This window comes from Nesoenas mayeri (assembly GCF_963082525.1).
Source record: "Nesoenas mayeri genome assembly, chromosome: 28".
Lineage (NCBI taxonomy): Eukaryota > Metazoa > Chordata > Aves > Columbiformes > Columbidae > Nesoenas > Nesoenas mayeri.
In genome coordinates this window covers 482967-752295 of record NC_137558.1, presented here as the reverse complement: position 1 = coordinate 752295, position 269329 = coordinate 482967, and the positions used below count along the sequence as shown (strand labels likewise).

Below are 269329 nucleotides of genomic sequence, written 5' to 3'. Positions count from 1 at the left end.
TGCGGGGACGGGCGGCGGTGGGGAGGCCGCGGGAGGGCGCTGCGCCCCGTGTCCCCCGTGTCCCCCGTGTCCGTGTCCCCGGGCCGGGATCGGGCCCACCCGCGGCTCCGCTCCGGCCCCACCGGAAGCGGAAGCGTCCCGAGGCCGCGCGCGCCTTTTCCCGGGCCCCGGTGAACGGCTGCCGGCAACGAGGCGGACGGAAGCGGAAGTAGCGGGAACGGGCGGGCGGGGCGCGGCGCGGCGCCGCCGGAAGTAGCGCCTCGGACAGAAAGGCGCATGCGCGGCGGGAGCCCGGCGGGGCGGTGGGGGGATGGCGCCCCCTGGCGGCGCGGCGGCCGCGCGGGTGCGCTCGGACCGCGGGGCCGCGACACCCGCGGGGGACACGGGGTGGGGCGGGCTGCCCTGGGGGGTGTCCCTGGGGGGTGTCCCTGAGGGGTGTCCCTGGGGGGTGTCCCTGGGGGGTGTCCCCTACGGGGTGTCCCTGAGGGGTGTCCCTGGGGGGTGTCCCCTGGGGGGTGTCCCTGCGGGGTGTCCCTGGGAGGTGTCCCTGGGGGGTGTCCCCTGCGGGGTGGCCCTGGGGGGTGGCCCTGGGGGGTGTCCCCTGCGGGGTGTCCCTGCGGGGTGTCCCTGGGAGGTGTCCCTGGGGGGTGTCCCCTACGGGGTGGCCCTGGGGGGTGGCCCTGGGGCGGCTGAGCTGACACAGATCCTGGTGCCGCCATCGACCCCATCTCAGCCAATGGATCCCCTTAGAACTGATCCCATCAGAGCCAATTGATCCCATTACAGCTGATTGATCCCCTTAGAACTGATCCCGTTAGAACTGATCCCGTTACAGCTGATCGATCCCATTAGAGCCAATTGATCCCGTTAGAACTGATCCCGTCACAGCTGATCCCGTCACAGCTGATTGATTCCATTACAGCTGATCCCATTACACCCGATCAATCCCATTAGAGCCAATTGATCCCATTAGAACTGATCCCATCACAGCTGATTGATCCCATTACAGCTGATCCCGTTACATCTGATTGATTCCATTAGAACTGATCCCATTACAGCTGATCGATCCCATTAGTCAATTGATCCCACTAGAACTGATCCCATTACAGCTGATCCTGTTACAGCTTATTGATCCCATTAGAACTGATCCCATTAGAGCCAACTGATCCCATTAGAACTGATCCCATTACACCTGATCGCATTAGAGCCAATTGATCCCATTAGAACTGATCCCATCACAGCCGATTGATCCCATTAGAACTGATCCCATTACAGCTGATCCCATTAGAGCCAATTGATCCCATTAGAACTGATCCCATTACACCTGATCCCATTACAGCTTATTGATCCCATTAGAATTGATCCCATTACAGCTGATCCTTTTCCAGCTGATCAACCCCATCACAGCTGATCGATCCCGTTAGTGCTGGTTGATCCCATTACTGCTGATCCCGTTGCAGCCAGCAGATCCCGTTACACCCAATCCCATTACAGCTGATCCCATTACGGCCGGTAGATCCCATGACAACGGATCCCGCCCCAGCCCACAGATCCCGTTCCAGCCGATGCCGGCGCAGCCAATCGATCCCGACCGCGGGCCATGGTCCCCGAGGTGCCGCCGGAGCTGTCGCGGCTCCTCCTCCCGGCCGCGCTGTCCCTGTCCCTGGCGCTGCTGCTGCTGCTGCTCAGCTGCCTCCCCGGCCCCGCGCGCGGGCCCGCAGGTCAGTGACACCGCCGCAGGGACAGACGGACGGGGCACAGGGACAGACACCGGGGACAGGGACAGACAGACTGGGGACAGGGACAGACACTGGGGACAGGGACAGACACCAGGGACAGGGACAGACACCGGGGACAGGGACAGACAGACTGGGGACAGGGACAGATGGACTGGGGACAGGGACAGACGGACTGGGGACCAGGGACAGACACCAGGGGACAGGGACACGCACCGGGGACACGGACAGACACACCGAGGATAGGGACAGACAGACTGGGCACAGGGACAGACACACTGGGGACAGGGACAGACACTGGGGACCAGGGACAGACACACTGGGACCAGTAACATGAACTGGGACCAGTAACACACGCAGACTGGGACCAGTAGGAACAGACTGGCACCAGTATGAGGACAGACTGGCACCATTATGGCCCGACTGGCACCAGTGAGGAGCCCCCGTGTCCCCACGCCCCTGGTGCCGGGGAGGGGACACCCTGTCCCTGTCCCTCCCCCTGGGGGCCCCATTTAGCGCGGGCGGGGGGCGGCGGCGCAGTGTCCGGCGCCGGGGGGACTCGCCGACCTCGCCGCACTCACCTGCTCGGGATTTGCCCAATTTTGCTCTTTTTGCAGCCAAGAAGATGGCGCAGCGGCCGGTGGGACACGGCCACACCGAGAACATGGGCGCCGGCAAAGCCATCGCCGTCCTCACCTCGGGGGGGGACGCCCAGGGTAAGGGACGCCCCGTCACCCCAAACCCTGGGGGGGACCCGCGGGGCGAGCGGGTGCTGTTCTGGGGAGAAACCAGGCGAAAACGGGACTTTGGGGGGTTTCTCCAGGCTGCGGGTGTTTGGTGACCTTGGGGGGGTGACAATGACACGGGGCAGAGTTAAGGGGACATTTGGGGTGCAAGGGGGGGAATCCGGGTGACAAGATTGGGGGGGCGGTGAAGGGGATGGCAGCGCACGGAGAAAGTGTTGGGGTTGCCCAAAACCGCAGGGATTCAGCCCAAAGTTTACTGTGGCACCAGAGTGATGGGGGGGACCCTTTTTTTTTTTGGGGGGGGGGGTAATACAGCCCATGGGGGTCTCTGCTTAACCCCCCCCCGCCCCCCCACTTGTCACCCGGTGTCACGCGGTTGCCGGTAAATGTCACCGGGGCAAAAATAACCCGGCAGCTGCGGGACTAGGGGGGGGACCTGGGGGAGGGGGGAGGCGAGCGGGCGCTGGGGGGGAGTGTGATGGATTCTGGGGGGTCCCCAGGGTGGGGGGGTCCCCATCCCCAGGGTGGGGGGTCCCCGAGGTGACGGCCCCCCCTCCGCAGGCATGAACGCGGCGGTGCGCGCCGTGGTGCGCGTCGGCATCTACACCGGCGCCAAGGTCTATTTTGTGCATGAGGTGGGTGCCGCCCCCCCCGAACACCCCAAATTCCCCACCCCCCCATTTCCCCAACCCCCCCCTCAACCCTTTGTGTCCCCCCCCCCCATCCAGGGCTACCAGGGGCTGGTGGACGGCGGGGACAACATCAAGGAGGCCACATGGGAGAGCGTGTCCATGATGCTGCAGCTGGTGAGCGCGGCCGCCACCACGGGGGGGGGCACATCGGCTGTAACCCAACCCCCCAACCCCCCAACCCCCCCGGCGCCGGGGTCAAGCCTGAAAATAACCCGAAACCGGAGCCGGGATGAGGGGGCAGGGACGGACAGACGGACGCGGGGTGGGGGGGGGGGGAGAGATGGACACGGGGTGCGATGGGGACCCAATGGGGACCTGATGGGGAGCTGATGGGGACCTGATGGGGACCCAATGGGGAGTCAATGGGGACCTGATGGGGAGCTGATGGGGACCCAATGGGGATCCAATGGGGAGCCGATGGGGAGCCGATGGGGACCCGATGGGGAGCTGATGGGGACACAATGGGGATCCAATGGGGATCCAATGGGGAGCCGATGGGGACCTGATGGGGACCCAATGGGGAGCCGATGGGGACCCAATGAGGACCTGATAGGGACCTGATGGGGAGCCGATGGGGAGCCGATGGGGACCCCATGGGGAGCTGATGGGGACCTCATGGGGACCTGATGGGGAGCTGATGGGGACCCAATGGGGAGCCAATGGGGACCCAATGGGGACCTGATGGGGACCCAATGGGGAATGGGGAGCTGATGGGGACCCAATGGGGAGCTGAGGGGGACCCGATGGGGACCCCATGGGGACCCAATGGGGACCCGATGGGGACCTGATGGGGATCTGATGGGGATCCAATGAGGACCCAATGGGGAGCCGATGGGGACCCAATGGAGACCCAATGGGGAGCCAATGGGGACCCAATGGGGAGCTGATGGGGACCCAATGGGGACCCGGTGACACGGCGGGGGTCCCGCAGGGGGGGACGGTGATCGGCAGCGCGCGCTGCCAGGATTTCCGCACGCGGGAGGGGCGCCTGAAAGCCGCCCGCAACCTGGTGAAGCGCGGCATCACCAACCTGTGCGTGATCGGCGGCGACGGCAGCCTCACCGGCGCCGACACCTTCCGCGCCGAGTGGAGCAGCCTCCTGGGGGAGCTGCTCAAAGGGGGTACGTGCGCGGCCCCCCACCCCCAGGAGGAGGAAAGAGGGGGGTTTGGGGTGAAATCGGGGGGTTCGGGGCAAGATCTGGGGCGGCTGTACCGAAATTGGGGGGTTGTGATGGAAACAAGTTGGGGTTGTGTGAAATCAGGGGGGTGTGTGAAAGTTGGGGGGTCTGTGGGGAAATCAGGGGGTTTGGGGGAAAATCGGGGGATTTGGGCGAAAATTGGGGGGTTTGTGAAAATCAAGGGGGTTTGTGGTAAAATTGGGAGGTTGGCATCAAAATCATGGGGGGTTAGGGCAAAATCAGGGGTTTGTACCAAAATCAGGGGGTTGTACCAAAATCATGGGGGATTGTGCTAAAATCAGGGGGTTGTACCAAAATCATGGGGGGTTGTGGCAAAATCAGGGGGGTTGCATCAAAATCATGAGGGTTGTACCAAAATCGGGGGGGGGGGGGGGATGTACCAAAATCAGAGGGGGATGCAGCCGAATCCGGGGTTTGTGCCAAACCCGGGGTGTTTGAACCCAGATGGGGTGCAGAACACAACAAGGAGGCTTGGAGGCAAAAATGGGCATTTTTGCCGCACACCGGGGGTTTGTGCCGGTGTTTGGGTGGTTTTTGGGGGGGGGGGACACACGCAAAACCAAGGGGGGGCCACCCGCGGCAGGGGGGATCACGGCGGAGGAGGCGAAGCAGTCGAGTCACCTGAACATCGTGGGGATGGTGGGTTCCATTGACAACGACTTCTGCGGCACCGACATGACCATCGGCACCGACTCGGCGCTGCACCGCATCATGGAGATCGTGGACGCCATCACCACCACGGCGCAGAGGTGACGGTGACGGTGCCGGCGCCGCCCCCGCGCCGCTCGGCAGGGACTCGCGCGTCCCCCGCTCGGGCTCGTCGCGGTGACGCTCGTGTCTCCCGCAGCCACCAGCGGACGTTCGTGCTGGAAGTGATGGGGCGGCACTGCGGGTACGTCGGGCGGCACCGCGCACACGCGGCTCCTCATGAACAAATAGGGAGAAAACCCCAAAACAGCGCATTTTTCACCCGTTTCCAGCTACCTGGCGCTCATCACCGCCCTGGCCTGCGGCGCCGACTGGGTTTTCATCCCCGAGTCCCCCCCCGAGGACAACTGGGAGGACCATCTGTGCCGGCGGCTGACGGAGGTGGGACGGGCTCCGGCGGGCGCTTTGTCGCCGTCCCCGTCCCCGTTGTCACCTCCCGGTGTTCCCCCAGACCCGCCTGGGCGGCTCGAGGCTGAACATCATCATCGTGGCCGAGGGCGCCATCGACAAGCACGGCAAAGCCATCACCTCCGAGGACATCAAAACCGTGAGCGGGGAGGGGGGGCGCCCCGCTTCTGTCCCTGTCCCCTTGCCGTCCCCGCCGCAGGGGACCCAGGCGTGCCCCTGTCTTGCAGCTGGTGGTGAAGCGGTTGGGATACGACACGCGTGTCACCATCCTGGGCCACGTCCAGCGCGGCGGGACGCCCTCCGCCTTCGACCGCATCCTGGTAGGGAGCGCCGCCCCGTCCCCACCGCGCCGAGAGGGGCCCGGGGGTGACGCCGTCGTCACCGTCCCCGTTGCCGTCCCCAGGGCAGCCGGATGGGGGTTGAAGCCGTCATGGCGCTGCTGGAGGGGACCCCAGAGACGCCCGCGTGCGTCGTCAGCCTGTCGGGGAACCAGGCGGTGCGGCTGCCGCTCATGGAGTGCGTGCAGGTGGTGAGTGGGGACGGGACCCGCGAGCAGCCGCGGCGCGGGGCGAACCAGACCGGGACAGGGCAAACCAGATCAGCACGGGGCAAACCAGACCAGACCGGGACAGGGCAAACCAAACCCAACCGGCCCTGGGCAAACCAGACCAGGACAGTGCAAACCCAACCGGGACGGTGCAAACCCAACCGGGATGGTGCAAACCCAACCAGGACGGTGCAAACCCAAGTGGCGCAGTGTAGACCTGCCCAGCGCGGTGCAAACCCAATGGGTGCCGTGTAAACCCAACCAGCGCGGTGTAAACCCAATGGGTGCGGTGTAAACCCAGTGGGTGCGGTGTAAACCCAACCAGCGCAGTGCAAACCCAATGGGTGCCGTGTAAACCCAACCAGCGCGGTGTAAACCCAATGGGTGCCGTGTAAACCCAACCAGCGTGGTGCAAACCCAATGGGTGCAGTGCAAACCCAACGAGCGCGGTGCAAACCCAGCAATCTCGGTGCAAACCCAAGCGCCGCGGCGCGAACCCCCCAATCTGGGCACAACCCCCCTCTTTGCTCCCCGCAGACCAAAGACGTGACGACGGCGATGAACGAGGGACGCTTCGACGACGCCCTGAAGCTGCGGGGCCGGTGAGCGTCCCGCCCTGTCCCCGCTGGGCCCGTGGCTGCCCCGGCGCCCCCGGGACCCCCACACCCTCCTCCCCTTTGCAGGAGCTTCCAAAACAACTGGAACGTCTATAAGCTGCTGGCGCACATCCGCCCTCCCTCCACCAAGGTACGGCAGCGGGGAGGGGGCGACGGGGACCCCCGTGTGCCCCACAGCCCCCCGAACCTCCTTCCCGCCCCCGCAGAGCGGTTACACGCTGGCCGTGCTCAACGTGGGCGCCCCGGCCGCCGGCATGAACGCGGCCGTGCGCTCCACCGTGCGCATCGGGCTCATCCACGGCCACCGCATGCTGGCGGTGCACGACGGCTTCGAGGGGCTCGCCTACGGCATGGTGAGACCCCCCGGTGGGAAAAGGGGGTGTATGGGCCCCAAAAGGCAGCAGCTGCAGCCCTGTGAGGGTTGGGGGTGATCGACCCCCTTTACGGCCCTGCTGAGAGGTGACAGGCTCATCCTGCCACCCCCACAATGTGGGGGGCACTGGGTCACCCCCATATTGCTATGCTATAACCACAGCGAGGCCAGTGCACCCCAAAACCCCCTTGTGTGTCCCCCCCTCAACTCGCTGTTTCCCCTCCAGATAGAAGAGATCGGCTGGGATCGCGTCGGCCCCTGGACCGGGCTGGGAGGATCCAAACTGGGGACAAAGAGGTGACACTTCCCCCCGAGGGAACACCCCGGGGGGGTCCTCAGGACAAGCCCCCCACCCCGGGCGGGCTCAGCCACGGAGATTCCCCCCCCCCAGGACTTTGCCCAAGAAATACTTTGAGGAAATCAGCAGCAACATCAACAGCTTCGGCATCCACGGGCTCATCATCATCGGCGGCTTTGAGGTGACAAGGGGAGGCGGCGGCGCGGGGGGGGACAGGCAGCTGCCCACACCCCCCTGCCCGTGCCCACCCCCCCGCGCCCCCCCAGGCCTTCACAGGCAGCCTGGAGCTGGTGGAGGGCAGAGCCAAGTTCGAGGAGCTCTGCATCCCGCTCTGCATCATCCCCGCCACCGTCTCCAACAACGTCCCCGGCTCCGACTTCAGCATCGGCGCCGACACCGCGCTCAACACCATCACCACGGTGCGCCCCCTCCCCGCTCACGCCCCCTCTCCCGTTAACCTAAATCCCCCTTTTTCACCCCGATTCTCCCGCCGCCGCAGACCTGCGACCGCATCAAGCAGTCGGCGGCCGGGACCAAGCGCCGCGTCTTCATCATCGAGACCATGGGCGGCTTCTGCGGCTACTTGGCCACCATGGCGGGGCTGGCGGGCGGCGCCGACGCCGCCTACATCTACGAGGAGCATTTCAACATCCACGATCTGCAGGTTTGGGGTCCCCCCAACACCCTGTGCCCCCCACACCCCGTTTCCCCCCCTGGAGGGGGAACGGGAGCCACATTTATTCTCATTTTGTGCTCCTCGTAGGTCAACGTGGAGCATTTAACCGAGAAGATGAAGACGACGGTGAAGAGGGGGCTGGTGCTCAGGTACGTCCCCAAATCGTGATGGGGGGGTTGCTGAGACCCGTCATGCTCGTGTCACCCCCCCCGCAAGCCCAAATTCCGCCCCCCCGCGCAGGAACGAGCGCTGCAACGAGAACTACACCACCGACTTCATCTACAACCTCTACTCGGAGGAGGGCAAGGGCATCTTCGACTGCCGCAAGAACGTGCTGGGGCACATGCAGCAGGTGCGGGCCCCCCCAGGGAAGGGGGAGACCCCCCCCAACAAGGGGTTAACCCCCCCTTTGCTCACTGGGTGGTTTTCCGGGCGCAGGGCGGCACCCCGACCCCCTTCGACAGGAATTTCGGCACCAAGATGGGCGCCAAGGCGGTGGCCTGGATCACCGGGAAGATCAAGGAGTGCTCCCGGCACGGTGGGTGCCGCGCCGGCGGGGCCGGGGGGGCCCTGCCTTGTTCCCAAATTCACAGACCCCCCCACCCCCTCCCCACATCCACGTGGGGCATGAAATCCCTAAACCAAGCCCCCCAAGGCGCACGCTGCTCTGGTATCTCAACACAAAGGGCTTTCGGGGGTGCTGTGGGGTGCTCTCCCCTCCCACCAACGCAAAGGGCCCCCTGCAGATTTTGGAGGGGGGTTCTCTCTCCTCCCGGGGGGCCCCAAAAGCATTGAGTTTGCCCCCCACAGGTCGGATCTTCGCCAACACGGCCGACTCGGCCTGTCTGCTGGGCATGCGCAAGCGCAGCCTCGTCTTCCAGCCCCTCGCCGAGCTCAAGGAGCAGACGGATTTCGAGTAGGTATCCCCCCCAGCACCCCAAAATACACCAAGGGGGCCCGGAGTCGACCCCCCAAGCCACGCGGCGCTTTGTCCCCCCAGGCACCGGCTCCCCAAGGAGCAGTGGTGGCTGAAGCTTCGCCCCATCCTCAAAATCTTGGCCAAGTACAACATCGAGCTGGACACGTCGGAGAAGGCACATCTGGAGCACATCACGCGCAAGAGGATCTCGCTCGAGTCCAACATCTGAGGCGCCGGCGCCTCGGGGAACCCCAAAACCAAGCGCTCCCCGCTTCGGCTCGCGCCGCCGGGCAGCACCGCCGCGGGGAAAAGGCCGTTTTCCCAAAACAAAGCGTTTCCTCGGGGGAAGTTTGGGGGTGGTTTAAGGGTTTTATGTTATGGGCTTTTTAAAGAGCAAAGCGGTTCCCCGAGCGCTGCGGTGGGCTGGGGGTGAGGGGTTGGGGTAGAGCCCCTCGGGCAGCGCTTTAGCCTTAAAAATTCAGAGTGAAGATGCTTCAATAAATTCACCGCTCGCTCGCGGCGGCAAACGCGTCCCCATGGGTTCTGCAGGGCTCACAACGCCTTCATTTCCCGCCCCAAAGGGAGATTTGCCCTGTTCCTCCTGCACCCGAATGCAAAAAGGAGAAAAAAGGGAAAAAAACCCCCAAGTTAATCCAACAGCAGGGATATAATTTGCTATTAATTGAGATAGTTCATCTCACGAGGCCAAAAATCGAGGGGGGGGCGCGTGGAGGAGCCGCCGAGCGGGCGGTGTGGGCAGAGAGACGACGTGGAGCCGCTGGGACGGAAACCGCGACCGGGGAGGGGGATCGGCACCGCCGGCCACCAATCGACACATCGCGCTCACTGCCGGTGCCGCCGGAAGGCGAGGAGGCGGTGAGGAAAAGCAGCAGAACGCCGGCACCCAGAGCCCCGGCACCCAGAGCCCTGGCACCCAGAGCCCCGGCACCCAGTCGTGCGGCTCAGCTGAGGAGCAGGACGTATTCCTTGAGGCTGGCGGGCAAGGGCAGCTGCTCCACGGCCTCGGGCAGGAACTGCACGCCCAGGCTGCGGCGCACGGCGTACCGGGACAGCGTCTGCAGCGTGGCGGGCGCCGAGCAGAGCAGGGTGAGCTTCTGGCAGAGCTGCGGATCCCGCGTCACCTCCCAGGGCATGCTGCCGTTCTTCCGCAGCTCGAAATGCCCAGCGGCGCGGTGCAGGAGCTCGAAGCAGGAATCCTCACGCTCCGTCCCCAGGCCCCGCACCAGCAACGCCACCAGGCGCGAGATGGGCGTCTGGCCTTTCAGATTCGTCACCCGCACCTCCGCGCCGAAGTCGAGCAGGACGCTGACGCTCTCCAGGTTGCCCTTCATGGCGGCCCAGCTGAGCGGCGTGTCGGCGTTGTAGTCGCGGGCGTTCACGCGGGCGCCGTTCTCCAGCAGCGACCGCGCGCACTCGGCGTTGTTCTTGAAGGCGGCCCAGTGCAGCGGCGTGTCCTTGTTGCCGTCGGGCGCGTTGGGGTCGGCGCCGTACTCCAGCAGGATCTCCACGCACGTCTCGTCCTTCTCCGCCGCGTAGTGAAGGGCCGTGCGGTTGTAGCCGTCCAGGGCGTTGACCTGAGAACGGGAGGGAAAGGGTTAAACGCCGCGGGGTTGGGGAAGAGTGGCTGGAAAGGTGGAGAAGGAGCTCGGGGTGTTGGTGACGGCGGCCAAAAAGGTCCCAGGGTGGTGACCGTCCCTGCGCTGGGCACTGGGGAGGCCAAACCGCGAATCCTGGGGGCAGTTTTGGGACCCTCAGGCCAAGAAAGAGCTTGAGGTGCTGGAGCGAGTTGAGAGGAGGAAACGGAGCTGGGGAAGGAGGAGAAGGAGAGGGAGGGTGGAAATTTGGGGTGATTTCTTCCCCAAAGGGCCATTGAACAGGCTGCCCAGGGCAACGCTGGAGCCGCCATCCCTGGAGGGTGAACAGATGAGGTTATTGGGGACATTTTAATGACAGGGTTGGGTTATGGTTGGACTCTATGAACTTGAAAGGCTTTTCCACCCAAAACGATCCTGTGATTCGATGATTCGGGGCTCACTGAGGTGCTGCCGCTGCTGCTGGGCTCGGGGAAGCTCCACAAAACCATTATTTCCCCATCTCAACTTACCCGACCACACAACGGGGCAGCGTGGCTACGACCTGCAGCAGCGTCAAAAACAAGGCAACACGTGGGTTTTCGATCACCCACCGCAAAACTTCCCCCCCCGGCCAGAGGACACGCACCCCGAGATCCCCGCACAAGCACTTCGCTCCACCCAGCGACCACAAACCTTCCGCACGGCCCCTGCGAGGGGCACGAAACCGGCACCGCTCTAAAACACCCACTCAAACCTCACCCACCGCCAGCCCCGACTTCCCGGCCCCTTCTCCAAAGGGCCTTTTATTTTATCTTATATTCAACTAAAAGCCTTTACCTCGGCCCCCTTCTGCAGCAGCAGCTCCACGCAGTCGGTGTCAGCCACCATGCAGGCGCAGTGCAGCGGCTTCAGGGTCCCGTGCATCCCGTTCACATCCGCGCCCTGCGACAGCACCGGGAAACCAGGATTAGCAAAACCACCCCGATCGCCGCCCTTTCTCACCCCCACCCGGCGCCCCGGGTTCACATCATTAGGAAAGGTTTATTAATAGACACCCGGCATAACGCCCGGGGTTTGTTTTCAGGCTGAGAACAGTGGTTGCGTGGAGCTTGACGGTCTGTTTTGCTGCTCCCAGGCTTGATCTTAACTAATTAACTGTCACTAAATGACGCCGGAAGACCCCGGGGTGGCAGAATAACTCGGGGTGCCGGAATAACCCGTGCTGAGGTTCGGTGTCCCCATGGGATCCTGGGGAACGGCTGCTGTGAGGCCACCAGCGGGAACTGAGCAGGGGGCTGGGGGCGCTTTGCCTCTGTTAAATAAACTGGCAGCTGCTCAAACGCCGCCAGCGAGGCCCCGAGGGGCGCCCGGGGCTCCGAAGGGGCGTCCCCCAGGGGGTTTAAGATGTTTGCCACCCAAAATAGCTCAGCAGGGCCCAGGTCAGTCGGGCTCAGCCCCTCAGAACGACCCGGCCGAGGGGACGCTCGCAAGACCGGGCACAGCCGCAGGACCCTCACCCTGACGGGGCTAAACAGGGGGGAGCGACACCCGGCCCCGCGGGCACCAAACGGGGGGGGAACCGGCCCTGAGCACTGGGGCACCACGGGCTCCTGGCTGGGGTGGAACCGGCCCTGAGCACTGGGGCACTCGCCGGCTACCGGCTGGGGTGGAACCGGCCCTGAGCACTGGGACACCCGCAGGCACCAAACAGAGGTGGAACCGGCCCTGGGCACCGGGACACCCGCGGGCACCAAACAGGGGTGGAACCGGCCCTGAGCACCGGGACACCCGCGGGCTCCCGGCTGGAATGGAACCGGCCCTGAGCACCGGGACACCCGCGGGCTCCCGGCTGGAATGGAACCGGCCCTGAGCACCGGGACACCCGCGGGCTCCCGGCTGGAATGGAACCGGCCCTGAGCACCGGGACACCCGCGGGCTCCCGGCTGGAATGGAACCGGCCCTGAGCACCGGGACACTCGCGGGCTCCCGGCCCGACCCCCGCCCCTCAAACCCCCGCTCCCTGCCCGAGCGCTCGGCCGCCCCGCAGGGCGCGGCTCACCCACCCTGCCGATCAGATCCTCCACGTTGTCCCGCGGGAAGGAGCGAATGGCGGCGATGGTGCGGATGAGGCGCTCGGACAGCGAGTACTTGCTCTGGATGCTCTGCATGATGTACCACATAGCGCGGCCGCCGCCGCCTCCGCATGCCCCGGCGGGAACAGCCGCCCGGGCCGCACCGAGCGCCGGGGGGTCGGGAGGCCCCGAGGGGGGTTCCGGGGGTCGGGGAGGCCCCGGGGGGGGTTCCGGGGGTCGGGAGGCCCCCGGGGGTCCCAGCGCGGCCGCCCCAGCCCCGGCGGGAGGCAGAAACTGCCGCTACCCGGAAGTGACGAGCCCTGAGCAGCGGCGCACGCCCTTCCCGCCCACCTCTCCGCCAATCGAATTGCGGCTTCCCTCAAGGCTCCGCCTACCTCCCTGCTGGTTCATCCCCTCCTTCGGAGGTCCCGCCCCCTTGTGTCGCTCTCCTCCAATCGTCAGGTGCTCCCGGCGGTAAGCCCCGCCTCCATGGTGGCTCTCCACCAATCCGCCCTCTCCCTGCGCACCCGCTGAGTTCCGGTGGCTCGACCCCGGCGTTGCCATGGCAGCGGGGCCCGGGCCCCGGTGGCCCCATAGCACTCCATGTCAACGCTGGTGTGGCCCAGCAGCACCTGCGGGTTCATTGGGGCCCATCACCAGTTTAATACATGATTTGTTTTCTAATAAGGCTCAATCGCCCCAAATTTGCACCCCCAGCCCCGCTCCCTCCTCTGAACTCACCCCCATGTCCCCCCCATGTGCCTCAGTTTCCCCGCTCGCTGCACCCCCCAATTGGTGTTGTTCTCCCCCCAATGGCGCCCGGGCAGGCGGGGGGGGGACACCGGGGTCCCCGTGGGGAGGGGGCCGTGACGGCCCCGCCGTGCCCCCCCCAATGGCCACCCCCCAGCACCGGGGGGACCCCCAGAAGGTCCCTGTTCCCCCACAGATGGACACACTGGGGGGACACGCCCCAACCCCCTCCCCCGGATCAGCAGTGGGGGGGACACACCTTAGCCCCCCCGCCAAGGTCACCCCGGTGATGGGGGGTCCCCAACTCCTCCCGCTGCCCGTGGCCGTGTCCCCATGGGGGCGACTGCTCATCACGGATGGTTTGGGGGTGACGTGGGGGGAGTGGGGGTGACATGGGGGTTGCAGGTTGGGGGGTGACATGGGGGGTGACATGGGGGGTGACGTGGGGGTTGCAGGTTGGGGGGTGACATGGGGACTGTGGGGGTGACATTTGGGGGGCTGCAGGTTTTGGGGGTGATATGGGGGGTTTGCAGGTTGGGGGGTGACATGGGGGGGTGGCAGGTTAAGGGGTGACATGGGGGTGATGGGGGGGTGGCAAGTTGGGGGGTGACATGAGGGGTGCCATGGGGGGATGGGAGTTTGGGGGGGTGCCATGGGGGTGCCATGAGGGGTGCCATGGGGGATTTGCAGGGGGGGTTGCAGGTTGGGGGGTGACATGGGGGGTGCCATGGGGGGTGGTGGGTTGGGGGTGCCATTGGGGGTGCCATGGGGGTTGCCATGGGGGGTGCCATTGGGGGTGCCGGGGGGGTTTGCGGGGGGGGTTGCAGGTTGGGGGGTGCCATGGGGGGTGGTGGGTTGGGGGTGCCATTGGGGGTGCCGGGGGGGTGCCATGGGGGTGCCGGGGGGGGTGCCGGGGGGTGCCATGGGGGGTTTGCAGGTTGGGGGGTACCATGGGGGTGCCGGGGGGTGCCATGGGGGATGCTATTGGGGGTGCCATGGGGGAGTGCCGGTGGAGGGTGCCATGGAGGGTGCCATGGGGGGTGCCATGGGGGGTGCCGGGGGGTGCCATGGGGGATGCTATTGGGGGTGCCATGGGGGGGTGCCGGTGGAGGGTGCCATGGAGGGTGCCATGGGGGGTGCCATGGGGGGTGCCGGGGGTGCCATGGGGGATGCTATTGGGGGTGCCATGGGGGGGTGCCGGTGGAGGGTGCCATGGGGGGTGCCATGGGGGGGTGCCGGGGGGTGCCATGGGGGATGCTATTGGGGGTGCCATGGGAGGTGCCATGGGGGGTGCCGGGGGGTGCCATGGGGGATGCTATTGGGGGTGCCATGGGGGGTGCCGGGGGGGTGCCATGGGGGGCTGGCAGGTTGGGGGGTGCCATGGGGGGTGCCATGGGGGGTGCCATGGGGGGCTGGCAAGTTGGGGGGTGCCATGGGGGGTGCCATGGGAGGTGCCATGGGGGGCTGGCGGGTTGGGGGGTGCCATGGGGGGTGCCATGGGGGGTTTGCAGGTTGGGGGGTGCCAGGGGGGTGCCATTGGGGGTGCCATGGGGGCTGCCATGGGGGGTGCCATGGGGGGTGCCATGGGGGCTGCCATGGGGGGTGCCATTGGGGGTGCCATGGGGGGTGCCATGGGGGCTGCCATGGGGGGTGCCATGGGGGGTGCCATGGGGGGGTGCCATGGGGGATGCTATTGGGGGTGCCGGGGGGTGCCGGGGGGGCCGGAGCCCGGCGGTGCCGCCGCGCCGTTCGGCAGCCCGGGCGGCCATGAGCGGCCGTGAGCGGCCATGAGCGGCCATGAGCGGCCGTGAGCGGCCATGAGCCGCGGCCCGGCCATGGCGGCCTCCCCGGCGCCGCTCCGGCCCGCCCGCCCGCCGCCCCCCGCCCCCCGCGCCACCCCGCGCCCCCCGCGCCCCCCGCCCGCACCGGTGAGTCGTGCCCGGGACCCCCACAAACAACGAGGGCGGGAGGACAGCCCCCCCCCCCCCCCGCTGATTCCCCCCAAATGGCGGCGGTGGCGGCAGCGGGGGGAGCGCGACCCCCCCAGCTTGCGGGGGCCCCTCCACGATGGGGGCGGGGGGTGGATGCTGCTGGGATGGGGAGGGGCCCCAAACCCTGGCTGTGCCCCCCCAGCATCAGGGGAGGGAACTGAGGCACGGGGGGGCTGGGACCCCCCTCGGGGTGCAGGGGGGACCCCCCTTGGGGTGCAGGGAGGACCCCCCTTGGGGTGCCACCGTGTCACCCCATCTCTTTGCCGCCCCCCCCCCCCCGCAGGGCCCCCCCGTGTGAGCGTGCTGGGACGGGCGCCATGGACACAGAGGTGGGGGCGCCCCCTCAGGACCCCCAGCCCCCCCAGGACAGCGAGCGGCCGCAGGGGCCGTCGGCAGGTGAGCCCCCCCCGGGGTGTCCCCTGCCACTCTGGGGGTGCTCAGTCCCTTCTGGGGTCCCCATGCGCCTGCCCTGACCCAGCCATGGGGGGGTCACCCCAACCCGGGTGGGGGGATCCCCAGATCCTGGGGGGACCCTGATCCTGGGGGGTGTGGGTGCCCCGTGTCCGTGGTGGGGGGTGCCCCGACCCCAGGGTATTGGGGTGTCCTGATCCCAGGGTATGGGGGGTGCCCCAGCCCCATAGAGCACGGGGGTGCCCCAGTCCTGGGGTGCAGGGACGTCCCAATCTCGGGGTGCAGGGGGGTCCTGATGCTGCACTGGGGGGCTGGAGGTGGAAATGGTGGAACGGGTGGAAAAGGGGGTGGAGAAGGTGGAAAAGGGATGGGGAAGGTGGAAAAAGGAAGTAGAAGGTGGGAAAGGGGATGGAGAAGATGAAAATGAATGGAGAAGGTGGGAAAAGGGGATGGAGAAGGTGGAAAAAGGAAGTAGAAGGTGGGAAAGGGGATGGAGAAGGTGGAAGAGGGACAGGGAAGGTGGAAAAAGGAAACAAAGTGGAAAAGGGGATGGAGAAGATGAAAATGAATGGAGAAGGTGGGAAAAGGGGATGGAGAAGGTGGAAAAAGGAAGTAGAAGGTGGAAGAGGGGATGGACAAGGTGGAAAAGGGACAGGGAAGGTGGAAAAAGGAAACAGAAGGTGGAAAAGGGATGGGGAAGATGAAAATGAATGGAGAAGGTGGGAAAAGGGATGGAGAAGGTGGAAGAGGGACAGGGAAGGTGGGAAAAGGGATGGGGAAGGTGGAAAGGGGGATGGAGAAGGTGGGAAAAGGAAGTAGAAGGTGGAAAAGGGGATGGAGAAGGTGGAAAAGGGACAGGAAAGGTGGGAAAAGGAAACAGAAAGTGGAAAAGGGATGGGGAAGATGAAAATGAATGGAGAAGGTGGGAAAAGGGATGAAGGTGGAAAAAGGGATGGAGAAGGTGGAAGAGGGACAGGGAAGGTGGAAAAAGGGATGGGGAAGGTGGAAAAGGGGATGGGGAAGGTGGAAAACGAATGGAGAAGGAGGGAAAAGTGATGGAGAAGGTGGGGAATGGCTGGGGAAGGTGGCCAAGCGCTGGGGAAGTTGCAGCGGGACGGGGACGCACAGAGGGGCCGCGGCCCCCCCGGGACCCCCAGCGCTCGGTGCCGCCCGCCCTGCCCCGGCTCACGGCCCCTCTCCCGCAGCCCCCCCAGCCCCCCGCTCACGGGTCCCCTCTCCCGCAGCCCCTCCAGCCCCCTGCCTACGGCCCCTCTCCCCGCAGCCCCCCCAGCCCCGGCTCAAGGTCCCCTCTCCCGCAGCCCCCCCAGCCCTGGCTCAGGGTCCCCTCTCCCCGCAGCCCCCCCAGCCCCGGCTCAGGGTCCCCTCTCCCGCAGCCCCCCCAGCCCCGGCTCAGGGTCCCCTCTCCCGCAGCCCCCCCAGCCCCGGCTCACGGCCCCTCTCCCGCAGCCCCCCCAGCCCCGGCTCAGGGTCCCCTCTCCCTGCAGCCACCCCCAGGCCCCCGCGGCGGAAACCGGCGGCGCGCGGCGCCCCCAGAGCGGCGGGGCGCGCGGGGGCCCTGGCGCCGCTGGCGGAGCTGCTGGGGCTGCGGGGGGGCCGCCTGCGCCCCACCATCTGCAGCGAGTGCGGCAAAGGCTTCAGCCGCAGCTCGGACCTGGCGCGGCACCAGATCACCCACACCGGCGAGAAGCCGTACACCTGCGGCGCCTGCGGGAAGCGCTTCAGCCAGAACTCCAACCTGCTCACCCACCAGCGCATCCACACCGGCGAGAAGCCGTACGGCTGCGGCGCCTGCGGGAAGCGCTTCAGCGAGAGCTCGGCGCTGGTGCAGCACCAGCGGACGCACACGGGCGAGCGGCCGTACGGCTGCGGGGAGTGCGGCAAGCGCTTCAGCGTCAGCTCCAACCTGGTCCGGCACCGGCGCACGCACAGCGACGAGCGGCCCCACGTCTGCGGGGAGTGCGGCGACGGCTTCCGCCACAAGGCCCAGCTGCGGCGGCACCAGAAGCTGCACGTGGCGTGACGGGGACGAGGACAGCGGGATGGGGACGGGGACAACGGGATGGGGATGGGGACAGCGGGATGGGGATGGGGACACTGGGGTAGGGATGGAGACACTGGGATGGGGATGCAGGGATGGGGATGGAGACACTGCAATGGGGACAGGGACACTGGGGTGGGGACGACGACAGCGGGATGGGGACAGTGGGATGGGGATGGGGACAACGGCGTAGGGATGGAGACACTGAGTTGGGGACAGGGACACTGCAATGGGGACGGGGACACTGGGATGGGGACGAGGACAATGGGATAGGGATGGAGACACTGGGATGGGGATGCAGGGATGGGGACACTGCAATGGGGACAGGGACACTGCAATGGGGACAGGGACACTGGGATGGGGACGATGACAGCAGGATGGGGACAGCGGGATGGGGATGGGGACAACGGGGTAGGGATGGAGACACTGGGTTGGGGACAGGGACACTGCAATGGGGACGGGGACACTGGGATGGGGACGAGGACAATGGGATAGGGATGGAGACACTGGGATGGGGATGCAGGGATGGGGACACTGCAATGGGGACAGGGACACTGCAATGGGGATGGGGACACTGGGATGGGGACGAGGACAGCGGGATGGGGACAGCGGGATGGGGACGGGGACAAGGGGATGGGGATGGGGACACTGGGGTGGGGATGCAGGGATGGGGATGGAGACACTGCAATGGGGACAGGGACACTGGGGTGGGGATGGAGACACTGGGATGGGGATGCAGGGATGGGGATGGAGACACTGCAATGGGGACAGGGACACTGCAATGGGGACAGGGACACTGGGGTGGGGACGACGACAGCGGGATGGGGACAGTGGGATGGGGACGGGGACAACGGGGTAGGGATGGAGACACTGGGTTGGGGACAGGGACACTGCAATGGGGACGGGGACACTGGGATGGGGACGAGGACAGCGGGATAGAGATGGAGACACTGGGATGAGGATGCAGGGATGGGGACACTGCAATGGGGACAGGGACACTGCAATGGGGACGGGGACACTGCGATGGGGACAGGGACACTGGGATGGGGACGAGGACACTGGGATGGGGATGAGGACAGCGGGATGGGGACGGGGACAACAGGGTGGGGATGGGGACACTGGGATGGGGACAGTGGGATGGGGATGGGGACAATGGGTTGGGGACAACAGGATGGGGATGGGGACAACGGGATGGGGATGGGGACAACGGGTTGGGGACAACGGGATGGGGACAGGGACAATGAGATGGGGACAGGGATAATGGGATGAGGATGCAGACACTGGGATGGGGATGCAGGGATGGGGATAGGGACACTGCAATGGGGACAGGGACACTGGGGTGGGAACAAGGACACTGGGATGGGGACAGGGACACTGTGATGGACATACTGGTATTGGGATGGGGACACCGGGATGAAGATGCAGGGATGGGGACAGGGACACTGGGATGGAGACACTGGGATGGGGACAGGGACACTGCCATGGGGACACTGGGATTGTGATGGGGACACCAGGATGAAGATGCGGGGATGAGGACAGGGACACTGGAATGGGGACACCAGGGTGGGGACACGAGGATGGGGATGCAGGAATGACGACAGGGACACTGTGATGGACATACCGGGATTGGGATGGGGACAGGGACACTGGGGTGGGGACGGGGCTGCAGGGGGAGACGACTTTTGGGGTTGTCACGGAGGTGTCACCCGATCGACGGCAAACAAGCTCCGAACAGACTTGATTCTGGCCGAACAGCTCAGCCCAGACACCAACGGGAAATGGTTGGGTGTGGGGACAACACCGTGAACCGCGGGGGGTACAACACAACACCGTGAACTGCGGGGGGACAACACCGCGAGCCACACGGGGGACAACACAACACTGTGAACTGCTGGGGGACAACACCGTGAACCGTGGGGGAGACAACACCGTGAACTGTAGGGACAACACCGTGAACCACAGGGGGACAACACCGCGAACCGTGGCGGGGACAACACCGCGAACTATCTGGGGGACAACACCGTGAACCACAGGGGAACAACACCGCGAATCGCAGGGGGGACAACACCGCGAATTATCTGTGGGACAACACTGTGAACCACAGGGGGATGATACAACACCACGAACCGTGGGGGGACAACACCGTGAACCATGTGGGGGACAACACTGTGAACCGCGGGAGGACAACACCGTGAACCATGTGGGGGACAACACCGCGAACTGCGGGGGGACAACACCGCGAACTATCTGGGGGACAACACCGCGAACCGCAGGGGGGCAACACTGTGAACCACAGGGGGACAACACCATGAACCGCGGGGGGGACAACACCATGAACCATGTGGGGGACAACACCGTGAACCGCGGGGGGACACGCGGTGGGGGACATTGTGTGACCGCGCGGCAGCGACGGTGACACGAGCAGAACCACAGACCACAGGGTTGTTTGGGTGGAAAACCCCCCAGGATCACCGAGTCCAACCACAACCAGCCCTGTCACCAAAACGTCCCCGAGCCCCCCGCCTGTTCCCCCCCGGCCAGTGACGCCGGTGACCCCAATTCCCACCATTTGGATCCCGTGGGCGTCACCAGCTGCTCCGGAAGCTTCTCTGGGCGCCTCCTTCATTGGGGACCCTCATTGGGGACCCTGAGGAGTCACCGCGCCGGGGGGGACACATGGGACTGTCACCTTGTCACCAACCCAAGGACGGCGACAGGGGACGCAACAGCCGCTCAAAAGCCACCAGCTGCCCCATTGATCCCGCGGGGGGTCACAGGGGGAGTGCTCACCGAAGGGGGGGTGGTACCCGCACCCCAAACACCCCAAAGCTGCGGGTGGGGACACGGGGTGCGGTGACAAGACCAATAAAATGTCCCCAAGCAGCTGCGCTCGCTGTGCATTGTCCCTCCGCCTTATTTTGGGGATGTCACCCCCCCGGGGACAACACGGCGGCGGTGACAGCGCGGGCACGTTCTGGTGCCACCGTGGGAAGGTTTTGGTGCCACCGGTGCCGTAGGCAATGGCGCCCACACCAACCCCCCCAGTGTCCCCAGTGTCACCAGGCAGGGACACGGGGACACTTTGTGGTGCCACCGATGCCACCGTGAGAAGGTTTTGGTGCCACCGGTGCCACAGGCGATGGCGCCTGCACCAACCCCCCCAGTGTCCCCAATGTCACCAGGCAGGGACACAGGGACACGGGGACACTTTGTGGTGCCACCAATGCCATTGTGGGAAGGTTTTGGTGCCACCGGTGCCGCAGGCAACAGCGTCCATGCCAACCACCCCAATGTCCCAGTGTCCCCAGGACGGGACACAGGGACACCGGGGACACTTTCTGGTGCCACTGTGGGGAAAGTTTTGGTGCCACCGGTGCCACAGGCAATGGCACCTGTGCCAACTCCCCCAGTGTCCCCAATGTCACCAGGCAGGGACACGGGGACACTTTGTGGTGCCACCGATGCCACCGCGGGAAGGTTTTGGCGCCACCGGTGCCGCAGGGGATGGTGCCCACACCAACCCCCCCAGTGTCCCCAATGTCGCAGGACAGGGACACGGGGACATCGGGACACCCCCAATCTGGGGGGGCCAAGGGGGGTGCCGTGTCCCCAAACGGTGGCGCCGGAGCCACCGGCCTCGTTGCATAATTTCCACCCATTTCTCGTTGTCATTTTGCCGGCGGGGGGGGAAAAACCGCGCGGGTTGGAGCGGGAGCCGCTACACAAAGCGGAGCGGGGGGTGGGCGCGGGGGGGGGCTGCTTATTGTCGCCTTAACCCCCCCAAAACCCCCCCGTGAAGCCCCTCGATCCCGGGATCGTTTTCCAAGCGCAGCGGGATCGAAATAAACAACTAGAAATCGTACAAATAACCCGATCAACGCACCATTTCCCCGCTGGGGGGATGCGGGGGGGGGAAGGGGGGGGTCCGCTTGGCCCCCCCTCCCCGCGCTGTGCGTTTTGCGGCGCGTCGCGAGCGCGCATTCCCCAATTCCGCCGCTTTTTCCCCCATTTTCTCGCTTCGCCCAGCGGAAGCAAAGCTCGCGCCCGCGGGGGGGGGACGGGAGGACGCTGGGACCTTCCTGTTCCCGGCCCCCCCCCCCGCGACCGCAGCGCCAGCCCGGGGGCCTCGCCCGCCCTCCCGCCCCCCAGCGGAGCCCCCCCCCCAAAACCCACCGCCCCCCCCCCACCCCCAGCGCCCCCTTCGCGCCCGGAGCGTCGCGCTGCGGTGAGTCGGGGGGACCCGCGGATGCGGCGCCGACGCGGGGGGGGGGGGGGCGGAAGGAAAAGGGGACCCCCCCCCATCATTGGGAAACGCGGGGCGCCCGTGGCCGTGGGGTGCGGGGTTTGGGGGGGGGGTCGCGGTGCTGGATGCGGGGTGGGGGGTGGGGGGGTCGCGGCGCGTTGGTTCCTTTGTGCTTCGCGGCCGCGGCGCCGCAGCCCCCCCCCCAAAATAAATAACGGGGGGGGGAAACTGAGGCATGGGGGGGGTGGGGGGGCTGCGTTGGCCCCCCCGGCTCCATTTGTCCCCCCGGCTCCGTTTGTCCCCCCGGCCCCATTTGTTCCCCCAAATAGCGTAGGAGGCGGCTCCGGCCCCTCTTTTTTGTGCCCCCCCCCCAATTTGGGGGGGCCGGGGGGCCGCCGTGCCTCAGTTTCCCCCGCTGCAAGGCTGGGGGGGGGGATCGGGGTTTTCAGCCCATTTAGATCCAAAAGGGCCCCCCCGAAACCCCATTGCAGGGGCTGCAGGGAGCGCTGGGCAAACTGGGGGGCACTGGGGAAACGGGGGGGCACTGGGGAAACTGGGGGGCACTGGGCAAACTGGGGGACATGGGGGAAAGTGGGGGGGCATTTGGGAGACTGGGGGGCACTGGGGGAAACTAGGGGGGCACTGGGCAGCTTTGGGGAGCACTGAGGAAACTGGGGGGACACTGGGGAAATTGGGGGGCACAGGGGAGACTGGGGGGCACAGGGCACCCCCAGAGAGGGTTAAACCACATTTGGGGTGCAGCCGGAACCCTGGATGGGGGTTCAGGTGCTTTTGGGGGCACAAGGTCCCCCGAGAGGGGGGTGCAGCCACTTTCGGGGTTCATTGACAGCCTGGGGGGGGGTCAGGCAATTTCGGGGTGCACAGACACCCTGGGGGGGTGCAGGCACCTTTGGGGTGCACCGGGCACCTTGGGGGGGGTTCAGGCAATTTTGGGGTGCAGTGGGTGCCCCGGGGGGGCTGCAGACACTTTGGGGTCCCCACAGCTCAGCCCCCCCTGCTCCGGGGACACTGGGGGTTCAGTGACCCCCCAGGATGGGTTGTGGAGGGCGGGGGGGCCATAAGTGACCCCCCAAGCGTGGGGCTGTAACCGCCTGTGTCTGTGTGGCCCCCCCAGATCTCGGAGCAGCGGCCGGACCCCCCGACACCCCCAGAGGTAACGCGGGGGAGGGGGGGGCAGGACGGGATTCGGGGGGCACAGGGCGATTTGAGGGTACAGAGGGATTTTGGGGGGGGCAGAGGGATTTGGGGGCCCAGAGAGATTTGGGGGCCCAAAGGGATTTATGGGGGGGGGGCAGAGGGATTTGAGGGACACACAGGGATTTATATGGGACACAGAGGGATTTGGGGGCACAGATTTATGGGGGACACAGGGATTTGGGGGGACACAGAGGGATTTATGGGGTACAGAGGGATTTATGGGGTACAGAGGGATTTGGGGGGCACAAATGGCTGTGAGGTGGCACAGGGGGATTGGGGGGGGCAGAGGGATTTAGGGGTACAAGGGGATTTGAGGCATGACAAAGGGATTTGTGGGGGACACGGGGATTTGGAGCAGACTAAGAGGATTTGGGGGGGTGTGACAGGACCTGGGGGGGGGGACACAAAGGGACCTGCCCCCCCCCACCCCCCCCAGCAGTTCCCATCGACCCCCCCGGGCTCCAGCCCCGGGGACGGGGACACAAATGGTCACGGGGCAGGAGGAATGGGGGACGAGTTTGGGGGTCCCGTGGGGGCTGGGGGGGCTCAGGGACCCCCATGAGGGCTGGGGGAGCTCAGGGACCCCCCATGGGGGCTGGGGGAGCTCAGGACCCCTCCATGGGAGCTGGGGGGGGGCTCAGGATCCCCCCGTGGGGGCCAGGGGAGCTCGGGGACCCCCATGGGGGCTGGGGGAGCTCGGGGACCCCCTGTTGGGGCTGGGGGAGCTCAGGACCCCCCGATGTGGGCTGGGGGAGCTCAGGGACCCCCGTGAGAGCCGGGGGAGCTCAGGCCCCCACCATGGGAGCTTGGGGGGCTCAGACTCTCCTGTGGGGGCCAGGGGAGCTCGAGGACCCCCATGTGGGCTGGGGGAGCTCAGGGACCCCCCACAGGGGCTGGGGGAGCTCGGGGACCCCTGTTGGGGCTGGGGGAGCTTGGGGACCCCCATGGGGGCTGGGGGAGCTTGGGGACCCCCATGGGGGCTGGGGGAGCTCAGGGAGCCCCGACGGGGGCTGAGGGAGCTTGGGGACCCCTGTTGGGGCTGGGGAGCTCAGGACCCCCCCCCGCAGGCCATGGAGCAGGAGGAGCCGTGCGTGGTGGAGCTGCAGGACTCGGACGAGGGGGACGTGGTGCGGCGGGTCTATATCGGTGAGGAGGGGGGCGCCGGGGCGGGGGGAGCCGCCCCAGCACGGGGCGGTCGCGTGTCCCGGGGGGGTCGCGTGTCCCGGGGGGGGGTCCCAGCCTCTGTCCCCCCCCGGCACAGCTGACGACGGCATCGTGAGCGACTGCGAGGACGAGGTGCTGCCCCACGAGATCATCCAGACCGTCATCCCGCACAGCCCCCGGCCCCCCAAGGCCAAGAGGCGGGGGGGGGGCGCAGCCCGGCGCGGCGGCCGCCACGTCGGCGGGGGGCTACGGCGAGGAGGAGGAGGGCGGCGAAGGCGCGGGGGGGCGGCTGCGGGGGGGCCGGCAGCGGCCGTTCATCTGCAACGAGTGCGGCAAGAGCTTCAGCCACTGGTCCAAGCTGCTGCGGCACCAGCGGACGCACACGGGCGAGCGGCCCAGCACCTGCGGCGAGTGCGGCAAGAGCTTCAGCCAGAACTCGCACCTGGTGCAGCACCGGCGCACGCACACCGGCGAGAAGCCGTACCGCTGCGGGGACTGCGGCAAGAGCTTCAGCTGGAGCTCCAACCTCATCCAGCACCAGCGCATCCACACCGGGGAGAAGCCGTACAGCTGCGCGCAGTGCGGCAAGAGCTTCACGCAGAGCAAGAACCTCATCAAGCACCAGCGCACGCACTCGGGCGCGCGGCCCCACCGCTGCGGGCACTGCGGCCGCGGCTTCGCCCAGAGCACCAACCTGCTGAAGCACCAGCGGCTGCACGCGGCGGCGGCGCCGTGCCCCGAGCGCGGGCAGAGCCGCGGCGCCGGCGCCGAGCTGGAGCGGCACCGCGAGCCCTTCATCTGCGTGGAGTGCGGGGAGAGCTTCGCCCGCAGCGCCACGCTCAACCGCCACAAGCGCGTGCACAAGCCGCTCTTCGCGCGCTGACGGCGCGGGAGGGACACACGGACAGCGCCGTGGGCACGGGGCGCGGTGACACCACGGCGAGGACACACGGACAGCGCCGTGGGCACAGGGACACAGTGAGGATGCACGGACAGTGCTGTGGGCACAGGGGCATGGTGAGGACACAAGGACAGCACCGTGGGCACAGGGGCGCAGCGACACCACGGCGAGGACACACGGACAGTGCCATGGGCTCAGGGGCACGGTGAGGACACACGGACAGTGCCGTGGACATGGGGACACGGTGACAGCACAGTGAGGACATGCGGACGGTGCCGTGGGCACAGCGACACGGTGACGGCGCGGTGAGGACACACGGACAGCGCCGTGGGCACAGGGGCGCGGTGGCACCACGGCAAGGACACATGGATGGTGCCATGGGCAGGGGGACACGGTGACAGCACAGTGAGGACACACGGACGGTGCTGTGGGCACAGGGACACGGTAAGGACACACGGACAGTGTCGTGCACACGGGGACATGGTGACACCACGGCAAGGACACACGGACAGTGCCATGGGCACGGTGACAGCACAGTGAGGACACACGGATGGTGCCGTGGGCAGGGGGACACGGTGATACCACGCCAGGGGACACGTGGACAGTGCTGTGGGTGGAGGGACACGGTGACAGAATGCCGGGGGACGCAGGACAAGGTGACACCACCCCGCGGATGCAGGAACAAGGTGACACTACTCCAGGGGACATGGGAGCAGGGGGACAAGGTGACACCACCCAGGGGACATGGGACACACGGACAAGGTGACACCACCCCGTGGATACAGGAACAAGGTGACACTACTCCAGGGGACATGGGACAGACGGACAAAGTGACATCACCCCAGAGGACGTGGGACAGACAGACAAGTGACACCACCCCAGGGAACACACGGATGAGGTGACACCACCCAGGGGACATGGGACACACAGACAAGGTGACACCACCCCGTGGATGCAGGAACAAGGTGACACTACTCCAGGGGACATGGGACACACGGATGAGGTGACACCACCCAGGGGACACGGGACACACGGACAAGGTGACACCACCCCGTGGATGCAGGAACAAGGTGACACCACCCAGGGGACACGGGACACACAGACAAGGTGACACCACCCCGTGGATGCAGGAAGAAGGTGACACTACTCCAGGGGACATGGGACAGACAAACAAGGTGACACCACCCAGGGGACATGGGACACATGGACAAGGTGACACCACCCCGTGGATGCAGGAACAAGGTGACACTACTCCAGGGGACAGACGGACGAGGTGACACCACCCAGGGGACACACGGCCTGTGCCGCGGGCAGGGGACGAGGGGACACGGAGCCGCCTGCACCCCATTGTGCCTCACGTGCCCCCCATGGACACGGGCTGGACCTCAGCACCCCCCGCCGTGGGGTCACACCCTATAGATGTACATGTGGAACACGGGGGGGGGAACGGAATAAAACTCTTCTGTTTGGGGACCGTGGGTTATTTTGTTTTTTTGGGGGAGGGGGGGAAAGCCCCACGGGGTGTTGTGGGGGGGCTGCCCCAGATCCCAGAGCCGCGTGGCCCCCCCGGAGCCCCCAGATCACCCCACTTCCACAAACCTCCTTTATTCCGCGCTGCCCGCCAAAAGTGTGGGGGGGTGGGGAGTGATGGGGACAGTGGGGCTGGGGGGGGGGCCGCTGTGTCCCCAGGGCCCCCCCAGCCCAAGCGGGGAGGTGCAGGTTACGCCTTGGCAGCAGCAGCGCCCTGCGCGGCCCCCAGCGCCGCCAGCTGCTGGATCTTCTGGCTCATCATCTCCACCACGGCTGCGGGGAGACACGGGCGCTGGGGACGGGGGGGGCTTTTTTGGGGGGGGGGGAAGCCCCCCCCAGGAGGAAGGCGGGGGGGGCAGCGCTCACCCTGCTTCATGGCATGTTTCTCCTGCAGCGCCGGCTGGATCTTCTCCATCTGCTTCGTCAGAAAGTCGATTTTGCGCTTGAAAAAGTCTCGGGCGTCGTCTGCTGTCTGAGGGGGGGGTGGAGGGGTGAGGGGGGCGGCTGCTCCCCAGGGAAGGCGCGAGACCCCCCCCCGAACCCCAGAGCGCCCCCCCACGTGTCCATCACCTTCTCCACGTAGTAGCCGGTGCCGATGTCGATGAGGACGCGCTCGACGTCCGAGAGCTTCCGGGGACGTACATCTGGGGAGGGTCAGGGAAAACGGAGGGGGGGACAACACACGCGGCTCCGGCAGCAAAACCGGCATGGAGCCGGGGGGGGGTGATTTGGCACAAACAGCCCCCAGGGGGGCGAACCGGGGGGACCGTGGGGGGCAGGAAAGGATACGGAGCTGGTGAGCGGCACCAGCAGGTCCTTCCCTGTGGAAAAAAGCATGAGTAGGGGGGAGGCACCTTTAACATCTTGGGGGGGTGGGGGAACATCTGGGGGCCTCCAGCAGCCCCCCCGGGACCCCCCAAAACCCCCTGCGAGCAGGAAGGGGTGGGAACGCCCCACCCCTGGGGAGGAAGGAGCGATTTGGGGGAGGAAGGAGCGATTTTAGGGGGAGGGAAGAGCGATTTGGGGGAGTATGAAGTGATTTGGGGGAGTATGAAGCGATTTGGGGGAGCAGCCAGAACCAGTGAAGCCAAGGGGGGGGTACTTGTCTCTGCCCGCCCCCCCCCCAGGATGTCTGGGGGTCCCACTCACCCTCGTTGCTCTTGTTGAGGACGTTGAGACAATCTTTGGCTTCCACGTACTTGGTCTGCACCACCTTGAGCTGCGCGATGGAGGACGAGAGGAACTCCACCTCCTGGGGGGGGGGCGGCTGTGAGCGGGGGGGGGTGGGAGCGGCCCGGAGCGCAGCCCCCCCCTCCCCGGGGTGTCCCCAAGGCGGGGTCACACGCGGGGACACAGGGACGTGGGGCTTCTCCAGCTTTGTCACCTTCACCTTGGCCACTCGGTTCCTGTGCTGCTGTGTCCCCCCCAGCCCAATTCAATCCAGTACACCCCCCCATAGCCCAGTCTGCCCCAGTACACCCCCCCAGCCCAGTCTGCTCCAGTACACCCCCCATAGCCCAGTCTGCTCCAGTACACCCTCCCCATAGCCCAGTCTGCTCCAGTACACCCCCCATAGCCCAGTCTGCCCCAGTACACCCCCCAGCCCAGTCTGCTCCAGTACATTCCCCCCCAGCCCAATTCAATCCAGTACACCCCCCATAGCCCAGTCTGCCCCAGTACACCCCCCCATAGCCCAGTCTGCTCCAGTACATTCCCCCTCCAGCCCAGTCTGCTCCAGTACACCCCCCATAGCCCAGTCTGCTCCAGTACACCCCCCATAGCCCAGTCTGCTCCAGTACACCCTCCCCATAGCCCAGTCTGCCCCAGTACACCCCCCATAGCCCAGTCTGCTCCAGTACACCCCCCCCATAGCCCAGTCTGCCCCAGTACACCCCCCCATAGCCCAGTCTGCTCCAGTACACCCCCCACAGCCCAGTCTGCTCCAGTACACCCCCCCATAGCCCAGTCTGCTCCAGTACACCCCCCCATAGCCCAGTCTGCTCCAGTACACCCCCCCCATAGCCCAGTCTGCTCCAGTACACCCCCCCATAGCCCAGTCTGCCCCAGTACACCCCCCTAGATCCCAGTCTGCCCCAGTACACCCCACTCAAGTCTCCCTATCCCAGTTTGGCCCAGTCTGCTCCAGTTCAACTTCCCCCTCAGGCCCCCCAGCCCCACACCTCGTCCCGCAGCCCCCGGCCCCACATTCCCCACGCCCCCCCCGGCCCCACATCTCCCCCCCGGCCCCACATTCCCCCGGCCCGGCCGCACCTGGTCCAGCTGCCCCTTGAGCAGCTCCAGCTGCGGCAGCGGCAGCTCCGCCACATTCACCGCCTGCGCCGCCATCTTGGGCCGCCGCGCCGCGCCGCTCTGCTCTGCCCGCCCGCCTCTCGCTGCTCCCGCCGCGCCGCTCTGCTCTGCCGCCCGCCTCTCGCTGCTCCCGCCGCGCCGCTCTGCTCTGCCCGCCCGCCTCTCGCTGCTCCCGCCGCGCCGCTCTGCTCTGCCCGCCCGCCTCTCGCTGCTCCCGCCGCGCCGCTCTGCTCTGCCCGCCCGCCTCTCGCTGCTCCCGCCGCGCCGCGCCCCCTGGCGGCCGGAGGACCCAGCGCGCCGCGGCGGGAGGGGCGGCAGCAGCAACCCCGTAATTCGGGGTGCAGCCCCTCCAGTAACTCCCCCGGAGAAATGGACCCCCCCACAGGAAGGGGATCCAAGGTGCTGCCATGGGGATGGAGCCCTGAGCAGGCAGCACCCCCCCCATCACCTGCCCGGGACCCCCACCCAACCCAAAAAAATAAGATGGGGGGGGCTCTGGGAACCCCCAATAGCAAAATAGGGGAGCAGGAACCTCGGGGAGATTCCTGGGGGCGTCCAGCTTGGGGACAGAGGACAAAGGGGGAGCAGGGGGGGGGTCAGGAGGGACGGGACACGGGGGGGGCACAAGGGACACAGGAAAACAGGTCTAAAAGGAGCAGCTTTATTACCCAAAAAACACGCAAATAAAAGCACTTTGTTAAAATAAACTCAACCACTTGCAAACGGCCACCTCTGAGGTTGGGGACCCACACCAGAGGTTGGGGGACCCCCCCCCCCGAGGTTGAGGACCCCCCCCATGAGGTTGAGGACCCCCCCCATGAGGTTGAGGACCCACCCCAGAGGTTGGGGAGCCCCCCCCCCCCCCCGAGGTTGAGGACCCCCCCCATGAGGTTGGGGACCCCCCCCATGAGGTTGGGGACGCAACTCAGAGGTTGGGGACCCCCCCAGTGATGTTGGGGACCCCTCTCAGCGCAGGCAGACGGGCAGCCCGTAGGCGACGGGGGCGGCCCCGATGAGGTACTTGAGTCGGGGGGCCTGGCGCGCCTGGGCGACGTGGGAGAGGAGGGGGGCCCCCGCGCCCCCCCCCCAGCCACCCCTCCAGCAGCGCCCGCAGGTAGCGGTCGATGTCCCGATCCGTCACGTCCCACAGGTTCCCCAGCACCAGCGGGCTGCAAGCGACGAGGGGTCAGACCCGCCCGCAGCCCCCGAGCACTCAAACCTCAGAGAGATCCCCCCCCCCAAAACCACCGAGACCCCCCCAGACTCACCAGCCCGCCAGGATGTAGGAGAGGATGATGCCGGCGCCCTCCAGGTCGCTGCGCAGGGCGAGCGCGGCGCTGCTGCAGCCGAACAGGAGCGCCACGGCGCGGCAGCTCAGCCGCGAGATGCTCTGGCCGTCCAGCAAACGGGCGCCCGCGCCGTGGCCGGCGTAGCTGCAAGTGTCACCCCCCCGGGTCAGATAAGCCCCCATTTTCCCTCTGTCCCCCCCCCGGTGTCCCCACGCCGCCCCGGCCGTGCTCACATGTAGAGGTCGTGGTCGCGGAGCGCCGCCTGCATCTGCTTGGCGCTGGGGACGGCTCCGGTCACCCCGCTCCAGCCGGGGATGCTGCGGGACGGCTGGTGAGAAGGGCGCAAAGCACCCCCCCGCGCCCCCCCCCCCCGGGCCCCCCCTCACCTCTCAAACCAGCCCCGAAATTGCTCCTCGGTGGCCGGGAGGTTCTTGTGGGGGTTGAGGACGTAGAAGGTGCTGCTGGGGTCGACGCCGCGGCTCAGCACGGAGCCCCCGTGCTGCCAGAAGGGAGAGACGTGGGCGCCAGCCCGGCGCGAGGGGCTCTGGGGGTCCCCAAGGGTTCAGGGGGGTCCCTGAGGGTTGTGGGGATCCCCTCGATCCTCTCACCTCCCGTGCCAGCGCGTAGCTGAGGAGGAAGCGCAGGGACGGCAGGCGGGTGACGGGGACGGCGCGCAGGCACGCCATGCTCTCCCACGGCAGCTTCTGCAGGTGCTGCCAGGAGGAGGAGGAGGAGGAAGGTGAGGGGGGCACGGCTAGGGGGAGACAACGCAGGACCCGGGGGCAGATGATGCAGGAACAGGGGGGAGACGACACAGGACCCAGGGGGGGACAGAGGATGCAGGACCCAGGGGGGGACAGACAATGCAGGAGCCAGGGGGGGGCAGGCAATGCAGGAGCCAGAGGGGGCAGACGACGCAGGACCCAGTGGGGCAGATGATGCAGGAACAGGGTGGGACGGATGATGCAGGATCCGGGGGGGCAGACGATGCAGGAACAGGGGGGGCAGATGATGCAGGACCTGGGGGGGGACAGACGACACAGGACCCGCAGGGAGACAACACAGGACCCGGGGGGGGCAATGATGCGGGACCCAGGGGAACTCACCTTGTCCAGCACCAGGACGAGGGAGCCGCCGCTCGGCTTCGCCCTCCGCTTCTCCAGCGCCTCCTGCAACAGGCGCTGAGCCTCGCGGGGCCGCTCCGCGCTGAGGCCGAAGGCCACGGCTCGCACGTCCTCGGGGCCCAGGAGGGGAGCGGCGTTCAGCAGCGCCTGCGGGGACACCGGAGGTGCTGAGCGGTGGGAAAACGGGGGGAAAGCCCCCAGCCCGCGCCCAGCAGCGCACCCGCAGCAGCGCGGGGGTCCCGGTCTCTCCAGCCGCAGCCGCGCAGCTCGGGGTGCAGGCGGGCGGCGTCCTCGGGGAGGGCGGCGTCGGGGGCGCCGGGGAGCAGGACCCCCCGCCAGCAGCCCAGCACCCGCGTCTCCAGGGTCTCGATCAGGCTCTGCAACAGGGTGGAGAGTCAGCGAGACCCCAAACTCCCCGTGGGGGCGCGGGGGGGGCGGGGGGTGTCGTCCCCACCTTCATCCTGCGGTCCAGCTCGGAGCGGCGCAGCCACCAGTCCTGCTTGTCCGTGCAGGCGCTGCACTCCTTCTGCTCCTTCTGGATGGCGTCGAAGTCGCTCAGCACCGAGCTCAGCGGGGTCTGCGGGGGCAAAGAGCTGTGAGCCGAGCCCCACGATGCACCAGCGTGCGGCCAAAAAGCCGCCGGCATCCCGGCTTGTGCCAGCACAACCAGCGCGGTGACCGTCCCTGCACTGGGCGCTGGGGGGACAAAGCGCGAATCCTGGGGGTGGTTTTGGGCCCCTCGCGCCAAGAAAGAGCTTGAGGTGCTGGAGCGAGTTGAGAGGAAGGGACAGAGCTGGGGAAGGGGCCGAGGGGGGAAATTTGGGGTGATTTCTGCCCAAAAGGGCATTGAACAGGCTGCCCAGGGCAGCGCTGGGGTCGCCATCCCTGGGGGGTGAACAGATGAGGGTCCTGGGGACATTTTAGCGCCAGCGTTGGGTGAATGGTGGGATCAATGATCTTGAGGGGCTTTTCCACCCCAAACGATGCGACAACCCCCGCGGCGCTCACCTCGGTGCCCGCGGTGGGGATGCGGATGGTGACGGGACCCGCGTCCTTCTCCAGCCGCGTGAGCAGCAGCGTGTCCCCCGCCGAGCCCAGCCCGGTGCCGACCAGCGCCAGCACGCACACCGTCACCCCTGCGGGTCACAGCCGCGCCTCAGGGACGGCCCGGTGCCGACCAGCGCCAGCACGCACACCGTCACCCCTGCGGGTCACAGCCGCACCTCAGGGACGGCCCGGTGCCGACCAGCGCCAGCACGCACACCGTCACCCCTGTGGGTCACAGCCGCACCTCAGGGACAGCCCGGCGCCACCGGCGCGCTCGCGGCGCTCGGCGCGGCTCTTACCGTCGGGGATGCGCCGCAGCTGCTCCCGGAAGCCATCCTGCACCTCGGGGCCCAGCGCCGCGGGGCTGAACGCGAACAGGCGCTCGAGCTCGGCCAGGGGGGGCCCCTCCCGCAGGGTCAGGCCCCGCAGCTGCTCCGCCACGTCCCCCGTCGGCTGCTTCTCTTTGCTGCGCATGGAGGGGAAAACACCCCAAAAATGAGCTTTGCTGGGGATGGGGGGTTTGCTGAGCTCAGAGAAGGGGATGGAGGCTGGGGGGGGAATTTGGGGTGATTTCTGCCCCAAAGGGCGTTGAACAGGCTGCCCAGGGCAGTGCTGGGGTCACCGTCCCATTGGGGTTTAAAAGGTGTTTAGATGAGGTTTAAGGACTTGGGTTAGTGCTGGAGTTGGGTTGTGGTTGGATTGGTGATCCTGAGGGGCTGTTCCCACCGAAACGATTCTGTGATTCTATGAAATTGGGGTGATGGTGGGGAACACCTTGTAGAAGAGGAAACGGCCTCAAGTTGCACCTGGGGGGGCTGAGGGGGGAAATTTGGGGTGATTTCTGCGCCAAAGGGCATTGAACAGGCTGCCCAGGGCAGTGCTGGGGTCGTCGTCCCTGGGGGGTGAACACACGAGGGTCTCGGGGCCATTTTAGTGCCGGGGTGGGTGAACAGGTGGACTCGGTGACCCTGAGGGTCCTTCCCACCCAAACCAATTCCCCAATTCCACCTCCAGAGGCTCCTCCGACCCCCCCGGGCTCCGGGATCCGACCTCGAGGGCCTCACCGCATCCTCCTGTGGGCGACGCCGAGCAGCTGGTGGCGCGCGGTGACGGCCACCGACTCGGCCAGCAGGTGGGCGACGCGGAGCGGGTGGCGGCTGCCCGCGGCCAGCGCCAGCAGCCGGCACACGTGGCCGTAGAGCGCGCCGGGCGGGCAGTGGCTGATGCAGTCCAAAGCCTTCGTCAGCAGCTCCGTGACCGAGGTGACATCTGCAAGGGACAGATTGAAACCCCAGTGGGATCGGCCACCGCGGGGACAGACCCAGTGCAGCCACCAGCTCCCGGTAACGCGCCAGGCGCCGCGGCTGCCCCGTGTCACCGCCAGGTTCAGTTCAACCTGTCTGCCCGCCCCCCAGCACGCAAAAACGCCCCCGAGGCCGCAGCGGGTGCTCACTCACCGTCAGCTGTGGGCAGGGTGGGCGCCGGGGATCCATTGGGGTGCGAGGGGTCCCCGTCGCTTGTCCCCAGCACCTCGTGCTCCCCGTCCGCGCCCTCCAGCCACCTCCTGCCTGCGGGAAGGGACAGAGACGCCTTGTCCCCAGGGCGGGTGACAATCCGACACCTCCACGCGCCCCTAAACGCTGCAAGACCCCCACAACCTAAGCCCAGCTCACCCGGGGCTCCCTCCTCTTCCTCGGAGGCTCGCACCACCTCGAAGCTGATCTCGAGCTCTTCCTCCGCCTTCTCCTCTTCCTCGATGGCCCTGAGAAGCTCCCGCTCCTCCTCCGCCCCGGAGCGGGGGCCGCGGCGCCCGCCCGCCTGCGCCCCGCGGCTCTGGGATTTGGGGGGGCGGCCTCTGCGGGCGCAGCACGACTTGGGGGTCAGCGCGGCTCCGGGAAGCTCGGGGTCGCTGTCGTCGCTGAACGTCACCTGCAACAGGGGGACAAGGGGGTGAGGGGCCGGCGGCCGGTGTGGGGCGCCCCCCGCCTCCCCACACTCACCTTTAGGCGGGACTTGGCTCTCCCCGAAACTCGGGGGGCGCGCAGGAGCCGGGACTTGCCACCCGCCCGCGGGGATTCGCTGAAGATGGTGAAGGGGGTTTTGGGGGCCCCGCGGGTTTTGGGGGGGGGTGCGGCCCCCTGGCGTGGGGTGCAGGCCACCGGCACCGGCCGGATGACGATGGGGGGCACCTCGCTGTCCGAGTCCCCCAGGGCGAAGGCGTCGTCGCTGTTCAGCACGGCCAGAGCCTTCGCCCGCGGAGTCCTCCTCGCCCTGCCTTTGGCCGCGGTGGGAGCCACCGCTGCCTTATTTTGGCGCCGGCGCGGTTGCGCCTTGTCCGGTTTCTGCGTTCGGGGCGGGGGCGCCGCGGGGGGCTCCGCCGGAGTCGGCGCAGGCAGCTGAAAAGCCCAAACGCCGTCAAAAACAGCGTCCGTGGAGCCGCCGCGCTCGGCCGCCAGGCGCCAAACGGCAGCCGTGGCTTTGGCGAGCAGCAGCGCGGCCCCGGCGCCCCCCAGGCCCGGCAGGTGGGGGCTCCGGGACGCCACGAACCGCAGCCCCGTCTCCAGCTCCTCGCGCAGCTCCTGCGCCCAGCGCGGGCTCGCCAGGCTCTGGAGGGCGAGCGCGGCGTAAGCGGCGGCCGCCACGTCGTCCAGCAGCCGCGGCGCGGGCAAGCGGCCGTCACCGCCGGCTCCCCGCAGCTTTTGGCGCAGGACGGCGGCGCAGCGGCTGGCGGCGGCGGCGCAGCGGCACGGCACGGCGCGGAGCAGAGCCAGCCCCGCCGCCGCGGCACCGGCACCCGCCGCCAGCTCGGCGCGGGCGTGGCAGAGAAGCCAGCGCTGGCACAGCACCGAGAGCACCGGGTCGGAGCACAGGGAGCAGGAGCAGCGCAGGGGGTGGCTGAGGAAGGCCGGGCTCCTCTTCCTCGCGGGTCTGAGCTCGGGTGAGGCGGTGAGAGCGTCCGCCGCGGCCAAACCGCTCCGCACGGGCACAAACTCGAGCGCGGGGCCCTTCAGGAACGCGTCGTCGTCCCGGGGCAGCTCGGAGCCGGCGGCCGGTGTCTCCGCGCGCTGCGGTTGGCGCCTCCGCGGTGGGATCTTGGTCTGGCTTGGCTCCTTCTTGCTGGGTTTAAACTCTGCAGGTGCAGAGGGGGGTGATTTGTGGGTGCGCCCCCGCAGCCCCTCCCAGCCCGTCCAGAGAGGGGATCAGAGGCAGTTTGGTTGCAAAAGCCCCTCAAGATCAAGTCCAATCGTTCACCCAACGCCGGCACCAAAACGCCCCCAGACCCTCATCTGTCACTCCCCAGGGATGGCGACCCCAGCCCTGCCCTGGGCAGCCTGTTCAACGCCCTTTGGGGCAGAAATCACCCCAAATTTCCCCCCTCAGCCCCCCCTGGCGCAACTTGAGGCCGTTTCCTCCCGTTCTATCCATTTATCCCATCACTGAGGTCCCTCTGGGCTCCTCTTCTCCAGCGCCAGCTCTCTCAGCCTTTCCCGATGCTCCAGACCCCTCAGCATCTTTGTGTCCCTCCCCAGTAACTCCCCGTCCCGCTCAAACTGGGGAGCCCAGCGCCGGTCCCGGTGGCTCCGGATGGGGCCGAGCAGCCCGATGGGCGCGGGGGGGACTCACCGCTGCCGGGCTCCAGGAGGAGCAGAACCTGCTGGAGGTCGGAGCTGCTCGGCTCCAGCTCGTCCAGCCGCAGCGCCAGCTGCGCCTTCAGCACCAGGAACGACGCGCACCTGGGGATACACCAGCGCTGAGCCCCCCGTCCCCCCCAGGGCTACACGGGGGGGGCAGCGATGAACCGCCCCCCCTGCCCCGTAACGCCCCATCCTGAGAACCAGGGGGTCAGTTTGCGCCGAAAAGCCCCTTGAGATCATTGACCCAACCGCTCACCCAATGATGGCACCAAAACATCCCCAAGAACCTCATCCATTCCCCCCCCACAAGGGGACGGTGACCCCAGCCCTGCCCTGTGCAGCCTGTTCAACGCCCTTTGGGGAACAAAGCACCCCAAATTTCCACTCTCAGCCTCCCCGGTGCAACTTGAGGCCGTTTCCTCCCATCCCATCATGAGATCGCACACCCAGAGCAGCCGCTCGCTCCGAACCCGCACCCCGAGCCGATCCCCCCGCACGGGACACAGCCACAGCGTCCCCCACAGCGCGTCCCCGGTGTCCCCAAAGGCCATCGGCCACGCTGTCCCCGTCGCACCCAGCTCACCAGCGCACAGCCTGCAGCTTGGCGGCCAGCTTGGCGGCGTCCAGGCAGAAAGCTTTGGCTTGGCACAGCACGTCCAGCCGGCCCAGCAGGGCCACCAGCTGCTCCGAGCAGGCCAGCGCGTCCCCCAGCACCTGCCACTTCAGCAGCACGTTGTCCCCTGCAGGCAGAGGGGACAGGGACGTGTCACCGCAGAGGGACGGCGAGGAGCCCGGCGCTGCCGGGGGAGCGGGCGGGTTTCCGGCTCACCGCAGTCCGCGGGCTGGCCGTTGGGCGCCGGCGCGGGGTCGCCCAGCACCTCTCTGCCCATCAGGAGGGAGATGAGGCCGCGGAAAAGCTTCTGGGCTTCCACCAGAGCCGTGCTGGGCGTTTTCCACCCTGCCAAGAGCCACCGTGGTTGTCGGCGCAGAACAAAACCCTCCTGGCCGCAGCGTGGAGTGGCTCCCACCCCAAATTCCCTCTTGTCTCCCCAAAAGGGGCCGGTTTGGAGAAACCCAGAGGGCTGCACGGAGCTTTGGCCAGGAGGGTTTTCAACGTCCCCCGAAAACTCACCGTGCGCAAAGATGCGCTGGCGGAGCTGCGGCGAGAGGCGGGCGGGCGGCAGGCTCAGGTACACGGCCACCAGCTGCAGCACGTGGGCCCGCAGCAGGCACCAAAATTTGGTGACTTTCCGGGCAGCCAGGTCCTGCAGCACCTCCAGCAACAGCGAGACACCCTCCTCGACCTGCAGAGAAAACGCGTCACCCGCCGCGGCCCCTGTGCCCGAGACACATAGCGAGAGGTACCGAGGTCGCCACGAAGCGCTGCTGCATCTCCTGATCCTCACGCTGCTTTTTGGGCGAATGAGAAGGGTTTTGGGGCGAATGAGAAGGGGTTTTGGGGCCGTACCCGCTGGGTGACGCAGCACAGCTGGCTGCGGAGCAGGAGGCAGCGTTGCTGCAGCAGCGCGTAGGAATCGTCGCCGCCATCGGCTTTCTGCAGGTAGGACTTGCTCTCCTCCAGGAAAAGCTGCAGTAAATGTCACCGACGTGAAGGCTGCGGCTTTGGGGACCGGCCGGGCCCCCCCATGTCCCCTTCCCTCCCTGTGACGCTCACCTGGGCGTAGCTGGGACACTCCAGCTGGAAGAGCAGCTTGGTGAGGTGGCACAGGGCGCTGGCCGTCCCCAGGTTGTCCCCGAGCGCGCTGCACAGCACTCTGAGCAGCAGGTAGCTCTCCATGGCCTGCAGGGGCTGCGGGGACAGGAGAACACCCTCATGGTGACACCCAGACCCCCCAAGAGGGGACTGTCCTGGCTGTCACCCCCCAGCGAGCGTCACCTTGGCCGTGAGCGTGTAGAGCGCGGCCAGGAGGCGCAGGGAGGTGACGGTCTGCGCGGGGCTGCGCACGGCGGGGACACCCGGCGCCCCCAGGAGCTGCTTCCACAGAGCGAAGGCGTCGTCCAGGCTTTGGGACAGAGCTGAGGGGACACGGCGGGTCTGAGACACCCCCAAAGCGCAACCAGGCGGTCGCGGGGAGCCCGAAGGCGCCGCTGCGCTCACCCGCGTCTGTCGCCAGGTCGAAGGAGAGTCCGTCGTACAGGAAGCGCTCCTCCAGCGCCCGCCTGTCGTACTTGAGGTCGTTGGGCTCAAAGTCCTCCAGGTTCTTCAGCACCTGAGCTTTGGCGCGCTGGTCCCTCTCTACGCTCTGCCAAAACAGCCGTGATGCGTGTTACAGGCGCCACAGGGTTTCTGGTGGGGTCTGGGTGGCTTTTGGTGGCCACGTGAAGAGCAAGAGGCACCAGACCCACCACCCACCTTCTCCAGGTTGGACTCCAGGCTGCAGATGAAGAGCCAGAGCAGAGCCTGCGCCTGGTCATCCAGGAGCTGGTCGCGGTTCTGGGCGCTCCTGGGCACCAGCGCCAGCAGCCGCAAAGCCTCACGGACCGAATCCAGCGAGGAGCTGCCGGGGAGAGGGACCAGAAACAGCTTTTCGCCCCCAAAATACACCCCGGAGCGTTCGAAACAGAGGCACAAATACACCCCAAAGAGAGCAAGCAGAGCAATAACACCGTGAGGACACACGAACGCTCCCCGGGGACTTTGGGGCGCAGGAGGTGAGGGCGGCGAGCACCCACCATTCGGTGTGCGGGGCGTAGCTGCGGTGGCACAAGACCTGCGCCAGCTCGGTGAGGGCGACGGCGCGCTGGTGCAGGCGGCCGCTGCGCTCCGGGCAGAGCTGCAGCAGGTCGCAGAGCACGTTGTAGCGCTCCTGCCCCGTGTCGGCTCGCACGCTCTTGTAGGCGTTCAGCTCGCCAAACAGGACGGTGACCAAGGCGTCCGTGTCCAGGTTCGGTCCTTCCAAAGCTTCCTTCAGCGTCCTGGGGGAGAGGAGCTGCTGGGGGCTGCCGCGGTGGAGCCGGGGACGGCTCGTGTTTGATTTAGCGGCGTGGGAAGCGCAGCTCTCGAGAAACCCACCCTCGACACGCCATGGAACTGTTTGCGGTGGAATGAACACACAAGCTCACCAAGTCCAACCATAACCCAACGCTGGCACTAAAACGTCCCCAAGAACCTCACCTGTCCAACCCCCCAGGGTCAGTGACTCCACCTGGGCAGGCTGTTCAACGCCCAACAGCCCTTTGGGCAAGAAATCACCCCGGATTTCCAACCTCAGTCACCTCCTGCACCCCTTCCCCAGCTCCGTTCCCTTCTCTCCAGCACCTCAAGCTCTTTCTTGGCGTGAGGGGCCCAAAATCAACCCCAGGTTCGCAGTTTGGCCTCCCCAGCACCCAGCGGGACATTCTCGGTCACCCGCTGCCCCCGTCACCTCCGCCGAGCTCTTACCGCAGCCGCAGCTCCTCGTTCCCCTGCTTGGCCGCGTCCACCTTGAGCTGGACCCAGAGGGCGAGGGGCTCGGGCGGCAGGTCGGCACCGCGGCCCCGCAGCGCCCGCAGCCAGCGCGCCGCGCACGCCGCGGCCCCCTCCAGCCGGCCCAGCCTGCGCCGGCACTCGGCCTGCAGCCGGAAGCACTGCTGCAGCTGCGGGGACACAAACCGCGGTTGGTGCGTGGCCACGAGCAAAGCCGGTGCCCTGCGGCACCGCCACGCAGCCCCAGCCACGCTGAGCCCGAAGCCGCGGTCGTAACAGCGGGAGTGAACCGGCTCCTTTGGTCCCCGGCACCGGGAGCGGAGGCTGCTGCTCGTAGTTGTGTTATTGGGGTCACCACCGTGACGTGGTTGGACAGCAATGGCCTCGGCCGGCAGCCGAACCAGCGCTTCAGTTTGCTCAGTAATTTGGGTAAGTACTGTTGGAGCCTCGTAGGATTGCAGCTGTGGACTGGTAGAAACAGGCAGACACGCACAGAGAGACACAAAGAGACAGGCAGAGACGCACACACACAGACAGGCAGACGCGCGCACACACACAGACAGGCAGATGTGCGCACACACACAAACAGGCAGACGCGCACAGACAGAGACAGGCAGACGCGCGCACACACACAGAGACAGGCAGACGCGCGCACACACAGAGACAGGCAGACGCGCGCACACACACAGAGACAGGCAGACGCGCGCACACACACAGAGACAGGCAGACGCGCGCACACACACAGAGACAGGCGGGCGCGCACACACGCAGAGACAGGCGGGCGCGCACACACACAGAGACAGGCGGGCGCGCACACACACAGAGACAGGCGGGCGCGCACACACACACAGAGACAGGCGGACGTGCACACACACACAGAGACAGGCAGACGCGCGCACACACACAGAGACAGGCAGGCGCACACACACACAGAGACAGGCAGACGCGCGCACACACACAGAGACAGGCAGACGCGCACACACACACAGAGACAGGCGGACGCGCGCACACACACAGAGACAGGCGGACGCGCGCACACACACAGAGACAGGCGGACGCGCGCACACACACAGAGACAGGTAGGCGCGCACACACACAGAGACAGGCGGACGCGCACACACACAGAGACAGGCGGACGCGCACACACACAGAGACAGGCGGACGCGCACACACACAGAGACAGGCGGACGCGCGCACACACACAGAGACAGGCGGACGCGCGCACACACACAGAGACAGGCGGACGCGCACACACACAGAGACAGGCGGACGCGCACACACACAGAGACAGGCGGACGCGCACACACACAGAGACAGGCGGACGCACACAGACAGGCAGACGCACACACAGACAGGCAGACAGAGGACTTCACCAAGTTCCATTTCAGTGCTTTATCCAGCAGGGCCCCAACACTTAATAAGAGCAAACTTTCTCAATTAACTTCAACAATTTGGGCCTCAATCACTTCCCTAATTATCTTCAGCAACTTGAACATCTACCTGCGCCTTCAGCTTAACGGCTCCCGTGCTGCGGGATACGCAATGAGATTCCTGGATGCCTTTCCAACTCGTGCAACAATTTGGGTTGGAAAAGGGCAAACCCCAGTTTTATTGAGCTCTACGTCCGCTTGTCGGGATCTACGTTATCTCGGACGCAACAAGCGCCATCCGTGCGTGCGGACGCGGCTGTTCCGGCTGGAACGGAGCCTGTTGGGCGCCTGTTCCTGGGGTTTTGGGGCGGTTTGCGGCAGGAGCCGCGCTCACCCTGTCCGGGGGAACGCCGGGGCGGGCGAAGGCATCCGCGGCGCACGGGCTGGCGCAGAGCGGCTCGCAGACGGCGTCGGCCGCCGCGGGGAGCTGCTGCTGGTAGAAGATGTACGCCAGCTTGTAGGTGCAGGACGCTGCGGCAAAACAAACGCAACATTAGAGACACGGAGAGGAGGAGCGCGCGGCGCCTCGGCCGCGTCCGGAGCCACCGGGACCGGCTCCGGGATCCCCGGTTGGAGGGACGGGGAGTTACTGGGGAGGGACACAAAGATGCTGAGGGGTCTGGAGCATCGGAAAAGGCTGAGAGAGCCGGCGCTGGAGAAGAGGAGCCCAGAGGGACCTCAGTGATGGGATAAATGGATAGAACGGGAGGAAATGGCCTCAAGTTGCGCCAGGGGGGGCTGAGGGGGGAAATTTGGGGTGATTTCTGCCCCAAAGGGCATTGAACAGGCTGCCCAGGGCAGGGCTGGAGTCACCATCCCTGGGGGGTGACAGACGAGGGTCTTGGGGACATTGTAGTGCCGGGGTGGGTGACAGTCGGACTCTGTGACTGTAAGGGGTTTTTCCAATGAAAATGACTCTGAGACTCTTGTGGGTCCCCCCCCTGCTGGGGACACTGGGGACACTGGGGACACCGGGTGGCTCCGCGACCGCAGCGTCACTGACCGGTGATGTCCAGGTACGCGGCTCGCTCGCTGTCGGGGAGCCCCCCCAGCCCCTCCAGCATCCACCGCACGCTCCTCACGCAGCCGCTCGTCAGCTGCTCCACACCTGGCCAGTCCCCCATGGGCAACGCCTGCGGGGACACAGGGGTCATCTGGGACCCACAGCCCCCCTCAGGACACCCCTGGGACCCACAGCCCCCCCCGGGACACCCCTGGGACCCACAGCAACCCCCCAGGACACCCCTGGGACCCACAGCCCCCTCGGGACACCCCTGGGACCCACAGCAACCCCCCAGGACACCCCTGGGACCCACAGCAACCCCCTAGGACACCAAATCCCACCAGAAGCCACCCAGGACACCCCTGGGACCCACAGCCCCCCAGAACCTCCCTGGGACCCCAAATCCCCCCAGAACCTGCCCAGGACACTCCTGGGACCCTGAACCCCTCCAGAATTCCCCTGGGATCCTGAATCCCCCCGGAACCTCCCTGGGACCCACAGCCCCCCCCCGAACATCCCTGGGACCCCAAATCCCCCCAAAACCCCCCTGGGACCCTGACCCCCCCCAGAACCCCCCTGGGACCCACAGGCCCCCCAGACTTCCCCCGGGACCCCCAGAGCACCCCCCAGGGCAGCTGGAACAGCCCCTTCCAACGCCCCCAAAGTGCCACCTCCAAAAGGAGAAGCCACTCAAGGTCACCGGGGACCTACAGCCGCCCAAACCCCTTCAGCACCCCCCAGGGTGGCTTGAGCAGCCCCTTCCGACCCCCTCAATGTCCCACCTGTGAAGAACAAAGCCACCCGAGGTCACTGGGGATCCACAGCCCCCAGGAGCCCCCGGGGTGGCACAACTAGCCCTCCCCAACCCCGGCAACGGGGAAGCAGCTCCCCAAGGCTCCGTCACCCCAGTGCCGGTACCTGGGGGCACAGGAAGATGTCGTAGGCCAGGCTGGCGAAGAGCTGGAGGCTGCGGAACAGCAGCTGCTTCACCATCAGCTGCTGCTTGACGCTGTCGGCAGGAACCTGCGGACACGAGGAGAAAAACCGCGTCTGGGGGAGTCCGGGAGGACCGGGCGCTGCTGCTCAGGATGGGACACCCAGGGGTGGATTTTGGGGAGCACTGAGCTCGGAGAGGTGTTACAAACCCCCCAGCTGCTCACTGAGCCTCTGAGGTAGAGACCCAGCTCTGCAACCAGACATGAGAGGAAACGGCCTCAAGTTGCACCCGGGGAGGCTGAGGGTGCAAATTTGGGGTGATTTCTGCCCCAAAAGGCATTGAACAGGCTGCCCAGGGCAGTGCTGGGGTCACCGTCCCTGGGGGGTGAACAGATGAGGGTCTGGGGGACGTTTTAGTGTTGGGTGAGCAGTTGCACTTAACGATCCTGAGGGGATTTCCACCCAAAATGATTCCGCGGGGGCGCAGCTGCAGCCTCACCCTGCGGAGCAGCTGGCGGAGGACGCGGCCGTGCCCCGCGGTGAAGGCGCAGAGGTCCAGCACGTCGTCCCGGCGCAGCGGCGCCTGCTCCCCGCTCTTCTTGGCGCAGTTGCCGAGCTGCGATGCCACGAACTGGGCGCTCTCGGCCAGCACCCGCAGGAACGGCTCCGCCAGCCCCGCCGCATCCAGCGCCAGCGCTGCCCGGGCCAGCGGCGGCCCCGCGGCACAGCCGTCAACCAGCGCCCGGCGCAGCCGCACCCCGGCTTCCAGGACGGACAAGGGGCCGCTGAAACATTCGGTCCCCAAGAAGCCCTTCGCGTCTTCTACGGCATCCTCAGCCTCCCGGTGCCACCCGGCCTTGCAGAGGTGCCGGCAGCGCTCCAGGGTGAGCTCGAAGAAGCAGAGGGATTGCTGGAGGGCGGGGGGCTCCGGCGCCTCCTCCCGCAGAACCGCCAGCAGCTCCGCGAGCTGCTGCCCGAGGAACGCGGGGCACGGCACCCGCTGCGCTTCGTACAGAGCGGCGGCGGCCGCCGCTTGCTGAGCCGTCTGCGAGGCAAAGAACGGCGGCTGCAGCGGCGGGGGGGCCGCCCCGGCGCGCTCCAGCAGCAGGAGGAAGCGCAGGGCCCACAGGCGCAGGCGGAGAGCGGCTCTGCCCTCCTCCTGCGGCCCCTCGGGCTCGGCCAGCGCGGCCGCCGCTCTCCAGAGGACGGCGAAGCTGCCGGAGGCGATGGCGGCGAAGTCCTTGTCCGGCGCGGTGCCGGGGGGGTGCGTCCGCAGTCGCGCGCGCAGGAGCTCAGCCGCTCTGCGGCTGCCGTCGGCGCTGCCGCGCTGGGTCGCGTTGCGCAGCAGGTGGTACAGGATCTTCTCCAGGTAGAGCGGGGCGGGACGCGGCACCGCGCTCAGGTAGCCCCGGCAAGCGGCCTCGGCCACGGCCACCACGGCGGCGGCGCCCGGCGGGGGCGTCCCGGGCTGCGCCAGGCGCTCCACGCAGAGCCGCAGCACACGGTCGCAGTCGTGGCTGCGCCGCAGCCGCGCGCTGGGGGTGGCGCCGGGGGGGCAGCGCGAGAGGCTTTCCTGGGGAACACGGCGGGGTCAGCACCCAGCACGATCCCCCAGCGGTGCCCCCAATACCCAACTCACCCACACCCAGTTTGACACCCCACGGTGCCCCCCAATCCCCAACTCACCCACATTTGGTTTGACCCCCCCCAACCCCCAACTCACCTACACCTGGTTTGATGCCCCCAATCCCCAACTCATCCACACCCAGTTGGACCCCCCCATGGTGCCCCCCAATGCCCAACTCACCCACACTCAGTTTGACCCCCCCACAGTGCTCCCAATCCCCAACTCACCCACACCCAGTTTGACACCCCACGGTGCCCCCCAATCCCCAACTCACCCGCACTCGGTTTGACCCCCCCCACAGTGCCCCCAATGCCCAACTCACCCACACCTAGTTTGACACCCCACGGTGCCCCCCAATCCCCAACTCACCCACATTTGGTTTGACCCCCCCCAACCCCCAACTCACCCACAGCTCAGCAAGCAGGTCGGGTTTGTCCATCTCGGGGCGGGGGGGGATCAGCTCCGGCGGGGGCTTCACGCGCGACTCCGGGCTGCTGGCTCGGGGGCTGGGGGGGCGCAGGGAGACCTGAGACCCCCAACCCCACAGTTACCCCCCCATGGCTTCCAGGGACTCCCGAGGCCCCAGTGCTCACAGCGCCCCCCCCAACCCCACTCCCTACCCCCCCAAATCCCCCAGCCCCACTCCCACCAACACGGGGGGCCGAGTCACCCCCCCAGCCCCGATCCTGGCGCCTCCGCGGCCTGGAGACCCCCCCGGTCCGCCCTCGCTGGGCCTGCACGGGTCCCCCCCGGGGCCCATCGCCCGCCCCCCCAAGCCTGCAGCTCCCTCGGCCCCACAGAGCCCCACAGGGCCCCCATAGAGCCCCACAGGGCCCCTCAGAGCCCCCCGGCCGCCCCCGGCCCCGCTCTCACCGCTCCCCCCGCCGCTCCCGGGTCCCGGCCCCGCCGCGCGCCCCGTTCAAATCCCCTCCGCAGCCAATCAACGCGCGGCGCCGCCCGCGCGGGGCACGCCGGGAGTTGTAGTTCCCGCCGCGGGGGCCGTTGGGTGCGCGCATGCGCACTGCGCGGCCCGGCTGGCGAGCGGGTGTGCAAGGACCCTTGTGCAAAGGGGGGGGGCGGGGTTTGGAGACCCTGGTGCAACCAGGGCCGCTGCGCGAGGACACTTGTGCAATTGGGTTGGCGTGCGGGACCCCCACCCCGTGCAATGGGGTCGGTGTGCAGGGACCCCAATGCCATGGTGGTGATTGTGCAGGGAGCCCTGTGCAAGGGTGTGCAAGGACCCATGTTCAATGGGGGGCAGTGTGCAGGGAGTCCTGTGCAAGGGTGTGCAAGGACCCCCGTGCAATGGGGTCGGTGTGCAGGGAGCCCTGTGCAAGAGTGTGCAAGGACCCATGTGCAATGGGGGTCAGTGTGCAGGACCCACTGTGCAAGGGTGTGCAAGGACCCCCGTGCAATGGGGGTCAGTGTGCAGGGAGCCTTGTGTGAGGGTGTGCAAGGACCCCCGTGCAATGGGGGTCAGTGTGCAGGGAGCCTTGTGTGAGGGTGTGCAAGGACCCCCGTGCAATGGGGGTCAGTGTGCAGGGAGCCCTGTGCAAAGGTGTGCAAGGACCCCCATGCAATGGGGGTCGATGTATGGGGACCCCTGTGCAATGGTGGTGATTGTGCAGGGAGTCCTGTGCGAGGGTGTGCAAGGACCCCCGTGCAATGGGGGTCGATGTATGGGGACCCCTGTGCAATGGTGGTGATTGTGCAGGGAGCCCTGTGCGAGGGTGTGCAAGGACCCCCGTGCAATGGGGGTCAGTGTGCAGGGAGCCCTGTGCAAGGGTGTGCAAGGACCCCCGTGCAATGGGGGTCGATGTATGGGGATCCCCGTGCAATGGTGGTGATTGTGCAAGGACTCCTGTGCAATGGGGGTCAGTGTGCAGGGAGCCCTGTGCAAAGGTGTGCAAGGATCCCCGTGCAATGGGGATCGATGTATGGGGACCCCCGTGCAATGGTGGTGATTGTGCAAGGACCCCTGTGCAATGGGGGTCAGTGTGCAGGGAGTCCTGTGCAAAGGTGTGCAAGGACCCCCGTGCAATGGGGGTCGATGTATGGGGACCCCCATGCAATGGTTGTAATTGTGCAGGGAGCCCTGTGCAATGGGGGTCAGTGTGCAGGACCCCGTGCAATGGGGTCAGTGTGCAGGACCCCCGTGCAATGGGTGTAACTGTGCAGGACCCCCTGTGCAAGGGTGTGCAGGGACCCCTGTGCAATGGGGTCAGTGTGCAGGACCCCGTGCAGTGGGGTCAGTGTGCAGGCCCCCGTGCAATGGGGTCAGTGTGCAGGCCCCCGTGCCCCGGCCCGGTTGTGCAGGACCCTCGTGCGCCGCTCTGCTCACAGTTGTTTTCTGAGCCGCGGCCTTGGGTTCGGGAGCAAAACAACCGGAGCCCGACACCCCCGGGGGGGTTTGGCCGCGGCCCAGCGGCCTCAAGGCCACGGCGCTTCCCCCGTGTGACGGGAACCGGTGTGCGAGGAGCCCCGTGCAACGGGGACCAGTGTGCAATGGGAACCAGTGTGCAACAGGAACCGGTGTGCGAGGAGCCCCGTGCAACGGGGACCGGTGTGCAACGGGAACCGGTGTGCAACAGGAACCGGTGTGCGAGGAGCCCCGTGCAACGGGATCTGGTGTGCAACGGGGACCGGTGTGCGAGGAGCCTCGTGCAATGGGAACCGGTGTGCAAGGAGCCCTGTGCAATGGGAACCAGTGTGCAATGGGAACCAGTGTGCAAGGAGCCCCGTGCAACGAGGACCGGTGTGCAAGGAGCCCCATGCAACGAGGACCGGTGTGCAAGGAGCCCCATGCAACAGGAACTGGTGTGCGAGGAGCCCCGTGCAATGGAATCGGTGTGCAAAGAGCCCCGTGCAATGGGGACCAGTGTCCCCCACGTGTCCCCAACCCCCCATGTGTCCCCAACCCCCATCATGTCCCCAGCCCCCCCGTGTCCCCGAAGGATCAGCCACGGTCACAGCGCCAAATCCCACATTGTTACGTACTTACAGTGACAACCCGAGCGATGACAACGCTGTACACGGCCCGGACCCCCCGGACCCCCCCGACCCCCCCGGACCCCCCGACCCCCCCGACCCCCAGCTCAGCCCCCCCGGGCGCGTTGGGGCTTCACAGCGGGGGGGTCCCTACATTCACGGGGTCGGGCTGGGCCCCCCCGGCCCGCGGCCAGCGGGGGGTCGGGGTCCCGCTGGCGGGTCCCCCCCCGTCGTGACGCTGCGGGGGGGGTGGCTCTATCCTAACGTTAACGAAGCAATAAATTAACGAGGTTCCCAAGAAAAAGGGGAGGGGACAAAAGGGGGGGGAGGGGGGTCATGGGGGGGGGGCAGGGGGTGTACAAAAGGTTCTAGAAAAGGAGGGGGGGGCGGTGGGGTCTGCTCTGCTCTGTGGGGCTGTGCCAGGGGACAGCGGGGACACGGGGATGGTGACATGATGGGGGTGGCATAGAGGGGGTAACATGGTGGCGGGGACATGGGGATGGTGACATGATGGTGCCATGGAGTGGGGGGTGACCTGGGCCCGGGCAGGGGGTGACATGGGCAGGAGGGGGTGACATGGGCAGGGGGTGACACGGGTGGGGGGTGACACGGGCCGGGGTGTCACCAGCTGCAGTGCCAGCCTGGCCCCCCCAGTGTCCCAACCCCAGCAGGGCCGGGGGGGCGACACCCAGGGACGGGACACCAGGAGGGGGACCCAGGCGTCCGGGGGGGGGGTGACAGTGCCACCGCCATGACCCCAGCACCGCGGTGGCACCTGGCACAGGGGACAGCCCAGAGGAGACCCCGGCGGGCGCGGGGGGGGAATAATAAATAGAGCATCAAAAATGCACCCTGGGGGTGTCACCGGGCTGTCCCGGCTGTACCAGCGCGGTGCCGGTGTCACCGGGCCGTCCCCGCTATACCAGCGCGGTGCCGGTGTTACCGGGCCATCCCGGCTCTACCAGCGCGGTGCCGGTGTCACCGGGCTGTCATGGCTGTACCAGCGCGGTGCCGATGTCACTGGGCTGTCCCGGCTGTACCAGCGCGGTGCTGGTGTCACCAGGCCGTCCCCGCTCTACCAGCACAGTGCGGGGGGCATGGGGCCGTCCCGGTGACACCAGCGCGGTGCCGGGGGCACCGGGCGCCCCGGCTATACCAGCGCGGTGCGGGGCTCGCAGGGGCCCACGCTGGCGCAGCTGCTCTTGCGGCGCGGGCCGGGGGTGGCGAGGGGGCCGGTGGCGGTGACGGTGACGGCCGGGCCCTCGGCGGGGCAGCCGTGCTGCAGCAGGATGTCGGCGCACTCGCGGCTGCCGGCGCGGCGGGCGTAGAACAGCGCGGTGCGGCCCAGCGCGTCCCGCGCCCGCACGTCCGCGCCGTACTGCGGGGACGCGGCGTCACGCGCGCCCGGCGCCGCCCGCGGGGACACGGGGACGCGGCGCGGCCTCCGCGGATGTGCCGTGGCACGCGTGGCGGTGGGGGGTCCCCCGTGGCCGTCCCGTGTCCCACATGGCCCCCATGACCACCCCATGACCCCCACAAACATCCCGTGTCCCCCATGACCACCCCATGACCCCAATGGCCACCCCATGTCCCAGAACCATCCCATGTCCCCCATGTCCCCCACAGGCACCCCATGTCCCCCATGACCCTCCCATGTCTCCCATGACCCCCACGACCATGCCATGTCCCCCATGACCATCCCATGTCCCCCATAGGCACCCCATGACCACCCCATGACCCCCATAGCCACCCCATGACCACCCCATGTCTCCCATGACCATCCCATGACTCCCATGACCACCCCATGTCCCCTATAGTCACCCCATGTCCCCAAGGGCCATCCCATGACCCCTATGAACATCCCATGTCTCCCATGACCACCCCATGTCCCCTATAGCCATCCCATGTCCCCTATAGCCACGCCACGACCCCCACGACCACCCCACGTCTCCCATGACCACCCCATGTTGCCCATGACCACCCCATGTCCCCTATAGCCACCCCATGTCCCCAAGGGCCACCCCATGACCCCTATGAACATCCCACGTCTCCCATGACCACCCCATGTCCCCTATAGCCACCCCATGTCCCCCACAACCACCCCATGACCCCCATGACCACCTCACGTCCCCCACGACCACCCCATGTCCCCTATAGTCACCCCATGTCCCCAAGGGCCACCCCATGACCCCTATGAACATCCCATGTGCCCCATGACCACCCCATGTCCCCTGTAGCCATCCCATGTCCCCTGTAGCCACGCCATGACCCCCATGACCACCCCATGTCTCCCATGACCACCCCATGTCCCCTGTAGCCACCCCATGACCCCCATGACCACCCCATGTCCCCTATAGCCACCCCATGTCCCCTGTAGCCACCCCATGACCCCCATGACCACCCCACGTCTCCCATGACCACCTCATGTTTCCTATAGCCATCCCATGTCCCCCACAACCACCCCATGACCCCCACGACCACCCCACGTCCCCCACGACCACCCCACGTCCCCTATAGCCACCCCACGACCACCCCACGTCCCTCACGAGCACCCCACGCACCCAGACCAGCAGCTGCGTGACGACCACCATGGCCATGTCGCAGGCCAGGTGCAGCGCGGTGCGCCGCTCGGCGTCGGCGCCGGCCACGTTGAGCTGCTCCTTCGTGCCGTGGGCCAGCAGCAGCAGCACGGCCTCCAGGTCGCGGTCGCGCACGGCGCGCAGCAGCCGCTCGCCCAGCGCCGCCTCGCCCGCCGGCAGCGGCGCCAGGAACAGCCGCTGCTCGTACTTGGCGCGGATCCACGACTCGCGCTCCTCCCTGCGGACGCGCCGGCGTCAGCGCCCGCGGGTGACACGGCACACGGGGGGGGGTCACGGTGGCACCCACCGTGGGGACTCGGGCGTGGGCTTGCGGCGGCCCTGCGGGTTCTGCTCCCAGATGCGGTTGGCCGTGGCGTTGCCGATGGAGGTGAGCACCAGCGTGAGCTCGCGCGGCCAGTCGTCCAGGTCCAGCGAGCGCACGCGGGACACGTGCGTCCCCAGGTTGCGGTGGATGCCCGAGCACTCGATGCAGATCAGGGCGCCCAGGTTCAGGCTGGCCCACGTGGGGTCTGGGGGGGCGAGAGGGGGGGTCGGCACCGGGACGGGCGGGGGGTGGGGGTGGGCACGGGCTCGTGGCGCCGTGCCAACCGCAGCCTCGTGTGACACGTGGCACGGTGTGAATGTGGCACTGTGCCAACCGTGGCCTCGTGTGACACGTGGCATGATGGGACACGTGGCACTGTGTGACCCATGGACCATCACTGTGCCAACTGTGGCCTCGTGTGACACGTGGCATGATGTGACACGTGGCATGATGGGACACATGGCACTGTGTGACCCATGGACCAGCGCTGTGCCAACCACAGCCTCATGTGACACGTGGCACGGTGTGACTCATGGCATGATGGGACCTGTGGCACTGTGTGACCCACGGACCAGCACCGTGCCAACCGTGGCCTCGTGTGACACGTGGCATTGTGTGACACATGGCATGATGGGACACGTGGCATGATGGGACATGTGGCATGATGGGACACGTGGCACTGTGTGACCCATGGACCATCACTGTGCCAACCGTGGCCTCGTGTGACACGTGGCATGGCGTGACCCATGGCATGATGGGACCCGTGGCACTGTGTGACCCATGGACCAGCGCCGTGCCAACCATGGCCTCGTGTGACACGTGGCATTGTGTGACACATGGCATGATGGGACACATGGCGTTGTGTGACACATGGCACCGTGTGACACATAACATGACATGACCCCTGGCACTGTGCGACATGCCACTGTGTGACCCATGGCACCGTGTGACCCATGGCATGACATGACCCCTGGCACTGTGCGACATGCCACTGTGTGACCCATGGCACCGTGTGACCCATGGCATGACATGACCCCTGGCACTGTGCGACATACGGTAGGACATGACCCATGGCACTGTGTGACACATGTCACCATGACCACGCCGTGTCCCCCACAGCCACCCCATGTGCCCCGTGCCACTTTGTGACCCACGGCATTGCACCAAGCTCACCGGGCAGCCCGTGGCCCATGTCCCCACATCACCCCATGCCCCGTGTCCCCCCTCCATGTCCCCGCGTCACCACGTGCCCTGTGTCCCATGTCCCCGTGTCACCCCACGCCCTGTGTCCCACATCGCTGTGTCACCCCGCACCCTGTGTCCCATGTCCCCGTGTCACCCCGTGCCCCACATCCCGCGTCACCCCGCGCCCCATGTCCTACATCCCCTGTCACCCCGTGCCCTGTATCCCGTGTCCCACATCCCCTGCCACCCCGCGCCCCGTGTCCCACGTCCCCCGGTCCCCGCACTCACTGGGCGCCCCGCAGTCCACGCAGAGCGAGTTGCCGCGGGCGTTGCGGATGGCCTGGATGGCCACGGCCTCGCTCTGGCTGTCCATGCGCGCCTGGGGGACACGGGACACGAGGCGGTCAGCGGGGGACACGGGGCGGTCAGCAGGGGATATGGGGACGCGGGGACACGGGGACACGGGGCGGTCAGCAGGGGACACGGGGACACAGGGCGATCCACTGGGGGACACAGGGGGCGGTTGGCAGGGGGGACACGGTGGGACATGGGGACATGGGGCAGTGGGTAGGGGGACACGGGATGGTTGGTGGGGAGGACAGGGGGACACAGGGTGGTCGGCGGGGGGACATGGGGAAGTCGGTGGGGGGACACGGAGACATTGGCCTGTCCGGGGCGCGGGGGGGGGGGGGGCAGGGGGACACGGGGCGTGGTCAGCGGGGGGTCATGGGGGATGGTCGGCGGGGGGACATGGGGGACATGGGACAGTGGGCGAGGGGACACGGGGCAGTTGGAGGACACGGGGTGGTCAGCGGGGGGACACAGGATGGTTGGGGGATGGACAGGGGGACACGGGGCGGTGGGCAGGGGGACATGGGGACACGGGGTGGTCGGGGGGGGACACGGAATGGGTGGGGGTGGACAGGGGGACAGGGGGCGGTGGGCAGGGGGATGCAGGGACAGGGGGCGGTGGGGGGGCAGGGCCGCTGTGCCCCCACCTTGCTCTTGCCGCTGTCGCAGCACTGCAGGCTGGCCAGGATCTGGCTCTCGATGGCCTGCACCCAGGCGTCGCGCTCCTCGAAGCTGCCGGCCTCGAAGTGCCACGTCTGGCCCGTGCTGGACACGATGAGGAACTCGAAGTTCTCCTCCTCTGCGGGACCAGAGACCCGGCGGCGCTGGGACGGGGCGGCCGCGCCGGCGCCCACGCGGGCTGCCCGGCTGCACCCGCGCCCACCCACACCCACCCGCGCCACGGGGGCCACCAGCCACATCAGGTTCATCGGGGTCACCGAGGTCACTGGGGCCACCAGGGACATCAAGTTCATTGGGGTCACTGAGGTCACTGGGGCCACCAGGGACATCAAGTTCATTTGGGTTACTGAGACTACCAGGGTCACTGGGGCCACCAGGGACATCAAGCTCATTGTGGTCACCGAGGCCACCAGGGTCACTGGGGCCACCAGGGACATCAAGTTCATTGGGGTCACCGAGGCCACCAGAGACATCAAGTTCATTGGAGTCACTGAGGTCACTGAGCCCACCAGGGACATCAAGTTCATTGGGGTCACTGAGGTCACTGGGGCCACCAGGGACATCAAGTTCATCGGGGTCACCAAGCCCACTGGGGCCACCAGCGACATCAAGTTCATCAGGGTCACCGAGGCCACCAGGGTCACTGGGGCCACCAGGGACATCAAGTTCATCGGGGTCACCGAGGCCACCAGGGACATCAAGTTCATTGTGGTCACTGAGACCACCAGGGCCACTGGGGCCACCGGGGACATCAAGTCCATTATCACTGGTGGGTTCACCAGTGTCACCAAGTCCACCAGAGTCACTGAGGACACCAGGGTCACAAGGTCATGGTGGCCACTAGGCTCTCCAGGGCCACCAGGGTCATGGTGGCCACTGGGCTCTCCAAGACCACCAAGGGCCACCAGGGTCACCACATCCACTGGGCTCACTGGGCTCTCCAGGGCCACCTGGTGGCCCCCAGCACCCCCAGGGCCGCCAGGTCACCGCGCTCCCCAGGGGCCACCGGGCTCGGCGGGGACAGCGCAGGCCGGGTCCCCGCCCCGTGCCCGCTGCGGGGACCGTGTGGCGGGGGCGCTGGCGCGGGGGCGCTGGCGCGGGGGCGCATGCGGGGGTGCAGGCACATGCGGGGGGGCCGGCCGCGCCGCGCCGCGTTACCTGTTTTATAAATATTTCTTAAACTACCAAAGCTTTTTAATTTCCACATTTTGCGCTTGGCTGCGGAGGGTCCAGCGGCAGCAGAGGGAGGAAACGGGGAGACAGAGTCACGCCGGGACCCCCACGGCCCCGGGGGGGACAGGACAGGGGGTGCAGGGGTGGCACAGCGAGGGGTGACACGCGGGGACGGGGCGGCTGAGCGTGGCGGGGGTGGGGGGTGCAGGATGGGGCCCGGATGCTGGGGTCGCCCCCTCGGGGGTGCTGCCCGTGGGCGCGGGGGCCTCGTGTCCCCGGGCTGGGGTCCCGCGGGTCTCACCTTCCGCCTGCCCGGCCGAGCCCTCGGTCTTGGACGGCGTCATCAGCTTCTTCCGCCGGTGCTTCTTCCTGTCCACCACGGGCGACGGCGGCGGCTCCCGGCCCGCGGCGCCGGGCACGGCCTCCAGCGCGGGGGGGGCGTCTGCGGGACGGCGCCGTCACCGGGGACACCGGGGCCAACGGGGACATGGGGGCCAATGGGGACACGGGGGCCAATGGGGACACCAGGGACACTGGGGACACCAGGGACACTGGGGACACCGGAGACACCAGGGCCACCAGAGACACCAGGGCCAACAGGGACACCGGGGCCACCAGAGACACCAGGGCCAACAGGGACACCAAGTCTGCTGGGGCCATTGGAGCCACCAGGGTCACCAAGTCCACTGGGGCCACTGAGGCCACCAGAGTCATGGGGGTCACCAAGTCCACCAGAGCCACTGGGGCCACTAGGGTCAGCAAGTTCACTGGGGCCATTGGAGCCACCAGGGTCACCAGGTCCACCAGGGCCACTGAGGCCACCAGGATCATTGGAGCAACCATGGTCACCAAGTCCACCAGGGTCACTGGGGTCATCGGGGCCACTGGGGTCATTGGGGCCACTGGGGCCATCAGGGTCACTGGGGCCATCAGGGCCACCAAGTTCACCAGGGTCATGGGAGCCACCAGGGTCACCAGGTCCACCAGGGCCACTGGGGTCACCAGGGCCACCAAGCCCATTATCACCAGTGGGTTCACCAGTATCACCAAGGCCACCACATCCACCAGAGTCCCTGGGGACATGGTCACCAGGGCCATTGGAGCCACCAAGGCCACCAAGTCCACCAGGGCCACCAGGGTCACCACGTCCACCGGGCTCACTGGGCTCTCCAGGGCCACCAGGTCACCGGGCTCCCCAGGGGCCACTGGTCTCCGCGGGGACAGCGCAGGCCGTGTCCCCGGCTGCGCCGCAGGGGGTGGCCGGTCCCCACGTGGGAACACGCCAGGACGGTGACACTCACCGGAGGACAGCTTGGCGCCGGATGCGGAGGCGCAGCGCTGCAGGGACCCCTTGCCCGTCGCCTTCGTGCCCGGCTCGGGGGGGAGGCTGAGCCCCACGGCTGCGGGTGCCGAAGGACGCGGTGACACGGGGGTCACGGCCGAGCCCCCCCCCGCGGGCGCCCCGTCCTCACCGCCGCCCTCGGGCGCCGTCCCCGCGTCCCGCAGCAGCCCGTTGACGCTGGCCGCGGGCCCGCAGGCCGAGATGGCGCGCGGCGGCCGCTTGCCGGGGACCTTGACCGTGGTGCGGAGCAGGTCCATCTCCTTGCCGTGGGTGCTGTGGATGTAGTCCTGCGGCGGCACAGCGCCCGGTGACGTCCCCTCCGCGCCGCGGGGACAGCGCAGGGGACGGGGACACTCACGTTGATGCTGGGGTGGTAGAACAGGAGCCCGTTGCTGGACAAGGTGACGTATTTCTTCTTCCACTCCTTGTTGAGGGAGTTGCCGCTGCGCTTCAGCAGGAAGCTCTGGGGACAAGGGGACGGTGACGGGGACGCGGAGGGGACAGCGGGACAGCGCTGTGTCCCCCCGCCGCTGACCTGCTTGATGGGGATGGCGCGGCCGCTGCCGGCCGCCTCGCCGCGGCTGTCCAGGCTGCGCTTCTCCGAGTCGCTGCCGCGCCGCGTCTGCGGGGACGGGGACGTGGGACACGCGGCACCGCGGGGGCCCCGCGGCGCCACCTCGGCCGCCACCGCCCCGCCGGGGGCACCTGCGTGCTGCGGGTGTCACCTGCACCACCACCCCGCCGGGGACACCTGTGTGCTGCAGGTGTCACCTGCACCGCCACTGTCCCGCCGGGGGCACCTGCGTGCCGTGGGTGTCACCTGCACCGCCACTCTGCCGGGGACACCTGGGGTCCCATGTGTCCCCTGTGTCACCAGCACCCTGCTTGGGGACATCCCAAGGGCCACATGTCCCCCTGTGTCACCAGCACCCTGCTGGGGGACACCTGGGGTGCCATGTGTCCCCTGTGTCACCAGCACCCTGCTGGGGGACATCCCAAGCCCCACATGTCTCCTTGTGTCACCACCCTGGCAGGGGGACACCTCAAGCAACTTGTGTGCCCTGTTGCCACCACCTCCGTTCCCATGGGACACCCAGGTGCCACACGTCCCCTGTTGCCACCACCTCCATCCCAATGGGACACCGCAGGTGCCACATGCCCCATGACGCCCCCGCCCTCTCAGGCCCCCCCGGTGTCCCGTGTCCCCGTGTCCCCCGTCCCCGCGCACTCACGGTGAAGAGGCTGGTGCGGCGCTTGGCCCCGCGGTGCAGGGAGCCGGGGGTCCCCGGGGGGGCGGGGGCGTCACCGCGCAGCTCGCGGTGGGTGACGTTGGGGGTGGAGGGCAGCGAGGACGAGTAGTCGCTGGTGTGGCCGCCGTTGCTGGCCTGGGGGGGACACGGGGTCACCCCGCACCTTGGGGGGGGTAGCTGGGGGGGGGGGGTGGGGGTTTGGGGGTACCTGGGCCCCCCCGACGGGGGTGGAGGCGGCCGAGTGGCTGGGGGTGCTGGGCAGGGACTTGCAGGACGCCGCCAGCTGCTGCTTCCGCAGGGCCACCGCCTTCTGGGCCACTGCGCCCGGAGCCGCGTCAGGGGACACGGCGGCGCCCCCACGGCCACCGGCCCGCGGGGACAGCGGCCACGGCCACCGCCCGTGACGCCCGGGCCACCCCGCCCACTGGCCACAGTCCCAGGACACCTGGTCACCAGCCTCTGGCCACGGCCACCAACCCACCCAGCCACAGTCCCCCACCCATCCTGATCGCTGGCCATGGTCCACAAGCCGCCCAGACACTGGTCATGGCCAACAACCCATCCAGCCATGGTCCCCAACCCACCCTGGTCATGGTCAACAACCCATCCAGCCATGGTCCCCAACCCACCCTGGTCATGGCCAACAACCCATCCAGCCATGGTCCCCAACCCACCCTGGTCATGGTCAACAACCCATCCAGCCATGGTCCCCAACCCACCCTCCCATGGTCAACAACCCAACAACCATGGTCCCCAACCCACCTTGGCTATGGTCAACAACCCACCCACCCATGGTCAACAACCCACCCAACCATGGTCAACAACCCACCCAACCATGGTCCCCATCGCACCCGGCCATGGTCCCCATCCCACCCGGCCATGGTCCCCATCCCACATGGCCACCACCCATCCCCCGTGGCCACCAGCCGCTGCCCCACCCCTGCCACCCCATCCCGCCGCCACCCGCCCCCCCCGGCCACCGTCCCCGTGCCCTGGGGCCACCCACCCTCCGTGAAGACCCGGTCCACGTTGAGCCCGTAGGTGGCGCAGGTCTCGTAGTAGAGACACCTCCTCATGTCCCCGCAAAGCGCCTGCGCCCGCGCGTCCTCCACCACCCGCGGGCTGGACGCGCTGATCTTGTCTGGGGACAAACCAGGGGGTCAGGGCTCTGTCCCCGCCCCGGCCCCGCGGCGCCCCGGCCCCGGCTCACCCTGCGTGCCCACCAGCGCCAGGGCCACCTCGCTGGTGGCGCGGTGGCCGCTGAGCAGCGCGTGCAGCTGCGACACCTCCTGGAAGCTGCTCTCGTTCTCCAGGCTGAAGACGAAGACGACGGCGTCCGCCCAGCTGGCAAACTGGGGGGGCGCGGGGGGGTCAGGGCTCGGCGCCGGCCGGCACGGCCCCCCCGCCCCCGCGTCCCCTACCTGGGCGTCCGGGGGGCCGCTCTCCTCGCGGATCAGCAGGAGGTGGCTCTGGCCATCGACCGTCACCTCGCGCTTGAACTGCCCACCTGGGGACGGACGGACGGGGAGGGGGGAGCCCCGTGGCCTTGGACTTCCCATGGGCACGTCCTGCACCACGGCCTTGGCCACCCCTCCCATGGCCATGCCCAGCACCGCGACCTTCTCCATCCCATCCCATGGCCATGCCCAGCACCGCGACCTTCTCCATCCCATCCCATGGCCATGCCCAGCACCGCGACCTTCTCCATCCCATCCCATGGCCATGCCCAGCACCATGACCTTCTCCATCCCATCCCATGGCCATGCCCAGCACCATGACCTTCTCCATCCCATCCCATGGCCATGCCCAGCACCGCGACCTTCTCCATCCCATCCCATGGCCATGCCCAGCACCACGACCTTCTCCATCCCATCCCATGGCCATGCCCAGCACCATGACCTTCTCCATCCCATCCCATGGCCATGCCCAGCACCATGACCTTCTCCATCCCATCCCATGGCCATGCCCAGCACCATGACCTTCTCCATCCCATCCCATGGCCATGCCCAGCACCGCGACCTTCTCCATCCCATCCCATGGCCATGCCCAACACCACGATCTTCTCCATCCCATCCCATGGCCATGGCCAGCACCGTGACCTTCTCCATCCCATCCCATGGCCATGCCCAGCACCATGACCTTCTCCATCCCATCCCATGGCCATGCCCAGCACCGCGACCTTCTCCATCCCATCCCATGGCCATGCCCAACACCACGATCTTCTCCATCCCATCCCATGGCCATGGCCAGCACCGTGACCTTCTCCATCCCATCCCATGGCCATGCCCAGCACCATGACCTTCTCCATCCCATCCTATGGCCATGCCCAACACCGCGACCTTCTCCATCCCATCCCATGGCCATGCCCAGCACCGTGACCTTCTCCATCCCATGGCCATGCTCAGCACCATGACCTCCCCCATGGCTATTCCCAACACCATGACCTTTTCCATACCCAACACCATGACCTTCTCCATCCCATGGCCACACCCAACACCGTGACCTCCCCCATGACTATTCCCAACACCGTGACCAGGGTCCATTGCACAGCCATGTCCTGCACAATGGTCTCGGTCATCCCATGGCCATGCCCAACCCTACGGTTTGCCCATCCCATGGCCATGCCCAGCACTGCGACCTTGGCCATCCCATGGCCATGCCCAGCACCACGGCCTTGGCCATGGCGTGTCCAAGTCCAGGTCCATGGTCATACCCAACGCTATGGCTGTGTCCCTCCCATGGCCATGCCCAACACCATGACCATGCCCAACACCATGGCCTTGGCCATCTCTTGGCCATATCAAGCGCCACAGCCTTGGCCATCCCATGGCCATGCCCAGCACCATGGCCATGCCCAACACCATGACCTTGGCCATCCCTTGGCCAAGCTCAGGTCCATGGCCACGCCCAGCACCATGGCCTTGCCCACCCCATGGCCACGCCCAAGCCTGTGGCTTGTCCATCCCTCGGCCAACCCCATGGCCACCGCGGCGGCCACTCACTCTCAGTGGGCTCCAGCCCCACGTAGGAGCCGGTGAGGAAGCGCTGGACCAGCGCCGACTTCCCGCTCTTGCTGCTGCCCAGGACGCCCTGGGGACGGGACACGGGGGCGTCAGCGCGGAGGGGACGCGGGGACACGGGGACGCGGGGACGGGGCACGCGGTACCCACCAGGCGGATCTCGGGGACGGAGCGGCCCAGGGTCCATTCCTGGCTGTTCACCAAGGCCTCTGCGGGAGGACAGGGGTGAGGTGGCACCGGGGCGCCCCGTGACACCCGTGACACCCGTGACACCCGTGACACCCGTGACAACCCGTGACACCCCGGCCCGGGGAGGGGACGCGGCCGCCCCCGGCCCTGCGGCAGCGCCGCCGGCAGCATCCGCGTGGGCGGCCACGGAGCGTCACCAGGCAACCGCACCGCACCGCGCCGGGCGGGGGCGGCGCGAGGGACACGGAGACGTGACGTGACAGGGACGCGGCCGTGGGCACGAGGACGCCGCGGGTGCGGGGGACACGATGGGCACGGGACACGATGGGCGCAGGACATGATGGGCACCGGGACACAGGGACGTGATGGGCATGGGGACACAATGGGCACTGGGACACAGGGACATGATGGGCATGGGGACACAATGGGCACTGGGACACAAGGGACATAGGGACACGATGGGTATGGGGACACGATGGGCACAGGACATGATGGGTATGGGGACATGATGGGCACAGGGACACGAGGGACACAGGGACACAATGGGTACAGGGACACGATGGGTACGGGGACACGATGGGTATGGGGACACGATGGGTATGGGGACACGATGGGTATGGGGACACAAGGGACACAGGACACGATGGGTATGGGGACATAATGGGCACGGGACACAAGGGACACAGGACATGATGGGTACGTGGACATAATGGGCACGGGGACACAAGAACACGATGAGTACCGGGACACGATGGGCACGGGACACAAGGGACACAGGACACGATGAGTACGGGGACATGATGGGCACCAGCACACATTGGGCACAGGGACACAATGGGCACCACGACATGATAGGAATGGGGACACAACAGTCACAGGGTCACGATGGGCACCAGGACACAAGGGACACAGGGACACGAGGGGCACAGGGACACGAGGGGCACAGGGACACGAGGGGCACCAGGACATGGCGCGTGTCGGGGACACGACGAGCACGAGGCCGCAGCGTGTGGCACGAGGACGGGACGTGGCATGAGGACGCGGCCCACGATGGGCACGAGGACACGACACGCGTGGTGCACGATGACACGGCTGTCACCAGCGTGTCTGGGGCACGAGGACGCGGTGTGACACAAGCACACGGTGTGACACAAGCACACGGGGTGACACAAGCACACGGGGTGACACCGAGACATTGCCCGTGTCCCCCAGCCCCCGGCCCAGCCCCCTCAGGCGCCCCCTGTGCCACGAGAAGGGGAAACTGAGGCAGGCAGGAGCAGAGGGGGGTGTGTCCCCCCCGTGCCTCAGTTTCCCCCGTGTCACACGCAGGCGCGTGGCCGGGGGGGTTAACGGCGCTGCCTGCCCCCCCCACGGCACCGAGCTGCCCCCCCCACGGCACCGAGCTGCCCCTCGCGGGTGTCCCCGCTGCCCCCCCACGGCACCGGCGGGTCAGCGGTGGAAGGGACGGACGGACAGACACGGGGTGGCGGGACAGATGGACGACGGGTGAGTGGGATGAACGGCCGGACGAATGTGACGCACGGATGCTGATGGGACGGACGGATGGACGGACGCAGAGACGGAGCGCCGGGTGCGGGGTTGGCCCCTGAGCCCCAATGGAGCCGCCGGGGGGAAACTGAGGCACGGGAGCCCCCCATGGCCAAGCCCACGTCACCGACCCCCACACGGTGACCCCAGGACGCCTGGGTCCCCCGCGGGGGTGGCCCTGCCTGGCAGGTCACAAGTCCCCCACCAGCCCCCCGAGTGCTGCAGCCCCCACCGAACCCCCCCACGCCGTGGGGCACAGACGGGTCCTCCTGCCCCACTCATCTTCCCCCGCACCGCGGGCGCAGGTGCCGTGTGGACCCAGGCGTCCGGGAGCACCCCAAACCCCCCTCCCCACCAACCTGGAGAAACTGAGGCACGGATGGGGGGGCAAACTGGGGCACAGAACGTCCCACGGACCCCCCCCCCCGCGTCCAGCTCATGTGGGGAAACTGAGGCACGGGATGGGGGGGAAACTGAGGCACGGGACGGGGGGAAACTGAGGCACGGGACATCCCCCGGCACGGCCGGCGCGGACCCCCCCCCCGCGTCCAGCTCATGCGGGGAAAGCGAGGCACGACGGCGGGAAACTGAGGCACGGGTGGGGGCAGGCGGGGCCCGCCGGCCCTGCCCCCGCGCCCCCCGCCGGTACTCACTGGGGGAGGCGGCTCTGGGCGCGTCGCTGCCGAGCGGCGCCCACGGCCCCGCGGGGTGCGTGGGGGTGGCCGCGGGGCTCTTGGCGAAGATGCCGCTGATGAACTTGAGCATCTTGCGGTCGCGGGTGGACGCTCGGCCGCCCTCGCGCCCCCGCTTGAGCCCCGTCTCGGCGGGCGGGGGGGGGGGGCGCGCTCAGCCCCCCCGGGCCGGGTGCAGGTCGCTGTTGTCCAGGGTCTTGCTCTTCCCCTTGCGGGGGGACAGGCGGGCGCGCCGCGGGCCGGCCGGGGGCCCCCCCTCGGCTCTGCCCCCCGCTTTGGGGCGCCCTTTGCTGTCGCCCTCGGGCCAGGACAGGCGGCTGCCCGCGGCTTTCGGGGGGGGTCTTGCTGGCTTTGGGGGGGTCGGCCCCCACCTTGGCACCGCTGGTCGTCACCGTCTTGAAGGGTTTGGCGCCGGCCAAGCGCAGGCGGCGGGGCCCGGCGGCCGGGTGGGGGGACGAGGCGCCGGGGGGGGGCGGCCGCTTTGGCCCCGTCCGGGGGGGGACACTCGGGGTGCGCCCAGCTGGCCTGGGCCAGCAGCGGCCGGCGGGGGGGGCCCGGGGGGGACGCGCACATCGGGGGGTCCCCGCTCCCCCGCCGCCCCCAAGGTGCCCTTGACCCCCCGGGCGAGCGCGTCGGGTTTGGGGGGCACCCCCCCGGGTGGGGGGGGCAGCAAGGCCGGGGTCGGGCTTGGGGGCACGGCGGGCGGCGGGGGGGGCAGGAACGCCGGGTCGGGTTTGGGGGGGACGGCGGGGGGAGGGGGCAAGGAGGCCGGGTCGGGTTTGGGGGGCAGCATGGGGGGGGGCACCAAAGCCGGGTCGGGTTTGGGGGGGACGGTGGGCGGCGAGCGGGGGCGGTGGGCGCCATGGCCGCGGGGGGGGGCGCTGCCGCGGGGGGGGGGCGGGCGCTTCCCCGCCGTGTGTCCCGGCGGGGACTGGGGTGTGCGGGGGGCTCCCGGGGGGGTCGGGGGGCCGCTGCTACTTATCCAAAGAGCGTCCTGGCGCTGGAACAGCCGCTCCGGCCGCTTGGCTTTGCCGCCCCCGCCGGGCTCCTCGGCGCGGGGGGGGGCCCGGCCACGGGGTGGGGGGGGTCCATCGCTGCCCCCCCCCGCCGGCTCCGGCTCTGCCACCGACTCGAGCTTGACCAGGGTGAGCGAGATGAGGTAGGTGGTCCGGCGCTGGAGGCCGCTGCTCCTGCTCATGGGTGCGGGCAGGGCAGCCCCCCCCGCGCCGACCCCCGGAGCCAGGAGCGCAGCTCGGCCCCCCCCCCCCGCTTTCAATCTCTCCCCCCCCCCCCTATTTTCTTGTCTGTTTAATCCCCCTCCCGGCTCCGCGGCCGCCGGTGCCGGAGGATGCTCGGCGCGGTCCCCACCCCCGGCCCTGCCCCCCCGAAGCCGTTGTCCCCCCCCCCGGCTCGCCCGCCCCCGGAGGGGTTGGAACCGAGCTGTGCCCCCCCCACCCGCTTCCAAAATCCAACCCCCCCCTCCCCCCACGGAGGGATGGGGGACGTCCCCCACCCCCCCCACCCCCCTCACCCGCACCCCGGGTTTAGGACATCGTGGGGGGGTCCCCAGCGCTGGGGGGGGGGGATGGAGGGATGGGGTGGGGGGGTTTTGGGGGTGCGGGAGGTTGGGGGGTGATGGGAGGGGGGTGATGGGGTGGGGGGGGTGTAGAGGGTTGTGGGGGAGGGATGTGGGTTATGGGGGGGGGGTTATGGGGCGGGGGGGGCCATGCCCGGGACCCCCCGGGACCGGGGCTCACGGCAGCGCCCCGACAGCTCCGTCCGTGGCGGGGGGGGGCCCTGCGAGCCCGGGGGGGCCGAGCCCGCCGTTCGCCGCCATTCGCCGCTGCCGGGGCCGGCGGGGGCGGGCGGGGGGGGCGGGGGCCGGGCCGGGGGGGGGCGGGGGCGGGCGGCGGCCCCATCGCTACCGGGCAGGCGCGAGCGCTCCCGGCCCCCCCCCCCCCGCTTTGCTGTGCCCCCCCAGCATCCCACCCCCGGCCGCGGGGGGACCGCGGAGGTTACGGGGGGCTGTGGGGGGGCCATGGGGTCTGGGGGGGCCGTGGGGGGGCGGGTGACACGGGGCGGGCCCCCCCGGGTTCCCATTTTCGGGCGTTTTTAGCGGCGGCGCAGGAATCCTCCGCATCCCGTTGCCACGGCAACGGCGGCGCTGGCGACACGGGGACCGGCGCTGGCGACACCGGCAGCGGCGGCACCGCCAACCCGGCCACCCCGGCCCTGTGACCCCCCCCGCGCCGCGGTGACACCCCCGGGCACGCCGGCGTGTCCCCGTGTCACAGCCCGGGCTTGGGGACAGACACAGGGACAGACGCGGGACCCTGGGGACAGACACAGGGACAGGGACAGACATGGGACCCTGGGGACAGGGACACGGACAGACATGGGACCCTGGGGACAGACATAGGGACACGGACAGACACGGGACCCTGGGGACAGGGACACGGACAGACATGGGACCCTGGGGACAGACACAGGGACACGGACAGACACGGGACCCTGGGGACAGACACAGGGACAGGGCTCCGGGATGGACAGGGGGCTCAGGGACAGAGACGGTGCCAGGGGGCAGATGTGGCGCTCGGGGACAGATGTGGCCCTTGGGGACAGATGTGGCCCTTGGGGACACGGCGCCTGCTGGGGCTCGGCGGGTCCGGCCCCCCCACCCTCTGACCCCCTTCCCAGCGCAGCCCAGTCCCCCCAGCGCCCCCTCCCACGGCTCACGGGTGGCACCGAGTCCCACGCCGTGCCAGGGTCACCCTGGGGACAGCTGTGTCCCCAGCCCGTGCCCCCAGCCCCTGCTGCCCCCCCGGGGGTGGGGGGGGCTCTGGGGGACACTGGGGGGTGTCCTGTGCCCCCCCGTTGGCGCTGGGTACCGCTTTGCGGGCGCTTAGCAACCAGGCATCCCCCTGCTTCCCGTTGCCATGGCAACCGCACTGGGGAGATGCCGGAGCGCTGAGGGGGGCACAGGGATGTGGGGGTTCAGTGCTGGGGGGGGGGTCTCACCGGCATCCCCAGCGCCGCCATCCCACTGGCCACCAACCGGGGACCATGGGGGGGCTCAGCCCCCTCCAAATCTCTGTGGGGCCCCCCAAAAGCAAGCGGCCCCCCCCCCCCCCGGCAGCAGGGCCCCCCCGGCGGTGAGGAAACGTCCCACGTCACCGACCGCAGCGCCGGGGCTGCTGCACCGGAAACAGCCCCGCGGCACAACCGCGGCACCGGGGCAGCAACCCCCCCCGGGGCCTGTGACCCCCCCACCCCGGGGCCTGTGACCCCCCCCGCCCGGGGCCTGTGACCCCCCCACCTCGGGGCCTGTGACCCCCCCCTGGGGCCTGTGACCCCCCTGTCCCACGGGGGGGACGGTGCCGGGCGCAGGGGGGTTGGGGCTGTGGGTCCCCGCGGTTTGGGGGCCACGCTGGAGGAGGAAGCAACAGCAGCTCCTGTCTGTCTGTCCCTCCAGCCTGCTGTCTGTCTGTCTGTCTGTCCTTCCAGCCATCAGCCAGCCAGCCAGCTGTCTGTCCATCCGTCCATCCATCCATCCCTCAGTCTGTCTGTCCAACCCTCTGTCAATCCATCCGTCCAGTCAGCTGTCCATCTGTCCATCCATCCATCCGTCCAGCTAGGCAGTCAGCTGTCTGTCTGTCCACCCCCCTGTCCATCCTTCCATCCCTCATCCAGCCAGCCATGAGTCCATCTGTCCATCCGTCCCTCTGCCTGGCCATCCCTCTGTCCCTCCATCCAGCCGGCAAGCCAGCTAGCTGTCTGTCCATCCATCCGTCCATCCGTCCATCTGTCCATCCGTCCATCCCATCCATCCATCCATCCAGCTGTCCGTCTGTCCATCCATCCACCTGCCCGTCCCTCTGTCCATCCATCCATCTGTCCCTCTCTCTGCCCCCCCAGTCCCTACATCTCCTGTCCGTCCCTCTGTCCATCCTGCTGTCCCTCCACCCATCACCCTGTCCCTCTGCCCATCCCTCTGTCCATCTGTCCATCCATCCATCCGTCCCTCTCTCTGCTCCCCCTGTTCCTCCATCTCCCGTCCGTCCATCCACCTGTCCCGCTGTCCCTCCACCCCATCCCGCTGTCCATCCCGCTGTCTGTCCCTCTGTCCATCCCTCTGTCCATCCCGCTGTCCCTCCACCCCTCACCCCCGTCCCTCTGTCCGTCCCGCTGTCCGTCCCGCTGTCCGCACCTCTCAGTGCCGCCAGAGTCCCCAGCAGGCCGTCCCGCAGCCGCGGCTCCGCCACCGTGGCCGCCAGCCGCGCCAGCTGCTCCACGTGGCGCCGGGCGCTGCGGTGCCGCTTCACCTCGGCGCGCACGGCGGCCAGGACCTGCTGCCGGGGGGCGGCCATGGCCCGCGCCCTCAGCGCCGCGGGGTCACGGCGGGGCCCGGTTCATCCGGCGGCACCGCGCGGGACGCGCTTCCTGCCTCGCGTCACCTCCGCGGGGCCGGTGGCACCCGGTGCGGCTGGGGGCACCTCCGTGGGGCTGGTGACACCTGGTGGGGTTGGTGGCACCTCCGTGGGGCCGGCGTCACCTCCGTGGGGCTGGCTTCACCTCCAAGCAGCCGGTGTCACTCTGTGGGGCCGGTGTCACCTCCGTGGGGCTGGCGTCACCTCCAAGGGGCTGGTGTCACTCTGTAGGGTCGGTGTCCCCTCCGTGGGGCCGGCGTCACCTCCGTGGGGCCGGTGTCACCCTATGGGGCCGGTGTCTGCTCTGTGGGGCCAGTGTCACCCTATGGGGCTGGTGTCCCCTCCGTGGGGCCGGTGTCACCCTATGGGGCCGGTGTCCTCTCCATGGGGCTGTTGTCCCCTCTGTGGGGCCGGTGTCCTCCTATGGGGCTGGTGTCCCCTCTGTGGGTCTGTTGTCCCCTCCGTGGGGCCGGTGTCCCCCTACGGGGCTGGTGTCCCCTCCATGGGGCTGTTGTCCCCTCCGTGGGGCCGGTGTCCCCCTATGGGGCTGGTGTCCCCTCCGTGGGGCTGGCGTCACCTCCGTGGGGCCAGTGTCACCCTATGGGGCAGGTGTCCTCTCCATGGGGCTGTTGTCCCCTCCGTGGGGCCGGTGTCCCCCTATGGGGCTGTTGTCCCCTCCGTGGGGCCAGTGTCCCCTCCCTGGGGTGGTGTCCGCTCCGTGAGGTCAGTGTCCCCTCCGTGAGGCCAGTGTCCCCCTAAGGGGCCGGTGTCCCCTCCGTGGGGCTGGTGTCCCCTCCGTGGGGCCAGTGTCCCCCTATGGGGCTGTTGTCCCCTCCGTGGGGCCGGCGTCCCCTCCGTGGCCGTGGGGCGCAGGGCCGGGCCTGGGAAGGCGGCGGCACCGCGGCGTCACCCGCCCCGTCGGCGTGTGGGGACACGCCGGGACGCGCCACGGCCCGGCACACCCGCCGCCCCCCGACGCGTGGGGACGCACGGGGCGGGGGGGCACAGCCCGGGGACACGCGTGGGGACATGTGGGGGGACACAGGTCGGGGACACCGCGGGACACCCGCACGTGCACACGCGGGGACCCCGAGCGGCCCCGGACACGCTGGGGACACGCACGTGGTGACACAGACACGCGGGGGACGCGCGGGAGGGGCTGGGGCGGCACCGGGGGGCCATGGAGGTGGCCAGGGGCACACTTGGGGGGCTATAGGGGGGTCTATAGGACGGGGGGGGCAGTAGGGAGCATGGGGGGTGGTGCTGGGGGGTCTATAGAGCCCGTGGGGCTATAGGGGCCGGGGGGGACACAGGGACCGGGCGAGGGGTCCGAGGGTCCCGGGGCTGCTCGGCTCCCCCTTCCACTTCCGCCATGTGCGCAGCCCCCGGGCGGCGTCCTCAAAGCGGCCTCGCGCATGCGCCGGCCTCTCGGCGAGCACTTCCGCCCGGCTTTCCCCGGACACATGCGCAGAAGGGGCGTGTCGGCGCGGAAGGGGCGTGGCGGGCGTGTCGCGCAGGCGCAGTGCGGCGCTCGGGCGCGGGGCCGGGATTTAAAGGGGCCGGAGGCGGGTGGGGCCGCGCTGCCCCCCGGGACCCCCGCCATGGGGTGCGGCGGCTTCGCCTGCTCCCGCAACGCGCTCTGCGCCCTCAACGTGGTCTATGTGGTGAGCGGGGCCGCGCCTGCGCCTGGGGGGGCCCTGCGACCCCCCCAGCGCGCGGGATTTGGGGGGTCTGGGGGTGGGGGGGGCACCATAGGGTTGTGTGAGCACTTTAAAGGGGGGGGGGGGGGGGGGCTGGGGGATGTGACACCTCCCGGGGGTTTGGGGGGATCCCTCTTGGTTGTGGGGCGCCCTAGAGGGAGGGGGGGACGCTATTGCCCCCCAAAGGGGTGAGGCGGGGGGGGGTGGGACCCGTTGGGGGTCCTTGGGGGGTGGGGGGTGCTCTGTTTTGGGGGGCCATGGCCCTGGGGAGCGCACCCCGTGTGTCCCCCCGCTTGGGTGACACTGGGGACATGGTGGGGGGGTGACACGCGTGGGGGACCCACACCCCCATAGGGACCCCATTGGGAGGGGGGGACACCCCATGCCCCCCTATAACGGGGCGGGGGGGGGGAACTGATGCAGGCGCCGCACGGCTCCTCCCCCTCCCCGTCCTCCGGGGGGTCCCACGCGTGTCCCCGCAGCTGGTGGCGCTGCTGCTGATCGCCGTGGCCGCGTGGGGCCGGGGCGCGGGGGTGCCGGGGGTGCCGCTCACCGGCGGCGCCATCGCCGTGGGGGTCGCGCTGCTGCTGCTGGCGCTGCTGGGGCTGCTGGGGGCGGCGCGGCACCACCAGGTCCTGCTCTTCTTCGTATCCTTCGCCGCGGGGGGGTCCCCACATCCCCCCCTCCGGGGTCCCCAAATCCCCCCCTCCGGGGTCCCCAAATCCCCCCCTCCGGGGTTCCCACATCCCCCCCCAGTGTCCCCAAATCCCCCCCAGTGTCCCCGACCTCCCTTGGTGTCACCAGCCCCCTTGGTGTCCCCACAATGGGGACACTGGGAGGAACACAGAATGGGACTGGGGGGGGGGGGGGTTCCTGAGATTCCTGACACACATGAGACCCCCCCACCCCGGGGTCCCCAAATCCTCCCCCAGTGTCACCAGCCCCCTTGGTGTCCCCACAATGGGGACACTGTGGGGGGGCGCAGGGTGGGACTTGGGGGGGATTCCTGACATTCCTGACACACATGAGACCCCCCCCCGGGGTCCCCAAACCCCCCCCCCAGTGTCTCCAAACCCCCCCCCCCCCCGGGTCCCCAAATCTCCCCCAGTGTCCCCGACCTCCCCCGGTGTCACCAGACCCCTTCGTGTCCCTGCAATGGGGACACTGGGGGGGACGCAGGGTGGGACTGGGGGGGGGATTTCTAACATTCCTGACAAACATGAGACCCCCCCTTCCTGACAAACATGAGACCCCCCCCCTCCCCGGGGTCCCCAAATCCACCCCAGTGTCACCAGCCCCCTTAGTATCCCCACAATGGGGACACTGTGGGGAACACAGGATGGGACTGGGGGGAGTTTCCTGAGATTCCTGACACACATGAGACCCCCCTCCCCCGGGGTCCCCAAATCCCTCCCGGGGTCCCCACATACACCCCATCCCCCCCCCCTCCCCCCCCCATTGTCACAGCGAGCCGGGGTCCCCGCGCCCCCCCCCCATTGTCACAGCGAGCCGGGGGTCCCCGCGCCCCCCTCATTGTCACAGCGAGCCGGGGGTCCCCGCGCCCCCCCTCATTGTCACAGCGAGCCGGGGTCCCCGCGCCCCCCCCCATTGTCACAGCGAGCTGGGGTCCCCGCGCCCCCCCCCCATTGTCACAGCGAGCCGGGGTCCCTGCGCCCCCCCTCATTGTCACAGCGAGCCGGGGGTCCCCGCGCCCCCCCCCATTGTCACAGCGAGCCGGGGTCCCCGCGCCCCCCTTGACTCCCCCAGTACATGATCATCCTGGGGCTGGTGTTCCTGGTGCAGTTCGGGGTCTCCTGCTCCTGTTTGGCCATCGACCGCAGCCGCCAGGTCAGTCCCGGCCCGGGGGGGCACCCCCCCCCCCCCCCCAACCACACCCCACCCCGGGGGGGCACCCCCCCCCCCCCAACCACACCCCACCCCGGGGGGGCACCCCCCCCCAACCCAAACACACTCCCCCCCCCCCAAACACACACACCCCCCCCCCAAACACCCCCCCCTCCCCCCCCCCCAAACACACCCCACCCCGGGGGGGCGCGGGGGGGGCCCCTCCAACCCCTGTGCTTCCTCAGTCCTGGAGGGGTGTCCCTATGATGCGGGGGGGTGATACAGGGGGGGGTCATTAATTAATTTGATTGGGGGGGGGGGCTTCTCCCTCGTGTTCCCCCCGCAGAGGCGTTGGGGGGACCCCTCCAACCCCTCCTGGTTCTTTGTCCTGGGGGGGGGTGTCCCCATGGTGGGCGTGGGGGGTGATATGGGGGGGACCACTGATTAATTTGGTTGGGGGGGGTCCTGCCTTGTGCCCACCCCCCAGAGGGATTGGGGGGTGTGAGGGGGACCCCTCTAACCCTCCCACAGCCCACGGTGGGGGGGGGGGTGTCCCATGGTGTGTGGGGGTCATACGGGGGGGGGGTCACTAATTAATTTGATTGGGGGGCTCCTACCTTGTACCCCCCCCCCCCCCCCCCCCCAGAGGCATTGGGGGTGTGGGGGGGACCCCTCCACCTGCTCCTGGCTCCTTGTCCCTGGGGGGTTTCTCCCCGTGGCCGGAGGTGGTGACCGGGGGGGGGTCACTGATTGATCTCCCGGGGGGGCTGTCCCCCCGCGCCCCCCCCCCCCAGGAGCGGCTGTTCAGCTCGGCCTGGCACATCCTGAGCAACGAGACGCGCGCGGAGCTGGAGCGGCGCCTGGACTGCTGCGGGCTGCGCAACCGCAGCGCCCCCCCCGCCGAGCCCCCCCCCGCCGAGCTGCCCCCCTGCCCGGCCGTGAGTGCCCCCCCCCCAGAGCTGCCCCCCCTGCCCCGCCGTGAGTGCCCCCCCCCCAGAGCTGCCCCCCTGCCCTGCCGTGAGTGCCCCCCCCCCCGCCCCCCCCCCCCTGCCGAGCTGCCCCCCTGCCCGGCCGTGAGTGCCCCCCCCCCCAGGCCGAGCTGCCCCCCTGCCCCGCCGTGAGTGCCCCCCCCCCCCAGAGCTGCCCCCCTGCCCCGCCGTGAGTGCCCCCCCCCCCAGAGCTGCCCCCCTGCCCAGCCGTGAGTGCCCCCCCCGCCGAGCTGCCCCCCTGTCCCCCCGTGAGTGCCCCCCGCCCCCCCCCCCCCCCCGCCGAGCTGCCCCCCTGCCCCGCCGTGAGTGCCCCCTCCGCCCCGCCCCCCGCCGAGCTGCCCCCCTGCCCCGCCGTGAGTGCCCCCTCCGCCCCGTCCCCCGCCGAGCTGCCCCCCTGCCCCACCGTGAGTGACCGTGCCCCCCGCCCCCCCCCCGACCCTCCTGCCCCGTCCTGAGTGCCGCGGGGGGGCGCCCCTCTGCCTCCCCCCCGCCACCCCCCCCCGAGCTGTCCCCCTGCCCCACCGTGCGGGCCGCGGGGGGGGCGCCCCTCTGCCCCCCCCCCCGGCCTGACCCCCCCGCCCCAGGGCTGCAGGAGCCGGCCCGGCGCGCGCTGCCCGACCTGCGGCGACCAGATGCTGCGGCACTCGGACGAAGCGCTCAAGATCCTGGGGGGGGTCGGCTTGTTCTTCAGCTTCACCGAGGTACGAGGGGGGCGCACACACTTTGGGGGGGTCACACACGCTTCGGGGGGGTCGCTGGGCCCCCCTGACCCCCCCAATTCCTCCGCAGATCCTGGGGGTCTGGTTGGCCATGCGCTACCGCAACCAGAAGGACCCGCGCGCCAACCCCAGCGCCTTCCTATAGCGGGGGGGTCACTGCCCTCCTTGGGGGGGTCCTGTCCCTCCTGGGGGGTCCTGTCCCTTTTGGGGGTGCGGGACCCCCCTGCCACATCCCCCATTGGCTGATTGGCCACCTCCCCGCCCCCCCCCCCAGCTGCATGAAGCCTCTGGGGGCCGTGGCAGCACCCGGGGGGGTCACAGCCCCCCCACACTGTGGGGGACACACAGTGACCCCCCTCCCATCCCATTCCCACCCACCCCCCCGAACTGGTTATTTATGCAGCAGGAGGGGCCCGGCCCCCCCACCCCAGCGCTGCCAGGGGGGGTCAGGGTGGCGTGTGTCCCCCCCCCCACTGTCACCAAAGCGATGTCACTGTGTCCCCCCCCTTCAAATAAACAGCTGACAGCGACACTGGCTCCGTTTCTCTGGGGGCCCCCCCCACATCATTGCCCCCCCAACAAAACACAAGCGCCGGTAACAAAGCGGGTGGAGGGGGCCAGGCTGCCCCCCCCTTTATTATCAAAATGGGGGGCTCACATCCCCCCATGTGTCCGTCCCCCCCCCCCCCCCATGTGAGCGAAGCACCAGCCGGGACGTGTCACTGTCCCTTGCACGGGGGGTCCCAGGACCCCCATGTCTGCAGCCCCGGGGGGTGTGGGGGGGCCCCCCCGCGGGGTGTCCGGGAGCTGGGGGGGGTCCCTACCCCTGCTCCCCCCCCCGGCTCCTGCAGGTACAGGTGCTGCAGGGCGTTGAACGCAGAGATGCGCTTGTAGGGGTCAAAGGTCAACATCTCCTGGGGGGGGACATGGGGACATTGTCACACCCCCCCCACCCCCGCGGGGGGGGCGTATCCCCAAAGCCGGGGGTTTGTGTGGTGTTCCCACCCCCCTCAGTGTCATCGTGTCCCCCTGCAGTGTCCCCATATCCCCCCCCACGGTGTCCCTGTGTCCCCCCGCATTGGCCCTCTGTCCCCTCACAGTGTCCCCTCCTATTGTCCCCGTGTCCCCCCATGGTGTCCCCCATATTCCCCCCAGTGTCCCCCCAGTGTCCCCATCCCTTCCCATTGTGTCCCCCTGGTGTCCCCGTCCCCTCCCATTGTATACCCCCAGTGTCCCCCCCAGTGTCCCCGTGTTCCCCCCCCAGTGTCCCCGTGTCCCCCCGGTGTCCCTGTCCCCCCCCATGGTGTCCCCCGGTGTCCCCATCCCCTCCCATTGTATACCCCCGGTGTCCCCCCCGGTGTCCCCGTATTCTCCCCCAGTGTCCCCATGTCGCTCTGGTGTCCCTATTCCCCTCCATGGTGTCCCCCCGGTGTCCCTGTCCCCTCCCATTGTGTCCCCCTGGTGTCCCCATCCCCTCCCATGGTGTCCCCCCATGGTGTCCCTCTGGTGTCCCCGTCCCCTCCCATGGTGTCCCCCCCTGGTGTCCCCCCATAGTGTCCCCCCGGTGTCCCTGTCCCTCACCAGCAGCAGCTGCGTCCCCAGGGGCTCCATGTCGGGGACGACCCCCTGCAGGGGCTGGGGGGGGCGGGGGGCGAAGGCTCCGCGGGGGAGGGCGACGTCGCGCGGCCACTCGTCCTCCTGGGGGAGCCCCAGCAGCCTGGGGCACCGGGACACGGGCTGAGCCCCCCAGCTGCCCCCCCAGCTGCCCCCAACCCGCCCATCCTGCCCCACAACCCCCCCAACTTACTCAAAAATCTTCCCCAGCTGATCGGCCTCCGAGTTCCCGCAGAAAAGGGGCCTGGGGGGGACACGGGGGGGTCACCGGGGGGGGACACCATGGGGGACATGGGGGTGGGTCACCATGGGGGACACCATGGAGGACGGGGTGGGGGTCACCACAGGAGGAGGACAGGACATGGGGGGTCACTGCAGGGGGGGGGGGGACACTATGGGGGACGGGGGGGGGTCATCGGGGGGGGGGGACACGGGGGGGGTCACCATGGGGGACACGGAGGGGTCACCAGGCTGGGGGGGCGGGACATGGGGGGTCACTGGGGATGTCACCAGGGGGGCACACAAAGACACCCCCTCCCCCCTGCTGCTGGCACCCCAGGTGAGGGACCCCCCCACTGGCCCCACTGCCAGCAGCACCCGTGTGGCCCCAGTGTCCCCACAGTGTCCCCCCCCGTGTCCCCCCCGTGTCCCTCACTTCCTGCGGGACATCTCAGCGAAGATGCAGCCCACGCTCCACACGTCCACGGGGGTCGCGTAGGTCGACTGCAGCAGCACCTCGGGGGCGCGGTACCACAGGGTCACCACCTGCCGCCGGGGTCACCCACGGTCACCCACTGCCACTGGGGTCACCCACGGTCACCCACTGCCACCGGGGTCACCATGGGTCACCCACTGCCACCGAGGTTACCCACAGTCACCCACTGCCACTGGGGTCACCCACGGTCACCCACTGCCACCGGGGTCACCACAGGTCACTCACTGCCACCAGGGTCACCCACAGTCACCAGCTGCCCATGGCACCCATAGGTCACCACTCACCACTGGGGTCACCCACGGGTCACCCACTGCCACTGGGGTCACCCACAGGTCACCACCTGCCTGTGGCACCCATAAGTCACCACCCACCACTGGGGTCACCCAGGGTCACCCACTGCCACCATGGTCACCCACGGTTACCACCCCACCCGTGTCCTGTCCCCATGTCCCCCACCCCGGGGTCAGCCCCCCCCCTCCGTGTCCCCATGTCCCCCACCTCGGGGCTCAGGGCCCCCCCCGCGCGCACACCCGGGGGTGAGGGCCCCCCCATGTCCCCCACTCCGGGCTCAGGGCCCCCCCCGCGCGCACCCCGGGGGTGAGGGCCCCCCCCATGTCCCCCACCCCAGGCTCAGGCCCCCCCCCGCGCGCACCCCGGGGGTGAGGGCCCCCCCCATGTCCCCCACCCCGGGCTCAGGGCCCCCCCCGTGCGCACCCCGGGGGTGAGGGCCCCCCCCCATGTCCCCCACCCGGGGCTCAGGTCCCCCCCCGTGCGCACCCCGGGGGTGAGGGCCCCCCCCCATGTCCCCCACCCGGGGCTCAGGCCCCCCCCGCGCGCACCCCGGGGGTGAGGGCGCTGTGGCCGCTGTAGAGCCGGGCCAGCCCGAAGTCGGCCAGCTTGAGCCGCCCGCCGCTGGTCACCAGGATGTTCTCGGGCTTCAGGTCGCGGTGCACGATGCAGTGGGAGTGCAGGAAGTCCAGCCCGCGCAGGCACTGCCGCAGCAGCTCCTGGGACACGGCACCCGGGTCACCCCCGGGTCACCCTGGGTCACCCATGTCCCCCAGGTCACCCCTGTGTCCCCCAGGTCACCCCCGGGTCCCCCATGTCACCCCCGTGTCCCCAGAGCCAGCCCTGTGTCCCCATTCACACACTGATGGTGTTGGGGTGCACAAGTCCAGCCCGCGCAGGCACTGCCGCAGCAGCTCCTGCGACACGGCACCCAGCTCACCCCGGCTCACCCGTGTCCCCCAGGTCACCCCCATGTCCCCAGGTCACCCCCGTGTCCCCATTCACACACTGATGGTGTTGGGGTGCACAAGTCCAGCCCGCGCAGGCACTGCCGCAGCAGCTCCTGCGACATGGCACCCAGCTCACCCCGGCTCACCCGTGTCCCCCAGGTCACCCCCATGTCCCCAGGTCACCCCTGTGTCCCCATTCACACACTGATGGTGTCGGGGTGCACAAGTCCAGCCCGCGCAGGCACTGCCGCAGCAGCTCCTGGGACACGGCACCCGGGTCACCCCCGTCACCCCCGGGTCACCCCTGTGTCCCCCAGGTCACCCCCATGTCACCCCTGTGTCCCCAGAGCCACCCCCGTGTCCCCATGCACACACTGACGGTGTCGGGGTGCACAAGTCCAGCCTGCACAGGAACTGCTGCAGCAGCTCCTGGGGACACACATGTCACCCCCAGCTCCCCCGTGTCCTCCATGTCCCCCCGTGTCCCCATGTCTCCCCCATCCCCCATGTCCCCCTGTCCCCCATGTCCCCGTGTCCCCCAGTGCCCTGTGTCCCTGTGTCCACTTGCCCTCTGTGTCCCCCCTGTCCCCCATCTCCCCATGTCCCCCCCGTCCCCATGTTCCCCCGTGTCCCCCCTGTCCCCCATGTCTCCCGTCCCCGTCCCCCCCGTCCCCCGTGTCGCGCACCCGCAGGGTGTCGGGGGGCAGCCCGTGCGCGGGCGCCCTGTCCAGGAAGGTTTTCAGGTCCTGCTCCACGTGCTCGAACACGAGCGTCACTTTGGTCCCGCGCTCCGAGCCCGACGTGGCGCAGACGTCCATGAGCCTGCGGACACGGACACACGGACACACGGACACGGGGACATGGGCACGGGGACACGGACAGCCACAGGGACAGGGACAGACACGGGGACAGGGACAGACACGGGGACACGGTGGGTGGGGCCCGCAGGTCATGCTGCGGGTAGGGGGCCGGGGTGGGGTAGCAGTGGGTGGGGCTGTGAATCACGCCGTGGGTGGGGCCGCAGGTGGGGCCGTGGGTGGGGCCATGGGTCATGGTGTGGGTAGGGCTGTGGGTGGGGCCGGTGGGTGAGGCTGGTGGGTGGGGCTGGTGGGTCATGCCACGGGTGGGGCCGTGGGTGGGGCCAGGGTGGGGGTAGCAGTGGGTGGGGCTGTGGATCATGCTGCGGGTGGGGCCATGGGTGGGGGCCGCGGGTGGGGCCGGTGGGTCATGCCACGGGTGGGGCCGCGGGTGGGGCTGGGGTGGGGTAGCAGTGGGTGGGGCTGTGGATCACGCGGTGGGTGGGGGCTGTGGGTGGGGCCACGGGTGGGGCCGGTGGGTGGGGCTGGTGAGTCACACCACGGCTGGGGCTGGTGGGTGGGGGCTGGTGGGGTCACACCACGGGTGGGGGCTGGTGGGTGGGGCTGGTGGGTCACACCACGGGTGGGGCCGTGGGTGGGGCTGGGGTGGGGTAACAGTGGGTGGGGCTGTGGGTGGGGCCGCGGGTGGGGCTGTGGGTGGGGCCGGTGGGTCACACCACGGGTGGGGGCCTCAGGTGGGGCCGGGGTGGGGTAGCAGTGGGTGGGGCTGTGGATCACGCGGTGGGTGGGGCCGCGGTGGGCGGGGCCGGGGGGCGGGGCCGGTGGTCGCACGGTGGGTGGGGTCGCGGGGGGTCGCGCGCGCTCACCGCACGACGTTGGGGGTGCCGGAAGTGCTGCAGGCGCCGCAGCAGCGCCACCTCGCGCACGGCGCTGAGCGGGAGCCCGTCGGCCGCGCGCCCCACGCGCACGCTCTTGAGCGCCACCACGCGCCCCGCTGCGCCGGTCGCCGCGCCTTGAACACCGTCCCCGGACGCGCCGCCCCCCGATGCGCGACACCGGCTCGTACTGCGACATCTGCGCCGCCGCACAGACGGGACCACGGAGACAGACCATGGACGCCATGGAGACCATGGAGACCATAGAGACCATGGAGACCATAGAGACCATGGGGACCATGGGGACCATGGGGACCATGGGGACCATGGAGACCATGGACACCATGGACACCATGGGGATCATGGAGACCATGGAGACCCCGACCCACAGAGACCATAGAGACCACAGAGACCACAGAGACCATAGAGACCCCAACCCATAGAAAGCATGGAGACCATAGAGACCATAGAGATCCTGACTCACAGAGACCATGGAGATCACAGAGATCACAGAGACCCTGACCCATGGAGACCCCGACCCATAGAGACCATAGAGACCCCGACCCATAGAGACCATAGAGACCCTGAGCCATGGAGACCACAGAGACCACAGAGACCCCGACCCATAGAGACCATAGAGACCACAGAGACCATAGACACCCCAACCCACAGAGACCATAGAGACCCTGACCCATAGAGAGACCCCGGCCCATAGAGACCCTGACCCATAGAGAGATCCCCGACCCACAGAGACCTATAGAGACCCACGGGTCAGCCTGACCCATAGAGACCCTGAGCCACAGAGACCCACAGGTCAGCCCGACCCACAGAGACCCTGACCCATAGAGATTCCCCAGCCCACAGAGAGACCCCCGGCCCTCCCACACCATCCTGCGCCCCACATCACCCCACATCAGCCTGACCCACAGAGAGACTCCTGACCCATGGAGCGACCCCCGCACCATCCTGCGCCCCCCACCAGCCCTGCCCCATGGAGACCCCCCCACCCCTCCAGCGCCCCCCACCAGCCCTGCCCCATGGAGACCCCCCCACCCCCTCCAGCGCCCCCCACCAGCCCTGCCCCATGGAGACCGCCCCCCACCCCTCCAGCGCCCCCCCACCAGCCCTGCCCCATAGCGAGACCCCAGCACCCCCCGCACCCCAACCCCCCGGCCCCCCCCGGCTCCCCCCGCCCCCAGCGACCCCTCGGACCCCCAACCGGCCGCCCATATCAGCGCCCCCGACCCCAGCGCCCCCCGCCCCGCCCCCAACCGGCCCCCCATCCACCCCCAGCGACCCCTCAACAACCAACAACAACCAACAACAACAACCCCACAACAGCGACCCCACAACAGCGACCCCACAACAACAGCCCCGCGCGCCACGTGACTGGGGGTCCCCGGGACTCACCGGGCGGCGGCGGCGGCGCGAGCCGGGCGGGGGGGCGGGGCTGGAGGACCGGAACCAGCGAGACCAGCCGGAAGGGCCGGGGGGTGGGGGTTTATATGGGGGGGGGGGACACACTGGAGGGTGCGCGGCTCGGACGCCTGGGTCCGCTATGGCGGGGGTGCAGCCCCGCACTCCTGGGTCCCTCCGCGGCTGCCGTGGCGGGGGGAGGAAGGGGGTCCCTGGTGGGGAAGGGGCGCTCGGACGCCTGGGTCCCTCCAGGGGTGGGCGGGGGTCCTGGAGCGGGGCGCGTTGGGATCGCCCCCGGCCGGACTCGAACCGCGGACCCGCCGTCTCGGCAGCGCCCCCTGGCGGCCACGGCGGGAGCTGCCACACGCGGCTCTGGGGGGATCCCGGGGGGCTGAAACGGGAGCGCGGGGGGGGCGCCGCGGCTCCCCCGGACCGGTATCACCCCCCCATGGTGTCCCCCCCCCGGACCAGTGTCACCCCCAATGGTGTTCCCCCCCCGGACCGGTGTCCCCCTCCATGGTGCCCCCCCGCACCCCTCCGGACCGGTGTCATCCCCCCCCGGTACCGGTGTCCCCCCCAACATGGTGTTCCCCCCCAATGGTGTGTGTCCCCCGCCCCGGACCGGTGTCACCCCCCATGGTGTTCCCCCCCAATGGTGTCACCCTCCCCCGGAGTGGTGTCCCCCTATGGTGTCCGTGCCCCCCCCCCCATACTGGTGCCACCCCCCATGGTGTCCCCGCCCCGTTCCGGTGTCACCGCGCTCGGCTGCCCCCGGGACCCCGCGCGGGTCCAGAGTCCCCCCTGGCGCTGACGTCACCCCGGCCCCACGTGCGACATTGACCCTCTGCCCCCCCCCCCCCCCCCCCCCTCCGTGGGAGGTGCCACCCGTGTTAACCCCCCCGTGACCACAGGGTCACCAGGGGTGACACGGCCACGGGGGGGCTGTGGGGACACGGGGGGGCTGTGGGGACACGGGGCCCAGCCCGTGATGGTGCTGGGACCCCCCTCGGGCCACTCGTGTCCCCCCCATGTTGTGTCCCCCCCCGGGGCCGCGTCACGCCCGGCAGGTCGGGGCAGCAGCCGCCACCCACGGGGGGCGCGGCGGGTGCTGAGTCACCCCAAAAACACCTGGGGGGGGCGGGGGGGAGCAGGGAGCGCCCGGCACCGACGGACCCGGAAATCCCTTTATTGGCCAATAAATAACCTTAAATAACCCGGGGGGGGCAGAAATAGCATCGGGGGGCACCAGGGGGTCAAGGTCACTGCTGGTGTCAAGGTCACTGCTGGTGTCAAGGTCACCGCTGGGGTCAAGGTCACCGCTGGGGTCAGGGCCACCAGTGAGTCTGGGGACACCACCCGTGTTGGGGCCACCGCCGGGGTCAGGAGCCACGGCCGAGGTCAAGGTCACCGCTGAGGTCAAGGTCACCGCCGAGGTCAAGGTCACCGCTGGGGCCACCCGGGTGTCCCCCGCCGGTCCCCCGGGTGAGGAACTGCAGGTTGATGGCGGCCTCGGGGACCAGCAGCGTCCGCGTCATCGGGCGCACGCGCCCCGCGCCAGGCTCCGGCCGCACCTCGAACCGCAGCAGGATCTGGGGACACGGGGACGTTGGGGACATCAGGGACGTTGGGGACACTGGGGACGTTGGGGACACGGGGGGTCGCGGGGGGACGGGCGTGTCTCACCTGCGCCAGCGCCTGGTGGAGCTGCAGCTCGGCCACGCGCCGCCCCACGCAGCTGCGCTTGCCCACGCCGAAGGGCAGGGACGCGAAGGGGTGACAAGGGGCATCGCGGCGAAGCCACCGCTCCGGGCAGAACGAGTCGGGCGCCGGGAAGTGGCGGCTGTCCCGGGACGTGGCGTAGTGACACAGCGTGATCAGGGTCTGGGGACACGGGGACACACGGGTGAGCAGTGCAGTGACACAGCGTGATCAGGGTCTGGGGACACGGGGACACACGAGTGAGCAGTGCAGTGACACAGTGTGATCAGGGTCTGGGGACACGGGGACACACGGGTGAGCAGTGCAGTGACACAGCGTGATCAGGGTCTGGGGACACGGGGACACACGAGTGAGCAGTGCAGTGACACAGCGGGATCAGGGTCTGGGGACACGGGGACACACGGGTGAGCAGTGCAGTGACACAGCGGGATCAGGGTCTGGGGACACGGGGACACACGGGTGAGCAGTGCAGTGACACAGCGGGATCAGGGTCTGGGGACACGGGGACACACGGGTGAGCAGTGCAGTGACACAGCGGGATCAGGGTCTGGGGACACGGGGACACACGGGTGAGCAGTGCAGTGACACAGCGGGATCAGGGTCTGGGGACACGGGGACACATGGGTGAGCAGTGCAGTGACACAGGGTGATCAGGGTCTGGGGACACGGGGACATGGGGACACGCGGGTGAGCAGTGCAGTGACACAGCGTGGCCAGAGTCTGGGGACATGGGGACACGGGGACCCACGGGTGACCGGGGCCGCGGGGCCGCGGCGCCGCTGACCTGGCGGGGCACCAGGAAGTCCCCCACGCGGATGTCACGGTCGGGGACCACGCGGGCGTTGGCCGGGATGACGGGGTACAGCCTGCGCGGGGACAGCGCGTGGTGGCACCGGAGCCGCCACCGCCCTGTCCTTGTCCCCAGCCCCATCTTCATTCTGTCCTTGTCCCCGTCCTCATCTTCATCCCTGTCCTTGTCCCCAGCCTCCTCTTTGCTCCTGTTCCCATGTCCCAGCCTTGTCCCCATCCCCATGTCCCCATCCCCATCCCCATGTCCCCATCCTTGTCCCCACGTCCCCATCCCTGTCCCCACATCCCCATCCCCATGTCCCCACGTCCCCATCCCTGTCCCCACGTCCCCATCCCCACGTCCCCATCCCTGTCCCCACGTCCCCATCCCCATGTCCTCACCCTTGTCCCCATGTCCCCATCCCTGTCCCCACGTCCCCATCCCCACGTCCCCATCCCCATGTCCCCGTGCCCACCTCAGCGTCTCCTTCAGCACAGCCCTGAGCAGGGGGACCGTGCTGGGGTCGCTGTCCCCGGTGTCCCCGGCGGCCGCCAGCAGCTGCCGGTGCAGCGCCGCCTGCAGGCGGGGCCGGCGCGCCAGCTCGTACAGGCTCCAGGCCAGCGTGGTGGCGACCTGCGTGGGGGGGGACATGAGCGCGGCCCCCGCGGCGGGGCCGCCGCCGCCCGCCCCCGCGCACCGTGTCCACGCCGGCCAGCAGCAGCTCCGTGACGCTCCCGTAGATGCTGCTCATGGGCACGTTCTCCCGGGCCAGGTGGTCGGTGACACACGCCCCCTCGTGTCCCCCCGCGGCCACGCGCCGGTCCACGTGCCGCTGGGCTGGGGACAGACCCGTGAGCGCCCGTGGCCCCGCGTCCCCCCCGTCCCCGCGTCCCCGTTGTCCCCTCATCCCTCCGCTGTCCCCGCGTCCCCCCGCTGGCCCTGCTGTCCCCACATCTCCCCACTGTCTCCATGTCCCCTGCTGTCTCTGCGTCCCCCGATGTCCCCTGTGTCCCTCCATGTCCCCCATGTCCCCATGTCCCCCCATGTCCCCATGTCCCCCCACGTCCCCCCGTGCTCCCGTGTCCCCATGTCCCCCCGTGTCCCCATGTCCCCCCGTGTCCCTGCTGTGTCCCCATGTCCCCCTGTATCCCCTCCATGTCCCCCCGTATCCCCCCACATCCCCCCGTGTCCCTCCATTCCCCTGTCCCTGCTGTGTCCCCATGTCCCCCCGTGTCCCCATGTCCCCCCACGTCCCCCCGTGTCCCCATGTCCCCCCGTGTCCCCTCGTGTGCCCCCATGTCCCCCTGTGTCCCCCCGTGTCCCCACGTCCCCCCGTGTCCCCCCATGTTCCCCCGTGTCCCCCTGTCCCCGCTGTGTCCCCATGTCCCCCCGTATCCCCCCACGTCCCCCCGTGTCCCGCACCGAAGTCGAACATGTAGTCCCACGCCTCGCAGAAGCGGCGCCAGGGCCGGGGCAGCGCGCGGCGCAGCGCGGGGGGCGTGGCCATGGTCACGAGCGTGAGCGCGAACACGGTGCCCACGCAGCGCACGAAGCGCGCGGCGTCCCCCGGCGGCTCCGGGCCCAGGCAGCCCAGCCGCGCCGCGAACAGCACCCGCGACGCGCCTGCGGACACGCGCGTGGGCACGCGGCACGGGGGACGCGGGGGACACGGGGGGACACGGGGACAGGGGGAGACCGAGGGAACAACGGGGACCCCGGGGGACAGGGGGAGACTGGGGGGACACGGGGACAGGGGGACCCGGGGGACAGGGGAGACCGGGGGACAGGGGGACAATGGGGACTTGGGGACAGGGGGAGACCTGGGGGACAACGGGGACCCGGGACGTGGGGACACGGGGAGACCGGGGGGACACAGGGACATGGGGACCCGGGGGACAGGGGGAGCCCTGGGGGAGCCCTTGGGGACAGGGGGAGATCTGGGGGACACGTGGACAACGGGGACCCCGGGGGACAGGGGGAGACCTGGGGGACAGGGGTGACGTGGGGACAACGGGGACCCCGGGGGACATGGGGAGACCTGGGGGAGCCCTTGGGGACATGGGGACACCCCGAGGGGACACAGGGAGCCCTGGGGGGGACGTGGGGAACCTGAGACCCATGAGGATGCCCCGAGGGGACCCAGGGAGCCCCGAGGGGACATGGGGACACCCTGAGGGACCCAAGGAGCCCCGGGGGGACATGGGGACACCCCGAGGGGACACAGGGAGCCCTGGGGAACATGGGGACGCCCCGAGGGACACAGGAAGCCCCGGGGGACATGGGGAACCTGAGACCCATGGGGACGCCCCGAGGGGACATGGGGAGCCCTGGGGGACACGGGGAGCCCTGGGGGACCCGGGGGGACACAGGGAGCCCCGGGGGACATGGGGAGCCCTGGGGGACACGGGGAGCCCTGGGGGACCCGGGGGGACACGGGGAGCCCCGGGGGACATGGGGAGCCCGGGGGGACACGGGGAGCCCGGGGGTGCCCCGTCACCTTCGAGGCCGAACTTGTAGAGCTCTTGGGCCAGGTCGCGCACCAGGTGCTGGGGGTGCTGGTCGCGCTGGCGCTGCAGGTGCCGCAGCAGCTCAGCCACCACGGCGCCCACGGGCCCCGCGAAGCCCCGCGCCGCGCGCGGCGCCAGCAGCACCCGCCCCAGCAGCCGCCGCTGCCGCTGCCACTCCGCGCCCTCCCTGCGGCACACGCGCGTCAGGGGCCGCGGGGGGACAGGGGGACATGGGGGGACACAGGGGGGCACGGGGGCATAGGGGGACATGGGGGGATAGGGGGACATGGGGACACGGGGGGATGGGGATACATGGGGACACAGGGAGATGGGGGCACATGGGGGGACAGGGGGGTAGGGGGACATGGGGGGACAGGGGGACACGGGGGCATAGGGGGACATGGGGACATACGGGGGATGTGGGGGGATAGGGGGACATAGGGACACGGGGGACACGGGGGGATGGGGACACAGGGGGATGTGGGGGGATAGGGGGACATGGGGACACGGGGGACGTGGGGGACATGGGGATACATGGGGACATGGGGAGATGGGGGGACAGGGGGATAGGGGGACATGGGGGGATAGGGGGACATGGCAGGATGGGGGGACACGGGGGATAGGGGGACATGGGGACACAGGGGGATAGGGGGACACGGGAGGATATGAGGGACATGGGGGGATAGGGGGACATGGGGGAATAGGGGGACACGGGGAAATGGGAGGACATGGGGGGACATGAGGGGACAAAGCATCAGGGGGACATGGGGGACACAGGAGGCATGGAGTTGGGGGACATGGGGGATATGGGGACATGGGGGGACAGGGGAGAGATGGGGGTAGATGGGGGGACAGAGGGTCAGGGGGGACACAGGGACATGGGCTCTGGGGGACATGGGGGGGGCACAGGGGGGACACATGGGGAGATACACGGGGGACATAGGGGTGCATGGGGCTCCGGAGCCGCACGCAGGGGTCGGGGTGCTCGGGGTTCGGGGTCCCGGGGGTCCCGGGGGTGCCGGGGGTTCGGGGTCCCGGGGGTGCCGGGTTCGGGGCCGCGGGGTTGGGGCGCAGCGGGATGGGGGTTCGGGGCTCCCGCCCGCCGCCCCCGCAGGGCTCGGCCGTTACTCACGTCCCGCGGGGGGGGCCGGGGGGGCCGGGGGGCCCTGAATCATCCCTGAGTCACCCCCGCTCGGCGGCCCCTCCCCCGCTGCCCCACGGCCCTTCCCGGAACGCGTGGGAACGGGGGCAAGGACCCCCACCCCCCCCCCCCGGGCAGCCCCTGGGGCACAGACCCCCCCCAATCCCCGGGCAGCCCCTGGGGCACAGACCCCCCCCCAGCCCCGCGCACAGCACCCCAGCCCCCGTGAGCAGCCCCCAGTCCCCATGTCCAGCTCTGAGACCCCTGGGCAGAGCCCCCAGTCCCCCAAACGCCCCCAGCCCCACTCACGCAGTCAGCAGCCCCCCCAGACCCCATCCACAGCCCCCAGCCCCTCCTGGGCAGCACCCCCCAAGTCCCCCATTCCCCACTCACACGGTCAGCAGCCCCCAGCCCAGCCCCATGGCAGCCTCTGGACCCCCCTGTCCCCCCAGCTCCCCCAAGCCCCTGTTCCCCCACTCACATGGTCAGTAGCCCCCAGCCCCACGGGTGGCCCCCAGCCCCATGTCCACTCGTGGTGAGTGGCCCCCAGCCCCACGGGTGGCCCCAGCCCCATGGGCAGCCCCCAGCCCCATTCCCACTCATGTGGTCAGCAGCCCCCAGCCCCACGGGTGGCCCCCATCCCCACGTCCACTCACACGGTGAGCAGCCCCCAGCCCCACGGGCGGCCCCCATTCCCACTCTCCCACTCACACGGTGAGCAGCCCCCAGCCCCACGGGCGGCCCCCATCCCCACGTCCACTCACGCGGTGAGCAGCCCCCAGCCCCACGGGCAGCCCCCATCCCCACGTCCACTCACGCGGTGAGCAGCCCCCAGCCCCACGGGCAGCCCCCATCCCCACGTCCACTCACGCGGTGAGCAGCCCGCAGCCCAGCCCGCGGCAGCGCCGATGGTCCTTCCACGAGGACAGGTGGGAGCGCACCGGGACGTCGCCCTCCTGGCGCAGCACCTGCTCGATCAGCGCCGCCTCGGCCACGTGCACCGTCAGGATGGGCCCGAAGCTCGCCTTCCACACCGGCCCGTACCGCGCGCGGCCCTCCACCTGCGCCGGCCCCACGGGGTCCCCACGGTGACCCACGGTGTCCCATGGGGTCCCACTGGGTCCCCACGGTGACCCACGGGGTCCCCACAGGGTCACTACAGGGTCCCCACAGTGTCCCCATGGTGTCCCATGGGGTTCCATGGTGTCCCATGGTATCCCCACAGTGTCCCCACAGGGTCCCCATGGTGTCCCACTTGGTCCCCACGGAGTCCCACAGGATCCCTACAGTGTCCCAAGGTGTCCCCACAGGCTCCCATGGGGTTCCCACAGTGTCCCCACAGTGTCCCACGGGATCCCCACAGTGTCCCCACGGTGTCCCATGGTGTCCCACGGTGTCCCATGGGGTTCCCACGGGGTCCCAGGGTGTCCCAGGGAAGGGACCCCGAGGCTCAGGGGGTGCTGGGTGGTTCAGGACTGGCCGTGGTGGCACAATGGGGTGACGGTCCTGGTGGTGCCACCACCCCGTGGGTGGCCCTGGGGACACGTCCTGGGTGCTGCTGTCACCCCCCGCCCCCGGGGCACAGGGCACCGGGGGTTTAACCATTAGCTGCCGATCGCATAGAGCCCTGGGCTGGTCTCTGTCCCCACCGGGCTCGGGGACTCTGAGCGGGGTCCCCTTGTCCCCGCTGAGCCCCGGGGACGGAGCCCAGGGTCCCCTTGTCCCGCCCAAGCCCCGGGACGGTGGCACCGGGGTCCCTTGTGTCCCCTCCAAACCCCAGGGACGGAGCCCAGGGTCCCCTTGTCCCGCGCAAGCCCCAGAGCAGAAGGAACGGGGATCCCCAAGTCCCCTCCGAGCCCCAGGGTGGCGGGAACACGGTCCCCAAGTCCCCTCCGAGCCCCAGGGGAGGGCGACCCGGGTCCCCCCCGTGTCCCCCCCGTTACCTGCAGCTCGTGCAGCCTCCGCAGCCCCCCCCGGCAGAGCAGCTCGTACAGGAAGGCTGGGGGGCTGGGCCCCGGCATCTCGGCCAGGCTGCGGGGCGCCCGGCGGGCGGCGGGGGGCGCGGGGGGCGCGGGGGGCGCGGGGGGCGCGGGCGGGGCGGGCGGGCGCGGGGGGGCCCGCGGCTCGGGGGGGCGGCGGGACAGCAGCACCGCCCGGGCGGGCAGGCGCAGGCCGTGCGGCATGGCGGGACACGCGGGTGGCCGGGGACACGCGTGGCCGCGGGGGGGGAACGCGAGGGGACGCGGGGACGCGCCTCGAATGAGCCGCTGGCATCGCCCGGGAGCTTTATAAGCGCCCACGTGGAGAGGGAAGCCACGCCCCTCAGGGCATGACCACGCCTCTTTTGGCGCTAAACCCCGCCCCTTTATGCTCCAGCCCCCGCCCCTCGCGGCTCCGAGCCCCGCCCCGCCCTCCCGCGGGGCTGATTTGCATACGGCAGCGCCGCGGGCCAATCAGGGCGCGGGTGGGGCCGCGGCGGTCACGTGGTGGGGGGGGGGCGCGCACACGCGTGGGCACAATCGTATGTTCCCCAAACCCCCCCCGGTCCCGCTCCGGTTCCCAGCGTCCCCCAAACCCCCCAAACCAGAGGGCGGGACCGGACGCCCCCACGGGGACACTCGAGATGGCGGGGGAATGGGGGGGGTGTTCCTCTCCCCACGGGGCACAGTGACACGGGGGGAAGGGGGGGGGCACAGGCAGCCCCCCCCATTCCCAGCAGCACCCTCCCAGTTCAACCAGTGCCCCCAGTCCCGCCGCTGCCGGATTCTCGGGAATTACCGGCTTGCGACACCGGAACCGCGGGGTTGCGCTGCTGGAAACCCCCACTCGTGGCCGCCCCCCCCCACCCCGCTTCATCCCCCGGGGGTTTCCTGTGGTCACCCCCTTTGGAAACTGAGGCAGGAACCACCCCCCGTATCCCTGGGGGGGGCAATTCCTGACAACCCCCCCACGTGGGGCGAGGGACAAACCCCGTGGGGTCGGGGGGACGGCGCAGGCAGGATGGAACAGGACTTGGGGACAGGCTGGTGGCTTTATTACAAAATGGGGGGGACAGGGAGGGTGGGGGGCACACGGGGGACAGGAGGGGACACGCGCGGTCCCACTCGTGCCCCCTCTCACGTGTCCCCCCCCAGCGGCGGGTCGGGGCGGCGGCGGAACACGGCGGGGTACACGGGGCGGCCCCCCCGCTGCGCCTTGCGTCCCTCCTCGGTGACGGTCCCCAGGCGGGCCACCAGCGGGTCATTGTCCTGCGGGGGGGGCACACACACACCAGTAGCCCCCAGTAGCCCCCAGTTTGCTCCCGGTGCCCCCCCTGCTCACCAGCTCGGCCGGCGGCACCTCCTCGAACAGCGGGTGCTCCCCGAAGTGCTTCACCATCCACTCGTGAAGCTCCGCCACGTCTGTCACCGTGTACACCAGCCCCTGCGGACAATCGCGGTCACCACGGGGGGGGTCCCCAAACCGCCCCCCGCCAGGGGCTGATCCCTCCACCCCCGTTCCTGGGGAATTGGGAGGTTCCCGTGTGTCCCCAGTGCAGGGAGTTTGGGGGAGCGAGACGTGGAGCACGGGGGGGAACTGGGGACACTGGGCGGACACGGGGGGGCCGGGTGGTGGGGACACGGGGGGGCCGGGGGGGCCCCGCTCACCCCGGAGCGCAGGACGTAGCCGTACTCATCCAGCAGCGTGGGGCTGATGATGCGCCACTTGTGCTTGGTGCGCTTGAAGTGGGGGTCGGGGAACAGGAAGAACATCTTGCTGAGCTGGGGGGGGGCCAAAAATAAGGGGGGGGTCAGCGCCCCATTTGGCACCGACACCCCCATCCTTCTGTGCAACTGGGGGGAAACTGGGGGGCACCCAGGGGTATGGGGGACACAGGGTGGGGGTGTTCAGAAGGTCCTGGTTGGTTTTTTTTTGGGGGGGGGGGGGAAGTTGGGGAGGGGATTTTTAGGGGGGTCGCACCTCGCTTGGCACTGACCCCCCCACCTTGTCCATGGGGGGGAGAGAAACAGGGGGGGGAAGCACCCAGGGGTACGGGGGACACGGGGTGGGGGTGTTTACAGGGTCCTGGTTGGTTTTTTTGGGGGGGGGGGGAAGTTGGGGAGGGGATTTTTAGGGGGGTCGCGTCTCGCTTGGCATTGACCCCCCCACCTTGTCCATGGCAGCTGGGGGGGGGGAGAGAAACAAAGGGGGGGAAGCGCCATGGGGTGGGGAGGGTTTTGGGGGGTCCTGGGGGTATGCTTTATTTTTTGGGGGGGGTCCTGGGGAGGTGTTTATTTTATGGAGTGGGGGGGTCAGCACCCCACTTGGCAACAACCCCCTTCAAAACCTGCCTGTGGTGCTGAGGGGGGGCAGAAGGGGGGAGCTGGGGGGTACCCGGGGGTCTGGGGGACACGGGGGAGGTTTGGGGGCTGAGGGTGTTTTTGGGGGGGTGTGTTTGGGGGGGGTCCCACCTGTGCCTTGCGGAAGAAGTGCGGCAGGTGCTTCATGGCGTTGGCGCGCAGCACCGCCACGTTGGCGAAGCGGCCGGGCTGTGCCGCACGCAGCGCCCGCAGCCGCGCGCCCGCGAACGCCGCCACCTTCCCCCGCAGCTCCAGCCCCAGCGCCAGCGCGCGCGGGAACAGCGGCGACAGCGCCACTGCAGGGGGACAGCGTGATGGACCCCCCCACACAACCCCCAAACCCCCCCCAGTGCCCAGGGAACAGCGGCGACAGCGCCACTGGGGGGACAGCACGATGGACCCCCCACATCACCCCCAAATCACCCCAAACCACCCCCAAATCACCAGGGAACAGCGGCGACAGCGCCACTGTGGGGGACAGCACGATGGACCCCCCCACACCACCCACAAACCACCCACAATCCCCCCAAACCACCCCAGCACCCAGGGAACAGCGGCGACAGCGCCACTGCGGGGACAGCGTGATGGACCCCCCCATACCACCCACAAATCACCCGGGAACAGCGGCGACAGCGCCACTGGGGGGACATGGGGTCAGGGACCCCCCCAAACCACCTCCAGCACACGGGAACAGGAGGGACAGCGCCACTGGGGGGGGACCCCAGAATCACCCCCTGGAACCTCCCACCCCCCTGGGTCCCTCCCTGCCCTGCTCCCCCCGCACCCCAAGTGCACCCAGGACCCCCCCAAACCCACTCACCAGCCCCCCCAGGGACCCCCATTTCTGCACCCTCTCCCCCAGCGCCCCATGCCCCCCTCACCCAGCACCCCCCCAGCCCCCCAGCCCCCTCACCCAGCACCCCCGTTCCCCCGTGCCCCCCCAGTCCCCTCACCCAGCAGCCCCCCGTATCCGCAGCCCAGATCCGCGATCTCCACGCGGGGGGGCTCCTGGTCGGGGGGGGCGTTGGGCGGGAAGAAGGACGGGTAGAGCGCGGCCCAGTCCATGTCCTGCGGCCGGGGGGGGCTGCGGCGCCGGGGGAGAACGGGAGGGCGCCGGTTACCGGGGGAGCTCAGGGGGGTCCCGGTTACCGGTGGGGGATCACGGGGGGTCCCGGTTACCGGGTGGGGTGGGGGGTCCTGAGGGGGGAGTCCCGGTTACCGGGGAGGACTCGGGGGGGGTCCTGGTTACCGGGTGGGGGGGGGCGGCCTGAGGAGGGTGTCCCGGTTACCGGGGAGGACTCGGGGAGTAGGGTCCCGGTTACCGGGTGCGGTGGGGGGTCCTGAGGGGGGGTCCCGGTTACCGGGGGTGGACTGAGGGGTGTCCCGGTTACCGAGGGTGGACTGAGGGGGGGTCCCGGTTACCGGTGGGGGACTCAGGGGGGTCCTGGTTACCGAGGGGGTCTCGGGGGGGTCCCGGTTACCGGGGGGGACTCAGGGGGGGGGGTCCCGGTTACCGGTGGGGGACTCGGGGGGGTCCCGGTTACCGGGTGGGAGGGGGGCTCAGGGGGGTGTCCCGGTTACCGAGGGGGTCTCGGGGCGGTCCCGGTTACGGGCGGTCCCGGGTGAGGCCATGACGGGGATCCCGAGTCCCAGACCCGGCCGCGGGTGTTCCCGGGTGTTCCCGGTTCCGGGTGTTCCCGGGGCTCCGGCCGCACTCACCGGGGCAGCGCGCGGTCGGCCAGCGGGTTCGCGTGTGCCCGCTGCCGGTAAAAGCGCTTCTGCGGCGGCTCCTCCATGCCGGCCCGGCCCGAGCGCACCACAGTGACGTCACCGCGCGGCGCCGCCGAGTGACGCCAGCGCCGCACCTGCCCTCGAGGGGGCGGGGCCTGAGCAAGCCCCGCCCCTCCCGCTGCTTCCCAGCGCTCCCCAGTGACCCCCCCAGGGTCCCCCAATGTGACCAGCGTCCCCCAATGTGACCAGTGACCCCCAGTGACCCCCCAGCGTCCCCCAATCTGACCAGTGACCCCCCAGTGACCCCCCCAGCATCCCCCAATCTGACCAGTGACCCCCCTAGCGTCCCCCAATCTGATCAGTGACCCCCAGTGACTCCCCCAGGGTCCCCCAGTCTGACCAGTGACCCCCAGTGACCCCCCCCAGCATCCCCCAATCTGACCAGTGACCCCCAGTGCCTCGCAGTGCGCCCCAGTCTGACCAGTGACACCCCCAGTCTGGCTCAGTGACCCCTCCCAGTGACCCTCAGACCCCCCAGTGCACCCCAGTCTGCCCAGTGACCTCCCTCCCGTGCCCCCCCGTGACCTCCCCAGTGCCTCCCAGTGCCCCCCAGTCTGCCCAGTGCCCCCCAGTCTGCCCAGTGACCTCCCCAGTGCCCCCCAGTCTGCCCAGTGCTTTCCAGCGCTTCCCAGAGCCCAGCCCAGGGCTCCCAGTGCCCCCCAGTGCCCCCATCACCCCAGGGACCTCACGCTGCCCCAGTGCCCCCCAGGACCCTAGGACCTCACGCTGCCCGAATGTCCCCCAGTGTCCCCCAGTGTCCCCAGTGCCCCAGGGACCCAGCACCATCCTGTCTCCCTAGCCCCCCCCAGTCTCCCCTGTCTCCCCAGCCCCCCCAGCCCCCCCCAGTCTCCCCAGTCTCCCCAGCCCCCCCGGTCTCCCCGGTCCCTTCCCGGCACGGGGGGGGCTGGGGAATTCACGGGGGCGATTTCTGAGAAAGGCCCCAGGCAGGAAAGGGGGGCGGGGGGGGGTTGAGCAACATGGGGCTGGATCCGTCTGTCTGTCCTGCCCGTCTGTCCTGTCTGTCCGTCCCGGCTGTGGGTGATGGGTGGGAAGTCACGGGGCTGCGCTGGGCGGCGGGCACACGGGGGTCACCCCCCCTGCCCCCCCCGCCCGGGGTGACCCGACCCCCCCAGGGTGCCCTGACCCCCCTCCCGGGGACACCGACCCCCCACAAGCATTAACCCGGTGACGCGCGCGGTGACGCAGGTGGGGGGGTCCCGGGGGGGTGACACGGGGGGGTGACACGGGGCAGGTTGTTCATTAACCCCACGGGACCCCCCGGGGTGTCACCCCCCCAGACCCCAGTTACTGTTTATCTGGGTTGTCCCGGCTCACGTGGGGGGGACACGCTGGGAGGGGACACGGCCCGTGTCACCCCCCTGGGGACGAGGGGATGGGGACACCGGGGTGAGCAGGGACACTGCGATCACTGGGGACATGAGAGCCAGGGACACCGGGACAAGCGACGCTGGGGTCAAGGACAACAGGGTGAGGGACAGCAGGGGCAGGGACAACAGGGGACAGGGACAACCAGGGTCAGGGATAGCAGGGGACAGGGACATCAGGGGACAGGGACAACAGGGGACAGGGACAACCAGGGGTCAGGGACAGCAGGGAACGGGGACAACTAGGGGACAGGGACACCAGGGGACAGCGACAACCAGGGTCAGGGACAGCAGGGGACAGGGACAGCAGGGGACAGGGACAACAGGGGACAGGGACAACCAGGAGACAGGGACAACCAAGGGTCAGGGACACCAGGGGACAGGGACAACCAGGGGACAGGGACACTGGGATCATCAAGGACACCAGGGAGCAGGGACACCAGGGAAATGGGACAGCAGGGGCAGCGGGGACAGGACGCCGGGGTCAGGGACACCGTGGCAGGGGACATCGGGGACAAGGACAGCAGGGTGCGGGCCGCCCGGGCCGGCGGGCGGTCTATAGGACCCGGGGCAGCTCTGGAGCGACCCCGGGGGCGCTCCCGCCTCCTCCCCAGCCAATCGCACGGCGCCGTCGCGCTCGGAGTGACGCCACTCGCGCCTCGTCCAATCCCCGGCCGGGTTCGCGCACCCGGGCCGCGATGACGTCATCGGGCCGCGCCGCCGCGGAGGAGAAGGCGGCGGGATGCGGCGGGCGGCGCTGGGCGCGCTGAGCGGAGCGGCGCGGGTGGGCCCCGAAACACCCGGGAACCCCGAAACACCTCCGGGAACCCCCAAAACACCCCCGGGACCCCCCAATACACCGCCTGGACTCCCTCAATACCCCCGGGACCCCCCCAAAACACTCCCGGAACCCCCGAAACACCCCCAGGACCCCCCAATACACCCCCGGGACCCCCCAAAACACCCCTGGGAGCCCCGAAACACCCCCGGGACCCCCCGAGTACCCTGGGGACCCCCCGAAACACCCCCGGGATCCCCGAAACACCCCCGTGACTCCCCCAATACACCCCCGGGACCCCCCGAAACACTCCCGCCACCCCCCCAAAACCCCCCCGGGCCCCCCCGAGCACCCCCGGCCGTCCCGGGGGTTCTTCCCGCGAGGCGGAGCCCCCGGGTCCCGCGTCCCCTGGCCCCTCCAGGCGGGCGGGGGGGGGGTCCCGGCTCACGGCCCCGTGCTCCCGCGGGCCCCCCCGGCTCACGGCCCCGTGCTCCCGCAGGCCCCCCTGGCTCACGGCCCCGTGCTCCCGCAGGCCCCCCCGGGGCGCTGGTTCCGCGCCGCCCCCCCGGCGCGGGCGGCGGACAAGGAGGCGCTGCTGGAGCTGCGGCGGCGCACGGGGCTGCCGTTCGTGCTGTGCCGGGACGCGCTGCTGCGCGCCCGCGGGGACCCGCAGCAGGTGCGGGGGACACGGGGGACACACGGGGCGGGGACACACGGGGGGGGACACACGGGGGTGGGACACACAGGGGGGACCCTGGAGCAACTGGGCAGTCTGGGAGGGGACACGAGGGCCTGGGGGGAAAGGAGGGGACCTTGCGGGGGGGCAAGGGGACAGACAAGGACCTGAGGGGGGGAACAGGGACCCCGGGGGGCTGGGGGGGGAGAAGAGGGACCCGGGGGGGCTGGGGGGGGGGACGGGGACCAGGGGGTTCTGTGGGGAAATAAAGACTTGGGGGGTCTGGGGAGGGGAACTGGGACTCAGGGGGGGTCATGGGGGGGAATAGGGACTGGGGGGGTCATGGGGGAAAGTGGGGCGTGGAGGGGGAGGCTGGGGGGGAATAGGGACCTGGGGGGTCTGGGGAGGGAAACAGGGACCCGGAGGGGGAACAGGGACCCGGCGGGGGGTCCTGGGGGGAATAGGGACCTGGGGGGGTCTGAAGAGGGAAACAGGGACCCAGGGGTGGGGAACAGGGACCTGGGGGGGGGTCCTGGGGGAAATTGGGACCTTAAGGGGACTTGGGGGGCGAATAAGGACCCAAGGGGTCTGGAGAGGGGAACAGGGACCCGGGGTGTCCTGGGGAGGGGGAATAGGAACCCAGGGGGGTCCTGGGGGGGAACAGGGACCAGGGGGGTCCTGGGGGGGACCAGGGCCAGGGGGTCCCGGGCAGGCGCGGTGTGTGACCCGCAGTGTGTGACCCCCCCCAGGCGGAGGCGTGGCTGCAGGAGCAGGCGCAGCGGCAGGGCTGGAGCAGGGCCACGGCGGTGCAGGGCCGCCGCACGCCCGCGGGGCTGGTGGGGCTGCTCCGCGACGGGCCCGCGGCCGTCATGGTGGAGGTGGGTGACGGGACCCCCGGCGGGGGGGGGGGGGACGCCCCCGTGCCCCCCCCGTGACCGTCGCTCCCACAGGTGACCTGCGAGACGGATTTTGTGGCCAGAAACGCGGAGTTCCAGCGGGTGGTGGAGCAGGCGGCGCTGGGGACCATGGAGCTGTGCCGGGCGGCCCCCCCGCCCCCCGCCTGCGGCACCAGGGTGAGGGGGGCTCTGCGGGGGCACCCCGAAATATCCCCCAGAGCGCCCCCCAAGCTCCTCCCCTCTCTCCCAGCACCTGCTGCGGGCGGACGAGCTGGCGCAGCTGCGCACGGGGCCCGGGGGGGACCTGCTCAGTGACAAGGTGGCCTTGGCCATCGGTGAGTACGGGGGGGGGACACCCCAAAAACGAGGGGTGAGAAACACCCGGGGGGGGCGAGCAGAAAATTGAGGGGGAGAAACCCCCAGGAGGGACAAACAACCCCCAGCAGGGTGACGCACACCCGAGAGGTGACACCGCAGCCTCGGGGGGATGTGGGGACACGGGGGGGACACGGGGGGGACACAGAGGGGACCCCCCCGCCGACTCCAGCGCTGTTTTGCAGGGAAGCTGGGCGAGAACGTGCGGCTGGGCCGCGCGGCGTGGCTGCGGGTGCCCGAGGACGACGGGCACATCGGCGCCTACGCCCACGGGTGGCTCCCGGCGCGCGCGGGGCCGGTGGCCGTGGGCTCGGTGGCCATGGGCACGCACGGGGCGCTGGTGGCCTGGAGGGTGACGCCGCCGCGCCCGCCGCCCGCCGAGCTGGAGGAGCTGGGCCGGCTGGTGGCGCAGCACGTGGTGGCCATGGCGCCCACGGCGCTGGGCGCGCCGGGGGACGTGGCGCGCGGCGAGGACGAGCCGCGCCTGCTGGCCCAGGGCTTCGTGCGCGACCCCCAGCGCAGCGTGGGCGACCTGCTGGCCCAGCGCGGCGGGCTGGCGCTGCGCGGCTTCCTGCGCTTCCGCGCCGGTGACGCCGACGAGGGCGACGCGGGGGACGGCGCCGACACCTGGGAGAGGGGCAGCGCCTGAGGGGCCGGGGCGGGCTCAGCCTGACTTTGGGCTCAGCCCCACACCCCTAGGCTGAGCTCAGGCCCGCGGCCCAGGGCAGGCTCAGCCCCACACACGCTGAGCCCCATACCCATAGTCTGAGCTCAGCTACACATCCCAGGTCAGGCTTAGCCCCACACTGAGCTCAGCCCAGGGCAGGCTCAGCCTCACACTGAGCTCAGCTCCACAGCCCAGGGCAGGCTCAGCCCCACACATGCTGAGCCCCATACCCCTAGTCTGAGCTCAGCTCCACATCGCAGGTCAGGCTTAGCCCCACACTGAGCTCAGCCCAGGTCAGGCTTAGCCTCATACTGAGCACGGCCCCACAGCCCAGGGCAGGCTCAGCCCCACACTGAGCTCAGCCCAGGTCAGGCTTAGACCCACACTGAGCTCAGCCCAGGTGAGGCTTAGCCTCACACTGAGCACGGCCCCACAGCCCAGGGCAGGCTTAGCCCCACACTGAGCTCAGCTCCACAGCCTGGGTCAGGCTCAGCCCCACACATGCTGAGCCCCATACTCCTAGTCTGAGCTCAGCTCCACATCCCAGGTCAGGCTTAGCCCCACACTGAGCTCAGCCCAGGTCAGGCTTAGCCTCACACTGAGCATGGCCCCACAGCCCAGGGGAGGCTCAGCCTTACACTGAGCTCAGGCCCTGTACCCCTAGTCTGAGCTCAGCTCCACATCACAGGTCAAGCTTAGACCCACACTGAGCTCAGCCCAGGTCAGGCTTAGCCCCACACATGCTGAGCCCCATACCCTCAGTCTGAGCTCAGCCCCACACTGAGCCGAGCTCCAGGTCAGGCTCAGCCCCAGCCCAGCAGGGGGGGCTGTGGGTCTGGGGGGTCTGGGGGGGCTGTGGGGCAGCCTGACCCCCGGTGTTGGGGGGCGCTGAGGCTCAATAAAGCCACGGGGTAACAGGCTCGGGGGGGTTGGGGCACGTGCTGGGGGTCCCCAATTCCCACACCCAAAGCGCTCCCGCCCCCCCCCGCAGCCGCCACTGCCCTGTGTGGATTTGACTTTTTTAATGATAAATCAGTAGAAAACGTCCAAAAACGGGAGGGGGGGGTGTGATGGCGGGGACACTGGGGCTGGTTTGAGGGTTCGGTTGGGCCCCCCCGGGGACCAGCCCCCCCGCGTCGTCACCGGCCGCCTCCCGGGACAAGTAACCGGGAACAGGCCGGGCTGGAACAGCCTATCCTGGATTACTTGAACCGGGCTGAGGCCACGCTCCGTGCCCCCCCGCGCCCCTCGCGGCCCCGCTTCACCCGGGGGGACCTGTCCCCCCCCCCCCCGGCGTGGAGGTGACACGTTATCGGGGGGGGACGGTGACAGTAACGTGGGGATGGGGGGTGCGGTGAGAAAGGGGGGGCAGAATTAGTGGGGGGGCATTAATAGGGGGGTCAGTATGGGGGGGGGCATTAATGAGGGGGACAGGAAGGGGGGACACGGGGGGTCATTAACGGGGACACACACGCACCGCCCGCCCCAGCCCCGCCCCCCCCCGCCCCGCACCTCCGGCCCCCCCCTCCCCAATCCCATCCCCCCCGCCCCGTACCTGCCGCCTCCGCCGCTCCCGGGGGGGCTGGGGGGGGGAGGGGGGGGCCACCCCGCGGCGGGGGGGGCGGGGGGGGCCGCGCCGCCCCGCACGCGCCCACCGGAGGAAACGGGGCCGCGGCGGTTTCCAGGCCCCCCCCGCGCCGCGTCCTGCGCTTTGTTATTTTGTTACCGCTGGCGGGGAGCGGGGGGGAGCCTTGAAACGGCCGCGCGGCGCCCATTGGGCGAGCGGCGAGCGGGGGCGGAGCCGCGGCGCGGGGATTGGCTGGGAGGTGCGCGGGGTGGGCGGGGACTCGCCGTGTTTACCTCCAAACATTCCAGGCGCCGCAGGGCGGGGGCGGGGCCTCGCGATCACACGCCCATCCCGGAAGGGGGCGGGGCTTGGGCGGGGTCACGGTCACCGTCACCGTCACGGTCACCGCCCTGGGAATGACCCGGGAATGGGGCGATAATCGCCGCAGATCTGGGGGGAAAGAGCTCAGAATTGGGGCTGTTTCGCCCATAATTGGAGGTGTAATGACCCAGAACTGAGGCATTAATGACCCCAGAATTAGTGATTTAAACACGTCAGAATTGGAGGTTTAATGACCCCAGAATTGAGGGCTAATTAGCCCAGAATTGGGGGATTAATGAGCCCAGAATTTGGGGAGAAATAACTCACAATTAGGGATTTAGTTATTTCCAAACTGAAAGTTTAATGAGCCCAGAAGTGGGGAGCCGAGGACCCCAGAATTTAGGGACAAACACCCACAATTTGAGACTTAATGACCCCAGAATTTGCGTTTTGGTGGCTCCAGAATTGGGGGAAAATCACCACAGAATTTGGGGGTAAATACCCCAGAATTGGGGACTTAATTACCCCACAATTGGGGGTTAATGAGCCCAGAATTTGAGGAGAAATAATACGTCAAAATGAGGGATTTAGTTCCTTCAGAATTGGAGATTCAATGGCCCCGGATTTTGGGGCGAAATACCCCAAAATTGGGGATTTAAATACTTTGGAATTGACATTAAAATCCAAGACTCAAGCCCTGCCTGGTGTTTAGGCCCCACCTGCACCTTAAACCCGGGCTTTACTCACCTTAAACCCAGGACTTCATTACCTTAAACCCGGGACTTACTCACCTTAAACCTGGGACTTAATTACCTTAAACCCGGGTTTTACTCACCTTAAGCCCGGGCTTTACTCGCCTTAAACCCAGGACTTCATTACCTTAAACCCGGGCTTTACTCACCTTAAACCTGGGACTTAATTACCTTAAACCCGGGTTTTACTCACCTTAAGCCCGGGCTTTATTCGCCTTAAACCCAGGACTTAATTACCTTAAACCCGGGCTTTACTCACCTTAAACCTGGGACTTAATTACCTTAAACCCGGGTTTTACTCGCCTTAAACCCAGGACTTCATTACCTTAAACCCAGGACTTAATTACCTTAAACCCAGGCTTTACTCACCTTAAACCTGGGACTTAATTACCTTAAACCCGGGCTTTACTCACCTTAAACCCGGCAGCGCGATTTCCGTGTGGAAAATTGGGAACATAATGAATTAGTGCAGGAAAAGGGGAGCAGGTTTATTGCTAAAACGGGTTGAATTTGAACAGAAAAGGTTAAATTGATGTTTTTAAATGGAAATGACGGTTCCCCCGCGTTGGGAAAGTGGTGCCAAGGAACAAAGAGCCTTAATTGGGAAAAGACTTAATTAAAATCTGGATGATTTAATTGAAGGAAAGATCTAAACCAACCGTCCATCTGGGGCTGCAAATCAACCAGCCGAAATCAGGAGGAGAAGGGGATAAACCACGTGTTGCTGTTGGGCTTTGTTGGTCTCAAACTCAGGTTTTGGGCACCCAAACTGTCTGGAAACGCCCCAAAACCGGCTCTGTGGGAACCCGGCCCGGATTGGCTGGCCGAAAAGCACCAAAATTCACCTTTTTCAATGAAAATTCCGGAAGCAGCGGCATCAATGCGGCACAAACCGGCGCCGAGTCGGTTTTAGGGCAAAACTGGGAAATTGCCCATTTCCGGCGGTTTGGAATTCACCCAAATGAGGCAGAAAAAGGTAAAAGCCAAAGGGCTCTGCAGCGGGAACGGGAACAAACTGGGGGGAAAATCACTAAAGCCCGTCCTAGATCAACTATTTGGGTTAAAATCAAGACTAAAGGGGGAATCGCCCTCCTGAGGTCGCCGTTGGGACCCGGGATCCTCCGCGCGGTTCTCCCGGGCGGCCGCGGCGTTGGCTCCGGCCGCAGCGCGCTCCGTGCTCCGTGTTCCGGGCTTGGTCCGTGTTCCGGGCTTGGTCCGTGTTCCGGGCGGTCCCGCCCACCTGAGCTGGCGCGTGGGGCGGACTCTCGCGGTTCGGTTAAGCCGGGCTCTGCCGGGCCGGCTCATCTGGCGACGGGCGCGTCGGCGTCCACGTTGTTGAGCAGGAAGAGTTCGGGGCGAGTGGCGAAGCCCAAATGCTGCTGGAAGAGGCGAAGGTGAGAATTAGAGCTGGGAACGGCCTGCGCTGGGCCTGGCTTAACAAAGCCAGACCTGAGGAGGGGTTCACAAAGCCCACGTTGAGGAGGGTTTAACCAAGCCTGTGCTGGGCAGGGTTAACCAAAGCTAAAGCTGAGTCTGGCTCAACAAAGCCTGAGTTGAGGTGGGTTTAGTGAGGCCTGAGCTCTGGGGCGGGGCTTATCTGTGTTAATTAATTACCAGCCCTTAATTAACCCACAGGAGCACCCTGGCTGCATCACCAGGGGGCGGGACACTCAGCTGTTGTTAACAGGCACACCCTTCTTAATTAGGGGTAATTAATCAGCCAGCACTTGATATTACTTCTATTAATTAGTTAATTGATCCCCTGTCAGGCACTGACCCTCCAGAACTTTGTCCCCTCCGCTAAGTATAGATTAATTTATTGCTCAATTTGAATTAAATTTGGGGCGTGGACACGTCTTAATTAGCACTAAGTGATTAAAGCGGGTGGGTAATTAAGAGAACCTGTTGCGGGGCCAATCGGGGCTTTAACTTGGAGCAGAAACCCCGAAACTTGGGGCTTTTGTTTCCCCAGAGGTTTATGAATTAACACCCCTGGTTTGGGCTGGCGTGTCTGATTTTAAACCCGGGCTGAGCTGGGCTTAAGGCGAAGGCTCCGGGAGCGTAAACCCGCTCAATATCGGTAGTTTTCGGTGTTTTGCTGCGGCACGAGGTGGAAACGCCGCGAAATCCCAACCCGGGCAGGAGACTCAGCGATTCCCCGCAAAACCCCCCAAAAAAGACCCGAGGAGCCAAGTGGGAACCACTCCGGTGTGTTTAATGGACAGGCTGCTTGGTACAAACGGGGGGCCAAGTAAAACCGGGTTTAGGAGAAGGCGCAACGAGCGGCTCAGTGTTGGGGCCCAGCAGAGCCCCCAAATCGGGGCAAATCGGGGGTGACACAACCATGTCCCCAGTACCACCCCCCCCCCACTCCCAACCAGAACCCACCCCCAAGGCCTTTTTTGGGGCAAATAGCCATAAAACCAACAAATTTTACAAGAAGGGGTTAAATCCCGCTGGAAAAACGAGCAATATGTTGTGTTTTCGAACCGGAGGGGGACGAGCCCCATGGGACGGGTTTGGGTGAGAAACGACGCCGTAATAATTAACACAGGCTCGTTTATTCATAAAACCCCCAGAAATCAGAGTTAGGCTGAGCCTAAAACACATTCATGGGCAACCCAACCAAATCCTCCCAAAAATGGCGGGTTTGTCCCCAAAATCCCCCGTTGTGCAGCGGGACCTGAGAAACTCCCTCAAGAAACCTCCTTTTGCTCATGGAAACGTTGAAACCCGTGGGGGGTTCAACCTCAAAATTGCACCAAAACGAGCGGGTTTTGCCCATGGCAGAAGCAAAACGTGTAGTTTTTTGTGTCGTAATTTGCTACATCAGCCCTCAGCCGCCCGATAATTAACAGAAAGTCGTTAAATCGCTAACGAGGAGGGCGGGTTGTAGTGGATTTAAAGCAGCATTGGGGAATAAAACCCCCAAAGGGCATCGGGGGCGTTTTGAGGCGGAAAACGGCGATTTTGGGGGCGACAAAGAGCGTTTAATGGCGCCTGGGGGGGATAAATTCCCACCCCGGCGATGCGGCGACTCGGTCGCTTCGCCAAGCGCCAAAATCAGCCAAAAAACCCGTTAATTGGCAACATTAGCACTGAGGTTTCTTGTCGCCGCGTCGCTCCGCACGGCCGCCCTGCTCCAATTAGTGTTTTTGGGTGAAATAATTAGCGAATGCGGCAATGGGAGCTCGGGCGCCGCGGCACAGCGTGCAGATACCGCCCCAAAATGTGCAAACGTCAGCATTTTAGCTTATAGCGTTGGGTTTTTCCAGTTGGTGCCGGGGCCACCGGGACCCCGAGTGTCAGTGTTGGTGCCAAACGCGGGCGGGACGGGGAATCGCCCGTTTTAACACCAAATATACATTAAAACGCCAAAGTTTGGCGGGGAAAACGGGGTCGAGTTGCAGCAAAATGCACCTGAGAATACAAAAAACCGCCAGAAATTCTAGTTTGGGGGAAGCGAACCCCCTGAAATTGGGGTTACGGCAGCAGGTCCTGCGGGGGGGTCTGGATTTAGTGTTGGGGCGTTTCTGGTGTGCAAAGCGCACATACGTTTGTCTCCGTTCACACAGTAAACCATAGCAACGCGCTGGCTCTGATGGCTCCGCTGCGAACGGCCTATTTGTCGGGTGTGCGCGGGCGAGTCCTCGGTCAGGAGCGTCCTGGTGACACTTACCGAGCGGCCACAGGCCAGCGCCGACACCCCCAGCGCGATCAGGCACAGCCACGTCTGCAATTGAACACACCGAGAATTAACAGCGGCGCGGCGGCAGCACCGCGCCCAACGCCGCTCGTTAGCGCCGGAATTAATTGCTAAGAGGCGCGGAGATGAGTGTTGGTGACAGAGATGAGTGTTGGTGACCGAGACCAGTGCTGGCGACTGAGACCAGTGCCGGTGACGGAGATGAGTGTTGGTGATCAACACCAGCACTGGTGACCAAGACCAGCACCGGTGACAAAGATGAGTGTTGGTGACCAAGACCAGCACTGGTGACCGAGATGAGTGTTGGTGACCAACACCAGCTTTGGTGACCAAGACCGGCATCGGTGACCGAGATGAGTGTTGGTGACCAACACCAGCTTTGGTGACCAAGACCGGCATCGGTGACCGAGATGAGCGTTGGTGACCGAGACCAGCGCTGGTGACAGACATGAGTGTTGGTGACCAACACCAGCACTGGTGACAGAGACCAGCGCCGGTGACGGAGATGAGTGTTGGTGACAGAGATGAGTGTTGGTGACCAACACCAGCACTGGTGACCGAGACCAGCGCCGGTGACCGAGACCAGCACCAGTGACAGAGATGAGTGTTGGTGACCAACACCAGCATTGGTGACAGAGACCGGTGCTGGTGACAGAGACCAGCATTGGTGACGCTGTTGGGGTTGATGATACTGAAGCATTTTCCGAGCAAAATGAGGCTGATTTTACCCCCCGAGCCCCAAATCTCTCCTTATTTTTATATGGGGGGAAACTGGGCTGTCCGGGGTTGTTTGATTGGATTTGTTTCATTTACAGGGCGTTAACCCGGGGTGTTAAATCGAGGCCTTTTTGGCACCAGCGAGCAGCAAATTGCTGAGAAAACGCCAGAAAACGGGTACGGGGGTTGAATTTGCGGCACAAACACCGTCCCCGGCAAACCCGGCTGTGAAAAACGAGGAGGGCGGGTTGTAGTGGATTTAAAGCAAGATGGAGGAATAAAACCTCCAAAGGGCATCGGCGGCGTTTTGAGGCGGGAAACGGTGATTTTGGGGGTGACAAAGAGCGTTTAATGGCGCCTTGGGGGATAAATTCCCAGCCCAGCGATGCGGTGACTCGGTCGCTTTGCTGAGCACCAAAATCAGCCAAAAAAACCCCATAAAATGGCAATATGAGCGCTGAGGTTCCTCGTCGCCGCGATGTGTGAGGAACGGGCGCCTGGGGGGGTTACGGCACAAATACATTTATAAGCAAATCCATTAAAACTGCCCCGTCCAGCCCAACGCGGCGGGCGAGTTTAACACCCGCAAAACACGCTGATTTGGAAATAATGGTGAAAAAACTGAGCCAACCCACCAAGTAGGCGATGAAGGAGAGGTAAAGGATGCTGAGCACGCCGGCGCCGACGTACAGCGCCACGTGGTTGAGCTCCTTGACATACGCCACCACGAAGTACATGTTGATGCCGCAGACCAGCAGGATGACCAGCCCGCCGCCCACCTTCCAGAACCTGCGCGGACAGTTTGGGGTGAAACGGGGGGGAAAACGGCGCGTCCCTGGGGGGGAAGAGGTGGAAACGCACTCACAGCCCGTTGGCGAAGTCGTTCATGACGCTGGGCAGGCTGGTGAACGTCAGCACGGGGATGAGGGCGAACGGGAGCTGGAACGGGGACAGAACACAGCATAAGGAGCAGATTATCGCTATCGCCGGGTTTGTGCGTATCCGGCGGCGTTTTCCCCAAAAATATCGGCGTGGGGCAGCGCTGGGCTGGGAGAAGGAACAAGGGCAAGTGTAGAGTCTTGTATATGGGCAGAACAACCCCAGGTTCCAGTGTAAGTTGGGGGATGAGCTGTTGGAGCGGTGAAAAGGGAGCTGGGGGTCCTGGGGACAGCAGGGTGACCATGAGCCAGCACTGGCCCTTGTGGCCAGGAAGCCAATGGGACCTGGGGGGGTTAGAAGGGGGGGTCAGTAGGTCAGAGAGGTTCTCCTGCCCCTCTGCTCTGCCCCTGTAAACAGGGTTTAGTTCGGATACTGTCACGATATACTTAGCAAACATATATATGTATAAATACATAATTACACAGCCATAGCACCCTGAGAATGCCCGATCTCATCTGGTCTGGGAAGCTAAGCAGGGTCGGGCCGGTCAGTACTTGGATGGGAGACCAGCTGGGAATCCCGGGTGCTGTGGGCTGAGCCAGCACTGGCCCTTGTGGCCAGGAAGCCAATGGGACCTGGGGGGGGTTAGAAGGGGGTGGTCAGTGGGTCAGAGAGGTTCTCCTGCCCCTCTGCTCTGCCCTGGGGAGACCACACCTGGAATCTTGTGTCCAGCTGTGGCCCCTCAGTTCCAGCAGGACAGGGAACTGCTGCAGAGAGTCCAGCGCAGCCACCAAGATGCTGCAGGGAGTGGAGCATCTCCCGTGTGAGGAAAAGGCTGAGGGAGCTGGGGCTCTGGAGCTGGACAAGAGGACACTGAGGGGGGACTCATTGCTGGGGATCAATATGGAAAGGGGCAGTGTCAGGAGGATGGAGCCATTGGTGACAACCAGTGACAGGACAAGGGGCAATGGGTGCAAACTGCAACACAGGAGGTTCCGCTTAAATCTGAGCAGAAACTTGTTGGGGTGAGGGTGGCAGAGCCTGAACAGGCTGCCCAGGGGGTTGTGGAGTCTCCTTCTCTGCAGACATTCCAACCCGCCTGGTTCCTGTGTAACCTCATCTGGGTGTTCCTGCTCCATGGGGGGATTGCACTGGATGAGCTTTCCAGGGCCCTTCACCCCTGACACTCCGTGTTTGTGTGAAATTCCAGACCGCGGTTGATCCTCTCGCCTCCCTCGTGAATCACGTGGGTTGGGGAAGCCCCTCAGGATCCTCAGCTCCACGAACCCAGCGCCAAAACAAGGTCCAGATCAACACCTGGCGCGACCTGCCCTGCGGACCCCTCAGCCGAGAGACGCCATTTCCCCTGGCGCGCCGGCGCCGCGCTCACCTGCAGCTCATGAGCACGTTCAGGAAGTCGTTCATGCCCGTCAGGTGCTCGACGTCCTGGAAGATGGCGACCAGCAGCGTGGGCGTGATGGCGATGGAGCGCGTGAGCAGCACCCGCGCGAAGCGCGACCAGCGCAGGTTCAGAAGCCCTGCGGGGACAAACCGGCGCACAGCTGCGGGAGCGGCCGCGCCGGGAGCCGCCGGAGCCGCCAGAGCCGCCGCACCGGGAGCCGCCGGAGCCACTTTGAGCCCTGAGGGGATTTTGGGGCCATTTTGAGCCCTGAGGGGATTCTGGTGCCGCCATTTTGAGCCCTGAGGTGACTTTGGCACCATTTTGAGCCCTGAGGGGATTCTGGCGCCATTTTTGAACCCTGAGGTGACTTTGGGGGCATTTTGAGCCCTGAGGGGATTCTGGCGCCATTTTGACCCTGAGGGGATTCTGGCGCCATTTTGAGCCCTGAGGTGACTTTGGGGCCACCATTTTGAACCCTGAGGTGATTTTGGGGCCATTTTGAACCCTGAGGTGATTTTGGCACCATTTTGAACCATGAGGTGATTCTGGCGCCATTTTGACCCTGAGGGGATTTTGGCGCCATTTTGAGCCTGAGGTGATTTTTGGCGCCATTTTGAGCCCTGAGGTGATTTTTGGCGCCATTTTGAGCCCTGAGGTGATTTTGGGGCCATTTTGAACCCTGAGATGATTTTGGGGCCATTTTGAGCCCTGAGGTGATTTTTGGCGCCATTTGAGCCCTGAGGTGACTTTGGGGCCATTTTGAACCCTGAGGGGATTCTGGTGCCACCATTTTGAGCCCTGAGGGGATTTTGGCACATTTGAGCCCTGAGGTGACTTTGGCACCATTTTTGAACCACGAGAGGATTTTGGCGCCATTTTGAGCCATGAGGTGACTTCGTCGTGCCGTCGGCATGAGCGGCGCACGCTCGTAGCGCTAATTACCTCCATAACGAACTGCCCGAGTAGGTGCCGGTCATGGTGGAGCTCTGGCCGGCGGCGAGGATGCCGATGGCCCAGATGTAGAGGGCGGCGGGGCCGAAGTAGCAGCCCAGGACGGCGCCCTGGAACGGAGGACCCGTCACGCCACGGCCGGCCGCCATCGTGGGTCCGACACCCCCCGTCACCGCCGCGCTCGAGTGAACTCCGCTTTGCTCATTAGGACATTGTTTTAACACAAAAACAGGAGGAAAAACCCGCAGTCGCGGAGCAAGCGCAGTAAAAACGTTATTTACCTCGTGCGCAAACGTTGTAATTAATTAGCGCTACGGGGCTGATTGGTTTTATATAAATGATGGAGACTGGGCTGCTGGTTGGATCCAACGCCCAGACCCGCACAACTCTCATCAAATCCATGTTGTGTGCAGAATTCGGCTCGGACGCACACCCCGGGGTGAAAAACCCCGATTTAGGGACAGCGGGGCGACTGATGCTTTTGTGGGGACCCCGAACCGCGTGCTCACCCCTTTGTAGATGTCGACCTCCAGCGTCTGGTTGTCGTTGGGAAGAGCGCGGCGTGCGGGCTGCTGGCGTTGCGGCACACGGCGTTCTGCGCGTGGACACGGCCGTCAGCTCCCCGCTCCCGTTTCTCCCCGTTTTCCACCCAAAAACGCAGCTCGGACCCGCCGGGCGCCCCCGACTCACCACGTCCGCGTTGGTCTTCTCGAAAAAGGCTTCGGCGAAGACGGTGACGACGAAGATGTTGATGATGAAGGAGACGAAAGAGCGCGATGCAGGACTCGAGGAAGAAGTACTTGTTGGCCTCGCGCACCTCGCGCTTGTTGGAGCGGTTCACCTGCCGGGACTGGGGGGCACGGGGGGACACGGGACACGGGGGGGACATGGGGGGGACACGGGGGGTCAGTTGTGTTTGGAGTCTGCGGTGTTGGGGAAAAAGAAATACGAGAGAAGAGGAAACCCAGGAAAAAGGGGGGAAACGTGGGGAGGAAAAGGGGGGAATGTGGGGGGGAAAAAGGGGAGGAAATGTGGGGGAAAAGGGGGCAGAACGCGGAGGGGAAAAGGGAGGAAACACGGGGGGAAATGTGGGGGAAAAGGGGGTGAAAAGCAGGGGGAAAAGGGGGGAAACCTGGGGGAAAAAGGGGGGAAATGCAGGGGGAAAAAGGGGGGGAAATGCAGGGGGAAAAAGGGGGTGAAATGTGGGGGAAAAAGGGGGGAAATGCAGGGGGAAAAGGGGGTGAAATGTGGGGAAAAAGGGGGGGAAATGCAGGGGGAAAAAGGGGGTGAAATGGGGGGAAAAAGGGGGAAATGCAGGGGGAAAAGGGGCAGAACTCGAGGGAAAAGGGGAAATGCAAGCAAGCAAGCAAACCTGGAAAACAAGCGAACACCCCCCAAAAAAGTAAACACCCCCAAAAGGAAATCCAAAGAGACAAGCGGGGCCGGGGAGCGCGGAGCCCAGCGGAGCCCAGCGGAGCCCAGCGGAGCCCAGCGGAGCCCTGCAGAGCCCAGCGGAGCCCAGCGGAGCCCAGCGGAGCCCAGCGGAGCCCAGCAGAGCCCAGCGGAGCCCTGCAGAGCCCAGCAGAGCCCAGCGGCCGCTCTCCGGGCGTCTCGGGTTTGCGGCGCTCACCTTGACCAGCGCGGAGTGCAGGTACATGTTGTGCGGCATGATGACGGCGCCCACGATGCCCACGGCCTGCTCCAGCTGCGCCCGTGCCGCAGCCGCGGCAGTACGGCACGAACAGCCCCTGCAGCAGCGCCCGCTGGCTGGGCCGCACCGTCACGTACTGCGGACAGAACCACGGACACGGGGTGTGGGGAACCATCCCGAGGTACAGCATGGGGCACCAACAGCCCCGTCACGTATTGGGGACAGAACAACGGACATGGCACGTGGGGAACCATCCCGAGGCACAGCATGGGGCACCAACAGCCCCGTCATGTATTGGGGACAGAACAACGGACACAAGACACAGAGCAGTGATCTGAGGTACAGCACAGGGCACCAACAGGGCCCAAAACGCAGCAGTCGGGGCGTTTTTGTTCAGCTCAGCAGGGCCGGACGGCGGATACAGACCCAGCGCCAACTGTGCTCAGCTGGCGGGGTTTTGGTGCCGTTTCAGCGCTGTTTGGGGACGGGAACGGCGCCGTTTCGACGCTGTTTGGGGACAGGAATAGTGCCGTTTTGGTGCTGTTTGGGGATGGGAACGGCGCCATTTCAACGCTGTTTGGGGACGGGATTGGCGCCGTTTTGACGCTGTTTGGAGACGGGAACGGTGCCGTTTTGGCGCTGTTTGGAGACGGGAACGGTGCCGTTTCGGTGCTGTTTGGGGACGGGAACGGCACCATTTCAGCGCTGTTTGGGGACAGAAATAGTGCCGTTTTGGCGCTGTTTGGGGACAGGAATAGTGCCATTTCGGCGCTGTTTGGGGACAGGAATGGCACTGTTTTGGCGCCGCTCTGTGTGTCCGTACCTCGTATCCGAAGGTCAGCGCCATGATGGTGATGAGGAGCCCGAAGAACGCCTCCAGCTTGCGCAGGCCTGCGGGCGCACAGGAGCGGCGCTCAGCGCGGGCGCACAGGAGCGGCGCTCAGCGCGGGCGCAGGCGCCCAACGGCCGGTCCGGCTCGCGGGGGAGAGAAGACGTTACCGTATTTGTCCAGGAAGAGGAAGACAAAGGTGTCGGCAATGGTGATGAGGACGCCGCCCCAGAGCGGGACCCTGCGGGCGAGAACCAGAGTCACCACAGCGCCCCGAGCCCCAAATCTCCCTCGAGCTCAGTGATCTCCCTGGGGACGGAGCCGCCTTTGGGGGCTGGTGCGGGACGAGGGTCCCTCAGGTCCCTCAGGTCCCCACAGGACACTTTTCTGCCCATAATTTAGCAGGAAAGGACGATTTCCCCAGAAAGCTGCAGCCTGGGATCACACTTTGAGCTCAGATCAACCCCAAACCCGCAGTTCTGCTTAAACCAAACAGAAACGGGCCCCAAAGGCTGAGCCAGGCGGGTGAATCGCCCTCCGCAAGAGCCGAGTTTGGGGGGTTTGTAGGAAATAAGCGCGGTTTTGGCAGTGCCGGCGCCCAGCGCCACTCACTTGCCCATGGAGAGCAGGTTGATGGCGATGGCCGAGCCGATGACCTCCTGCATGTCCGAGCCGATGATGGCGAGCTCCACCATCAGCCACAGGATGATCCGCGGGGCCTGTGGGCAAAAACACCCAGAACCTTCAAAACGGGGACAAGTCTCATCCCTTTAACATCCGGGCGAGGGGGCGGCCGTTTGGTAAGCGGGGACACGTCCCAACCGCAGCAGCGCCTCGTCCTGAACCGATTTAAGCGCCAGGAATCTCAGAAGACCCCAAATCCCCGGTTGTGTTCCCTGGCACGCCCACTCACATCCAGTTTGCTCAGATGGGGACGACACAGACGGGACCCCGGCGTCCCCACCGCTAACGGCCCCAGCTCTTAATGAGCCCTTCGGCGCTACAATTAAAACCTCCCTCCAAATCTGCTTTTTCCAACCCAAATAAACCAACTCAACCCGCAGCTCCTCGCGGAGCAAAATCAAGATGAGAATGTATTTCATTGAACAAGACGCCACGTCCCGAGGGGGATCTGACCCCGGACAGGTCGCAAGTGACATTTCTGGTGTCACCAGCGCCCCGGGACGGCGCCGAGCGCGCGGTGTGACCCACCTTGCGGTACTGGCGGTGACAGACCTCGGCGAGGTGCAGCCCGGTCACCACGCCCAGCCGCGCCGCCAGCCGCTGCAGCAGCAGCCCGATCACCGTGGCCAGCAGCAGGACCCACAGCAGCTGCGGGGACACACGACAAGGGACACCAATCAGCCCCCAGAACCCGGCTTTGGGATCTCCGCGGGCTTCGGCAAACCCGCTCTGGTGACCTTGCGGGGTGTTTCGCGCGTTCAGGTGCCGCGGGAAATCCTGCTCCGTGCAGCGATTTGCAGGGGGTTGGGGGGTTGAGTTCTGCTCCCAAGGGATAGAATGAGAGGGAATGGCCTCAAGTTGCACCCGGGGAGGCTGAGGGGGGAAATTTGGGGTGATTTCTGCCCCAAAGGGCGTTGAACAGGCTGCCCAAGGCAGGGCTGGGGTCACCGTCCCTGGGCAGGGAACAGACAAGGGTCTCGGGGACGTTTTAGTGCCAGCGTTGGGTTGGACTCAATGACTTTAAGACTCTTTTCCACCCAAAATAATTCTATATTAAACTCCATACGCTCTCTCCTCCTCGTTTAGAACCCGCGGGCGTGCACTGACCTTAAACCCAGCCACGGCCCCGGACTGCAGGTCCGACTCGATGTTGCCCGGGTCCAGGTAGGCGATGCTCATCAGGAACCCGGGGCCCGTGAAGGCCCAGAGCTTGCGGAAGCTGAAGCACGAGCGCTGCGGGAGGGGGACGGAGCGTCAGGACCAGCCCCGCGGCCCGGCCCGACGCAGAACCGACCCCGGCCCGCGGCACAAAACCGGCCGGGAACCGCCGCGCTTTGCGGTTCATTCCCTCGCTGGCGCCGCAGGAAGCGGCGCTGGTCACGTCGACCCACCCGCAGCTTCCCTGCGGTCTCGGGGCATAACTGAATGAGGTCTGGACCATGTAGTCCTAATCGAATGGGTTTAGGACCAGTCAGGCCTAACTAAATGAGTTTAGGAAGACACAGTCCTAATTGAACGAGTTTAGGATCAGTCAGGCCTAACTGAACGAGTTTAGGACCACAAAGTCCTAATTTAGCGAGTTTAGGACTAGTCAGGCCTAACGTTCAAGTGTTTAGGACCGGACTGGCCAAGGCTGGGCTCAGGTAAACGCGAGTGGGAGGTGAATCCCCAAACTGCGCCTCGTGGTTTAATCAGAAGCCAAGGGGCACCATCCTGCCGCGGCGACAGCGCCCAGCGCGGCTCCGGCTGCGGCTGCCGCGATACGGGGACACGGCGCCGCGGTCCCGCCGCCACAAACCACACGTTTTCCTGCTTTCCAGCAGATTTTGCTGCTCGGAGCCCTGCGGGTCAGAGACCCCGGCGCACAGAGCACCAGCTCCAGGCAACCCCGGGGCACAGAGCACCAGCTCCAGGGCAACCCCGGCGCACAGAGCACCAGCTCCAGGCAGGGAGGGAACCGGCGCCGGGATCGCCCCGCCGCGCTCTCACCGTCTCGTCGTCGGGGATGGGGATCTTGCTGTCGAAGTAGGTGGTGAAAGGCTCCTCGGCGTCGGGCGGCTGCAGCGGGTTCATGCTGCTGGAGACGGTGCTGAGCGCCCCGCCGGGCTCCCCCGCCGCCTCTTCTGCGCCAGAACGCGGGACATAAGGAACAAACGCAGGTGAGCAGCCCCGGCCTGCCCGGCCTTCGCTCCCGCTCACCGGGCGTGAAGAGCCGATTAAATGAAAATAATACACCCCGGTGTAAGCCCGGCCTAAGAGCCGCGCTGCCCTGCCCTGGGCGGTAGGCGCAGGGGAGTTCATCGAGATTAACTAAAGAAAAGCGGCCCTGAGGCCATAATGATTCACCAGGACGGGTCTGAGTGAAACCCGCGGCTGGTTCTGCACCAATTTGCACCGATTTCCCCCAAACCCGCACCGGAACACACAACCCGTGAGCAGTTCGGCTCGGGGTCGCGTCGCTGCCGCCGCGAAAGCGCGCGGTCCGGGCTCAGGACCCCCGGTCTCCCCTTTGGCAAAGGGTTTGCGTCCCGCGCTCACTCTCGCTCGCCCTACGCGGCATTTTGCTGCCGAGCGGCCGAGTCCCCGGTTGCCGAGCGCGGGGCCGCCGCGGCGCTTTATCCCGCTTCCCGGTTGCATGAGCGCTGCTCCTCCTCCTCCTCCCAAACCTCCCGCCGGACCGGTCTGCACCAAACCAGCTCGTTGGTCTCGTTAAACCAGCCCCGGGGCTGTAAATGGAGCCGCCGGGCGGGCGCTGGTGACAAGGGGGGCGTGAGGAGTCAGCGCGAGGGGCGGCCGTACCGCAGGGCGCCTTCGGGTCCGCGTCGGCGTTGCCCATGGTCGCAGCCTTCGGGGGCTGGTTCGGATCGGCCACGCTGCCTGCGAGACAGAAATCAAACAGGTAACGAGGGAGATTTAAAACAACGCCCCCCCGGCCCCAAAAGGGGCCTTTTGGACCCCAAATTTGTTAAAAGCTGTGGTTGTGGCAGCAGCGGGGACGGGCGAGCCCGCCGGCGTCTGCGGGACGGCGCCGCTTGCCAAACTCCGCAAGAAAGTGGAATTTCCTTGATGTGTATAAAGAGAATGACAAAGCATCCCACCCCTTCCAGGCACGGCCATTGCGCCATTGCGCCACCGCGCCCGGCACAGCGCCCGGCACAGCGCCCCGGGTCGCTTATGTAAACCTGCACAAGCTGCTTATGTAAACCAGCACAAGTTGCCCCTATGGACCAGCCCAAGTTGCCCCTACGGACCAGCCCACGTTGCCCCTATGGACCAGCCCACGTTGCCCCTACGGACCAGCCCACGTTGCTCCTATGGACCAGCTCACGTTGCTCCTATGGACCAGCTCACGTTGCTTCTATAAACCACCCCAAGTTGCTCCTACAGACCAGCCCAAGTTGCCCCTATGGACCACCCAAATTGCCCCTATGGACCAGCCCAAGTTGCCCCTATGGACCAGCCCAAGTTGCCCCTATGGACCAGCCCAGGTTACTCCTATAAACCACCCCAGGTTACTTCTATAAACCACCCCACGTTACTCCTGTGAACCATCTCAAATTGCTCCTATGAACCACCCCAAGTTGCTCCTACAGACCAGCCCACGTCGCTCCTGTGAACCACCCCACGTTGCTCCTATGGACCAGCCCAAGTTGCTCTTACGGACCACCCCACATTGCTCCTATGGACCAGCCCACGTTGCCCCTATGGACCAGCCCAAGTTGCTTCTATGGACCAGCCCACGTTGCTTTTACGGGCGCAACAGAATATTCAGTGTATTTTCACACCCACTCGCACAGAAAGGAGCCGGGACGGGGCTCTGCGTGAAGCTTTAAAAGGTCAAATTCCACCCCAAAAACCCCTCCCCAGCCCCTCAAGGACAAGCAAAGTCCCACCGGTATCTACCACTGGTTTGTAAAGCACTCAACCCCCCCCCCCCCCCCCCCCCCCCCGAAACCCATTGTAGATTAACGAGTTTTCCTTCTAACGAGGCAAAATCCCCTCAGCGAAGCCCTATGACGAAAACGCAAGGCGGGAATTGATTTTTAGGCAAATTGACCCGATTTTTCAGCCTTTCCGAGACGACCCCCCCTGGTTCCAAAGCCCCGAAGGCGCTTTGGCGGCACCAAAGCAGCCCGAGGCCGGCGATTGTTCCTTATCTGCGCAAACACGCTCAAGGTCTCGACGTGTTGACTCTGGGGCAGACGGCGGGTGAACAAGGAGCAAACCAAACCCGGTACACCCAACTGAGTACACCAAACCGAATACACCCAACTGAGTACACCAAACCCGGTACACCAAACCCGGTACACCCAACTGAGTACACCAAACCGAATACACCCAACTGAGTACACCAAACCGAATACACCAAACCCGGTACACCAAACCCGGTACACCCAACTGAGTACACCAAACCCAGTACACCCAACTGAGTACACCAAACCCGATGATACACCAAACCCGATGATACACCAAACCGAATACACCAAACCGAATACACCAAACCCGATGATACACCAAACTGAGTAAACCAAACCCGTTACACCCAACTGAATACACCAAACCCGATACACCCAACTGAATACACCAAACCCGATACACCAAACCGCAGCTGAGTAAACCAGGAGTAAACCAAACCCAATACACCAAACCCAACACACCAAACTGCACTTGAGTAAATGAGGAGTAAACCAAACCCAATACACCAAACTGAATACACCAAACTGCACCTGAGTAAATGAGGAGTAAACCAAACTCAATACACCAAACCCAATAAACCAAACTGCACCTGAGTAAATGAGGAGTAAACCAAACCCAATACACCAAACCCAATACACCAAACCGCACCTGAGTAAACCAGGAGTAAACCAAACTGAACACACCAACCGGAGTTTTGTCCCAAGGCCGGCGCGGAGCTTTTAAAGTTCCGCACGCTCCTTAAAGCTCCTTTTTAAAGCGCTTGCGAGCAGCTAAAACGAAGCGATAAGGCGGCTGTTCCCTGTAATCAATGAGATTATAAATGTTATAAATGAAATAACGCCCCCCCGGGGAACGGCCCTTACCCGGCACACGGGGCGCCCGCTTCGTTAGCGAAGGGGATGTTGATGCTCGTTAGGGGCGCAAGCGCCGCGGTATCTCCGCAGACGGGCCGAGAGCGGCTCCTCTATCTGCGGCGGCAGCTGCGGGGGTGGGAAACGCCCCCCGGGTCCCCCCGCCCCCAAAACCGCTGCTGAGGCACCGGCCATGGGGTTTGGTGAGGTCACGGCTCCGGCGCCGCTCTTGGTGGTGACGGAAAACGCAGCGTGAAGTGACCACGTTGTCACCTCCGCAAATCCAAGCGACTCCTCCGCTAAAACCACGAGCGGGTTTAACGTTAGACCCGGATTAACCCCCCGGGGAGGAGGCGAAGGAGCCGAGCGCGGAGCATCACGAGGCGCGAACAGCGGAGACATTGAGCAGCGAAAACGGGGCGTTCTGGTCAGATCCCCAATGTGGGGCTCTTGTTTCCCGCCGCAAAGCCAAGGGGGGTTAAACCGGGGGGGTTAAACCAGGCAGAAAAAGCCGCAAAAGGCCCCGGGAGCGGTTCCGGCCATTGAAATGTCGGCGTTTGATGTTAACGCCGCGATGTTTAACCCTTTTGGGAGCGGCCGTGGGGCTGAGGCCTCGAACGCCCCCCCCGGGGTGCCAAACCGGGGTCCTGCACGGAAAGTCACCGAGCTGCCGAACGCCGGCGGTGGCACCGGCGCCTGTCGCCCGCCTGCTGCCTAAATAGGTTAAAGGAGCTCGTTACCCGCTAATTAAGCGCTGGTAGTGCCCGGCCTGCCCTGGGTGCAGCAGCTGCTGGGCGGGGGGGGAGGTGAACCCGCCCTTGCAAAACACGCAGAGCCCCAAAATTGGGGAAAAGCGACGGAAAATGGGCAAGAGGAGGGAGGTGGAGCAGGCGGGGGGTCCCCAGGGATGGAAGATGGGGGATCCCCCCCAGCACACCCGGGGGACACCCCCAGGGATCAAATGAGGGGGGATCCCCGGGGATCTGCTGAGGGGGTAACGCCCCCCAGCACATAGAAGGGACCCCCACCCGGATCAAACGAGGGGGATCCCCCCAGATAGCCAGGGATGCTCCCCCAGGGATCAAATGAGGGGGATCCCCCCCCGGCACACCCAGGGGATCCCCCAGGGATCAAATAAGGGGGAACCCCCCCAGCCATCAAATAAGGGGGATCCCCCAGCACACCCAGGGGACCCCCAGGGATCACTCAGGGGGGGGAACCCCGCAGGGATCACTTGGGGGAGGATCCCGCCCCCCCCGCACATTCAGGGGCCACCCCCAGGGACTGAACAAGGGGACCCCCCTGGCCCCCGCCCCTCGGGGTCACCCCAAGGGGGATCCCCCGCTCACCCCCCGCGGCTCCCAGCGCCGCCCCCAGCACGGCCCCCCCCGTGACGCCATTGGCGCGACAGGGACCGCGACGGGGGGGGAGGACAGTGGGGACAGCGACAAGGGGGGGGACAGCGGGGACAGGGGACAGCGACAAGGGGGGGACAGGGACAGCGACAAGGGGGGGACAGGGACAGCGACAAGGGGGGGACAGTGGGGCAGGGACAGGACAGGACACAGTGAGGGGCCACGGGGGGGACACCATGGGCCTCCCTGGTTTTCCCCCAGAAAAGAGCTTTTTCCCCTCCAAAACATTTGCGACCCCCGTCCCTCCGTTAAACACCCAAAAAACGTCAGCGTGCCGAGGCGCCCAAATCCTGCAGGAATTCACAGAAATCCAAGAAGTTCCAGCGCTGGGGGGAATTTCGGCACCAGGAGGGAAATGAACCCCAATCCCACAGCTGGAAACTGAGGCTTTTCCCCCAAACGTGGGTTTGGGGCGGATGGTGCCATAATTGAGGTTTTTCCCCCCAAACACGGGGGTTTTGGGGCAGGATGATAGTTCAATACTCGAGGTTTTTCCCCCCAAACATGGGGGTTTTGGGGCGGGATGATGGTTCAAATACTCACCAAGCTGGAAAAGGGAGGTTTTTCCCCCCAAACGTGGGGGGTTTGGGGTGGGATGATGGTGGAAATCAAGGTTTTTCCCCCGAAACACAGGGGTTTTGGGGTGGATGGTGCAATACTCACCCAGCTGGAGAACTGAGGTTTTTCCCCCAAACATGGGGGCTTTGGAGTGGATGGTTCGATACTCACCCAGCTAGAAAAGGGAGGTGTTTTTTCCCCCAAACGCGGGGGTTTTGGGGCACGATGATGGTTCGATAATTGAGGTTTTTCCCCCCAAACATGGGGGTTTTGGGGTGGGATGATGGTTCGATACTCACCGAGCTGGAAAAGGGAGGTTTTTTTCCCCCAAACGTGGGGGGTTTTGGGGCGGGATGGTGGTTCAATAATCGAGGTTTTTTCCCCAAACACGGGGGTTTTGGGGCAGGATGATAGTTCAATACTCGAGGTTTTTCTCCCAAATGCTGGGTTTTAGGGCAGGACATTGGTTTGATACTCACCGAGCTGGAAAAGGGAGGTTTTCCCCCAAACATGGGGGTTTTGGGGTGGGATGGTGGTTCGATAATCGAGGTTTCCCCCCAAACGCGGGGTTTTGGGGCGGGACGATGGTTCAATACTCACCGAGCTGGCAGCCGGCCGGGCCGCGGTTCAGGACGTACTTCTTGGGCATGGCGGCGGTTTCGGGAGCGGACGCCCCACGCGCTCCCTATTTATTTCCCACCGCGCCTCCTCCTCCCACGGCCCCCGCGTTCCAGCCAAAGTCTCCGCGGGCGCCCGCGGACTCGCCCCTTTGTGGTCCATTAAAGAGCCGCCGACCGAAGGCGCTGAGCTCACGGGGAGGCGGCGGCCGCGGGCCGGGGGCTCCTTATCGACGTATCGACACGGGAGCTCTAATTAAGCAGCGCGGGGGTAATTAGCGCTCGGCTCAGCCTGGACTCTGCTCCGCCACCGAGACACCCGGCGCAAAGCAGCGCTTCGGGGCGCCGGGCGCCGCGCTACGTGCGGGGCTGATAGCGCGGGGTCGATAGCGCGGGGTCGATGCGGGCGGCCCGGCCGGGGCTGCTTTGATCGCCCGCCGGTTTCGCCCGGTAAAGGGTCCCCGGGGCCGGTTCGCGATAAGCAGGAGCTGAGTGCGCACAACGGGACCCGCCGCGCGGGGGCGGCACCGCGGGCGACCCGCGACCCGCCCCGAGGACCCGCGTGGACCCGCGACCCGCCCCGACCAGCCCCGAGGCCCCGCGGCGGGACGGAGCGCCCGGTGGTGGCGGTTTCTGGGGACCGAAGGGGCCGCGGAGCGACGGGCGGGTCCCCGCTCGCGGCACCGGGAGCGCGGGAACACGCGTGACCCGCGCGGGGGCGGCTGCGCGACCGGCCGGGCGGGGCGGGGCGGGCGCGGAGCCGCCCAGGGACCGGCGGCCGGTTGGCGCGGGAGCCGCGCGGGGCTCGGGCGGTTTGTGCCCCCGCGGCGGGGACTCGAGGGGCCGGGGCCCAGCTCACCTCGCCGTGCGGCGGGAGCGCGGGAACGGCGCGGAACGGGCCGGGCCGCTGCCCCGGGGACCTCAGCCCGGCGCCGGGAGCGGGGGCGGCGGGGCCGCGCTCCGGGGGTCCGGAGGCCCCGGCCCAACCGCGGGCCCGAGGCGCCGGGAACGCGGCCGCTTCCCGCCCGCGGTCACATGACCGCCGTAGCCACGCCGCTTCAGCCAATCAGCGCTCAGCTCACCGCTCCGTTGCCCGCGTTCTCTCGCTGTCCCCGCCCCCTGGCCACCGCGATCACATGACCGCCGCCACAGCGCCTCAGCCAATGAGCGCGCAAATCTCTCCGTGTCCCCGCCTCTTTCCGCGTGGCTCCGCCCCCGGCCCCGCCCAACATGGCGCTGTCCAGGCTCGGCTGCCGCGGGCTCGTCTGGCGCCTCCGCCCCGCGCTGAGCGGCCCCCGGGGGCTCCCGAGGTGAGCGGGGCGGGGGGGGGCCCGGCAGCGCCCCCCGGCACCCGCCCGGACCCCAAACCAACACCGTGACCCCCCCCCGGCCCCCAAAACCAACTCCGTGACCCCCCCGAGAGCGGCCATGACCCTCCCAACCCCCCCCCAACACCCCCCGAAACCGGCCCCGACCCCCAAAATAAACACCGTGACCTCCCCCCCAACACCCCCCAAAACCGGCCCCGACCCCCCCCAGAATAAACACCGTGACCCCCGCCCCGACTCCCAAAATCAACACCGTGACCCCCCAGAGAGCGGCCGGGAGCCCCCAGGGCCCCGACCCCCCCGCACCGGGTGTGACCCCCCAAAAAACCACCGTGATCCCCCAAACATGAGCTGTGACCCCTCCCCCCGAGCCCCCATTGCCCCCACCCCCCAACACCCGCGCGGGAGCCCCCAGACACCCCCATCCCCCACCCCCAAAAACCTCCCCGTGACCCCCCGAAACAGCTGCCCCCCCAGCCCCCGTTACCATTGTCCCCCCCATATCCCCCCATTCCCCTCACGTCCCCCCATTTACCCCATGTCCCCCCATTTTCCCTCAGCCTCCCATTACCATTGTCCCTCCACATCCTCCCCATTCCCCCCCATGTCCCCTCAGCCCCCCCGTTACCATTGTCCCCCCCATCTCCCCCCCATGACCCCCAGCCCCCCCATTACCATTGTCCCTCCACATCCTCCCCATTCCCCCCCATGTCTCTCAGCCCCCCATTACCATTGTCCCCCCATCTCCCCCCCATTTTCCCCCCAGCCCCCCCATTACCATTGTCTCCCCACATCCCCCCTATTCCCCCCCCATGTCCCCCAGCCCCCCGTGACCATTGTGCCCCCATATTGCCCCATTCCCCTCACATCCCCCCATTTCCCCCATGTCCCCCTGTTTCCCCCCAGCCCCCCATTACCATAGTCCCCCCATCTCCCCCTACGTCCCCCCCATGACCCCCAGCCCCCCCATCTCCATGTCCCTCCCCTTGTCCCCACTCTGGGGTCACCACACCCATTGCCCCCCATTCCCCCTTCCCTTTTACCCCCCAAACCCTCCCTAACCGCGGGGGGGTCCCGCAGGCCCCCCCTCTGCTGCCTCTCCAGCCGGGGGGGCCCGGGGGCGCTGGTGGCCGCGGTGACGGCGGCGGCCAAGCGGGTGACGGGCGCCTACGAGCGGTTCCTGCGGCGCCGCTTCCCCCGCGCCTACGTCCTGCACCAAACCTTCGCCAGCGGTGAGACCGGGGGAGCCTCCCCACCCCCCCACCCCCCCACCCCCAAAACCCCGCATCGGGGGGGAGCTGAGGGGGTCGTGTCCGCAGGGGTGCGGGCGCTGGTCCTGGAGGTGAAGGAGATCCGGCAGATCCGGCAGAGGATGTCGCGGCAGCGCCTGAGCGCGGAGCAGCTGCCGTACCGGGACATGGAGCGGCTGCGGCAGGTGGGGGGGGGTTGGGGGGGGTGGGGGGGGTGTTTTGGGGGGATTTGCTGCGTTTCGGGGTGCGGCTGTTGACGCGTCCCCGCTTTCGGGCGCAGTTCCGCCGGGACCTGCTGAAGGTGCTGCCGGTGCTGGTTCTGGCCATCCCGCCCTTCGCCAACTTCCTCGTCCTCATCCTCATGTGAGGGGGGGGGAGGGGTCATGGGGGGTGCAGGGGCTGTGGGGGGCACAGGGGGGATGAGGGGCATGGAGGGTGTGGGGGGCATGGGGGACATGGGGGGCACAGGAGTGGGGGGGGGCATGGGGGGTGTGGGGGGTATGAGGGGTGCGGGGGGAGTGGGGGGTGTGGGGGGCATGGGGGGGGTGTGAGGGGTGTGAGGGATGCAGGAGTGCGTGGGGTGTGGGGGGCATGGGGGGTGTGGGAGGTGCAGGGGATTGGGGGGTGCGGGGGTCATGGGGGGGTGTGGGGGGTGCAGGGGGCGTGGGGACAGGGGGGCTGAGGGTGCGGGGGTGCAGGGGATTGGGGGGTGCAAGGGGTGTGGGAGGTGCAGGGGATTGGGTGTGGGGGTGCAGGGGGTGTGGGGGGTGCGGGGGCTCCTCAAAATCCCCCGTTTCACATCATTCTGTTCTAAGGGTTCCAAACACAGACGGGGTGTCCCCCCCTGCGCCAACGAGCCCCCGTCCCGCCGAGCCCGCGGCGCTTCAGCGCTGGCTTAAACCTGGGCCTGATCCCCAGACTAAACCCGCTCCGCCCCCGGGTTTTGTTCCTCCATCCCGGGTGCAGCGGCTCCATTTTGGGGGACGAGCCCCTTTGGGGCCGCGGGGATGGAGCCACGGGAAGGGCCGGGGGGGCGTTCGCTTCCCGGGGCTGCCGGAGTCACCCCGACTACGTTTCATTGTAGATTTGGGTGGAAATGGGGGATAATTGGGTGTGTTGGGCACCGGAGGAGCTTTGGGTGGAAATGTGGGGTTATTGGGTGCGCTGGGCGCTGAAGGAGCTTTGGGTGGAAATGCGGGGTTATTGGGTGCGCTGGGCGCTGGAGGAGCTTTGGGTGGAAATGCGGGGTTATTGGGTGCGCTGGGCGCTGGAGGAGCTTTGGGTGGAAATGCGGGGTTATTGGGTGCGCTGGGCGCTGGAGGAGCTTTGGGTGGAAATGCGGGGTTATTGGGTGCGCTGGGCCTGGCGCGGCGCCCGCGGGGCTCAGCACACCGGGATTTTGGGGCCGTAACTCTGCGGTTCTCGCGGGTGAGACCCCAACCCCCTCCCCCCAGGTACCTGTTCCCGCGGCAGCTGCTCATCCGGCACTTCTGGACGGCGCCGCAGCGCCGGCAGTTCCGGGAGCTGGAGGACGCGGCGCGCCGCGGCGCCTACGGGGCCGTGCTCGCCAACCTGGCGCTGGCGGCGCCGGCGCTGCCCGACACGCGCCTGCGGGAGCCCCTGCGCCTGCTCTGCACCCAGGTACCGCACAGCGGCACACCGGCACACCGGGGACATGGGGACACTGGCACACCGGGGACATGGGGACAGGGTCACCGGGGACACGGGGACATGGGGACACCGGGACACTGGGGACATGGGGACAGGGTCACCGGGGACATGGGGACACGGGGACACCGGCACACCGGGGACATGGGGACACTGGCACACCGGGACACTGGGGACAGGGTCACCGGGGACATGGGGACACCGGCACACCGGGACACTGGGGACATGGGGACAGGGTCACTGGGGACATGGGGACATGGGGACACCGGCACACCGGGACACTGGGGACATGGGGACAGGGTCACCGGGGACATGGGGACATGGGGACACCGGCACACCGGGGACATGGGGACAGGGTCACCGGGAACATGGGGACACCGGCACACCGGGACACTGGGGACATGGGTACAGGGTCACCGGGGACATGGGGACACCGGGGACATGGGGACAGGGTCACCGGGGACATGGGGACACGGGCACACCGGGACACTGGGAACATGGGGACAGGGTCACCGGGGACAGGGGGAGGGGGACATGGAGACACTGGGGACATGGGGACAGGGACACCGGGGACATGGGGACATGGGGACACCGGCACACCGGGGACATGGGGACAGGGTCACCGGGGACATGGGGACACCGGCACACCGGGACACCGGGGACATGGGGACAGGGTCACTGGGGACAGGGGGAGGGGGACATGGAGACACTAGGGACAGGGGGACAGGGACACCAGGGACACTGGAACATGGGGATGGGGACATGGGGACAGGAACACTGCGATACCAGGACACTGGGGACATGGGGACGGGGACATTGGGGACACCAGGGGCATGGGGACAGGGACACTGAGACATGGGGACACCAGGGACAGGGACACTGGGACACCAGAGACAATGGGGACATGGGGACACCAGGGACATGGAGACAGGGACACTGGTACCTGGGGATGGGGACATTGGGACACCAGGATACTGGGGACATGGGAGCAGGGCCACTGGGCCATGGGGACACTGGGGACACGTGGCCGTTGTCCCCCGTGCGTCGCGGTGACGGCGGCGGCGGCTCCGGCAGGTGCAGGGGGGGGCACAGCCGCGCGTGTCCCAGCTCTGGGACCTGCGGGGGGGCTTCTCGGGGCCGCCGCTGGCGCTGGAGACGCTGCGGGGGCCACACGCCGTGAGTGGGGCCCGGAAATGGGGGGGGCAGAAACGGGGGAGACCCAAACATGGGGGGGGGGGGCCAAAAACAGGAGTGGGGACCCAAAAATGGGGGGGACCCAAACATGGGGAACTGGGACCCAAACATGGGGGTGGACCCAAACGTGGTGGGGGGACCCAAAAACAGGGGCAGGGACCCAAAAAATGGAGTGGCGACCCAAAAATGGGGGGGGACTCAAATATGGGGGATTGGGACCCAAAAATGGGGGGGAACCCAAAAACGGGGAACTGGGATCCAAAAATGGGGGTGGGACCCAAACATAGGGGTGGGACCCAAAACTGGGGAGGACTCCAACGTGGGGTGTTGTGACCCAGAACTGGGGCTGTGGGCACAAACTGGGGGGGGCTGCCCCGAACTGGGAACCAGGGGGGAATTTGGGCCCGGGGGGGCAGACGGGGGGCTTGGGGTCCGTGACCCCACGGTGACCCCGTGGTGACCGCATGTCCCCCCATGTCCTCCCGTGTCCCCATGTCTCTGTGTCCCCCGTGTCTCTGTGTTCCCCCGTGTCCCGTGTTCCCATGTCTCTGTGTTCCCATGTCCCTGTGTCCCCATGTCCCTGTGTCTCCCGTGTCCCCCCTGTCCCCCCGTCTCTGTGTCCCCCCATGTCCCGTGTCCCTGTGTCCCCCGTGTCCCCGTGTCCCCGTGTCCCGTGTCGCGTGTCCCGCGGCAGCGGGCGCTGAGCCGGGCGCTGCTCCTGACGCCGCTGCTGCCGCTGCCGCTGCTGCGGCGCCGCCTGCGCAGCCACGTCCTGGAGCTGCGGGCGCTGGACCAGGCGCTGCTGCGGCTCGGCCTGGAGCAGCTGCACCCGCACGAGCTGCGCGCGGTGAGCGACCCACGGCCGCCCCACGGCCGCCCCACGGCTGACCCATGGCCCCTGCCAGCCCCACGGCCGCCCCACAGCCCTGCCAGCCCCACGGCCAACCCATGGCTGCCCATGGCTGCCCCATAGCCCCTGCCAGCTCCAAAGCCCCACAACTGCCCCACGGCCAACCCACAGCCCCTGCCAGCCCCACAGCTCCCCCAGGGCTGCCCCACAGCTTCCCCATGCCAGCCCCACACCCCAGCCAGCCCCACAGCTGTCCCACGGCCACCCCACAGCCCTGCCAGCCCCAAAGCCCCACAAGTGCCCCATGGCCGCCCCATGGCCTTTGCCAGCCCCACAACTGCCCCATGGCTGCCCCACAGCCCCTGCCAGCCCCACAGCACCCGCCTCTCACCGCGTCCCCGCGTTTTCACCGTTTCCACTGCTTTTCTCTCCGTTTCCCGCAGGCCTGTTACCTGCGGGGGCTGAACCCCGCGCGCCTGGAGCCGCCCGAGTGCCGCGCGTGGCTGCAGCGCTGGCTGCGCCTCTCGGGGCAGCTCGCAGGTGACACGGGGACACGGGGACACCGGGGACATGGGGGACACGGGGACACATGGGGACACCGGAGACACGGGGACACCAGGGACATGCGCGGCCGGGGCTTTGGGGTCCCCCGGCTCATCCCAGTTGGGTTTTGGGGTCCCCACCCACTCACCTGGGTTGGGTTTTGGAGTCCCCCTCACTCACCCCAGGCGGGTTTTGGGGTCCCCCCTTGCTCACCCTGGGCAGGTCTTGGGGTTCCCCCCGCTCCCCTCAGGTGGGTTTTGGGGTCCCTCTCCACTCACATTTTGGGGTCCTCCCGCGCTCACCCTGGGTGGGTTTTAGGGTCCCCCTCACTCACCTCAGGCGGGTTTTGGGGTCCCCCCCCCGCTCACCCCGGGGGAGTTTTGGGGTCCCCCTCACTCACCCCGGGCGGGTTTTGGGGTCCCCCCCCCTCACCCCGGGCAGGTTTTGGGTTCCCCCTCACTCATCTTGGGCGGGTTTTGGGTTCCCCCTCCTCACCCCGGGCGGGTTTTGGGGTCCCCCTCACTCACCGCGGTCACTGTTCCGCAGCCTCGGAGGCGTCTCTGCTGGCGCACAGCGCGGTGCTGCTGGCGCTCAACCACCAACGCGCCTGACGCCCCAATTCTGCCCCAAAACCGGCGTTCTGGGGCCGCGGAAGCGCCGGAGGGACCCGCGGTGACTCCCGGCGCCATCCTGGGCCCACCCGGATCATCCGTGTTTGGTGACACCGGATCATCTGTGTTTGGTGATGCTGGATCATTGTGTTCGGTGACGCCGGATCATCTGTGTTTGGTGATGCCGGATCATCGTGTTCGGTGACGCCGGATCATCCGTGTTCGGTGACGCCGAGTCGCGTCGCCGGGGACGCGCGGCCCCGTGGGCTCCGTGGCGCTGCCGGGACTGGGGGGTTCGTGGCACCGCTTCGCTGAGTTTGGTAGAGAAAAACTGCACTGAAAACCGGAGAAAAGACCCAAAAATCCCCCCGCGGCGTCCCCGGGGGGGTCCGGGGGGGTCCAGGCGCTTCAGCCGCGGCGGAAACGGCACCAAAATGGGGTGAAAACCGTCAAAACGCGGCTGGTGAGTGAACTGTTGGCATCATCGAGGCAAAAACCTGCAGAATGGCTTTTTTCAGCGTTTTTCGGGGTGAAACGCGGCACCGTCGCCAGGATCGGGCCCCCCCCCCCCGCACTGCGACTCCCCGGGGGGGCAGAGCCTTGAAAACGCGACTCCCCGCGCAACTTTGAGCGGTTCTTTTATTTTTACACTTAAATATTTCTCTTTAAATACAGCGAGATCACGGGGGGGGGAACAGAAAGGGCCGGGGGGGGCAAGAAAGACACGGGGAGCAGCTTTGGATTCACACAGAAAACGGGAAATAAACGTTAAAAAAGCCACTTTAGTGTGAGCCGGGGGGGCGGGGGGGGCGGGGGGGGGGGGGGGGCGACATGAGCAGCAGGTCTGTTAAACCCCCCCCACCCCGTTAATTAATAATTAGAAGAGAAGGCGGAAACCTCATCACACCACAAACAATAAACCCCACCCGGATTGTATTTGGATTTACTCCGGGGGGGGCCACGGAGCCTCTGAGCTGCCTAATTAAGTGAGTAATTAGTGGCCTAATGAGCCGCCTCCCGGCCGTGGGCTGGGGGGGCCACGGAAACCCCAAAAATAGGGGAAAAAATCAAGGTTTTGATCCATTCGAGCGGCGCCAGGAGCTGGTTGACCCCCCCCCAGCAAATGGGGCAACGCGTGTCCCCCCCCATAGGGCCAGCGCGGTGAAGCTACAAGGGATAAGGCTTAATTAACTAATTCCTCCCTCATTTAGCCCTTGTGGCCCCCAGGGATGGGGGGGGTGATGTGGCCCCCCAGGGCTGGAACCGGCCCCCCCGGGGGGACAATGTAGGGGGGGGGTCGGGGGGGAGTTTAAGGCTGCGCTGGAGCCGCAAAAAGGGATTTAAACGCTTTGGGGTTGGGGGGGAGCACGAGAGCCCGAAATCCCAACAACCCCCCCAAAGTAAAAGCGCTGAAGCACCTGGTCCGGGGGGGGGTTCCCCAAAGCCCCTCGGGAGCAGCGACCCCCCCGCGGGCCCAGGGGCAGCCAACGGGGCGACCCGGCGCCTTCCACCCCAAAACGCGGGTCCTGGGGGGGCACTCTGGGCCGGGTCCCGGGGGGGGTCTCTGTGCTGCCCCCCCCGTTGGGACGCGGCCTCGTAAACATTCACCAACGGAAAATTGAGAGGAAAACGTGTTCTTTTCATTAAAAACACAACGAGGACAGAGGGGCCCGGCGGGGGGGGGGGGGCGGGGGGGCGGCCGCAAAACCTCTGCGAACGCAGCCCCCCCCCCCTTAAATAACCCCATGTGATTAATTAAATAACCCCCGCGATTAAATACCACCCCCCTGTGATTAAATACCCCCCCGCGGCCGCCCCCCCGGTCTGTAAAATATTCTCTGGTCAATAAATAACGGAGCGTGGGGGGGCCGCGGGCGGCTCAGGGCGCGGGGGGGGGCCGCGCCGGGGGGGGCGCTCGGGGCCGTCTCTCCCTTGGTCCCAGCGGGGTCCTGCTCCCCCAGGGGGGAGGAGGAGGCGGGGGGGGGGCGGGGGGGGCTCCGCGGCGCCGCCGTCGCCCTTGGCCCCCACCGGGTAGTAAAGCAGCGACGCAGCGTCCGAGAAGGGCCGGTCGCCCTCGGCGAAGCACAGGACGGAGGATCCGGGGGGGAACGGCGCCTGGATGAGGATGGGGGCGGCCAGCGGCGGGCACAGCCCCCCCGGCGCCTCCTCCACGATGCAAACGCCCAGGTCGGCGGCGCCGGGAGCGTCGCCCGAGTCTTCCTCGGCCTTCAGCCTCTCCAGCTCCTCGGCGCTCTGCAGGTGCAGCACGGCCGACTCGTTCTCCGCCATGAACTCCTGGAAGTCCTGGGTCTCGGGGGCCGGCGGCACCGGCCACTCGGCGGCGGAGCCGTGGGCGCCGGCGTCGGGCTCCTCGCCGGGCGCGCGCCCGCCCTGCCGCTTGTTCTCCAGCTCCAGCTTCATGATGGTGTGGAGGTAATGAGTCCGCACGCGGAGCGGGTTGAACTCGATGCGGCCGGACATGTTGCCGCAGCCGTCGCGGGAGCAGCCGCAGGGGAAGGACATGCGGTCGACCTGCAGAGGGTGGGGACAGCGGTGACGGTGGGGACAGCGGGGACAGATGGGACAGTGGCACGGGGGCGGGTGCCAACCGTGGAATCGGTTTGGGTGGAAAACCCCCCAGGATCATCGAGTCCAACCACAACCCAACGGTGGCGCTGAAATGTCCCCCAGACCCTCGTCTGTTTCCCCCAGGGACGGTGACCCCAGCCCTGCCCTGGGCAGCCCATTCAATGCCCTTTGGGGCAGAAATCACCCCAAATTTCCCCCCCAGCCCCGTTCCCCACTCTGAACGCGGTTTGGTGACAGTCGGGTTGCGGTTGGATTCGATCTTGTGCGGCTTTTCCACCCAAAACGATCCCGCGATTCTAATTTATAACCCAGTCCCACCCGTGGCATCTGCCCCACGTGCAACCCTCGCCCGGCTCTCCTAACCCTCGCCTGGCTCTCCCTCCTAAGCCTCACTTGGCTCTCCTAAGCCTCACCCGGCTCTCCTAAGCCTCACCCGGCTCTCGCTCCTAAGCCTCACCTGGCTCTTGCTCCTAAGCCTCACCTGGCTCTTGCTCCTAAGCCTCACCCGGCTCTCTCTCCTAAGCCTCACTTGGCTCTCCTAAGCCTCACCCGGCTCCCTCTCCTAAGCCTCACCCGGCTCTCCCAAGCCTCGCCCGGCTCACTCTCCTAAGCCTCGCCCGGCTCCCTCTCCTAAGCCTCACCTGGCACTTGATCCCGGCCTGGCTGCAGGCGCAGGACTCGGGGTCGCAGTAGAGGCGGCAGTCGCAGCCGCACTCCTCGCGCGAGAGCCGGATGGCGCGCAGCTCCTGCTTCTCCTCGGCGTCGATGCGGTGCACGCCCGAGGCGCGCAGCAGCGCCCGGCGCCGCTTGGTGGGCAGCGGCTGCAGGAAGAAGTAGTCGTCCACCTCCACGTTCTCCACGTCGATGTCGTCGTCCGACACGTCCTCCAGCGTCAGCCCCTCCGCCTCCTCCGACTCCACCGTCCCGTTCTTGGTGAGCTGCGGGGCGTCGCGCGGCGTCAGGGGCGTCCGTCCGTCCGTCCGTCCGTCCGCCCCACCGACCCCCCAGAGCCTCCCGCTGACCCCCCCCGTGCGGTCCCGCCCGCCAGCGCGGGGGTCACAGAGTTTAGAGACAGAAATGGGGAGAAACCCGAAATAACAAACCCCCAGCATCACCCCATTTCTCCAGCGTTACCTCAATTTCCCCACCATCACCTCAATTTCCCCACCATCACCCCTCTTTCCCCCATATCACCCTATTTCCCCATATTGCCCCAATTCCCCCCACATCACATCACCTCACTCCCCCACATCACCCCAGTTCCCCCAGTATCACCCCATTTTCCCCCCATCACCTGAGTTACCCTACATCACCCCTATTTGTGTGGAGTCACCCCAATCCCCCACATCACCCCAATCCCCTACATCACCCACATCACCCTATTTGTCCAGAATCACCCCATTCCCCCATATCGCCCCTATTTGTCCAGAATCACCCCATCTCCTCCACATCACCCCATTCCCCCACATCACCCCTATTTGTCTGGAGTCACCCCATTCCCCCATTGCCCCACTCCCCCCCACCGCCCACCTTCATCTTCTTGGCGTGCAGCTTCTCCTGGCGCAGGTGCTGGCGCAGGATCTGGCGGTGGTTGACCTGCTGCTCCTGCGCGAACTCGCCCAGCGTGTAGCGCCGCACGGCGTCGTGGCGCGGCGCCATGCCCAGCGAGCTGCCGCCCTGGCTGGGCACGCTGGTGAAGCCCTGCCGCCGCGCAAAGTAGTACACCGTCACCTGGTCGAAGCGCACGCTCTTGCGCCGCCGCGGCTTCTGCCGCCGCAGGATGGACGGGGCTGCACGCAGAGAGAACACGTTCATATAGGGACAATAGATTGATATATAGAGATAACAGATCGATATACACAGATAACACAGCAATATAGAGAGAATAGACTGATATAGAGAGATAACACATTGATATATAGAGATAACACATCGATATAGAGAGAATAGATCAATATAGAGAGAATAGATTGATATAGAGAGATAACACATTGATATAGAGAGAATAGATCGATATTGAGAGATAACACATTGATATAGAGAGAATAAATCGATATAGAGAGATAACACATTGACATAGAGAGAATAGATCGATATAGAGAGATAACACATTGATATAGAGAGAATAGATCGATATAGAGAGATAACACATTGAGAGAATAGATTGATATAGAGAGAATAAATCGATATAGAGATAACACATTGATATAGAGAGAACAATTGATATATAGAGATAACACATTGATACAGAGAGAACAATTGATATATAGAGATAACACATTGATATAGAGAGAATAGATTGATAGAGATGATAGACTGATATACAGTGTTAACATATTGATAGCAATGATATATCGACATTTGGAGTTAAGATACTGATAGCAATAATATATTGACATATAGAGTTAACATATTGATAGAGGTAATATATTGATATTTAGAGATAACGTATCAATAGAGATATTATATTGATATATAGAAATACATTGCTAGAGACAATATATTGATATGTAGAGATAATATATTGATACATAGAGATAATATACTGATATATCTATATATCAATATATTGTGTCTATAAGATATTGATATGTAGACATAAGATTGCTATGTAGAGCTAAGCTATTGCTATGTAGAGCTAGAGTGGGATTTGCTGTGTTACACGAATGTGCTGCTGGGACTGGGAGTGAGGTCATTCGCTCCTTGTCCCCACATGTCCCCAGTGTCCCCAGAACTGTCCCCAAATTCCCCCCACGTCCCCCATGTGTCCCCATGTCCCCTGGCTCACGCGTGCGGGCGCTGGCGGGGGTGACGCTGTCGCAGCTGTCCCCACCATCTCCATGTGTCCCCACCATCCCCAGTGTCCCCATGTCCCCACTGTCCCCCCACGTCCCCACCATCCCCAGTGTCCCCGTGTCCCCCCCCACGTCCCGTGTCCCCCGGCTCACGCGTGCGGGCGCTGGCGGGGGTGACGCTGTCGCAGCTGTCCCCGCTGTCGCTGCTGGAGATCTCGTCGTCCGAGCGGGGACCCGGGGACCCCACGTCCCCCTCCTCGAATTTCCTCTTGGCGCCGCCGGGCGCGGCCATCGGCTCCGCATGGGGGGGCCGGGGGCACCTGCGGCCACCGGACGTGATGGGACCGACCCCCGCACCCCAAACCAGCCCTGAACCCCCCAAATCAGCCCTGACCCCCCGCCCCGGGACCCCAAACCAGCCCTGACACCCAGACCCCAAACCAGCCCTGACCCCCCAAACCAGCCCTGACCCCCCCTGGGACCCCAAACCAGCCCTGACCCCCCCCGGGACCCCAAACCAGCCCTGACCCCCCAAACCAGCCCTGACCCCCCCCAGGGACCCCAAACCAGCCCTGACCCCCCCCGGGACCCCAAACCAGCCCTGACCCCCCAAACCAGCCCTGACCCCTCAAACCAGCCCTGACCCCCCCCGGGACCCCAAACCAGCCCTGACCCCCCAAACCAACCCTGACCCCCAAACGGGCTCTGATCCCCCACAGGGACCCCAAACCAGCCCTGACACCCTAAACAAGCCCTGACCCCCCCTGGGACCCCAAACCAGCCCTGACATCCCCAAAACGGGCTCTGACTCCCCCCAGGGACCCCAAACCAGCCCTGACCCCCCAAACCAGCTCTGACCCCCCCCAGGGACCCCAAACTCGCTGATAAACTGAAAATCAATTTCTTCCCCCCCCCAATAAACTTAAAATCAGCTTTTTTACCCCCCTGATCAAAATTCATCTTTTCCCTCCCCCAATAAACGTGTAATCAGCTTTTTTACCCCCTCAATAAACTTGAAACCAGCGCTTTTGCTCCCCGATAAACTTAAATCCATCTTTTTCCACCCATAGGGAGGGAATGATGAACAAAACAGGGTCTGCTGGGAGTTCCCATCGCTGTCCAAAGCAAAAACCCCCAGAACGCCCCAAAACACCCCAAACCCCCGGGTTTAGGCTCAGCTTTGCGTTCTCCAGGCTCCCCCCCGTTCCCACGGCAACGCAACAACCGCCTTCGGAAAATGGGAGAAAAAAGAGCATTTGGGGCCCCGCGGGTTCGGGGACGAGCCGGGAAACGGGGCAGGACGCGCCAGGACCCCCTTGGCTCCCCAAAATGGGCCGTTTGGGGGGCGACGAGCGGGAACGGGACGCAAAATCCGGGCATAAAATCCGTGTATTGATGGAGGGAGAGCCCCCGGGTCGCTATCGGGGGTTGAAGGCGAGATCGGGATAAAACCAGGATTAAGAATTGGGCGCAAAAGCCGTTTTCCCCCTGTTTGGCGTCTCCCGGGCGGTGGCGGTGAGTTCCGCAGGAAAACGGCCCGTTTCTGGGGGAAATCCACCCAAAATGGGGCTTCTCGGCACTCCCGGCTCCCTTCTGCCCCCTTCGTTAAGTAATTAATTAACGGCGGGTCTGACGGTGACTCAGCTGCGGCCTCGCGGGTTTGGGGTCAAACGGGATCAAGTGGGGAAAAGAGATAAAAATGGGATCAAATTGGGATCAAATGGGGGAAAAATGGGGTAAAATAGGAACCAATGGGATTAAACCCACTGGTGCTGCCCCTGGGTTGTTCCCCCACCAATGACTGGGAAAACGGGTGGGAAAATGTTAATTTCCCATTCGATAATTACAGCGGAATTTAACGAGGATCCGGGAAAAGCGGCCGGACCCAGGGGCAGAAATTGGGGGAGAATCGGGAATCCAGGAGCCAAAAAGCGGCACCAATTCGTCTCCGGCGCGGTGGGGCCGGTGGGGCCGGCTCCATGGCCGCCCCAAGGGTCGGGGGCTTCACACGTTACTAATTAGCCGCAAATTAATTACAAACTGGGTCTCGAGGGGCAGCGGGTTCCCCGGGTGCTGCGCCCAGTTGCTCCCAGTCCAGACTGGGACGGACCTGTCCCCCCAGCACCTCCGTTTTTAGGCCAAATGGCAGAAGATTTGGGTCCACGTGGCCGCTAACGAACGTGGTTAATTAATAAATCTGGGGTACGGGTCCCCTGGCCGGCGCTGGAGCCTCCGCTCGCGCAAACCACCAAAGTGACGGGTCTGGGGTGGCGCCAACCCCAAATCTCTGCCCCTAATTGTCCCCTGGAGCCGCTCAAGCTCCCGGGGGGGCAAGGGGGTCCCAAAACAGCCAAGTGGGAGCAGAACTGGGGCGGAGGGGGGTCCAGAGACCCTGGAGGGGGGTCCAGAGACCCTGAGGGGAGGCCAGAGGAGACCTGGAACATGAGGGAGACCTGGAAGATGAGGAAGATGACCCTGAGGGTGAGGAAGATCCTAAAAGGGAGACCAAAGGAGACTGTGAAGACGAGACCAAGGGGAACCCGAAGGTGAAGCCAAAGGAGACCTGAAGGTGAGGAAGACCTTGAAGATGAGGCCAAAGGAGACCTGGAAAATGAGGAAGACCTTGAAGATGAAGGCCAAGGGAGACGCCAGGGATGAGGGAGACGCCGAGGATGAGGGAGACGCCGAGGATGAGGGAGACCGCGGCGCTGAAGGCCGAGGGCAGGACCCATGGCCGCGGTTCTGCTCCCGTTCCTCCCGAGGGCCGAACCCCCACACCTGGAGCTGCTTGTCCCCGGTGACCCCGGGCAGGGGACGCGTGTCCCGGCGTCCCGGCCTCTGGCCCCCCAGCCCCTATACGTCCCCCGAGAACGGCAGCAGCTATAAGGGCACCCCAGGTCCTGCACAGCCCACCCGGTACAGGGCGGCCCCACACACCCCGTGGGCCCCCAAAACAGGCAGCAGCTGCAAAGCCCCCCCTGCATCATCCACAGGGCTCGAGCTGGAAAGACCCCTCATCCCCTACAGACCTCCAGCTGTAAGGGTGCCCTATACCTGCCATAGGTGCCCCCCAAGACAGAAAAGGGCCCACAGCCCCCACAGGCCCCTTCAGCTGGAAAAGGCCCCCCCATCCTCCATAGGCTCTGCATCCCCTATAGGCTCCCCAGCTAGAAAATGCCTCCACATCCCCTACAGGGCCCTACATCCTCTATGTGTCCCCCTAGATGAAAAAGGCCCCCCCATCCTCCATAGGCTCTGCATCCTCTATAGGCTCCCCAGCTAGAAAATGTCTCCACGTCCCCTACAGGGCCTTACATCCTCTATACATCTATACGTCCCCTCACATGAAAAAGGCCCCCACATCCTCTATAGGCCCTGCATTGCCTATACGTCCCCCCAGCTGTAAGACGCCCATCCACTATAGGCTCCCCAGCTAGAAAAGGCCTCCACGTCACCTATAGACTCCTACATCCTTTATATGACCCCCAGCTGTAAGGCTCCTAAATCCTCTATAAGGCCCCCAGCCAGAAAACCCCTCCACATCCCCTATAGCATCCAAATCCTCTATATGTCCCCCCAAATGAAAAGGGCCCCCACATCTCCCATAGGCCCTGCATCCCCTACAGGCTTCTCCAGGTGGAAAAGGCCCCTAAATGCTCTATATGCTCCCCAGCTGGAAAAGGCCCTCACATCCTTTACGTGACCCCCACATCCCCTATAGGCCCCCACATCCTTTACGTGACCCCCAGCTAAAGGCTCCCCACATCCCCTGAAGGCCCCTGCATCCTCTCCACCGCCGTTCAGCTGGAAAGGCCCCCCCATCCCCTCCAGCCCCCCAGCCCCTGTAGGCCCCGCGCCCTCCACAGCCCCCCCATCCCCTCCAGCCCCCCAGGCAGAGGCCGCTCCCCCTCCAGCCCCCCCCGGGCGCCCCCAGCCGGCCGGGCCGGGGGCGGGGCAGCAGGGGGACCCCCCCGTGACCCCCTGGTGTCCCCCCCACTCACCGGGTCCCCCGGGCGGGGCGGGGCCGGGAGCGCTGGGGCAGGACCCGACCCGCCCCCCGCCCGCTCGCCGACAACAATGGGGCCGCCGGCGCTGCGCCGCCCCTTTTATACCCCGCGTCACGTGACGCCGCCACGCCCCTCCTCCTTCCGCCGCCTCCGCCCGCGCCGCGGGGCACGCTGGGAAAGCGAGTCCGGCCGCGGCGGGGCGCGGGGCACGCTGGGAAATGTAGTGCGGGAAGGGCGGGGGGGGCGCTAAACCGGGTCTACGGGTCGTTAAGCGCGGCCAAAGCTCCGGGGTCGGGGGCTTCACCCCCCAGCGCCGGGGGAGGGGCTGAAGGGACAAGCAGAGCACCTCAGCCCCACCTCGGGGCGCTCCAGGCCCCGGTTCGGGGCGGCGGGCAGTCCAGACGGGAGGTGGCGCGGCCGGGAGCGGCACCGGGACAGGGCGCCTTGTTTGAGACAACGGCCCAGCTGCACGGGGGGGGCAGCTCAGCAGGGGGGGGCAGCTCAGCACGGGGGGGCAGCTCAGCACGGAGGGGCAGCTCAGCACAGGGGGGGGGCAGCTCAGCACGGGGGGGGCAGCTCAGCACGGGGGGGCAGCTCAGCACGGGGGGGGGGCAGCTCAGCACGGGGGGGGGCAGCTCAGCGGGGGGGGCAGCTCAGCACGGGGGGGAGCAGCTCAGCACGGGGGGGGCAGCGCAGCACGGGGGGGCAGCTCAGCATGGGGGGGCAGCTCAGCATGGGGGGGCAGCTCAGCACGGGGGGGGCAGCGCAGCACGGGGGGGGGGGCAGCTCAGCACGGAGGGGGGCAGCTCAGCACGGGGGGGGCAGCGCAGCACGGGGGGGCAGCTCAGCATGGGGGGGCAGCTCAGCACGGGGGGGGCAGCGCAGCACGGGGGGGGGGGCAGCTCAACACGGGGGGGGCAGCTCAGCACTTGGGGGGCTCCACAGCCCAGGCTCAGCCCCCGGCAAAGGGGACCAGCCCCCCAAACGCAGCGAAGCGGCGGGTGCGACCCCTGGGCGCTGCCCCCGCCGCCGAGATCCCGGTTGTAACGGACGAACAGGGCGAGTTACGGGATTCCGAACTCCCCGGGAGCCACCCGGGGCTCCTCCTCCTCCTCCGCGGCCGCCGCGCACGGCACGGACCGAATTCTCCTCGTCCAACGGATCGAACGTCACCCGGCGACATCCAGACCAAGATTTTACTGCGCCCGCGGCGCTCCCGCGCGCGTCCGTCGCCTCCTCGGGCACCGCAGGCAAAACCGCCACTAAAACACGCGTTTTCTCCCCTAAAACATGCAGAAGAGGCCCACGGCCCGCGGCGGGGAGCTGCTTCCGCATCCGGCTGCGCTCCACGGTGCGCTCCAGCCTTACAGTTAATCCGGGTTTAAAGCCCCGGTGACCTCGCGCTGACGACGCCACAGACACCCCCGTTTTGGGGTGGGCAGGAGAAAACGAAGCCGCCGTCCGTGTTCCTCCCAGCAAAACCGCGACGTGCCTCCGGAAAGCGCCTCCCGCGCGGCTCAGGCGCCTTCGGGTCCCGCTCAGCTTTGATTGCTCAGCCCACCGCGCCCGGGACCGTTTAATTCACGTCTTCTCGTGTTCTGTGAGCGCGACAGGAGCCTCTCGCCACAGCGCAGCGTTTGCCGCAGGAAAATCCCTCGCACAGGTTTTAGGTCCCAAATTCCTACCCAGAGCGCGACCCGGGAACTTGAGCCTCGGAGATGCGGCCATTGAGCAGCTCGTTACCGCGGAGGGTCGTTCAGGCGCCGTCGGAGCAGGGAGATCCCCCCTGAGAAAATGAGAGTCAGCGAGGGCTCGGGGTCTTTCCAGGGGATCCCAGGGGTTCGGGGTCTCCGCTGGCGTCCTGGCGCGGGACGCGAAGGCTGTTTGTGCGCGGCGAGAGGCGGGCGGCCGCTCCTCTTCCCGTTCTGCCCTATTTCAGGATGATGTGGTAACTGTCACCGGTTTCGGCTGCAAAAGGAGGAAAACTCGTGAGGCAGCGGCGAAGGAAGCGGCCGGAGGGGAATGGGGGACGCAGCCCGCGCGGTCACGCACCTTTCATGGTGTCCAGAACGAAGCAGGACTCGTCCTGGAAGTTCTGGATCATCTGGAAGGGTCACAAAAGGCCGGGTTTGAGCGCGAGGCGGCTCGCGGCCCCGGGAAGCTCCGTGTGCGGGACTGAAGGGGCCGGGAGCCGCTCGGAGAGGGGAAAAGGCACCAGCAGTGAGTGTTTATTCCTCCCTCCCGCGCTCAACGTCCAACCCAGCGACAGGAGAGAGAAACCATGGAATAGTGGAACCATTTTGGTCGGAGAGACCCTCGAGATCACCGAGTCCACCCGTTCACCCACCCCTGGCGCTAAGATGTCCCCAAGAACCCCGTCTGTTCCCCCCCAGGGACGGTGACCCCAGCCCTGCCCTGGGCAGCCTGTTCAACGCCCTTTGGGGCAGAAATCACCTCAAATTTGCCCCCTCAGCCTCCCCGGGTGCAACTCGAGGCCGTTTCTGTTCCACAAGGTGTTTCCCACCATCACCCCAGTTTGTCCAAAATCACCTTAATTTCATAGACTCCCAATTTTGGTGGGAACAGACCCTCAGGATCACGGGTCCACCAGAGCCCAACTCCAGCACTAAACCACATCCCTAAACCTCGCCTAAATGTCTTTTAAACCCAGGGATGGCGACTCCAGAACCGCCCTGGGCAACCACCTTCGGGCTCCCCTGGTGCAACTCGAGGCCGTTTCCTCTCATCACTTGTTCCTTGGGAGCAGAGCCCGACCCCCCCGGCTCCAACCTCCTTTTGGGCAGTTCCAGAGTGAGAAGCTCTCCCCCCAACCCCTGTTGTGCAGGATGAATCCCCAGTTTGGGGCCGGCACCTCGTCGCTGATGAGCACGTGGATGCCGGTGGGTCCCTGCTTGTAGATCTGGCTGATCTGCTGGGAGGAGATGCTGAAGAGCTGCGCCAGCTTCTCCGTCAGCTCCAGCGCCGTCAGCTCCTCCAGGTAGATCGCGTGGTACACTGCGCCGAGACGAAACGCTCATTAATTAATTAACACTGACGCCCAGCGTGGCCGCGGAGACGCTTCGGCGGGTGGAGCGTCACCAGGAGGCTGCTCTGCCCGACGCCGTCCTGGCGCCCCCCCAGATACCAAAAAACGTGCTGGTGACCGCGTCCCCGTCCTCGTGTTTCTGCTGCAGGTCCCGCAGCTGCTGCGACTCCTGGCACACGTAGATGGTCAGTCTGGGCCGCACCATCCTGCGCAGAGAGCGGCCAGTGAGGGAAAGACGGACGGACAAACTCATCTCGGAACAAAACCCGCTCCTGCTCCTCCAGGGAAGGCGCAGGGACACGTTCCCTTCAGAGGGGCCACCCCGGCGGGAGGCGGCTCCGGGCACTGAGGAAACAAGTCCGGGATCAGCAAGACCTTGTGGCTGGATTCTCTGACACCCAAAGAGTAAAACCACTCCTAATCCTCCTCTCCCACAGGGATTTCCTTCCCCAGATCCTCCCCGGAGCCATTACCCTGCCAGCTACGCCACCAAATTGACCGGAAGAGGTTCAAGGTGAACAAAACTCTACTAATTCCCTCTAAGAGCGAAAGCCAAGCGAACCGGCCCAACCAAACCCAATTTACCACCCTCCGCGAGCGGCTTCTCAGCTGGTGACGTACCGGCCCTTGAGCGCGTTGAAGAGCCGGATGCCGTCGGCGGGGCCGCAGATCTGGATCACGTCCTCCCTGGTCAGCTTCAGCAGATCCGCACCTGCAGGCGAGAGGAGCCGGTGTCACCAATTCCAGCCCAAAGCGGTCGCAACGGCGCGATTCCCAAACCGCTCCTGCCCACAACCTCCCCCCGAGTGCTTTTCCAGGCGGATTTCGCAGGAGCGTGTTTTGGGACAATCCGGCGCCCCGCGCTGCTGTTTGCAGCTGGTGACCCCGCAGAACGGAGCCGCATCACAGGAAACGGGGGGGAAATCACGTTTCTTTACACACCATCTTTCCCCCAAATCCGCGTTTCACAGCATGTTTTAATATCGGACGGTGCTGCGAGTTCCCAGAAGAGAAACCCCCCTGTCCCCGCTGTTTTTGGAGTTGAGAGATGACCCCGCCGCTTCCAGAACGCCAAGTTTCATTGCGTTACAAGAAACGCGGTATCTTTGATAACACACTCGCGGTGGCGACACGGAGACGGGAGCGAGAGGGGGCGGCGCGGACACGAGGAGTCGTCACCTACCCGAGAAGTTCCGGAAAAGCCGAGAAAAGGTGGAGAAGCGGTTGCGGTGCAGCCACTGCTGGGCCTCCTGCGGCGTGCTGGTGGGCAGGAGGTTCTGCGGGGACAGCGGCTCAGCGCGGCGGGCACAGCGCGGCGGGCACAGCGCGGCGGGCACAGCGCGGCGCCGCCAGCCCGGCCACACAACCCAACGCCGCATCCGGGCCAGGGCTTGGTTGAAAAGGCGATAGAGGAAGAGGAGGGAAGCGAAGGGGAAAGCACGAGGAGGATCGAGGCAATAAAAGGTCCCAGCGAGCTACAAAAGCTCCTCCCGGCCCCGTGTCAGGAATAACAAACTTCCTGAACGCCCGCGCCGCCGCACGGGATGTTTGGCATCCCAGCGCCTCCAAAAGGGGGTAGAACTGCCCCGAGGCGTTGAACTGGAGCAGGCGCTTCCCCCGCGAAGCGCGGCCACCCCAGCGCCGCCCCGAGACGCGTTCTGACCTGCGCGCCATCCTTACCACCAGCATTAGCTCGGGGGTGTGACTTACATCTGCGATCGGAGGGGGGGGCTCGGGCTGGTGGTTTGGGGACCCATTGCTGGGGCGGGGAAAAACAGAGCCCGAAAGGGCAAAACGCGCGGTTAGAGTCGCTTTTCCCCTCCCGGCACCAACCGCCACCCTCCGGAGCCGCGGGAACGAGGGGCCGGACGCGCTGCGGCCACGAGACCCGGCGGCGCTCGGCTCCCGCGGCTTCGCTCGGGTTGTTCTCCCCGGTGTGCAGCCGGAACCCGCGGGACACGCAGCCCTGGCCGGACTCACCCTTCGCCAATGGAGAAGCTGCTGTGGGAGCTGTTGAAGCCGGGGGACGGCGTGTTGTTCACGTACGTGATCTCGGGCCAGGGCGAGCACTGCGGAGAAAAGCCAGGTCAGGGATGCGCACCGACCCGCTTTGCTCATGGTGATCTGCTCTGCTCAGTGATCCACTCTGCTCAGTGATCTGCTCTGCTCACAGCGATCCGCCCCGCTCACGGCGATCCGCCCTGCTCACAGCGATCCCCCCTGCTCACAGCGATCCCCTCTGCTCAGTGATCGACCCTGCTCAGTGATCCGCCCCGCTCACGGCGATCTGCTCTGCTCACAGCGATCCGCCCCGCTCACAGCGATCCCCTCTGCTCAGTGATCCACCCTGCTCAGTGATCCACCCTGCTCACAGTGATCCACCGCCCCGCTCACAGCGATCTGCCGTCCCACGAGGAAACGCAACTAAAGACTAAGGAGCGGGATCAAAGCAGCGACACCCCCTCTCAAAGCTCGGGTTTAGCGAGTCTCAGAAAGGCCAGAAGACGCAAAATTCATACGGAGTGGGATCTAAACCATCAATTCCAGCTTTTAACAACGTGGCCAAATGTCCTGGAGCAGAACAGCCCGTTCCTGCCTGCGTGGCTAAGCCAGGCTTGGTTAAACCACCCCCAGCGGCACAGCCCACCTCTGTGAGGATAGTTGTTTCGTAGGAAGGCTGGTATTTCTCTTTCTCATGAGGCGTTCGCTTCTCCATCTTCTCTCTGTCTGTCTTCTGCTTACGATCAGCTCCTTTGGGCTGGAAGGAAGATATTCCCGTTAAAACAGGAGCTATTCTGGTTAAACCAGGAAGTATTGCAGTTAAAACAGCGTGGATGGGCTGCAGGAGGTTGGACAACACGCAAGCGGCGGCAAAGGCGAGGGGAGCAGACGCCCCCACTGCCGGATCCAGATGGATCACGAGGAACAGCGACACAGCGAGGGGCTCAGAGCGAGACCAAAGCTTCTCGGAGCATCTCCCGAGCCGATAAGACTCAAGACTAAATGCGGGAGGTGTGAGGCGCCACACAACCTGCGCTCTCTCTACGTGTTGCTCTTGACCGACTGGGTTTGTAGCCTCAGCAGCACCCAGACCCGACGGATAGAAAGGAAATAGCGGGGGGTGCGGCAGCACAGGGACCGCGAGGCGCTTGTGCAGACCAGCTCGGCCGCCGTCCCGCACCGGGACGTTCACCGGCTCCCGGTTTGTGTCCTACCGGGGAAAGCGGAGCCGAGGGGCCGCCTGAGGTACCTTGAAGACCTTGATCTGGCAGCTGGCAGAGTGCAGGTGCTCCGTGTACTCGCCGTTCTCGTTCTCCTTGAAGGTGTCGATCTGCACGCGGAACGGCACCCCCTTCTCGCCGCCGTGCTTGCGCATGGTGAACTCGGTGCTGATGCAGTGCACCTGCGCACAGCCAAAACCCGCTCTGAGAACCGCCACGTACCCCAAATCCCCCATCCCCTCCCCGGACCCCGGGCAGCGCCCCCGCTGCAGCGCCCCGCTGCTGCTTCACTGCTCCCACCTAAACAAAGCACTTTCTTCCCCCTTGGACAAGTTATTTTTGCCCGTTTCTTCTTTACCTGGATAAAGACGGACGTTCTCTTGGAAGGGTCCCACAGAAACTCCACCGTGTTGAGCTGCGTCGGGTTTGCTCGCGGGTCGATGATGCCCACGGACATGGGGATGTCTGCGGGAGAACGAGCCGCGCTGTGCGCAAGCGCCAGAGAACGCGCAGAAGAACCGACCGCGTCCCGGAGCGCAGGATCAACACGGAGCGTTCGAAGGAGGCGCCGGGGACTCACCGATGTCCAGGATCCTGTCCCCGGGCCGGTTCCAGCGCCAGCCCTCCAGCTGCTGGTGCTCCGTGTACTGCAGCCGCCGGTCGTGAAACACCACGCGGAATATGCTCTGCGGGAAACACCGTCAGCGCCGGAGCCGACGGGGACGGACAGGCCCCGCGGAGAAACCAAAGCAAACCACACTTGGCCGGACCCCAGGGGGCTGGTCCCAGCACCATGCGGGGAGAGAAAACACCAAATAACCCCCCAGCGGCGCCGGAGCCGGAGCCACCCCCGCGGCTGTGCCACGCTGGCCCCACGGGACGGCCCCACGCGCTCCCCTCACCTTGACCAGCTTCCCGTTGATCTCCGGCAGTTCCCCGATCTTCCTGTTGTCCAGCATGCGGATTTCATAGGACTGTCCTGCGGGGGAGCCCAGGGCACCCGCCCGTTAATCGGCCCCTTCTCCGGCGCTTTGATGCCTTTTTCTGCCACGTTTAACGGGGGTCACACCCGTAACCCCTCTCAGGGAGGGATCCTCCTCCTCCTCCTCCTCCTCCTCCTCCTCCTCCCCCCCTGCTCGCAGCGACACTTCCAGGAATCACCCCGATTTGCCATGAGCTCCATCCGCCTCGTGTCGCCAACCCGCGTGAATTTGGCCACGCGGGGCGTTTCCGCGGCGGCTCCTCTCACCTTGGTTGAGATAGGTGAGCGTCTCGTCGTGCAGCTTGATGGCCGGGGAGGTGGCGGCGCACAGCACGTACTGGAAAGGCAGAATCTTGTTCTCGTTCTCGGGGGGCAAACTCGACTCCTCCTGCTTGAAGATGGGCAGGGCGAGGACATCGCTGCGGGAGAAGCGGCTCGTCAGGCTCCGGCGCCGCTGCGCGGGAACCGCAACACCCCCCACTGCAAAACCAGCCGAGGCGAGCGCGGGGCGCAGCCGCAGCGCCGAGCGCGAGGGGTCGGGCGCCCGCCAGGAAAGAGTTAAACCAGCCTCTTGCTCCCCTCTGGTTGAACATTAAAAGTCTTTCCCGAGATAAAACTGGACTTACCTGGGCAAATACCAGGTCCCACCTTAACAGGGATTTAACCCTTTGGTGTCCAGTGACTGAATGCACCCACCCAGGGGGACGGCGGAGCCAAACCCGCCAAACGCCCTCAAATCCATGAAAAGAGGGGAAAAAATAGCGATGGCAAAGCTGTGTGGAGGGAACCGTCCAACCGGGCCTTGGTCACCATCCCCGCGCTCCTACAACCCCAGTCCAGGGAGCCAGGGAGTCCAGGTTCGTCAGCAAACTGTCTAACGAGGAACAGCCTCAGGGACCGCCCCGCACCTACCGAGCCTCGGCCATGGGGACACGGAGACCCCCCGGGAAAGCCAAAGAGCCCCAAACGGGCTCAAACCCGAGGCGTTTGTTGAAATCTTCGCCCCGTTCCCACGAGGCGGCAGCAAATGTCAGAAGTCAGGCCGGGGCGGGCGCCGCGCTCCCCCCGCGCCACCGGCTCTATTTACGGCACGAGAACCTCCCCAAAACAGCGTCGGGTTTCAGGCGCCCGAGCCCACGTGGAGCTTTGCACACCGGTAACACCAGCACCAAGGGCTCCCGCGGGGCTCGGCCTCGGGAAGCCTCCGGCGCCGGAACCCGGCGGCAGGTGGGGCTGGAAACGCCTCGAAGCTGCGGATTCCCTCGCGCGAGCGGAACTTGGAGGCAAAGGCGACGGGTTGAGCTCCACGGGGGCAAATCTGCGCGGCAGGACGAGCCCAAGTGACCCAGCACGGGCTCTTCCACCCGCAATGGGGGTTCGCCCACAGCCCGGGGAACCCACGAGGACACACGCGCAGAGTGGGCAGGGGCCGCACAGCCCAGCCGCGGGGTGTCTGCTGCCCAAACTGCCCCCAGAGCCGCCAGGGGCCAGCGGGCTCTTTGCCACCACAAATGCACCCCCATTGCAGCGGCCACCAGGAACTCGCCCCAAATTCAAACTGCCACCAAGAATTTGCCCCAAATTCAAACTGTCACCAGGAGTTCGCCCCAACTTGCAGCTGCCACCAGGAATTCACCCCAAATTCAAACTGTCACCAGGAATTCACCCTAACTTGCAGCTGCCACCAGGAATTCACTCCAAATTCAAACTGTCACCAGGAATTCACCCCAACTTGCAGCTGCCACCAGGAATTCGCCCCGAATTCAAACTGTCACCAGGAATTCGCCCCAAATTCAAACTGCTACTAGGAATTCACCCCAACTTGCAGCTGCCACCAGAAATTCGCCCCAAATTCAAGCGGCCACCAGGAATTCGCCCCAAATTCAAACTGCCACCAGGAATTTGCCCCGAATTCAAACTGTCACCAGGAATTCGCCCCAAATTCAAACTGTCACCAGGAATTCACCCCAACTTGCAGCTGCCACCAGGAATTCACCCCGAATTCAAGTGGCCACCGGGAATTCACCCCAAATTCAAGCGGCCACCAGGAATTTGCCCCAAATTCAAGTGGCCACCAGGAATTCACCCCAAATTCAAACTGTCACCAGGAATTCACCCCAACTTGCAGCTGCCACCAGGAATTCACCCCGAATTCAAGCGGCCACCAGGAATTCGCCCCGAATTCAAGCTGCGCCCCGAAGCCGGGCCGCGGCGCCGGAGCGGGCTGTCCCGTGGCCCGGGCTGTCCCGTGGCCCGGGCTGCCCCGTGGCCCGGGCTGCCCCGTGGCCCGGGCTGCCCCGTGGCCCGGGCTGCCCCGTGGCCCGGGCTGTCCCGTGGCCCGGGCTCCCCGGCCCCGCGCCCGCTCACCTCATGCTGTAGGCGCCGGCGCCCAGCTCCTGCCCGATGCCCGACAGGCTGGCGTCGAAGTCCTGCACCAGCCCCGACTCGATCACCTCGTCGGCCAGCGGCAGCTTCAGCGCCCAGGCCATGGCTGCTCCGGCCGCCCCCGCTGCTGGGGCTCGAACTGGGGACCCCAAGGGGCACCGCAGGGACTCAGCCCCAAGGCCACAGACCCCCCAACCTGCAGCCCCCCTGGGGAGAGCGACGCCCCAGGACCCACAGACACCCCGCGACACAGGCGGGGGCCTCACCCTGAGGGGACCCCCAAACCCCTGAGCCCCTCCAAGGGGCTGCACCCCCAGGGGACCCCCCCAAGCCGAAAAATCCCCCCAAAATCCCGTCAGAAGCCCGCACCCCCCCCGAGACTCCCCTCCCGGGGACCCCCGGGCCCTGCCGCCCCACCAGGGGCCGCCCTGGCGCCAAACCCGCCGCTCAGGGGGCGCCCCCCGGCCCCTGCGCTGCCCCCCCGGCCGCCTTCCCGAGGGGCCGCCCCGCCGGAGCCCCCGGAGCCCCCGCTGCCGCCGCTCCCGCCCCGGCCCGCGGCCCCGCAAGATGGAGGCGGCAGCGCCGCGGACCCGCCGACCCCTCCGCCAGGGGGAGCTGGCCCCGCCTCCCCGCGGCCTCCAGCCAATAGCAGCCGCGCGCACCCGGGTGACGCAAGTGGCATATAACCAATGGCGAGCTTCGCGCTGAGCCCGCCGCGCGGTGATTGGGCGCGGGGCGGGGCGCGAATGTCGCGGCGTGGGGCGCTCGGGTCCGTGCGGCGCCGCTCGGCGGATCGCGAGTTCGAGGCCCGGCCGCGGCTCTTGCGGGCGCGGAGCTGCGCGGGTCTCCGCCCGCAGCGGGTCCGGGGGGGTTTCTCCCTCCCGGGGCTGCAGCGGGGACGGACAGAACGATGCGCCCCGCTTGGGGACGGCCCAGCCCCGTCCTCGGAGCCACTTCCCCAAAAACCTGCATGCTGGTGGCATGGGGAGCCAAGAACAGCGCCCCCTGCAGGGCTCGGGAGCGGGGGGGGGACGAGTAGGGACCCCCCGCCCCCCGGAATAAAAGGAAAAAGGAAAAGAAAAAAGAAAAATACAGTTTATTTCACACCACTACACCAAGTGCATCGGGGTCCCGCGGCCCCGCGGGTGACCCGGCGGCCCCTCCGCCCCCCCCAACCTCCCCTGTGCAGCCCCCGCTTTTCCCCATCGGGCCCCCAGGTGGGGGAGGCGGGGAGGGGACGCTGCCCCCGTCACGGGGTTTGCCCCCCAAAACCCTCCTGGGGACCCTGGTGAAGTCCCCACTGTCACCCACAGCGATGTCCCCACGGCGGGGGGGGGGGTCACCAAAATCACAGAGGGGGTGAAATCTGGGCTGTGACGCTACCTCGGAAACACGGGAAAACGGCCAAAAACCAAAAATCACTCCGTTTTGTTCAGGGGGGCACAGAGTCGGGGGCGCAGCGTGCAGGCGGGGCGGGTGACACCGGATGCGTGAAGACGGACGGACACACGGACACGGACCGGGGGGCACGGACACGGGGCCAAAGTGCTGCTGGCAGGAGGCGGGTGGCAGCGGGGGGGGCGCCGGGGGCGCCGCTTCAGGGCAGCTGGAAGACGTTGAGTTTACTGGTGTTCTTGAGCGTCTGGCGGCGGTTGCAGAACCAGACGCGCACGACCTCGCGGTCGTAGTTGAGCTGGCGCGCGATGTCGGTGATCTCGGGGCCCGTGGGCAGCGCGTTCTTCTCGAAGTGGGCGTTGAGGGCCTCGATGGCCTGCGGTGTGAACGACGTGCGGCGCTTGCGCTTCTTGGAGGGCTCCCCCCCCACGAACTCCAGCAGGTTCTGCTGGCCCTCGCGGTTCCGCAGCTCCGCCTCGCTCAGCCACTTCTCCAGCACCGGCTTCAGCTTCTGCGCGCTTTTGGGGGTGATGTCGAGCTTCTCGAACCTGCGGCGAGGGGACGCGGGGCTGGGGACGGCGGCTCCGCGGGCAGCGGCCCCGGCCTCCTCCTCCCCATCTTCCTCCTTTTCCCTTGTCTCCATCCCTTTCCCTTGTCTCCCTTTCCCTTGTCTCTGTCCCTTTCCCTTGTCTCCGTCCCTTTCCCTTGTCTCCGTCCCTTTCCCTTGTCTCCGTCCCTTTCCCTTGTCTCCGTCCCCTTCTGCAACTTTGCCAGTTCTCCAATTTTCCCCCTTTCTCCCATTCCCCCCTTCCCTAATTTTCCCTTTCCCCAATTCCCTCTCTCTCCAACCTTCCCCTCTTCCCATTTTCCTCCCTTTCCCTTATTTCCATCCCTTTTCCTAATTTTCCTCCCCTTCCACAACTTTGCCAGTTCTCCAATTTCCCCCTTGTCTCCAATTTCCTTCTGTTCTCCCATTCCCCTCCTTACCCAACTCCCCTGGTGCTCTCGGTGCCCCCGTTGCCCCCAGTGCCGTGGTGCCCCGGTGCCCCCGTTGCCCCCAGTGCCGTGGTGCCCCGGTGCCCCCGTTGCCACCAGTGCCGTGGTGCCCTGGTGCCCCCATTGCCCCCGTTGCCCCCAGTGCCGCGGTGCCTCTGTTGCCGCCGGTGCCCCTGTTGTCCCCAGTGCCCCTGTTGCCCCCCAGTGCTGCGGTGCCGCGGTGCGCGGCTCACCTGCAGATGGCCGACTGGCTGTAGGCGGGCCCGGCGGTGGCCGTGAGCGCCTGTCCCACCTGCGTCTGCGTCAGCCCCAGCGACAGGCGCCGGATCTTGAAGTTCTTGGCGAACTCGCGGATCTCCTCCAGGTTGATCCCGTCCTCGTCGGCGCCGGGGGCGGCCGGCGGCTCTGGGGGGGCAGGACGAGCAGCCCCGCGTCAGGCGCACAGCCAGGGCCCGGGGTGCGGAGCACGGGGGTGCAGCGTCCCCCAGTGCCCCCAGCACCTTCCCCATAGCCCTGGGGATCCCAGACCCCAGTGTCCCCCAGTGCCCCCAGCATTCACCCCATCCCAGGGGGTCCCAGACCCCAGTACCCCCAGTATCCTCTCCCCAGTTTCAGGGGGTCCCAGACCCCAGTATCCTCAGCATCCTTCCCTCAATTCCAGGGGATCCCAGATTCCAGTGCCCCCAGTACACCCAGCATCCTCTCCCCAGTTCCAGGGGGTCCCAGACTCCAGTAACTCTCTTCCCAGGGCACCCCAGTCCCTGCCATTGCCCCAGTAACCTCCCAGTATCCAGAGCATCCTCCTGCCATCCCAAGGGATTCCAGACCTCAGTTTCCCCCAGTGTCCCCAGCACCCTCCCCCCAACTCCAGGGCCCCCCATTGCCCAGTGTCCCTCTTCCCAGGGGACCCCAGTATCCCCAGTGCGACTCACTGGAGACCAGCTGGCTGACGGTGGGGGTGTCGGAGCAGGTGATGGGGACGGGGGCGGCGGGCGCCTTGGTGGCGGGGGCCGGGTTTGTCACCACCACGGCCGGCGGGGCCAGCGCCGGGGCCGGCTGGATGGGCTGCACCTGCGGCGAGGGGGTCAGCACCCAGCACCCCCTTCTCCAGCCCCGCCGAGCCACCGCGGGACATCGAGGTGACACTGGGACCTCCCCGGCTGGGTTTGGGGTGTCCCGCCACAGGGGCTGGGGGGCGACCTGCTCCTCTGCTCATGCCAAGGGGGGTTTGGTCCCAGCTGGCACACATGGGTGGCACAGAGAGCAGGACAGGCCACGGGCCAGAGGGGACACGTCCCCAAGGTGTCCATGAGGTCCCACAGCAATGTGGCCGGGTCCCAGAAATGCTCATGTCCCCCCAGAGCAACGTGCTTGCGACCCAAAGCCGTGTGGCTGGTCCCCAAGATGCTCATGTACCCCAAAAGCCATGTGGCTGGTCCCCAAGATGCTCATGTGCCCTAAAAGCCGCGTGGCCACGTCCTGAAGATGTTCCCGTGCTCCCAAAACAACGTGGCCAGTCCCAAAGCCACACGATGGGGACACTGCCGGCCCTTTGGCCACACGGTGGGGACACTGCCGGCCCTTTGGCCACGTGGCGAGGGATGCCAGCAGCCCTTTAGCCACTCAATGGGGACACTGCCAGCTCTTCGGTCAAACAGTGGTGACGCTGCCAGCCCTTTGGCCACACGGCGGGGACGCTGCCAGCCCTCTGGCCGTGTGACAGGGACACCAGCAGCGCGGTGGCCCCGTGCTCACCTCGTTCTTGGCGGGGGGCTCGGGGGTGCCGGTTTTCTTGCCGGCGGGCGCGGGGCCGGCGCCGGGGGCCAGCGTGGCGATGACCTGGCCCTGGGCGTTGAGCAGCAGCTGCGGCGTCACCGTCTGGACCTGCAGGCTGGGGGCCGGCAGCGTGGGGGGGACAGCGCTGGCCGTCACCCCGGGGGGGTTCACCACCCACGGCAGCGTCCCGATCACCTGGGGGCGAGGAGAGCCGGGCTGGGGCTGCAGCCATGAATGGCCTCCCCGGCACGGGGGCCAGCGGGGGACAAGGACAGGCCCCGCGGTACCTGGCCCTGCGCGTTGGTCAGGATCTGGCCCGCGATGCCCTGCACGCTGGGAATGGCGTTGGCGATGACGGGGGCGGCCGCCAAGGAGCCCAGGAGCTGCGTCTGCCCCCCCAGCGAGGCCGCGCTGATCTGCGGGAAGCGAGAGCCGCGGCTCAGGGACGGGGGCGGCGCCGCAGGCCACCGCGTGTCCCCCCACGGCCGGCGCCCGTCCCACAGCGCGGCCGTCCCGCCTCGCCGCGACGCTGTCCCTTGATGTCCTTAAATCCATCCGGTAGGCTCAGCTTAAAGTGAAGCTGCCGGTGCAGCTGCTCGTCCTTCGATGGGGAAACTGAGGCAGGGCCCTCGTGCACCGCCGGGAGGTGGCGGCTGAGCCAAAGCGCTTCATCCCCGGGGAAACGTGACCTCTCGCCGCTCCCCGCGGCCGCGCCGGCACCGGGTGCCGAACTCCACGCCCCGGGCTGTCGGGCTCCTTACTATGCCGGGGTTAAAGGCGAATCCGGCCGGCTGGACGGTGATCTGCGTCTCCAGGGGCTTGGCGGCGGGGGGCGCGGCGGGGGGCTGCGGCAGGATGGGGGGCTGCCCGGCGGGCGCGGGGAACACGCCGGGGGGCTGCAGGGGGGGCCGGGGCTGTGCCGGCTGCACCGGCGCCGCGATGGTCGCGTTCAGCACGGCGGCGGCTGCGGAGCAAAGAGACGGAGAGAGCGTGAGGAGGGGGCGCAGGGACGGGGGAGACCCTCGGTGTGACCCCCCACCCCACGGCCCTTCCCCCCGGGACCGAATCAGCGGGTGATTCGTCTCCCAGCGCTCGTGGTATCGCAGCCCCAGGTCCCGGGCGCTGGGTCTCACCCAGGGTGGGGGCACCTTGGGGGTGCCACCATCTCCCCGTATCTAGAACCGCCCTGGCCGGGCTCCTTCCAGAGACAATTCCCTCTTACGGGAACGGGCACGAACCCGGCGCTGGGGGCACCGACCCCCTTCTCTCAAGCCCCCAGGTGTCCCCCTCGCAGAAGCTGAGCCGCTGCCATGGGGGCCACCCCGGCACCCCAAACCTGAGCTGCACCTCACCCGCCGCCCTGCCCCGCGTCCCCCACCTTTCCTACAAAAAAGCCTTCAAGAGGAGCCGCCGTTTAGCCAAACCAAGCGCCAGGGCGCCAAAAACGCCGGGAAAAGCTCAAAAACTCAACCCACCTCAAAAGGGGTGGAGGGTGGACGTGGAAAACGGGGGATTAGCAGCAAGGGCTGTGCCTTACAGGCCAGTTTTCAATAAGGGCTCTTGAAACCAGGGCTCAAAGGCAGAGCCAGCGGGTAAGGAAGGAGGTTTAGCGACACCGAGCCCCCGGGCGCAAGGCGGGGGGAGCGCGCGCCGCCGAAACCCGGGGGTTACCTGGCAAACTGGCTATGGGCGGTTTGAAAATTGCCCCCGAAGGAGAAGCGGCCGTCAGTCCGGGCAGCGCAGCGACCGTCGCTGCAGGGATTGTCCACACGGCCAGCCCCTGCTGACCTGCCGCTTGACCTGCAATACTGATGGGGATAAGAAGAGGTTGAGTAACTGTCCCTGCGGGAACCATTACTCCCGTCACAACTGTTGCTAAGTTTTCCTGAGTCAAGACCTGCAAAAGCAAACAAGATTTAAAAAAGAACGGCAATCAACGCCACTGCAGACAGCATCAGCGGAGAATTTCAGCCTCGCTAAGGGGCGCGGGGAAGCCGCGGCCCCGGGTCCCTCCCGCCCGGCGGCTGGGCGCGCAGCCCGCGGCCCCCTCTCCCTGCGGAGACCGGGGGCGTGGGGGGATCCCCCCGCTCTTCCCTGGCAAAGCGCCCGACGCGTCTCTGGCGGCACCTCGGCGCGTGGCGAGGGCGCCGGGGGGGACGGCGCCGCGGTTCGGGGCGCTCGACGCGCACCCCGCGCCGCCAGCGCCCGTCTCCGCCCCGGGGTTTGCTACAGCGAGCGGACGCCTCCCCGGCCCCCCCGTGTCCCCCCCTGCGTGGCCGCGGGGTAGTTACCTGCGGGGCGGCCTGCACGGCCAGCGGGGCCAGCGGCTGCTGGGCTGGGGGGGCGCCCGAGGGGCCGGCGGCCGGGACGGCGCTGGGGGACGCGGCGGCCGGTTTGGATTTGCCTGGGGGAGAGGAGACGGGTTGGAGAGACACCAGGGGTGGGGGCACCCAAATTACAGCACCCAGGGAATGAGCACCTTCCCATGGGGGCCCCAGGGGGGTGAGGGTGGGGGCCCCCAAATTACAGCACCCAGGGAACAAGCACACTCCCATGGGGGCCCCAGGGGGGTGAGGGTGGGGGCCCCCAAATTACAGCACCCAGGGAACAAGCACACTCCCATGGGGGCCCCAGGGGGGTGAGGGTGGGGGCACTCAAATTACAGCACCCAGGGAATGAGCACCTTCCCATGGGCGTCCTGAGGTGAGTGAGGGTGGGGGGCACCCAAAATACAGCACCTAGGGAATGAGCACCTTCCCATGGGGGCTCCAGGGGGGTGAGAGTGGGGGCACCCAAATTACAGCACCCAGGGAATGAGCACCTTCCCATGGGCGTGTTCTGAGAGGGTGAGAGTGGGGGCACCCAAAATAGGATACCCAGGGAACAAGCACCTTCCCACGGGGGTCCTGGGCAGGGTGAGGGTGGGGGGCACCCAAATGAGGGCACCGAAGAACAAGCACCCATGAAACTCAGCGTTGGGCACCCTCAGAGCAGCACCCCGGTCTCCCCCAAGGGGGGTCCCTGCCCCGGCCATGGGGGTTCTGTGGGGCTGTTCTGGGGGGACAGGGCGAGGCTGGCATCGTTTGGGGAGCAGTGAGCAGGGGGCGGGCGCGCGGGACGGGGAGCGGGGGACACGGGTCACACGCGGCGCGAGGAACCTCCGTCCTGTCCCGCGGTTGTCACTGGCACAAGAGCCACCTCTGGTGTTCATTGTGCTCAGCTTGGAACAGCAGCACCTCGAGTGCCAACTCAATCCTATTTTGTGAGAAAGACAAACGCCCTTTTCCTGCCTTTTCCTTTTACCCAATAACTCCTTTTCCCAGCTGAACGGCAGACCGGGCTGGGGTCGCCTCCTTTGCTGGAAATAACTACACTCTGGCAGACTTTAGAAAAGCATAAAGCCTTTTTTTCCCTACAATTCCTACCAAACCCAGTGCAGGTGACACCGGGATGGCACAAACGACACTGGGATGGCACAGACAACACCCGGATGGCACAGGTGACACCTGGATGGCACAAACGACACTGGGATGGCACAGACAACACCTGGATGGCACAGGTGACACCGGGATGGCACAGACTGTGCTACAGGGCAGCGCCGCCCCCAGGGCCAACGGGTTTTGCGCGGAGGGACATTTGTCGGCTCCTCCTTTCCCCAAACAAGCTCCGATCCGCCCCGTTTTCTTGCAGCAAAATCCCAAGACCGGGTCGTGCTCCGAGCACGGAGACGCCAGCCAGGGAAAAGCCCCGTTAACGGATGAAGAGCAGGAGCGGCCTGAGAGCCGGTGGGATGGATGGGGTGGGTGGGGTGGATGGGGTGGGATGAGGTGGGGTGGGATGAGATGGGGTGTGGGATCGAGAGTGGAGCTGGACAAGGACTGAAGTGCTGGAATGATGGGAGATTAATTATATGCAGGGCACACCCACAGTGGGAGTGGGGAAGGGAAAGGGAAAGGACAGGTTCTCACCAGCTGCGTCCCCGCTGCCTGGGCTGGGGGTGCCGGGGGTCGCGTCCTCAGAGCTGGGGGGGCCGCTGTCCCGCGGAGACCCCCCCGCTCGCTCCCCCGGCGCGGCGGGGGCGGCTCCGGCGCCCTGGTCGTCGGGCGGCAGCGGGGCGTCCACGCCGACCTCCAGCACGCGGATGGTTTCGTGGCCGGACATGACGATAACCTGCAAACGAGCCCCGAAACGCGCGTCAGCCCCCCCGGGGTGTCCCTGGGCCGTGCGCCCCACGGCACAGCGACGCTGCCCCCCCGAGACGCGACCCGCGCAGAGGAGGGACGGACGGGGTCAGACCCCCAGCAACTCGCTGCCTTAGTTAACGAGCAGCTCCTGGGCTCTCCCGTAACCAATACGGGCTCCGCGATGGTAAAACGCGGCTGCGGCGCCGTGTCCGCAGGGGCAGAGCCGGCACCCACAGGTCTGAACGGCGACACGACCTGGGGACACGAGGGGGTGGCAGAGTCACCTCCTCCCATTCTGCACGCGCGGGCACCAAACCCTGGAGCAAAGGGTCCAGCAAACGGCCCCGAGGAGCTGGTGCCTCCTCGTCATTCAAACAGCCCAAGGTCAGGCAGCCGAGCTCCAAACCAGAGCTGAGCATCTGGGTGTGAGCACGGGGGGCACAGGTGGTTCTTTCACCCCGGACGGGGTCAGGCCGGGCTGAACCCCAACCCGGCGCTCGGGGGGTCCCCGTGTGGCTTCACCTGCTCGTTGACCGTGAGCGAAGGCTCCTGGGGCTGCGCGGCCTCGGCGTCCATGGTGTCCAGCGACGGAGCCAGAGGCCTCAGACCTTCCACATGCTGCGAGGGGGGACACGAGAGGCTCTGTCACTGCCTGGGGTGACGCGGGTTTACCCCCCACCCGCGATCCGGGGCAGCGCGGTTTGCCGATGCCCGTCTGCCGCGCCGGGGGGCACCGGCTGCTCCCCGCGGAGGTTCTGGGGTGCTTTGCTCCTTCCCGAGGGACCCCAGTGGACGGGGACGCTGCGTTAGGGGGCGGGAAGGGGCTGGAAGCGACTCCCCCCGTTCCAACGCCCCGCGCCGACCCCTCTGGTCACTGCGGTCCCCTCGCCGCCATCGCCGGCACAAGGGGCTGACCAACTTCTCATGGCGAGGGTCTCGGGGCGGGGGTGCAACAGCCAGCCCGGTGACGCTGGCCCGGAACAGCCCCTGGTGCCATTTTACGAGCCCTTTATCGTTTCTCTGCATCTCAGAAGCCACGCGGCTCCCGCTGAGGCCACCGAGCGCGTCCCGAGCCGCAGCCGCCTTTATTTGCAATTAGTAAACAGAGTTCCTCGGATCCTGGTGATCCAAAGGGGCCTAAATTGAATTAAGAGCCAAATTCTCATTTGAAACTCAGCAGGGGCCGAGCATCTCATTCCCTTTGGCCGCCTTCGCGCGTGGCGCTCGGTGTCTGCGACCGCAGCGAGGTGACACCGTTTGCCCCGCTTGTCCCTGCCAGGCTCAGCCCCAGCACTTAGGCAGGACCCAGTCCCAGCGCTTAGGCAGGACCCAGCCCCAGCGCTTAGGCAGGACCCAGCCCCTTGGCCAGGGGGAGCGGGGGGCTGAGAGCAGTGACTGATCTCAGGTGGCCACTGGGAATTCCTAAGCCCGGCCTTGGCTCCCGAGCAGCCGAACACCTTGGGATGCGGCGCAGAGTTTAATTAACGGTTTACCCTGGTGCGGCGGCGAGCGGCGCGCAGGCAGCTGCGCTATTAAAAGTTAATGAGCTCGTCAGCAGCCAGAGCGCGGCAAAGGGCGACCAGGACCAGGGAAAAGGCTCCTGAGCTTCTCCGGAGCGCGGGGGCACCGGGGGGTTGGGGTACGGGGGGGCACCGGGGGATTGGGGTACGGGGGGGCACCGGCATCACTCACAGGTTGCTCGGGGTGCAGGGATGGACACGTCGGGGCGGCTCCTCCTCCTGCTCCTCGGGGCTGCGAAACGCTGGCTTTGGGCTGTGAAATGCCGGGTTTTGGGCTGATTTCAGGCTGTGAAACACCGGGTTTTGGGCTGCAAAACGCTGGGTTTTGGGCTGTGTAAATGCTGGATTTCAGGCTGTGATACGCCGGGTTTTGGGCTGATTTCAGGCTGTGAAACACTGGTTTTTGGGCTGCGTAAACGCTGGATTTCAGGCTGTGAAACGCCGGGTTTTGGGCTGCGAAACGCAGGATTTCAGGCTGCAAAACGCTGGATTTTGGCTGCAGGGAGAGAAAAAGCAGGTGAGTGCAGGTGCCAAACTCTGCCCGCCCACCCGCTCCCCAAATCCCCGAGGAGCGAGAGGATCCCCCCCGGGGGCTCCGGGAGGAGCGGACGCTCCAGGGCGCCCCCATCCCCGCTACCGCTCTCCCGTCTCACTCGTGGCTTTGGGAGCCGGACCCGACCAGCGCGGAACACACAACCTGGCGCCCGTTTTCCGCCACAGACCCCAGACATCGCCCCCCCGCACCAAAAAGCCTCCCCGGGAGCATGGGTCCATCCCGGGCTCGACGTCCCCGCTCGTGCGCCGCGTGTCCCTGCTCGTGCGCCGCGTGTCCCCGCAGCGTGCGGCGTGGAACTCCAGCGCCGCCAGGAAGGAGAGGTGCTGAGCGCTCTTCTCCCTCTGCCGCGCATGGAGGCCAATTAGCGAGAGACAATTAAAGAGCCGCTTGGCCGCGCGGGGCTCGACGCGGGGCGGCGGCGGGTTTGGCGGCGGCGGGTTTGGCAGCGGCGGCTTCTCCTCCCCAGACGCTCGGCAGCACCGTTTCCTTGCACTTTTTGAATATATATATATATATATCTATTTGCAATTAATGGGACGGATAACTCGGGCAGCTGGCGGCGCGAGGCGCGCGCAGCCATTTCGCAGCAGATGGCGGCGAGGAAATGAAATGCATAAAATAATAATAAATAATATTTAAAAACAAAAAAAAAAAAAAGAAGGGGGGGTGGGGAACACCGAAAGGGAAGGATAATTTGAGACGCTCCGAGTCTCGCTGCGGATATAATCGCCGTGTTAATTACAAGTGTCGATGAGTCAGAGACGCAACCGCTCGGGTCCCAGGTGGGTGGAAATGGAAGTTTGAACAAACTTGCCACAGGTGAAAAACCCTCTGAGGTTAATTAAACCTGCTGGACATGGCTGCAGCTCGCTAATTACTCGCTGTCATTAGCCTGGGTTGATTCCTTCCCATGGACACGGGTGCCGGGGTGGGGAGCTTGAAGGAGACGCTGGTTTGGGGTAGATGAGCCCCAAAAGCAGCTCCTGGGACTTTTGTCACCACGTTGGGAGCAGAAAGACGCGCTGGAAGTGGCGCCGTGGATGGGAACGGCATCAAACAGCCCATTGCGGGGTCAAACAGCCCCGTTGTGGGGTCAAACAGCCCCACTGCGGGGTCAAACAGCCCCACTGCGGGGTCGCGGAGCGGGGCCGGGCCCCAGCGCACCCCACACTCCAAAAGGTTGCTCCTTCCTCACGTAAAACGCCTCTTTACGCTTCCCAGCTTCATCACTTTTAAGATGTTCCTGCATTTACCGATGGGAAACTGAGGCAGCGGATGAGCCGCGGCACGACTGCAGCTGGGAAACCCCAAAATCAACCAGAGACACCCCAAAGGAGAAACCAGATCGGCCAGAACCGAGCCCTGAAAAGCGACGTCAGTCCCGTCTTCGCCCCATCTCCTCCAGCTCCGCAGCAGCGCCGCCCGCCCCGCGCACGCCAGGGACCCAACCGCGGCAACAGGGGGAACCCCCAAATCTGCTGCAAAAAGGGGGAACCCCCAAACCCGCTGCAAAAAGGGGGAACCCCCAAGCAGTCGCTGCCGGTTGGGAGGTTTAACCTGCAAAACCCTCTTTGCACCTTCAACGTTTTCCTGCGGCCGGGGGTGATTTTGGGGGACGCGGCGAGCGCGGCGCTTGGATCACTCGAGCTTTGCTTGGCTCCCCAACTTCATGGGGTCTGGGGGCACAGCGCTGAACCAAACGGCTGCCGGGGTGCCCTGAGGGCTCCCCCGCGCTGCGGGGTCACACGCGAGCCGGCTCAGCTCCGGGGACACAGGAACGGGGTCCCCATCGATGGGGGGTCCCCTGGTCCCCTCCCCAGGTCACGCCGCAGGACCGCGGGGAAACCGGGGGCACGTTCGGGCTCTCCCGAATTCCCAGCCCCCCCAAAACAGCACCCGAGCGTCGGGACCGGAGCCCCCCGAGGGTCCAGGACACCCCAGAGGGACGTCAGGGTGGATTTGGGGGCGCGGGACCCCCCGCTGAGCCGGCGGTGCCACGAGGTGCCGCTCTGCCCCGCATCGCCCCGCCAGCGGATTTTAAAGTGGGGTGCATGGACTGAGGGACCCCCCCACAGCCCAAAATGCAAAGCGAGGGGCTCAGGGGGGCCGTGACCCCCCAAACCCTCACAGCGCCCCACACTGTGCTGGAGCACCACAAAGCGCCCCTGGACCCCCAAATCCCTGCCTGGCACCTGCCCCCCCCAGCCCCACCCTGGGGGTCCCTGCGCCACCCCCCAGCAGGACCCCAACACTGTCCCCCTGTCCTGCCCCCCAGCGCTGCTTTTCCTCTCCTGCACCCCAAAACTCATCTCCCATAGCCCCCAAATTCTCCTGTGCCCCCCCCGGGCAGTCACCCCCCTTTCCCTGCCCTGGGGGTCACCAGCCCCCTCTTTCCCCTTCCCTGGACCCCCCAGCTCCGGGGTCCCCCCAGGGACCCCCACCTGCCTGTGCCATCCCCTGACCCCCTCAATCGTCCCCCCCCCGCCGGTGGCCCCATCGCACCGTCACTGCCCCCCATCTGCATCCCCACTCTCAGCGTCCCCAGTGCCCCCCAATATCCTCCCCCATCCTGCTTCCCCCCCCTAAAACCCAACCACCCCTCCGCAAACCCCGGCGCCCCCCGCCCCGAGCGCCCCGCTCTCCGCCGTTTTCCGCTGCGCTCCCCCCCCCGCTCTTTATCATAAATATATAAATTATGCTAATTACGGCATTGCATATTCACCGCGGCGCGCCCGCCGCCCCCCGCCCGGCCCCGCTCCGGCCGCGCACTCACCCGGCGGGCGCGGGGCGCGGGGGGCGCGGGGGCGCGGGGGGGCGCGGGGTCCGGGGCGCGGGCTGCGCGCGCTCCGCTCCCGCTCCTCTGCCGGGGAATAATTAAAAATTCATCTCACAGCGGCGGCGGCGGCACAAAGGGGAGGGGGAGGGGGCGGGGAGGGCGGGAGCGGCCCGGGACCCCGGCCCGGCCGCGGTGGGGGCGGGGGAGGCGGGGGGCGCCGGGCTGTTTGTGTTCCGAGGGGTGGGCGCCGGGGGGTCTGCTCTGCTTCCTCCTCCTCCGGGGGGATTTTTTAGCTGCTGCGTCATGAACATAATTTATGCGCAGGCCTTGCCGCAGCCGGGCTGCCCCGCGCCGCCGCTGGGGGCGCTCGGGCCGCCGCCGCACCGGGAGCGCGGGACCGGGACACCCCGGGACACCCCGGGACAGCGGGACGGGGACACCCCGGGACACCCCGGGACAGCGGGACGGGGACACCCCAGGAATGGACACCGACACCCCGGGACACGGACACCCCGGGACAGGGGGACAGGGACCCCGGGACACGGACACCCCGGGACACCCCAGGACAAGGGGACGGGGACAGCAGCACGGGGACACCCCGGGACGGGGAGCGCGGCACGGGGACACCCCGGGACAGCGGGATGGGGACACCCCAGGAATGGACACCCTGGGACAGGGGGACACGGACACCCCGGGACACGGACACCCTGGGACACTGGGACAGGGACCCCCCAGCACAGGGACAGCGGGACAGGGAGCCCCCAGCACAGGGACCACCCCCCAGACACCAGGATATGGACCCCCCCAGACAAGGACTCCCCAAAAGCCAGAGGCCCCCCAGAGCCAAAGACTGCAGCCCCAAGATTCACCCCCCCCCCCCCCCCCCCCCCAGCCCTGAGACCCCCGACCAGAGACCCCCCCCAGAGCCAGAGTCCCCAGCACCAAGATCCCGGAACCAGAGACCCCCCCAACCTCAGGGCCCCAGAGTCCCCAGCCTGGAGACCCCAAAACCAGAGACCCCCCGAGTCCCCCCCGACCCAGGAGTGCCCCAAACTCAGCCCAGACCCCCCCAGTCCTGAACACCCCAGAACTCCCCAAAGCCAAATCCCCCCCCTTCCAAAAGCCAGAGCCCCCAAATCCCAGACCCCCAAGATTCATCTGGCCCCAAACCCAGATTCTCTCAGTCTCAGACACCCCTAAACACAGACCCTAGAGTGCCAGAGCCCCCAAAAGCCGCCTCCAGCCCCCCCAGCTCCTCCAAAGCCCAGACCCCACATCCCCGTCTCCATTCCCAGCAGCACCCCCGGTTTTGGGGTCACCCTTTGCAAACCCCAACCGAGGCAGGAGCCCCCCAGCTCTGCCCCCCCAATCCTGCCCAGAGGCGCCGTCCTGACCCCAGCACCGAGCCAGCCCATCAAACCCTAAAGCAGCATTTCATCACCATAAATTAATCCATTAATCACCGCGTTAACGTGAACCGCCCGGGGCGGCACAAAGGATCCAACCTGTTCCCCTTCACCCCCCGTTATTCGCGTTCCTCGGGACAGAGCCCAACCCGCTACCCGCTTGGCTGCAATTCACCAAAACCACCCCAAAAACCCTGCCCGGGGCTTAGTGTATATACAATATATACATATGCAATATATACAATAACATAGAGGAGCCCAGCTCCGCGCACCGGGCCGGCACGCGAGGGACGAGCAAAGCCGCTCCCCCCCTGGGCCCAGAAACATCCGGGGGGTCTGGCCCCCGCTGCTCTGGAAACTCACATTGATTTAACAGTGCGCTGGCGGGTGCCGCGGCGGCACGAGCCCCTGGGGAGCCCCGGAAATGAGGGTGGTCGCAGGCGGCAGCACCCACCTTGTTCTGCCGGGATAACGGGGGTCACGGCTGCACCTGGTCTGAGCGCCAGACTGGGAGGAGAGAGTCAAACTGGGAGCTGGGGTTCCAACTGGGAGCTTGGGATTCCAACCGGGAGCTGAGAGTCCAACCGGGAGCTTGGGGTTCCAACTGGGAGCTGAGTCCAACTGGGACCTTGGGATTCCAACCGGGAGCCGAGAGTCCAACCGGGAGCCTGGGATTCCAAACGGGAGCTTGAGATTCCAAACAGGAACTTGGGATTCCAACCGGGAGGCTGCGGCGATAAACAGACAACAGTAACTCACAAGGCAAGGGTGCGATTTGCTCCTGGGTGTCCCCGAGAGAGAAAACGCAGCTGAAAACCTCCCAAATCCGAGGGATCATTTGGAATTTGCAGGCGCGAGGGCGCAGATGCTGCTCGGGCGTTAACGCTGGTCCCTGCGAAATGGCCCAAAATGACCTTATTTTGGTGGCCTGGGCAAAGGCGCGAGGGAAAAGCCCCATGAAGGGAACTCGGGAACATGCAAACACTCCATCTGAGCCCATCCTGCCCGCTTTCCCAGTGAGCCTGCTGGAATTAGCTTCACTTAGGCCGGCCTAGCCTCTTAGTCCCAGCCTAACGTGAGGACTTTAGGGTGATTTAGCACCCACCCGCTCAGATCCAGCCGGATTAACCCCGCGGAGCCAACGCCGAGGCGCAAACCTTCCCCGAGACGGAACGAGGGGACGAAAGGCGCCGTCCTGCCAGAGCCGCGCTTGCCTCGCCGGGATGCTCCATATTTAAACAGCCCCATCGCCTTGGATTTCAGGCTCGTTTGCATACATTGGCATACGCTTCATAGAACGTGCACGGGGAAAAGGCTGCACGGCGCATTTTTAATTTCCTCCTTGCAGAGGGGTTGATTTTAGGGGTGCTGGAAAGCTTGAGTTTCCTCCAGGAAACAGCTCGTTTGGGAGGGGAGGAGGATTTTAATTACCTGTTGGTCGGGAAGGTGAAAACGCGGACGGGTTTGCAGCCCCATGGGAGCAGATCTGCCCCAAAACAGCTTATCCCAAAACTTAAATGGCTGAAAAAAGCAGGAAAATCGCAGCACGCCTTGATTTTGGCCCCACGCTGCAGGGCGACCCTGCTTGCTCAGCTGCCCTGAACCTGAGCCTAAGCGCGAGCTTTGTAAAACCGCAGGGGGGTTTAGCGCAGGTGTGTGGGTGTCACGGTAAATCAGCCTCCATTTCCCATTATATTTGGCTGGAGTTTTTTTGCCCCCTCTTGGAACCCCAAGAGGCTCTTAAAGGTGATAGAAACAGCAATAAGCTCAAGCGCAAGGGGTGTAAAGCGGGTCCCTCCGCAGAGCCCGGCTCTACCAAACCTCTCCTGCCCTTTCCAAGGGAGTTTGCTGTGTGGTGAGCACAGGAAAGAGGAAAAACACACATTTGTTCAAAAAAAAACCCCGCGCCGGCCTCTCTCTCGCTTTAAAGGGTAAATATATATATATATATTATGGGCGCTGTACGGTTGGAAGGTGAAGAACACTTTGGAGGCATGAATTATTGATGGCGCCCTCCCGGGCGTGCCAGCCGACGCGCATATTCATCAGGCGGCCGCTACATTATTCATGAGGCGCTGGCTTAAATAGGCACCAGAACAATGATATTGTTGATTGAGGCGCCTGAGAGCGGCCTCGGAAATGAAAGAGAGTCGTGCCCTAAACCGGCCAAAACGCAGCCGGGAGGTTTAGCAGAATCGCACGAAAAAGGGCGTTTTTACACTTTCGGGGGGTCTTCCCCACGCCACCCACATACGCTGGTTTTTAAGCCGGGCTTTGCACGTGGGGTCAGTGGGTTGTGCAGAAGCCCCTCCAGCCCGCAGCACCGCCAGCTCCTCCTCCAGCACACGACACCTGCAACAGATTCTATAACAGTATTTAGGGCACTAAACTCCCCCCAAATTCACTAAAAACCATCAAGAGAAGCCGCAGTCTCCCCCTTTAGGCCGGCGATGTCTCTAAGCCGGCGATGCCTCTAAGCCCAGGCAGATGCTGGGGCTGGTATTAACTGTGGGGAACAGACGCTTTTAGGAATCAAGTCCTAAACAGCAGGGCTTGAATGACAAAGTGTTTGAGTTGTGAGGCCGCTCCAGCGCAGCGGGGGGAGCAGAACGAGCCTGAGAAACGCACCCGCACAACCACATTTTTGGCTTTTCAGCAGAATTTCGGCCCCACTCAGAGCGGGGAAAACGGGCCCACGGGCAGGAGGTGGAACCAGCACCAAGGGGACACGGTTTAGAATCAAAACAACGCGCGCTAACGAGCGGCCGATGCCTCACACGGTCCGCAAGGCTTAATTAAGCTGAGCGATATTTGGAGGTTACCAACCATCTCCATTGGTCTTTACCGCGAGCTCCCAGGCGGCTCCTTTTGCTGCGTGGACACGGGGGGACTCAGGGGAGACTCCAATGTCCCCAGGGCTGTCCCAGGCTGGGGCCCCACGGGCCGTACTGGGGACCCCCCTTCCCCAGACGCTGCTCATGGTCCCCCCTCAATGCCGGGGTCTGCATGGGGACCCCCAAGGCCGGGCCCAGGGGCCCCATCTCAGGCCCAAGCTCTGCTTGGGACCCCCCAACTACACCAGGGACTGACTAACTACACCAGGGACTAACTACACCAGGGACTAACTACACCAGGGACTAACTAACTACACCAGGGACTAACTAACTAACTAACTACACCAGGGACTAACTAACTAACTAACTACACCAGGGACTAACTAACTAACTAACTAACTACACCAGGGACTAACTAACTAACTAACCAACCACACCAGGGACTACACCAGGGACTACACCACTACCCACTTAAGCCCACCTGGGGCCTCCCCACCACCCCAGGCCCTGTCCAGGCCACCCCAGGCCCTGTCCAGGCCACCCCAGGCCCTGTCCAGGCCACCCCAGGCCCTCTGTAGGGACCCCACCCCCCCCCCGCAACTTCACCTCTAGGGCCGATCTAGACCCCTCCCCTAGGCCTTGCTTAAGGCCCCACCTCAGTCCCGGGGCCCTCCTAGGCGTCACCTCAGGCCCCCCTGCCCTCCCTCAAGCCCTGGGGACCCCTCCTCATTCGGCCCCTTTAAGGCCGGCGCGGCCCCGCCCCCGCGCGCGACAGCGGCTGCGCGCGGCTCCCGCTTCCTGCCCCGCCCCCCGCCGGCCCGCCCCGCGCGCCCCGCCCGCCCCGCCCGCAGCGCCGCGGTGACACCGAGCAGGAAGCGCGCGGCGCGGGCAGAGCGGGAGCCGCCCCGGAGCCAGCGCCACCCGCCATGAACGGCAAAGGCAAGGACCGGACCGGACCGGACCGGACCGGACCGCGCCGCCAGCGCCCCCCGCGCCGCGCCCCCGCCCGCCCTCCCGCCCCGCCGGCCCGGGACGCGGCGCCTTTAAGGGCGGCGCCGCAGCGCGTGACCGCGCGAGCCGGGCGGCCAATGGGAGCGGGGCGGGGGGGGCGGGAGCGCGCGTTGCCATGGCGACCGGCCCGGCCTTAACCCCGTGAGCGCCGAGTGGCCTCCCCCCCGTCCCCCCTCCCCCGGTGACGTACGGGGGGCTGTGACGTAGGGAGGACCTCGGCGTGACGTAAGCGGGGAGGGCGGGGGAAACCCACCCGGGTGACATAGGGGATCCCGCTGGGTGAAGGGAGACGGACCCCCCCACGCGTGACGTAAGGGGGGACCCTGTTAGCTGGGGGGGGGCGCTGAGGTGGGAGAGACCCCCCGCCGGTGACACAGGGGATCCCCCGGGTGATGTCATAGGGGGGAGACACACCCCCCCCCCGCACTACTTGATGTCATAGTGGGGAGACCCCACCAGGTGATGTCATAGGGGGCCCCCCCAGGATGATGTCACAGAGCCCCTGGGTGTCCCCGGGGACCCCCTGGGTGCCATGGGGGGGTTGGAGCGGGGGAGCCCCCTCATCACGGGGGGGGGGGGCGGGGACAACCCCCCCAGCGCCGCCCCCCTTGCCCCCAAACCATGGAGAGCCGGGGGGGGGGGGGGGGGGTACCATTGGGGTTCGTTTCCTTCCTAAGACGTCGGGCTCCCCGAACGATCCGACTCGTTACCGTTGCTTTGGCTTTGCCCGCGCTGATGAACGACCGCGAACCCCCATTTGTCTCCGCAGGACAGTTCCCCCCGCAGCCGTCCTACCCCGTGCAGCCCCCCGGCCCCCCCGCCGTGTACCCCCCGGCCCTGCCGCTGCAGCCGCCGCCCTACAGCGACGCGCCCCCCGCCTACTCCGAGGTACGGGACCCCCCGGGACCCTCCTGAACGAAACCAAAGCTTATATCCACCAAAGCTTATAGCTGGAGGGTGCTTTTTGCCTGGGGGGCTCGTTTGCTGGGCAGCGCTGGTCCCCCGGTCTGCCCCGAATCACCCGCTTGACGTGTAAACGCCGTTCAAACGTCCCCGTGGAGTCAGGGTGACAAATTCATCTCGTTTGTCACCGGAAAAGACACTGACAGTAACATTGATTGCTTGGAGTGGGGGAAAACGCTCCAAAAACGGGGAAAAAATGTCCTTTTTCCAGCCCCAAATCTAACACATGGGGCTGGGGTGGGGGAGGGTGAGGGTCCATGTGGGGCTGGGGTGGGGGGTGAGGGTCTATGTGGGGCTGGGGGGGGGGTGAGGGTCTGTGTGGGGCTGGGGGGGGGTGAGGGTCTATGTGGAGCTGGGGCGGGGGGGTGAGGGTCTGTGTGGGGCTGGGGTCGGGGGGTGGGGGGTGAGGGTCCACGTGGGGTGCAGAATAACAACCCTCTACGCTCTGTTTTGTGCCTTTTCCCAGCTTTACCGGCCCAGCTTCGTGCCCCTGGGCGCCGCCACCGTCCCCACCATGTCCGCGGCGTATCCCAGCGCCTCCGTGTTCCTGCCCGTGGCGCAGTCGGTGGCCGTGGGGCCCATCGGCTCCTCGGTGCCCGTGGCCTATTACCCGGTGGGGCCGGTTTATCCGCCGGGCTCCACGGTGCTGGTGGACGGTGGGTTTGACGCCGGAGCGAGGTTTGGCGCCGGGGGCACCGCCAGCATCCCCGTGAGTACACGCCTGGGGGAGCGCGGGCTCCTGTTCGCACGCTGAGGGCTCCTCATCCTGCTCGGGTTGTGGCTCTGGAGCCGCGGGGCTGGCGGGCGGCCCTGGGGGCGGCAAAGCCACCGCGTGGCCACTGCTGGCCCAGCGTGGGGCTTCCGGGGCTGTGAGACGTTCCTGCCCCCCCGATTTCCCACCCGTGGGCCTGGGGATGTTCCTGCCCCCCCGATTTCCCACCCATGGGGCTGGGGATGTTTCTGCCCCCCCGATTTCCCACCCGTGGGGCTGTGAGATGTTCCTGCCCCCCAGATTTCCCACCCATGGGGCTGTGGGACGTTCCTGCCCCCCCAGATTACTCACTTTTGGCCGTGTCCAGGTCCTGCTCTAGGCCCCTCCATGGGGACCAAACCCCGGGTTAAGCCGGGCTTAGCCCAGCACGGACAGGACACCCAGCGTTTCCCACCAGCCCCCAGCCTGTGTTGCGCCCATTTCGCTGGGTCCCAAGCGGCGGGGACGTCGCGGGGGGGTTTCTGGGTCACGGTGGCTCCGTGTCCCCAACCTGGGCCCGTCCTGTTTGTGTTTCAGCCGCCGCCCCCCGGCTGCCCCCCCAGCAGTGCCCAGCTGGCCGTCATGCAGGGGGCCAACGTCCTGCTGACACAGCGCAAGGGGAACTTCTTCCTGGGCGGCTCGGACGGCGGCTACACCATCTGGTGAAGGAGGAGAAGGGGCCGGGGGCCGGGGGGGCGACGTTTCTCTAAGGAAAACCACGTACCGTCAGCACTTCTCACCACGTAACCGCTTTAGTCCGTATTAACCCCGAGCTGCGGTTCCCGGGACGGGGGCGCCCGGCCCCGCGGGCGCTTTAACGAAGCTCCGGTAACGACAGCGGCACCTCGGCCCCAACGGGGAAGGGCGGGGGGGTTCATTCACCGAATTAGCGCCAGCCCGGCCTCTCGGCGTTGCCGCGGTGAGCGCCGTGGCGCTGAGCCGTTCTCCATCGGCCACGGGCGCCGCTGCGCTGGACCCGGCGCCACGAACCGCCCGAAAAGGGTGCAAACGACACAAAGTGACCCCCGGGAGCCGGGGGGGGCACTCGGGCGCCCTTCCCTCCCCCGGCCCCCGGCCCGTCCTCCCCCGCGACGCAGCGCGGCCGGCGCCGCCTCCGTCCTCCGCTCCCGGTGCTCTGGGCTCCTTGCGCACTCGAGCCGCTCCAGGCCACGCTTCGGTCCAGCGCCACGCCGCGCCATCCCAGGCTAACGAGGCTTCCGAACGCTGCTTAATAAACAAACTCCTGCTGTTTCTTTTCCAACTCAACCCGGTGTTCTGACACCAAAACTCCTTGGGGCTGGTGGAGCGGAGGAGCCGGTCGCGTCCGTCCCAGGGCAGGGAGCGACTCCAACCGCCGCAAGTTAACTCTGCCCGGCTTTAGGAGTTAAAACCGGCTCGGCCGTCACGAAGTCTTAGTAGGGTTCAGAAGAATATTTCAGGGATCCTCAGCGTTTTGGGGGTTTTTTTGTTTTACAAAGAAAAAGATGAGATTTGACTCTATTTTATCGGGAGGTTTGGGTTTAGTCTGCGTCCGCGTCTCGTCTCTGTTTTAACCATGCGACTGACTGTTACCGAGGTCCAGCATCACGTCTCTGTACACACTGTGGTGCACTTAACTTGTGGATTTTTTTATACTAAAAAAAAAGAAGTAGAATAAAGACTATTTTGAAAGTTTGAGGCCGGTGCCGGTTTGCGTTGACCCGCGCCACGGCGCCGCGGCCCCGCCCGGCGCTTCGCTCAGTTCCTCTTCGCCGCCGCTTTGGGAACTTCCCCCTTTGCCGGGCTTTTGGTGGTGTTTTTCTCAGGTTTGATTTAAAGGAGGAACCTCGCGAAGGTTTTGCCACCGCCCCGAGTCTTTGTCGGCGCTAAGCCCGGCTTAGCGGACGAAGCGAACTCGGATCCGCCCCAGGTTTGGCGCCGATCGGGGCAGAACGACCGTCTCCGGTTCGTGGGCTACGACGGGACTTTCTGTGCCCCCCATTGACTTCTGTGACATTATTGACACCCGTGCTCACCCTCAGCTCCAGATCAGCTGCGCTGAGCCCCCGGCCCTCAATCCGCATTAGAACCCGTGGTTTGGGGAGATAAGGAGGAAAAGATAAGCCAAGCGACTTTTCAAGCTGTTTGTCCCTGGGGTGCGTTGTAAAGCACCGCAGGGAGCAGACGGGCGCGTCCCCCCCGGCCCCGCTCCCCAATCCGCGTCCATTGAGTTTTCCTTCCACGGTTGGTTTAATAAATTAAGGAAAAAAAGCAGCTTATAGACCCACGACTGCGGGGAACTGGGGGAACTGGAGCCTGCGGAGGGTGGTTTTAAATAAAATACTCCTCCTTCTCCCTGGCCGGAGCGTCGTCCAGCGGCAGCGCCCGCTCGGGCTCCGCCGGCGCCTCGTACGTGAGGTAGGTGCCCTTGTTCCGGTACAGGTAGGTGACAATGACAACCAGCACGGTCAGCAGCGTGAGGAACACCAGGGTGATGACGACTGCGGGGAGAAAAGCCGCCGTTAACCCAGTTGAACTCGATGGGAGCGGCGGGACCCCCGGGACCGGCCCCACCTGCGATGACGGCGGTGTTGGCGTCCTCGTGGAGAGGGGGGGTCTGGGCCTTCTTCAGCGAGGGCGTCGTCAGCTCCTCTTCATCCGCCCGCCGGAGAGGAGGAGATCGGTGAGGCTAGGCTGGGCTTAGCTGAGCCGGGCTTAGCAGAGCCGGGCTTAGCTGAGCCAGGCTTAGCTGGTTGGGGCACGGGGAGGTCTCACCTGCGCTCAGGGCGGGCTGGTCTCCTTCCATCGCATCGGCTCCTGCTCCTTCAGAGTCAAATAAAAGTATAAATTAACCATAAAAGGAAGAAAAGCGATAAATCCCCACACCAGGTCCCGTCAGGTTTTATCGGGGTGACGAGGGAAAACCAGCCCCCGGCGCTGCGATTCGCTCCCGAGCTTCAAGAGCTTTGAATTGCCCCCAAATCCTCTCCAATGTGCCCGTTGGGGGCTGAGGTTGGTGCTGCCGCTGCAGACAAAAGATGGACGGACGGAAAAGCGGTGAAAGCCCCCAAAAGCGTGTGGTGCGGGCGGCGCTGGGCACGGGCCACGCAGCGTCACCGAGGAGCGGGACGGTTCCCCCGTGCGCCCCCGTGCGGGTCCAGCCCCGGGGGTCGCGGGATGAGCCCCCAGCGCAGCAAACCCGGGATACGGGGGTATTTGGGTGTTTCGGTGTGCGCATCACCTGGTGTGGTGCAGCGGGTGCGGGTCGGAGGCTCCGGGAGTGGCGGAGACAGACGGACAGATGGGCAGACGGACAGATGGACGCGCTCCCGCCCCGGTCCGCACGTGCTCTGCAGAGCGACGCGGGGGCGGTAAAACAGTGACGACAAAAAGATCATCGTCTTCCTCATTCTTGCCCAAGAGCCGAGTTGCTCAAGAGCCGACACAGAGAAACGCTCCGCGCCCAACCCCCCCGCAGCTCCCGCCCCGCAGCCCCGGGGACGCAGCCGCGCTCCTGTCCCGTTCCCATCCCGTTCCCATTCCATTCCCATCCCGTTCCCATTCCATTCCCATCCCATTCCCATCCTGTTCCCGTCCTGTTCCCGTCCCGTTCCCGTCCTGTTCCCGTCCCGTTCCCAAACCCCAGTCCTATTCCATTCCCAAACCCCATTTCCAGCCCTATTCCCACTCCCACCCCCATTCCAATCCCCATTCCCACCCCATTCCCATTCCCAAACCCCATTTTATCTGTATTCCCATTCCCACCCCATTCCCATTCCATTCCCAAACCCCAGTTCCATCCCATTCCCAAGCCCCATTTCCAGCCCTATTCCCACCCCCATTCCCACCCCCTTTCCCATCCCTAAACCCCCTTTTCATCTGTATTCCCATTCCCACCCCCATTCCCAATCCCATTCCCACCGCCATTCCCATTCCCAGCGGACAGATGACGGGACAACCACCCCCCCACCCCCCCCCATCCCCCCCAGCCGCGTTTCCTCCCCGCCCCCACCCCACTTTCCCGCCGGCTTTTCCGCCTCCCGCCGCAGCGAGATCCCGACTTTCCCACCCCCCAAATCCAAGCGGAACCCCCGGCCGAGCGCCCACGTTTCACCTTCACCCCAAACCGCCGCGACGTGCCGGCACAACCGAGCCCCCCGAGTCCCGGGGGAGGAGCTGGGGTGTCCCGGGACCTCGCGGAGCGCGGCGCTGGGCGGCTGCGCCCCACGCGGGGCCGGGCGCAGGCGTTGCCCTTTTCCTGCCTCACCTTTCCAGTTCGGCTGCAATAACCATAAAACCCCGAAATCCACCCCCCCCGCCGCCCCGTTAACCCCTCACTGGCCGGGGATCCGGCCCGGCACCCACTGTCGACCGTCGGCAACGGGTTTTGGCTTCGGTGCGGGGGGTTCGCGGCGCGGGGAGGGGGAAATGGGTGGTTGGGAAACGGCGGCACGTTTTCCAGGTGCCGGCAAAACCGGCTCGGTGCCTTTTCCCTGAGTCACCGCGAAGCAGCGGCGCCGGGGGTTGGGGGACAGGGTGACAACCCCCAAACCCAAACCCGGGGCCCCCGGTGCCGCGCGTTTCCAGGAGGGAATGTGGCGTTTCTGCCCCATTTCAGCACGTTTCTGCCTTTATTTGGGCGGGCAAGCGCGTTGGGGTTGTGGTTAAACAGAACGATCTGCCCGTGGCACCGTAAATCCGCGTTGTGCGCAGCGGGCGCGGAGCTCAGAGGTGGGTGAGGGTCTCGCTGGGGGGGGGCGCTGCCAGGGGGGCGTCCTGGGTGGTGTCCGGCTCCGCCGCCCCGATACGGTCTCGCTCCTGGGGGGACACGGGGGTGACGGAGAATTTGTGCTTAAACCAGAGCCAGGACAGCCTGAGCCGGCCGGGGGGTCAGGGTGACGTCCCCCCCACAACGTGTCCCCTCCCGGCACCACAACTTCCTCACCTGAGCTTTGGGCGCTGTCGGCTCGAGCTCCGTCACCTCCGCGTCCCCCCGGGAGCCGCCGCGCTCAACCGGGGACCCCGAGGCCGCGGCACCAGTGACACCGGGGGGGACGGCGCCCGGGGCGGGGGACAGCGGCTCCTCGGGACCCTCAGCGTCGGTGGCCGCGCCATCCGGCTGATGGGGGTCCCGTGTGGCGGCTTTGTCTGGCTGCGGTGGCTGCGGGGACGCGGGTACCGGCCGCCTGCACGATGGCCTCGGACAGAATCAGGGACGTCAGGGACGTGGCGATGTCCTCGGGTCCCCCCTGCTCCCCACTGGTGGCCTCTGCCGGCTCCGGACCTCGGCTTTCGGTGAGGCCAGAGGAGCGATTCCCTGGCTCCACGGCTGTCATCGGTGACCCCGACTCCACGACTGTCACCGGTGTCCCCGGCTCCACGGCTGTCACCGGTAACCCCGACTCCACGGCTGTCACCGGTGTCCCCGGCTCCACGGCTGTCACCGGTGACCCCGGCTCCACGGCTGTCACCGGCGTCCCCAGCTCCACGGCTGTCACCGGCGTCCCCGGCTCTGGGGACAGAGCTCTGGGGACGGTGACGGGCTCCAGGGCCTCCTCGCTGGACACCGACGCCGTCTCCGACAGGGACCCGGCGCTGGTGGGTGACGCTGGCGGGGGCCCGGGGACGGTGACACCCAGGTCCCCGTTGGAGACGGTGTCGGCGTCGCCGCTGCCTGTCCCGGGGGACGTCGGTGTCACCTCCGCTCCCAGCGCGGGCGGCCAGTCCGGTGACTTCCCGGGGTGGGGGACCATGGCCGGGGGGCTCACGGGCGAGGAGATGACCAGCGAGCGGCGGCTGCTGCGGGGGGACGGGGGGGATGTCCCGTCACCCTGGGGACACCGTGATGTCACCCCCGGGACAATTGGCAAACTCATCAACTTGGCACCACCAGAGCGTCCTCAGGCCCGTGCCGGGACGTGCTCCTGCACCCCCAGCCTGGGACTGCATCCCCCCGCTGCTTTTTGGGGTGTGGGGGGGACACTGGTCACCGTGACCCCCCACCCTGTCCCTCCTTCACCTGGAGACGCCTTTGACCACGAAGACCTTGCCCGAGTGCTGCTGCTCCAGCCGGCTCATCACCTCGTACAGGTCGCGGTTCAGCTGCCGGGGTGGGGGGCACAGAAACCCATCAGATGGGCCCCCGGTGCCACCCGCCACTGCCACCTCTTCTGCGGTACTGAATTAACTCAACGGCAGCGCTATTACATCAACTAAGATGACGCGAGGCCGGTGGCCGGCAGCGGTGGAGCTGAAGCGCGGCGGGGGGGGGGGTCATGGGGTTTTCGGGGTGCTGCCCCCCCACCTTGCTCATCTCCTTGTAGAAGACGTCGCGCAGGTTGGAGATGTTCTGGAAGATGGTCACGTAGCAGGCGATGCGGCTGCGGGGGACACGGCGGGGGGGGGTCAGGGGGACACGGTGGGGGGGGGTCAGGGGGACACGGCGGGGGGGGGTCAGGGGGACACGGCGGGGGGGGGGTCAGGGGGACACGGCGGCGGGGAGTCAGGGGGACATGGTGGGGGGGAGTCAGGGGGACACGGTGGGGGGGGGTCAGTGGGACACGGCAGGGGGGTCAGGGGGACACGGCGGGGGGGTCAGGGGGACACGGCGGGGGGGGGTCAGGGGGACACGGTGGAGGGGGGTCAGGGGGACACAGCGGGGGGGTCAGGGGGACACGGCCGGGGGGTCAGGGGGACATGGCGGGAGGGGGTCAGGGGGACACGGCGGGGGGATCAGGGGGACACGGCCGGGGGGTCAGGGGGACACAGCGGGGGGGTCAGGGGGACACAGCGGGGGGGGGTTCAGGGGGACATGGCAGCTGGGGAGGGGGTTCAGGGTCCCTTGTCCCAGCCAACAGGTTTTGAGGACGTTTTACTTTTCGGGAGGGGGCTGCCCCTTTGCCAAAGCGGGGGCTGCAGGTGCCACCGGCTTTGGGGCAGGATCGTCCCTGCGATGGCCCCCAGCCCTGGGCTGTCCCTGAATCCCTGCGGTGTCCCCCAGCCCTTTGGATGTCCCCCAACCCCATGTGGTCCCCCAGCTGCACAATGTCCCCTAGCCCCGCGATGTCCCCCCACCTGTGACACCCCCAATGCCACGATGTCCCGCCACCTGTGACACCCCCAGCCCTGCGATGTCCCCCCACCTGTGACACCCCCAGCCCCGCGGTGTCCCCAGCCCCGCGACAGCCGGTACCTGCCGTACAGCAGCGGCAGCTCGTCCCGCAGGTCCCTGTTCAGATCCTCAAACACCGCCTGGGCTTTGTTGAACTCCTCCTCGGCCTGGGGGGGCGGGAGGGGCTGTGGCTTTGGGGACACGGTGGGACATGGGGGGGGCCGCGCCGGGGGGGGTCCCACCTTGGCGATCTTGGCCTCATCCTTTTTCTTGGCGCTCTGCAGAGCCTCCAGGTGGTGCCGGGCGCTGTCGTAATCCACCAGCTTGCGGCCCCGCTTGGCGATGCGCTCCTGCGGGATGGGACGGGGTGGGGGGGCTCAGCCAGGATCGGGCCCCCGGCCCCTCTCCCCCCCAACACGGGGTACCTTGAAGTCCCCAAACTGCGCCAGGTAGTTCTCCATCAGGCGCAGAGCTTGGTCGGCCAGCTTGGCTTCGTAGTCCTCCCACAGCAGGTCATTGCTCTGGAGGGCACAAAGGGGAAAACGGGGTGAAACACCCCAATTCCCCCCCACCCCCCCCAGTGCTCCAAGGGGACCCCGGGCCGCGTCGGGGGGCTCACGTCGGCGATGGCCTTGAGCTCCCCGTGGCCGTCCCACTCGGGGCTGTAAATCTCCTGCAGCGTCTCGGCCACTCTGCGGGAGCTCTCGTGCATCACTGCGCGGGGGCAAACCGCCGTGGGTTACCGTCGGTAATCGCTTACCGGCGTTTGCCATCATCTACGGTTACTTATGAGCCACTACGTTTATTATTACTCATTATACTCATTAATATTTATTATTATTTAATATTAATTTAGCTATTATTCATTATTTATTATTCATTATATGTATTATTTATTATTATTATTATTTATTACTATTTATTATTTATTATTACTTATTACTATTTATTATTACTTATTACTATTTATTACTATTCATTCCCAGTTCTCCGGGTGAGCAATCCCGGTGCTGCTCAACCTCTCCCCAGCGCATTTTGGGGCCCGTACCTTTCACCGCCGCCACGAACGCCTTGAGGTCCTTGTAGAGCTTGTTGCCTTCGTTCTGCAAACCAGGCGGGGAGGGGACGCTCAGGGACCCCCAGGGCGTATGGGGTGTCCCTGGGATGTATGGGGGCATCCTTGGGGTGTATGGGGGTGTCCCCGGGGTGTATGGGGTGTCCCCAGGGCATACAGGGGTGTCCCCAGGGTGTATGGGGGTATCCCCGGGGCATACGGGGATGTCCCCGTGCCCCCCATCCCTGCGTCCCCATCACCTGCTGCAGCTGGAAGTTGTAGGCGCTTTGCTCAAACTGCTCGTCTTTGGTTTCCACCGTTTTGCCCAATTTCTGCAGAACCTGAGGCGGAGAAATGGGAAAAGCCATCAGCCCCCAGCCCGGCGCTGCCCCCCGGAGGGGGAACCCCCAGAAACCCCTTTCAGTTGGTGCCGAGGGTCCGATGGAGCCGACACCAAGTGGGCATTTGGGTTGGGAACGCAAGATTTCAGCACGTGCCTCCGCGCTTTGACTTTTTAGGGGAAAACGGCGACTTTTTGGGTGTTAACCCACCCCTCGGCTCTCTCGACCCCCGATGGCGGCCGCGGTGCCGGCGATGCCCGGGGTGCCACCCTGGGGAGGATGAGGACGGAGCGAGGCCGAAGGTGCCCCCGGAACTGCGGCAGGAGCACGATGGGGGCTCTGGGGTGTCCAGGAAGGGGTTGACGCCCCCGGGAAGCGCCTGCTCGGGGCTGATACCGCGGAGAAGCCGAATTTAGCCCCGAGCCAGGAAACCCGGGAGCGTGGGGGCTCAGCGGGGGAGCTTCGTGTCACCCCCAAAGTGGGCGATGCCCCTGCTCATTTTTGGGGGGAGAAAAAGAGACAGAGACGCTGCCGAACGGCCCCAAAACAGCCGCAATTCACCCTGTTTCCGCAGCCCTTCCCCCTCGCTTCCTGCGCTGCCGATGGGGCTGCGCGGCTGTTATTCCGTCACCGGGTCCCGCTGGGGACTGTCACCTCCAGCCAGCCCCAGGGACCCCGCGCCAGCAGCGTGAGGCCCCCCCGACACCTTCGGAAGGTGTTTTGGGTGGAAAAACCCCACTTTGGAGACCCCCGATGCAGCTCGGGGGACTTTGTGGAGATGCCACCGAGGCCAAAGCTGCAGGACAACGATGGCGTTGACCCAGAAGAACCCAAGTTAACACCTTACGACACCCAAATCAACACCCCGGAGCACCCATGGGTGCCGAGCGCTGCCCGTTGTGCCACCCCCTTAGTGCACAGTGGGGACCAAATTAAGGGATAAGAGAAAATAAAGGGTTTTGGTGCTGTGAGCGCCGCGGTGCTGCCCGTACCTTCTCCTGCGCCCGGCTGAAGCGCTTCTGGACCTGCCTGGCGAAGAGCCCGGCGCTCCTGCCCTCGGCCATGGCGGCGGCCCCGGCACTCGCCACGGAGGAAGTCGGGAGGCGAAGCATCCGCCGGGCACCCCCGGAAAGGCTCCCCCTGCACCCCCTGCGCGGGGAACCCGCACCCGCCTCCTGCCGCACCCGCCGGCGCCTGCGCTCGGGTTCAAGGGGGGTTTTGGTGTGGTTTCGGTGCTGGTTTTCACCCGCGTCAGGTGGGGTTGCTCCTTGGGGATGCTCAATGGAGCGAGGTGGTACTGGCCACTGAATCCAACGTCCCTCGTTGCAGAGGGGTCGGGTTTGGGAGTAAAATGGAGCTGGCGGATGGAAAAATCCCACGCGGATGGCCCCGAGGAGCCCACGCAGGACGACGTGCACGATCTCCCCAGGTTGTCACCAACCCTAGGGCTCTCCGGCCGCCCCGTGAGGCCGGAGCTTTGCCCTTCTCCCAAGGAGCGAGGAAGAGGAGGAACCCGGCCAAAGGACAAACAGGAGGGGACGAGGACGCCAAGGGATGGAGGAGAGCGGACCGGAGACAAAGCATCCACCACCGGAGAGAGGAACAGATTTTATTGATGCTATTTGCAGGTTGTAAGCCCAAAAAGGAAACATGGAGGGGGGGGGAGCGGGGTCTCCTGGCAGCGCTCAGTTCTGGGCCAGCACCTGGAAAGAGAAGAAACGATGGAGCCGAGCGGTGCTGGAGCACCAGCGCGACGCGAGCCCCGGGTCCCAGCCGTACGCTGTTGATCCAGGAGTTGTAGGCGGAGACGCGGGTGAAGACGGTGGGTTTGTTCTTGACGTTGCAGCCCCGCGAGGACACGAAGCTGGTGACGCCGTGGAGCTGGTACTGCCCGTTCACCTCGCAGTGCAGCGGACCGCCCGAGTCGCCCTGCGCCACGAGGGACCAAGTGAGATGGGGGAACCGGGGCGGGGGACGGCGGGAGGGGACGGCGCGGACACTGGGGTCGTACCTGGCAGCCAGAGCGGATGCCGTCACCGCCGGCGCAGATCATGGTGTTCTTGACAGTGGTGCTCCAGTAGGAGGTGCTGGAGCAGACCTGGTAGCTCACCACGGGCAGGTAGGCCTGCTGCAGGACGTTGGAGAGCTGCCCGTTGGCTGCATGACACAAGGTGTTGGTTAACGCCGTGCCGGCAAAGACCTACCAGAGCCACCCCTGCCAAAGCTGAGCCCACCAAGGGTCCCCCAACCCAAGCCAACCAACGCCGGGCATTGCTGTGCCCAGCGCAAAGCCCCAAGTGGTGCCTCCTGGGCCATCAAAAGGCTTAACAATCTCATTCAGCCCTCCCCATTTCCCACTTTTTTGGAGTGATTTAGGGCCAGGGTGCCCCATGGGAACTCACTGCAGGTGACACCCAACTGAGGGTTCCCCCGACCCAACGCTGGGCATCTCCATGCCCGGAGTGAAGCCCCGAGTGATGCCTCCTACAGCAACAAAGGGCTCAAGAATATTGTTCATCTCCCCCTACATTTCCCAGGTTTTTGGGGTGATTCAGGGCAGGGCCGCCCTGTCAGGACTCACTGCAGGTGACATCCCACCAAGGGTCCCCAACCCAACCCAACCAAACTCAGCCCAACCCAACCCAACCCAACCAAACCCAACCCAACCCAACCCAACCCAACATCGGGCATCGCCTTGCCCAGGGCAAAGCCCCAAGTGATGCTTCCTGGGGTAAGAAAGGGCTCAAAAATGTCATCCACCCCCCCGTTTCCCAGGATTTGGGGGGATTCAGCAGCACTCACTGCGGGTGAGCCCCCAGCCCGTGATGTAGCAGGTGTTGCCGTTGGGCAGGATGGAATCCGCCTGGGGCAGCACCGCCAGCTGCACCGCGCTGTTGAGGGTGGCGGAGCTGGCCAGGCGCAGCAGCGCGATGTCGTAGCTGCCGACAGGAGCGAGAGGACGTTGTCAGGACCCCCCCATTGCCTCGATGCGCCCCCCGGCCCCCTCCGCCGGCCTTACCCCGCCGCCACGTTGTTGGTGTTCCAGCTGGGGTGGATGATGATCTTGCTCAGGCTGAAGACCTGCTCGCTGCCCTCGCTTGTGTAGAGGTTGTGGTCACCGGCCACCACGCGGAACTGCCGGTTCCTGCCAGGAAAGCCAAAATCTTGGGATTGGGCCAGAAATTGGTATTATTTCAATGTGAGGTGGTAGAGAAAGGATCAGCACAAGCAGAAGGTGCTCCAGAGATGGTCCGTGGAACCCCTCAGTGCAGGACCAGCAAAGATCCCTTGCTGCCGGGGTTGGGGCGGCCCGAATGCCACCCGGGGGAGGTATTTTTGGTAGAAACCCCACTTTGGCACTCACTGATCCACACAATGGGCCGCCGTCAGCACCCAGTTTCTCTTGATGAGGGACCCGCCGCAGGTGTGGTGCCACCCGCCGCTGGAGTAATACTGCAGGGAGATCTGGGGGACGGAGACACGGGGGTCAGTGCAGGGTCCGGGGGGTGAGACCCCGGGGAGTCACCAGTGACCCGGGAAGGACCCACCTGGGATGGCCACGCGTGCGAACCCGCCTCGGTGCCGCCGACCACCCGCTGCATCCCGTGGAGACCCGGCTCCTGATCCGGCTCCTCATCCGGCTCCTGATCCGGCTCCTGATCTGGTTCCTCATCCGGCTCCTCATCCGGCTCCTGATCTGGCCCCTGATCTGGCTCCTCATCCGGCTCCTCATTCGGTTGCTGACCTGGCCCGTGACCCGGCCCGTGACCTGGCCGGTGACCCGGCTGCTGATCCGGCCGCTGATCTGGCTGCTGACCCGGTTGCTGACCTGGTTGCTGACCCGGCTGCTGACCCGGTTGCTGACCTGGTTGCTGACCCGGCTGCTGACCCGGTTGCTGACCTGGTCGGTGATCTGGTCGGTGATCCGGTCGGTGATCTGGCTGCTGATCCGGCTGCTGATCTGGCTGTTCACCTGGCTCCTGATCTGGCTCCTGATCCGGCTCCTGACCTGGTTGCTGACCCGGTTGCTGATCTGGCTGCTGACCCGGCCGGTGACCTGGCTGGTGACCTGGCTGGTGATCCGGCCGCTGATCCGGCTCCTGATCTGGGTCCTGATCCGGCTCCTGATCCGGCTCCTGATCCGGCTGCTGACCCGGCTGCTGACCTGGCCGGTGACCTAGCCCGTGATCCGGCTGCGGACCTGGTTGCTGATCTGGTTGCTGACCCGGCTGCTGACCTGGTTGCTGACCTGGTTGCTGACCCGGCTGCTGATTTGGCCGCTGACCCGGTTGCTGACCCGGCTGCTGATTTGGCCGCTGACCCGGCTGCTGACCCGGTTGCTGACCCGGTTGCTGACCTGGTTGCTGATTTGGCCGCTGACCTGGTTGCTGACCCGGTTGCTGACCCGGTTGCTGACCTGGTTGCTGATTTGGCCGCTGACCCGGTTGCTGACCTGGTTGCTGACCCGGCTGCTGACCTGGTTGCTGACCTGGTCGGTGATTTGGCCGGTGATCCGGTCGGTGATCTGGCTGCTGATCCGGCTGCTGATCTGGCTGTTCACCTGGCTCCTGATCTGGCTCCTGATCCGGCTCCTGACCTGGTTGCTGATCCGGTTGCTGATCTGGCTGCTGACCCGGCCGGTGACCTGGCTGGTGACCTGGCTGGTGATCCGGCTGCTGATCTGGCTGTTCACCTGGCTCCTGATCCGGCTCCTGATCCGGCTCCTGATCCGGCTCCTGATCCGGCTCCTGATCTGGCTGCTGACCTAGCCCGTGATCCGGCTGCGGACCTGGTTGCTGACCCGGCTGGTGACCTGGCTGGTGACCCGGCCGCTGATTCGGCTGCTGACCTGGTTGCTGATTTGGCCGCTGACCCGGTTGCTGATTTGGTTGCTGACCCGGTTGCTGATTTGGTTGCTGACCCGGTTGCTGACCTGGTTGCTGACCTGGTTGCTGACTTGGTTGCTGATTTGGCCGCTGACCTGGTTGCTGACCCGGTTGCTGACCTGGTTGCTGACCTGGTTGCTGACCCGGTTGCTGACCCGGTTGCTGACCCGGTTGCTGACCTGGTTGCTGACCTGGTTGCTGGTTTGGCCGCTGACCCGGTTGCTGACCCGGTTGCTGACCTGGTTGCTGACCCGGCTGCTGATTTGGCCGCTGACCCGGTTGCTGACCCGGTCGCTGACCCGGTTGCTGACCTGGTTGCTGATTTGGCCGCTGACCTGGTTGCTGACCCGGTTGCTGACCTGGTTGCTGATTTGGCCGCTGACCTGGTTGCTGACCTGGTTGCTGACCCGGCTGCTGACCCGGCTGCTGACCTGGTTGCTGACCCGGTTGCTGATTTGGCCGCTGACCCGGCTGCGGACCTGGTTGCTGACCCGGCTGCTGACCTGGTTGCTGATTTGGCCGCTGACCTGGTTGTGGACCCGGCTGCTGACCTGGTTGCTGACCTGGCTGCTGACCCGGCTGCTGATTTAGCCGCTGACCCGGTTGCTGATTTGGCCGCTGACCTGGTTGTGGACCCGGCTGCTGACCTGGTTGCTGGTTTGGCCGCTGACCCGGCTGCTGACCTGGTTGCTGGTTTGGCCGCTGACCCGGTTGCTGACCCGGTTGCTGACCCGGTTGCTGACCCGGCTGCTGATTTGGCCGCTGACCCGGTTGCTGACCTGGTTGCTGACCCGGTTGCTGACCCGGCTGCTGATTTGGCCGCTGACCCGGTTGCTGACCTGGTTGCTGACCCGGCTGCTGACCTGGTTGCTGACCTGGTCGGTGATCCGGTCGGTGATCTGGCTGCTGATCCGGCTGCTGATCTGGCTGTTCACCTGGCTCCTGATCCGGCTCCTGATCCGGCTCCTGATCTGGCTGCTGACCTAGCCCGTGATCCGGCTGCGGACCTGGTTGCTGACCTGGTTGCTGACCCGGCTGGTGACCCGGCCGCTGATTCGGCTGCTGACCTGGTTGCTGATTTGGCCGCTGACCTGGTTGCTGATCTGGTTGCTGACCCGGCTGCTGACCTGTTTGCTGACCTGGTTGCTGACCCGGCTGCTGACCTGGTTGCTGACCTGGTTGCTGACCCGGCTGCTGACCTGGTTGCTGACCTGGCTGCTGACCTGGCTGCTGACCCGGCTGCTGACCTGGTTGCTGACCTGGTTGCTGACCCGGCTGCTGATTTGGCCGCTGACCTGGTTGCTGACCTGGTTGCTGGTTTGGCCGCTGACCTGGTTGCTGACCTGGTTGCTGGTTTGGCCGCTGACCCGGCTGCTGACCTGGTTGCTGGTTTGGCCGCTGACCCGGTTGCTGATCCGGCTGCTGATCTGGCTGTTCACCTGGCTCCTGATCTGGCTCCTGATCCGGCTCCTGACCTGGTTGCTGATTCGGTTGCTGATCTGGCTGCTGACCCGGCCGGTGACCTGGCTGGTGACCTGGCTGGTGATCCGGCTGCTGATCTGGCTGTTCACCTGGCTCCTGATCCGGCTCCTGATCCGGCTCCTGATCCGGCTCCTGATCTGGCTGCTGACCTAGCCCGTGATCCGGCTGCGGACCTGGTTGCTGACCCGGCTGGTGACCTGGCTGGTGACCCGGCCGCTGATTCGGCTGCTGACCCGGTTGCTGATTTGGTTGCTGACCCGGTTGCTGACCTGGTTGCTGACCCGGTTGCTGACCTGGTTGCTGATTTGGCCGCTGACCTGGTTGCTGACCCGGTTGCTGACCTGGTTGCTGATTTGGCCGCTGACCTGGTTGCTGACCTGGTTGCTGACCCGGCTGCTGACCCGGCTGCTGACCTGGTTGCTGACCCGGTTGCTGATTTGGCCGCTGACCCGGCTGCGGACCTGGTTGCTGACCCGGCTGCTGACCTGGTTGCTGATTTGGCCGCTGACCTGGTTGTGGACCCGGCTGCTGACCTGGTTGCTGACCTGGCTGCTGACCCGGCTGCTGATTTAGCCGCTGACCCGGTTGCTGATTTGGCCGCTGACCTGGTTGTGGACCCGGCTGCTGACCTGGTTGCTGGTTTGGCCGCTGACCCGGCTGCTGACCTGGTTGCTGGTTTGGCCGCTGACCTGGTTGCTGGTTTGGCCGCTGACCCGGTTGCTGACCCGGTTGCTGACCCGGCTGCTGATTTGGCCGCTGACCCGGTTGCTGACCTGGTTGCTGACCCGGCTGCTGACCTGGTTGCTGACCTGGTCGGTGATCCGGTCGGTGATCTGGCTGCTGATCCGGCTGCTGATCCGGCTGCTGATCTGGCTGTTCACCTGGCTCCTGATCTGGCTCCTGATCCGGCTCCTGACCTGGTTGCTGATTCGGTTGCTGATCTGGCTGCTGACCCGGCCGGTGACCTGGCTGGTGACCTGGCTGGTGATCCGGCTGCTGATCTGGCTGTTCACCTGGCTCCTGATCCGGCTCCTGATCCGGCTCCTGATCCGGCTCCTGATCCGGCTCCTGATCTGGCTGCTGACCTAGCCCGTGATCCGGCTGCGGACCTGGTTGCTGACCTGGTTGCTGACCCGGCTGGTGACCCGGCCGCTGATTCGGCTGCTGACCTGGTTGCTGATTTGGCCGCTGACCTGGTTGCTGACCTGGCTGCTGACCCGGCTGCTGACCTGGTTGCTGACCTGGTTGCTGACCCGGCTGCTGACCCGGCTGCTGATTTGGCCGCTGACCTGGTTGCTGACCTGGTTGCTGGTTTGGCTGCTGACCCGGCTGCTGACCTGGTTGCTGGTTTGGCCGCTGACCCGGCTGCTGACCTGGTTGCTGGTTTGGCCGCTGACCCGGTTGCTGATCCGGCTGCTGATCTGGCTGTTCACCTGGCTCCTGATCTGGCTCCTGATCCGGCTCCTGACCTGGTTGCTGATTCGGTTGCTGATCTGGCTGCTGACCCGGCCGGTGACCTGGCTGGTGATCCGGCTGCTGATCTGGCTGTTCACCTGGCTCCTGATCCGGCTCCTGATCCGGCTCCTGATCCGGCTCCTGATCTGGCTGCTGACCTAGCCCGTGATCCGGCTGCGGACCTGGTTGCTGACCCGGCTGGTGACCTGGCTGGTGACCCGGCCGCTGATTCGGCTGCTGACCCGGTTGCTGATTTGGTTGCTGACCCGGTTGCTGACCTGGTTGCTGACCCGGTTGCTGACCTGGTTGCTGATTTGGCCGCTGACCTGGTTGCTGATTTGGCCGCTGACCCGGTTGCTGACCTGGTTGCTGACCCGGCTGCTGATTTGGCCGCTGACCCGGTTGCTGACCCGGTCGCTGACCCGGTTGCTGACCTGGTTGCTGATTTGGCCGCTGACCTGGTTGCTGACCCGGTTGCTGACCTGGTTGCTGACCTGGTTGCTGATTTGACCGCTGACCTGGTTGCTGACCTGGTTGCTGACCTGGTTGCTGACCCGGCTGCTGACCTGTTTGCTGACCTGTTTGCTGACCTGGTTGCTGACCTGGTTGCTGACCTGGTTGCTGACCCGGCTGCTGACCTGGCTGCTGACCTGGTTGCTGACCCGGCTGCTGACCTGGTTGCTGACCTGGTTGCTGACCCGGCTGCTGACCTGGTTGCTGATTTGGCCGCTGACCTGGTTGCTGACCTGGTTGCTGACCTGGCTGCTGACCCGGCTGCTGACCCGGCTGCTGACCCGGCTGCTGATTTGGCCGCTGACCCGGTTGCTGATTTGGCCGCTGACCTGGTTGTGGACCCGGCTGCTGACCTGGTTGCTGGTTTGGCCGCTGACCCGGCTGCTGACCTGGTTGCTGGTTTGGCCGCTGACCCGGTTGCTGATTTGGCTGCTGACCCGGTTGTGGACCCGGTTGCTGATTTGGCCGCTGACCCGGTTGCGGACCCGGTTGCTGATTTGGCCGCTGACCCGGTTGTGGACCCGGTTGCTGATTTGGCCGCTGACCCGGCTGCTGACCTGGTTGCTGGTTTGGCCGCTGACCCGGTTGCGGACCCGGTTGCTGATTTGGCTGCTGACCCGGTTGTGGACCCGGCTGCTGACCTGGTTGCTGGTTTGGCCGCTGACCCGGTTGTGGATCCGGTTGCAGACCCGGTTGCGGAGCCGGCTGCTGATCCGGCCGCTTACCCGCCTGGAGCCCCAGCAGGAGCCCCAGCTGGTGATCCGGCCGGCGATCCGGCAGGAGCTCCGGCTGCAGCCCCATCTCGAAGCAGCGCCCTGCGGGACACAGAGAGGAGGAGATGAAACACAACCCACAGCCCCGTTGTTACCGGTTAACGAGAGCCGTGGGTCCGGACGCACCGCAGAGGGCGAGGGCGGCGAGGAGCACGAGCCGCAGCATCGTTCCGGATCACCGCGGCGTCACCCACAGCGGCAGCTGCACCGACCCAGGATTTATAGGGGACGGGGAAGGAGGGACGGGAAGAAAAGCAGGTGCTGCGGTGCTATCGAGCGGCCTTGGCCTCTTCCAGAACACACACGGCCCGGGGAGGGGGGCAGGAAATCCCCAGGTGTTCCCCGAGTCTCCCAAATCCCAGGGGGATGATGCTCCTGCATCTTCCTCCTCTGCGCACATTGGGCACCGTTGTCACAAGTTTCTCCGGGTCTCGCCCCCCAGGGCCGCCCCGGTCGCAGCTCACGTTCATCCCCCATGCTCCATGAGTTTTATGCGACACATGAACAGATGGGGAAATGGGGGTGAACGCAGGACAAGAGCTTCACCCCTCCATAAACCCCCCCAGGACAGGCAGCACTGGGAATGGATGGCACCTACACGGGGCACTTTGAGGTGAAATGGAACAACAAGATGGTTTGTATTAAAAACCTGATTTCTGGCTAAAAGAGTTTTGTGTCCCCCCCATGGTTAAAAACAAATGGAGGGTGTTGAAGTTTTTGCCCCGCTCCTGGAACGGTCAATGGAAAACGGCGTTTGCGATAGCGCGGTTATCGCTTCGCCCGCTTCGGAAGGAAAATATGGAAAGAACAAAACCCACCTGCTGCATTTCTGCTCTTATCTCCATGGAAAACAAGATTTCCTGAGTTAAATTGTCTGTAAATAACCCGGTTTCATCAGCTCAGAGGGGACACGGGGCAGCGAAACCCCCGCCCCAATTCAAACCCCCAGAGTCTGACACCTGGTGCAAAAGGGGCTTCAAATCCACGTGGGGCCGGCCCAAGGGAGGGAATTAAAGGAGATGAGGGGGCCGGAGGGTGGAGGAAGCTGAGACGGGACGCGCATAAAATAAATCATCTCTTTATTTGAGGTGGTGTATCTAAAGAAGGCTCTGCCGCTTCCGGGGGGTCACCCCACGGTGACTCAAACGGCGAGGAAAGCGGCAGCTGCTCGGGGAAGCCGGGAGGGAGACGGCGCCTCGGCGGGGGGATGCGGGGGCCGGGACCCCCCCGCAGCTCCGCCCCCGCGGGACCCCCGAGAAAATCAGCGTCATCGTTAAAAACAGTGAACCTAACGCCCCGTGCCCAGCCAGGCCTGGCAGCCGAGGCAAACAGCCCCGCGGCGCCGTCCCGCCGCGCTGAACACGCCACGACGGCCGGTGCGAGCTGCCCAGGCTCCGGCTGGGGCGCATGGACAAGCGGCAGCGGGTACCGCGGCACCGGGTACCGCGGAGCGTCCTCCGGCATCCCCACGCCATCCCGGGCTCCGGGGGCCCGCCGGCTCAGCTCGGGCGTCCAAAGGCACGGCGCTGAGGTCAAGGCAACCATGAAACGCAGCATATTTAAGGCTTCCGCTTCTTCGATTCAAAAGACAAGAGCGAGTTTGTGCGGAGCCGGTTTCGGGCGCGGTTTCGGGCGCGGTGGGGCGGCCGGGGGCTCTGCCCCCCCTCAGGTGAAGGCCCAGAGCTGGTGGGGGTCAGCGGGGTCGCACGGCACCAGCGCCGGGTGCTTCCCCCGCGCCGACAGGCACGTGCCGGACGCCGGGTTCTTGATCAGCCGGTCCTGCCGAGAAACAGAGATGGAGCTGTTTAAAGGGCATCGAGACGAGGTTCTCAGGACACGGGGTAGTGCTGGAGTCAGGCTACGGTTGGACTCAATGGTCCCGAGGGTCTCCTCCAACCAAAATTATTCTATGATTCTATTCTAAGTTGTGCCGGGGTGGAAATTTGGGGTGATTTCTGTCCCAAAGGGCATTGAACAGGCTGCCCAGGGCAGTGCTGGAGTCACCATCCCTAGGGGGCGAATACACGAGGGTCTCGGGGACATTTTAGTGACTGTTGGGTGAACGGTTGGACTCGATGATCCCGAGGGGTTTTTCCACCTGAAACGGTGATTCCGCGGCCTCACCTGCGCCAGCTCCCACTCCTCGCTGCCCGGCACCTGTCCCGGCTTCCCCCGGTACTGACACTCGCCCAGCTCGGCCGCCCCGGCGCCCGCGCGCAGGCAAAGCTCCTTCCCGATGTTGTGCCGCAGCTCCCGCTGGCTCGTGTACTCAAAATACTGCGGGGAGAGCAGGAGGGGGTGTCAGCCCTGAACCCCCCGAGTCACCCCAGGGACAAGCGGGGGCCGGGGGTGGTAGCACCTGGTTGCCCCCCATGCCGTGGCAGGGGTACATGATCAGTGGTTTCCCGCCGTGGTTGTTCTCCCCGACGTCCAGGCAGCTCTTGGTGCCGTCGTTTTTAATCTGCGAAGGGAAAAAAGAGGGTTGGGGGGTGAGCTGGGACCCGCCGCGGGCCCCGCAGGGTGCTCGGTTATCGTGACCATCGCTGCACCAAGGCGGCCGCGGTGCCGAGCGCGCCGCCCGGGACCCTTGTCCTTCCCGGACACACGGACGCCCGGGGCCAACGCCCGGCCCGCCGAGGCGAAGGTGGAACCGCCCGCCGCGGGGCTTTCAGGAAACAAAAAGCAAATCAAAGCCTGGATTAAAGCCGGAATTACAGCCTGGCTGTGATCCAGCGCCCGGCCCGCGCCGCAGCCAGCGCCCGCTGCCCCAGCGCCCCGGCCCAGGGGTCCGACCCCGACCCCAAAACCCGGCTAGGAAAATGAGGAGGTGTTTTTGGCAGCCCCATCCATGGATGGATCCGGTACCAGCTGGGCTTCCCCAGCCCCCCGTCCATCTCAGGGCAAACATGGTGCTCGAGGAAGTTTTCGGCTCTTTCACCCAATTTAATCCAATGCCACGTCCCGCGGGTCCCCCACCCCAAACCAGCTCTGCCGGATTCCGGCTCTTGCACCATCACCTGCCCGGCAGCTGGTGACAGGCATGGTGACAGACATGGCGACAGGCACGGCGACAGGCATGACCGCACCAAAACCCCCTGGTTTGTGTGTTTGAACACGAAGCCCCCAAACCCAACATTTTGGGGGGCACCTCTCGCCCGAGCCCGAGCGCGGCGGCGGCTCCGGCACCCCCGCACTCACCGCTCCGTAAAACGTAGGGGTGAGGTCGGGGACGAACATCTCGGGGTAGACGGTCTGGAGGTACCAGCTGAAGTTCTTGCAGCCGAGCTGCTCCCGCAGCCGGCGCCGCTCTGTAATGTCACCATACGTCTTCTATCGGCAAAGGCACGTGAGAAAATTAAAGCGACCTCGGAAGCCAGCAAGGGAAACACAACAAAAGCCCCCCAGCTTTGTCATCGGCTGTCACCGTGTGGCTGGAGGTAGTGGGGGGGACTTGCAAGACACCCCCAGTCCCTGGCAGGGACCTGCAGGGTCTGGCTGCCCATCCAAAGGATGGGACGATTTGGCATCACAGCACGAGGTTTTGGGGTTGGAAATAATATTTGTATGTCAAAAATTAAAGGGGAAGAGGGAAAGAGGGCAAGGGGGAAAAGCAAAAGGGGGGGGGGGGGAAGCAAAAGGGGGGGGGGGGGAAGCAAAAGGGGGGGGGGGGAAGCAAAAGGGGGGGGGGGGAAGCAAAAGGGGGGGGGGGGAAGCAAAAGGGGGGGGGGGGGAAGCAAAAGGGGGGGGGGGAAGCAAAAGGGGGGGGGGGGAAGCAAAGGGGGGGGGGGAGCAAAGGGGGGGGGGAAGCAAAGGGGGGGGGGAAGCAAAGGGGGGGGGGGAAGCAAAGGGGGGGGGGGAAGCAAAGGGGGGGGGGGAAGCAAAGGGGGGGGGGGAAGCAAAGGGGGGGGGGGAAGCAAAGGGGGGGGGAAGCAAAGGGGGGGGGAAGCAAAGGGGGGGGAAAAGCAAGGGGGGGGAAAAGCAAGGGGGGGGAAAAGCAAGGGGGGGGAAAAGCAAGGGGGGGGAAAAGCAAGGGGGGGGAAAAGCAAGGGGGGGGAAAAGCAAGGGGGGGGAAAAGCAAGGGGGGGGAAAAGCAAGGGGGGGGAAAAGCAAGGGGGGGGAAAAGCAAGGGGGGGGAAAAGCAAGGGGGGGGAAAAGCAAGGGGGGGGAAAAGCAAGGGGGGGGAAAAGCAAGGGGGGGGAAAAGCAAGGGGGGGGAAAAGCAAGGGGGGGGAAAAGCAAGGGGGGGGAAAAGCAAGGGGGGGGAAAAGCAAGGGGGGGGAAAAGCAAGGGGGGGGAAAAGCAAGGGGGGGGAAAAGCAAGGGGGGGGAAAAGCAAGGGGGGGGAAAAGCAAGGGGGGGGAAAAGCAAAGGGGGGCAAGGGTGGGGAGAGCAAAAGGGGGCACGAGGGCCCCAGGCCGAGCCCCCTCCTCCGTTTGCCGCGGCCGGTACCTCTCTGGCCATCTGCGCGGCCTGCTGGTTGCGCCGGTAGAAGATGTGCTTGTAGGCGTCCATCCAGACCTCGGCCAGGCGCACCAGGTTGCGCGAGATCACCTGCGTGCCCTTGGGGAAGCTGTGGGGGCTCTTGGAGCGGAACACGTGTCCCACCACGGAGCAGGGGACGATCTCCACCTGCCCTCCGCACTGCCACACCTGCGGGAGCCGCGCGTGAGCCATGGTCGCGCTCACCGGGCGCCCCGGCGACTCCCCCGCTCACCGGGCGACCTCTGCTCACCGGGCGACCCGGCGACCCCGCTCACCGGGAGACCCCGCTCACCGGGCGAACCGGCGACCCCGCTCACCGGGCGACCCGGCGACCCCCCGCTCACCGAGCGCCCCAGCTCACCGGGCGACCCGGCGACCCCGCTCACCGGGCGACCCGGCGACCCCGCTCACCGGGCGACCCCGCTCACCGGGCGACCCCGCTCACCGGGCGACCCGGCGAGCCCGCTCACCCTGAAGGACATCTCCACGTTCTCGCCCCCCCAGATCTCCATCTGGTCGTCGTAGGAGCCGATGTGCTGGAAGTAGGACCTGGAGATGGCGAAGAGGCCGCCGGCGAAGGTCGGGGACCTGCGGGGAGCGAGGACTGAGGTCAAAACGGGGTAAAAATCAAAACAGAAGCAGAAACCTGAGTTTGGGGACAGCACGGTGGGTCTGCGGCCCCACGTCTCCCTGCTCCGGGTGTGGTGGCTGCGGGGACAGAGACCGGGGTGACACCGGCGGCCGCGGCTCAAAGCCAAAAGGGGATTTGGTTACCAAAAACCTATCGCCGAAATGAAGGGGGGAGATTAGAGCCCGGCGCCCCTCCCTCTGCCTCCTCTAATCTTTCCCATCGGAGCTGCAGACGAGGCTGGAACAGAAACTCGCTTTTATTCAAATAAAAACCTAATAGTAATTGAAACAGAAGGACGGGCCGAGCTGCCGCGTCCCCGCCGAGGGGACACGAGACACCGGCGGCAGCCGAAGCGCCGCTCAAAGGGACCTTTATGGGGCCGGGAACGTGTCCCGGGTGACCTGCGCACAAAGGGGACGCGATGGGGCCGGCGCCAGGGCCGGTGTCCGGTGTCCCCCGGGGGCGCTCAGCTCAGCGCCGGCACCGGCAGAACCGCCGCGAGAAAACCCGCACGGGCTTCTCCGCGGGAGAATAAGGGGGTGAAAACAGGGGGTTGGGTGCAGGTTGGTCCCCAGGTGACGCTTGTGTTGCGGGGATCCGAGAGCCAGAATATACAAGGCAGCAATTAAAGCCTTAACGAGGGAGCTTGTGGGAGCGCGGGGACAGCTGGAGGCAATTCCAGGGTGTATTGGCAGGTCTGTTATGAGTCCACGTTCACCAAACCCCCGTGGTTTCGCCTCCCAGCTCTTTGCGCCCGGTCCTGCCTCCCTGAGCGCCCTCGGTGAGTTTTCATTGAGTCACAGAATCGTTTTGGGTGGAAAAGCCCCTCAAGGTCGTTGATCCCACTGCTCACCCAACCCCATCACTAAAATGTCCCTGAGACCCTGGTCTGTTCACCCCCCAGGGATGGTGACCCCAGCACTGCCCTGGGCAGCCTGTTCAATGCCCTTTGGGGCAGAAATCACCCCAAATTTCCACCCTCAGCCTCCCCGGCGCAACTTGAGGCCGTTTCCTCTCGTCCTGTCGCTTGGGAGCAGAACCCGACCCCTCTCGCTCCATCCTCCCCCAAATCACTGCAGAGCGCAAGAAGCTCCAACCTTGGCACCGCTAGAGCTCCCCCAACCTTCGGACCACCCCTCCAGCTCCAAACAGCAAAAGCGGCCCCCACGACGACTCACTTAATGGGGAAGGTCTCGTCCTTGCGCCGCTGCCTCTCCCGCGGCGGCACGAGCTCCCAGCCGAAGGTCAAGCTCCAGTCGAAGTTGCCCCGGCTGTGCTGCTTCCCGTTCTGCACGGGCCTGGAGAACTCGAAGGTGTTGAGGTCGATGGTGGCGATGTCGGGGCTGACGACGGCTGTGGGCTCCTCGGCGATGCGGGACAGGAGCGGCTCCAGCCAGCCGTGGAAACACTCGCCTGCGGTGCGGGAAGGGTCGGTGTGGGAAGGATCCACGTGGGAAGGGTCGGCGCAGGAAGGCGACCGTGTGGCCCCTCCAGGGACAGCCAGGGGCGGGGGGACTCACAGTGGGCGTCCAGGAAGGTGAGGACGTCGCCGGTGGCCACGCTGGCCCCCAGCAGCCGCGCCGTGATCAGCCCTTTGCGCTCCCGCTGCCGCACCACGCGCACGATCTGCAGCTGCTCCACGTAGCGGTCCAGCTCCTCCTTCAGGTACTCTGGGGGGAAAGCAAACGGCTCCATCAGGCGTCCCCGTGTCCCCCCAGCCCGTCCTGACCCCTGAGCCGCCTGTCCCCAAAATCCAAGTGGTTTTGACCAAAGAAAGCAGGTTTGGCACAGGAGCTGGTCACCCAGCCCGGCTCAGCCCCCATCAAGGAGGGATTAGAAGGACGATGGGGTGAGAAGGTCTCACGCCCTGTGGCTAAAGTGCCACCAGGACCTAGAGGATGAGCTGTCACCAAGGGGAGGGACAGGGAACAAGCTGACAGCCCAGGGAACTGTGTTTTCTCTCCTGCCTGGGCAGACGCGGCCAAGCAAGAGCCAGGAATGGCCAAGCGGGAGTTGGAACATCCCGAGTCCCATCCCCAGGGCTCAGGAGCATCCGTGTCCCCACCGCAGCGGGGGACAAGCTCTGGGTGACACATCCCTGCCCTGTCCCAGGCTCCTGCTGCTCGGATGCGGTGGGTGGAAAGGGAGCGTTTATCTCCACAGCGAGGGCAAAGTCTGCTCCTCTCCAGCGCCCCGCCGCTGAACCACCTCGTTAATTTGCTCTGGGTGTAGCTAACGAGGACGGCAGCCGGCGGGCGGCAGGTGAGCTGCCTGCGGGATGCGGGAGGAGCACCTGGCTCTCTCCAGGGCTGAGTTAACAGGGGAATCCCTGCGGGCGCTCCAGGGCGGGTGGGAACAGCGGGGAGGGGACGGAGGGGACGGCGGGTGCATCCCGGGCTGCTCGGGGACCGGGCACGAGCTGCTTCCCCTCCGAGCGCTCAGAACTGCTGCTCCTGGGATGGAAAGATGCTCTGCCCTGCTCTGCGTCCCTCCAGCTCCTGCATCCCACTGGTTCCTACATCTGCCATGGGTCCCACATCCCATTACAGCTCCCGCATCCCTCCACAGCCCTCTCCAGCTCCCACATCCCTCCTGCTCCTGCATCCTGCCACAGATCAATCTGGTTCCTGCATCCCACCATGGGTCCTGCATCCCATTACAGCTCCTGCATCCCTCCATGGAGCCTGCATCCCTGCACAGATCCCGCACCACTCTTGCATCCCGCACCCCTCTCTCATCCCGCACCCCTCCATGGATCTTGCACCCCTGCACGGGTCCTGCATCCCACCGGGTCCCACCGTCGGTGCTGGCGTCGTCGACCAGGATGACCTCACGGAGCAGCAGCGCCGGCGAGGAGTGCAGCACGCTGTACACCGTGCGCAGCAGCGTGGACCACGCTTCGTTGTGGAAGACGATGACGACGCTGGTGGTGGGCAGAGGGGGGCAGCGCTTGAACTTCTGGTCGATGCACCTGCAGGGGAGAGCGGCAGCGGGCTGAGCCGAGGGGGCACAGCCAGACAAGAACCCCCGCCCCGCGGCGGGAGCGCGGCCCCGGCTCCTCACCGCCTCCATTCAATTCATTTCTCCCCCTCACTGGTCAAGTGAATCACATTCCGGCCCCAATGTCCCCCCATTGTCACCGCTACACCTGCTAAGCACGGATAATCGCCTGGCGGCACGGGGGGCCGGTTTCCAGCCCAGGGTTGAGTTTCCACCCCAAATCCCCCCCAGCAGGCAGGGGCTGGGGGCCGCGCTTCAATCCGCGCCTGCGGCCGGCGGGGAGGCGCGGAAAGCCTGCGCGCCGCGGTGCCGCCCGCGCCCCCCGCCCCGCGGGGCTCGGCCGGTTCCGCTCGGCTGGGAAAGAAAAGGTCCCATTACCGGAGCGGCCAGAATAAAAGAGAGGGGGGAAAAGCGAGAAAGACGGGCACGAGGCGGGGGAAGAATAGATATATGTAAAATTAAATGATATGTAAAAATAAATAGATATATGTAATAAATAAATCTATGTAGAAAGAAATCAACGTGTTTTTCCAGCTCTCCCCCCATTCGATCCCCACCAGCCCTCAGTGACGTCCTGCTCCCGACCCCCTTGTATCCCCCTTTGGCTCCCAGCCCGTCCCGGAGGAGCCCCCGGGGGTCCCTCACTCGGGGGGGCGGCTGTCGGGCCCCAGCGCGCGCTGCAGCGAGATGCGGTCGCTGGCGAAGGCGTTGAAGCAGTGCTTCTCGTAGCCACGCTCCTTCTCCCGCGTCTCCTCCGCCGTCCAGTGCTCCTTCCTGAAGGCTTTGCCGTCGGCGCCGGGGCCGCCGGGGTCCTGGGGGGGCCTCTCGAGCAGCGGCCGCAGCTCGGCCGCCGTGTAGACGCCGGGGAGGCAGGAGCGGGTGCCGGGGGGGGCAGCGTCCTGCGGGGCGGGTGCTCGGATCTGCAGCTTGGGCATGGAGTCGCGCAGGTTGTGCACGGCGCCCAGCATCATGTCCAGGACCTGGCCCCTCCCCTGCACCATGTTCTTCAGCCACGGCTCCTCGCCCGGGTCCTTGTTCCCCGCGTCCTTCTGCAGGATGAAGAGGAAGATGACGAAGAGGGCGCCCGCCAACGCCACCTTCAAGGGGCTGGAGCGTCTCCGGAAAAACCTCATTTTCTGTGCTTTTTTCTCTGCTTTTTTCTGTGCTTTTTTGGTTTTTCCGACGGGTGTCTCAGGGCCACGGGGTCTCGGGGTGTTTCATGATGATTCGCTGCGCTCCGCCAACCTGAGCAAATGGAGAAACACCTGCAGGTTAATCCACAGACTGGAGGCACTTCGGGTGCATCCCCTGGATATCAAGATAATATTAATTATACAGTCATATAATATTAATTATACAGGGTGCTGCAAAAAGATGGACTCAATTTGAAATCACCAAAGATATAACAATATAAAGATACAGTGACTTCGAATTGTGCTCATCTTTTCAAAACACCCCGTATGCCAACACATAGTCCCTTCCCCTCTACGGCGCAAACGAGACGCCTGCGATCCCCCCCCAGCCCGAAAACCCACGCTGAAAACCACAAAAAACAGGAAAAAGCAAGGATTGAAAAACACCGCGAGACGTGCTGGTGTGGTCACCGCGGCCAGGGGGCACTCACCGCAGCCAGGGCGCATTCATTGTGACCAGGGCGCATTCACCGCAGCCCGGGCGCCCCCGCAGCCTCCCGCAACGAAGTCAAAACCAAAGCTGCTCAAATCTGCAGAACTATTTCTGGCTGCGCAGCAAAAGCCTTTTCCCGGGAGTTCACATCCAGGATGGAGCCCGCGGGCGAGACCCCGCATGAGAGACCCCGCGGCGCTTTGGGCTGAACCGGAGCGGCGGACCCGGCGCCCGGAGCTCAGCAGCGGCCACAAAGCCAGCGCCGAAGCTCCCGCGGCCGCTCTTTGTGAGCCGACAAGCTCCACGGGAGCCATTCACCGGCATCTCCTCCTCCTCCTTTAGTTCTTTACTGATTTTTTTCCTTCCTTTTCTTTGCATTGCCGTGGCAATGGGCACCTGCCAGCAACTTCAAGGGCGAGGAAGCTCCGGGTCGGGAGGAGGAGGCGCGAGGCGTCCCCGGGGTCAGCGCTTTCGCTCAAAGCCGGCCCACGCTCCACTGCCAAGGGCGCCCGAGCCGCTGCGGGACCGGGCGGGAGGAAGCAGAATTAAAGCAGAAAATTAAATAAATCCGCCCCAATTTCTCCTCAGATCCAAGCAAAGATGCTCCTGCCCCGCTGGTGGGGCTGAGACCTGAGGGATTCGTCGCACAGCACAAGCTGTGCAAGGAGTGACCAGTTTTGGGGAGGAAAAGCCCATTTCCAGCATTGTTGTGTCTCTCTGAGAGTCTCTCTCTTGCCACATTGTGGTGACCACACTAATGAAGCGCGCTCGTTAGCCATGTGATGCTAACGAACCCCAGAGCGGCACCTGTGTGCTCACAGAGAACATGGGGGCTGTGCAGAGCAGTGCAGCTGCAGCTCCCGGGGGGTCCCACCCCAACCCCTCCCAGAAAACACAAAAAGCAAAGCAAACCTCCTCAAAAAGCTCCAAAAGCGCCAGGTGGGCGCTGCAGCGCGAGGTGCCAGCGCGTTCGTGCTCTCAACCGCCAGACCTGAACGTGTGGGGTCACCCCACGGAACCGGCCCCCAAATCCCACCTCGGGACGGGGATCCCGGGAAAACCGACACCAACATCAGCCGGTGGGGCCTTTGGGGTCGGAAGAGGGGAACAAAGGGATTTTTGGTGGGAATTTGGCGGGAGCCGGAGCTTTCCCCGCGGCGCGGGAGGGAGGAACCGCGGGGAGCGGTGGAAATGAAAGCAAAGCCAATCACCCCCCCAGGTGACGCCGTGAGCGGACGGGGTGGCCGACGTGGCCGCGCGCTCCACGTGGCAACGCGTCGGTGGCCACGACCGCGACGGCGTCCGGGACTGCGGAGAGCCAGCGAGAGCGGGAAAGGGGGGCGGCCCCGCACCCCCAACCCTGCGCCCCCCGGGAAGAGGGAAACGCCGCGCTCGGTACCGGTGGCGCCGAGGAACAGTCGGTCCGGCCCCGGGCGCCTCGCAGAGCCCCGCGGTCGGGACGCAGCGATGCCGGGGGGTGTGAAGGGGAGGCGGGCGCTGCCCTGCGCACAGGGGGGGGTCCCATCCCACGGGGCTCCCGCCGCCGAGTCCCCCCGTCCCTCTTTGCCCCGGGTGACTCTGTCCCGGGACCCCCGGTCACTTCCCGGGGGGAGCTCCGCACCGGGACCCCCGCAGCCCGTTCCCTCGGGGGTGCTGCGCACCGGGAACCCCCGGAACCCCGTTCCCTGGCGGGGGCGGTTCCGCACCGGAACCCCGGCAGCTGTTCCTCCGCACCGCGACCACCCGAATCCCCTTCGCGCTGGACGGGGTTCCACACCGGGACCCCCCCGACTCACCTCTCCACCGGTGCAGCGGGGGCTCCGCACCGAGACCCCCTACCCCGTGTTCACCGAGGGCGGCTCCGCACCGGCACCTCTCGGACCCCTTTCCCGGGGGCGGGGGCTCCGGAACGGTGCGTTTCCCGGTCCGCTCGGGCCGTGCAGGGGACGGAGCCGCGGGCCGCGCTCCCCGTGCCGCCGGTACCGTCCCGCTGGGGCGGGGCCGCCGCCACCTGCACCGCCCCGGGCTACAGGTGCACACGGGGCGGCGCCGCGGTCCCAGCGCCGCCCGCCGGGGCGGAGACACACGGAGCGGAGCGGCGCCGCGGTCCTAGCGCCGCCCGCCGCGAGCGCCGCGGGTTCCCGGGGGTAACGGCGGCCCGGTACCGGGGCACCGGCGGGGACGGGGGGTCTATAGGGGCCGCATGGGCTAAGCACGGGGGGTGCCGTGAGTGGCGGGGCCTATGGAGGCTATAGGGACCTGCTAGCGAGGGCAGAGCGGGTGACGGGGCCTGCAGCGGCCGCAAGGGCCTGGCGCTGGGGTTGCTGGGATGGACGGGGACCTATAGGCGCTATAAGGACCACAAGGGCCTCGCACTGGAGGTGCCGGGAGCCACAGGGGCCTATAGAGGCCATAGGGGCATGACCCCAGTTGTGCTGGGACCAGTAAAGGCCTGGCACGGGGTGCTGCCGGGAGCTATAGGTCCTATAGCGCCCACCAGCACCATGCGAACACCTTTCTGCCCGCGCTCCTTCCATAGTTGATGCCACTTTTGTTATCATTCTTATTTATTAATAATTCCGCGGGCGCTCTGGAGCCTCCTGAGCTTCCCAGCGGTTGACCGGGACTTTATTTACCATGGTTTTTACCGAGATGCAATAATCACTAGTAATATATTTTTTGTGCCAACACAGGAACTTGCTCGTTCTTCCCATCCCTCCGTGTCATCCCCCGTCACCCGGATCTTCCCATCGCCCTGCACCCCGCGCCCCCGATGTGCAGCCCCGACGGCGAGCGCCCCGGTTCCCAGCTCCTCCGCACCGCGGCTGGCACTGCGTGGTGGTGTCTTCATGAGGCTTCGGGCTCCGCACAGCGCTAAAACCCCCTGGAAAAGCCGCGTGATGCGAAAGAGCCGCTCGGAGCCGCCCCAGGGACGATGTGACAGGTCCGAGCCCTTCGGCAGAGGCTTCCCCCAAAGCCCCCGCGCACCCCAGGAGACGCTGCCATCGAGACGATGGGGAAAACCTCCGAATCCCGGAGGAGGGTTTTAATCACCCGGCTGCAGATTCTCCCTCGGCTTCCGCACTGCACGGAGGATTTTGGGGATTTGACGCGAGGCAGGGCGAGTATTCATTTGGATTATTGGGCTAATAGCTTGAACATTAGCTGTCTCACGGGGGATAAGTCGGGCAGGGCTCTGGGGCAGCGCACACACATAAACACCCAGCGGCCTCTGCATCGAAGCACTGAAGAAAGGTGGAGGGACACTGAGGCACAGAAAAGGCCCCTGCATGGTGCAGAGAGGAGCCGCCACTCACTCGCCCTTCTGAATTGCCTCCCGTGCTTTTCAGAGCTAAATTTAAGCCTGGGTTTGCGCCGCGCCTGCCGCGCTTCACCGCCGCTGTTTCCTGCCTGCGGAGGTTTCGCTCTTAGCACAAAACCATCGGGGAAATTCCCTGCCCCGGTGTTTGCTGCCGCCGAGCGCTTGGCCGCGCCGTGCCCAGCGCGGTGCCTGCGGGCAGGGGGTGCCCGGCCGGAGGAAGTGGAAGCCGGAGCTCGTGGAGCTTGGCGAGGTTCACGCTGTGCCGCGTCGCGGGGCCGGGGCGAGATGAGCCGCGGAGCGCGGTGACCAGCCCTGCCCGCAGCGCACGTCCTGCCCCCGCCAACCCCTGCCCGCAGCGCACGTCCTGCCCCCGCCAGCCCCTGCCCGCAGCGCACGTCCTGCCCCCACCAACCCCTGCCCGCAGCGCACGTCCTGCCCCCGCCAACCCCTGCCCGCAGCGCACGTCCTGCCCCCGCCAGCCCTGCCCGCAGCGCACGTCCTGCCCCCGCCAACCCCTGCCCGCAGCGCACGTCCTGCCCCCGCCAGCCCCTGCCCGCAGCGCACGTCCTGCCCCCGCCAACCCCTGCCCGCAGTGCACGTCCTGCCCCCGCCAGCCCTGCCCGCAGCGCACGTCCTGCCCCCGCCAGCCCCCGCGTCCCCTTTCCTCCAGGTTTTTTTTCCTCAGATTGCTTCTTTTAATTGCAATTTGCAAAATACTGTTCAGGTTACAGAGGAGATTAAAAAATCCCCCGGTGCACCGTCCTGCTGGTGTCACCAAAGCGATTTGGGGGAATGGAGAAGCGATTAATGACTGAAAAACCAGCGGGGATCGCACAAAATCAATACGGGCGACAGCTCCAAAGCACATGCTTCTAAATTATTAATTGGCATAGTTATATATAAGCCTCAGACAAAACATCCTCTTAATCTTTAATTTGGTATATTAGCCACTTTGGAGGGTGCAAAATGTTTAGCTGTGTTTTTTTAGGGATCAGTGGGACCCAAACAGCCGAAACCAAGACGTTGTTACCGGCGCGGTGCGTGCGTGAGGAGCGCGGCGGTGCCTGCCCTGGCAGCGGACCTTACCCTCTCCCTGCGGCTCTCCTGGCTCCGGGCGCGGCGCTGCCGGCCCGGTTGGGGTCCTGCCCGTCACGCCGCCCCGAGCGCCGGCGGAGGTTCCGTGAGACCCACCAGCCGAGCCGCTAATTACAGAGCCCCGAGCTCCAATTCGCGGTGCCGAGCGGCGGCGAACCTGGAAAATATGACAGGAAGCAAAGCCCATTTGCATATTTATGCTAATCGAGGTTGCACGGATCTGTGAAATTAGACCGTTCTCCGCAGATGGGCGGCAGATTGGTGCCGGGCTTTGGTTTTAGTTATTATCTTCCAGACTGGTAATAATTGGTGCAATACGGTAAAACTGGGGAGTCTAATCCGCAGTACAGCTGTAAAAGCAAGGGGAAGCGTGTTGAGCGCAACGCGGAGAGGTGTTCCTCCGTAGTGACGGTGTTTGGTTGGCGCACACCGCAGGGGCAGAGCTGGGGTCTCGTCTGGGGTGTTTGTGCGGGCAGGGGCAGGTTGGGGAGTTGTGCCCCTGCCCTGGGGTCTCGTTGCCCGTTTGGGTTTGTTGCTGGGGGTCTGTTTGCTCTCACACAAAGAAATCAGATCCCTTGGTACTAAGTGAATGAGGAACCTTTTCGCAGGTAGATCTTTCAATAAGCCACCACAGGCTTCACGCCGCTTGTTCCCCCGTCTTGCCCTTGCAGAGCGGGCGAAGCAGCGTAGGGCGGGCGGCACCCGTGGTCTGGAGCAGTTTTGGGAAGCGGTTTTGGTGCTACAGCCTCCACAGGCTGGAAAACACCCAGAGAAGTGTTGTTTTCCTGCCTGCATTTCCAAGAGCAACGCTCCATCCCCGCCCGGCCAGCGGTGGGAGTTCAACAAGCGCCCCCTCTCCGCTTGGCCTCTCGTGCTGTGTTTGTGGCGCTGGCGGTGCGTGCAGTGGTTCACCCGCTGGCCGTGCGTGCGGTGGTTCACCCGCTGTCCGTGCGTGCGGTGGCTCACCCGCTGGCGGTGCGTGCGGTGGCTCACCCGCTGGCCGTGCGTGCGGTGGCTCACCCGCTGGCTGTGCGTGCGGTGGTTCACCCGCTGGCGGTGCGTGCGGTGGCTCACCCGCTGGCGGTGCGTGCGGTGGCTCACCCGCTGTCCGTGTGTGCGGTGGCTCACCCGCTGTCCGTGCGTGCGGTGGCTCACCCGCTGCCGTGCGTGCGGTGGCTCACCCGCTGGCCGTGCGTGCAGTGGTTCACCCGCTGGCGGTGCGTGCGGTGGCTCACCCGCTGGCTGTGCGTGCGGTGGTTCACCCGCTGGCCATGCGTGCGGTGGCTCACCCGCTGTCCGTGCGTGCGGTGGCTCACCCGCTGGCCGTGCGTGCGGTGGCTCACCCGCTGTCCGTGCGTGCGGTTGCTCACCCGCTGCCGTGCGTGCGGTTGCTCACCCGCTGGCCGTGCGTGCGGTGGTTCACCTGCTGTCCGTGCATGCGGTGGTTCACCCGCTGTCCGTGCGTGCGGTGGCTCACCCACTGTCCGCGCCGGATGGGCCGCGGTGACACAGGAGCTGCTTTTTTTAACCCGGCACTTTCCACGGACATAAATGTGTCTGTGCTCCCTAAATAACCATAAGCACAGGGTGCCCGTCTCTACCGACGCGGGTGGGTGGTTTTGCCTGGGTTTGGCTCATTTTGGAGAGCAGAGCGGAGCCAGGCGAGTTTCCCATCAGGAGAGATCGGAAAATCCATCAAAATGCACCAAACCGCGTGCAAACACCCCAAAATTCCCATGTCCAGCTCTTTTGGGGCCATGTTTTCAGAGGAGCCAAAAGAAAAGGGGATCCCATGGGGCAGGAGGGGGCAGTTGAAGCTCCCTAAGGGTGATGGAATCTGGACGTTTTGTGCGGCGAGGACAGGATTTCTGACTCTTGATTGCTCTGGGAATCGTTGGAAATGGGGAAGGGGGCTCGCCCCCCGCCCCCAGCAGGGCCCCGTCCGCCTCTGTTAGTTAATTGCTGAGCCCCTGTCTCCCATTAACGGAGGGAAATGGGTGGTGTTCCAGCTCCAGGGGGCCGCGGCGGGAAGGTGGACCCAGGGGTGTGCGTTTTTGGGCAATTCTGGGGATTTTCAGGTGTCTAGGGGAGGCTCTTTGGGACGCTGCTGCTGGGACATTTGGGGGTTCGTTTGAGAAGGTGGGTGATGATTTGGAGGGGGCACTAAGGTGCTGGGGGGGGGATGATTCTGGGGGGCACTAAGATGCTGGAAGGTGATTGGGGGGTTGATGCTGAAGGGGATTGGGGGGATGATTCTGAGGGGCACAAAGATGCTGGGGGGATTGGAGGGGTGATGCCGGAAGGGATTGGTGTGGGTGATTGGGGGGGGCACAAAGATGCTGGGCGGGGTGGATGATTCTGGGGGGCACTAAGATGCTGGGGGGGGATTGGGGGTATGATGCTGGAGGGGACTGGGGAGGGATGATTCTGGGGGGGCACAAAGATGCTGGAGGGTGATTGGGGGGTCATGCCGGAGGGAATCGGGGCGGGGGGCAATTCTGGCGAGGGGCACTAAGATGCCGGAAGGTGATTGGGGGGGGATGATTCGGGGCACTGAGGCGCTGCCGGGTGGGGGGTGCAATGCCGGGTGTCGGGGGCGCTGCCGGGTGGGGGGTGCAATGCCGGGTGTCGGGGGCGCTGCCGGGGGCGGGGGGGGTGATGTCGGGTGTCGGGGGGCGCTGCCAGGGGTGGGGGGTGATGCCGGGTGTCGGGGGCGCTGCCGGGGGCGGGGGGGGTGATGTCGGGCGTCGGGGGGCGCTGCCAGGGGTGGGGGGTGCAATGCCGGGTGTCGGGGGCGCTGCCGGGGGCGGGGGGGGTGATGTCGGGCGTCGGGGGGCGCTGCCAGGGGTGGGGGGTGATGTCGGGTGTCGGGGGGCGCTGCCAGGGGTGGGGGGTGATGCCGGGTGTCGGGGGGCGCTGCCAGGGGTGGGGGGTGATGCCGGGTGTCGGGGGCGCTGCCGGGGGCGGGGGGTCCAGCCGGCGGAGGCCGCAGTTCCGCCCGGCGCCGCCCCCGCCGCCGGCTGGGCGGGGATTGGCCGCGCCGGGCACTGCCGGAGCCGGTGCGAGCGGCCGCGGGGCTGCAGCGGCCCCAGCGGGGGTCCCGGCCCCCGCCCCCCCCGGCCCCCCCGCCATGCCCGCCGGCAGCAACGAGCCCGACGGGATCCTCAGCTACCAGGTGGGGACGCGCGGCCCGGGACCCCGCGGGTGCTCGGGGGCCGCTCACTGCGGCATTTCCGCGGGGACACGGAGCGAAGGGTGGGAGCAGGGGAGCAAAGGGGTGCGGTGCGGGGGGACAGGGGAGCAAAGGGGTGCGGTGCGGGGGGACAGGGGAGAAAAGGGGTGCGGTGCGGGGGGACAGGGAGCAAAGGGGTGGGGTGCGGGGCGAACAGGGGAGCAAAGGGGTGGGGGTGCACGGGGAGCCTGGGTTTGTGCAAAGGGGTGCGCGGGGGGGCCGTGCGGGCGGGCAAAGGCAGGTGAAGGGCATCTGCAAGGTGGGGGGGGGGTAAAATGGGGTGCAAGGGGCTGCAAGGCCCCTGGGGGGGCACAAGGCATCGGCACAGCAGAGGGTGGGGGTGCAAAGAGGGGGTTCTGGGGTGCGGGAGGGCAGGAATTCACCTGTGCGGTGACTGGGAGGGTCCTCGCTGCGCCCCCTTTTCCCGTCCGCTGTGACCCCCCGGTGATGCTGCGGGTGGGGGCACAAAGGCCACTGTCCCCGCAGCCTCCCCGGCACCCGGGTCTCAGCTGTTGTCCCCGCAGGCGTGTGTGGGTGCGCCTGGCGTTGGGATGCGGCTGACCGGGGCCCCCCTGTTCCAGCATCTCCTTGTCCCATCCGCCCCCCCGGGACCCGCCTGGAAACCCGCTCTGGGTGACAAACGGGGGGAATTGATTAACCTGCCCCGATACTGCAGCTCGGGGGGCGACGGGGATTTACGGCTGCCCCGGTTGGGGTGACAGCCGCGTCCTGGCGCTGCTGGGCCGTCACCTGTGTCCCCCCCCCGCAGCCCCGTTTTGGGGCTCCGGAGACGTGTCCCCTCCCGTTGCCAACACCCGGGGCCGGTCCCGTCACAGCTCAGGGTCCCCGTGGGGACGGTGGCTTTGTCGGGGTGGGGTGGACATGGAGAGGGGTGAGGAGGGGGGTCCCCAGTTTGTCCCCATGGACCCTGTGCCTGGTCCTGCTTGTGTGTGACAGCTCAGGACGCCTGGACACGGCATTTCCCTCCCCCCGCGGTGCTTTCGGCCTCCGCCGGCACCGGGAGGACTCAAAGCCGGGCCTAAATCTCCACTTTGTGCTTTTCCTCCTCCTCAGTCGCACCAAAGCTTCCCAGGGAAGAGTTTGCTGTTGCGCTGGGGCAGGTAAACCGAGGCACGGCGCTCGGGAGCTCCTCTGTCTCCTGCTGGGACACAAAGAGAGACGTGGCAGCAAAGTAATAACCTGGACAAGTTTTCTGGAGATGGACGTGCTGCCCACCCGGGGACGGGATCATTTGCTTTTCTATTAAATCCTTAACTCCTCCAGCAATTTCCTCCGTGAAGTGTCCACTCCGAGTCCATTTGAGTGGCTGGAGCGGGGACACTTCCCTTGGTGACGTCTCCGCGCGGGGGTTGCCGCGGTTTTGCGGATCCGCGGTGGCGATGGGATGCTCGGAGCACCTTCCTGGAGCCGCCCGCTTGTCCCGATTCTCCTGGTTTTCGCGCCTGGAGCTTTAATACTAAATAACCAAAAAGCAGCGGGACCGGGTTTGGACGGGGCCGGGGTTCTCACCCACGCGGCCCCGGCGCCGCCTTCCCTGGCCGCGTTGGTGTGCGCCCTGTGTCGCCTCTCAGGGCAAACCGGGCCGTTCGGCTTCGCACCCAGCGGCGCCGCGGACAAAGATCATTAGAGCAAACGAGTTTGTGGGGTGGAAATGATGGATTAGCTCAGCTCGGAAAATAACAAACCGTGGAGCTGGAGACAGCAGGGGGAGCGAGGGGAGGGAAAAACGTCGCCTATCTGGACCCCCATGCCGTGCAAGGGGGTTTTGAAGCACCAAAGGGCCGTGGCAAAGCCAGGCTTACCCGAAACGCCGTGATCTCGTGCGGGAAACGTTGGTGACAGCCAGCGCTGCCCCAAAATGTGTATTTTCCCAGCGCCTTGCACCTCGGTTGTGTTTCACCACCGGTGCTTTTCAGCACACCCAAACGGCTCCTGTGCCCCTGGCCCAGGCAGGATGTGGCGCTGACCCCCCGTTTCTCTATTCTGGGTGGTTTTTCCTCAAAACGGAGCCGTTTCTCCCCCATGCACCGAGTGCTGGGAGCGCGGGGACCGTTGGGCTGCGTGCGTTAAGTAACGGCCGCGCCGTGCCCGGGGTTCCGAGTCGGTTGGGTTTTGCGCAGCCGGAGCCGGTGGCAGCGGGCGCTGCTGCGCTCGCCGGGGCTGCCGGTGCCCGGGGGGGTGTGTGTCCCCCCGACCGAGCCAGGGGTTCAGTTGTCCCCAAAAAACTGGTGACCGACGTGAGGATGCGGCGGTGGAGTCACAGAGTGACCCTCCTGGAGGAGCTACAGGTAGCGCGGCCGCGGGGCCCCGGAAAGGGGGAAACTCCCCCAAAACCCCCGGGGAATTTCCCGCAGGGCAGAGGGATGGGCGGGGGGAGACGCTTTTTGCCGGGGGGCGCAGGTTCAGCATCGCCGGCCAGAAAATGGGGGCAAAACGGAGACTTTCCCCGTGTGGCCCGTGGGGGGTTCGGGAGCTGCAGCTGCCAAGTCGCTCCGTCTGTTCCCGATCCGACACCCCCACAAGGTGTCCGGGGACCAAACAACTCATTTGTTCCTACTGCCCGTTGAGTTGCGTCGCTGCTGCGCGGGGACGCCGCCGCGAGTGGCTCCGAGTGGGGATTTGGGGCAGAAGAAGCAGATTTCGGGCCAAGGGGCCGGGCAGGAGATGCGGTTCAGCCCCTGCGGGCTCTGCGGTGGCCGCGGCCGGTGGCCCAAGTGCCGCCCAGAGGGTCCTGCAGGGATCGCGGCCCAGGCTGGAGATGCTGAGAGAAAAGGGGCCTTTGTTTTTTCTTTTCTGTCCTCATTTTGTTTTGTTTTGTTTTGTTTTATTTGACTTTTGTTTTGGTTTATTTTATTTGACTTTTATTTTGTTTTATTTTTTCCTTTTCCCTTTCCTTTTCCCTTTCCTTTTCCTTCCCTCGGGGACGATGTTTGGGGATGATGCTCGGGGATGATGTTTGGGGACAATGCTCAGGGATGATGTTTGGGGACAATGCTCGGGGATGGTGTTTGGGGACAATGCTCAGGGATGATGTTTGGGGACAATGCTCGGGGATGGTGTTTGGGGACAATGCTCAGGGATGATGTTTGGGGACGATGCTTGGGGATTATATTTAGGGACAATGCTCGGGGATGGTGTTTGGGGACGATGCTTGGGGACGATGTTTGGGGACAATGCTTGGGGCTGATGCTCAGGGTACCCAGCCCCAGTTTCCCGTTTTGTCGTTGCCGAGCAGAGGCCGGACGAAGAGGCCGTGATCGACCAGGGCAGAACCAGCAACGTGGTCAATATCCACTATGAGAAGGAGGAGCTGGAGGGTCAGTGTCGCCGTTCTCCCCTTCCGCAGGGTCCCTGCGGTGCCGCTCGCTGGACGGCAGCAGAACGTGGGCGCCTTCTAAAGAATAAGCAGTTCTTTTCCTTTAAACTGGGGACAAATGGCCGCAGAGGCCGCGGCGTGAGCGTCAGCACGGGGCTGGATGATTCCCAGCTTGGTTTTGCTTGGAGGGGTCAGGAGGATAATTTTTGGCTGCAAACACCAGGCTGTGTTTCTATATTTCTTTGTATTCCGGAGTTTGTTATCACGGGCCTGATTTGATCTCTCATCACCTTGTGCCATCCAAAGCTTTTCAAAGTAATTATTAATACCTTCTGCCACTGCTTAACGAGCCACTCTGAGCTTCGTCCAGCCAAACGGCCCTTTGGGAAGAGGTTTGATGCTTTCGGATGAGCCGGAGCTGTTGTTGCTCTGCGGTGGCACAGTTTGAGTAGAACAGGCTTGGGAAACACATCTGTGACATTCGGGGACACAGAGAAAATAGAACAAAGAGGAATGGGGGGTAGCGGCGCCGTCTGCGTGACCCCCCGCGCGACGTCTCCGCTGCAACCGCGGCTTGTGCGCAGGTCACCGGACCCTGTATGTGGGCGTGCGGATGCCGCTGGTGCGGCAGAGCCACCGGCACCACCGGCCCCACGGCCAGAAGCATCGGAGGCGGGAGCGGGAGAAGGAGCTGGGCCCGGCAGGGCAGGACCGCCAGTGTAAGGCCGCTTTTCTCCTTTTGCTTTAAGGCATAGTTCTTTTTAATGTATAGTGGGTTTAGGTTCATCTTCCTCAGAGGGATCTTGGCTTTAGAAATGCAGATATGGGAGGGAAAGCTGCCCATCCTTATGTGGGGGGCGAACAGATGATTCTCCTTTTCCGTGGCTCTGTGCGGGCGCAGACAGACCCCGGTGGGGGGAACCGGCGCCGGTCTGCGGCTGAACGGCGCCGATCCGCTGGTGACTCTGCGTGTGAGCGTGATGGGCTGTATTGAAGCTCAGCAACAGGTCGGGGCTTTGTCTTCTGTCCCAGACACCCCGTCCCAGCGGGTCCAGTTCATCCTGGGGACCGAGGAGGACGAGGAGCACGTTCCCCACGACCTGTTCACCCAGCTGGACGAGATCTGCCTGAAAGGGGATGAGGATGCCGAGTGGAAGGAGACGGCGCGGTAAATAAACCCCTGCAGCGCCCGCGGGCTCCGCGCGAAGCTTTCGCGGGTGCCGACGCGAGGAGCCTCCTCCTGCCACCCCGTGGCTGTGTTGAAGAGGTTTGCGGAGCTGGACGGGGGTTTTGTGATGGAGCTGATGGTGATTGCAGGTGGCTGAAGTTCGAGGAGGACGTGGAGGACGGTGGCGAGCGCTGGAGCAAGCCCTACGTGGCCACGCTGTCCCTGCACAGCCTCTTCGAGCTGCGGAGCTGCATCCTCAACGGGACGGTGCTGCTGGACGTCTGTGCCAACAGCATCGAGGAGATCGCAGGTACTGGAGATGCTGCGGGTACCAGGGATGCTGCAGGTACCGGGGATGCTGCAGGTACCGGGGACGCTGCAGGTACCAGGGATGCTGAGGGTAGCGGGGATGCTGTGGATAGAGAGGCCAGATCAGGCAAGAAAATGGCATTATTTAAAAAGGGAAATAATGATCTTAGCGGAGTGATGAATAAGCACTTTGATGATGTTTTTAGCAAAAGAAAACCTCACTTTTGCTGCGAAGGCTGATCGGTAATAAAATGTCTCGCTAAGCAAATCGGAGCCCACGTTAGGGTGTCGTGCGTGGCACAGGCTTCCCTGGGGGCTTCAGGGCTTGGAATTTGGGGGAATTTCTGCTCTGATGGATTAATTTCCCTCTGCCACCCCCAGACATGATCCTGATCCAGCAAGAACCGTCCGCAGACTTCGACCAGCGCACGCGGGCGAAGGTCCGTGAGGTCCTTCTGAAGAAGCATCACCACCAGAACGAGAAGAAGAGGAACAACCTCCTCCCCATCGTCCGCTCCTTCGCCGACGTGAGCAAGAGGCAGCCGGACCTGCACGTCCTCGACAAGCCAGGTGAGGGGCCTGGTGCCAGGGGAAGGTTTGGGCCAGGCTTTGGCTGTAGGCGAAGGTTTGAGCAGGGCTTTGGCATCAGGAGGTGTGAGCCAGGCTTTGGCTCCATTAGACTTGTCCTGGCAAAGCAGAAGCGTCCCGATTGCTCCCTTCCCCTCTTTCTTAATCTCTTTCTTTTCCTGCCAGCCCAAACGCTCACCCCTCATCCTTCTCCCAGCACAGAAGCTAAAAACGGGCTGAACCCCGAGCCCATCACGATGGATTTGAGCAAGGTGAGAGGCCCGCGGCTTTCTGACGCCCTTAGGCCCGGCTTTGCCGCAAGGCGCCGCGGGCTTCGCTTCTGGGGGAATGGCCTGAAAGTGGCTTGTGGTGCCCAGGCGGAGCTGCACTTCATGAAGAAGATCCCCATTGGGGCTGAAGCGTCCAACGTGCTGGTGGGAGAGCTGGCTTTCCTCCGGCAGCCCGTGGTGGCCTTCGTGCGCCTGACGCCCGCCGTGCTGCTCCCGGCCATGACCGAGGTCCCCGTCCCCACGAGGTCTGAACGACAAGCGCCGAGCTCGGCTCTAAAAATAACCAGACAGCATGAAATCGGCGCCGGTTTGGCACCCCAAGGGAACACGCACGGTTCTCCCACCCGCGTTTCTGTTATTCCCTCCCTTGCTGTAGCTTTTAAACCCATTGGTCAATTTTAAGGGAAGTTGGCCCAAGAATTAATTGTGGGATGGGCTTGGTGAGCCGACGTGTCCCCTCTCGAGCCGTCCTGGGGACTTTGTTTGGTGCCCATTGGGCAAGAGCACGTTCTTCTCTCTCATGTAATTTTCCTTGCCCAGGTTCCTGTTTGTTTTGCTCGGCCCGGGAGGAAAAGCCCATCGGTACCACGAGATCGGCAGGTCCATGGCCACGATCATGACAGACGAGGTAGGAGGAGACAAAAGGTCTCTCCGGGTCATTTTTGGGCTTTCTTCTCCTCTCCCTGTCTCTGTGAGAAGAGGATTCACTGTCCCCGCTGCCCGAATAACCCATCCCCACGTTCATCCCAAAGCGAACGCGCGGATTTGTGTCAGCGGGGGCTGAGATCCCACCCCGGGTGCATCCTGGCACCTTGTCCTTCTCCAGGTGCCACGGGGACGGCGCCTCCTGGAGATAATGACGAAATACACCCAGATTTTTCCATTTGGGGGAATATTTCCTGCCATTTCTGACAGGAAACTTGGGGAAAATTCCCTTGCGTTTGGCCAAGAGCCCCTTGCCCGGGCGGGGACGCCTGCGCTGCCTTGTCCTCTCACAGGCTGTGTCCCCGGGCAGGTTTTCCACGACGTTGCCTACAAAGCCAAGGACCGTGCGGACCTGGTGGCCGGGATTGATGAGTTCCTGGACCAGGTGACGGTTCTGCCCCCGGGAGAGTGGGACCCGTCCATCCGCATCGAGCCCCCCAAAAACCTCCCGTCGCAGGTGGGTGCGGGTCGGCAGCGGGGCCGGCGGCTCCGCGGGGACCCCGACCCACAGCGTCCCAGTTTGACACAGACCAGAAGCCAAACAAGCCAGCGGCTGCAAACACATCTCTTCGGCTTATTTGCGTTTTATCAGGAGAAAAGGAAGATGCGGGGAGTGCTCGGTGACAGCGACTCTCACAGCAAGCCGGAGAAGCACAGCGGCCCCGAGCTGGAGCGGACGGGAAGGTTCTTTCTTTTCTTCTGTTTGCCTCTAAAACCCGAGCAGCGCCTTCCCTTCTAGCCGGTTTTTGGGGGTCGTTTTCCAGTGAAGAGGCTGCACCTCACTGCTCTGGTCCCCGGTGGGAGCTGGGGCAGCCGGGCTCCGCCGCAGCATCATTGCACATGGTGTCTGTGGTTTGGGGGAGCAGATGTATAGATACCCCAGGCAGCGCTGCCGCTTCCCCAGGGGAGGAACTGCTGCAGTAAGAGGGGATGGGCTCTCAGCTTCGGCTTCTCTTTGTGTTGTTGGGTTTCGTTGTGTTGTTGTGTTTCTCCTGGGTGTGAAATGGGAAAAGGAACCTGCTGCTTTTGAGCAATGGAAGTTCCTCTGTGCTCGTGGTCGCTCTTCTGCAGCAGAGAAAACTCCGCCAGGTCTTCCAGGAGCCCAGTTAACGCGTTCCTCCCCTCCCCAGGCTCTTTGGAGGGTTGATCCTGGACGTGAAGCGCAAAGCCCCGTGGTTCTGGAGCGACTTTCGGGACGGGCTGAGCCTGCAGTGCCTGGCGTCCTTCCTCTTCCTCTACTGCGCCTGCATGTCGCCCGTCATCACCTTCGGGGGGCTGCTGGGGGAGGCCACCAACGGCCACATGGTGAGCGGCCCCAGAGCCCGCGGCGGGAGGAGCGGCGCACGCGGGTCCCTGTCGGGGCGCTCTGCTTGGGGCTGGTTAAACCCCAGCGGCGCGTTCGCTGTCTCCCCGTCAGAGCGCCATGGAGTCGCTGCTGGGCGCGTCCATGACCGGCGTCGTCTATTCGCTCTTCGCCGGCCAACCCCTCACCATCCTCGGCAGCACCGGCCCCGTCCTCGTCTTCGAGAAGATCCTCTACAAGTTCTGCAAGTGAGGCTGCCCGGGGCCACGGGACCTGTGCTGGGGGCCACGGGACCTGTGCTGGGGGCTGCGGGACCTGTGCTGGGGGCTGCGGAACCTGTGCTGGGGGCCACGGGACCTGTGCTGGGGGCTGCGGGACCTGTGCTGGGGGCTGCGGGACCTGTGCTGGGGGCCGCGGGACCTGTGCTGGGGGCTGCGGGACCTGTGTCTGGGGCCGTGGGACCTGTGTCTGGGGCCACGGGACCTTTGCCTGGGGCCGTGGGGCCTTTGCCCGGGGCTACGGGGCCTTTGCAGGAGCTTTTAATGTGAAATAGGTATTTTCCATGACAATCCTTTGGTTGTTTTGACTTTGATGCGAGATCAACCACCCTTATTGTGATTAATCTTATTAAGCCCCGACTTGCTGGTAGTTGGTGACTGGGTGCAGACGCCCCGGTTTCAGTGCTGAGGCTTTGGGGCGATGCGGAAAACACCCCCTTCCCCAGCGGGGACCTGAGCTTCATTCTCTTCCCAGGCCTTAACCCAAGATAATTGCTAAATAACGATAATTAAACAGCACACAGCTCCGCACCCGGCTCCGGAGGCTGGGAACCGCATCCCCCCGCGCGGCCTCGCGGGTCTGTGCGGGTTTCCCGGGGAGGTCGGTCCCAGCGCGGGTTCCTCCTGCTCGCAGGGAGTACGCGCTGTCCTACCTGTCGCTGCGCGCGTGCATTGGGCTCTGGACCGCCTTCTTCTGCGTGGTGCTGGTGGTGACGGACGCCAGCTGCCTGGTGTGCTACATCACCCGCTTCACCGAGGAGGCCTTCGCCGCCCTCATCTGCATGATCTTCATATACGAGGCCCTGGAGAAGCTGGTCCACCTGGGCGAGACCTTCCCGGTGCACAAGCACAGCAAGCTCAACCTCCTCACCCTCTACTAGTGGGTTATTTTTAGTTTGTTTTATTTTTTCCTCCTAAAATCGCCCCGGGATGCGTCTCCGTTGCTTTTTCCCTCATCCCCGTCTTGGCTTCTCTCCCAGCTGCAGGTGCTCGCCGCCAACCATCACCAACACAACGCTGCGTTACTGGGAGAGCATCCGCATCAACGCGTCCAGGGTCCCCTGGGACAAGCTCACGGTGGCTGTAAGTGCCCCAGGCCACCCCAGCGGGTTTGGGGACATTCGTGTGGTGCGAAAGCCGGAGCCCCTCAGGTGACGATGGGGCTCAAGCCGTGCTGCTGCTGCTCCGAAAAGTCACGGCTTAAAATTAATGCGTGGCTTTCACCTGCGCGGTCCTGGGAAGGAGAGTCCACCTTGTCCGTCCACCTTGTCCGTCCACCTTGTCCCCACGTGGTGGGGGACAATTGTCCCCAGCTCTTCCGCAGGATGATGTTTCTGACCAGGAGCAAGGTTGAGTGGGTGGTTTGATTATTGGAGGACTTAAGCTCATGCTCAGAGGTAGTAATTGGCTGCCTTAATTGGTTCCTGATAACTCCAGGCCTTGCTTTTTTAAGCGCTGTCCGTAGGTCCGTGCATAGATGTGCACGTCTGAGCAGCTCTCGGGCGGCTGTTGCTGGAAGCAGCGCCCAGGCACGGGGTGAGAAGCCCTTGGGGACACCTTTGTCCCCTCTTGGCCGTGTCCCCTGAGCCCACTCTGCTGGGAAGGGACAATTTGTCTCTTCTTTCCTACCACGGTTGCCGTCGCCCTCCTTCCCCATTCCCTTTTTCCCCCAAATTCCCAGCGTTTCCTGTCCCCGGGGTGCTGTCTCAGCCAGCCCAGCGGAGGATGCGCCGTGGTCCGTGGCGTCATGTCCCGTCACATCTCCATCCTCTGCGGGTTCTCACGTGTCACTTGTTCCCCTGCTGCTGCTCCTTAAATCTCCATCCCCAGCAGCAGCCGTGAGGTCCCGAATCTTGGCCCGAGATCCTCAGCGCCCCCGGTGACCCCGGTTTCCTTCCCGCACGCGCTGCCCCGCGTCCTCGCACCCTGTTTCTCCAGGACTGTCGGTATTTGCGTGGAGAGTTTTACGGAACCGCCTGTGGACACAATGGCCCCTACGCACCCAATGTCCTCTTCTGGTGCTGCATCCTCTTCTTCTCCACCTTCATCCTGTCGGGCTTATTGAAGAAGTTTAAAACCAGCCGTTACTTCCCGACCAGGGTAGGTAGAAGACGGTGGCGGCAGCAGCTGCCTCACTCGTTTCCCAAAACTGGCTTTTCTGGAGCGCTCAGCAGTATTTGCCAGCACTTGGCCAGGGTGGGAAGCGTTGACCTTGAAGGCCAAGTTCTCCATCAGTTTGGACGCCCCTCACTCGTTTTCATGAGCGTAAAACCACCGATTTCCCACCTGCTCGGGACCTGCCCCGGGCGCTTGGGTTTGCTCAGACAGTGGGAAATCAGCGCTTCCAGCTGGTGGGTTTTTCTTCCCCTCCTGTGCGTTATGTGCTCAAGGGACAGTTGATCCAAACGAGGAGCTGCCACAAGTGATGCCTCAGGGCCGTGTTCCCCCATCAGCCGTGAGCGTGGCTGGAGGGGCAGACGTCTGCTGCCTTACTTTTTAACCTTTGTTTTTTAAAGGTTTGAATTAAAACAACCCTTTTCCACCTAATTAAGCTTTTTTTTATTGCCTGGCACCAGATCTCCCAGGGACGAACCCAGCAGCGGTACCTAACCAAGGGATTCGCTGCATGACCTCAGGGTGCTGGGATTGTTATTAACCAACCTTAATGTTGTTGATGTCCCCAGCTTTTCCATCTTGTTCTGGCCCCGTTTGCAATGCCCCTTTCAGCTCAATTTTTTTGTCCCAGATCCGGTCCACAATAAGCGACTTTGCTGTTTTCCTGACCATCGTCACCATGGTGCTCGTCGACTTCTCGATGGGGATCCCGTCACCAAAGCTCCACGTCCCCTCCGTGTTCAAGGTAGAAGGGACGTGACCCAGGGGTGGAAGGGACAATCGTCTGGCAGATGATCCTGATGTCTGTGCTTTGTTGCAGCCAACTAGAGACGACCGCGGGTGGATCATCAACCCCTTGGGACCCAACCCGTGGTGGACGGTGTTGGCCGCGTTCGTCCCCGCGCTGCTCTGCACCATCTTGGTCTTCATGGACCAGCAGATCACGGCCGTCATCATCAACAGGAAGGAGCACAAGCTGAAGGTGAGGGGCTGCGGGGGCGACCCCAGCCCGCCCGGCCTGCGGGGAGCGGGAAGCTCCTGCTCCACGCGCTGGGTGAAGCGTTGGCTTGGGACACAGCCGAGGGCAGGGCAGTTTGGATGAGCCATCTTTTGGAGGAGCAAATTCATCTTAAAAGATGCTAAAGAAACGCATTTTTATTTTAAAATGTCAGCAGCGGCTGGAGGAACGAATCGCTTTGATGCGCTGCCAGGGGCAACTCGGAGTCCCGTGGTAGAAATTTCTTTATGAATTAAAAAACCAGTCAGTTTTTCTTTTTAGTAGATATCTCACAAACTCCCCAAATCCACCAAATTCCAGCCAGATTTTCACATTAAGTGCTGGCACAAAGACCGGCCACTTCCTTGGGCTTCCTTGGGCTTCCTTGGTCTTCTTTGGTCTTCCTTACTCTTCTTTGGTCTTGCTTGGTCTTCCTTGGTCTTCTTTGGTCTTCCTTGGTCTTCCTTAGTCATATTGTTTTAAATTTCCAAGGAGTTGCCTTGAGCTGAAGCAGAGGTTGGGTCCCCCTTGAGACGTCGTCCTGGCTCTTGTGCCGTGGGATGCTCCCGTTTCTTGTTCTTCTCCCCCCAGAAGGGCTGCGGGTACCACCTGGACCTGTTCATGGTGGCGGTGATGCTGGGCGTGTGCTCCGTCATGGGGCTGCCCTGGTTCGTGGCCGCCACCGTCCTCTCCATCACCCACGTCAACAGCCTCAAAGTGGAGTCGGACAGCTCGGCGCCGGGGGAACAGCCCAAATTTTTGGGGATCCGAGAGCAGAGAGTCACCGGCTTGATGATCTTTGTGCTCATGGGCTGCTCCGTCTTCCTCACTTCGATTTTAAAGGTAAGGGGAAAATGTAAAACACCCCAAACCCACGAGATTTTTGGAGGTTACACAAAAATAGTCCCTTTTCTCCAGGCCCGAGATGAGATGTTGCGTTCGTGTGTGGCCACAAGAATATATTGAGATGTTTTTCCTGCCATTGCGGAACATGCATGGGGGAAAGCGCCTGTTTTCCTCTGACCCTTCTGGAAAACAGGATTATTGTGAGGAAATATAACTCGGAAGTGCAGCCTAAAGCAGAACGTTAACTCGGAATCCCTTATGGTTAAAATCCAGCCCACCCGAACCCTGTGACCATGGAAAGCTTTAGGCCGTGCCTGTAGAAGAGAGTGATAAAACACGATTAAAAAGATATATAATTGCATTTTTTTGCAGTATATACCGATGCCTGTGCTTTACGGCGTCTTTCTCTACATGGGGGTGTCGTCGCTCAAAGGGATTCAGGTATGGGGATTGTACTGCGTCTGCTCCCTGTGGAGCAGGGCAAAGCGGTGGCATAGGGAAAAACCTCTATAAAAGCGAAGAATGAAGATATTTAGTGTAGGGGACGGTGCGGTGCAGGCTCAGGAGGGTGTGGGCTCTGTGCTCAGAGCAGGCTGGTGTTTGATAATGTGGAAATGGGGGAGTTTAGTGCGAAGAGACGGTGATTTCTGCTGCACGTCCGTGGTGGGTGTTCGGTGGGCCAAGGAACGCTAATGACAGAATAACGTGGAATAAGCGCAAGTTATAGCTGAGGGGAAAGCGGGTGCTGCTCCCCGGGGGAGCGATCCCAAAGCTCCCCCCGCGTCCCGCCAGGGCCACAGCTCCCGAGGCAGCTTCTCCCGTTTGTTCGGCAGTTCTTCGACCGCCTGAAGCTGTTTGGGATGCCGGCCAAGCACCAGCCGGACTTCATCTACCTGCGGCACGTGCCCCTGCGCAAGGTGCATCTGTTCACGCTGATCCAGCTGCTCTGCCTGGTCCTGCTCTGGGTCATCAAGGTGTCCCGCGCCGCCATCGTCTTCCCCATGATGGTCAGAGCCCGAGAACGGGGACCCGCAGCGCTGGGGGACGCGGCGTTGTCCCCGACCTCGGCCCATCTTCCCGCCGCTTCCTGCAGGTCCTGGCGCTCGTTTTTGTGCGGAAGATGATGGACGTCTGCTTCTCCAAGCGGGAGCTCAGCTTTCTGGATGACCTGATGCCGGAGAGCAAGAAGAAGAAGCTGGACGATGCCAAAAAGGAAGCCAAAGAGGAGGAGGTAACGCGCCGGCGGGGAGCTCGGGGTTCCTACCAGCAGCCTGGATCCCACATTGTAACCTTTTCTTTTTCCTAAATTAGCAGCGAGCTTAACACTTGAATAGAGAGATTATTATAAATTAATAATTTTTAAAATTATGATTTATTGTTTTATTATTATGGAAAATTTGCTGCTCACGGTGCTTTTAGCCCCGGATGTTCGGGGTGAAGGGTCCCGCGGGGCGGGCGGGCCGGGGAGCGCGGTGCCGGCGCTGGGTTCAGCCCTCGCCTGACCAGACACGCACCTCGACTCGTCCTTGTCCCGCCAGGAGTCCCAGAAGATGATGGAAGCCGCTGCCGCCAGCTCCGTTCAGCTGAAGCTGCGCAAGAACAACGTCGCGGGTCCCCCCCAGCCAAGCAGCGACAGGTAAAGATCCACCACGCGCCAAGTTATTTTGAAGGCGTTCGGCGCAATTTTCTCCACTTGCACTTTTATTGAGTGTCCCTTAGAAACCAGCGGCTATCGTGGTGGGAAATTCACCTGATGGGCAGGAATTGCAGAGCAGCCACACAACTTGTGTTTGACCCCCAAAATTTGCACTGTTAATGACTTTACGGGTGCTGGAGATGCTTATATTTAAAAGGGAGGCAGGAGCTGCAACTCCAGCCTTTGCTGCAGCTCTTTGGCTCTCAGACTCGCTTCCCAAACCTCCTCATCCTGCAGGACCTCCTGCGCCTGTGCTGAGCTCCCCCCGTTCCTGCCGACGCACTCGGCGGCGTCAGTGCCCATAACCTGCGTAAAATCTGTTACTGCAGGGCTGACCCTTCCGAGATCAATATCTCGGATGAGATGTCGAAAACCACCGTGTGGAAGGCCCTGAGCATGGACACGGGCACGGTCTGAAGCGGGGAGGACGAGGTAAAGGCCACGCGTGCCCCGGGCCCTGCGAGCGACGGTTTTCCCGTGGTTTGCCAAAAAACGGCTGGTCCTGGGAAAGCCGCGTTTGCAGAGCGGCTCCTCTCTGATCTCCCTCTTCTCTTCTTTCCTTCCCCCCGCTTTCCATATTTAGGAAGTTTTGGCTTTGAAGGAGTGAGAAGGTGACTCAGGGATGTGCCAAACGCAGACACGGGGAGAAGCCCCTTTCTTCTGTCTTTTGTTCCTTTCTTTCTGTTTGGAGGATTCGCACTGACGCCACGTGGCTGTGTCCGGCTGTGTGCGGCTGTGTGCGGCTGTGTCCGGCTGTGTGCGGCTGTGTCCGGCTGTGTGCGGCTGTGTGCGGCTGTGTCCGGCTGTGTGCGGCTGTGTCCGGCTGTGTGCGGCTGTGTCCGGCTGTGTCCGGCTGTGTGCGGCTGTGTGCGGCTGTGTGTGGCTGTGTGCGGCTGTGTGCGGCTGTGTGCGGCTGTGTCCGGCTGTGTGCGGCTGTTTGCGGCTGTGTCCGGCTGTGTTTGGATGTGTTTGGGTGTGTTTGGGTGTGTCCGGGTGTTTGTGGTCCCTCTGGCTGTGTTTGGGCGTCCGCAGCTCCGGCCCCGCGCACCGCGGCCGTTCCAAAGCTCCGCGGAGGCGCCGCAGCCGCTTTCCCATTCAGCGCTGCTTTTAAACATCGAATTCCTCTTCTCCTTTCTTTCTTTTCGAAATATAAAGTCTGAATGTACAAAGTAATTCTGTTACATTTGGTGCATTCTCTGCTTTCCTCATCACCACCCGGATTTCGGTCTGTTTGGGGTCCTGCCTTTGATTCACTCTTGTGTCCCGTGTTGGTGTCAGAACATGCGAGCGGTTGGTGGAAAATGAAAAGCATTTTGCTCCCTTTGAAGCTTCGTGTTCACTGTTTCCCGAGCTAGAATTCTTTCATTATCATTTGTTGGTTTAATTAAGGGATAGCTGCGGTCTCGCTTAATAACGTGGCTCTGGGCCACCTCAAAAAGCAGCCGTAGCCCCCAGGGTGGCCGTGAAAGCCCCACGTGCACCATCCACCCGAATTTGGGGTGTTTCAGAGGTGAAGTACACGAGGGGGGGTTCCTGGGGCCGCGTTGGGACTAACCGCGGTGTCTTTGGTGACCCGCGCTGCCCCGGTTGGCACAAACCCCTTCCCGTCCCCGCGGGGCCACTTCTGGCTGGTTTTCCTCATTTTTGGTGCCTTAAAGCAGCTCCCGAGGCTCCCGTGGGCCCTTCAGACGTTTCCCAAAACCCAACGCATGGAGATCCCTAAGGGAGGGGGACAAAGATGTGAAATGTCGTAATTAAGGTGCTGGCACGTTTTTATGTTAATTATTATTTTATTTCCCCCCCCAGTGCGCTGCAGGTAGAAATACAGAGATTATTTTCAATTTGGAGATGCCGAGATGTATTTATTTTATTGTAAGAGATGATCTAGTTTGGAAACGCTCCGTGTTGTAAATAAAGTGGTGGGAGGGGGAGAATCCACCAGGAGAGTTTGTTATTTGTGACATTGAATCTCTGTGTGTTTGGGGCTGTGGGGTCTGTGTGCTCTGGGTGGTTTGTTTGTTCTACGTGTGTTTCGGGTTGTGGGGTGTCTCATGTGCTGTGGGTGGTTTGTTCTACGTGTGTTTCGGGTTGTGGGGTGTCTCGTGTGCTGTGGGTGGTTTGTTCTACATGTGTTTTGGGTTGTGGGGTGTCTCGTGTGCTGTGGGTGGTTTGTTCTACATGTGTTTCGGGTTGTGGGGTGTCTCGTGTGCTGTGGTTGGTTTGTTCTATGTGTGTTTCGGGTTTTCTGTTCAGTTTTGGGTCCGTTCTGTGGAACCCCATGTGGCCTCTGTCTCCGTCTCGTGGTCCCGTCTGCTGCTGTTTCCCGGTGGGTTCCACCCCCAGTGTCCGTCTTTGCTTTGTCTCTTCTCGCCCATTGAACATAATGGGACAATAACACAATAAAAGTCTCATTTGTCTGGCTGGGACCCTCCGGTGTCTTTTGAAGGGGGCGGGGGGGGCGGGAGGCGTATCTGGGGGTTTAAAAGGGTTTGGAGGTGACGGGGTGAGTGGGCAGTGCTGATTTGGGGGGAGTTCATCTCCCTGGGCTTTAGGACTCTGACCATTTGCAATATAATTAAACCCACAGAGTTTCTAGTTACCTTTCATATATTATATTTAAAAACCTCTTTCAAACCCCGCTCTGGCGCAGGTTGGTGGGTCAGGCGGGCGCATCCCGTCCCCTTTACCTGAAACTCCAGGAACCGAGAGAAAACCAGGGCAATGGAGCCTCAGTGCCCCCGGCCCCCCCGGGATGCTGGAGGGGTTGGACACACCAGGAACCGGCTGCTGCGTTCACCAAAGGTTTTATTGTCAATTCGGGGATTGCGGTTCTGCGGCTACAGAGCAAACGGAGCCGGGGAACCCGGGGGTTCGGGGAGTTTTGGAATGGTGGTTTTGGGGTGAGCGGGAGCCCCGGGGGGTGAGCGCGGGTGACGGTCAGTCCATCCTGCACAGGGTCCAACGCTGGGAGCTGCTGCCTCCATTTGCCATCCAATTGTACCTAAAGAACAGAATCCGAACAGCTGAACGGAATAGAAATTCCCCCTAAAATCAGTGTAGGAGTTTGAAACAGCAGCAATGATAATGGAACATGATAATATCCCTGGAAATGCAAATTATGGGTGATCCCGCCATGAAATAAAGTGTGAAATGTCAGAAAAAGGCATGACACTAAACCAGCCTCATCCCACCCCAAACTATGAAATCCCTCCCATAACAGCTTGATTTTCCTTCTTATTTTATAGCAAATAACCGCAGGAGAACCCGGGTGATGCAGCCAAAATGAGAAGCGGCGTCGGGCGCAGGGACCGCGCGTTGCACGGGAACCACCGCTTTGTGGCTTTTAATGTAAAAGTGATTTATTTGGCTCAAATTGCCCACCTTGGCCCTTGGGTGACTCAGAGGAGCAGCGGGAGGCGGACGCTGCGGGGCGAGTCCTTCAGGAACCTCTTCGCGGAGCTGCCGAGAACAAGAAAACACCGGGAGAAAATCAAAAAGCACCCTGAAAATGCAGGAAATGTCGCGGTGCGCTGTTCGCGGTGCGCTGTTCGCGGTGCGCTGTTTGCGGTGCGCTGTTCACAATGCGCTGTTCGCAATGCGCTGTTCGTGATGCGCTGTTCGCGGTGCGCTGTTCGCGGTGCGCTGTTTGCGATGCGCTGTTCACAATGCGCTGTTCGCAATGCGCTGTTCGTGATGCGCTGTTCGCGGTGCGCTGTTCGTGGTGCGCTGTTTGCGATGCGCTGTTCACAATGCGCGGTTCGCAATGCGCTGTTCGTGATGCGCTGTTCGCGACGCGCTGTTCGCGATGCGCTGTTTGCGATGCGCTGTTCACGATCCACTGCACCTGTAGTGATTGATGTCGATGAGCCAGTGCACGAACTCCTTGGCCCTCATCCTGTCCAGGCGGCGGGTGAAGTCGCTGCTGAAGGTCCCTTCCGAGTGGCGCTTGGAGCTCCGGGCGCTCTGGGGCTCGTTCGGCCGCCACCTGCGCGCGGGGGCAGGAAAACGTGGTTTAACGGCCATCACGGCGTCACGGCCGTGCCCTCGGCAGCACCGTGTTGTGCGGAGCACCCGCAGGAGAGCGGTGACGGTAACACATCAGATTAACTTCTCGTTTCAGAAGGTTCTGCGAGCGCCGGTCCTGACGTTCACATGCAATGATGTGTTTCCCCACGTCTCGGCTGCGCTGGGTTTGTGCCTCCACCCGCTCCCTTTGTGCTCATGTCACCCGAGTTCAGATCGAGCTCCCCCAGCTCCGGGACCGAGACCCGACGCCGGGGTCCCCCCTGCACAGTGTCCCCCCACTACAGGGTCCCCAAAGGGGTTTTTCCCAGGGCTCAGCATCTGTCCGGCCGTGTCCCCTCTCTGGGCTGGCACAGCCGAGACGTCCTGGGGACACACGTGGTGATGGTGTTTGGGGACAAACAAACCCAGCAGCCCCTCGGCAATAGCCCCGAGCGGGGAGAGCGGCAGCAGCGGGGACCGAGGGCTGTCACCTCCCGGCCGCCTCTGCCACCACCCCCTACCTGGACGTGTCCCCCGGGTCCTGGGGGCCCATCGGCTGCCCCGCCGGGAGCAGCGCGGCCAGCACCAGCGTGGCGAGCAGCAGCCACCGGCCCGTCCGCATCGGCTCCGCTGGGGAAGAACGGAGATGGAAACATCCAGTGTTGTCACCGTCACTGTCACCGACCCCCGGCCCTGCGGCAGCGCGACGGGGACGGATCCGGCTCGAGAAAACCTCCCGCCAGGTGTCTCGGCAGCGTTTGCATGGGGACACATGAAAAATCGCACCCTCAGAATCGCCCGTCGGCGCGTCTGCCGTTGCCGCAAGGACAGGTTTGTGTAACGTAACGATATAATTAATCGCAATAAACTTTATTACGCAGCGCTGGGGAACCTTCCCGACCGTTAGCTGCGCAGAAAGCAGCTTTCGGAAGAGTTAATTAATGAGGTTTGCATTTCTCCTCTTTGCTGGATGCCTCAGCAGCTCAGGGGGAGTAAAACGCCAACCCTCCTCCCCTTCATTTGCTGGAAAATGCAGAGTTTTGGTCGCCTGTCACAGGCGCCTCCGTCGCTCCGGTTTAATTTCAGAGTGGTGGTTAAAAAGGGAGGAAAAGGCACTTACTGTCTGCACAGAGAACCCTCCTCGACAGCGGGATCCGCGCTGCTCCGAGCTGCTTGTGGCTCCGTTCTTCTCCTCCCGGCGCTTTTAAGCTGGCGAGCAGGACGCTGGAGGCTGACGGCGGGTCAGCCCCGCTCCTGCTTTTAGTTAGATGGGTCATTATGAATCATTACCAGCATTTTTTAAGTGGGGCTGTTGCAAAAAAATACGCTTGTTGCCGTGTTTTTCAGTTGCGCTTCGGCGAGGGGGTGGGGGTGCTGGTTGTTGTTGCTGGTTTTGCTGATCTTTCCTGGGTTGTTTTTCCAGGTCTTGGAGCAAAGGAGTCACCTGTGGGTCCGTCCTTTGGGGTGAGGCTGTTGCCACAGCGCGCGGTGCGTGGGGGCGATTTCTCTGCCCTTTTGAACCTTCGGCTTGAGCTAAAAACTGTGCAGAAAAAAGCACGAGCAAGAAGGTAAAAGCGGCGTCCGGGTGCCCAAGTGCCCGCTGCTGCTTCCCCCATGGGAAACGGGTCAGAGCTCCAGCGCCTGCTGCTGCTTCCCCCCATGAGAAACTGGTGTCAGAGCTCCAGCGCCCGCTGCTGCTCCCCCCATGGGAAACGGGTCAGAGCTCCAGCGCCCGCTGCTGCTCCCTCCATGGGAAACTGGTGTCAGAGCTCCAGTGCCCGCTGCTGCTTCCCCCCATGGGAAACGGGTCAGAGCTCCAGTGCCCGGTGCTGCTTCCCCCCATGGGAAACGGGTCAGAGCTCCAGTGCCCGCTGCTGTTTCCCCCCATGGGAAACTGGTGTCAGAGCTCCAGCGCCCGCTGCTGTTTCCCCCCATGGGAAACTGGAGTCAGAGCTCCTGGGCTGGGCAGAGGGCGCTGAGATCCAGACCTGGCTTTGCCCCTGAGGCCACGTCTGACACTGGGGCTGTTCACCCTCGTTTTGCCGGTTTGGGGGTGACAGGAGGCGCTGGGGCGGCCGCGGGCCCGGGGCAGCGCTTGTCCCGCGGGACACCCGCGCTCCTCCCGGGACTGGAACAAGATGTGCAGGGGAAACGGGCACTTGGAACCAAAAGCAAAAAGGCTTGAGAGGAGCAAAACCGAGGGGGGCCCTGAAGAACGGGAGGTGGCCATGGAGAAGGTGCTTGGGGGGGACATGAAGCCAAGTCCCCAAAGGTGCTGGGGGGCAGCTGAGCTCGGGAGGGCTGCTCACGCTCAGGATGCGTTGCTGGGGCAGCGTTGAGGTATTTGGGGGCTCTTGGCTATGGAACGTCTACAGTTCAGTGCTACAGGACTAAATGTGCCCTTTCCACAGAGACATGGCCAATGGGCAGAGACGAGCGAGTCCCGGGAGGCTGAGCCACGTTCGACCCCTGCCCAGCACCAGAAGAGACCGGGGCTCTGGTTCCTCTGCCACGAGTGGACCTTTTTCTCACTGTTGGGTAATTATTATTATTCTACCGAAGAGGTTTCTGTAATTATTGTCACTGTCAAAATATGTCTGGTCTTCGGGGGACACTCATCTTGAAGAGACTTTTAATTAGGGCCAGCAATGGCCTTAGGAGAAAGCCTGACATCGGAGGAGGAAGGTAGGACATTAATTAGCTCAACCTTCAAGGAGAGGTGCAGATCTCCTGCCCGTCACTGGCTGGGCTGTGTATTAAACCCCCAAATGAGCTCGTGGTGACGCTGTTTGCGATGTCCCCTGGCCCAGGAAGGCACACGAGGCGTCTGCGGCGGTGGGAGCTCAGCAGAGAGGAATCCGGCTCAGCTGGCGCCGTGCTTGTGTTGCCTCTTAATTGTGGTTCCCAGTGCTCAGGGCGGGTTGGGGAAACGTCCTCCCAGACACTTTCTCTACTGCCCAGGGGTGATTTTTCTCCAGCCCGTTGGACGTGGTGGTGTCGCCTTCCCAAGCGTCCTCTGCGTCTTCCCCCTTCTGCCTGGGCTGAGGTGTTGGTGCCATCCTGGGGTTTTAAAGGTTTCAAGGTGCACGGGCAGATCTGGATTTTGTCCCATTTTTATGACTTGGAGAGGGTTTTATGGACGGCAGGTGGCAGCCTCTGCCCAACCTTCCTCTACTACCTTCCTCTGCCCATCCATCCTCTACAACCTTCCTCTGCCCATCCATCCTCTGCCCATCCATCCTCTACTACCTTCCTCTGCCCATCCATCCTCTACAACCTTCCTCTGCCCATCCATCCTCTGCCCATCCATCCTCTACAACCTTCCTCTGCCCATCCATCCTCTGCCCATCCATCCTCTGCCCATCCATCCTCTGCTCCTCTCACTCTTCCTCTTCCCATCCATCCTCTTCCCCCTAGTTCATGTGAAGGTCACATTAGGGGCTCTGTCCCTTCACCTGGATTAACTAGTGCAGGCTGTGTCCTTTCACCCGGGTTAATTAGCGCAGGCTGTATCCTTTCACCCGGGTTAATTAGTGCATTTCACCCCTTTGGATAAAACCCCACAAGCAGCCTGGGCAGGGGTGTGTGGCTGAGCCCTTGGAGCCTGTGGCTCTGTTTCTGTGCGGTTCCCAGGTCTGTGTCCCTTGGTCCCCTGCGCTCTCAGCGCGATGCAAAGTGGGGCTTTTCCCGCAGGAGGAGAACGCTCATCAGGTACCTTTGGGTGGTTTTGAGCGGGTTGTGGGTGCACTGGGCAAGATCGGTCCCCTGGGACACCCTGGCCCAGCCCTGAGCCCTTGCTGGTCCATACTGGGCCCCGTGGAGCTGAACGGGGCCAGGGCAGCTGTGGGGCGGTTTGGCTCTGCACCTCGGCGGTTACGTACCCGCAAGCTGCCAAAATCCTTGTTTAAGGTTTGGGTGTTTCTTTTTCTTTAAATTGCCTTTGTTCATGGGAGATAAAGGGAGATGGTGGTTAATGGTTTATTTCTGCTGAGCGTTCCCTTGGCTTTGAAACGTGGAAAACTTAGTCAGGTTTCTTTTCTTAGTTGCGTTTTCCTCCTGCCCGTGCGCTGCCAGAAACCTTCCAGACCCTCATGTGTTGTGCATGGGCTGAAAGGTCCTCAGCGGAGCCTGAGGGTTTTAATTTCACCCTCCTGATTTCTATGGGCCCTGAGCAGGCTGGCGTGGGATTAAATAACCCTCGACTCCTCAGCTCTGCAGAACCTCCCCTGTTGGAAACGTTCTGCGGCTGTTTGCAGTGGCCTTTGGTTTGGCAGCGATCGCTGGTAACCGGCTGATGAAACCCGATTGTGCCGTAAATCAAACCTCCTTTGCATTCAAATACAACAATTAATCCTGGGTGTGCTGCTGCAATTAGATGACAAATTACGCCTCGGGATTCACTTGCTTGTTTATATAGAGAAGGGCTGTTTGCTCAGCCGCGATGTTTGGCGATGGTTTTCTGTCCACCCCAGGGGATGGCGAATGGGAAGCGGGGAGCTGCCCGGGTTGCTGCCCCGGCCGCAGCCGTGCGGCTCCTCCACCCCGAGCGGGGAGCTCCTGCCCCGCTGTTCCCTGCCTCGTTTGAATTGGCTGAGCCTTCTCCTGCCCGGGGGAGCGCGGAACTTGTTCTTGCAGCGCTCAGACCTGGGACTGAGGGTTTGAACCCCCATAGCGCGGGGCCACGCTCAGAACTGGGGCTGGGGGTTCGAGCCCCCCCAGTGCAGGGCTGCACTCAGAGCTGGGGCTGAGGGTTCGAGCCCCCATAGTGCGGGGCTGAGGGTTCGAGCCCCCATAGTGCGGGGCTGCACTCAGACCTGGAAAAGCTCCTTTTGCAGCCTTAGGTGCCTGATTTAACCCTTTTGGCCTCATTTTGAGGCTGTGGGGCTGGCGCTGAGCAGCGAGGGCAGCAGCTGTGACACAGCAGGGGGACGTGTGGTCCCAGTGCTGTGGGGCGTCTCGTCGGGGTGTCTCTGGGTGGGTGGGCGTGCTGGACGGTGGGAAAAGCTGTATTAAAGCAACAAGGTGCTGTTGTGCTGCAAGCCTGGGGGGCTGCTGGAGCAAATGGGTGTTCATGGGGTGCGTTGCTGTTTCCATGGAAAAAGAAGAGTATTTGGGGGCCGGACGGAGCAGTGCACCCGAGCGCGGGCCCTGGTCCCTGCGGTACGGCTGAGCTCTGCACCTCACGCTGTTCAGCTGCTGGTTTTTTGCTCGAAACACAAAGCAAAATCATAACCCAACGTGGCAAAAATCCAGGAAAAAGACGCGCAGATAAGGAGCCGGTTGTGTCGCGGGTGCTCGCAGGTGTGTGTTTACACACTTGGCTGAAATGAAGGTTTTTATCCACCGATTAACTGTTCCTATGGGATTTTGTTGTGAAACACCCATAGGTGTTTCCTTATCTACTTGGAACAAAATAAGCCGGCTGTGTTTGATATCCCTTTTCCTTATGGTGGTGATTAGTGCTGATAACCCTCTCACAATTCCTATGGACTCCGACCTCTGAGCGGCTGTTTGGATAAATAGCTTCAAAAAGAGGAGTTTTTTAGAAGAGTGGAGAGAAGGGCTGGTTTTGTGGAGCCGGAGCTGCTGTGTTGGGGAACCAGCTGCTCCATCTCCAGCCGAACGCGCTCCTGGAATGAGGGGAAAATCCTGGTGCCAAAGCCCAAAGAATTGTTGGGGAAGGGGAATTGATTGTTCTTGGTGCTGCTTTAAAAAGGCAAATTGTGTAGGGTACTTGAAGTTTGTTTCCATCCTTTTCCTTTCTTTGGGGGCGTTATGTCAACCTGCGGCTGCCCATGGGCAATGGGCGCTCTGGCTGGCTCGCCAACGGGGTTGGCGCGGGGCCGCGGAGAAGGGTCCGTGTCCCGCGGGGCCCCTGCTGCATGATCTGGTTTGTGTTGTTGCCCAGTGGCGGCTGTCGGGTGGGTTTGGCGCCGCGCTCCGTCCCAGCTCCGCAGTTCTGCTGCACGGAGGGACCTCAAGGACTCGGCCTCTCGTGCATCCCAATGCTGCTTGGAAGCGACAAGCCTGAGAACCTCTTGTTTTGGAGCAAACCGCCCCAAATCCTGAGCGTGCGTGTCCCGGGTGGGAGCCGGGCCGCTCAGAGGCCCGTGCTGGGCTGCGGTTTAACAAAGCTGCGCCTAATCCCCTTCTCGCTTGCTAAATCCTCACATCCTCCTTGCGCTTGGCGGCTGCACCTGGGAAACCTCCCGGCCGTTCCCGACAAAGCGCCCTCACAAAGCGCCTTTGTCGGGCGACCTCACCGCACGTTTGCCTTTATTTTTTTATTTTTTTTTTTTATTTTCCCTTCTTATTAGTCTTTTTATTGATGGCGCCGCCCGCCGCACAAGGCCCCATTATATCCGGACCGCCGCTGGACTTTGCTTGTTTGCAGGAGGGTTTTGCAGAACAAACGGGCCGGGTCCTGCAGAGCGGGGCCGAGCGTTGGGGCGATTGGGACCTTGGCAGCGGAGCCCGCGGCCCCGTGTGCCGGGGGAGGGGCCCGCTGGTCGCAGGGGCTGCGGCTGGAGGGGAATGGCGGTGGGAGCAGGAGCCGGTTTGGTTTCCCATCCCGTTCTGGTGCGGGTTGTCCCGTCCCCGTGTCCGTTCTGCGGGGAGCGTCCCAGCAGAGGGCAGCAGGAGATGCTGGGGCGCCCGTCGCCCTCCCAGGGGTGCTGGTGGGGGGCAGGTTGACCCGTTCCCTCCTTGTCCCCACCCTGGGCCGCCTGCTCATGACCTCCGGCTCTGCTGGGCTTGGGCGGGGGTTTCAGGGGCTGCAGGAGGGTGCTGAGGTGGGAACAGACACCGTAGGGATCTGCTCTTGCCCTCCGTGGCGCGACACCTCGCGCCCTGCTCCTCTGGACGTGCCTGGGTTATTTGGGGCAATACTCCTCTTATTCCGTGTTTCTGTGAGTCACGGTGCTGTGTTTCCCCACATCTGCCCAGGCACACGCTTGTCCCACGGGTGCCAAATCCTGACCCAACGTGCTGCTGCATCCGACACCAAATTTGCACCGTCCGAGCCTGCGAGCAAAACATCGGCTGTGTATGTTTTATAATGTGAAATGGTTATTTCTGCTAAGAGAGTGGTGCTGAGCGGCAACAGGCTCATTAAATGGGGCTGAAGAAGCTTCAATGTTTAAAAACAATTGTCTGTTTGTTTTCCCAGAGCTGTTTTTCCCATTTCTGGGCAGGCTGGGACAGGCAGGAGGAACTCGGGGTTTCCCAGCGCGACCTGGGCTCGGTTTCAGCAAAGCCAAGGTCACGGTGCTCGCTGGGGGCCAGGGTTTGGTCCGGATTAGATGCGGCCTCCCGCTCCGGATTAAACGCAGCCTCTCTGCCCGGATTAAATGGAGTAGGGACCAGGGAAGGCGCTGGAGCTCCACAGCGCACGGGGACGCTGCCGGGCTCGCTGCTGCGCCCGCCGGGCTCCAGCCGACACTTAGCGCGCGGTTTAGGTTCTGCCCGCACCTGAGTGTTGGGGAGGGGGTTCAATGCTGTCCCCCCATTCCCGGGGACCCCAGCCCTCCCCGGGCCATCCCGCCCGTGTTTTCCAGCCAGGACCTGGATGCTTTGGGCGCTGACGCAGAGCTGGTGCTGCAGGATGCTCTGATTCATCTCCGGGGAGGACTCACACCCAGCCGGGGCTCCTTCCCCTGCTTGTTGACTGTGCGGGTGGTGCTGGGGTGAGCTGGGGCCCCCCGTGGGGTGCTGGGGTGGCCCCGGTTCCGCAGCGCGGTGGCCGTGGGGCGCTGGGCCCAGCGGGAGGGTGGATGCAGTTAGGAGCAGCAAAATCAGGGGATGCTCAGGGTTCCCACTCGGGGGGTGGGATGTGAATGGGGCCTTTGGCTGCAACTCCAGGCTGTGCAGCTCTGGGGGTCCTGAGCTGCCCCAGCCCCGTGCTTTGCTCTGGGGTCTGCGGGGGCTTTAGTGTGTCTGTGGGGCATTTCCAGGCCATCCTGCCCCTTCCCAAAGAGAAAGGGGCTGAATATTCCTGCACTTAGTGCAAGGGGAAACTGAGGCACAGAAGGGCTGAGGAGCTCAGCCCATCCCTGAGGAGGGGTGAGGTAGGAGGGTTAAAATGGGATGCAGAATGACTCTAATTACTGGACTGTGTGACCCAAACCAAGGGCTTTTCCACCTCCTTGCCAAGGTCACGTCGCCCTCCGACTGGGGTTGGGGAGATCCCGGGCACGTTTCTCCCACCCCCGTGGCACAAAACTCGTATTTGCAGCAACAAGAGGGGCTGTGGTGCTGGAGCTTCGCCGGTTTCGGGGCCGGTGCCGTGGCCGCGTCCCGGTGCCCAGGTGGGGAGCGCGGAGCTTTGGCAGCGGTGGTGGCAGAACCGGAAGAGCAGGGCCGCGGCAGGAGGTCACGGCCAAGGTGTGGGGCCGGGGCCGGGCTGCCGCGTTGGGTCAGTTTTCGAGGGCGCCCGCGGGCCGGCCGGGAGAACTGGTACGGCAGAGCCCTGAGTCAAACGCGGAAAATGCGTGAAGGAGGATCCGGGCTCCTCCCGCCGCGGACACGGCGCCGGCTCCCCGGGCCCGCGGTCCCGCTCCAGCGCTGCTGCCTCCTCATCCTCCCCAGGACCAGCGGCTGTCGCCTCCCAAACCGCCTGCTCGTGGCACCACCTGCCACAGGGTTTGGGGTGCAAACGCTTCAGCCGCTCTTGCCCCAGCTCTTTGGGGGTGGCTTTGCATCCAGCTTAACCCATTTTCTGCATCCAGCTTAACCTACTTTTGCCCTGGGCTTAACCTATTTTTGCACCTAAAATTTGGCAGCCAAGCAGGTTCGTGCCCATGACTGTTTTAAAACTTCCTTTATTCACAATAAATAACGCACTATATTACAAAGATTTCAACACAAAATGAAAAAAATCACGTTCTTTCTGCAGCCACGAATAAATAGGACCCCCCAGCACCAGCTAATGTGTGAAGAGCATCTATGAGCAGCACGGGCCCTGTGGTGGGAGAAGCGGGGGATGTTTGCCCAAAAGCAGCCGGTGGTTCTTCGCCGGTGCCTGCAGGGTGTTTCCATCCCTGGCCCGCGGGGGCGGGGGTGGAATCCTGCGTGCACCACAAAAGGTGCAAAGCTCACACCTAGGAGGGCAGGGGTGCAACCGGGGGGCTGCGAAGCCAGTGCTGAGGGGCTGCCCTGGGCTGAGCCCCCTTCGCTGGCCTGAGCTGGCTGCGGTTTAGCTAGGAGAGGTTCTAGCGCTTGCACTCAGAGAGGGATTAGAGACACAGACGCTGCGATACACCTTTCTTTCTTAGTCACAGGTGGTCTTTGAGTGAAAGACTTTTGCTTAAGAGTCTACAGTGGCTGGATGTGGCTGTTGCTGGCGCTGGCGCACACATGAGCCCATGTGTGGGGCGTCCTCCCCGCCTTCTGCTCGGAGCTCTGCGGCCGCTCCTACGGCGCGGTCAGCTCCATGGACTTCTTCCGCTGCTCTTCCCACTCCTCCTCCGACTCGTAGGTGCCCTTGACGATGGCGATCCTGTCCGAGGAGTTCATGCAGTAGGGCACCAGGATGTAGAAGTAGAGGATGGAGGCGAAGCAAGCCCCGAGGATGGGCCCGACCCAGAACACCTGCAAAGTACCGAGGGGAGGCTCAGAGCAGCTCTCGGAGGCACCGGCTCCATCCGTCCCACCTGCATCCCTCCCCACTCCACATCTAGAGACACAAAGACCCGTTCCGGGAGGCTTTTGGGCAGAAATCCCCCTAGTTGTTGCTTGCTGAAGACATCAAGCTCTTGACGTGTGCAGAGATGGAAAGGAGGGACCAACCCCGCTCTGCAAGGCTCGGTCTGATCTTGCAGGCAAGGCTGGGCAAGTGGAAAACCTAAGCTGGGCTTTGTCAGTCTTAGACGATGCCCTAGCTCAGCAGGTACCATTGCAGGAGGGTTTATGCTTGTCCCCTTGCTGCTTCTGCACCATGGGGACAACCCATAGCCCGAGGGGACAACCTCCCTTGTACCGCAGCCTCTCTTTGTCCTGCCGGGCCCGGGACAGGCTCTGGACCCCCGTGGCTGTCGCCGCCCCCCCCTCAGCCCGCCCTGCTCACCCAGTGCGCTGAGCTGAACTTGCCCACCACCACCGCGGGCCCGAAGGACCGGGCTGGGTTCATGGAGCAACCGGTGAAGTAGATCTGTCAAGTGTGGAAAGGAGACCAGGTCAAGACACGTCACATTGCCGAGCGGTACAAGCAGGGACCACGGTGGCCCCCGATGCTGTTTCTCTTGCAGAAAGTTGGAAATCCCCCCCCATCATCATGAAGAAGGAGCCCCGACGTGTCCCGTTTTGCCTCTCCCAACACAGCTCCCATGGGAGGATCCTGGGGAGCCCTGTCCCACCCGGACCCCCCTGCGCAGACACTCACCCCCACCAGGTGGCCCACGGCGACGGAGAGGCCGATGGACAGCGAGGGGGAGCCCACGCCGGTCCTGCGGTTGTCGGTGGATGCGAAGATGCACATGGCCAGCTGGAAGGTGAGGATGATCTCCACCACCAGGGCCTGGCCTGCGGTCGTGTTGTTGTTGAGCTGTGAACCGTTGAGAGTGACAATAATTAACCATCCCGGGGGCTCGGTGTCTCCGGGGGGCTCTTGGGTGCTTGGCTGGTGGGTTTGGGTTGGCAAAGCCGTGAACAAGAACCCCCTGGGTTCCCTGCCCAGACGCTGCTTGGGCTCCCTGCTCCTTTCCCCAAAAGGTGAGAAATCATCTTTATGTTTAATTCCCCAAAGGGCATCTCCCTCCTGGAGCCCTCCACCCCGCTGCTCTCCACCTCTCCGCATTTTCTTGCCTCTGCAACACTTGGTGCTTTCCCACCAAATCCAGCACTGATTTATCCTGATTTGTCCCATTTTTCTGCTCTTCTTCCCCCCTCACTCATCATCCCCCCCCTGTCACATCCCAGTTCTGGTCCCGCTACCTTGTGGATCATGTTCCCAAGGCTGCGGAGCAGCCGGCGTGGGGTGGAGGGTGAGGGTTGGGGTGCAGCCATGGGGGAAGATGGGCGGTCGCTGTCCCAGTGTCTCTGTGCTAACTGGGGACCATCAGAGGGACTCGACTCCCCAGGCATGAGAAGGACAAAGTGACCCAAGCCACCGCAGCTGCTTTTTTTAGCTACAGCTGACTGATTTGGGACAGGGGGCCTGTGGGGATACTGGGTGTTGCAGCACCTCGTCCTGGTGCTTGAACCCACTGCAATGCACCTGCTGCTTGGGGGAGTCCGGACCGGGGCTGGAGCGCTTGCTCCATGGCCCCAGTTCAGGTGGTGGGTTCCCAGCATCACCCCAAGAGTTTGAGGCACGTCCCTCATCCCCACTTATCTCCGGGGGTCCCACCATCTCCCCTCGTGCTCCAGGAGCAGCCCCTGCCCCTCGCAGTCTCTCTGCTTGATCTCCAGCTCCTCTCCACCACCTTTCTCCATCCCCCTCCTTTCCCAATTCACCCAGCGCACTGGTTCCAGTGGGCTTCTGCTCCCCCTGCCCATACTGGTTTGACTGGGCTCTGCTCCCTGCCCTCCCTGCTCCGTCCTGGCGCAGCTCCTATCCCGGCACTAATCTCCAGTGCAGAGGCTGCACTCAGGAGCATTTCAATGGTGCGAGTGACTCACTCGGGACCTTGGGATAAAGGAAGCGCTTACTAAAGAAGGGAAGAAAACATGCCATGCGTTACCCCGCACAATAAAGCTGTCCTGTCAACACTCGGGCTATGCCAGCGTTTGCTCCTACCCCGTTCCCATCCCTCTGTGCGTGTGGGACGACGTGCCGAGATCAACCGTCCTTAGGTGTTTGGCTCTCCGCGTTGGCGTCGGCACCAAGGAAAAGCAACCTCGCGCAGCAAGGTGAACCGTCTCCAGGTAGGGACACTTACCGCGTTGATGGCCAGGTTGCCGCGGGTGTTGACCGGCGTCACGCCGTAGAGGATGCCAGCCCCGGCGATGGCCCCGACCAGCTGGGCGATCACGTAGAAGATGGTGCGGAGGATGGAGATCTGGTTCCCGACGAAGAAGGCGATGGTCACCGCGGGGTTGATGTGGGCGCCGCTGATGTGGCCGAACGCCTGGACCATGGTGGCGATGGCCAAGCCGAAGGCCAGCGCGATCTGGAGGATGCTGGGCAGGGCGGACGGCCACTTCAGCGCTGAGCCCAGGCCGATGAAGACGAAGATGAGCGTGGAAAGGAACTCGACGAAGATGGCTCGAGCGAAGCCCAGGGTCAGTATTTCCTGCTTCATGGTGGGAGCAGGTGGAGGGCGGCTGGGAAGGGAGGAGGTTTAGGTCTCCTCTGTCTCCAGGCTCTGCTGACTGCAGCCAGCGCTGGGGCCATACCTATCTATATATGCAAGAGCAGCAGGGAGCTGTCTTACAGGGTGGGGGTGGAGCCAGGGAATTAGCCAGTCCTCCCAAATTATCATGTGAAACTGGAAAAGTTTCCATTTGAAAATAACTTCGGAGCCTCTTGGTGAACCAGTGACTCAGATATTGGTGGCATTTCTCTCTCCTTCCCTCTGCAAACAAAGAGCCCCTATAGGGTGTCTCTGTGGTCGTTAGATAACGCGGTTGCATAATGATGCTGTGATCCCTCCTCCGCTTTTCCCTTTTACTACCTCTTGCCAGGTGCTGGGTGTTTCGTTAGCAGAGGTGTAGTTAACATCGCCTTGCTCCGTGTGCTCTGGTTGGGTCTGGAAAGCTCTGTTCCCGTTGCCGAGCTGGGGGGTCTCCAGCGCGGGGTCCCCAGGGGGTTCAGTATATGTGGGGTGTTGGAAGGTAAAAGCAAAGCGAAGCACCTGGAGCTGCTCCCAGGCTGTCGAAACAGCTCAGCCCAGAAAACGAGCGCACTGCGATGGTCCCGGGGCAGGACGGGGTCTGGGGGCGGCTTGGCCCAGCCCGGGAGCTGTAGGGGGTCGGGGTCTCCCCAAGGTGCACGGATGGGATGGCGCAGCTCAGAGGGCGCTGGCGGCTGAGAACCAGGCTCTCTGCCTCCTTTCTGCTCCGCTGCTCCTGAAAGAGCAGCAGGTGCGGGTTTCGCTGGCGCTGGGCTTGCGGGTTGGGGAGTGCTCGCTGCCCATGGCCAGGGAGGGTGTTTCCCACCCCGGGCACCTCGGGCCTGTTTCTTTTCTTTCTGCTTTTCAAGCTATTGCTCAATGAGGTCAGTGATTTTGCTCCCGGGAACGCCAGCACGAAGCCACGGGCTCTGCATAGCACGGGCCGTGTTCGCAGCATCCCTTGGCGTCCCATCCGAAACCCGTGCGGCTGCAAACCCGGCGGGCGGGGAGCACAGAGGGGGCTGCGCAACAGGAGCTGCTGGGGTTTGAGGTTTTGGGGTGGAAGAAGGCACTTAACAGTGAATTCTTCATTTCCTTGTTGTCCTTGGTGCCAGGATTAGTTTGGTTTCTATAAACGGCCTTGAGTTCCAGGTCTGCTCTGCTTTCTGGGCTGGACGCAGCTCACCTTTCCCGAGCAATCCCATCTCTCCATGCCCAGCACAGCAAATCCGGGCTGGGGTCACCCGGCAAAGGCTCCACATGCAAGAGATGGGTACAAATAGTTTACATCCCTCTTTACATTTAAAAAGCACTAAAAACCCTAATATTTGCTGCTTCCTTCTGCTGGGTGCGGGCAGACCACACGAGTGCTGCGGGGTTAAGAGCGAGCGGGATTCCTGTTCAGAGCACGAGGAGGGAATTCTTCCTCCAGCGTGGCAAATAAATGAGCTTTTCTCCTCCAGCTGTAGCCAAACAGCCCCAGAGAGTCTCGGGGGACTGAGGATCTATTACAGCGTTAATTCCCAATAATGGCGTTCACCTGGTTCTGCCGATCCCCGGGGACGATTGCAGAGTTAAAGCCCAGATCTGTTATCCTAGAAACACCTATTCCGCTGGCGTGTTTTGGTGAAAGTTTTGCAAGCTGGTATTTCAAGACACCCTGGCCGGGCTCCAGCTGGAGTAATTGCTCCAGCACTTCCCTTCAGCCGGTGGCTCCAGCGGGATCGGCCGTGCTCCCGGCCTCCCGCGCCTCTTGCAACGCGCAGCTCCCTCCTGGGCGGCCACACCGCTGGTGGCTCCTGCGCCACGCAGCCTTGAGCCCAAAGCGACGCTCTCCCGCGCTCCCACCGCGCGGATAACAACCCCCGAGCAAAATCCTCCATCCTATATAACCAAATAAGGCTGCAAACGATTGGGAAAATTTCTGGAGTGAAGCAACGTGCCGTGCAAAACCTATTGTTCTTGAGGCTTTTTGCTCGGCTTTCCCCTCGGGACGTTCCTGCTCCGCCGTCTGACCACCGGCATTTTCCTCCCCCCGGCTCCGTGCCTCCCGAGGAGCTCGTGTGAGCTGAAAGTGCCTTTGATGTGTCAGATTTTAATTGAATTGGGCAAGATGTTCAAAAGGCTCTTTAGGCAGGTCCCTGCGGACAGACGGACACCGACGTGGTGGGGTCACGCACGCCTCGCTTCGCCCCCGGGGTTTGCAGGACGAGGAGGTGAGGAGGCTTATTGCAAGGAGCACGGGTGGCCGTCTCCCTCCTCTTCCTTGCTGGGGCTGGTGAACACCATAACCAAAGATCACCCAGATTTACAGTGTGGCTTGGGGCCCACGCGCTGGGGGGACGGAGGTGCCCGCTGTGGGGTCGGGGTGCCCGCTGGGAGGAAGGCAGCCGTGCCTCCTCCTCGCCCGGGGCCGCCCGCAGAGGTGTGTGTGTCATCAGCTGAGTACGTGTGTCCGTCCCTGCTGCCCCCGCTTTGCTGGTTCGGTCTCTCGGAGCCGCGCGGGGCTGCTGTTCATTTGCCGTCCCCGCGGCTCCCGCGTTCCTGGTGAGTTTGGCTCCGCGGTGCAGCTCAAAGCCCGGCTGGTGTGGTGAAATTCAGACTATAAATGCTGCTGAGACCTGAACCAGCCCGGGTTTGGTGCTTTGTTTTGTTTTTTTCCCCACTGCTCACCTGGCTCTGATTCTGGACCTTAAAACCGGACCAGTAACAGCAGCAGGAATGATGAAGAGGAGACAAGTCCTGCAGGAATCTGTGATAGTTGGGATTGGATGGCGGGAGGAGGATGTTTGGATCAGTGTGTTTTTCCAAGAAAAAGGGCATTTCTGGCTGGCTCAGCCTGGGGAGTCTGCAGAGGAGTTTGAGATGGGGCTTTCAAGGATGTCTCTAATCTGACCCCCAGTCTGCTTGCACCGCCTTTGAAGGCGAAGGGTCCAGCCCTGGCCCCGGGCTGCGGGTGTTCGCGCCTCCTCCTGCCCCGCAGCAATGAGCTTGGCGCTCTATGTGCTTGGTGCAGCCCCGCAGCAATGAGCTTGGCGCTCTATGTGCTTGGTGCAGCCCCGCAGCAATGAGCTTGGCGCTCTATGTGCTTGGTGCAGCCCCGCAGCAATGAGCTTGGCGCTCTATGTGCTTGGTGCAGCCCCGCAGCAATGAGCTTGGCGCTGTACGCGCTTAATGCAGCCGATTGGCGCTTGGTGCAGCCGATCGCCGACAGGGAACCTCTGGGCGAGGTTCTGTGGGTCTTCCCAACATTGCTGAAATTTGTTTTCATTTCAAAAGTAACAAAAATACAAACTACCTTTAAAACTGAGTTACTTGGTGCTTTAACTACAGTTTTACACTCTGAAACGTGGTTTGACTCCCATTGCGGAGAACAGACAGATTTTTTGACAAGCTTTTTCCGAAATACCCTCCAGATGCTCCTTTGCCGCTGAGGAGCGAAGCGGAGACCGGGACCGAGGGGCGGAGGCGACACGAGCTCCCGCGCTCCCAGCCCGTGGGGATTGGAATGGAGACCGTGACAATGCCTTGTGTGGGGCAGAGCAAAGCTGTGCGCTGCTTTCTCTGCAGCAATGGCCATTAGCACGTTAGGGGATGAGCACAGCGAGGAACAGAGGAAATGATGCGTTCAGGAGATGGGGAGGCTGGGGCAGGTAGAGCACAGTGCACAAGGAGCAAGAGAAGAGCGTCGTTTGGTGGTGGTTCGTGTCCAGAGGGAGGAAATGGTCGCTAATGTTCCTTAGGATTTGGCGTCGGGTCTGACTCATTGACCGTTTCCATTAATGGCCTTGGCAGAAACGGCCTGAATGTGGTGGTGACATGATGGGGCAATGCTGGGGAGACGTCAGGGTGTCACGCCAGGAATGCATGGCTTTTTGGCTAAGTAATGGAAATGGGATTAACTTAATGGTTGAAAGAGCAAAGTTACGTCCCGAAGACTGAGCCAAACGCTTTGGCTGTGCTGGGGACCATAAGCGGGGCCTGACTCAGCAGAACAAAGGGCTAGGCTGGTTCTGGGGGGGTGGGTTGCAGCCAGAAGCAGCTCTGGGCTGGGGGAAGCAAGGGAAACACTGTGTTTCTCACCCGAAAATCAGAGCGGGACAGGAACAGAGGAGAGAAAGCAAAAAGAATAATGGAGAGGGATGAAGCATCAAAGCCAAAGAGCAACACTGGCCCGAGAACTGACGAGCTGTGGATGAGCTTGAGCTGAAAACCGGGTTTCTCATTGTCACAGGAGAAAGCGGCTGCAAGAGGCGCCCGGGCGGTCAGCAGGGGCTCAGGGAGCTGCTGCCAGGCCCGTTGTCTGAGGGAAGGACGATGTGGGTCCTCGCGGTCTGTGCGACGCGCGCGGCATGGAGCGAGCGACCCTGCGCAAACGGGCGAGCGGAGCGGAGCAGCCGTGAGCCATCGGGTGGCAACCTCCACGCCCCACAAATGGCCGTAATGACAGCTCTGCGGCACCTCCGAGCTCCTCGCGCAGGGCAGCGAACGCCGCCGAGCGCTGCGTCCTGCAAGGGGTGTGGAAGGAGCCGCTGGGATCCCGGTGTCTTCGTTCCTGTTGCTGTGCTGGTTGTTTTGGTTTAATGGCGTTTTCCCCCCAGCACCAGAAAACCGTCAGCTGCGGGAGAGCTGGGCGGCAGAAGCTGGTTTGGGCCATCGCGGTGCATCCCCCCAGGAGACGAGTCAACTCGTGCCCCCAGCAAAACCGAAGGGAGAGAGGGGAGAGGCGAGATGCCCGTCTGGACAAGCGCTGTCTCCAGAACCAGAGCTCCCCAGCCCCGCTCCCGGCCCCGGGCGGGTCTGGCTACACCTTCTCGGACATGCCCCTCGGCAGGGCCTGCGGGGAGTGCAGCTCCACCGACTGCCGCCGCCGCGCCTCGCGCTCTGCCCAGTCCTCCTCCGGCTCCAGGCCCTTGAAGATGGCGAGTCTCTCCGAGAAGCTTTTGGCTTGTGGGAAGAGGATGTAGTTGTAGATGATGGAGGCGGCTGCCGCCCCGACCAGGGGGCCCACCCAGAAGACCTGGGGAAAAGGGAATTGGGTGAGCAAAAGCCAGCGTGAGTTTGGAGGATGGAGAGGAACCGGGGCCTCTGAGCAGCGTGGCAAGGAGTTTATTCTGTGTGCGCTGGGAGCAAAATGCAGCAGCTCTGCTTTGGCCATCGCTGCTGACCTGAACTCCCATCTGAACATACCGAACCATCCCCTTCTGACCTTCCTCCTCTGGGAGCTGCGTGACCTTCATTAATGACGGGCCCATCACGAGCATGCTTAATGGTTTGGGTTCCCCCGAAGAAGCATCTTCCAACCCGTTTACACGTTGCTAAGGGGATGAGGACGGTACCAGCTCGGGCTGGGTCCCTCAGAGCACATCAGCCTGAGCCCCCACAGCTCCAGCTCCCAACGTGCTCTTTGGAGATGGAAATGCCTGGGAGGGTGTCCTGGGTGCAAAACGTGTACCCAGGTCCACCTGGAGCCAGGGAAGTGCCCCGGACCGGCACGAAGAGCTCCACGCACCGTCGGCTTTGCTTCTTTTGCTAAGTCATGACCAACAACCCACACGCCCTTCTCCTGTTGCAACGCAGCCCGCTCAGATAAGCCATCTCAGCGGCCCCGCCTGGTTCTGCTAATCTCGACATCGCTCCTCCAGCTGGGAGCTGCTGTGGAAATGCCAGGAGTCTGGTTGGCTCTGTGGATTTCTAGGAATACTGGTGACTGAGGGGGTTCATCCCACCAAAACCAACACGTAGACCTGACGTCTTACCCAGTGGTCACTGAAGTCTCCAACTATCACAGCAGGGGCGAAAGACCTGGCCGGATTCATGGAGCAGCCGGTGTAACGGATCTGCCGAGAAACACCACCTTATTGTTAGCATTAAGCCCTTTTAGCACATTTTAACGAATCCTGGTGTGTTATTAGCATGATTCATGCACCCAGCTGATGTTTTGCCCTCCGGCATTGCCCATTCCAGGAAAATGGATGCCGGCAGCCTCCAGCACCCGAGTCAAGGCGGGCGAGTTGGCTATTTGTGCATCTCTGTGCAAGCCGAGTGTGGTGCGGGGCGGCTGCGGGCTGGCGTGCCGCAGCGTGGCAGGGATGGCGGGGACAGAGCCCTGCAGCCACCGCTGCTCCGTGCCGCGGAGGGCACGAGAACATTCCCAGAGACACGGGGACAGACCCCTGCAGCCACTGCTGCTCCGTGCCGCGGAGGGCACAAGAACATTCCCAGAGATGCGGGGGCTTGCGGATTGTTGGGGATGGAAGATGTGGTGTGAGCGTGGCTGTTCTGACGAGATGCTGGGGGTCTGTCTGTCACCCAGGGGGGATTTCCCTGGGTGTTCATCCCAAATACTTCCCAGGCTTGTCATCAGGGGCTTGTGTGCCTCAGTTCCTGACACGTCCAGCCCGGGACAGGAGATCCCTCTGATCCCCGGGAGCCCCCACGGGACGCGAGGAGCAGCAGAGCCCAGCCAGATACGCTCCTTTTCGTGCCCAATAAAAGCTGAGCTCAGGCTGCGGTTCTGGTCTGGATTTGGTGCGATTTTTCTCTTTTACCCACAGGAAAGCCATAGGCACCCTGAGTTACACCCCCCGTCCACCCCGAAGCAGCCGGCCGAGCAAACTTTGGGCACAAAGGCAAAAAAGCCCCAGAAAGCGCTGGTTTGGCCTATTCTACCCACCCCAAGGAGGTGCCCCACGGCAACAGAAAGGCCGATGGAGAGGGCAGGGGAGCCCACGTTGTCCTCCCGGCGCTCGTCGGTGGAAGCGAAGATGCACAGGACCAGCTGGAAGGTGAGGAAGAGCTCGACCGTCACCGCCTGCCCTGTCGTCGTCTCGTTGTGCAGCTGGAATGGGGAAAAAATGTGTCTTGGGGACGGAGAGGGTTGGGGACGGGATTGGAAATGTGGAGGGGACACCCAGAGACCGGGGTCTTGCTGATATTCCCCTATTTCTTTTAATTATTTTAAGGGTAATTTATGCAGGCAGCAACACGATGAACAGCCCATAGGGGAGAAAAATATTAAAATCCTTATTCCCTCTTTTAAGTGGTTTAAGCTATAAAACAACAGAGCTGGGTGTTTTGAAAGTCTCTCTTAAAACTCCTACTTGCTTTGTTGGGTTTATTAAACCCCAGCTATTATCGGTCTAAATAGCCTTGTTCAGACTAATCCGCAATCCCTTTTTCAACCCTCCTAATCTCCTTGGCAGCGCGGCGGCCCGCGGTGCCTCCCTGCTGCGGGAAGGGACTCCTGGGCCCCTCCTGCGCCGCTCGGCCGCCCTTGGGCGACGCTGCTCCGGCGCAGGCACCACCCCGGGCACCTCCCCATGCCCCCCGGGCACCCCCGCAGCCGCCTGTGCCCACCTGGGCGGGGGGCACGGAGGAAAGAGAGGGGATCGTGAACCTGGTGACGTTTTAATTCCCCCCCCTTTTTATTGCACACGTGGGTTGGAAAGGGGTGCTGGAGGTTGGGATACTCCCGGGGACTCCCCTCGTGGCTTCTTAAGGTTCCCTTCATGATGGGGAGCAACTGGAGCAGTGCTGTCTGATGAAAAGCTGGGGTTTAGACCCCAACCCCACAAAAGGCTGCTCGTTCCCACGCCGAGGCGGGGAGGGGGACGAGCTTGGGGCAGGAGGAGTGGACGCTTTTGGTTGTGTCCTTCCCTAAACACGCGGATCCCCTCTGAATTCAGCTCCTCCACAGTACAGCTCCGGATAAAACCGAGATGGTGGTGGCTTTGCCTTGTAAGGGGGTTGTCTATGTGGCCAACGGGATCATGTCTCTGGTTTTAGCCCTAGAAAGAGGACTCCTGCCTCCAACCCCGCTCCCGGATGGACCTTTGCAGCTGCTCATGGTGCTGGACTGCAGCTGACAGCGATTTCCCACTCAACGCTGAATAAAGAGGGTCCTTGCTGGCTCCAGACCCCTTCCTCGCCTCCCCGAGCCCCGCTCCGTGTGTCCCGCCCGCGGGCCCAGGGCTCACCTTGTTGATGGCCAGGCCTTCCCGCGAGTCCGCGGGGGTGACCTGGTGCAGGATGGCGGCCCCGGCCACGGCCCCCAGGAGCTGCGCCGCCACGTAGAACACGGCGCGGAGGAAGGAGACTTGGGAGCCGATGAGACAAGCCACGGTCACCGCCGGGTTGATGTGGGCGCCGCTGACGTGCCCCAGGGCTTGGACCAGCGTGCCGATGGCCAAGCCGAACGCCAGCGCGATCTGCAGGATGCTCGGGGAGGAAGCTGAGGGCCAGTTGAGTGCAGAGCCCAGGCCGAAGAGGATGAAGACCAACGTGGCCAGAAACTCCGCCAAGACAGCGCGGGTGAAGGCCACGGATCGCAGTTCCCACATCATGGAGGCTGCAAGGACTGAGCCGCCCGGGGCGTCTTCAGGCGATTGCTGCCGCGGCCGCCGTGTCCACGGAGGATGACGGGGACAGCAGGTATATATGCGGGTGCGGGATGCCCAAGTGCCACGCGGTGAAGGAGGTGGGATCGTGGTCCTACGAAACCTGATGCTTTTCTTTCCCTTTCCCCACTGTGTTCCAGCCGAGGGAACATCAGACCCTGCCCCTCTCTCTGTGAGCGCTGGGGAACGCAGCGTTCGCCACCCTTGGGAGGCCGTAAATCAGCCTCCAGCAATGCCATGAAATCAGGAAATCATGTTCCTGCTCTCCCAGGCGTTCCGGCCGGGGCCGCGTCCCCAGAGCTGCCCGTTGCTCCTCTTCTCCGAGCTTTACGACCCGCAGCACGGGGGCGAGGAAGCGAAGGGGCTCTGTGGAGCTGGAGCTGGGGTTGGCTTGTGTTGAAGAGCAGGGCATGGGTTGGGATGAAACAACCAAAACTGGGTGCGGAAGAGTCTCTCAGAGGCACAAAACTCCGAGTGACTGTAATACAACTCAGAGCACCAGAGTTTTAGAGCCTGGGCACCGATTTCCTGCCTGGAAAAATGGGAACCAGGCCCAAGAAATGTCCGTCAGGAAAGAAATTCTAGTGGGAAAACATGACACGTGCAGCGGGAGCCCCGGCTGCCCTTCAGTTACGGGGGTTTTGGCCAACACGGCTCTTCAGGAATGTCTTTTTGCTTCTCGGTGTTAATCCCCAAAAGAGGACTGATATTTTCTCCTTTGGAGGATCGTTCTTCACACCAAACCACCCACTCATTGCCCAACAGCTCCATTTCCCCTTTTCTTCCACAGTTTCATGCACATTTGCCGTTCCTGGTGACGGCCATGGGCCTTTTGCTGCCGTGTCATTGGGTTGGTGGGTTTGCTGCACAAATGTCACTCATTTGATTTCCCCCTCGTTAGCGACTCTGCAGCTGCTGTAAGCACCGAGGAGCGGTGAAGCCGATCTCATAGGACAAGCGGCGAGGTTGAGTGTATCAGGGTGCTGATGAGCCGTGGAAACACGGCCACGTCCCGTCCGTAGGCTCCTGCCCGCAGACCGGTGAGCTCAGCGTCCGTCCAGAGCTCGTTATGCCAGGGGCTGATTGCGAACACAGGCTGTCATTAGAGCAGGGAATGACAGGGAACTAATACAGGCAATTAACTGGAGCTGATACCCTGTTTGATTATTAGTTATTCGTGGCAAGCGAGTTGTGATGGATCAGTGCTTAACGAAGCCTAATTAAAAAGGAAAGAGAAGCAGGCAGGATTAGCTCTGAGCAAATGAAAAATCAAACACAGACTCGTGGTCCCCAGTTTCATCCAGCGCTACCCAAGATCATTGCAGCTCCCGTTTACGCCGCGTTTCGGGATGTTTGTGCTCGGTTCCTGCCACGGACCGCGGCGGAAGGTTTGGTGTTGATGGCAATGTGGTTTTATCTTGCACCACGTGTGCCGCGGCTCCGGGAGCAGCGAAGAGCATCGCAGACCCGCGGCAAAGCCAACCGAGCCGGCAAACTGCCGCGTTTCACCTTCTAATCGCAGCCCCTGGAGCGTGGCGGCGTTATCAGCCCCCCCGGGATCGCGTGCAAACACTCGTTGAGTGTGTTGGCACCTGCGGAGGGTCGATACCCCGCGTTTCCTCCCGATGGCGGAAAATGGCCCGGTAACGCGGTTTTGAAGGTTTTGCGAGTGAGGGGGCCTGTGCTTGCACAACAACTCGCTTCTCGAGTGACTTAGATGGCTCAGATATCTTTGCTTCTCTGGCTTTCAGGAAAGTGTGAGCGTAGGTAAGGTATCTCCATTCCATCTGAAATACCTGCGAGCCGCGGAGAAGAAAAGCTTGATTGCATAAACACCACGAGGTTTGGTGCTGGGCCGCGGGAGGTGCGTGTGCTCCGGCGCCGCGGCGCTCCGCTGGGTTTGGTGAGCAGACGGTGCCTGCAGACGGCTCCCCCGTCCCCTCCGGTACCCCAAAGCTCAGCGTGTGCCCCGCTCCACGCGGCACCAATGCCCTTTGCGTTACACACAGAGAAACCGCAGCAGAACAAGTCTGGGACAAAACTTTGTGCAAGTCCAGCTGTTATTGGTTCGGCTGTTCAATGAAATACACCTTTTCTTTCTAAAAGAGGAGCCGTCAAACCTGGAAATGCCACCCCTAAGAGCTCCCTGGGCAATCCTTTAAAAGAAGCCAAAGAATAATAATAATAAACATCCTAATTCTAGTATTATGCTAATGTTTCTCGGCCAGGTTTTCTGCTTGCTGGCCGGACAAATGGATGTGCTGGTGCGTGTTTTTGACTGCAGTTTGTAAATGTACCCGGGAAGTGCCCCCTCCCGCTGCTGTTTGCAGAGGGGACGGAGCAGCAGGTGACGTCTGGATTCCCAAAGCGATGAGCACCAGCAGGCACCGTGTTCTCCCGCTGTCACACCCCATCAAAAGGACACTCACCAGGGCAGCAAAATGGAGAAAATCAACAGCTTTTCCGGCATTTCAGGCCAAATCCTAAATCCCTATTCATGCAGAACTTGGGCTGGCTCTCGCAGTGTTTATTGTTCTTGTTTTAATTGAAGCAGAAGGATTAACGCAGCCCTGATTTCCTTCACTGACTTCAATGAATTGAGCTTAAGCGCGGGCTGGGAATGGGGCCTGGTGCTCGCAGAGGCTTCGTTTTGTTTTGTTATCTCATCTCATCTCCATGACTTGCAGGTCGAGTTTGCCCTGGGTCTCAGATGAGGTCGGCAGCACCACCGCGGCCCCGGTGCAGCAGGCGATGGTCACACCAGGGTCAGGCTGCGAAGACCACGACCGTTCCCGCAGCGTGACCCGATCTCTGCAGCCCCGGGCTGTGACCTGCAGGAAAACAGAGTTTTCCTTTTGCTACCAAGTGAAGGAGACCCGGGGTGTCCAGAACTACAGAGAAACTGGAGTTTCTGCTTCTGCAGCAACGCTCAGTAGGTATCTCCCCATGGGGCCGCGGTGCCGATTGGGACAGCGCTGTGCCAACACCGTATATCTCCCCATGGGACCGCGGTGCCAATTGGGACAGCGCTGTGCCAACACCGTATATCTCCCCATGGGGCCACGGTGCCTATCGGGACAGCACTGTCCCGACACCGCCTATCTCCCCATGGGGCTGCGATGCTGATCGGGGCAGTGCTGTCCTGACACCGCGTATCTGCCCATGGGGCCGCGGTGCCGATCAGGGCAGCGCTGTCCTGACACCGCGTATCTCCCATGGGGCCGCGGTGCCGATCGGGACAGCACTGTGCCGACACCGCGTATCTCCCATGGGGCCGCGGTGCCGATCGGGACAGCACTGTGCCGACACCGCGTGTCTCCCCATGGGGCCGCGGTGCCGATCGGGACAGCACTGTGCCGACACCGCGTGTCTCCCCATGGGGCCGCGGTGCCGATCAGGGCAGCGCTGTCCTGACACTGCGTGTCTCCCCATGGGGCCGCGGTGCCGATCGGTGCCGCTCGCCTGTGCCCCACGAGGTTTTGGCTGCCATCTCGGATGTGTGCTGGGGGCAGCGGGGCTGCGCTTGGCAATGTTGCCTTGGAGAGGAGGTTCTTATGCCGGCACCTTCCCGGGAGCCGCGGGAACGTGAACGTGGGCTATTGCAAAGAACCCCTCCAACAAAAGGTGGTCTGGTTCTGAGAATGGTAACTGGAATCAGAGAACACCCCCACTTCTAACTTTGAGCTTCCATGGCCAAGACAGAGGGTTGTCCCAGCACAGCACCAACAACTTGGATTTTGAAGCCATTTTCAGTGCTGGGAACGTGGGCTTTGAAACGAAGGGAAGGTTTTCCCCTTGGCCGGGTGCTGCGAGTCCGGCCGCTGCGTCACCTCAGGGCCGCGGGGCTCGTGGGAGCTTGAAAACCCATGTGCATGTCCCTGGCTTGTATTATATAAATGTTCTTCACGATCGTTGAAAAAAGAAACTGCACAGTAGTGTGAAGGTGTCACTCCAAGTGTCACCCAAACCTGTTCTGTTCCCCCACTCCCGGTGAGGCAAGTTTGCATACTTGAGCAATTCCTTTCGTTTAACAGCACCGAACGCACACGGCCGTGCTGGGAACACGTTCTTCTGGCGGCGATGAGTGAAATGCGCTCCGGAGCAGCTGAACAATTTAATCCCGGGAGTGCCTCGTCTCTATATTTACCTGCTTGTTTGGGCGGCGCATGCACGCGTGCTGCTGCTCCCGCTGACGCGCTTCGTGGGTATCGCAGGTCTTGCTTCCGTTTGTTTTTCGAGCTCCCCACTGGGATCTGTTCCCCGGAATCGCACATCGTGGCCCTGGAGGCATTTAAACAACAGGGAACTTTCTGGAAATACCCGGATCCCAGCACCGTGTGTGCAAACAGCTGCGAGCGGCCACAGCTGTCGCTGGCCCCGCTTGCAGCACTGACGGTGTAACGGGGGTTGGGTTTTCCTTAGCTCAGGTCCCAGCTTTGCCTGTCGAGGTTGGAGCTCAAATACAGGCGTTTTTATTATTTCATCTATCGTGCTGCTCACAGCTCGCCCATTAATCTCCGATCCAGGGCGCAGGCCCGGCGGTGGGGCTTAGCGTCAATAATCCGTGGGTAATTCAGCAGCCTGAAAGCCTGGGGTAAAACTCTGGGGTTTTTCTGGTTTGGTTTGGCTTTAATGGCTTTTTTTTAAGTCCATGGCGGAGCCTTCGCTGCCAATGGGGCCTTTTCCCTCCTGGGGAGGGGAAATGTATTTACAGGAGCTCCTGGGTGTGCCGTCGTGTACACTGATGCAGCAGATCCCTTAATTATCCCATCAGGTTTTCTGTACCTTGTTTTTGATGTGATTGAGTGTTAGCAGAGTTGCTTTAATCCCGTGAAATCCGCCGTGGATTTGCAGGGCGCGGCCGTGACAGCGGTTTCTGGTTCGTTTGTGCTTTTCTGGGAAGCCCAGGTCTGTGTGTGCGGGGGCCTCACGTGGCCGGTGCGGGACGGGCGCTGGGCGCTGGGACGGTGCTGTGTGCGAACGCGCCAGCCCGGCGTGCGGCCCTGGTGTGTCCTTCTCCTCCTCGTGTGTCTGCGCAACTGGGCAAACCCAAGATGTGTTTAACTGGCAGGACTCGGGCACACTGAGGAGCTCCCGGCTCAGCCTGGAGCGAGGAGCCAGCTTGGCGCAGGACGGGCCCGCGAGGGCTGCAGGGTTTTGCTTTTCACTGCCGTTACCTGGCGCTCATTGCTGCTATCAGGGGGCAGAATCCCCCTTGTCTTCTGGACTCGGGCTCCCCCAGCTCCGTTTCCAGGTTGGGAAGCGGCGCGATGGGTTCTCAGAGCCCCCGAGAGCGTTGCCCGTTGCTGCTGGGTCTGTTTTGGGAAGGCTGAGGCGCTCCCGGGAGCTCGAGGGACGGGCACAGCCCTCACGCGGGGGCTGCAGGGCTGGCGTCTCTGCCCCGCTGCCTCATTCAGCGGGAGGCTGCTGCGGCAGGCAGTGCCATCCGCTTCTCTTGGCGGAGGGTTTTTCTTGCCCAGAGCCAGCATTTGAGCTCTGCGAAGCATCTTCGGCCCAGGACGGAGCACGTGGGGTCCTGCATCGTCCCATTGGGACCGCAGCGGGGACGGCTTTGGGGTGAGAGCGGCGTCTCCTCTCCCACCACGTCACGCGTCACCCGCGGTTCCCGTCCCTGAGCCCCGGGCTCATCCCGCACTCGGGGTCGTGGTTTCATGGTGCGGGGCCGCAGCAGCCGCAGCCCCACGCCGGGCTGAGCCTCCCTCGCGGGACCTGCCCCGTTTGAGCCTCTGCCGAGCCTCCAGTAACCCAGAGCCCTTGAGGAGCTTGTGGTTAACAGGCACTTAATTGATTCTGAATAATCCTGACAAGTTCTTGCAGCCCTCATGGTAATTGACTCTCTTTCTGATTGAATAGCCGGGCTCGGTCTGTCCGGCTGCCAGCCCTGCGCTGCCTGGCTGCATTCCTCCATTTCCAGCTCACGCTTTCCTTTTAACCCCTCCGCTGCCCCTGTGGACAGGGACGGTCTCTTCAGCCTCTTTCCGTGCAGCCGGCCTGCTCTTCGCCCTCTGTGGCTCAAACGGGGCAGGATCTTTGGTTGTTTTTCATGGCAGAGTAAACAGATAAGCTGATTTATTTTTCACACCTGTATTATAGACTTGGCAAACTAATTTGACACCTGCTTATGGCACAACAAGAGACGAGTGGAGGGGCCGGGGAGGACGTGGAGAGCCGGGCGCAGGGACGCAGGTCCCAGCCCGAGTGTGGCCCCAGCGCCGCCCCGGTTGTGCGCGGTGCAGAGGGGGCAGCACCGGCCGCTCCGCTCCGTCCCCGGTGCAGCGTGAGCCCGCCTCCGGGTGCCAGGGCAGAGCGTGTGCGGCATCTGCGCCGCCTGCCTCTGCTTTGGGGGAATTTTCTGCCCACGTGAAGCATTTCACTATGTAAAGGGACTTTTTCTCATCCCTGCTCCTGCTGCCTGTGCTGTAAGATGAGATTTCTCCAAGTGCCCTGTAAAGTGCCTCTGGACCTTGTCTTGGGGGCAGAACCTCCTCACTTTGTGCCCCTTCCCTCGGATGTGCTCTCGGCTGGGAGCTGGAGTCCCCATTTCCTCCCTTGAATTAAATCCCATTGCTTGAATGAAGCATATTGCTCCAGCGATGTGGGCTGCTGGCTGCCCCGGGACACCCCGAACCCCCCCCTGTGCCCCCGCGCTGCGGCCGCACCGCGCACAGGACGAGAGCTTCTCCTCCCTCTGCAAAGGGCCGGGGAGGGAGCCGGGGCTGGGGGTGACACCCCCCGGCTCTCAGGGCTCAGACCGTTCCCTCTGCCCGCTGAGCCCCCAGGACGCCCCCAGGGCCCGGGGAAGCTCTGACGTGCAGCACCAGAGATGCTGCAGCAGAGCATCCTCCACATCTCCCTCCCTGGTGCAGCCTCAGCCCCGTGTTCAGCATCTCTGGGGCGGCTGCATCCCACACCGTGGCGCACGACCCTGCTCCCCATCGCCGTGTCAGTGTGTCCTCCCCATCGCCGTGTCTGTGCATCCTCCCCATCGCTGCTGGCGGCTGTTCGCCTCCGCTTTAGCTCTTTCTTTCCCGGCGTCCCCCTGTGCCGCAGCCTGGGAATGGTACAGTCCTCGCTCCGGCGCCGTGGATGTTGCTAGAAGGTGAAGGCACCAGCGCAGGCTGCGTCCAGCCCTGAGACATCGCGGGACAGGGGGACCCCAGGGACCGGCGAGGGGCTCGGGCTCGGCCCTCAGGGCTCCGGCAGCATCGCGAGTGAGGAGCCATGACCCAGGGCAAGGTAGGAGGGATGAGCAGCTGTCCCGCTTGCGTAATTGCTGCATGTTTAGGGGGGGAAGTGGGTTGAAGGGAGGGGGTTAAGGAATAAAACAATGGCCATGGAGGGGGGAGGTGGCGTGTTGACCCCTGGGGGTGTTTTTGGCAGAGGAAGAGGATGGAGAGTTGTGGGGTTGGGGGATTTTGTCCTGGAGCTGGATATGCGGCTCAACCCCACTGCTGGACCTGGGGCTGTCTCCTCCACCCCCCGGGGTGCAGGGAGCACAACAGGGGGCTCGTGCTTTCCCATCCGGGCCCCCAGCAGCCAGCCCTGGGCACCCCCTGCCTGGCCAGGGGTTTTGGGGGTTCTCCGATGCTCAGAAAGCAGGGACCGGGGGTGCCTGCATCCTCTGCCAGCACGGTGCAGCATCGCCATGACAACGGTGCCGGAGCCTGCCTGGTGCGGGCAGCACCTCCCTCCTGCGGCCCCGAGTATCTCTGGGGTCCTGTGTGATGTTGGCCCCCCAAGGTGCTGTAAGGGGCACGGGGAGGACGGGCCCTGTGGGCTGGCGGAGCAGCTGGCACGGTTGTCCCAATGCAGCCGGGTCTGCCCGTGGGGACACTCCAGCCTGGTCCCCTGGCTTTAGTTTCAAGGGCGTGTTACACCTCTAATTTATTGATAAGACCTCCTTACGGGGGCCGTGCTGCCCGCTGCAGCGCTGCTTCCGCCGTCTGCTCCGCTCTGGACTCTTGCGGTTGCAGCCCCGTCCCCGTGGCCCTCGGGGACGCTGCCCCCGCTGCTGAGCCCCCGGCAGCAAAGGCTCAGAACTGAGCCGGGGCTCACCGGGATCCAGAAGGTCAAAGGGATCGTGTTCCCAAGGAGAAGCAGGTTCTCGGGTGGCCTGAGGCTGCCTCCGTGCTGGGATTTCATGGTCGGAAGACATGAGATCCCCAGTCCCTTAAGTGCGTCTTCAAATGGCAGAAAGCACCGAGGCTGAGCCTCCGGAGGGCAGAGGACCGAGCTCAAGGAGAACACTGGAGGGCCAAACCAGAGCCCCTCCTGGGGCTTGGGAGAAACTCCCCAAAATGTGGGTGTAAGTGGGAAGGAAGTTCTTCAGCGTTTTCTGCCCAGTAACTGAAAGCTCTTTTCTAAGGGGAGATTTAGGAAGGAGAAGGCTGGAAAGCAGAGAGTTATGTGGGTGTTTCCCAGTGTTGCCAGCCCGCGGGAGTCGCGGGGCGTCCCCCAGTCCCTGGGACCCAGCAGAGGGACCCCCAGACCTCTGCCCCATTGGGTTCCCACTGCTGGGCAGTCTCTGCTGTTTTTCCAGTCTAACCTCTCCCTTCCCACCGCTCTGCGCAGCTTTCCGTGAACAGCAAACCCCCCAGCGCCGAGGGGCAGGGGGAGAAGAAGGACAATGCGGCGGCTCCACCGGCTCCCCCGACCTATGAGGAGGCGACCGCAGGAGAAGGGATGAAGGCTGGTGCTTTCCCTGCTCCCCCGTCGGTCCCGCTCCACCCCAGCTGGGCTTACGTTGACCCCAGTAAGTCCTGTTGGGGCCGTCCCAGGGTGCAGAGCGTCCCCGGGACTTGTAGAGAGGGTGGGAACCAGGGACGCGGTGCCCGGTTTGGCCCACGGCAGAGCTCGCTCTAGAGCTGGAGCTATAAGGCGTATACATCTAAACCCATATGTCAAAGCCATTTGACCCAACCCTACACCGCGCTGCCTTCCAGAGGTGGGACTGCAGCGCAGTGTGGCCTCTGCTCTGCTTCCCAGCACCGGGATGGGAAAAATCCCCTCTCCCAGTTTGCCGCACCGGGCAATGTCAGCTCCCTGGTGCGATGCTCCAGCCCTGTGGGCACAGCCCCGGCTTTTACAGCAGCTGCTGAGCTGGCGAAATCGGTGTCGCGGCACCAGCCCCGTCCGGCTGCCCCGAGCCGGCGTGCGGGGCCAGTGGAGGTTAAAACCCTGCTGGGCTCTGAGGCCGAATTGTTCCAGCATTGCTTGATGTGGCTGGTTTCTCAGCAAACAAACAGCTTTTCTTCCCCGGGTGCCGCCTGCAGCTTCTGCTTGGTTGTGGCAAGCGGACAAAGGCCGGGCTGTGCGGGACGCGGGGGCGGCTGCGCAGCCGCGGCCGAGGGGACACGGGGTGTGCGCTGGGGGAACCGCTGCTCCAGCGCCCGGCTCGAGCTGCGGGGACTGGGTCTAACGTGTCCTCCCTGCCTGCCCAGCCCTGCTGGGCTCTGCTCCCGGCCCGTTCCGCCCAGCGGGGCCGTCAGCGGCAGGATGGGGATGCTGAGGGAGTGGGAAAGAACCAGCTAAACCCTCCGAGGTGTGTGCGCCTGCACGCTCGGGTGCTTTCACAGGCTTTGCCCATTCTTGTCTCCCTTCGGGGGTCAGAAGCAAAGGGGGTAAATAACCTCCCAGCTTGTTACAACAATCATCCAGCTCTTTCTGCTGTCACGATGAATTAGGATGGGCAAAGCCCACACGGGCCAGGGCGCTGCTCTTTTGGGTACCCCAGAGGACTCATTTAGATGCCGTGTCACCTCTTGTCCCCTCCCTGCCGTGCCTGGCAGGATTTCCTCACTGCAGCTGTGTCCCGCGTCCTGAGCGCCGCTGGTGCTTTCCTCTGATTTCGTGTCCTTGTCCCCTGCTCTGCCCTGGCCGCGCTGCAAGCCGGGACACGCTGGCTTGGGTGGGAGGTGATGGGTGCTGGGGAGGAGTGAACCCCTTCCCTTCCTCGCAGCTGTTTAGGTGCCTAATCTGGCGTTGAGATGCTTTGATTGCTTTGACACAGGAGGCACCAAAGTGTCCCGGGGACAAGGGCCTGGGGTGCTCCCGGCCCTGCCTGGTGATGACAGCCGCGCAGGGAGGATGCTCTGCGCGAGTTTCGTCTCCACCGGGGCGTAGAAGAAGGCAGGAGAGATTTATCTGGCACAAGAAGAACAAGGGATTTATTCCCTGCCGGGGTAGCTTTAGCATGAGGCCTCTGTCATAAGACCAAGCAGCCTTTGAACAGCGGAAATCTGGGACCAGGGCGTTGGGTTTGGCTCTCTGGGGGGCTGCAGCCAAGTCTAGAGGGTCCTTCTCCTATCTGCCTGAAGGATCTGGGGACCCCGGGTGAAAAGCCTTGGGAAGGAGGGAAGTCACCTGTCAAACAGGCAGGGGCACGAACGCGGAGCTGCTGTAATCGCATAAGCCTTCGTTCTATAGGAGACCTGGGTGGGGAGACCGTTAGTAACACAGACGGGGATATCTGCAAGACAAGCACTAAGCCTGCTGAGCTTTCAGTGTTTGTTTTATTTCTTTCCTTGAGCGTGAGGTTCAGGAGATAGAGAAGGTTGATTCTTCCATCTAATTTGTGCAGCTCATTGAGGGAGAAGCTGCTGCTTTGGGTTTCTGCTCCTGCCCTGCAGCGTCCCCAGCGCTCTGAATGGTCCTTTCCCCTGTTCAGACTCACTGCTGACCCTCAGCTCCTCTGGGGATGCTTTAATATTCAGTGAAAGCTGAGCAAGGATGCGATACAAGCCCTCTAGGTGCTGTTAAAGCTGCCACAGGAAGTAACCCTGGTGTACTTGTGCTGGAGTTTGCAGAAGCGGTTCCCCCGTCTCTTCCTGGAGATGCTCCTGACAAGGTGCAGGAGTGGGAAGGGAGCGGAGTGCGTCCCAGCCAACCTTGGTTTGTGGGCCAGACCTCGAGATCTGGCCGCTGGAGCTGTGGGGAGGGCACGTGGGGCTGACCTGTTCTCCCGCTGCAGGCAGCAGCCCCAGCTACGGCAGCGGCGGGTACCCGGGGGACACGGAGATGCTCACGACCTTCAGCTGGGACGACAGGAACGTGCGCAGGGTGTTCATCCGGAAGGTGAGGGCCGGGCGCCTGCGCCGGGCACGCGCGGGGGCTGCGGGTCGCCCACGGGCTGCCTCTCGTTGCAGGTTTATGCCATCCTGATGGTCCAGCTCCTGGTCACTGTCGTGATTGTGGCTTTCTTCACCTTCTGGTAGGTCTCTGGTGCAGCAGGAGCGCTCGCAGAGTCCCGTGCGTGACCTGCTGCCGCGTTACCTGCTGCTCGGGGTCTTGTCTGTTATGTAGACACCTGAATTATTTTGTTTTCCCCCGTGTGCTCCAACAGAAAAACAGACCTGAGACAACCCTGAGGGGTCTCGGTGCCTCTGCCACCGTTCCCGTGTGCCCCCTGGATGGTGCCTCGTCCCTTTTGGGTGCCGTCCCAGCCATGCGCCTGGGGCTGCTCACCCTGGGGTGTTTACTGCTGCATCTTCCTCCGGGAGCTCTTGGGGCCACCAGACCCCAGCCCAGCGGGGAGGGGGGACCCGGCAGAACCAGACACCTCCTTGGGCAGCCACGCGTGTCGGGCTTGAGCAGCTCGCGCTGCCTCCAGGATAAATAACGAATAACGAATCTCTGTTGGCCGGGGGTCTGGGCTCTTCAGCCTCCCCTCGGAGCCGGCAGCGGCCGCACCGAGCGCGCCACGGGGTGGTCAATAACACGGGCCGTCTGCCCGACTTGACAGCTCGAATCTCTTTCCAGCTGGTCAGTCTGCGGGTGTTTCTCACATACCCCGTGCTGCGTCACCCGTGTGTGTCCCCAGGGTTCATTCAGCAGCAACCTGTGAAGTGATGGGCGTTTTTACGCTTTCTGCTCAGCATCCTTTTCCTCTGTGTTGCAGCGAGCCGGTCAAGGGCTACATCCAGACGCACGCCGCCTGGTATTGGGCGTCCTAGTGAGTATTTCTGTGTTCTCCTGTGGCCACGCGTGCTCCAAACAGCTCTGGATGTGGCTGTGGAGACACTTTCCCAACACCCTGTATCTTGCATGTGAGGAATTGCACTGAACTGCTTGCAGGGGGGAGCTGGGGAAATTCATGGACAACTCTGAGGTGAGAAGAGGAAAAATGTCACCCGAATGAGTTAGAGACATAGGCTAGATCTCCACAAACACTTCCCAAAAGAGGGCTTGCTGCTCTGCGAACCGGCTGCGCTTCCATGCACCAGGGTACTTGCGGTCGTGCTGGTTTTCCGGATGCCGCTGATGTTAGTGCCGCTAATTAAGCAAACAGGGTGCGCGATGCAATTGTCGGTGAACCTGTGCTGTGAACCTGGCGGTAATGAGCTCACACCCAAATCACCAAGTGTGTCTGAGCTGGGAGATGAAACAGCAGCTTATATAACTCAGAAGAAAAGCCCCAAAATAGCAGCAGTCGGAGGGAACCGGCACCAGCGCCTCTTTGACCTTAACGGAAAATAATGTGCAGTTTCTTGGGCAGCTGTAGGTTGGAGCAGCAGCGTTGCTGTGCAGGGAGACAAACCAAGCTCTGCTCAGGTCTGTGCTTTGACCTCTGGGTTCGTCTTCTGCAGCTTAATGGGCAGTTCGCACTTCTATTTTTCAGTAGGAGCGAACTGGGGTCAGGCTCTGTGCTTGGGGACTCACATGTCATCTGTCCCTTCAGCTGGCAGTGAGCCAGCGCTCCCCTCCGGCCCCGTGCCTCCAGTCGCTTGTCCTGACCTGGTCTGGGTCTCTTTCAGAAGCAGAGACCCCAATTCTCTCTGTAAAACCGAAGTGGGTGCCCCGGGGTGTTCTCCTGCTGCTGGGCGATGGCTCGGAGGGGATGAAGCCAGAGCAGAAGTGCTGCAGGGGATGGACAGCAGCGCCGGGTCCTGCCCCCGCGTGCTTTCTGCCCGTGCGTTCAGCCGTGTCCGCAGCAGCTTTCCTGCTTCCCCGCGGGAGAGCAGCGCTGGGGTTTATCTCTGGCGCATTTCTCATGGCCCGTGGGTTTTGCCGTCACGCCGGTTTGCGGAGCCGAGGTGGCGGCTATCGCGCGGCCATCGGGTGCTCGGGAGCCGCGCGCCCTCGGGCGCTGCGGAGAGCGGGGGAGCAGGTTCCCGCGGTGCCGGACCCAGAGCGCTGCGGACAAACAGCCGGGCTGGCGGCGGAGCGGGAGACGCCGGCCCGCAGCTCCGCAGTTGTGTTTCACTCTGCTGAAGGGTCAAGTCACGTGAGATAAAGAATTCTCCTGTGACCCGGGATGGCTTGTGCAACAGCACGTGAGGCTTGGGGCTGCGAGCTCCGCTGGCCTCAGCGGATCCTTCTGCTGGTGCTGTAACATGGGACCAGCTCCCTTCTCCAACACCGACCTTCCCGTTGGCCCTAGGCAAGTCACTTTGGGAATCTCGGTTCACCCCAGCTGGATGCCTCGATACCACCGAGTGCCTGGAAACGAGGGGCAAGGGCCGGCTGCCTCCGTGTGATCAATTAATGCCCCAACGAGGTGTCCACAACACACCTGCCCACGTGCTCCATCCCTCCCAGACCCCAACGCTGCCCTTGCTCTGCTCTAGAAGCATCCCGAGGCTCCTCTAGGGAGGCTGTGCTGTCCCACCTCGCGCTGCCACGAGCGCTGTGGGCAGCTGTGGGCAGAAAACCATTTGGGCCAGCGGCGGCTGCCCCAGCTCCGGGCAGGTGCTGCCGTTGGAGCCGCAGAGCGTCCCCAGCACCAGCTGCAGGCTCCACGCGCAGCGCTTGGCTTTCCCCCCTCAGCGGCTCTTTCTCTGTTCTTTGCAGCGCTGTTTTCTTTGTGACCTACTTGATTCTGGCTTGCTGCTCCGGACCCAGGTAAAATAGTTTCCTTTTTTGGATGTGAAACGGCCCCTTGAAATGAAGGATGAGTGTTTTTCCTCTCATTTCAAGCATGACCAGTGTTGCAGAGGTGGGATGGGGTCGTGCTGACACGGGGACCGAGGTGGCAGCTGCATTTGCGGTTGTGGGTTGCTACAGCACAGCATTAAAAGCTGAAGTCAAATGGCAATGGGAAAGCTGTGTTGAAGCAAAAATTGCACGGCTGTGTAGCTCCGAACTCTCACTACCAATACTGCAGAGGACGGCTGTCCTTGCTCCCACAGAGCAGGGTCCCGCGGCCGCTTTGCTGCAGTATCACGGGGATATTGGTCCGGGAGCACCCCAAACGCTCCCTCGTTCCCGACAGGGGGACTGTCCCCCTGCACCAGCCCTGTCGTTTGCTGCACAGGCCATTAATTGTGTGGCATAATTATGCAACCCGCGGCCTCCCTCCGCACCGCAGGGCTGACCAGCCCCTCTCTCTTCCCTGCAGGAGGTATTTCCCATGGAATCTGATCCTGCTGAGCATCTTTGTGAGTAGCACATCTGGACAGCATCTGCCCTGCCCCTGCAGCCGCCAGGGTGGGTCTGGGGCCAGCTCCGAGCAGGAGAGACGGCTGGTCTGGGTTCCTGCAGAACGCTGGAATTTCACCCTCTAATTGCCCTGTGCTGGGGCCGAGGAGCTGTAACCGAACCAGAGGGTGACAGGCAGGAAAGAAGGGAACCTCTGTTTCAGACAACAAGAGAAATGCCCGCAGAGGCCGGTGCTGGAGCGGGGGCAGAGGGATGGGAGGTGGGGCGGCTCTGGGGGTGGCCTGCCCTCCCTTTCACCTGCCCTGGGCACATTAATCACCACAGGATTAGAAACTATGTGAAAATCGCTGCTCTTGAGCATCCACCTAGGAGGCTTCTCTGCCCTTATCATCCTGTGCAATGGAAATGTTGTGTCTGTTGTGTGTCTCTGCCTGGGACACGAATGCAGGAGTAACGCGGTTCTGTTTCCCCGCAGACGCTCTCCATGGCTTATCTCACGGGGATGCTCTCCAGGTAGGTTGAGCACACGGTCTCTGGAGGTTTTCTGGTCCTATGGGGTTTTTTCCAGCAGTTTCGTGGTTCTTTTGTAGTGGCCAGCTCGCTCCCTCGTGCCGGTGCTGTCGCTGTGAGATCTGCCCGCGGATCAGCCGCGGTTCGCGGTTCACGTGGGTCGCGGGTGACGAGGCGGATGAGTCAGCGGCTGTTGATGGATGTGAGCGGGGAACAAAGAAAGTTGTGGCTTCAGCAGCTCGGGGAAAATAGCAGTGATATCACTCCCAGATCCCAGCGAGGGGCAGAGCGGGGACTGATCTTAGGGCTGAACCTGGTGCTGTAACCAAAATCAGAAGTCAGGCATACAACAAGATGATAACCTGCTCAAACCCGGGCAGTTTTCCCTGTTACGAGCACATTGATCGTGTAACGGCGGCTGCAGATTTCTGCTTTCTCACCGTGCTGCAATGACGTTTGTCATTCTATTTTTATTGTCTCCAGTTTGAATCCTCCCCCTCCTCCATCTGTCCACGGGCAGACAGATTTTCACGTGAGCGCAGCCGTGCCCTCCTGCCCACCCGCTTCTGTTGAAAGCAGGAGGAAAACCCATCTAGGCATTGGTTTCGTGTTTTCCCTCCTTCTCTTTTTACATTGAGGGGGGACACTGATAGTTTCAGTGCTGGTTTTGCCCCAGGACTCGCGCTTTCCCTGAACACTTCTGCTGAGCTTCTGTCTGCCTTAATCCCTCCTTTACCCATCCCTGTGGGAAACACTGACAGAGCGGTTTTGCTGTCAATGTTGCAGTTACTACAACACCAAGTCGGTCCTTCTGTGCCTGGGGATCACAGCCCTGGTGTGTCTGTCTGTCACCATCTTCAGCTTCCAGAGCAAGGTGCGTTTGTGCCCATGAAGGGGCATCTCCCGGGGCAGGACGTGGGCTCTGGATGCAGGAGCAACCGGAGCGGTGCTGGGGTGTGAAGTGAAGGCTACAGGACATGCTGCGGTGAGGGGATGTCGGGGGTGTAGATGGGGCTGGGAGATGCAGATGCATTGCGGGTAAGGTGGATGTCTTTGGGGATTAGGCTGTGGGGTACAGAGGGGCACTGGCACAAACGTGTACGATGGGCTTTTGGATATCAGGGATGCGATGGGCACCAAGTTCTTGCCCGTGGCAATAAAGGGGATACGGTGTGCCGCACAGCAAGATGCCTGTGCTGCTGGAGGGGCTGAGCTCCCTCGCTCCCTCCTCCCCTGCGCTTGTAACGTGATGGTTTTTACCTCCGCAGTTTGACTTCACCTCCTACCAGGGCGTCCTGTTCGTGATGCTCATGGTGCTTTTCTTCGGCGGCATCATCCTGGCCGTGATACTGCCCTACCAATACGTGAGTGACGACCCGTCCCCTCCTCCCTGCCCAGCGCCGCCCGCCCTGGCCCCGGGCTGGGGGCCGCTCAGCGCCCAGCGGGCGAGCTGCGGGGCTGGCTCGGGGGGTCCCTGCCGCTCTCCGAAAATGTGCAGGAACAAGAGCAGGCGGCTGTTGCCTGCTCGCTGTACAATCAGATATCGGCTGCGGGACAGCTCTGGCCTGCGGCTGGAGGAAGTTCGCTTCGGTTCCTGCAGCTGTGTTGTGACCCCACGGCAGGTCACATCACCCGCTCGTGCCTCAGTTTCCCCTCCGGTAAAACCCCATTAAAGCGCTGGCCCGCCTGGCACAGAACGGGGCTTCTTGCCCTGAGTTCAGGGCAGGACTTGGGCTCTGGACCAGGTGCGGTGCGTGTCCGGCCTGACCTGGCTGTGTTCGCACCAACTGCAGGCACCGTCCTGCAGTGTTTAGATCTCAAGGCTCACATTTCTCAGAAACAAGCACCTCTGGAGCCCTTCACATCTCACCTGGCTCCTCTGGGGACCCGAGTCCCACTTTAATGGTCGGACTCGCAGCATCTCCCACCGGCACCAGCCCTGTTTGGTCTGATGACGGACAAATACACAGAGCCAGGAGCCTGGCTTTTGGTTGTCTCGCCGTGCAGACGCGAGGGTGAACCCGCTCGCAGCGCCAAGCCGCTTCCCTTAAACTGGTGAGACAACTGCGCCTTATCTCGCAGCTTGTCAAGATAAGCGTGGCTTGGGGCAGGCTCCTAACAGCTGTCTGTGGGGAGGCAGGGGCGTGTGGGCACCTTCTGGACCACCCATTCCCGGGAGCGTCCTGCTGTGACTCCAGCAGACGAACACATTCCAGTTACACTTGTTAATTAAAAACACATTTCCATCAGGATATAGTGCTAAGATATTTCTACATTTCAGATATGGCAGATGGCAGCTGTGTTGAGGAGGCTATTCAGAAACACAAGGACCCCATCTAGAAGCGCATGAGTCAGTTAGACACAATGGCCACAGCGAGAGGGGAAACTGAGGCACAGTGACATGTATTTTTGGCCACAAAAAGGTCAATAACTGAAATGGTGTTGGAGCTGGAAGTGGTGCAAGTCCCTCCCGGGTTATTAGAGCACTTTCCCTGCCCCGCATCCTCCAGACGAGAGCTCAGCCCTCTTCTGTGTCAAGTCCTAATTAACCGGGCTTCTCCCAGGCACTGACGGCTGCGTTTGCCTCCTTAGGTCCCCTGGCTCCACGCGATCTACGCTCTGCTGGGTGCCGTTATCTTTACTATGGTAAGTGGTGCTGGTCGTGGCGCTTGGGAACGTGCTGGCAGGAAAAACAAGCAGATAAACGGGGAGTAAATGCTTGAAGGATGCTTGGTGAGGAGTGAGTCGCAGGATTGCAGGGAGCTCCACGTCCTCAAGTGCCTCATGAATAGCAATTATTGCGGTGACCTCAGCCTCATCCCGAGAAGGTGCTGGTGTACGTGACAGCGCTGGTGCAGAGCATGGGGCGATTGGCAAACCTGTGCGGCATGAGCAATGCTAGGTGTGAGCAGCAGAAAGCGTCGCAGGGACGGGGCACGATGCGTCTCCGGAGTGGGAAAAGCGATGAAGCTTTGGCACAGCCGGAACGTGGGGCTCGAGGGGAGCCTGGCAATGAAATGGGGCTGCAGAAATGAGCAAAGCTGGGGCTGGCTGTGCGGGATGGGCCGAGGGCTGGCTGTGAGTTTGACTAACAGAATACAGAGCGTTTCCAAAAGACGGACCCAGTTTCAAAGATATAGTGATTTCAAATCGGGTCTGTGTTTTTGGAACGCCCTGTGGAGGTGCAGAAAGAGGGCGGGAGGCCACGGTTTGGGGCTCGGGGGCGTTCGGGAGGTTCAGCGTGGGCAGCAGCGCTGGAGCTGGGCAGCTCCTCCCAGGAGCGTCGGAAACCTCGACTCCTTCCTTCGACTGCTCTCCAGAGGTTCCTCCTGCAGAGCTGCTCCCAGCAGGTCCCGGGTGCCGCTGCAGGCGGCCGTGGGAGGTGTCTGGAAGGTGCTCGAGGTGGGGGTCAGGCCGAGGGCTGCCCCGGGCGCCAAGGCGGTGCCTGTTGGGCATGTTGTGAATCAAAACAGTTGAGCAATTTAATTTATTAGCTATAATAAAGTGAGCTCAGATATTTCTCCTGTGATTCACGATGGAAGGCAGCTCTGTAAAATACAAGTAGGCTAAACATCTTCAAGTTACCCCATAAATTTCAGTCAGAGTCTCAGCTGGTGGAGTCCATTGTGCCAGGCTCGTCAGCCCGGCCCGACAGTCGCAGGGTGGCTGGGGAGACGAGCCGTGATTTCTGGCCGGGGAGGCAGCGATGGGGAAGATGCCGCCAGCCCTGACGAGCTCCGCGCCGCGGCGTCCGGCAGCTCCGCCACAGGATCTGCTGCCCAGGACCTGGGGTTTCTTGCTCCTTATTGCTCTGGTCCTGCTGCCTCTGCCGTGTCCCATTGGGTCCAGGTCACCCCGGTGCTTGGCAGGTGCTTCTGAACTGAGGGACGTCTGGGAACAGCAATCGTAGGGCCAGCTCAGGAGGAACAGGGAGGATTGATCCAGAGCTGGTCCTGGGACACATTTGGAATGGATGAAGCAATAGTTAGGCTCAGGGTTTGACTACTGAGTGAAATGAAGGAAGGGGAAAGTTGCAGCTTACGCAGTGTGTTATTTGGAGCTTTTAAATTGCAGTTACAGCCCATAAAAAGTGGCTGTGTTTTTGTTCTGGGTCCAGTGAAGCAACTGGGAGAACTCATTAGGGCGCTTTTGGCCTCCCTGTCCCAAATCCCTGCGTGACTGTCCCTGAGCTCCCTCCTCTTTCCGCACAGTTCCTGGCGTTTGACACGCAGATGCTGATGGGGAATCGCCGGTACTCGCTGAGCCCGGAGGAATACATCTTCGGGGCCCTCAACATCTACCTGGACATCATCTACATCTTCTCCTTCTTCCTCCAGTTCTTTGGCTCCAGCCAGGAGTGAGCGCAGCGCGGCGTTACCTTTGCCGGCAAGACGCAAGTGTTTAAAATCTTAAAAGAAGAGGAAAAGAGGGTTCAAAAAAACCAGGCAAAACAACCCCCACCCTTTCAGGCTCCATTCAGTCAGCTGAGCAAAGCCCCTGGGTTCCTTATGCAGCTTGTATATATGCTGTTAGGCCTTTGTGACCCAGAAAGCAAAGCAGGGCTTAAGTGTTGTGTCTCTTCTGCTCCCTCCACTCCTGCCGAGACTAAACAGACCAGAGACCGGGAGGCCTGAGACCGAGATCTTTTCCCCAGAGCCTGTCGGGGCCGCCCGTCCGAGTCCTGCTCACCACGGGGTGTTGTGCTGAGAGCAGCTCTGCAAAGGGAAAACAACATTAGGGCGAGGAGAGCAGGGAATTCTGCTGGGATCCCGGCAGGAGAAGCAGCCGGACAGAGGAAAGGGCTCGGGGAATCCTCGTGGTTCCCTGTTTCTCTCCTGCACTCACTGTGGCCTCTGCAGAGAGATACTCCTGACAGCGCCTGTGTTAGGAGTGCGGAGCACAGGATCACGTAGTCCGGGTGTCCCAGCAATCAGTCTTCCAGGCACAAGGGAAAACCATTGTTCAGGATGTGCAGCCTCTCTGGGGACACCCCCGATCCCATGCAAGGATTATTGGCAGAGAAGGGATGAACGAGGCTGAGTTTCAGAGCCCAGGCAAAGCCAGGCGCCTCCTGACATGGGAAATGGGTGGCTGGGATCCTGTGACCCATCACAGGGATCTGATGCCTTCACAAAAGTGTCTTGGTTGCTTGAGATGAATGGTCCCAAGTGGTTATGACCCAGAGACTGAGGCCAGCTGAACGCGTGTTGCTCGCCATGAGCGCTGCTCTGTAGCAAACACCAGCGCTGCCTCTTTCTCTGGCCGTTCTCCAGCTCTGCTCTCCCAAGGGGGATGTCAGTGAGGGCACTGGATGCTTCCGAGTGCTCAGGTAACTTTCCATCTTCCCCTCGCTCACATTCCGCTGTCTGGGGATTAGCTGGCTAATTTCTAACTGTAAAGCTCCAGGTGGAGATAAGAAGCCTTTTGCTCTTATTTAAAAAGCGATCCTTCCTGCTGATAGAAACCTGTATCTTCAATCTCTCTGGGAATGCCAGCCCAAGTGCGTCAGCGAGCTGCCTCCAGCAATCCCTGCGTGTTAGAGAGGCTGTGCCCAAGCGCTCCCCGCCGCGCATTCCTGCTCTGCTCTTACCCTGCACAGGTCGGATCTCCTGCCACCCGTGTTCGATGCCCCGAGCCGGGCAGAGAACGTTTCTGTGCAGGGTGGAAACGCTTCAGCCCCGCTGCACGGGCCTGGCCCATCACCACACAGGAGCGCAGCCGGTGCATCCCTGCCTTCCCTGCCCAGCACCCCTAGAAACACCCAAACAACAGCAAGACATAGCCAAAATATTTTTAGGCATAAAGGAGATTATTAGGCGATGACAGCATTAAGTTCATGACCCAGTGACTTCTGCAGTGCATTGCAGAGGAGAAGCGAGGGCCTTGAGCTGCTGAGCAGGCAGAATTGGGAAAGGGGACAGCATGGGAGGCACCCTAAAAGTTCCTGAAATAGGAGTTTAAAGAGGGAATTTCCTGTCTCAGCCCCATGCAGGCACTTCTGGAATATCCTGGCAGACTGGCTGTGCAAGGCAAAAAGCTTGTAGGAATTTCTGGTTTCCAGCTTTTGAGGAGGGAGTTTGGAGCTGCATGATGAGTTCCGACCCTGAAATAGTCCTAAAGCTCCTCCTCTGGAGGACGATGTGGAGCAGAGCCCTGCAGCCGCCCCTCTGCGCCGGCCTCCTCCATCCGGCCCCGCAGACCCCGGGAGCTGGGGAGGAGAACGCGGACCTGCAGCCCGCTCTGGAGCTCTTGCTCTTTTCCCTTCTGGTGTGAGTAACGTCACTGCTGCCCGAGCTGCTGCGTCCTGGCTTTCTGCTCCTGTGTGGGAAAAGCTTGCACGGCCCCCGCTCCATGTCCAGGCCCCGAGCGGGATGGCTCGCCGCCCTCCCGTGCCCCTCCAAGGGCTCCTTTCCTGCATGTGCCCTGGTCCCTGTCCTGCGCTGACCCCACGCTCGCAGTCCACCCGCACCAGACCTACTGAATGCACTTGGACTGAGGCAGCGAGTGATGTGTATGTGCTCATAGAGGCAGAAATCCTCATGAGCCCGAGTAACACAAGGTTGGGGGTGCGATGTGGCTATAGCATGTTCCTCCTGGGCTCCCCGAGCCTCTGTGCGGGGCTGCTCCTGTTCCTCCATGTAACTGTCCTTCTGTCTGAGCTCTGCAGCACCAGCCCCTGGCTCCGCACCCCTGCTCCATTCCTATGATTTCACTGTAAATAGGATTTTGTATTTTCTCTGAACGTTGCTAATAAATCGTTGCAAAACTGTGGCGAGGTCTCGTGCTGCAGTGCGGCGGGAGGACGGTCGGTCACTCAGCTGCTGCTTCATCTCCTTCAGAAATAAAACACAAGCAAGACTGTGGCTCAATGTACGTGGCCCAAAGTTACAATGGACAGCAGGCTGTCCCTTCTCTGACCAAGGAACACATCCTACAGAAAGTAATGAAATGCCTGAGAAGTATTTGAGAACTGAGGGCCAAAGGGCTCCTTGAGGAGGATCCTGTTCTATCTTAGACTTGGTTAATGTGGCCACAGGATTAAAAAAACCCAAGTAATGGGGGGCGAGGAAGTGTTGTAACAAGGCACCTGCTCAGAGGGCGTTTTCTGTAGCTCTGGAGAGTAACCTGATGTACTAAAGCTTTCTCTAGAGTCAATGGGACAAAGAAATGGCTCCAGAGAGCAGGGGGTTGTCCTCTCCAGAGCTGCATGTTCTGCAGCAAGAAGGTGTTCTGCTGGGTGATGTGTGCCGGGTGATGTGTGCCGGGTGATGCTCTGCCGGGTGATGTGTGCCGGGTGATGTGTGCCGGGTGATGTGTGCCGGGTGATGCTCTGCCGGGTGATGCTCTGCCGGGTGATGTGTGCCGGGTGATGTGTGCCGGGTGATGTGTGCCGGATGATGTGTGCCGGGTGATGCTCTGCCGGGTGATGTGTGCCGGGTGATGCTCTGCCGGGTGATGTGTGCTGGGTGATGTGTGCCGGGTGATGTGTGCCGGGTGATGCTCTGCCGGGTGATGCTCTGCCGGGTGATGTGTGCCGGGTGATGCTCTGCTGGGTGATGTGTGCCGGATGATGTGTGCCGGGTGATGCTCTGCCGGGTGATGCTCTGCCGGGTGATGCTCTGCCGGGTGATGTGTGCTGGGTGATGTGTGCCGGGTGATGTGTGCCGGGTGATGCTCTGCCGGGTGATGCTCTGCCGGGTGATGTGTGCCGGGTGATGCTCTGCTGGGTGATGTGTGCTGGGTGATGTGTGCCGGGTGATGCTCTGCCGGGTGATGCTCTGCCGGGTGATGCTCTGCCGGGTGATGTGTGCTGGGTGATGTGTGCTGGGTGATGTGTGCCGGGTGATGCTCTGCCGGGTGATGCTCTGCCGAGTGATGTGTGCCGGGTGATGTGTGCCGGGTGATGTGTGCTGGGTGATGTGTGCTGGGTGATGCTCTGCCGGGTGATGTGTGCCGGGTGATGTGTGCCGGGTGATGCTCTGCCGGGTGATGTGTGCCGGGTGATGTGTGCTGGGTGATTGCTGGGTGATGTGTGCCGGGTGATGTGTGCTGGGGGACAGCACTTGTGGAGAAAGAACAGAAGTGAGAAGGGCCCTGATCCCGTTCCAGCCTTGCACCTGCGTTTCTGAGCTCCGGGCGCCCTCTGCTCGTCACACGGTGATACGGAACAGCACGAAGTGAAATCCCAGCTCCCCGCGTCAACCCGACCCTCAAACCTTCCCGGTGCCAACTCCTTCTCTCCTTTAGCAGAGAACTCTCATTTTCTTCTGCTGTAACACCTGCTGCTGGCTGCCTATGAGCCCTGGGCAATCCTATGTTTAAATGTGATTTAAATAACATTTATATATATATATATGTTTAAATAACATTTTTAGAGAAGTTTGAAAAAGCCTTTTTAAACAGGGAAAGCTCTGGCTGAGGTTGTGTTGCCCATGTTCAGGTGGATTTTGACAGTGGCACTGAGTGAAAGCTGAGATAACGTTTCTGGCTTTATTTGACACAAACTGTTATCCTGGGGAGGCGGCTGCTCCAGGGCCCTGTGGCTGCGCGGCCCGGGGCAGAGGGGACCCCAAATCCCCCCAGGCCTGCGCCCCACACCAGGCTGCGGCGTCGCCACGGCAACGCTGGGGCAAAGCTGCCAGCAGCGCCACAGGTGCCACCAGGGCGGCTGGAGCCGTCCGCCCTCGGGCTGTCCCGGCGTGACAGGGCCCAGACGGGGTATTTCTACGCCAAAAAGTCCCTGATAATGCGGTTTTCCCCCCAAAGGCAGCCCGGACCGAGGCGCACGCGCAGTCGCCCCCCGGAACCATTTTCCCCCGGAACGTTTCTGCTCCGCCCGGAGCGCGCGCGGGGCACACGACAAAATGGCGGCGCCCGTCGGTGGGGGGTTTCCCGCCCTGGAGCCCGGCGCCGCTCCCTACGGCAACTTCCCCAACTATTCCCGCTTCCACCCCCCCGAGGGCCGCGTCCGCCTCCTGCCCGCCGGGCTCTTGCGGAGCCTGTTCCCCGCGGCCGCCCGCCCGCTGCTGGGGCTCGATGTGGGCTGCAACTCAGGGGTAAGGGGCGCAGGCGGGAATGGGGCTGCCGGGGTGGCGGCTTTGGCGGGGAGAAGCCTGGTCGGAGTAGAGAGGAGCTGTGAGGAAAAACTGGCGGGAGGCGGCGGTCTGGGCCGTTGCGGGGCAGACTGGGGGGGTCTGAGGTGTTGGGGGACAGTGGAGCGAACAGGAGAGCCTGGGGGTGACACGCGAGTTTGGGGGGGTGGGGCAGGCTCAGGGGTTTTGGCGGGAAGGGCGGCTGGGAGGGTGCGGTGAGGTGGACTGGGAGGACTGGGAAGGGAGGCGGGAAAGGAGGGCCTGGGTGCGGGGGGAGAGGAGAGCCTGGGTGCGGGGGGAGGAGAGCCCGGGTGCGGGGGGAGGAGAGCCTGGGTGCGGGGGCAGGAGAGCCTGGGTGCGGGGGGAGGAGAGCCTGGGTGCGGGGGGAGGAGAGCCCGGGTGCGGGGGAGAGGAGAGCCCGGGTGCGGGGGGAGAGGAGAGCCCGGGTGCGGGGGGAGAGGAGAGCCCGGGTGCGGAGGGAGAGGATAGCCCGGGTGCGGGGGGAGGAGAGCCCGGGTGCGGGGGGAGAGGAGAGCCCGGGTACGAGGGAGAGGAGAGCCTGGGTGCGGGAGGAGGAGAGCCTGGGTGCGGGGGGAGGAGAGCCCGGGTGCGGGGGAAGGAGAGCCCGGGTGCGGGGGAGAGGAGAGCCCGGGTGCGGGGGGAGGAGAGCCCGGGTGCGGGGGGAGGAGAGCCCGGGTACGGGGGAGAGGAGAGCCCAGGTGCGGGGGGAGAGGAGAGCCCGGGTGCGGGGGGAGAGGAGAGCCCGGGTGCGGGGGGAGAGGAGAGCCCGGGTGCGGGGGGAGAGGAGAGCCCGGGTGCGGGGGGAGAGGAGAGCCCGGGTGCGGGGGGAGAGGAGAGCCCGGGTGCGGGGGGAGAGGAGAGCCCGGGTGCGGGGGGAGAGGAGAGCCCGGGTGCGGGGGGAGAGGAGAGCCCGGGTGCGGGGGGAGAGGAGAGCCCGGGTGCGGGGGGAGAGGAGAGCCCGGGTGCGGGGGAGAGGAGAGCCTGGGTGCGGGGGGAGAGGAGAGCCTGGGTGCGGGGGGAGAGGAGAGCCCGGGTGCGGGGGAGAGGAGAGCCTGGCGCTCGGCAGCGACCCCGGGAGAGCAGGAGGCTGGGCCGCGGGGTGATGAATCTCACCATTTCCCATCTTGAAAGTTCATTCTCTTTCTTTACCTAGTTCTGCCTTTTTCTCATGTGTTTTCCGCAGCATGCAGCTTTGCTGTGTTGTAATTCAGAAGTGCCTGTGCATCTCTGGTGCAACGTTTAATTTAACTATGTTTAAAGATAGTTTTGTTTTGTTTTGTTTTCAAATGAGAACTTTATCAGTGCATTAACTTAGAAATAATTATTAATTCAGAATTGTGTAGCATTCTGGCTGGGGACAAGGGCACTGCTGTTTCCGTGGCTTCTCTTCCCTCTGCCAGAAGGTTTGAAAAGCCGCCTAAAGTGTTTTCTAAAGGACAGTTTGAAATCCTGTTTCAGGTGGGCTGGTAAAACAGGCCGGGTAAACATGTTCTGGGTCCCGTTCTCTTGAGGTGCGGAGACTTTCACCGCTAGAGGACACTCTGTGCCCGCTCGTGTGCGCTGCGCGCTCAGGACGTCGCTCAGGAACGTCATGGGATCTCCTTTAATGAAAGATTAATACGTTTTCCACTTAGTGGTGCATTCTGTGAAAGGAAACGCGAAGGAAAGCTCTCATGTTAACTGTCTTATGCTACAATCTAGTGGTCAGGGAATGTCTTCTCCTTTAGCAGCAGCAATGTGTTACTCTGAGCTAGGCATTGTGAATAGCTCGGGGTGTTGCTTGGGAGCTCCGAGGCTCGCCCAGGGAAGCCCGTCAAGCCCCCACCTTGGATGGGGATATCTGGCAAGATTCCCGTTACTAAAACTCATCTTTCCTGTAGTTTTTGAAGCAAACCCCCAGGTGTGGGTGACACAGGTGTAGTTCCGGTCCCTGGTTGGTTTTCTGGTAGTCAGGGCTACCATGACGCTTTTTGCAACAGAAAGGAAGGTTGGTGGAAAGCTTGTTCTGGATTTGATCATGAGTGAACTCGGAGTTGGCGCTTGTGCCTTGCTGCAGCGCGGGCGTCCCCTGTGCGTGGTGATGTGTTTTGGAGGCGGTGCGGGCCCCGTGAACCCCTGTTGTTTTCCTTTCTGCAGGAGCTCAGTGTGGCTCTGTACAGGCATCTGCTTGGCCTCCAGGAGGGCGAAGGCAGCCTGGACCAGCCTGCAGCTGGCAAGGATCTCAACCTTCTGTGTTGTGACATTGACCCGCTGTTGATTGAGAGGGCTCAGCAGTTCAGCCCCTTTCCTGCCTCCATATCCTTTGCCAGCCTGGACATCATGGACTCGGCTGCCAGGGAGCCGTTCCTCAGCTCCTACCTGTCTCGTTTCGGCCGCTCTGCCTTTGACATTGGTTTTTGCATGTCTGTGACCATGTGGATCCACCTGAACCACGGGGACAGCGGCCTGAGGGAGTTCCTGTCCCTCCTCTCCTCGCTGTGCACGTACCTGCTAATCGAACCCCAGCCGTGGAAGTGCTACCGGGCGGCCGCGCGCCGCCTGCGCAAGCTGGGCAGGAGCGACTTCGATCACTTCCGATCTCTGGCCATCAACGGGGACATGGCCGAGAGGATCACGCAGATCCTGACGCGGGACTGTGCCATGGAGCTGGTGTGTTGCTTTGGGATCACCAGCTGGGACAGAAGCCTCTTGCTTTTTAAATCAAATGGCTCAAATCACGAGGGCAGGGAGTCTTCAGAACAGGAGCAGTGACTGAGAAATGGCCTCTCGCATTCATGAATTCGTGGGCAAGGTGGTGCTTGCTGTTTACAGATGCAGATCTAGGAGTTCCTAAATCTCCTTTGGGACTGCATCTTGTTCTCCCTGGGGATTTTCAGGCAACATCTGTGTGAATTCTTTTCTTTCCATCTGCGGAATGCAGTGGCAGCTTTAACCTGCCTTGTCGGTTCTGAGATTGATTTCGAGAGCACGTTCTAGGAACAGCAAAGTTTTGCCATGTACGTGCTTTATGTGTACCAAGGATATTCCCTGGAAGAAGACAGAACGTGCCTTTTCTGTCCCTGGGGCTCTCCAAGGAAAGGGGACTGTCCTGTTGATCTGTGCGATGCGCTGTTTGTTCTGCTTCTTGTTATGTTTTCTCTATAAAATACTCTTGCAAACATGCCGCCTGGTTGACCATGAAGTGAGCGGGATCCGTGTAGAGGGCGTCCAGCCGACCCATTCCGCGGTGCGGTCAGGCTGCGGTGGGTGCAGAGGGCTTTGCCCGCAGCAGGGCTGGAGGCTGGCAGTGCTGGGGTCTTTGTGTGGAGTGAGGGGTTGCACTGAAGTGTCCAAGAGCGAGTGCTCTTTGTCATAAGATCCTCAAAATAAAAATAACTTCATTTCATTGTAAATGCTCTGTTGGGTTTTTTAATTTTTCTTTTTGTTCACGTTGTTTTCAACACTTGAACAGTCAGTTTATCATTTCATTGTGCTTAGAGGTTCAAACAAGACTTTGGTAAGCTTGAAGCCATGTTTGGCAAAGGTTAAAGTATTACAACTTGAACTGGGTTGTGGGTTTTTTATCTCCTCAGTAAAATCTAAGAAGGAAAACTTGAGAAAAATGTCTTATTTTAACTTCTTTTCTCTTGTTTTAATATCCCTACTAGCTTTAGTTCCTACGTAGTGGTTTTGTTAGCTGTGCGAGCCGGTAGGAGCCACGCTCCTTCAGTGTTGTCTAAACAGATGAAGAACCTCCCTTGAGCAGACTGACACACAAATAGATAACTGGTGACTCCCAGGAATTTCTGGGTCCTGCTGGGAGCGCGGGCGCCCGGGTGGCGCGCAGCGCTGCGTCGGGAGAGGAGACCGCCGGGAGCGCGGGCGCCCGGGTGGCGCGCAGCGCTGTGTCAGGAGAGGAGCGCGCAGCGCTGCGTCAGGAGAGAAGCCCGCCGCCTCCTCCTGGAGGTGCTCTTGCCCAGCAGTGCTGTGCCCAGCCCAGCGCCTGCGCCGGGCGGAGCAGAGCTTCCCTTCCACTTTACTTTGTCCTTAATGGGAATTCCTTGTTATTTACTCACACGGTGATAGCGGAGGGGGAAAAAAACCAAAGCAAAATGAATGCTTTGATTTCTGCCTCTGTGAGCGCAGATGGATGTGTGAGTGTGCGGGTTGGCCACAGGCTTCTGGATGAAAAGCTGCTGCATTCCATTGATAAACTTGTGAAAAAAGAGTGTGTTTGTACGTGTGTTTAAGGGGACCGAGGAAGGCCACAGAAAGGCTTTGGAGCTTTTCATGCAAATACGGCTTCCACGGAGTTCTGCTACGTAATATTTAGGACTCCTGCCGGGAGTCCTGAATGCTTCTCGGCTGCAGACAAATGTGCCTTCCCCGGTGGGGGCTGTTAATTTTGTTAATTTTCTTAAAGATGACATAAGTCTGGGCTGATTTTACTGTCCCTGTGGGAGTGAAGGGAGAACCAATTGGTCCTGTATTTTCCTCAGGGTTCACCCAAGTGCCTGATATCTCTCGCAGCTTATTAATAAATGACCTTTATCACTTTGGTAATGGAGCACCTCGTCTGACGCTGGTGGTAATCTGCGGGCCAGCTCCCCCGGCTCAGCTCGGCCTCCCCTCGGGTTCTGCTGAGCTGCACTTTCTGCCTCGTGCGCCGGGTGGCACTGGAGTATCGTGCAACCTGCAGCCCTTGGCATGTTTCTGTTGCTTGTGTCAATATTAGCTGCTGTTTTCTTTGAACTTTGGAATATTTGTAAAATAAACCTGGACTTCTCTGTTCAGTGCTCAAGTTTAAAGGGGTGAATAAGGCTTCCTGCAGTTCATTTTCATCTGGGGATTTATACACTTGCCTGTGAAAAATTTTATGAAGGGTTGCTAGGAGTTGGGCAACCCAAAGAGTTACAGGAGATGTCCCCGCACCCATCTGGAGTGACCTTCTTCAAACACACCTTGGTTTATGTTCCTTATGCACTGAGCCATAGATCAGTATCTGCTTGGGGATCCTTTGGGGCTGCTGCTTGTTGAAAGGTGGTGGGGTGGGTTTTATTGAATTGTTTATATGCTGGCCGTGTACAGACCTGCAGACCAGCCCCGTGTGTGTGTAACAGGGTGATGACTTCTTATCTGGCTCTCAAGTCTGTACTATTAAATTGCTAATATCAGTATTTCCCAGTGTCTCAGAAGTGGCTGAGCCCCAAATTAGCTCTGTTTGGCTTTGGCACACCAGCATGTTTCTCGTCCTTTGGTTATTGCCACAAACACAGCTCAAAATAATGCCAACACAAATGTCTCTGCAGTTCTGGGGACACTAAGGAGCTCAAAACGGAGCCAGTTCCTTAGCAGACAGCATTAAAAAAGCCTCTCTCTTCTTTTCAGCCTGCTGCCCCTGCCCTGCAGGAAGCTGTCAGGAGACCGGCCAGGTGGAACCCAGCTCCGCGGCCCCGCGGTGGACGAGAGCCCGTGGATCTCAGCTGCAGTGCTGCGTAAGGCCCTGGGGACTTTTCTTTTTTATACTTTTTTTTGTTTTTTATATATGTGGCTAAAATGTGCTCCCAGGTCTCCTGAAGGCCAGACAGAGGAAAGTAAAGATGAGGGTTAAAACCAACACTTCTGCTCCCTGTTGCTGTTTTAGTCCCATAGCTGTCCTGGCTCGTTAATTATGTGCCACGTTATTTGTGTGTGTGTGCGCCCGTGCCTTGGAGGGTTAGTTAGGAGATCCTGCTTGCTCTTTCCTACCCTTAAAGCTCCAAGCCTTTGGAACCCGCTAACATCAACACCTGCACAGAGCACCTCGAGCTGAGCGTTTCCAAACAGACCCAAAATACTGTGGGCCGTGATGGAACTGTGGGAATGCGGCCCCGTTCCGTCTGGCAGCAGGCGAGGGGTTCCCACGCGGCTGCCTGGTTGAGGTCCCGTGTTTGGGGTTGTTCCTGGGCTCCAGCAGCCTTTGCCTCAGTTTTTCCATCCACAAAAGGAGTTTGATAACCACCCACCACCGTGGAGATTTCTGATGTGGAATATTGGCTGTGTGTTTGCACAGCACTTTTGAGAATGAAAAATACCAATGAGCTGAGCTGTATCATCAGCTGTGAGCTATGCCATTGTTCCTAATAATCACTGCAGCCACTTCAGATATTAATTAGGCACCATACCTTCAAAGTGTTCTGACTAATTAAGTCTCACGCCACTGCTGTGTAGCAAGTCGCAGCTAATTATCCCTCCTGCTTGGATGGAAAAATGTAGGCAGAAGAGGCGAAGCATGTAGTGGTGCGTAAGCGAGCATCAGAGTTGGGCTGAGAACTTGGAGGTTCCCGTTTCTGGATGATTCTGGAGCTGCTTCCAGCCTTTGTAGTCAATATGATTTAGATGGAGCCAACGAGACGTCCTTTTTTACTATTTTTGATTTTTCTGAACTTGAACAGTTTGCTGTTTCCTGGGGATGACGTTGTGGGGGAAAAGCTTAGTGTGTAAACATGGTGCAGCAGCAGCAATTTTATCATTTTAACGTTGGGGGCTGGCAGAGCGAGCGGCTGTTGTGAGCACTATCTGCTGCCTGCTCCCCTTGTTGCGCAGAGACGTACCGACAGCCCTGCAGGTGCCGTTCATCAACATTTCTGAATGGTGACACGGTTTAAAAGTGGTTGAATTGAGCTCTCCCCAGAACGCGTGGCCAGTGCAGGAGCGGAGGAACCCAGCTGAGGCGCCAGGGGCTGGCAGCAGCGCATCTGCTCCCATAGCAGCTTCCTCCTGCTGGAGACCCAGCAGCTTGTCGCTACAAGCTCGGACAGCAGAAACTTCAGCTTTTCGGATTTCCTTTGCTCAGCTGAGGGCAAGTTTGTTCTTATTCTTCCTGGCACTTTGCTGCCTGTGAATTAAAGGCAAAAACTGAGAGATGTCAGCCCATGGAAACATGGGCATCTCTTTCTGGCAGCGCGGAAGAATGAGAGAAGAACAGCCACAAACCAAACACGTGATGTCTTTTCTCTACCAGGTGCTCATTGCCTGGATTTTTATCCTGGCCTGTGAACAAAGCTCCATCCTCAGATCCGCCACAGAGCAGCCTGACTGAGCAGAAGGTTTTCTTTGGGGTGCTAATGTTTTAGTGCAGGAGAGCTTTCGGAACTCCTTCGCTGCAGCGCGGGGCAGTGGGAGGCAGGGATCGCACCCAGGTTGCCGTAGCAGAGCACACTTCACCTTTCCTTTGTAACTGATTAAAACCCCCTTCATCGAAGTCGTATGTGGTGGGCTAAAGATTAGACGTGGCACTGCACATCCTCTGCTGTTTCCTGATGTGTGCTTCGTGATTCCATTATAACTAATCCTGTTTTATTGTTGCACGAGCAATTAATGCGTCTTCCACGTGAGTGACAAGGGTTTAGTTAGAGCTGAGTCTGAGGATGGGGGTTCCCCTCCGCCCCTGGGGTCAACCCCGAGACTCTGAAGTCTGTGAAACACACAGAAGCTGCTGAAATGCAGCTTTGTTACCCCGGCAGCGGGAATCCAGGGGCAGTCATGCTGCAACAGGCCTGCCCTCCTGCCAGAGAACAAGCTGCAGGGTGACACATCAAAGAAGGGCAGCTCCGTGCTGCTCGCTGCCCAGATCAAAAGGAGGCATGCAGGGCGGCTCCTCTCCTGCCTGACCCTCGAGACTGCTCAGCTCTCGCTCCCTGTCCTTTTAATCGCAGTTACCTCCTAGAAGATCCCTGTTTCAAGCATGTGAGAGGGTGGTGGGAAAACGCGTCTGTGAAGTGGCGAGTGCGAGGGAAGGGATTCATGGTCGCATGTTGGGGAAGAATTCCCTTAACCTTTGTGAAGAAGTGTACGGGAGAGAGGTGTTAACATCCCCTCCGCGCACAGCCAGCATCTTGGTGTCCCTTCAGAGCAGGTGGCACAGTGTGAGCATGAAGTGGCTGCGCGCTCCCTGTGTGGCTCTGATCTCAGGCCCTGCCTGGACACGATCCCCCGGCAGCTGCTGGCCGTGCGCGGGGTGGGCAGTCTCCGCAGGGCTGCCCTCGCGGTTCGTCAGGGATCAGGCCTCGTTTTGGCCAGCGCATGGGGGCAAGTGAATGAGTAGGGTGGTGTTTGAAAGTTGTGAGGGCTGTTCAGGAATGTGTGTGGCTACTACCCAGGCCTCTTGGATCTCCTGGGACTGAATTGCTGGGGTAACCGCTGCGTTCTCTGTCTGGACATTCCCAGCCTGACCAGTGCTGACTCCTGTTGTCCGGGGTGGCTAAATGGGGCAGATGCTGAATTATTTATTGTCCTCCAGCCCCTAGAGCAGGACCTGCAGTGCATTCCTTACTGACTCAGGCTGAGTTTTAACTCCACATCTTAACCATTACTTAAACAGGTCTTGCTTAGTTTTTTCCTCAAAACACCCGCAGTTGTTACTCAGGATGAGTGCCTGAGAACTGCTTGTGGTTTGCCCTGGACCATTTCGGAGCCCACTGCAGATCGGCTCTGCGAACAACCGGGTCCTTGGACCAGGGCAGCCACGATGACCTGCGAAAGCACCTTTTCTACGTTGCCTCAGCCAGCCTGTGGGACTTTCCAAAATGGTGCGGCTTCTTCCCTGACACCTTGCACAGTGCTCAGGGCACGCGTGGCCTTCACGGAGGAGCCAGAAGAGAGCAGAGGTGTTGATCCTGGGAGCGTGGGAGCGTGTACCAAGTGTTCGGCCCTGGTTCTCACTGAGAGGGCCCAGGGACTCACTGGGGTGTTGAGCATGAGGGAGGAAGAACAGGAGAGTAACTGTGGCTGAGACTTGGGAATCAAATGAAATACTCCTGGGGTACCTCCTGGCTTTTGTACGGATGAGCTCTTTCCTCCTGAGGGTTGTGCTATCGCTGCCGAAAGCAGGAATCTCATTTGGCCTTGGACAACATCAGTGCAGAA

The 269329-nt window shown here is 64.2% G+C and overlaps 25 protein-coding genes across 31 annotated transcripts in view; 8 read left to right on the top strand and 17 right to left on the bottom strand.

Moving 5' to 3' along the window:
* The window catches only part of SENP1 (SUMO specific peptidase 1), an 11985-nt gene extending 11812 nt beyond the window's left edge, over positions 1-173 (bottom strand). For both annotated transcript variants that reach the window (XR_013923402.1, XM_080360527.1), the window contains exon 1: positions 1-173. This exon is cut by the window's left edge and continues 156 nt beyond it. The gene's annotated coding sequence lies outside the window, so the exon portion shown is untranslated.
* A 2185-nt stretch (positions 174-2358) lies between these two features.
* On the top strand, positions 2359-9148 carry PFKM (phosphofructokinase, muscle; the record flags this gene model as incomplete). Its single annotated transcript, XM_080360497.1, has 22 exons — positions 2359-2452; positions 3044-3117; positions 3211-3288; positions 4106-4295; positions 4957-5122; positions 5221-5265; positions 5354-5462; positions 5533-5628; positions 5717-5809; positions 5893-6018; positions 6574-6638; positions 6720-6783; positions 6860-7006; positions 7253-7323; positions 7418-7505; positions 7591-7743; positions 7824-7988; positions 8088-8149; positions 8241-8352; positions 8439-8538; positions 8811-8916; positions 9001-9148. Exons 1-22 carry the CDS (start codon positions 2362-2364, stop codon positions 9146-9148), a joined length of 2349 nt encoding a protein of 782 aa, XP_080216623.1. The 5' UTR covers positions 2359-2361.
* A 228-nt stretch (positions 9149-9376) lies between these two features.
* ASB8 (ankyrin repeat and SOCS box containing 8) lies at positions 9377-12894 on the bottom strand. The gene is made up of 3 exons (XM_080360476.1): positions 12578-12894; positions 11352-11456; positions 9377-10514 (listed from the first exon to the last, which is right to left on the bottom strand). Exons 1-3 carry the CDS (start codon positions 12692-12694, stop codon positions 9882-9884), a joined length of 855 nt encoding a protein of 284 aa, XP_080216602.1. The 5' UTR covers positions 12695-12894; the 3' UTR covers positions 9377-9881.
* A 13936-nt stretch (positions 12895-26830) lies between these two features.
* On the bottom strand, positions 26831-29290 carry PFDN5 (prefoldin subunit 5). The gene is given in 7 exon segments (XM_080360700.1): positions 26831-27126; positions 27220-27325; positions 27424-27482; positions 27485-27497; positions 27643-27674; positions 28003-28105; positions 29125-29290. Coding segments are annotated over 7 exon segments (471 nt in total). The 5' UTR covers positions 29200-29290; the 3' UTR covers positions 26831-27043.
* Positions 29291-30129: 839 nt separating this feature from the next.
* On the bottom strand, positions 30130-48620 carry ESPL1 (extra spindle pole bodies like 1, separase; the record flags this gene model as incomplete). Its single annotated transcript, XM_080360555.1, is given in 33 exon segments — positions 30130-30249; positions 30251-30332; positions 30432-30596; positions 30686-30769; positions 30839-30951; positions 31061-31165; positions 31559-31723; positions 31797-31811; positions 31813-31953; positions 32031-32153; positions 32585-32712; positions 32923-33089; positions 33688-33892; positions 34081-34191; positions 34297-34552; positions 34624-35753; positions 36248-36357; positions 36842-36998; positions 37088-37216; positions 37391-37562; positions 37727-37846; positions 37934-38068; positions 38156-38295; positions 38378-38522; positions 38633-38777; positions 38953-39195; positions 39662-39855; positions 41450-41586; positions 42119-42248; positions 43037-43141; positions 43554-44627; positions 45088-45187; positions 48613-48620. Coding segments are annotated over 33 exon segments (6354 nt in total).
* A 199-nt stretch (positions 48621-48819) lies between these two features.
* AGAP2 (ArfGAP with GTPase domain, ankyrin repeat and PH domain 2) lies at positions 48820-63202 on the bottom strand (the record flags this gene model as incomplete). The annotated part of the gene is given in 22 exon segments (XM_080360554.1): positions 48820-49047; positions 50231-50486; positions 50556-50778; positions 52047-52137; positions 52757-52908; positions 53949-54008; positions 54265-54405; positions 55265-55592; positions 55664-55768; positions 55841-55927; positions 56538-56690; positions 56764-56873; positions 57562-57696; positions 57766-57907; positions 57977-58062; positions 59558-59645; positions 59726-59784; positions 61966-62158; positions 62162-62341; positions 62343-62490; positions 62492-62574; positions 62576-63202. Coding segments are annotated over 22 exon segments (3675 nt in total).
* Positions 63203-67964: 4762 nt separating this feature from the next.
* On the top strand, positions 67965-72207 carry TSPAN31 (tetraspanin 31). Its single transcript, XM_080360677.1, has 6 exons — positions 67965-68095; positions 68614-68778; positions 69899-69979; positions 70771-70914; positions 71550-71666; positions 71755-72207. Exons 1-6 carry the CDS (start codon positions 68033-68035, stop codon positions 71827-71829), a joined length of 645 nt encoding a protein of 214 aa, XP_080216803.1. The 5' UTR covers positions 67965-68032; the 3' UTR covers positions 71830-72207.
* Positions 72208-72403: 196 nt separating this feature from the next.
* CDK4 (cyclin dependent kinase 4) lies at positions 72404-77909 on the bottom strand (the record flags this gene model as incomplete). Its single annotated transcript, XM_080360553.1, is given in 9 exon segments — positions 72404-72598; positions 73266-73401; positions 73492-73542; positions 73954-74063; positions 74853-75020; positions 75938-76073; positions 76936-76949; positions 76951-77143; positions 77887-77909. Coding segments are annotated over 9 exon segments (1026 nt in total).
* Positions 77910-79739: 1830 nt separating this feature from the next.
* On the bottom strand, positions 79740-86700 carry CYP27B1 (cytochrome P450 family 27 subfamily B member 1; the record flags this gene model as incomplete). The annotated part of the gene is made up of 9 exons (XM_080360550.1): positions 79740-79949; positions 80044-80241; positions 80864-80945; positions 81345-81502; positions 81567-81706; positions 82292-82492; positions 83367-83563; positions 85388-85578; positions 86461-86700. 9 exons carry the CDS (start codon positions 86698-86700, stop codon positions 79740-79742), a joined length of 1617 nt encoding a protein of 538 aa, XP_080216676.1.
* An 837-nt stretch (positions 86701-87537) lies between these two features.
* METTL1 (methyltransferase 1, tRNA methylguanosine) lies at positions 87538-90779 on the bottom strand. Its single transcript, XM_080360671.1, has 6 exons — positions 90577-90779; positions 89811-89941; positions 88969-89153; positions 88165-88278; positions 87839-87940; positions 87538-87765 (listed from the first exon to the last, which is right to left on the bottom strand). The coding sequence occupies exons 1-6, from the start codon at positions 90651-90653 to the stop codon at positions 87634-87636; spliced, it is 741 nt and encodes a 246-aa protein (XP_080216797.1). The 5' UTR covers positions 90654-90779; the 3' UTR covers positions 87538-87633.
* Positions 90780-92775: 1996 nt separating this feature from the next.
* Positions 92776-95681, top strand: TSFM (Ts translation elongation factor, mitochondrial; the record flags this gene model as incomplete). The annotated part of the gene is made up of 6 exons (XM_080360549.1): positions 92776-92817; positions 93311-93487; positions 94237-94365; positions 94438-94560; positions 94634-94718; positions 94944-95681. 6 exons carry the CDS (start codon positions 92776-92778, stop codon positions 95405-95407), a joined length of 1020 nt encoding a protein of 339 aa, XP_080216675.1. The 3' UTR covers positions 95408-95681.
* Positions 95682-99236: 3555 nt separating this feature from the next.
* SLC11A2 (solute carrier family 11 member 2) lies at positions 99237-117611 on the bottom strand. The gene is given in 22 exon segments (XM_080360679.1): positions 99237-99441; positions 101745-101798; positions 103124-103277; positions 103354-103427; positions 104758-104765; positions 104768-104929; positions 105725-105830; positions 106230-106267; positions 106270-106315; positions 106411-106488; positions 106490-106570; positions 107351-107431; positions 107433-107507; positions 108195-108262; positions 108371-108441; positions 108813-108919; positions 109413-109532; positions 109992-110117; positions 110874-111007; positions 111684-111761; positions 116506-116774; positions 117382-117611. Coding segments are annotated over 21 exon segments (1785 nt in total). The 5' UTR covers positions 116555-116774; positions 117382-117611; the 3' UTR covers positions 99237-99366.
* A 141-nt stretch (positions 117612-117752) lies between these two features.
* LETMD1 (LETM1 domain containing 1) lies at positions 117753-124202 on the top strand (the record flags this gene model as incomplete). 4 transcript variants are annotated; one of them, XM_080360665.1, is made up of 9 exons in its annotated part: positions 117753-117832; positions 118931-119082; positions 119170-119285; positions 119381-119463; positions 120555-120741; positions 121843-121944; positions 122657-122809; positions 123256-123352; positions 123902-124113. In XM_080360665.1, the coding sequence occupies 9 exons, from the start codon at positions 117753-117755 to the stop codon at positions 123964-123966; spliced, it is 1035 nt and encodes a 344-aa protein (XP_080216791.1). In that variant the 3' UTR covers positions 123967-124113. The 4 variants fall into 4 exon arrangements, with proteins under 4 accessions (XP_080216791.1, XP_080216792.1, XP_080216794.1 ...); XM_080360666.1 differs by lacking the exon at positions 121843-121944; XM_080360668.1 differs by lacking the exons at positions 121843-121944; positions 122657-122809.
* Positions 124203-125703: 1501 nt separating this feature from the next.
* Positions 125704-133408, bottom strand: CSRNP2 (cysteine and serine rich nuclear protein 2). 3 transcript variants are annotated; one of them, XM_080360653.1, is made up of 5 exons: positions 133352-133408; positions 129504-129670; positions 128086-128345; positions 127197-127493; positions 125704-126498 (listed from the first exon to the last, which is right to left on the bottom strand). In XM_080360653.1, the coding sequence occupies exons 2-5, from the start codon at positions 129640-129642 to the stop codon at positions 125809-125811; spliced, it is 1386 nt and encodes a 461-aa protein (XP_080216779.1). In that variant the 5' UTR covers positions 129643-129670; positions 133352-133408; the 3' UTR covers positions 125704-125808. The 3 variants fall into 3 exon arrangements, with proteins under 3 accessions (XP_080216779.1, XP_080216778.1, XP_080216780.1); XM_080360652.1 differs by lacking the exon at positions 133352-133408 and adding an exon at positions 131973-132241; XM_080360654.1 differs by lacking the exon at positions 133352-133408 and adding an exon at positions 130351-130481.
* A 1036-nt stretch (positions 133409-134444) lies between these two features.
* On the bottom strand, positions 134445-143230 carry TFCP2 (transcription factor CP2). Its single transcript, XM_080360656.1, has 15 exons — positions 142974-143230; positions 140874-141025; positions 140527-140603; positions 140205-140310; positions 139983-140089; positions 139654-139806; positions 139051-139161; positions 138384-138472; positions 138114-138162; positions 137587-137680; positions 137025-137115; positions 136503-136609; positions 136230-136372; positions 135410-135461; positions 134445-135325 (listed from the first exon to the last, which is right to left on the bottom strand). The coding sequence occupies exons 1-15, from the start codon at positions 143093-143095 to the stop codon at positions 135288-135290; spliced, it is 1491 nt and encodes a 496-aa protein (XP_080216782.1). The 5' UTR covers positions 143096-143230; the 3' UTR covers positions 134445-135287.
* Positions 143231-143733: 503 nt separating this feature from the next.
* Positions 143734-153923, bottom strand: POU6F1 (POU class 6 homeobox 1). Its single transcript, XM_080360639.1, has 12 exons — positions 153607-153923; positions 153035-153358; positions 151865-151960; positions 151127-151328; positions 149450-149562; positions 148830-149055; positions 147920-148122; positions 147446-147574; positions 147138-147353; positions 146315-146453; positions 145616-145787; positions 143734-144934 (listed from the first exon to the last, which is right to left on the bottom strand). The coding sequence occupies exons 1-12, from the start codon at positions 153634-153636 to the stop codon at positions 144589-144591; spliced, it is 2196 nt and encodes a 731-aa protein (XP_080216765.1). The 5' UTR covers positions 153637-153923; the 3' UTR covers positions 143734-144588.
* Positions 153924-161262: 7339 nt separating this feature from the next.
* DAZAP2 (DAZ associated protein 2) lies at positions 161263-164946 on the top strand. Its single transcript, XM_080360678.1, has 4 exons — positions 161263-161373; positions 162215-162333; positions 162875-163117; positions 163697-164946. The coding sequence occupies exons 1-4, from the start codon at positions 161361-161363 to the stop codon at positions 163823-163825; spliced, it is 504 nt and encodes a 167-aa protein (XP_080216804.1). The 5' UTR covers positions 161263-161360; the 3' UTR covers positions 163826-164946.
* A 2911-nt stretch (positions 164947-167857) lies between these two features.
* BIN2 (bridging integrator 2) lies at positions 167858-172737 on the bottom strand. The gene is given in 12 exon segments (XM_080360649.1): positions 167858-167956; positions 168084-168311; positions 168313-168937; positions 169158-169240; positions 169443-169518; positions 170331-170416; positions 170492-170599; positions 170675-170770; positions 170869-170963; positions 171298-171352; positions 171564-171644; positions 172637-172737. Coding segments are annotated over 12 exon segments (1698 nt in total). The 5' UTR covers positions 172709-172737; the 3' UTR covers positions 167858-167863.
* A 592-nt stretch (positions 172738-173329) lies between these two features.
* Positions 173330-180919, bottom strand: CELA1 (chymotrypsin like elastase 1; the record flags this gene model as incomplete). The annotated part of the gene is made up of 8 exons (XM_080360548.1): positions 173330-173347; positions 173424-173573; positions 173656-173801; positions 174447-174583; positions 174664-174789; positions 175009-175109; positions 175193-175264; positions 180869-180919. 8 exons carry the CDS (start codon positions 180917-180919, stop codon positions 173330-173332), a joined length of 801 nt encoding a protein of 266 aa, XP_080216674.1.
* A 1499-nt stretch (positions 180920-182418) lies between these two features.
* Positions 182419-189997, bottom strand: GALNT6 (polypeptide N-acetylgalactosaminyltransferase 6; the record flags this gene model as incomplete). Its single annotated transcript, XM_080360650.1, has 10 exons — positions 182419-182532; positions 182878-183030; positions 183113-183214; positions 183952-184083; positions 185201-185401; positions 185704-185821; positions 187043-187277; positions 187385-187534; positions 188663-188835; positions 189510-189997. The coding sequence occupies 10 exons, from the start codon at positions 189995-189997 to the stop codon at positions 182419-182421; spliced, it is 1866 nt and encodes a 621-aa protein (XP_080216776.1).
* An 8040-nt stretch (positions 189998-198037) lies between these two features.
* On the top strand, positions 198038-212167 carry SLC4A8 (solute carrier family 4 member 8; the record flags this gene model as incomplete). The annotated part of the gene is made up of 24 exons (XM_080360547.1): positions 198038-198082; positions 201396-201477; positions 202061-202195; positions 202509-202644; positions 202794-202954; positions 203335-203523; positions 203707-203792; positions 203898-204055; positions 204351-204438; positions 204826-204972; positions 205108-205199; positions 205646-205820; positions 205933-206066; positions 206731-206976; positions 207077-207179; positions 208035-208196; positions 208843-208956; positions 209032-209193; positions 209800-210051; positions 210427-210495; positions 210888-211061; positions 211148-211285; positions 211593-211690; positions 212080-212167. The coding sequence occupies 24 exons, from the start codon at positions 198038-198040 to the stop codon at positions 212165-212167; spliced, it is 3234 nt and encodes a 1077-aa protein (XP_080216673.1).
* Positions 212168-225166: 12999 nt separating this feature from the next.
* AQP5 (aquaporin 5) lies at positions 225167-227994 on the bottom strand (the record flags this gene model as incomplete). The annotated part of the gene is made up of 4 exons (XM_080360672.1): positions 225167-225343; positions 225819-225902; positions 226134-226295; positions 227632-227994. The coding sequence occupies 4 exons, from the start codon at positions 227992-227994 to the stop codon at positions 225167-225169; spliced, it is 786 nt and encodes a 261-aa protein (XP_080216798.1).
* Positions 227995-232828: 4834 nt separating this feature from the next.
* AQP2 (aquaporin 2) lies at positions 232829-236369 on the bottom strand (the record flags this gene model as incomplete). The annotated part of the gene is made up of 4 exons (XM_080360670.1): positions 232829-233044; positions 233784-233864; positions 234701-234865; positions 236004-236369. The coding sequence occupies 4 exons, from the start codon at positions 236367-236369 to the stop codon at positions 232829-232831; spliced, it is 828 nt and encodes a 275-aa protein (XP_080216796.1).
* A 107-nt stretch (positions 236370-236476) lies between these two features.
* Positions 236477-255691, top strand: FAIM2 (Fas apoptotic inhibitory molecule 2; the record flags this gene model as incomplete). The annotated part of the gene is made up of 17 exons (XM_080360546.1): positions 236477-236503; positions 237214-237273; positions 237946-238066; positions 238175-238190; positions 239111-239355; positions 244418-244587; positions 245016-245196; positions 247414-247517; positions 247589-247653; positions 248341-248394; positions 250233-250283; positions 250780-250819; positions 251296-251333; positions 252117-252204; positions 252599-252694; positions 253923-253976; positions 255542-255691. The coding sequence occupies 17 exons, from the start codon at positions 236477-236479 to the stop codon at positions 255689-255691; spliced, it is 1560 nt and encodes a 519-aa protein (XP_080216672.1).
* A 4503-nt stretch (positions 255692-260194) lies between these two features.
* LOC308050530 (RNA 5'-monophosphate methyltransferase-like) lies at positions 260195-263865 on the top strand (the record flags this gene model as incomplete). The annotated part of the gene is made up of 2 exons (XM_080360680.1): positions 260195-260386; positions 262580-263865. The coding sequence occupies 2 exons, from the start codon at positions 260195-260197 to the stop codon at positions 263192-263194; spliced, it is 807 nt and encodes a 268-aa protein (XP_080216806.1). The 3' UTR covers positions 263195-263865.
* Positions 263866-269329: the final 5464 nt, after the last annotated feature.

Coding starts and splice junctions, on each gene's coding strand:
- DAZAP2 (XM_080360678.1), top strand. Junction 162,334..162,874: donor CGCCCCCCGCCTACTCCGAG/GTACGGGACCCC, acceptor GCCTTTTCCCAG/CTTTACCGGCCCAGCTTCGT. Junction 163,118..163,696: donor GGGGCACCGCCAGCATCCCC/GTGAGTACACGC, acceptor TTTGTGTTTCAG/CCGCCGCCCCCCGGCTGCCC.
- POU6F1 (XM_080360639.1), bottom strand. CDS start 153,636: ATGGACCCATGCTCCCGGGGAGGCTTTTTG. Junction 151,329..151,864: donor CGCTCACGGTCAACGAGCAG/GTGAAGCCACAC, acceptor GCTCGTTTGCAG/GTTATCGTCATGTCCGGCCA. Junction 147,575..147,919: donor TCGCCTTTAACCCCGGCATA/GTAAGGAGCCCG, acceptor CGCTTCCCGCAG/ATCAGCGCGGCCTCGCTGGG.
- ASB8 (XM_080360476.1), bottom strand. CDS start 12,694: ATGTGGTACATCATGCAGAGCATCCAGAGCAAGTACTCGCTGTCCGAG. Junction 11,457..12,577: donor TGGAGGATCTGATCGGCAGG/GTGGGTGAGCCG, acceptor GTGCTGTCGCAG/GGCGCGGATGTGAACGGGAT. Junction 10,515..11,351: donor TGCTGCAGAAGGGGGCCGAG/GTAAAGGCTTTT, acceptor TCCCGTTCTCAG/GTCAACGCCCTGGACGGCTA.
- TFCP2 (XM_080360656.1), bottom strand. CDS start 143,095: ATGGCCTGGGCGCTGAAGCTGCCGCTGGCCGACGAGGTGATCGAGTCG. Junction 138,473..139,050: donor AAACAACTATCCTCACAGAG/GTGGGCTGTGCC, acceptor TTTTCTCCGCAG/TGCTCGCCCTGGCCCGAGAT. Junction 137,681..138,113: donor CCCCCCCTCCGATCGCAGAT/GTAAGTCACACC, acceptor CTGTCCCCGCAG/AACCTCCTGCCCACCAGCAC.
- TSPAN31 (XM_080360677.1), top strand. CDS start 68,033: ATGGGGTGCGGCGGCTTCGCCTGCTCCCGCAACGCGCTCTGCGCCCTC. Junction 68,096..68,613: donor CCCTCAACGTGGTCTATGTG/GTGAGCGGGGCC, acceptor GTGTCCCCGCAG/CTGGTGGCGCTGCTGCTGAT. Junction 69,980..70,770: donor CCATCGACCGCAGCCGCCAG/GTCAGTCCCGGC, acceptor CCCCCCCCCCAG/GAGCGGCTGTTCAGCTCGGC.
- CSRNP2 (XM_080360652.1), bottom strand. CDS start 132,082: ATGGGTCCTGCCCTCGGCCTTCAGCGCCGCGGTCTCCCTCATCCTCGG. Junction 128,346..129,503: donor CCCCGCCAGCGCCCGCACGC/GTGAGCCGGGGG, acceptor CTCTGCGTGCAG/CCCCGTCCATCCTGCGGCGG. Junction 127,494..128,085: donor TGCACGCCAAGAAGATGAAG/GTGGGCGGTGGG, acceptor GACGCCCCGCAG/CTCACCAAGAACGGGACGGT.
- METTL1 (XM_080360671.1), bottom strand. CDS start 90,653: ATGGAGGAGCCGCCGCAGAAGCGCTTTTACCGGCAGCGGGCACACGCG. Junction 89,154..89,810: donor CGGATACGGGGGGCTGCTGG/GTGAGGGGACTG, acceptor GTCCCCCTGCAG/TGGCGCTGTCGCCGCTGTTC. Junction 87,941..88,164: donor GCTACGTCCTGCGCTCCGGG/GTGAGCGGGGCC, acceptor GATTGTCCGCAG/GGGCTGGTGTACACGGTGAC.